At 43.3% G+C, this 288,358-nt stretch overlaps 13 protein-coding genes, 3 long non-coding RNA genes and 1 other non-coding gene across 27 annotated transcripts in view; 11 read left to right on the forward strand and 6 right to left on the reverse strand.

The window, feature by feature from the left end:
• The first annotated feature begins 21,316 nt into the window (after nucleotides 1-21,316).
• Nucleotides 21,317-21,880, forward strand: LOC132837087 (histone H2B 7-like). The gene has a single exon (XM_060856764.1). It carries the CDS (start codon nucleotides 21,323-21,325, stop codon nucleotides 21,701-21,703), a length of 381 nt encoding a protein of 126 aa, XP_060712747.1. The 5' UTR covers nucleotides 21,317-21,322; the 3' UTR covers nucleotides 21,704-21,880.
• A 942-nt stretch (nucleotides 21,881-22,822) lies between these two features.
• LOC132837346 (histone H2AX-like) lies at nucleotides 22,823-50,918 on the forward strand. Its single transcript, XM_060857012.1, has 3 exons — nucleotides 22,823-23,186; nucleotides 48,717-48,732; nucleotides 50,086-50,918. Exons 1-3 carry the CDS (start codon nucleotides 22,823-22,825, stop codon nucleotides 50,495-50,497), a joined length of 792 nt encoding a protein of 263 aa, XP_060712995.1. The 3' UTR covers nucleotides 50,498-50,918.
• A 143-nt stretch (nucleotides 50,919-51,061) lies between these two features.
• LOC132837373 (histone H4) lies at nucleotides 51,062-51,555 on the reverse strand. The gene has a single exon (XM_060857040.1). It carries the CDS (start codon nucleotides 51,548-51,550, stop codon nucleotides 51,239-51,241), a length of 312 nt encoding a protein of 103 aa, XP_060713023.1. The 5' UTR covers nucleotides 51,551-51,555; the 3' UTR covers nucleotides 51,062-51,238.
• A 165-nt stretch (nucleotides 51,556-51,720) lies between these two features.
• On the forward strand, nucleotides 51,721-75,664 carry LOC132837347 (uncharacterized). Of its 2 annotated transcripts, none has more exons than XR_009647503.1 (4): nucleotides 51,721-51,968; nucleotides 52,667-52,773; nucleotides 58,394-58,475; nucleotides 74,456-75,664. It is a non-coding gene; the product is annotated as an uncharacterized LOC132837347 (long non-coding RNA). The 2 variants fall into 2 exon arrangements; XR_009647504.1 differs by lacking the exon at nucleotides 74,456-75,664 and adding an exon at nucleotides 69,873-69,971.
• A 16,714-nt stretch (nucleotides 75,665-92,378) lies between these two features.
• On the forward strand, nucleotides 92,379-92,759 carry LOC132837297 (histone H2B type 1-O-like). The gene has a single exon (XM_060856970.1). It carries the CDS (start codon nucleotides 92,379-92,381, stop codon nucleotides 92,757-92,759), a length of 381 nt encoding a protein of 126 aa, XP_060712953.1.
• Nucleotides 92,760-93,842: 1,083 nt separating this feature from the next.
• LOC132837384 (late histone H2A.L3-like) lies at nucleotides 93,843-94,336 on the forward strand. Its single transcript, XM_060857052.1, has one exon. The coding sequence runs from the start codon at nucleotides 93,843-93,845 to the stop codon at nucleotides 94,230-94,232; it is 390 nt and encodes a 129-aa protein (XP_060713035.1). The 3' UTR covers nucleotides 94,233-94,336.
• A 585-nt stretch (nucleotides 94,337-94,921) lies between these two features.
• Nucleotides 94,922-95,324, reverse strand: LOC132837392 (histone H4). Its single transcript, XM_060857060.1, has one exon. The coding sequence runs from the start codon at nucleotides 95,312-95,314 to the stop codon at nucleotides 95,003-95,005; it is 312 nt and encodes a 103-aa protein (XP_060713043.1). The 5' UTR covers nucleotides 95,315-95,324; the 3' UTR covers nucleotides 94,922-95,002.
• Nucleotides 95,325-96,454: 1,130 nt separating this feature from the next.
• Nucleotides 96,455-120,318, forward strand: LOC132837393 (uncharacterized). Its single transcript, XR_009647526.1, has 4 exons — nucleotides 96,455-96,603; nucleotides 97,301-97,407; nucleotides 102,994-103,075; nucleotides 119,110-120,318. It is a non-coding gene; the product is annotated as an uncharacterized LOC132837393 (long non-coding RNA).
• Nucleotides 120,319-130,013: 9,695 nt separating this feature from the next.
• LOC132837381 (late histone H2B.L4-like) lies at nucleotides 130,014-215,625 on the forward strand. 10 transcript variants are annotated; one of them, XR_009647519.1, is made up of 7 exons: nucleotides 130,014-130,056; nucleotides 162,111-162,192; nucleotides 167,000-167,081; nucleotides 178,249-179,719; nucleotides 182,697-182,803; nucleotides 188,368-188,435; nucleotides 204,491-205,699. XR_009647519.1 is itself a non-coding variant. In XM_060857048.1 (3 exons), exon 3 carries the CDS (start codon nucleotides 178,523-178,525, stop codon nucleotides 178,976-178,978), a length of 456 nt encoding a protein of 151 aa, XP_060713031.1. In that variant the 5' UTR covers nucleotides 166,190-166,359; nucleotides 167,000-167,081; nucleotides 178,249-178,522; the 3' UTR covers nucleotides 178,979-179,754. The 10 variants fall into 10 exon arrangements, 1 of the variants encoding a protein (XP_060713031.1); XR_009647518.1 differs by lacking the exons at nucleotides 130,014-130,056; nucleotides 162,111-162,192 and adding exons at nucleotides 166,190-166,359; nucleotides 215,544-215,625 and having other exon boundaries at nucleotides 204,491-204,614; XR_009647524.1 differs by lacking the exons at nucleotides 130,014-130,056; nucleotides 162,111-162,192 and adding an exon at nucleotides 166,190-166,359 and having other exon boundaries at nucleotides 178,249-179,201; nucleotides 179,310-179,719.
• Nucleotides 138,806-138,932, forward strand: LOC132837402 (U6atac minor spliceosomal RNA). The gene has a single exon (XR_009647529.1). It is a non-coding gene; the product is annotated as a U6atac minor spliceosomal RNA (small nuclear RNA).
• On the forward strand, nucleotides 179,887-180,658 carry LOC132837382 (histone H2A-like). Its single transcript, XM_060857050.1, has one exon. It carries the CDS (start codon nucleotides 180,008-180,010, stop codon nucleotides 180,446-180,448), a length of 441 nt encoding a protein of 146 aa, XP_060713033.1. The 5' UTR covers nucleotides 179,887-180,007; the 3' UTR covers nucleotides 180,449-180,658.
• Nucleotides 180,897-181,560, reverse strand: LOC132837390 (histone H4). Its single transcript, XM_060857057.1, has one exon. It carries the CDS (start codon nucleotides 181,549-181,551, stop codon nucleotides 181,240-181,242), a length of 312 nt encoding a protein of 103 aa, XP_060713040.1. The 5' UTR covers nucleotides 181,552-181,560; the 3' UTR covers nucleotides 180,897-181,239.
• A 7,274-nt stretch (nucleotides 215,626-222,899) lies between the features above and the next one.
• Nucleotides 222,900-223,284, forward strand: LOC132837298 (late histone H2B.L4-like). The gene has a single exon (XM_060856971.1). It carries the CDS (start codon nucleotides 222,900-222,902, stop codon nucleotides 223,278-223,280), a length of 381 nt encoding a protein of 126 aa, XP_060712954.1. The 3' UTR covers nucleotides 223,281-223,284.
• A 1,075-nt stretch (nucleotides 223,285-224,359) lies between these two features.
• LOC132837386 (late histone H2A.L3-like) lies at nucleotides 224,360-224,749 on the forward strand. The gene has a single exon (XM_060857054.1). The coding sequence runs from the start codon at nucleotides 224,360-224,362 to the stop codon at nucleotides 224,747-224,749; it is 390 nt and encodes a 129-aa protein (XP_060713037.1).
• Nucleotides 224,750-227,312: 2,563 nt separating this feature from the next.
• LOC132837378 (histone H4) overlaps nucleotides 227,313-288,358 on the reverse strand; it is a 565,847-nt gene continuing 504,801 nt past the window's right edge. Inside the window, exon 5 of the mRNA XM_060857045.1 lies at nucleotides 227,313-227,628. Coding sequence (XP_060713028.1) covers nucleotides 227,313-227,628 — 316 coding nt within the window. The remainder of the gene's footprint in view (nucleotides 227,629-288,358) is intronic.
• On the reverse strand, nucleotides 257,903-277,140 carry LOC132837394 (uncharacterized). Its single transcript, XR_009647527.1, has 3 exons — nucleotides 277,056-277,140; nucleotides 276,372-276,451; nucleotides 257,903-258,170 (listed from the first exon to the last, which is right to left on the reverse strand). It is a non-coding gene; the product is annotated as an uncharacterized LOC132837394 (long non-coding RNA).
• LOC132837379 (uncharacterized) overlaps nucleotides 283,766-288,358 on the reverse strand; it is a 317,230-nt gene continuing 312,637 nt past the window's right edge. Inside the window, exon 3 of the mRNA XM_060857047.1 lies at nucleotides 283,766-284,143. Within this exon, the coding sequence (XP_060713030.1) occupies nucleotides 283,766-284,143 (378 nt within the window). The remainder of the gene's footprint in view (nucleotides 284,144-288,358) is intronic.

A 288,358-nucleotide genomic window follows, 5' to 3' on the forward strand; every position in this document is an offset into this window, starting at 1 on the left:
TCTTTGTTACTTCTTCAAAAAACTCAACCAAGCTTGTGAGACATGTTTTCCCACGCACAATGCAATGTTGACTATCCCAAATCAATCCTTGCCTTTCCAAATACATGTATATCCTGTACCTCAGGAATCCCTCCAACAACTTGACCACCACCAAGGTCAGGCTCACTGGTCTATAGTTCCCCGGCTTGTCCTTACCACCCTTCTTAAACAGTGGCACCACGTTTGCCAACCACCAGTCTTCTGGCACCTCACCTGTGACTATCGATGATGCAAATATCTCAGCAAGAGGCCCAGCAATTACTTCTCTAGCTTCCCACAGAGTTCTCGGGTAAACGCGATCAGTTCCTGGGTATTTATCCACATTTAACCGTTTCAAGATATCCAGTACTTCCTTCTCTATAATCTGGCCATTTTGCAAGATGTCACCAGTTGTTTCCCTACAGTCCATATCTTCCATATCCTTTTCCACAGTAAATATTGTTGCAAAATATTCATCTAGTGTCTTCCCCATTTTCTGTGGCTCCACACAAAGGCCGACTTGTTGATCTTTGAGGGGCCCTATTCTCTCTCGAGTTACCCTTTTGTAATTAATATATTTGTAAAAACCCCTTTAGATTCTCCTTAATTCTATTTGCCAAAGCTATCTCATGTCCCCGTTTTGCCCTCCTGATTTCCCTCTTAAGTATACTTCTACTTTATTTATATTCTTCTAAGGATTCACTCGATCTTTCCTGTCTACACCTGACATATGCTTCCTGTTTATTCTTAAACAAACACTCAATTTCTGCAGTCATCCAGCATTCCCTGTACCTCTCAGCCTTCCCTTTCAGCCTGACAGGAATATACTTTCTCTGAATTCTTGTTATCTCATTTCTGAAGGCTTCGCATTTTCCAGCCGTCCCTTTACCTGTGAACATCTGCCTCCAATCAGCTGGAATGCAAGGTAGACAAGCAGGAGGCAGGAAGAACACTGTCGGCCAGACAGCATCAGGCGGTGGAGAAGTCGAAGTTCGGTTGAACCCTTTCTTCAGAACCATCCCGAAGAAAGATTACACCCGAAAAGTTGACTTGTCCCCCCGAAAATGTGTTCTAACAGACAAAGACAAAATGGTCGTTAGCTTTACGTGAAATGTGGCTCTCATTATTTTTAAGTCTCTATGAATATTCCTGGTGCATAGTTGAGAAGTCACGTGCTCTACTTGGTGCAGAGTTGAACCGCAGGAGGTGGCGGAATTTGAGGTCTGAATCGTAGAGGGTAATTTCCTCATTTACTGACGAGCAGCAGAAACACTGCCGCTCAGCATGATAATGTCGCTTTGAAAGGATTATACTTGAAATTTCGTGAAGCAACATATGAATTCAATAATTTCACACAGTGAGATACTTTCAAATCAGCCGTTGACACATAAATAACAGTGGATCTTCACTTTCACGTTGATACTGAGTGACAGATTCCTCATTCGAAATGGGCAATAAACAATAAAACAATAAAACAAGTATGCTGGCAATTCATAAGCTAATGTGCAATTTGTGGAATTCGATACTGTTAGCAAGAGCAGATAATACCATTAATGTGAAAACTTAGTTATGTGAAGAAACCGTGTACAGAAGGGTTAACGTCATGCTGGTAAAGCGAGAACATGTAACCCTGAGAGAAAAAAAATTAAACTGAAAACCTACACTTTTAAAACAGTAAAAACTGATACAGTAACAGTGGGAAGTACGTCAACTCAAATACGACTACGTGACTGCTTTTCTTTTAAAAGATAAGCTATCGCTTTAAAATGAAACAAAGATATTAGATTAGATTACTTACAGTGTGGAAACAGGCCCTTCGGCCCAACAAGTCCACATCGACCCGCCGAAGCGCACCCACCCAGACCCATTCCCCTACATTTACCCCGGCACCTCACACTACGGGCAATTTAGCGTGACCAATTCACCTAACCTGCACATTTTTGGAGTGTGGGAGGAAACCGGAGCACCCGGAGGAAACCCACGCAGATATGGTGGGAATGTGCAAACTCAGTCAGTCGCCTGAGGCAGGAATTAAACCGGGTCTCTGGCGCTGTGAGACAACAGTGCTAACCACTGTGCCACCATGCCGCCCACCTGTGGCAGTGAGTCAGTAAAGCTGTGATTTCTTCAAACAGTGACTTACTGCTTTGATTTTCCTGGAACTCCAATCGCTGCAAGGATAGGATAATAAATAGCAGACACAAGGCCCTTTAGTATTCCATGCATTTCTTCAGAAATGTGAACTCTGCAGTTCATGGAAATATTGTAACATATATAGTTAATGCCAAACTCAAAGGAGATCTATTTTTCCTACATGAATGATTCTAATTTAAACAAACACATTTAAAAAGTCGCTGACACTCTCATATTTATTGTTTTGAAATATTGCATTTGGCTTTTAAAAAGTCGCACTTGTATTTACGATGGAGGCCCATAGACCATCCCATGACATCAGATATGCTTTATTAATATTTTTTATATAAGAACAAAAAATGAAGTAGCCCATTGGTTGAACTAGCATTTGTTCAATGGAAAATTATTGATATAAGGGCCTTCCTTCTGAGTTAAGTGGTTTGAGCATAATGCATAACTGACCAGAGATATCTAGTTCCTCAATGAAAGGCGGTCTTTGTTGACATCCGAAATGTTGCATGCGCACTCATTCAGGGATGTCCATGAACAGAGCTACACTCCCGCTATGTGACGTGAAATTTCGATGAAGACACATAAAAGAGGCACTACGCAACTGCCGAGAAGTTGTGGTGTGATGTCACTAAGCAAGTAATCCAAAACATGGACTTGATGACACGTGCTGGCCATCATGTAAAGTAGTGAAATTTGAATTCAATAAAAATCCAAATTCGAAAGCCAGCAAAACGTTGATTTTTTTTAAAAGAAATCTGATTCACTCATGTATTTTCAGGAAAGAACTTCATGTTTTGTTTGTTCTGACCGTTGATTTTTAAATGCGAAAAGATGTAATCGAGCTTTGCATCCGTAACTCCCACTGCTTTATCGACCATCTGGATGAAATATTAACACATGACCTATACTTGTTCGCTGCCAAGGGAAAGTCAGTCTGGTACAATGTTGATATTGATTCTCAATAAACAGCGGAAAACCAAAATATCCAATCAACAACATGGATTTTGTTTTCTTTGTTTGCAAACTGAATGTCACGGTTTCCAGAATTATAACAGTGATATAATTTCAAAACTGTCTCATTAATAGCAAAGATCTGTGTAGCACCGATAGCTGTGAAAGGTGCAATGTCCTCGTGGCAACTTCTCATTCTTTCTTCCTTGATTATCATTGCCTATAAAGTAATAGTGTAACACCAGTTTATCAGCGAGTGGTACACCCTTCCCTGCCATAATCTCCATTAATAATCAAATCATTGATTCCACAAATGCTGATCGAATAACTACATCTTTTCTTCAAAAAAATCCAATTCACACAGTCTTTCTTTAGGGTAATGAATCCAGAAGCTATTTCAAGGATTCGAGATTCTCTTCGGAGGGAAGGTTCAGACTCGATGGGGTTTCATGAACGTTCTTGTCCGTGAGCGCATTGACATTGAACACCGCCCTTAGATATTATTTTAATACCGTGCTCCCTTACTGCAGAAGCTCCACATTAACTGTTCCAGTCCAGCAAATGTTCTGGTTCTAGCTGACAGCAGAAAGCCTCACTTACATCATTCAATCATCATTACCACCCGCGCGGAGTTTTGGAAATTGAAAAACCAGTGAGTGGATCTGTTTCCCGGGGTTGACACTCAGGACTCACATCCCAATCGGGGCTTGTAGCTCCTGGAATAATCATATGTTAGAGAGTAACTTGAGCAAATAGCAGCAAACAGAAAAAAAAAGATTCACTGGTGTTTAATATGCTCCCAAGAGACAGTGAGTAGAAGCCAGCGGCAAATCAGCAACACCATTCTTTCCGATTTGAAAAGTCCGCCGATTTACAAACAACTGAGTATGTTTTGCATTGAAAAAGAGGACGTTGTTCAGAGGAGAATCCATCAATACTTGTTAATTCGGTTACAAGTATATACCTCAGACAAAGTTAAAAATCACACAACACCAGGTTATAGTCCATGAGGTTTAATTGGAACCACACTAGCTTTCAGAGCGCCGCTCCTCCATCAGGTGGATATACCTGTTGGACTATAATCTGGTGTTGTGTGATTTTTAACTTTGTACACCCCAGTCCAACACCGGCATCTCCAAATCATACTTCAGACAATCTCTCTCGCTCATCCATTTACCTAACCGTATCTATCTCTTTCTTCTTTTTTTTTCTTTTCTGGACCTGAAGAACTGGCAGAAACACAAAAGAAGCGCCAAGAATTGCAATATGCAATTAATCTCTTCATTTCACATTTCAAAAACACTCCGGTGTATTGATTAAACATCACAGAACGTTCTTCCGTGTGAGCATATTAATCGTCTTAGACAATATTTTAATGTCGCCCAGCCCTTTGGCACTAGTTCTGACATCACCAAAAGCTCCACATTTGCCATCCCAGTCCTGCAGCTGCTCTGGTTTGATCTCGCTTCATTTTGAAAATCTCTCACCGACAGCAGAAAGCCTTATTTACCGCAATCTGAAATCAGACAAAACAGCGCCATCTGCTCCTCGTACTCAAAGACGGGAGCACGTTTGTTTTTCGTTTACCTGGAGTAATATTCACCGTTCATATCCCACCGTGAGTGGTGGCTCCGGACTGATCAAGTGTTAAAGTGTAACTTCAAGAAATAGAAACAGCTGAAAAATGACTCACGAGTGCTCATATGCTCCCTAGCAAGGGAAAACGGGACTGAAGGCACAATAATTAAATAATGTGCAACAATAAAAAAAACATGCAGGGTGAATAGACGAATGCAGAATAAATCTCACTTTCAAATAAAAGAAACTTCAACAATGTCTACGTTCAAGTCGAAACGAAATGTCTCAGTGATAACACAGAACCCAAAGCAAGGAAACATCCTACACTGATTGACAGGACCAGTTTTTTTTTAATATGCTGATCTGTCCATTGCTACATGATAGTCTTATACTGATACTGTGTACAATAGGATGTGATTTTCTTTTATTCATCTGAATTACAGAATTGGTACAGTACAGATGCAGGCCATTTATCCCATTCTATTCTTTAACTGTTCTGCACACAAGTTTCCAGTAATAGCTGGGATTCTGAACTATATACCTGTCTGCTTTCCTCTTAACCCACAGATTAAGCAAAAACTCAGAATTCACAAAATGCTTAGAGGTTAAGATAAAGACCTCATTTCAACATCCTCATAACTTTTCCAATGGAATAAATCACAGTCACCGAAAATATTAGTGGCTGCCAGGGAATTAAGCCAAATTGGTATGCAAGAGTAGAAACTGATTAGTAGAGATTGAGAACTTCACTCTCACAGTCACGCAACAGAAACTGACTAAGCTGCTCCCACATATTCACATTGCAGAAGCTGACAGAGAGAGAATGTAGTTACATATACATTCTCATAGCTCAAAACAGGTCAGGACTTATTGTTTGGAAACACTCCCCATGGAGGAGAAAGTGAGGACTGCAGATGCTGGAGATCAGAGCTGAAAATGTGTTGCGGAAAAAGCGCAGCAGGTCAGGCAGCATCCAAGGAACAGGAGATTCGACGTTTCCTGAAGAAGGGCTTATGCCCGGAATGTCGAATCTCCTGTTCCTTGGATGCTGCCTGAGCTGCTGCGCTTTTCCAGCAACACATTTTCAGCACTCCCATGGTCCTACCATTAACTGTATAAGACCACCAGATTCATATGAACAGCTGCTTTAAAGTGGAGTGCTGGTTAGAAAAGGTTGTAAAAAAGGTGTTTTGCATGGTTGTCTCCTTTGGTAAGCGCACTGAGTGTAGGAGCTGGGACATCATATTAGGGCTGCATAGGACATTGGTTAGGGCACTTTTAGAGGACTGCTTACAATGTGGGTCATGCTGCTATCGGAAGGATGTTGTTAATATTAAGAGGGTGCAAAAAAAATTGACAGAGATGTTACTAGAATTAGAGGGTTTGAATTATTGGGAGAGGCTGAAGAGGCTGGGGCATTTTTTCCCTGGTACATCGGAAGCTGAAGGGTGATTTTTACAGATGCTTATAAAATCATGAGGGGCACCGATAGGATGAAAAGCCAAGGTTTTTTTTCTTGGGTGGAGGAGAATAGAGGGCATAGGTTTAAGGTGAGAGGGCAAAGACTTAAAAAATAACCTGAGGAACAACCTTTTCATGCAGAGGGTGATGTGCATATGGAATGAGTGATGAAGGTGGGAACAGTTACAATATTTAAAAGGAGCCTTGAATGGGTAAATGAATAGGGAGGATTTAAAGGGATATGTGCCAAATTTAGTATCCAGAGAAGGTATATTCCTGTCAGGATGAAAGGAAAGGCTGGTAGTTATAGGGAATGTTGGATGACTAAAGACATTGAAGGCTTGGTTAAGAAAAAGAAGGAAGAAGGAAGCGTATGTAAGGTATAGGCAGGTTAAATTGAGTGAATACTTAGAAGAGTATAAAGGAAGTAAGAGTATACTTAGGAGGGAAATCAGGAGAGCAAAAGGGGGACGTGAAATAGCTTTGGCAAATAGAATTAAGGAGAATCCAAAGGGGTTTTACAATTACATTAAGGACAAAAGGGTAACTAGGGAGAGAATTGGACACCTCAAAGATCAGCACGGCAGACTTTGTGTGGAAGCGGAGAAAGTGGGGAGATACAAGATGAGTATTTTGCATCAGTATTTATTGTGGAAAAGGATACGGAAGATATAGACTGTAGAGAAACAGATGATGACATCTTTCAAAATGTCCAGATTATAGAGGAGGAAGTGCTGGATGTCTTGAAACGTAAAGGTGGATAAATCCCCAGGTCCTGATCATGTGTACACAAGAACTCTGTGGGAATCTAGAGAAGTGATTGCTGGATCTCTTGCTGAGATATTTGTACCATCAATAGTCACAGGTGAGGTGCTGGAAGACTGGAGGTTGGCAAGCGTGGTGCTACTGTTTAAGAAGGGTGGTAAGGACAAGCCGGCGAACTATAGCACAGTGAGCCTGATGTTGGTGGTCGGCAAGTTGTCCTGAGGGATAGGATGTACATGTATTTGGAAAGGCAAGGACTGATTAGAGATAGTCAACATGGCTTTGTGCATGGGAAATCATGTCTCACAAACTTGATTGAATTTTTTGAAGAAATAACAAAGAGGATTGAGGAGGACAGAACAGTAGGTGTGATCTATATGGACTTCAGTCAGGCATTCAACAAGGTTCCCCATGGGGGACTGGTTAGCAATGGAATGAAGGGAGAACTAGCCATTTGGATACAGATCTGGCTCAAAGGTGGAAGACATAGGATGGTGGTGGAGAGTTGTTTTTTCAGACTGGAGACCTGTGACTACTGGAGTTCCACAAGGATCAATGCTAGGTCCACGACTTTTCATCATTAATATAATGGAAATGAAGGTGGGCAGCGAAGACGGTTACCTCAGATTACAACGTGATCTTGACCAGATGGGCCAATGGGCTGAGAAGTGGCAGATGGAGTTTAATTCAGATAAATTGAGGTGCTGCATTTTGGGAAAACAAATCTTAGCAGGATTTATACACTTAACAGTAAGGTCCTAGAGAGTGTTGCTGAACAAAGAGGCCTTGGAGTGCAGGTTCATAGCTCCTTGAAAGTGGAGTCGCAGGTAGGTAGGATAGTGAAGAAGGCGTTTGGTATGCTTTCCTTTATTGGTCAGAGTATTGAGTACAGGAGTTGGGAGGTCATGTTGCGGCTGTACAGGGCATTGGTCAGGCCACTGTTGGAATATTGCGTGCAATTCTGGTCTCCTTCCTATCAGAAAGATGTTGTGAAACTTGAAATGGTTCAGAAAAGATTTACAAGGATGTTGCCAGAGTTGGAAGATTTGAGCTATAGTGAGAGGCTGAACAGACTGAGGCTGTTTTCCCTGGAGCGTCGGAGGCTGAGTGATGACCATTTAGAGGTTTACAAAATTATGAGGGCATGGATAGGGTAAATAGGCTAAGTCTTTTCCCTGGGATCAGTGAGTCCAGATCTTGAGGGCATAGGTTTAGGGAGACAGGGGAAAGATATAAAAGTGACCTAAGGGCAACGTTTTCACACAGAGGGTGGTGCGGGTATATAATGAGCTGCCAGAGAAAGTGGTGGAGACTGGTCCAATTGCAACACTTAAAAGGAATTTGGATGGGTATATGAATAGGAAGGTTTTAGAGGGATATAAGCTGGATGCTGGCAGGTGGGACTAGATTGGGTTGGGTTATCTGGTTGGCATGGACGGGTTGGACCGAAGGGTCTGTTTCCATGCTATATATCTCTATGATTCCATGCTAGCAAATGAGATTTGATTAGTTTAGGGTATCTGGTCAGTGTGCACTAGTTGGATCAAAGGTTGTATGTGTCTACAACCTGAAAGTTACAGGTTTGTAACTACACTCTCATATATACACTGCAAAAATTTGATAGGTGGCATATGATAAATGCAATTACATAGTCAGAAATAAAAGACTGACAGGTACAAATTATTAACTGCACCCTGAGATACACAGAGCAAAAGCTGACATGGATATAATCATACAGCACAGAAAAGCCCTTCAGGCATCGTGTCTGCGCCCAAAATAACTACCACCGAAGGTTTGCTAATTTCCTGCACTTGTCCCATACCCTTAAATGGTATGACATTTCAATGTGCTCATCCAAATACTTTTTCAAGGTTAAGCTTTCCTGGCTTCACTGCCTTCCGAGGCAGTATCTTCCAGATTTCCACCACTTGCTGAGTGAAAGAGACTTTCCCTCAATATATTTACCCCCACTCTAAACCACAGTGAGAATCCTTATACTTTACCATATCCTAGCCCAATCACCACTTGTGATTGATCGCTCAAACAAGGGAAACAGCTTCTCTACATTCACCCTCTCCATAAGCCTCAATCTTTCACACCACAATCATGTGCCACCACAGTCATCTCGGCTCGAGAAAAAAACAATCCAAGCTCATTTAGCCTCTCCGTTTTTTGGAAATAATATTTGTGCTTTGATCCTGATCCTCGATACTGGGTCTGGGGTTAGCACTGCTGCTGTCACTGTCCGGTTATTGTGAATGGTTGGTTCTAGCAACCCGTAGCTACGCATGCGCGGTGCTGCGCTTTTCCCAAAGCTGACTTCCTGACCAGAGGAGCGCATGCGTGAGACCCTCCCCCCAAAGCTGCCATTGAGGAGCATTTACTCAGTGAGTACAAGAGGTTTGTTTGAAACAGACCGCAATGGAGAGATCAACGCCCAGGGAAGCGAGGGAACAGCAGGCTCCTTCCAGCAGCACATCGGGATGGGAGCCTGGGACACAGAGGGGGCTCCGAGACCGGGATTGATTCGGGATGAGTTCAGGGAGAACCGGGGGCTGTTTGTAAGAGGCCGAGCGGAGCAGGAACTGGTCCGGGAACTTGGAGTGAGCGGGCTGGGGGGAAGAGAGAGGCCTTTCTCGGGCTGTGTGTGGGCCTGCTGAGGGAGGCAGAGCGGGAAGAAGCTGCTGTGGGACATTCATGTGGTTTATAATCCCCTACACACTGATGGGAATTCTGTTTGGCTTCTGCTTCACGCTGTTTATTGAAATGGGGCGCTGAATAATGGAAGCACAAACCATAATTTTGTGACAGTCGTATAAAGAACACGGATTAGAGTGAACAGATTTGAAGTTTAGAGTAGAGCTTTCGACATAACGTCCCTTGTTCTTTCCTTCAACAGTTAGTGTTTTGGCAGCTTGCTATTGATATTTGTCAGCATTGCAGCTGCTGCAGGAATTCCCACTCATGGAGGTGTACAGATGTTAGTTCTGGATCTCACCCAATTGTTGCAAAGATGCAAATAAAAGTAAAGGTGACTAGGACCAACTCAGGGAAAGAGTGGAATTGAAACCTGGTTCTGTTTGAATTATTATTAACTTACTACCACACTGATCAGTTTAATCTTGCCTAACGACTTATTTTGATTTACAGCTGAAAAATCTTCCGTTTTCCTCCAAACAAGTATTTGAATGATGAAGACAATGTCATATTTCCTCAGTACAAAGCCAAGTGTGACCAGCTGCTTCAAACAAACAGCAGGTATGTTAACCACTGTCAAAGCTGAGAGCATCCTTTCCACAGGTACAGAGCTGATTGGATCAGACTTAGTTTGAGTTCAATTTCCAGAGACACATCCAAACAAGCAAACAGTCAGACACGATTGCAGAACGACAAGTTTCTTTTTTCTCTGCATTCTCCATAGACATCTTCCCAGTTTCAATTAATATGGTTCATAGGCCACTACCATTCACAGCATTTTTGAAGCTGACTGGTTGTCTGAAGAAGACAATTGGTGTACTCAATCAAGTTTGCATTTTAAAAGGGCATTTTAAATGTCACAAAGTGGATAAACAATGAAATTATGTAAAAGCATGATGTCAACAGCCATATGTGACAAGTAGTGAATAATTACTGAGCACACACATACACAAAGGGACTGACTGATTCAGATTGAACCATCATATCAACACCCAATATACAGAGACTAATAGCGATGTACACACATTCACACTTTAGGAAACAGAAATGAATATTTATAAAATGTTTTCACAAAAACAAGCAACTAAATCCCATTCAGCCAGCATTTCATTTCACTAAGTCTGTCATGGCAGCAGAGGAGCTGCCAACCCCACCTTGATCTCAACATCATTCTCAACATATTCACCTTGCATGGATAGAAATTACATTTTCACACTCCCTGGTATTCATTTTTTTATTAAAAAATGTGTAACTTGGTCTCCAAATTCACTTTAATCTTCTACAAAGAATCCCAAATTCCCCACCCTATGAAATATCACAAAAAAGCAAGAAAATCAAATGTCCTATCATCAATTTAACAATATAATCAAGTAATCACCCTTTAATTCAACAATGAAATTTTGCCAATCTTGTAATTTGTAAATTCTCTTTTTTTTGCAACAAGAGATCAGCCACGTTCAATGCCTGAACGATTTACATCTCCTCCAATGTATCACAAAAATACAAGTCTTTTGCTTTCTTCATTGCCACCACAGATCATCAGGAGAGTACTGCTAATGGCTTGCACCATCACACCACAGAGCAGGATTATGTAACACTCACAATAGAATAATATCGTGAACTAGCCAATTCTCTTTCCTGTAGCAGGAACATTGCGGTCAGTCGGCTACAATACAATTTATTTGTTTGTTCCCCTTTCCTTTTTTTCACTACCAAAGGAATGTAACACCTATCCATTTCTCAACATTATTCACAAAAGTATGTAGCTATGCATTGAGGAAAAACTGATGACATCCTGAAGAGCAGCCCATGTATCATTCCTCCCAGTTCGAGTCTGCACTGTAGAAGTTGGAAAACCCTTTAATTTTCCATTGCACAATCGATGACACAAATCAAATGCACTGAGCAGAAACTAACAGGTACATATTGATAAGTGCACTCACACGTTCACATAGCTGAAATTGACCGGCAAAGATTAATATCTAAATTCAGAGTCACAAAGCAGAAGCTAGCATGTGCAGTTTGATGACTGTATTTATACATTTACAGAGCAGTCAGATTGATAACTATATTCTGATGTTCACATTGCAGCAAAGTTCATGGACAGATTGCTAACTGCACACTGTAACACAAATAGAAGAAATCGACAAGGAGAAATTGAGGACGAGATATACATATCAGAACTGGTACACATTGGTAAGCACATTCACATATTCACAACACAGAAGCTGATAGGATAAATGCACTCGCACATTCACATGGCAGACACTGAGAGGTTACAGATTAATAACTGCACACTTAAATACACAGAGCTGAAACTGGTAGGAACAAATGAGTAAATACACCCTGACATTCACATTGTAGTTACTGTCAGAGAACGTATGATAACAAATGTATCATATCCACAAAGCAGAAACTGACAGGAACAGATTAGCAATAACACTCAGTTTCATACTGCATAAAGCACAGCAGAATCTGACAAGTATAAATTGATAGCAATGCTCAGTTTGACAAACAAATCCTGACACCTACACTCTCATACTCAACTCATATTCACATGGCAGAAACAGTTACAGGTTGATATCTACTCTCACCCATTCTCATTACAGAAACTGACTGGGACAGACTGATGATGTTACTCACACATTCATATGACAGAAACTAACAGAGGTTCAGCTCCATAACTAACATCACATATAGATGTTAGAGAAGCTGACAGCTAGAGACTGATAATTATACTCTCATTCACATTGCAGAAACTGAGAAGGGTAACTGAACTCACATATTCACACAGAAACTGAGAGGTACAGATTTATAACCACAGTCACACATTCACATTGCAATAACTGACAGGGATAGATTGACCCTCCCTTTGAGATATTCTAAAAAAAGTAAGAAAACAATATCATTTATTCAAATTACCAATACAGCTTCCTACAACATCAAGGGATATACTTGATCAGGTCTGAGAGTTTGATACACCTTTATTTTTTTTTAATATCTCGAACACCTGCACTTTTGGCATGTGCACTACATCAAATATTTTTCAAGATATCAAAATATATTTCCCCATGTTTCCTAGCTTCCATTCCCATGTCTCCAGGCGTAGAACAGTAACTGTACTCCCATATTAATATTCCAAAAAATAGCAGATTCAGATTGATAAATGCATTCATACATTATCAAATCAGAAACTGATGGGGAGAGATTAATAACTAATCAATTTATATTTAATAATTCATCTAGCAGAAACTTTCAGATATAGTCTTTTAGTTAGAATTAGAATCCATACAGTTTCAAAACAGGACGTTCAGTATGGCAAGTCCACACTGACCCTCTGAAGATTATCTCAACCAGAGCCATTCCCTTATCACTCTGCATTAGTCAGGGGTAAATGTACCTAACCCACACATCCCTGAACACTATGGGCAATTTAGCATGGCCAATTCACCTAACCTGTTCTTTGGACTGTGGGACGAAACCGGGGCAGCCAGAGGAAACCTACACAGACACTGGGAAAATGTGCAAACTCCATGCAGACAGTCGCCCGAGGCTGGAATCAAATCCAAGTCCCTGGTGCTGTGAGGCAACAGATCCAGCCACTGTGCCATATAATGTGCTGCATTCTACAATAATATTCATACTGCAGAAACTGACTGGTAAAGATTGATTACAACATTTATATATTCACAGAACAGAAACTGACAGTTACAGATTGATAATCACATTTTCATATTCACTTTTCAGAAAATGACAGGGATGATTTAATGAATATATTTGCATTTTTACAAACAGAAACATTCAGGGATATATTAATAACTGCATTCATACATTCACATATCTGAAACTGACAGGTACAGATCAAAAATGTAACTTTTACGTTGAAGTAGCAGAAACGGAGACACACAGATTGATACTTGCACTCATACATTCAGATAGTAGAAACGGACAGGCACAGATGGATAACTGCACTCACTTGGAGGAAACTGACAAGAAATTTCCCAGCATAACCGAACAGGTAAAGATTTATTATTACACTTCCAAGTTCACAGAGGGATAAACACATTGTCGTGTACAGTTTGATAACGATAGTCAAACATAACAGATCAGAATCTCACAGGTACATATTGGGGACTACACTCTCTCATTCACCTCGCAGAAATTGACAGATGCAGACGGAACTACACTGACACATTCACAGCACAAACTGACAGGAACAGGTGGGCAACTACCCTCATGCATTTATGAAGCAGAAACTAACAGGTACAGATGACAACCACCACTTACATTTTCACAGAACAGAAAGTTACAGTCATAAATTGATAACTGGACTGACACATTCACTTTACAGAAACTGACATACATTTTGATAAAGGCATTCGAACATTATCAAACCAGAAACTTACAGCTACATGTTCATGTCAACACTCTCATAGACAGACAGCAGAAACTCACAGAAGAAGGTTAGGAAATACACATACGCATTCACATACTGGAAACTGACATGTCCATATTAATGACTATGTTTGGATGTTCACAAAGCAAAGACAGATTGATAACTGCACCATATTCACAGAGCAGAATCTGACAATATATTCCCATATGTACATGTCTGAAACTGACAGGTTTACAAATTGATAACCTCATTCACATATTCACAACAAAGATACTGACAAGGAATGATTGATATACGCACTCACATATTCACCAAGCAGAAACTGACCGGTACAGATTAATAACTAAACTCACATGTTGAAATAACAGAAACTAAAAGGTACAAACTGATAGCAACTCTCTCATTCTCATAGCTCATACTGCCCGATATTGGTTGAGATGTACACTCTCATTCACATAGCAAAAACTGGCAGGTATAGCTTAATTACTTCCTCAGGTATACGAAGGAGACACTGACAGGGACAGATCGGAAACTACACTCTTCTAGTCACATAACAAAAAAATCACAGATACAATTTGATAACAACACTTCCACTTTCACTTAACATAATCTCGCCAATATAGTTTGATAAGTACACTCAATTTTACATAGAATCTGACAGGTAGAGATTGAAAACTGCTCTCTCATATTGACTTGGCAGAAACAGGTAGGCATAGATTCAAACCTGTGCTCATATATTCACATTGACGAAACTGACTATTAAACTTCTGTATATGCAGAGAAAATTTTCTGACAAGTATAATTTGATAAAGACACTCAAATATTCATAGGGCATAATATGTTCATCCCAACACTGTCTCACCGAGCAGAAACTGTCAGGGAAATATTGATAAATACACTCACATTTTCACATTGCAGAGACTGACAGGAAGAGTTGCTTCCAAATTTCTCATATTCACACAGTGGAATTGTCGGGGATAGGCTGACAATTTCACACACATATCCAGCTAGAAAAACTGACAGGTATGGATTGGTAACTACATTTACAGATTCTGACAGGGACAGATTAAACTAAACTCTCAGAAAACCACAAAGCAGAATCTGATAGGTACAGAATGGTAAATGCATTTACACATTCACAAAGCCAAAAACTGACAGTTACTGATTGATAATTAAACACTCTGATTCAGAGAAAAGAAACTAATGAGGAAAGATTGATCAATTCACTTTCACATTGCAAAGACTGATAGCAATAGATTGATAAATACACCCACAGACACAAAGCAGAAACTGTTAGGTACAGATTGATAACTACAAGCCTGTATGCATATAGCAGAAAGTGCCATGGACAGATTGATAACTCCATTCAAATATTCATACAGGAAAGATTGACAGCTATATTGACATATCCATGAAACAGGGACTGGCAGGAACAAATTGAAAATTAAATTCAGATTGCAGAAATAGGCAGTGCTCTGAGCTGCAGGGTTATGGGCTGTTAGCACGAAGATGGGATTAAGTGGCCATCTGGTGTCTTTGTGTTGGAATGGATAAGATAGGCCAAATGGCTCTCTTATGTGCAATGTCATTTCAATGGATCTATAGTCCTATATCAATCTGTTGCTGTGAGTCATTGCTATTTGAATACAGAAGTAATTTAAGGATGGCTTAGAAGGACAGAATGAGAGAGTGTGGTTGTTCTTCACAAAGTAGAAATTGACATGAATAGTTCAATAACTAAACTCATATTCACAGCCCCACTTGCATTGGATAGTCCCATTCATGGAGCTGTACAGTTATTGGTTAGTTCCTGGACCTCACTCAATTGGTATTGAATTAACAAAAAGAAAAATCATCAGACATGGAGCAAGAGTAGAATCAGGCGTGTTGTTCTGTTTGAATTCCTGGCTTTAAACACAAAATTCATGATTATGAACAGAATGTTGCGTTGATCAATTAAAGATGGTCATACTTGGCTGATGGTGATTTACAGGAGGTTTCACTTCTGTCTTCCTCCAGGGAAATGCTTGAAGGATCAAGACAATGTAATTTTCCCTCGGTACAGAACCAAGTGTGACCAGCTGCTGTTACTGCTCTCAGAGCGAAGAACATCCTTTCCACAGTCAGAGCGAATTGAGTCAGCTACACATTGAGCTCAGTTTGAGAGAGAGATGTTCAAACAATTGAGAAAATATCAGTTTGTTTCTTTCTCACAGTTGACAATGCACATATGTCCAGTTTGAACAAATTCACCATTCACAGCTCATTGATATTTGCGCAATTTTGAAATGTGAAAGTCTGAATTCTTGTCCTAAATATGCACTCATGAACTGAAACAGATCTGCCTACAATCACCCTCATAACAAATATCACATAACGAATCACACCCTCACAGAGAATATTCGTGGCTGCCAAAGAGCTACATCCCTTTACCAAGTAGAAACTGACAAGCATGCATTGATACCATTGTTCATTCATTCACTTTGCAGAAACAATATCATAGATAGATAGATTCCTAACATTCAGATGTTCACATGACAGAAAGTGACATACACTCTCTTATTTTCATTGGGTTGACAACTACACTTTCATATTCAGATATCAGAAAGTATCACGTACAGATGAATAACTGTGCTCAAATGTTCACCTATCAGAAAGTGGCATTACAGATCAATACCCAAACTCAACTGCTGTCAGGTAGAGACAGAAGGTGACACTCTCATTCCCAGAGATAAAAGAAAAACTGACAGGTACGTTAGGATAGCTAAAATTATATTCAGATGTTGGAAACTTACACGGACAGATAGGTAAGTACACTCATACTTTTGCACAATAGTAACTGTCCTAGAAAGATTAATAAGTGCACTCCCATATTCACAATGCAGAAACTGACAGGAACAAGTTGATAACACTCCCATTTCACAGAACATGAACTGACAGGTACAGTTTGATAACTAAACTCACATTTACACAGCAGAAACTGAGAGGGTAGATTTATAACAACAGTCACACGCTTGAATTGCAATAACTGACAAGGACACATTAATGACAACATTTGCATGTTCATGTGACAAGAATGGACTGGTACAGGTCGATAAATGAACTTGCATATCCACAATGCAGGAAATGAGAGATTGAGACTGTGGCTTTAACAGGTTTTTGTCTTTTTATTCTTGAAGAGCAAATTTAAGGCAGAGACACTGAGCCATGAGAGCAAACAGTTCCCGGCCTATTGGGCATCTTTACAGAAAGCTCATCAACAGAAATACTTCATGTTTGAGAAGGACACCTTGACTTTATTGTTTTTGGAGAAATTTAAGAACAAAAATTACAGACTGTTTAGATGAAGCTTACTATCGCAGCCATTCAATTTGCAAATTACATACATGGCAGGGCGAGAGAACCTAATTGCCAAGGTGCTGTTATGACTTAGATGAAAAAAGATGGAAACATTACATAGCAGGAAAACATGGACTGTCGTAGTGAGTGTTTGCATGCTTAGAGTCAAGGAAATGTGGACGTATTGTTTACTAATAATGTAAGGCAAAGGAATTTTTAAAAGTTGGGCCATCTCTGTATACTGATCGGTTCTTTTTAAGAGGGGTGGAAGGTTTGATGATATTGTGGCTTGAAGATATTTATTTTGTTCTTTCTTTCTTTCTTTCTTGTTGAAGAGAGGTTTTATGGCAGAAGTGTCAAGAAGTCTGCACAAGAGTAAACAGTTTGAGGCTCCTTTTAAAGTTGGAACAACAGAAGCAGCCTGAATGGGTGTGGTCAAGCTCTCTCAGAATGACATTTTTAGTTTTGGCTTTCAGCAAAACTGTCGGCGTCTTGAAGACAGGAAAGCGAGTTTTTTCCTCTCAGTTACAGTCAGAAGCTGCACATTCTCTTTCTGCTACTGGAGTCAGATGTGAGACTATTTATTTTATTGAATTTGTCTTTTGCCAAGGATGTTTATGGGATATTACTGTATTGGAACAGTTAATTAGTAAGTGATATTGTATCCATTATTCTGTTAAGTATTCCAGTAGAGTTAAGTTATTTCAATTTCTTCTTTATTGCGTTGTATGTTAAATACTGTGGACAGGACAAAATGCACCTTTTAAAGCCACACAATCATTCTAACTGATAACTGCCCTCATATTCACATAACAGAAACAGACTGGTACAGATAGATAACTACACAGCCATATGCACACCAGAGAAACACTCAGCAACAGATTAAGCCAAATTTAAATATTCATAAAGCGGAAGCTGACAGGTACAGATTGATAACCAAACTCTCATATTCACAAACCAGAAAATGTCAGGTAAAGATTGATGACCATGTTTACAACACAGAAACTGACAAGGTGAGACTGATAAAAGCATTCACACAGACTGGTAGTAGAGACTGTTAGGGATAGACTGTTCATTACACAGACATATTCACTGAGCAGAAACTGACAGGTACAGATTGAGAAGGCCAGTCAAACATTCACATAACAGAAATGAACATAAAGACATGGATAGCAAAACCCCCATTTACATAGCAGAAACTGTCAGGGACCAATTAGTAAATACACTCTCACATTCACAGAGCAAACACTGACAGGGACAGATTGATAACTACAATTACACATTCTCACAGCAGAGACCTTAAAGATAGACTGAGATACTCACAAAACAGAAGCTGACAGGTACATGTTGATAACCACATTGACATATTCCTAACAGAGAAATGGACAAGGTAATACTGATAAAAGCACTCCCACATTCACATAGCAGAGACTGATATTGGGAGATGGAAAAGTACACAGACAAATTCATTGAGCAGAAAGAAACGGGTACAGATTGATAGTCAGTCAAACAGTCTCATACCAAAGACTGACAGGCACTGCAATGGTAAATACCCTTACACATTCTTACATCAGAGACATTCTGGGATTGTGATAATTACACTAATGTGATCACTGTGGAAGAATGGACAGGTACAGACTGATGACTACACTCACACATTCAGATAGCAGAATCTGACAGGTACAGATTGTGAGAGAGTAATAATCATTTACCTCCCGATAGCTCACATGAGCAGATCAAAAACCGCACTCCCGTTTTACACACCCTTAACCAACCTGAAATTCTGAACAACATTATCTCACAGTGTAAGCAGGGAATCACAGTGATAAAACAAATAACACGAGATTGTCACAGTTAAAATTCACACAAGTATCATGTTCGAAATAATGCTTAAATAACAGTGACCAGTTCAGAGTGAGTACAAATCACTTGTGACCAAATAAAGTTCAGAGAAAATCCACATAGCGAAGTTCATAATGAAAAAAAATTCTGCTAGAAACTGCAATGCACCAAATAATATCTATTCTAATGTAGTGTAAAGTAAGATTTCAGGAAGTGAAATTTTGGCAGGAGACTGCTGACACTGATTGAGGAGCCCAACAGGCAGAGAGTAAAATTCATGTTGTCAATAGAAAGCAAAAGGCACAGGTCACAGTATGTCAGTTCCCTTTAGTCATTGAGGTAATCAGAATAGAACTGGCAATGATACACACACTGGCAACTATTCTGAGTAATGTATGAATACTTTTGTTGATACTCACTGGAGATTTGAAGAAGAATAGGGGAAAAGATAACTGAAGGGTGTTTGCAGAGTAGATGATGGTAGAATGTCCTTCATCTTCAGAGAATGTAGAACAAGAAACACAAGCAAAAGAGAACATTCCTTAACTCCTATTTTCCTCCAACACAATGCACTTGTTAAGTAGTTCCATCATTTCCAGGAGTAAAACACACTGCCTGTCAGATTGCAGTGCATTTTCTCACTTGACAACAAATGTCATGCAAGTTCAAAATGGAAGAGAAAAGAAAACCATTATCAAAAGATGCAGAATACATTACAATTAGAATCTCACACTTTAGAGTAAGGTCGGAATTCGACCCCTTCACAAAATTTCGGTTTGTGTTTCCGATGATACTGCAGATCCTGACAGATCCATGATTTGGAGATGCCGGTGTTGGACTGGGGTGTACACATTTAAAAATCACACAACACCAGGTTATAGTCCAACAGGTTTAATTGGAAGCACACTAGCTTTTGGAGCGACGCTCCTTCATCAAGTGATTGTGGAGGGCTCGATCGGAACACAGAATTTATAGCAAAAATTTGCAGTGTGATGTAACTGAAATTAGACATTGAAAAATTGATTGTCTGTTAAGCCTTTCATCTGTTAGAATACAATCAATTTTTCAATGTATAATTTCAGTTATATCACACTGCAAATTTTTGCTATAAATTCTGTGTTCCGATCGAGCCCTCCACAATCACCTGCTGAAGGAGCGTCGCTCCGAAAGCTAGTGTGCTTCCAATTCAACCTGTTGGATTATAAACTGGTGTTGTGTGATTTTTAACTGACAGATCCAGATTGAGTCCCAAACTAACCAATCAGAGTGAGGTTACCATGCCTACGAAGTGGCCAATCATGAATCAGGCTTTCCTCTATCCCTTATTAGCATTGCTGCCGCCAGTCTATAAAAAGCTAGCTCCGAGCCCACTTTCACTTACTCTGTGTCTGAGAGTGAGCGGCGCTATGGCTGAGGAAAAGAAGGGTCAAGTTGCCAAGAAGGGCGCGAAGAAAGCGGTGAAGAGGGCGCCAGCGAAGGGCGGCAGGAGGAGGAAGCGGTCCAGGAAAGAAAGTTACTCCATTTACATCGTGGGCAGCACGGTGGCACAGTGGTTAGCACTGCTGCCTCACAGCGCCTGAGACCCGGGTTCAATTCCCGACTCAGGCGACTGACTGTGTGGAGTTTGCACGTTCTCCGCGTGTCTGCGTGGGTTTCCTCCGGGTGCTCCGGTTTCCTCCCACAGTCCAAAGATCTGCAGGTCAGGTGAATTGGCCCGGGTAAGGGGTATATGTAGGGGTATGGGTGGGTTGCGCTTCGGCGGGTCGGTGTGGACTTGTTGGGCCGAAGGGCCTGTTTCCACACTGTAAGTAATCTAATCTAAAGTAATCTAATCACATCAGCATAACAACGAGCAAAAGGAAACCGAGCCAATACCACAGTCACTTTCTGTATCTCAGTCAGACTGACAGGAACAGAATCACGAGTCAATTCACGTTTCGTTGCAATTCCACTTTGAATCTCACACTAACCAATCAGAGCGACTCTATGTTTGGGATTGAATCTGTGTAAACTAGCCAATCAGTAAAAAGGCTTTCCCATCCCTCATTAGCATTGATGACGCCGTCAGTCTATAAAGAAGGAGGTCCGAGCCAGCTTTCCCTTATTCTGTGTCTGAAAGTGAGCGGGACGATGGCTGATGAGAAGAAAGCCCAGCAAACCTCCAAAAAGGGCGCGAAGAAAATCATTAAGAAGGCGCCAGCAAAGGGCAACAGGAAGAGGAAAAGGTCCAGGAGAGAAAGTTATTCCATCTACATCTACAAAGTGATGAAGCAGGTTCACCCCGACACCGGCATCTCCTCCAAGGCCATGAGCATCATGAACTCGTTCGTTAACGATATTTTCGAGCGGATCGCGGGGGAGGCTTCCCGTCTGGCCCATTACAACAAGCGCAGCACCATCAGCTCCCGGGAGATCCAGACCGCCGTGCGGCTGCTGTTGCCCGGGGAGCTGGCCAAGCACGCCGTGTCGGAGGGCACAAAGGCGGTGACCAAGTACACCAGCTCCAAGTGAAGGACCGCACTGCACTGAAACACACACATCCACAACCCAAAGGCTCTTATAAGAGCCACCCACAACTTCCCCGAAACAGCTGAATCATATGTTTTTAAAATTAATCTTTCTACGAGATTTATGTTCTATAAGCGACCGAGTGATCGCTGACCCGGTCCGCGCCTTATTCTCGGATACGTTCATGTATATCCTATAGTCCCTGTCTGGGGAGAGAGATCATGTTAAACGCCACTTTTCAGCTGATTGTATGTGTCCTTTTTTTTTGTTATTCGATCAGTTTTGGAGCTACAAACCCCGGTGGGGCATGAACCCTGGGTTTCATCCCCATCAAACCAAGTGCCCCCAGCACCCATCGGCAAGCAAAAAAAGTTTCCTTCTGAGTCCGATTTTACTTTATTTAGTTTTAATTTCCAAATCTCCGCACGGGTTTTGTCAGGATGCAAAGCCTTGCCAAATGCACCGAAATAAAACTAGAACAGCCGCAGAAGTGGCAGAGGAAATGTGGAGCTTTTAGCGATCTATGATCCTGTCCAGCAAGGAGGGTAACTTAACAATATTCTCGAACGACTGTGTTCACTATTAATGCGCTTACTCGGGAGAACGTAATCTCATGTTGTATCAGTATATCGGGGTGCTGTTGAAATGTGAACGAAATGATTAGTTGCAGAGTGCAGGGTGTGGCGCCTTTTTTTGGTTCTGCTTGTGTTTAACGTTTGGAAAATCCCAATTCAAGATCAGAAAAAACAAGTTCCAGTAGGCTAGGGAATGAGGTAGAGTTAATATAAAGGGCACACTTTTCATGTAGAAGTAAATTATCTCGAATATTCGTGCATTCTTCTGTGTTTAAACTTTTTTTTCGGTACATATTGGCGGGTTTTTCAAATTGTAAAAAAAAGCGGTTGATGATTTGGCGCCGGTACTTCCCGCCCTCTTCCCCGGGCCCTCTCCGGATTGGGGAATGAGGCAGATATCTGATTGGGAATTGAAACAACATTAGGCGGGGCTGAACAATGGGACCAATCAGAAATGGCCGCCCCACCATTCCTCCCGAAGGTATAAGAGGCCACAATGTGGGCGGAGTGTAGTATTCTCTGTGACAGTGTTTGTGAGTTTGTGACCATGTCTGGGAGAGGAAAGGGCAGTGGGAAAACTCGCGCTAAAGCGAAGTCTCGGTCGTCCCGGGCTGGCCTGCAGTTCCCGGTGGGCCGTGTTCACAGGCTCCTGAGAAAGGGCAACTATGCTGAGCGTGTGGGTGCCGGAGCGCCGGTCTATCTGGCTGCGGTGCTGGAGTATCTGACGGCTGAAATCCTGGAGCTGGCCGGCAACGCGGCCCGGGACAACAAGAAGACCCGCATCATCCCCAGGCACCTGCAGCTGGCCGTGCGCAACGACGAGGAGCTCAACAAGCTGCTGGGAGGGGTGACCATCGCTCAGGGTGGGGTGCTGCCTAATATCCAGGCCGTGCTGCTGCCCAAGAAAACCGGTGCTGGATCTGCTAAGAAATGAAGAGACCATTATTGAATCTGACAACCCAAAGGCTCTTTTCAGAGCCACTCACAGCATCTGTGAAAGGAGCTGAACACCCCCCGTCTGTCGGATTGAATTACCTTCATTTAATTGGTATCGGTGTCAGTTCCTGCCTTATTCGATACTGTACTGTCACTGTGTGTTATCTGATACGAAACCTTTCCTTGTGGCCGTTTACCGTTTGAGCCGTAGCATAAGGAGCGTGAACAGTTTATCATGGAGTATTGATACAACGCAATGTTAACAGTGGGCGGAGTACATGATTTTTATTGATTGTAGATATCTGTGGTCCCGTGTCTTTAATTATCGTACTGTAAATGAATCACTCAGTCCCTGTACTCGCTTGCAGGCAGCTTCACGTTATCTTGAACTACACTTAGGAAGAGCTGAATTGCCCCAGTGCCGCGGGTAAATTTATAATGAGTGGTCGCTGACTCACGGTGTTTTATTCTCGGGTGAGTTCCTGTGTAGGGTCCTTTTCCTGGCCGTAGAGAGGCAGCACAGTGGGGGCAACAGTCATTTTTCATGCTTCGAGTTGGTCGAGTTGCTGTTTAATACTGGACGAATTCGCGAGCTACCCGCCCCTGTGGGGTATGACCCTGATTTTGATCTCTGGCAAACAGAAGAAGTGAGTCAACATTCGAGTGGTACTAGAAAAGCGCAGCAAGTTAGGCAGCATCCGAGGAACAGGAAAATCGACGTTTTGGGCAAAAGCCTTTTGCCCGAAACATCGATTTTCCTGCTTCTCGGATGCTGCCTGAACTGCTGTACTTTTAAAGCATCACTCTAATCTCCAGCATCTGTAATACTTCTGCCAAACAGAAGTGCCCTATCTTTGAATTCCACGGATAGATTCAATTTACAGTTAAATTTCCCATATATTGAGTGTTGTTTAATTGCACAGTGCGCTGAATGAGACTTTCTGCTGTCGTTTAGAAGCTTTCAAAATGAACTGAGATCAAACCAGAACAGTTGCCTCACTGCAAGGGTCAGTCAAACAGCACAGAAACAGATCCTTCTGTCCAACTAGTCCACACCGAATATAATTTCAAACTAGACAAGTCCCACTTGCCTGTCCAGACTGTTCTTGGCCTATAACCATCCAAAATCTTAACAATGATCTACGTTGTGACTGTGTCCATATGCGTCACCCCCTGTTGATGTTAATTCCACAAAATCCATACTGTTTAAAAAAAATTTCTAAAATATTTTTCCTTTTACCTTAAAAATGTCTCATAGTTTTGCAGTCTCTTACCTCTATCCCTCATGATTGTCAAAACTCTATCACCCATCAAGATCTTAGGCTCCAGAGAACAAAGGTCCCAGCCTATCCTTGCAATGGAATCAATCCATTCCCATCAACATCCTAGTAAATCTTTTCTGTACCCTTTCCAGCTCAATAGTATACTTTTGATAACAGGGTAATCCAGAAGAGGACTCATCAACATCCTATACAACGTTAATACTACCTTTCAACTCCTGTACTCAAAGGTTTTCTTCACCACATTGACTACATGTGAAGCAAACTTGAAAAATATGCAGCTGGCCAACTAGGTCCCTCTGTTCAACAGCACTACCCAAGGCCATACTTGTAATTGTATAAGTCCTACACTTGTTTGTTTTGTAAATATGCACTGCCTCAATAACTCCATCTGCCATTCCTCATTACATTAGATTAGACTTAGTGTGGAAACAGGCCCTTCGGCCCAACAAGTCCACACTGACCCTCCGAAGAGTAACCCATCCAGATCCATTTCCCTCTAACTAATACATCTAACACTATGGGCAATTTAGCATGGCTAATTCACCTGAACTGCACATCTTTGGACTACGGGAGGAAACACAGGGAGAATGTGCAAACTCCTCCCTGCCATCACTCATGCCATTGACTGATTTAATCAAGATTTGTTTCTAATCTGAGATAGACTTCACTGTCCACTAAGCCACCAATTTTGATGACATCTGTGAAATTACTAACCATGCCTTCTGTATTTTCATCGAAATCATTTACATAAAAAACAAACAAAAGTGGACCCAGCATCGATTGGGGTGGAACATCATTGGTAACTTGAATCCAGTCTGAAAAGCAACTGTCCACCTCCTCTCCATTTCCTGCTGTTATGCCAATTTTATATTCAATTGGCATGCTCAATCTGAATCCCATGTAATCTAACCTTGCTATTTAGTCTACCACGCAGAAAATTGTAAAAGAAACTTTGCCAAACTTCAAGTCAATAATGTTTACCACAGTGCCCTCAATCTTCTTGGATACTCCCTCAACAATCTCAATCAACTTTGGGAAATACGTCCTTCTACAAAACAATCCTGACAATTCCTAATTATGCCTTGCTCTCTCCTACCACTCCTCCCCAAAACCGTACATTTGAATCCTATCTTTCAGAATCACCTCCAACAATGTATCCATCACACAAGTCAGACTCTGAGATCTATACTTCCCAGGCTTCTCCTTCCATCCCTTTTTAAAATAATGGCAAAGTATGACCTGATATCCAATTTCTGCAAGGGACACCAGAATATCCTCCTTAACTTCCCACAATGTGCTGGGACATCTCAGATCTCTGAGATTAAAGACTTCCAGCATTTCCTCTTCTATAATGTGAACTGTTTTCAAAACAGCAATACTCATTTTCCTGGGTTTGCTGCTTCCCAGTAAAAAGACTGATGTAAAAATTCATTTTCTGCCTCTCGCATCTTCTGAAATTCAAACAGAACTGTAGGGGTGAACTGGATCTGCTGGGAACAAAATGGTCCACATCAACTCACCCAAAATGCCTGACAACTACAAAGGCAACCTGCCTTAGAACTAAAACACAAAATGGCTGAAAGGAGATGAATGTGACTAACAGTCTGTCCCAGCCTTAAATTAAAGAAAGCAATGATACCTTTGAACAAAACTACTTCAAATATAATTGCCTTGAGCTGCACGAATCCCAGATCAGAACATGCCTCCAAGGCAAATAAAGCACAATTCTCAGCTCACTAATGAAAGGGTAATTATACCACCAAATCAATAAATACCAGGTGCAAGATATAGCAGACTAAACTCCCGAAGTAGCTACAGGACCAAAAGTTAGCTATTTTGTATTAAACAGTTGTTTCTTAATTAATTTGCAACATAAAGCAATAATTTTAGTTAGAGATTCTACAAAATAAATATAGATACATCGAACCAAAACATTTATGCCTATGTGTGAAAGTTAGTAAGTTTTTAGATGTACCTTCATTTGCTCTGGACAAAATAGATTATTCACAGCTATTAATGACCATGAACGAAGGGTAGATATTTGTCATCCATTTTGGGTGAGCAGACATAGGCCACTTTGTTACCAGCAGATCCAGTTCACCCCGACAGTTTTGTTTGAATTTCAGAAGATGGGAGAGGCAGAAAATGAATTCTCACATCAGTTTTTATTGGGAAGCAGGCAGCCTCAGGAAAATGAATATTGATGTTTCGAAAACAGTTCACATTACAGAAAAGGAAATGCTGGAGGACTTTGAAAACAGGGCTAAACTTTACTAACCAGAACAGAAAGCATTCTCACAAATCTTATGGCAACTAGTTAAAACTAAATGTCTTTGGTATTTTAAACACACATGATTAGGACAATGGGAAGTATAAGACGAATAAAAGAATTTCATAAAGAAAGCACATGAGATACAATGAATAACAAAATTCAAACTCACTCACAGATCAAGCCAGCCCGAGGGGCCTGAAGGAGTCTAAAAATTAACTTTGGAATGTGAATGAAGAGGATGCATTGAAAGATGGCATGGACGAGTGATTATAGTGTCTGTTCAATGCCATGAGGCCATGGGAAGCCGAGGCCTGTTAAGGAACTGCCCGTCATTGATCTGGTGTCTTATAGGATTGAGTTTATGAAGTATGAAGAAGGATCAGAGTGATCAAGTTGGATGTGATTGTTATCAGCAAATTTATAAAAATACTGCTTTATGTTATAAATTTAGAGTGTGTCATGATCTCCCTTTCAGGGCTGGTCTCTGGAGAGAATCCTTTTCCCCTGCTTTAACTGGGTTTTGCATGAATTAATCTCCACTTACCTGAGTTCTGCCTGCCTGCTGAGTTTGCATTCCTTTTCAGGGAGAAAAGACTCCGACAACAACAACCACCTCTTTGACCTTTCATGTGCCCTACACTCTTTCTGTCCCTCATTGTTAACTTGCTTTGAATAATCTTGTAGAATCTCATTGAACTATGCTTAACCTTATCTGCCAAGACTATCTGGTATCCCTCTCTTTGATTTCCTAACCTCCCCCTCAAGAATGCCCTTACTATGTGCATAATGTTCAAGAGATGCTTTTCACCCCATTTATCTATGTCTAATATATGATTTATGTGTACTTGCAAATAAAACATTGACTTTGCTGCTCCTCTGATGCTGTGCTTTTCCAGTTTCATTTTTATCAACTCTGACTGTGCTTACTAAAAACCTTACATTTATCCACATTATAGGCAGCACGGTGGCACAGTGGTTAGCACTGCTGTCTCACAGCGCCAGAGACCCGGGTTCAATCCTTGCCTCAGGCGACTGATTGTGTGGAGTTTGCACGTTCTCCCCATGTGTGTATGGGTTTTCTCCGGGTGCTCTGGTTTCCTTCCACAGAGCAAAAATGCACAGGTTTGGTGAACTGGCCATGCTAAATTGCCAGTAGTGTTAGGTGATGGGGTAAATGCAGGGGAATGGGTCTGGGTGGGTTACACTTTGGCGGGTCGGTGTGGACTTGTTGGGCCAAAGGGCTTGTTTCCACACTATAAGTTATCTAATTAAGTTGCTTTTGCCCATTGATTTCTCCTCAACACAATCAAAATGCATCTTCTTTCACACCTCACCATCCAACCCAGTTTTATGCCATTTGCCAATCTGGAGATATTACATTTAGTTTTCTCTTCTAAATCATTGTGACTATATTGTGAAGAGTAGGATTCTAATCATGATTCTTGCCTTGATTCCTAGTCATAGCTTACCATCGGAAAAAAAATAGCCATTTATTCCCTCTACATGTTTTCTTCCAGCCAACCAGTTTTGTTTTAAAATCCCTCTCAACACCATGTTCTTTATTTTGTTTTATGTGTTTTACTTTGTCAAAACAAACATCTGAATGACGCCATCTGAATATCACCTCTACTCCAGCAGATTTGCCAAGCTGAGAACATCAAACATTATGACACAGGAACAGGCATTTCAAATCCATGCTGATTTTGATTGATTGCAATCTATTTTTTCACAGACACTCTGCAAGTATGTGTTTTTTTTCCCCTGCGGGCTGAGTGGCCAATAATTCCCAGATTATCTCTAACTTGCTTTTCGAATAGATTGGTTACATTAGCTAACTCACAATCTGTGGAAAACATTGTAATGCCTCTGGAATCTAGGAACATGACTATTCACTGTTTCTGTGACCACTATGTTAAGTACTCTGGGATGTGGATGACCAGGCCCTGCTGTTTCCCAGCTTCAATCCTATCCATTATCCCAACACAATTTTCCAAACAATACTGATTTGTTTCAGTTTTTTGCTCTCACTGAACTCTGTGTTCCCAAACATTCCTGGTGCATTATCTGTGTCATCCTTTGTGATTAGAGAACAACAGTTATGTATTTGGGTGGATATCCATTTTTGCTCCCTATTATAGACTGCCGCTTTTGATCTTTGTATTCATGAACCCATGTTTTTTTCTAATTTCCTCTTTACACATTTATCAATATTTTAAAAGTTAGTTTCTTTTTCAAAACATCTGCAAGCTTATTCCAGTCCTCATTTTCTCTTTCTTAATCAATGCCCTTTATCGAGTTGTTTGCTGAACTTTAAATTGTGGCAAAAGTGAGGACTGCAGATGGTGGAGATCAGAGTCAAGATTAGAGGGTTGTTGGAAAAGCACAGCTGGTCAGGCAGCATCCGAGGAGCAGGAAAATCAACGGTTTGGGCATTTCTTCATCAGGCATAAGGCTGGGAGCCTCCAGGATGGAGAGATAAATGGGAGTTTGGCGGGGGGGGGGGGATGGGCGGTGTGTGTGTGTGTGCTGGGGATAAAGTAGTTAAGAGTTTAATAGATGGATGGAGGTGGGGCTGAAGGTAATAGGTCAGAGAGGAGGGTGGAGCGGATAGGTTTTTTACTTAGATTAGATTAGATTACTTACAGTGTGGAAACAGGCTTTTCGGGCCAACAAGTCCACACCAACCCGCCGAAGCGCAACCCACCCATACCCCTACATATACCCCTTACCTAACACTACGGGCAACTTAGCATGGCCAATTCACCTGACCCGCACATCTTTGGACTGTGGGAGGAAACCGGAGCACCCGGAGGAAACCCACGCAGACACGGGGAGAACGTGCAAACTCCACACAGTCAATCGCCTGAGTTGGGAATTGAACCCAGGTCCCTGGCGCTGTGAGGCAGCAGTGCTAACCACTGTGCCGCCCGTAAAATGTAACCCACCCAGACCTATTTCCCCTCCAACTAATAGACCTAACACTATGGGCAACTTAGCATGACCAATTTACCTAACCTGCACATCTTTGTGACTGTGGGAGGAAACCCACAGACACAGGGAGAATGTACAAACTCCACAGAGACAGTTACCGGAGGCTGGAATCGAACCTGGGACCCGGGTGCTGTGAGGCAGCAGTGCTAACCACTGAGCTATCATGTGAAGGAAAATTGGCAGGTCAGACAGGTCATGAGGATGCTGCTGAGCTGGCAGGTTGGAACTGGTGTAAGGTGGGGGGAGGGGAAATGAGGAAACTGGCGAAGTTCACAAAGTTGATTTTACGCATTCTGTGAAACCTTTTGTAAGGATGCCTACCTTGAAGAAGTTCTCCCCCTCCCTCTACAAAGATCTCAGTGAGTCTCTCTCTCTCACTGCAACCCCCAGGTCATCTCCTCTGCCCTGAACTCTAAATTGTTCCCAGGCTTTATGTTTGTTTGTTTATTTTCTAACTAATTTGTATGCCTATTCTTGGGATCTAATATTATCTCACAGAGCCCTAAAGTTTTGTTAAGTTTACAAAAGTAATACTAAAATTTTGTAAATTGTAAAACTTTCCAAACTCAGGGCAACCTCCATCTGAAAAGTTAAATGTAGTTGATGTAGGGAGACACACCATAATCACATGGAAATACATCCCCTTTACTTCATTGTCGCTTGATCAATACATTGGAATTCCCTGTTCATGGCATTGTGGGTAGCACATGGACACCAGCTGTTCCAGAAGGTGGCTCACCACCGCCTGCTCAAAGGGGAATAAATGGTAGGTTCAGCCAGTGACGTCCACGTCCCCAGAGTGAATAAACAAAAACACCTGGGGTTTCTCGTTGTGGCATACAATACATCACAAGGTTTCTGTCTGCAGTATGTCTGTTGTTCACTGTATACTAATGCACACGCCTCCTGAACCAGAAACAGGGACGAATACTGTGATGCAAGACTCTACCAATAGTTACATTCTGCCTAGTGTTCCACTTATTTCATTTGTGTTACTATTTTCCACTTATGTTACTTTCTTAAAGGAATTAATAGTTGTGGATGAGGGTCAGCAGGATTCAATACCACGGTTAATATAAGATCAGACTTGATGTTACGAATGGGGGAAGCACAGGGGATGGGCCGAATGGCCGCCAGCTTCTCAACTCCCTGATCAGATTGTGAGAGAGCCGGAAGGAGGAGTTATTAACATGACCCGGGACTGAGCTCCATTGGAACTACCTAAAAGAGCAATTCCCAGCTTGCAACCTTCTCTGTCCTTTCCCCCACAGTCCTAGTTCCTTTTCTCAAACTGGGAGAAAAGGGAATTGGGGAAATGACCAAATTATGTTTGTTTCTGGGAAGCAGTAGGTAAAGCAGCGCGTGCGCGAAGTAGTCTCTCCCCCAAAGCTGACTGTTCTTGAGAGAGGAATGCAAACATGAGGCCCTCCCCCAGCGCTGCCATTGAGGAGCATTTACTCAGTGAGTACAAGAGGTTTGTTTGAAACAGACCGCAATGGAGAGATCAGCGCCCAGGGAAGCGAGGGAACAGCAGGCTCCTTCCAGCAGCACATCGGGATGGGAGCCTGGGACACAGAGGGGGCTCCGAGACCGGGATTGATTCGGGGTGAGTTCAGGGAGAACCGGGGGCTGTTTGTAAGAGGCCGAGCGGAGCAGGAACTGGTCCCGGAACTTGGAGTGAGCGGGCTGGGGGGAAGAGAGAGGCCTTTCTCGGGCTGTGTGTGGGCCTGCTGAGGGAGGCAGAGCGGGAAGAAGCTGCTGTGGGACATTCTTGGGGTTTTTAATCCCCTAAACACTGACGAAAGTTCATTATTTGGCTTCTGTTTCACGCTTTTTGTTGCGAATAGACATTGAATTGTTGGGAAATAAAGGACAGTGATCTAAATGTGATAAAAGTGCCCGTTGTTCTTCCTTCAACAGTTCGTGTTTTTTGGGAGCTGAATATTTAACTGTGTAATCATTCTATTTTTGGAGCTGTGCATGTGTTGGTTAGTTTACTTTCATCTGAGTAAATTATTTCAGAATTTCGCAAACAGAAAAAGACTGGGAGGAGCTCAGTGTTGCTTTGTAATCAGACCCTGCTCTGTTTAAAAACAGAAGTACCATGATCATGACCTGACTGTTGCGTTGATCAGTTGATGTCTTTCTACTCAGAAATCATGATATCTCTCTTTTTCTTCCTGCAGGCAAATGTTTGATGGACCAAGATAATGTAATATTTCCTCAGTACAAAGCCAAGTATGACTGTCTGCTTTTACCAACCAGCAGGCATGTTACAGTTATCAGATTGGAGAACATCCTTTCCACAGTCGGAGTGGATTGAGTCAAATACACATTGAGCTCAATTTCCATAAGGATGCATTCAATCCGAGTCTGACACAACTAATGAAATATTTTTTAAAAATTTCTCCTTACTCAATGCACAACAGCACAGCTCCAATAAATTCCATTATGCATAGCCAGTTATCATTTGCAACATCAGAAGAGGGATAGACTGTATCCTCATATGAAATATACATTCAGGAATTACATTAATCCACATGTAGTAAAGGCAATTTTAAAGTTACAATCAAGGTGAACAAACAAGTCATGCTGTTACATTGTTACAACAAGGATATATGAAGATATGGAGTGCAGATGCAGAAAGAAACTTTGAAAATTTCAGTACCTGAGAAAGTCAAAATTACGTTTTTGATAAATCATTGTCCTGGAAAAGACACAACAGTTAAACAATGTAAATTCTGAATGAACATCTGGGCCAAAGCCTGATGGCGAGAGAGTGCTCATCGCGTGTGAACACACTCACAACCACCATCTCCATCTGACCCCCATATGTGTGCTTGCGCGCACACGCACCATTCTATTTCCCACAGAGCTACTGACTGATTAACAATAGTTGCAAATTTCTACACCATCCTGAAATACACATTACAACATCTAACAGTAATGAAGATCCATATACACCGCAACTAGCAGAAAACATTTTATCAATCTGATTTCTACTCTCTGATCTCAAGTCAAAGAGATCTACAGCACAGAATATGTCGATTCAAATTACTAACTCTGCACAGATCAAAACAGTCTATAACAACACAGCTAATTGAAATGGATTAGAATTGTTAACTCAATGAGTATTCCATTTCCAAAGATTTTTCATGGCAGCTGAGAAGTTGTCTTCCCCATCTGTGTCATAACGCCATTCTCCATTTCATCATTTTGTAGGATTTTTTTTCAGCCCAGAAAGAAAGATTGTATTATTGTGTCTTTCAAAATTTGTTTCAAGAAATCTATGAAGAACCCTGCATTCATCTTGACTATCTCTCTATTAAACTATAAAAAACATCAAGGAATCAGGATATAGTTTTGTCAAGGAGTCAATGGAACCAGATCATTACTATTTAAAGCAGTGCAGAAAGAAAGAAAAAGCTAAAATCGATAGGTTTGTCAAGCTGCTCCTTTATTTTAACCACCAAGAGTTGGTTGTTCAATAAATTGAATTTGACTGTTTAAATATTCTTCACCATTAGTGGAAAATAAAAGACCTTTTGTTTGCCCCCACCCTACCAGAGAGCAACACAAGAATACTGCTCATGGCTTGCACCAGATCCTGTCCAGATTGGTAAATAGTATAGAATTGGCCACTTCACTTTTCTGCACAAGGAGCATTGTCTTCAGTCAGCTGCAATGCAGTTGAAGTGTTCACTTAGGAGCAAATAGATTTGGTTAATAATGATCATTAATTCATTGGTAAAGTATGCCACAATACAAAAATTGATAGCATCCTGAAAACCAGACCTTGATATCCCCACTGTTCCTGGTTAGACTCTGCACTATAGGAATTGCAAAAGTCTATTGCTTTTCTCGCCTTGATTCTGAAGAAAAGCACAGATGCTTTTCTGCTGTAATGTGTTGCATGTTCACCTGTCCATGGATCCAATAGGCTCTAAAACTAAAGAACATAGGCTGTGGACATTATCCAACTACAAATACAAGGCCAAATATTAGCAGATATAGAAACACATCCACGTTCACTGACAGGAGCTGACTCCAGTGGCAATGGATGAAACCTGATTCATGTCAAGTAGCAGAAGTTTAAACAATTAATTGTGCTTGCAGTTACGAAAAGTGACATGTTTCAATTTAGACGACACCGAACCACTGAAATACAATAAACAAGATTAAGGACCACATTGTTATCAAGTATCAGAGACTGATCGATTGAATTTAGTTCTCAGTCTCAGGCTGGTGCTGATGTAAACACACTTTATCCACACTCCCATTTTTGTTTGAGGATCTGAGTAATGCAGAAACATTTCCGCACATTTTATTGAATGAAACACTGATTTATAAGGCATTAAACCTACCTCAAAGTGTATCAGATCATGACATGCAGAACTGGAAACATAAGGAGATATGCAGAAAATATCAGTGTGGTATAGACCAGTACCGCTCCTTGAAAGTGATACAGATTGGCAGCACAACAGAAAACTCACTCGTGCACTCAGCCAGTTAATAGAGAAAGGGAAAAAATGAATTAAATTTAGGCTCAGGTATTTCCAAATATGGACAGTTATAAATTGACTCACCAAACCATTAATCATTTCAGTTAGTGTTAAGATATGACATTTCACAGTGTCTAACAGCGACTGATAAAGACTCCTGCATACACAATGTAAAAAAAAATCTGCAAACAATAACATTCAGATTCATGGCAAAGTAAACATTGAACCAACATTAATCCCTCGCTTACAAAGTGTCAGTGAATATTGATCGAGTTCGTCCAATGCCCAGACCAAACAAATACAACTCAACGTGTAAAGAGAATGAGATTCACATACTCCACCTGATGCTGTTGCATACAAAACCAAACTGGCACTATAGTTATTCAATGGCAGAATACAGCAGAACTAATCTCACATTAGCATTTACCTTGAGATACTGGCAGTGAGTGAATGAAGTTCAGACGTCCAACAATTAGTGGAAATTAGTATGGAGACCAGATGAACAACAGCCCAGTCTGGACACAATGGGCTGAATGGCCGTAGTAATTCTGTGATTCTGTCATAAATCACAAAATGCAGAAGAGTTTAAGGCCCAATCACAACACCCTTAAAATCTACTATCACAGAATGAATCTCAGTCACAGAGAATTATTTTTCCTAAATTCATTCATGGGATGAGGGCATCACTGGCTAGGCCAGTATTTATTGCCCATCCCTAACTGCTCAGGGGGTAGTTATGAGTCAACCACATTGCTGTGGGTCTGGAGACACAAGGATGGCAGTTTCCTTACAGGACATGAGTCAACCAGATGGGTTTTCCTGAAAATCAATCATACATTCCTGGTGATGATTGGACTCTTAGAAAATTATTGGCTGCCAGAGAATTCAGCAACTTTCATACATAAAAGAGTTGAAAGTAGTTGGTACTGACTGAGTACTTGACTCTCACAGTCACACAGCAGAAACTGACAAGGATAGATCAATAAGCCCTCTGATCCTCAGCATCTTCATAACTCACTTCTCCTTGGTGCACAGATTACAGGAATATTACTAAGTGGCTGGCAAATAGTATAACATATTACAGCTTACATCAGTGCTTGATGGATACAGAATAAAACCTCCTTGAAATAACACCAATTGGCTATTACACAGAGGAGCAGAATCTGAATGGACAGATGTTGAGTTAATGCAAAATGTGTAAATAAGGATGCGACAGATGCAGAGTTAAATTGACACATATATTGCATGCTAACAGTTGCTGGTTAACAGGTATTCACATAACACTGAGAAATGCTATAAATCCCTACATGAAGCTGCACAATGCCTAAGCAGTTATTGATAAGTCTCTGGGCCCACAGTTATCAATCAAGTTCTCAGAAATATATTAATCCCACACTCAAGATGTGACTCAACTCTTGACTCAAGAAAAGTATGGCACAGAAACTTTTTCTTTCCATTTCTCTTTAAGTCTGTGCAATTGAGAATGAGTTGCATCCACCCCAAGCGTAGAAAACACTCACGGTCAGGTTCCAGCAGATTGTGTAACTTGATGACGAATGTCATCACAATTTCAAATGGATGAGTTTTTTTTCACACAGTGATAAATTCTGTGTTAATTCAGCATTCAGAGGGAACTGATTGACAGACAGAGCAGGGCAATGTCTTTCATCATCCAGCTCACTCCAGCCCCAACTGTATCTGGGACTGAACCTTTTCTCCCCAGAGCTGACTATTCCTGAGTAGAGAAGCGCATGCGTGAGGCCCTCCCCCAGCGCTGCCATTGAGGAGCATTTACTCAGTGAGTACAAGAGGTTTGTTTGAAACAGACCGCAATGGAGAGATCAGCGCCCAGGGAAGCGAGGGAACAGCAGGCTCCTTCCAGCAGCACATCGGGATGGGAGCCTGGGACACAGAGGGGGCTCCGAGACCGGGATTGATTCGGGGTGAGTTCAGGGAGAACCGGGGGCTGTTTGTAAGAGGCCGAGCGGAGCAGGAACTGGTCCCGGAACTTGGAGTGAGCGGGCTGGGGGGAAGAGAGAGGCCTTTCTCGGGCTGTGTGTGGGCCTGCTGAGGGAGGCAGAGCGGGAAGAAGCTGCTGTCGGACATTCTTGTGATTCACAATCCTCTGAACTCTGTTGAGATTTCATTGTTTCCGATTGTTTGTTGAGATTGTGCAGTCAATACCGGAATCGCAGACCGACTGTAGGAATGGGATACTCCTGTAAAAGGAGTGTGTCTTGGGAAAAAATAAGGTATAGCACCGTTTTTTTTTCTCTCTCCAACAGGTAGTGTATTGGGATTTGGATTTTGAACTGTGTTAGCATTCTGGTGGTGAGTAGTCCTACTCATGGAGCTGTGCCGTTGCTCAGTTTGCTCGAAACGTCGAATTCCCTATTCCTGAGATGCTGCCTGGCCTGCTGTGCTTTGACCAGCAACACATTTTCAGCTGTGATCTCCAGCATCTGCAGACCTCATTTTTTACTCTTATGAGAAATAAATGCAATCTCCAGACAAAGAGCAGCTCACTGCAACAATGGAATCCGATCCGTGGCTCTGTTTAAGTTGCTGGCTTATCCTAACGAATATGCAATGAATGTGACATTGATCAATATTGCCAGACTCACTTCACATTGATTAATAGGTGGTGTCTCTCTATCTTCCTCCAGACAAATACCTGAGGGACGAAGACACTGTGATACTTCTTCGGTTCAAAGGGAAGTGGGACCAGCTGCCTTGAGCAAACAGCAGGTATGTAGCCCTTTGACATTTACACCATTTTGAAGATAGATAAACTGAATCCTCATCCAAAATAGACACTCAGCAACAGCATTAAAATCAGCATTTAATAAGAACATTTTCTACAATGTAGATAAACAAATAGATCATACTGTTACATCGTTTCAACAACCATCTGTGAGGTAGCTGCTAAGTACAGAGATGGAGGGAAACTGTGCTCATCAACAGTTTCTCTCTCTCCATTCTCAGTGCACATCACCCCATTTCCAACAAGTGTTATTATTTACAGCCATCGAGTCATACAGATGTACAGCACGGAAAGAGTCCCTTCGGTCCAGCCTCGACCACTTATCCATGCTGCTCATGATTTTATGAACCTCTATAAAGGTGCCTCTCCAGGGAAAGCAGCTCCAGCCTATTCAGCCTCTACCGCTAACTCAAATCCTCCAACCCAAGTGAAGCACATTTACATGGAGTTTATCTGTGACTGAGAAGGACAGCATTAACCTTTTACTGAATAGTCATCACAGACAGAGATGACAATTACATAATGTGATTTCCAAACAGTTTCTGCAAAAGTCTGAGTTTTTCTTGCTCCTAAATGACGACCTTCTGGTAGCTCATGTGCTATTCACAACACCTCCTTTCCATAACCCACTGGCAATACAACTTCATACAGTTCTGTCCCTTTCTCATCAGCCTGAATGTGTGACGGTCTCCATTTCCTCATTAGTACATCATTACTAATATAATAATATGCAGGGATATATTCAGATTATTTTTCTGTGTTGGCCTTTTGGTACAATTCCTTTAAATTTTCATCTTTCTGCTGTAACTTGGTTAATTTATCTCAGCTAAAGATGTCTGCTTTGTCATCTATCTCTTCCCGGTTTGTCTCAACCATCTGATCAAACAGGATCTCTGCTAATTTCACTTCAACTTTCATATCTGTACTCTTTGATCTTTCCTGTTTCAACTGGTGATTTTGTCACCACACAGTCTGGAAAATGCCCAGGTTATATGTCCAGCAATAATTCAGTTGCCTGAGTTTTCACTGGCTTTTCAACAGCAGCACTCCTACCGGTGAATCAACAATACCATTAGCAAGGACAGATTGTATTCCCGGAGCTGAGAGTTTGTCCACTACCCCTACCACAACTTCTCCACTCGTCACTGCACTGGACACTCTAACCTCACTTCTCACAATTCAGTGTTTCTTGTCTCAACATGAATTCCTGTTACTAGTACATTTTTGAGCAATAGTCCTTCAGAGGTATGTATCACCTCATCTTTCAGCATCACAGATTGAGAGGATCTTTGTATCTCTTAATATTGTAACCACTTTACCTGATCCTCTTAGCCTATGCGAGTAAACGTTACCTTCAGAGGTGGATGGTTTAAGAAGATCTGGCAACTCCGTCCAGCTTGTACATTCTGGTGCAGCTTTCGAATCTCCATTGTGCTTTCTGTTACCTCTATAACAAAATTCATTGGCTTCTCCTGTTTCCTACATCTGGCTTCCCAGTGTTTTTCCTAACCCACCAATACTCTGATTTCATGTGGCCTACTTTATTGCAGGGAAAACACCAGAGCTTTTTAACTTCCCTTTCCCCTTCAAGGATTTCCTTTTTAAGTTGTGATAAGTCATCCTTATGACCTTCACTGAAATCTATAATTTCCTTTCCATGTGAGGATTTCTCTTATCTTCAACTTCTATCGCTCATGGATTGAAATTGGCTTTAGAAGCCAAACTTTGATCAACTCATAACCATCAGCCGTTTCAGCTGCCAGTCTTGCCATTTTAACTCTCTGCTCTTCCACATGAGTTTTCACTAATTCAGGAAGTGAATTTTTGAACTCTTGTCTATGTGCCAATTTCCAAAGTTCAAACTCCCTCTCTTTCTTTCTTTCCTTTCTCTCCTTTTCTCTCTCTCCTCGTTCTCTCTTCTGCATTTAATCATAATTCAAAAAAATTCATTTCTGTTGCCCTTTCCTTGTCTTTTGCCTCTTACTCAAGTTGCTGCATTTTTCATTGAATGTTAGCCATCGCTGAAGATTCTGATGGTGTTTCCAACAAGTGTGAATGCTGAGCTACTGCTGTAATTATCTCTCCTTTCCTCATGGAAGGACACAGACTCAATCCCAGATTGTCTGCTATTTCCAGCAGCTTACCCTTAATCACCTTTTGTAAAAGGCCTAAAATCACTTCTTCCACCTGCAGAAAACTCTGGTTGACTGAAAGACGCATTGCTCTCCGAAGCATAGTTTAAACCAACTGAATTCAAAACCTGGAATAAAAGACACTAACACCTACCACTCGCTGCCTTCAAGTCCAACAACCCTAATCCCAAATCAGAACTACAGAACAAATCCTGCAAAGAGCCCCCTAACTTGTATGGACCAGGCCAGACCTGCTCAAAACATTTCAAGTTGACTGGACCCTAACTTTGCAAGTTGTTTTAAGCAGGTGTAACTCAGATAGTCCCAGAGTGATGTAGCTGGTCAAACCACAGAGTTTTAAACCAGACAGAACTGATTTACAAGATTATCAAATGAAACACAAACAAATGCTCCTATGCCTTAAAAGAGAACAGAATACTGAATAACTTAACCTATCCGAAAACCCTACAGATTATACCAACTTAATGATGCTGTTCCCAATACTTGCAAAAATCCCCATAAACACCCCTTCACACAAAAAAGATAAAATCAAGCACAGGGTCTTAGAGGAGAGATGTCACAGAGAGAGAGAGAGAGAGAGAGAGAACCAGCTTCTTTGGGTTTAGCAGCTGTTCCAAATGCCTGACTGCTTTCAGTCAATAGCCAGACAGCTAAAGACCAAATCAAACCAGAGAAAAGCTGAGCTGGAAAAACTGGGACACTCCCCTCTCATTGCACAATTGTTCTTTTTAAAAATGTGGAAGCCTTTTGCCTGAGGCATTATCTATTAGCTATAATTAAAATGTCCCTAAAACCCATCAAGTCAGACTTTTCAGAGCCTGTGTCTTTTACAGGCTTGTTAAAGGAGCAGCAGCATCACAGCTGACTGGTTCAAAAAGTAAAAGCTGTGGAATACAGGGTAATGTGTTGAATTGGATGCAAAGTTGGCTTAGTAACAGGAAACAAATGGTAATGGTTGATGGCTGCTCTTGTGAATGGAAAGTTGTTTCAAGTGGTGCTCTGCATGGCTCAGTGTTGGGACCTCTGCTGTTCGTTTTATACATTAAGGATTTGGACTTGAATATGGTGGGGAGATTTGTGAAATTTGCAGATAACACAAAAGTTGGTCATTTCGTGGATAGTGTAGAAGATGGCTGTCATCTCCAAAAGTATTATAGATGGTTTGGTGGAGTGGGCAGGAAAATGGCAGATGGAGTTCAGCTCTGATAAGTGTGAGGGAATGCATTTTGGGAAGTCAAACAGTAAATGGGAATAGACAATAAATAGGAATATACTGAGGGGCAGGGTGAGTGTGCAAGTGCATGGGTCACTATGGGTAGATAGGGTTGTAAAGGAGGCACGTGGAATGCTCTCCTTCATGGACAGAGGGATGGAATTCAAAAGTAGGGATATAACAATGAAACCATATAAGGCATTGGTGAGGCTACAACTGGAGTATTGTGTGCACTCTGAAAGTTTGTGCTTCCAAATATACCTATAACCTGGTGTTGTGTGATTTTTCACGAAATAGTGAGAGGGAGAGATTAGAGTATGCAGGACGAACCTGTTTCCTTTGGCAGAGTTCAAACACCAGGTATTATTGATTCAAATGAAGTAGTGTAGAATACATGATATGTGAGGAATTTTTTTTATATACATAGAGTGGTGGGTATCTGGAATTTGGTGCTGCAGGCAGAGACCCTAAACTCTTTTAAACAAAAATCTCTGGAACTGCACCCCCAGTTCTGTTAACTGCAAGGCTATGGGCTGCGGCAAGAAGATGGGACGAGAAAGGGCCTTTGAGTTGGCATGGACAAGATGGGCTGAATAGCCCCCTCTGTGCTGTATTGTTTTTATGATTCAATAGTTATCAATTGGCCCCTGCCAGACTTTGCAGTGTGAATATGTAAATATATTGACCATATAATGAATGTTACAGTTTGATAACGACACTCTCACATTCTCCAAGCAGGAACTGACAGATATAGATCAATAACTAAACTCACATATCCACATACACACTTGCATCAGGTAGGCCCCATTTATGGAGCTGTACGGGTGTTGTTTCATTTCTGGATCTCATTCCTTTGGGCTTAGAATTTTAAGAGAAAATGGACAAGGAACAGCTCAGGGCAGGAGTGGAATCAGACCCATGGTTCGGTTTACATTGCTGGCTTTAATTTAAAAAAAAACTTAATGATGAGGAACTGAATGTTACGTTGATGTTGCCAATCACAGGAGGTATCCCTTCTGTCTTCCTCCAGGCAAGTACTCAAAGACAATGTAATATTCCCTTGGTACAGAGCCAAGTGTGACCAGTTGCTTCGAACAAACAGCAGGTATGTTACTGCTGTCAGAGTGAAGAACATCCTTTCCACAGTCACAGAGTGGATTGAGTCAGGTTCACATTCAGCTCCATTCCCAGAGAGATACGTTCAAACCAAGAGTCAAACACCACCAAGGAAACTGAAGTTTATATTTTTTAATCTATATTCTAAATGCATCCTACCCAGTTTCAATCAACTTGAATGACTTCTCATCCAAAATATACACTGCATTAAAATCTGAACATCGAACAGTACAGGACAGGAATGGGTCCTTCAGCCCACCATGTTGTGCCGAACATGCCGTCAAAATGCAATTAATCCCTTCTCCCTGGCCTTGGTCCATAACCCTCTATTTCTTACATATTCATTTGCTTACCTAAAAGTCCTTTCAATACCCTTGTTGTAGCTTCCTCCATCTCCACCCCAGGCAGTGTGTTCCACTGCTACCACTCTCTTTGTTTAAAAATAAAACTGCCCCTTATGTCTCAGAGTCATAGAGATGTACAGCATAGGCCAGGTGCTGGCAGCAGGAGTAGATTGGGTTGGGATATCTGGTTGGCATGGACTGGTAGGAGCCTAATACAGTCAAAATTGGCCTTTCTCCAATTTAGAATTTCAACTTTTAGATCTGGTCTATCCTTTTCCATCACTATTTTAAATCTAATAGAATTATGGTCGCTGGCCCAAAGTGCTCACCCACTGACACCTCAGTCACTTGCCCTGCCTTGTTTCCCAAGAGTAGGTCAGGTTTTGCATCTTCTCTAGTAGGTACATCCACATAATGAATCAGAAAATTGTCTTGTACGCACTCAACAAATTGCTCTCCATCTAAACTCTGAACACTATGTCAGTCCCAGTCTATGTTTGAAACGTTAAAATCCCCTACCATAACCACCCTATTATTCTTACAGATAATCATAGAGTTGTACAGCATGGAAACAGACCCTTCAGTCCAACCCGTCCATTCCAACCAGATATCCCAACCCAATCTAGTCCCACCTGCCAGCACCCGACCCATATTCAAACCCGTCCTATTCACATAACCATCCAAATGCCTCTTAAATGTTGCAATTGCACCAGCCTCCACTACATCCTCTGGCAGCTCATTCCATACACGTACCACCCTCTGTGTGAAAAGGTTGCCCCTTAGGTCTCTTTTATATCTTTCCCCTCTCGCCCTAAACTTATGCCTTCTAGTTCTGGACTCCCCGACCCCAGGGAAAAGACTTTGCCTATTTACCCTATCCATGCTCCTCATAATTTTGTAAACCTCTATAAGGTCACCCCTCAGCCTCCGACGCTCCAGGGAAAACAGCCCCAGCCTGTTCCGCCTCTCCCTGTAGCTCTGATCCTCCAACCCTGGCAACATCCTTGTAAATCTTTTCTGAACCCTTTCAAATTTCACGACATCTTTCCGATAGGAAGGAGACCAGAATTGCACGCAATATTCCAACAGTGGCCGAACTAATGTTCTGTACAGCGCAACATGACTCCTAACTCCTGTATTCAATACTCTGACCAATGAAGGAAAACATACCAAACACCTTCTTCACTATCCTATCTACCTGCGACTCCACTTTTGAGGAGCTATGAACCTGCACTCCAAGGTCTCTTTGTTCAGCAACACTCCGAAGGACCTTACCATTAAGTGTATAAGTCCTGCTAAGATTTTCTTTCCCAAAATGCAGCACCTCGCATTTATCTGAATTAAACTCCATCTGCCACTTCTCAGCCCATTGGCCCATCTGGTCCAGATCCTATTGTAATCTGAGTAATCCTCTTCGCTGTCCACTACACCTCCAATTTTGGTGTCATCTGCAAACTTACTAACTGTACCTCTTATGCTCGCATCCAAATCATTTATATAAATGACAAAAAGTAGAGGGCCCAGCACTGATCCTTGTGGCATTCCACTGGTCACAGGCCTCCAGTCTGAAAAATAATCCTCCATCACCACCCTCTGTCTTCTACCTTTGAGCCAGGTCTGTATTCAAATGTATTCCATGAGATATAACCTTGCTAATCAGTCTCCCATGGTGAACCTTGTCGAACGCCTTACTGAAGTTGAAATGACTGGAGCCTAAATCCAGCACCTTACACCACTCAGCCACGCTACCGTGGTTATAGCTGAGATCTCCTTACAAGTTTGTTTTTCAATTTCCCTCTGACTATTCGGGGGTCTATAATACAATCCCAATAAGGTGATTATCCCTTTCTTATTTCTCAGTTCCACACAAATAACTTGCCTGGATGTATTTCCAGGAATATCCTCTCTGAGTACAGCTGTAATGTTATCCCTTCTCAAAATGCCACACCCCCTCCTCTCTTGCCTCCTTTTCTGTCCTTCCTGAAGCATTTGTATCCTGTAACATCAAGGTGCCAATCCTGTCCATCCCTGAGCCATGTTTCTGTAATTGCTATGATATGCCAGTCCTATGTTCCTAACTATGCCCTAAGTTCATCTGCTTTTCCTGCATTTACTTCTCTTGCCATGAATTAAATGCAGTTTAGTTTATTCGTCCTACGTTTTCCCTGCTTGCCCTGACTGTTTGACTCGCTTCTGTTCTTTACTGTACCAGTCTCAGACTGATCTCTTTCCTCACTACATCCGTGGTCCCACGCCCCCCCCCCGCCCCGCCCAACTTAATAATTTAAATTGTCCCGAGCAGTTCAAAGAAATTTCCCTGCCAGTATATTAGTCCCCTTCCAATTTAGGTGCAATCCGTCCTTCTTATAAAGGTCACTTCTACCCCAAAAGAGATTCCATTGATCCAAAAATGTGAATCCTTCCCCATACACCAGCTCCTCAGTCATGCATTCATCTGTTCTATCCTCCTATTCCTGCTCTCACTAGCTTGTAGCACTGGGAGTAAATTCCTTTTTAAATTTCTGCCTAACTCTCTGTAATCTCCCTTCAGATTCACAACCTTTTTCCTTCCTATGTTGTTGGTTCCAATGTGGACAATGACCTCTTGCTGTCCCCTCTTCCCCCGTGAGAACATTCTGCACCCTCTCGGAGACATCCTTGATCCTGGCACCAGGGAACCAACACCATTCTGCTTTATCGCTGCTGGCCATAGAAACATCTGTCTGTACCTCGGACTACAGAATCCCCTCACACAATTGATCTCTTGGAAGCCTTCGTTGCATTCGAGCCAGTCTCAGTACCAGAAACTTGGAATCTCAGTGGAATGTAGCATGGACAGCTATCACCCCCCTACACTTTCCAAACATCATACCTGTCCAAAGAGAAATCAAATATTGACATGAAGAGTACACATTCAGACAGGTACCCAGAGGTGATTGGACACAGAGTGAGAAAGCTCTCATAAAGTGGTCTGGTTATAAACATGTGAACAATAAATTCAAATACACATGCAGAATATAACTTAATCAAAAACTGTACCATTGAATAAAAGTTGTGGAAATTATCCAATCTGCTTTACACTGTCGAGACTGATTAATGATAGAAAAAGTCTCACTTTCATTTACAATACATAGAATTTCTCCAGTGAAGAGGGGGGTAATTTGGCCCAGTCCCCTGCAACAACTCTCCAAAGCAGATCTCACCCAGACGTAGACCCCACCCTATCCCCATAACTCCACGTTTATCACAGTCAACCACTGACACTGTACATCCTTGAATAATACAGGACAATTTACCATGGCTATTCCACCAACCCTGCACATGTTTGGACCATGCAAAGAAACTAGAGCACACAGAGGAAACTCAGGCAGACACTGGCAGAACGTACAAGCTGCACACAGATAATGAACCAAGGCTGGAATTGAATCTGTGTCCCTGGCACCACTGTGCCACCATGCCACCCTGACATGGATGGCAATAGATAAAATCTTATTCATGTTGAGCAACAGAGATTTGAAGTAAATAGAGCTCCTGCAGTTTCTGCAAGTGTCATGTTTAACAGAGACAAATGTGTAAGTACGCTCACTCATTCACAGAACACAAACTGACAGTTACAGATACTTTCAGGTACAGATGCACTCATCCATACATATAGTTGAAGCTGTCAGGGATAGACTGATGATTGCAGAAACTGTCAGATACAGATTGAAATCTGCACTCAAACATTCACATTGCAGAAACTGACCGGTACATTTTGATAACACACCCACATTCCCAGAGCAGAATCTCACAGGTATATATTGATAACTACATTTTTACATTCACCTAGAACCTAATGAGGCAGATTGATAACTAAAATCACATTGACATAGCAAAAGCTGACAGGTAGAGACTGATAATACCACTCTCATATTCACACAGCAGAAACTGACAAGGGCAGATAAATAATTGGACTGTCATCACATCACAGAAACTGACAGGGAGAGATAGATGACTAGACAGTCATATTTAAATTGGAGAAACTGATGGACAGATCAATAACGACACTTCCATATTCACAGATCAAAAACTGACAGGTACAAATGGATAGGCAAAGCTGAGGACTGCAGATGCTGGAGATTAGAGTCAGGAGTGTGGTACTGCAAAAGTACAAGTCAGAAAGCATCCAAGGAGCAGGAGAGTCGACGTTTGGTTTAAAAGCCCTTCATCAGTACAGATGGATAACTACACCAATACATTTACACCGAAGAAACTGACAGAAAAAGAATGATAACTAAACTCATGCATTCCTGTCGCTGAAAGCAACAGGTACATTTCAATCTGGACCCCCACATGTTCACTTCGCAGAAGATGGCAGGTTGACATTGATAACTACGTTCATATTTTAACAATGCAGAAACTGACATGGACGATTGATTAAACTGTCCCATTTGAGAGTAGAAACCAACAGGTATAGGGTGAGAAATTCACATAGGTATGCACATAGCAGAATCTTACTGGGAAAGGGTGATACCTATACTCTCATATTCAAATAGCAGAAGCTTAGAGATGCAGATTGATAGGCTCTCATTGTACGTATAAAATGGTTGGGTATATTTTCATTGGAGTTTTGAAGAACAATGGATGACCTTTAGAGCAAAATAAAAATTATCTGAAGGGAGTTGACAGATTTGATGCTGGGGGTATGTCACTGCTCATGAGAGAATCCCAAGTGAGGGACACTGTTTTGAACAGGAAGCCTTCTGTCTAAGAAAGCAATGCAGAACATTGTCCCTTTATTCTGTTCCACAGAGAGCAGTTAGGGTTGAGTTATCAGCTTAATTTATGCTCATGTAGCTATATATCTTTATTGATACATCAGGGAGTTTTTGGTTTTGGGTACTAAACATCAAAATGAGATGAAGACCATAACTAAAGTCTTTGTGATCTGTTCTCAGGACAGAGTACGCACATGCAGATAGAAATGTCACAGAATTCTCAAGCTTCTTATGGTCTTCTGCTTTGAGGTATTTAAAGTGACAGAAGATTGAAAGAAGTTAATAACTACAGCATAGACACTGTATCTGCAGCATCATTCACTATACACTTTATCTTTAACTTACTGATGTGTGTGTGCTCACAGATCAATTCAGTTATAAGTTACCCTGATGTATCAAGGATGGAGTGAAAGAAAACCACCCATTTCATCAGAAACTTTGAGATGTTGAGATATTTGCTCTCTGTCATGCCAGTAATTGACTGATACTGAGTAAATACAAGATTAGAAAGAATAAACTGGCATTTATAGAATGAAATACTGAGTCAGTTGCAAAACAATAAAGCATTAGGATATAATACAAGTATTGATTAGCTCGAAACTGGCATAAACAATGTAACATCCGCAGTGATGTTGCAGATATTGTCAGTAACAATGTACATTATCCTTTATCAAAATGCTGCAGTTATAAATACAAACCCAAGTTCAATTTGCAGAAGCTGATATTCATAGGGCATGGGAGTGAAGGGTAGTGAGTCCTACCTGAGTCTGTCCAAAGTGGTACATTTCACACCGACAGAGTAAAGCAACAAGGTACACTTTGGAAGGTTTGAGTTACAGTCCAGTAACATACTGACATGTTAAGATCGTGAAGTAGAGTTTACAAAAATACATCTCAGAAACAGACCTGCACAGATTGGAGTCGAGAGTGTAGTCCTGGAAAAGCGCAGCATATCAGGCAGCATCCGAGGAGCAGGAGAATCGTTGTTTTAAGCATTAGCCCTTCATCTCGACGTTTTGGGCATAAGCCTCTGATCCCCGGCATCTGCAGTTCTCACTTTCTCCTGGGGGCACAGATTGGAGGAATATTTCTAAGTGGCTGGCAAATAGTGTAACGTTTTACCGCTCACATCAGTGTTTGATGGTTACAGAATAAAACCGGTCTTGAAATAACACTGACTATTAGATGGAGGACCAGAGGCTCATTGGACAGATGTTGAGTTAATGCAAAATGCGTAAATGACGACATGACAGATATAAAGTTCAAGTGACACATATATGTTTAGCATGCTGACAGTTGCTGGTTAACAGGCATTAGCGTAAGACGGAGAAATGTTACAAATCCCTGCATGAAACTGCAAGACGCCTAATTGAAAAGTGCAGCAACGTGGTTCAGTTACACTGCAGGTACTTTCAAAGCACCCAGTTATCGATACGTTTCTGGGCTGACAGTTATCAGTCAAGGTCTCAGAAATATATTCATCAATATATGACTCAAGAAAAGTATTCCATATAAACTTTTTCTTAAAATTTCTCCAACTCCGTGCAATTGGGAATGAGTTGGATCAACCCCAAGTGGAGAAATCATTCAGTCAGGTTCCAGTGGTATGTGTAACTTGACAACAAATGTAATCGCAATTTCGAATGGATGAGAGCTTTTGTTCACACAGTGAAAAGTTCTGTGTTAATTCCATCCTATACAGAGGAACAGAACAGACATGCGGAGCTAGAAACACATCAGCATAACAACGAGCAAAAGGAAACCGAGCCAATACCACAGTCACTTTCTGTATCGCAGACACAAAACAAATCTCCCTCAGTCAGACTGACAGGAACAGAATCACGAGTCAATTCACGTTTCGTTGCAGATCCACATTGGATCTCACACTAACCAATGAGAGAGACTCCGTGTTTGGGAATGACTCTGTGTAAACTACCCAATCATGAGCAAGGTTTTCCCATCCCTCATTAGCATTGAAACGCCTTCAGTCTATAAAAGGGGAACTCCGAGCCCGCTTTGCCTTATTCGGTTTCTGAAAGTGAGCAGGACGATGGCTGATGAGAAGAAAGCCCAGCAAACCTCCAAGAAGGGCGCGAAGAAAATCATTAAGAAGGCGCCAGCAAAGGGTGGCAGGAGGCGGAAAAGATCCAGGAGAGAAAGTTACTCCATCTACATCTACAAAGTGATGAAGCAGGTTCACCCTGACACCGGCATCTCCTCCAAGGCCATGAGCATCATGAACTCGTTCGTCAACGATATTTTCGAGCGGATCGCGGGGGAGGCTTCCCGCCTGGCCCATTACAACAAGCGCAGCACCATCAGCTCCCGGGAGATCCAGACCGCCGTGCGGCTGCTGCTGCCCGGGGAGCTGGCCAAGCACGCCGTGTCGGAGGGCACAAAGGCGGTGACCAAGTACACCAGCTCCAAGTGAAGGACCGCACTGCACTGAAACACACACATCCACAACCCAAAGGCTCTTATAAGAGCCACCCACAACATCCCTGAGACAGCTGGACCATTTCTTTAAGAATTGTTTGTTTTAGTTCGTGATTATTGATCGAGCAATTTAACTTCTCCCGCTGTATGTTTTTGAGTTAATAAGTGCTTTTTTGTAAATTATTAGGGAGTGGGGTGGACGAGAGCAGATCAGGCGCCAGTGAGTCATTTTTCATGGTGTTTACCCCTGGCAGAAAAATGCCCACGTCTTTCACCCCCACGTTGATGCATTTTACCTTCTGATTTACTTTACATTTCCAGTGCGCGGGTTCGATCCGACTTTTCGCTCTACCAAATAACACTTCATGCTGTCGGTGCGAACTTCCAAAGCGAACCAAGAGAACATCAACACAGCTACCGGACAGAAACGTGGAGCTTTTGCTGAATCTGATCGAGAGCGATAATGGAGGACGGCTTTAAAATATCGCCTGAAGAAAAACGTGTTCGCCCTCGATGCTGAGCCGGAAGAATGCTGTGTGCTGTTTTTCAGCATATCAGGGTGGGATTGAAATGTGAAAAGGAAAGACAGGTTGCAGACTGCTGTGTTTGACTTGTTTAGTTTCAGCTTCTTTCTTAAGGTTTAGAAAATAAACCGCTCTCAAGATCAGAAATGGACAGATACAGATCGGCAAATGAGGGAGAGTAAGACTGTGTGAAGTACACATTTGTAAACTAAAAGAAAATAGCATGTGTATTAATATTTTTTCAACTTCCTCCGTTTTTTGTACTTCATTTATCAAGTAAAACATACTGCTTTGTTTAGAATTTGGCGGGCTTTACAAATTGTAAAAAAGCGGTTGATGATTTGGCGCCGGTACTTTCCGCCCTCCTCCCCGGGCCCCCTCCGGATTGGGGAATGAGGCAGATATCTGATTGGGAATTGAAACAACATTAGGCGGGGCTGAACAATGGGACCAATCAGAAACGGCCGCCCCACCATTCCTCCCGAAGGTATAAGAGGCCGCAATGTGGGCGGAGTGTAGCATTCTCTGTGCGATAGTGACAATGTCTGGGAGAGGAAAGGGCAGTGGGAAAGGTCGCGCCAAGGCGAAGTCTCGGTCGTCCCGGGCTGGCCTGCAGTTCCCGGTGGGCCGTGTTCACAGGCTCCTCAGAAAGGGCAACTATGCTGAGCGTGTGGGTGCCGGAGCGCCGGTCTATCTGGCTGCGGTGCTGGAGTATCTGACGGCTGAAATCCTGGAGCTGGCCGGCAACGCGGCCCGGGACAACAAGAAGACCCGCATCATCCCCAGGCACCTGCAGCTGGCCGTGCGCAACGACGAGGAGCTCAACAAGCTGCTGGGAGGGGTGACCATCGCTCAGGGAGGGGTGCTGCCTAATATCCAGGCCGTGCTGCTGCCCAAGAAAACTTCCGCTGCTGGATCTGCTAAAAAATGAAGAGATCATCCTTGAATCTGACGGCCCAAAGGCTCTTTTAAGAGCCACTCACAGCATCTGTGAAAGGAACTGAACTCTGTCGGGTTGAATTACTTTCCTTTATATCTAGCCGTTATACCTAACATTGCTACATTTATATCTCCTTTTCATTGGATATTGTTCCTGGCGGTGGCAGCAGAGGAAGATTATAGCATTGAATACGACTATAAGAGTGCCTGGAACTACTCTATTCCTCATTGCACGGTCACTTCCTCAGTAACCTTTATGTTTGATCAATGAGTCTAGAATAGTGTCACGGATGTTCCCGATCGGGTTTGGCTTCACGTTTCCTTTAATGCATCAATAAGAGCTGAATTCTCCCACTCTGTCGCTGCAGCATACACCTCTTCAATCCAATCCATTCTCAGCTCGGTTCATTTCAACCCCCCACACCTTACAATTACAAAGATGCGATTCTTTACATGGAATAACCAGCTTTTTAAAATCATTCGCCACTGTAAACAGCAACAAAGTTAACAGTGCAGTACGAATGCTCTCTGCCGTACCGCAAAACACGATAGTGGTACATTTTCGAAACCGAAATAATTTTAAAAGTCGCGATAAATGTGAAATAACCTGCTACAATAACAGTTCCTTCAGTATGCGCTGCCTCTCACGACCTCAGGTCTCCGCTCTTTGTCGGAGGGTTTGGGTGGCTCTGAAAAGAGCCTTTGGGTTCGCTGAAAATGGGTCGCTTTGTCCTCAGCCGCCGAATCCATAGAGAGTGCGGCCCTGGCGTTTCAGAGCGTACACCACATCCATGGCAGTGACCGTCTTGCGCTTGGCGTGCTCAGTGTAGGTGACCGCATCCCTGATCACATTCTCCAGGAAAACCTTCAGCACCCCGCGGGTCTCCTCATAGATCAAGCCCGAGATACGCTTGACCCCTCCACGGCGAGCCAGGCGCCGGATGGCTGGTTTCGTGATGCCCTGGATGTTATCACGGAGCACTTTGCGGTGCCGCTTCGCTCCGCCTTTTCCCAGGCCTTTGCCTCCTTTACCTCTTCCAGACATCACGCTTCTTTACTCCAATCGCTGCCGAATGAGAGCCGAGCTGCCTCCCCTTCTTATTTTATACAGCCCGGCCCGACCTGACTGAGAAAGAGCTGACAGAGAGTGAGAGGCGGGTCCGGAGACGAAACTGAGTGACAGACAGATCATCCAGCTCACTCCAGCCCCAACTGCATCTGGGACTGAACCTTTTCTCCCCAAAGCTGACTGTTCCTGAGTGGAGGAGCGCATGCGTGAGGCCCTCCCCCAGCGCTGCCATTGAGGAGCATTTACTCAGTGAGTACAAGAGGTTTGTTTGAACCAGACCGCAATGGAGAGATCAGCGCCCAGGGAAGCGAGGGAACAGCAGGCTCCTTCCAGCAGCACATCGGGATGGGAGCCTGGGACACAGAGGGGACTCAGAGACCGGGACTGATTCGGGGTGAGTTCAGGGAGAACCGGGGGCTGTTTGTAAGAGGCCGAGCGGAGCAGGAACTGGTCCCGGAACTTGGAGTGAGCGGGCTGGGGGGGAAGAGAGAGGCCTTTCTCGGGCTGTGTGTGGTCCTGCTGTGGGAGATTCGTGCGGTTTACAATCCTCTGAACCCTGTTTTAATTTCCATCTGTTTCCTGCCCTTCCTTGAATTTAGGTGGACCAACTGTAGGAATGTGATACTCTTGTAAAAAAAACATACATTGGAGTCTTAGTAAAAACATTACAAATAGCGCCGTTTTTCCTCTTTCGAGCAGGTAGTTGGGGAGTTGGATATTGAACTGTGTAAACGTGCTGGTGGTTGAGTATTCCCATTCATGGTACTGGGCAGTTGTTGCTCAGTTTCTGGATCTCACTCAACTAATATCAAGTTAAAAATCACAAAACCAGGTTATAGTCCAACAGTTTTTTTGGAAGCACTTGATGTGTAACATTATGCACCAGCATCTCCAAATCAACTGGTATCGAACCACACGAAAAACAAACACAAACCCCAGACAGAGAGCAGCTTAGGGCAACAATGGAATCAGATCCGTGGTTCTGGTAAAATTGTTGGCTTTAAAAAAACACACACACATCCTAATTAATATGTAATAAATGTGACAATGATCAGTTCAATATTGCCAGACTAGTCTCTTGTTGATTTGTAGGTGGTGTCCCTGTGTCTTCCTCCAGAAAAACACCTGAGGGACTAAGACGCTATAAAACTTCCTCAGTTCAAATCACAGAGTAACCAGCTGTCTCCAACAAACGGAAGGTATGTAGCCCATTGACATTTACACACCAGTGTTGGAGGTAGATATACTGAGTTCTCCTCTAAAATAGACGTTCAGGAATAGCATTAAAATCTGCAGTTATTAAGAGCATTTTCAAAGTTACAATGAAGATAGGCAACATTGTTGCATCGTTTCAACGACCATCTGTGAAGTAGGGCTTAAGTACAGAGATGGAGGGAAACTGCTCACCAACAGGGCAAGAGTTACTGAAGAGTCGTTGAGTCACAGAGACAGAGAGCATGCCCTTCGGTCCAACTTGTCCAGATATCCTAACCTAATCTGGTCCCATTTGCCAGCACTTACCCCATCTCCCTCTAAACCCTTCCTGTTCATATTGTTAAAGTACAGATTTGAGATGCCCCAGGGAACCACTCGTGGACTCAGACCTATAAGCCTCGTCCTGGAGATCCTGGTTCGTCCTGGAGATCGTACTATTTGGTAGTCTGGAATAAAAACCTCTGACAAACAGTTTAGCTCAATTTTAGCCTTGCTCTTTATTTACCAATAGCATCCCTGTTACAACGTAACATTGACACCTAAAACCTCAGAAGAGTAGGATACTAGCTCTTCCTTTAAGAGCCCTCGCAGACTACTCCACTCTTTTATCTCAAATAGGCTTCCTTTTTACAAAATTTTACAATAAACTCTGCATGTTTTTAATTAGATAGATAGTGGAAAGGCAATAATTTGTAAGGAAGAGAAGTTAAGCGCTTAACCGATCACTCCTGTAGGCCCTTAGCCATCCATCAGGTGGGAAAACAGATCCAGCTGAGTCAGTACCTGTTGGTGAGGTAAGTCCCTGTCTAAACTAAGTGGGAGAGGGCATAAGGTAACCTTGCACAGCTTGCATGTCAGATATCATTGTTTTACATAATGGCATCTTAGTGAGGAGGGCAAGCTTTGACCATAAAATGGCTTCCTGACAGATTGTGTCAGAATCTCTTTAATGATCAGTTTAGAATAATTTTTAAGCTAGGAGCAGACTCCTGCTTTTTATCTTAAACACAAAATCATTCCGTACCTGAGGCTGAAAGGTTACATTTTAGAGTTTGCATTTTATAATCAGCGATGGCTTCATCTCACTCACTCTCACACACACAATAAGAACCCATTATAATTGACAGGACCTGACTGTTTATTACAAGGCTTTTGGCATGCTTCTGAGACGACACCGAGTTTCCGAGATCACGATCAAACATTGTCATTAATTTCATAAGCTAACATCCGTGAATGTTATCACTCTGTGTTTTTCTTTTTACACAGATTCATTGATGTTAAGGCAAATGTTCTTAATTGCTTGAGAGCATCCTGTTGTCACTTGGTGAGAACAGATGTTTTTTATCTTCTGCAGGTTCTAGGTTCCCCTTTTGTGGCCTGATGCCTCCCTGCCTGTCCTGTTTATTTTCTTGTGTTCTATAATTCAACATTACATTTAATCTAAGTATTTAAGGGCAACTTTCAAGACTTCCTTATTATACCCACTCAGATGCCTTTTAAATGTTGTAATTTTACCAGGCTCCACCACTTCTCCGTGCGCCTTATGATTTTATAAACTTCTATAAGGTCACTCTCCAGGGAAAACAGTTCCAGCCTATTCAGCCTCTGCCTATAGCTCAAATTCTCCAGCTGAGATGAATTATATTTCCACTGAGTATGTGTGACTGAGAAGGACAGAATTAATCCTTGACTGAATAGTTGTCACATATAGAGGTGACAATTAAATAATGTGAATTTCAAACACACAATCTATGCAGGTAGCTCATCTCCTACTTGCAATATGTCCTTTCTATAACCCACTGGCAATCCAACTTGATAAACTTCTGCCCATTTCTCATCTGCCTGAATGTGATGTTCTCCATTTCCTCATTAAGATATCATTTTTACGATAATAACATTCAGGGATACATTTGGATTCATTTTGTGTATGCCTTTTGATACAATTGCTTTAAATTTTGGTCTTTTTGCAGTAACTCAGTTAATTTACCTGAGCTAAAGATGTCTGCTTTGTCGTCTCTGTGCCTGGTTTGTCTCAGCCATCTGATCAAACTAATTTGCTAATCTGCTAATTTCCCTTCAACTTCCTTATCTGTATTCTTTGATCTTTTCTGCTTCAACTGGTGCCATTGTGACCTCGTAACCACAGTCAGGAAACATCCTGCAATAGTTCAGTTGCCTGAATTTCCATTGGCTTTTCAGCCACAGTCGGCAGCACTCCTATCGGTGAATCAGCAACATCACTACCAACAACAAATTGTATTCCTGGAGCTAAGCTTTTGTCTAGTACTCCGACTATGACTTTTCCCCTCTTCACTAGGCACTCTAACCTCACATCTTTTTTACTCTAACCTCACATCTTACAACTGTGTATTTCTTGTCTCTATGTGAATTCCTGTTACTCATAACTTTTCTGGCAATAGTCCTTCAGAGGTACATATATCCACATCTTTTAGCATCACAGATTGAGAGGATCCTTCTATCTCTTAGTATTGTTACCTCTTTACCTGCTGCTTCTGGCCTATGTGAGTAAACTTTAGTTTCACAGTGTATGGTTTAAGAAGATCTGGCACTTCCTCTATAAGCAACCTCTGACCAGCTTGTACATCTTGGTACAGCTTTCTAGTCTCCATAGTGCTCTCTGTTACCACTCCAACAAAATTCACTGGCTTATCCTGTTTTCCTACATCTGGCTTCTCGGGGCATTTCCTAACCCACCAACACTGATTTCACGTGGCCTACTTTATTGAAAACATCAGAGCTTTTTCACTTCTCTTTCCTTATGATCTTCACAGAGATCTACGTTTTACTTTCCACGTGAGAATTTCTCTTATCCACAATTATTATCCCACAGAGTGAAATTGATTTTGGCAGCCTAATTTTGATTTATTGATCAACTCAATCATCAGCCATTTCTGATGCCAGTCTTGCTGTTTCAACACTCTGCTCTTCCACATGAGTTCTCATTAATTCAGGAAGCAAACTTTTGAACTCCTGTCTAAGTGCCAATTTCTGATGTTCAAACTCCCTCTTTCTTCCTTTTCTCTCTCCTGCTTTTAATTGTAATTCAAACGGTTTCATTTCTGTTGCCCTTTCCTTGATTTTTGCTTCTAACTCCAGTTGCTTCATTTTCAATTGAATGTTAGCCACTCTAAAGATTCTGATGCCATTTCCAGCCATTACCTGTTGAGCTATTACTGTCATTATCGCCCTTTTCCTTGTGGATGGAGGCCGGTTGAGTCCAAGCTTGTCGGCTAATTCCAGCAACTTGGCCTTAATCACTTTTTTGCAAAAATCTGAAGTCACTTCTCCCACCCCCTAGAAAACTCTTGATGACTCAGAGCCATTTCTATCCCTAGCACTATTTCCTGATGAAGGGCTGATGCCCAAAACATTGATTCTCCTACTCCTCAGATGCTGCCTGACCTGCTGTGCTTTTTCAGCACCACATTCTTGTCACCGATCTCCAGCATCCACAGCCCTCACTTTTTCCAAGCACTGTTAAAAGCATTTAAATTTAACACTCAGAACAAGACACTAAGACTTACCAGTCACTATCTTCAAGTCCAACAACCTGAATCCCAAATCAGAACTACACTACAGAATAAAACTCTGCAAACAGCCCCCAATCTGTTATGGAAAAGGCCAGACCCCCCTTCAAGAAAGTAACCCAGACCCCAACTTTGCTAGTTGTTTTAAGCAGGTGTAATGAAGATATTCTAGGAGGGATGCAGCTGGTCAAACAACGTAGTTTTAAACAAAGCAGTATTGATTTCAAAAATTACCAAATGATACACAAAAGAGAACAGAATATTGAATTACTTAACAAATCCAAAAACCCAACTGATTACACCAACTTAATTAATGATGGTGTTTCCAAAATTTAAAACAATCCCCATAAGCACCCCTTGGCACAAAAGGTCAAATCCAACACAGGGTCTTACAAGGGGGATGTCAGAGAGAGAGAGAGAGAGAGAGAGAGAGAGAGAGAGAGAGAGAGAGAGACAGACAGACAGACAGACAGTATGGACCAGCTTCTTTGGGTTCAGCAGCTTTTTCAACTGCCTGACTGCTTTCAGTCAATAGCCAGACAGCCAAAAACCGAATCAAACCAGAGAAAAGCTGAGCTGGGAAAACTGAGCCACTTATTTAAAAATGTGGAAGCTTTTTGCCTGAGGCTTTACCTGTCAGCTAAAATCAAAATAGCCCTAAAACCCGTTGACTCAGTCTTTTTGGAGCCGGTGATTTTTATAAGCTTGTTAAAGGAGCAGTATCATCACAGCAGACTGGTCCAAGAAGTAAAAGACCATGGGATACAGGGTAATGTGTTGAATTGGATCCAGAGTTGGCTCAGTCACAGGAAAGAAAGGATAATGGTCAATGGTGGCCATTGTGAATGGAAAGCTGTTACAAGCAGTAGTCTGCATGGCTCAGTGTTGGAACCGCTGCCATTTGTTTTATACATTAATGATTTGGAGTTGTATATGGTGGGCAGATTCGTGAAATTTGCAGACAACACAAAAAATGGCATATAGAGGATAGCTGTAAGCTCCAAAACTATACAGATGGTTTGGTGGAGTGGGCAGGAAAGTGGCAGATGGAGTTCAGCTCTGATAAGTATCAGGGAAAGCAAGTTGGGAAGTCAGACAATAAATGGGAATATACTGAGGGGACAGGTTAAGTGAGAGAATTTGGTGTGCAAGTGCACAGGTTCCTAAAGTGGGTAGGGTCGTATGGAAGGCACATGGAATGTTCTTCTTGATTGGCAGAGGGATAGAACACAAATGTAGGGAAATAACAATGAAAATGTATGAGGCACAGGTGGCTATAGCAGGAGTATTGTGTGCAGTTGGGTCACCACATCACAGGAAGGACATCATTGCTCTGGAGAGAATGCAGAGGAGATTTACTAGAATGTTGCCAGGGCTGGTGAATTGTGGCTATCGGGAGAGGTTGGGGTTGTGTTCCTAGGAACAGAGGTGCCATGATTAAGGAATACAGGGTGACCCCCATATCCCCAGGTCCGGTTATCCCAGTTTCACTGACCTGTGGTTTACTGTCGTTCGAGCATATAAAAGGGAATGTTTCAGATCAAGGGACCAGGAAGCTGCCGGGAACGTATATTTCCATTTAAATTAATGGGTTCATACCTATATACAGATTTGGGCTTCCTCCATAGGTCCTGGAATGTATCCCCCACGGGGACGGGGTGGGGGGGTTTACAGTACTAAATAGTGAGCGAGCTGATGAAGGAGGAGCACTCTCTGAAAGCATGCACTTCCAAATAAACCTGTTGAACTATAACCTGGTGTTGAGTGATTTTTAACTAATTAGTGAGAGGGAGATAGTAGAATAGACAGGAAGAACCTATTTTCTTTGGCAGAGAGTTCAAAAACCAGGGGTCACAGATTCAAGCTAAGTGGCTGTAGGATTGGTTGATAAATGAGGAAAAATGTTGCTCATGCAGAGAGTGGTGGGTATCTGGAATTCGCTACCTAGCAGGAACAGACAGGTATAGATCACTAGCTAAACTCACATATCCACATAGTCACTTGCATCAGGTGGCCCCATTCATGGAGCTCTGTCTTCTCCTCTGTCTTCCTCCAGGCAAGTACTCAAAGGACCAAGACAATGTAATATTCCCTCAGTGCAGAGCCAAGTGTGACCAGCTGCTTTGAACAAACAGCAGGTATGTTACTGTGATCAGAGTGAAGAAACATCCTTTCCACAGTCACAGTGGATTGAGTCAGACTCACATTGAGCTCATTTCCAGAGAGATATGTTCATACCAAGAGTCAAACACCACCAAGGAAGTAGAAGTTTATATTTTTTATCTATATTCTCAATGCATGCTACCCAGTTCCAATCAATTTGAAAAGAATCCTCATCCGAAATATACACTGCATTAAATCTGAACATTGAACCACTCTTCACTTTCTTCCTGTAAAGTGGCGACCATAATTGAAAATTCACAACGCCAGATTATACTCCAGCTACTTCATTTGGAAGTACGAGCTTTCAGAGCTCTGCTCCTTCATCAGGTAGCTGTGAAACAGGATCATGAGACACAGAATTTGTAGCTAAAGGTTACAATGTCATGCAACTGAAATTATATATTGAATAAATCTGGGTTAAGTTTTTCATCTTTTAAAATGGGCTGCAAGTTTGTTCATTTTATTTATTTATTTACTTATTTATTTATATATCTCCCAGAACAACTTTAAGTACATTCTCAAGATGACTTCAGGTTTTATTTAATAAAGGGTGACATCTCAGTTCAAACAATACATTAAAGATGTGAGGTTAGAGTCTGTCTGTATCCCAATCTTGAGTCAGACTGGCTCTATCATCAATATCGAAATTTATAAAGTACTACATTAATTAACTGCCTGCAGATTGTGCTCTTTTTGAGTAAAATAGAATGTATCTGCAAATTCACCCCATAGACATGTGTGTGTGTGCATGATTGCACCTACGAATGTGTGTTTGTGTGTGTGCATGCTTGATAAAGTGTGTGTATGAGTGCGATGGTGTCAGCATGTGAGTGGGTGTGTGCATGGGTCTGAGTGTGGGAGTTGTATGCATGTATGTATGTGGGGAACTGTGTGGGTAGGAGAGGGTCTGCATGAGTGTGTGCGTGTGAGTGAGTGAGTGTGTCTAGTGTGACAGGAACCCAAGGTCCCAATTTGAGGCTGTCCTCATGGGTTCTCACCTTTAGTAAGGATACTTTTCACTTTATAATAGAGGTGAACAAATAGACAATGCTGTTAGTTTGAACAACCATATACAAAGTAGATCATGAGTACAGATATTGAAGGAAACTTTTCAGCTATGAGTAACTGAGAAGGACAGAATTAATCTTTTGTCACAATGTTCTAAGTATGACCTAACTAAAGTCTTATAAAGCTGCAATATGACATCCTGACTCTTGTACTCAATTCCCCAACAAAAAAGGCAAGCATGCTAGACACCTTCCTCCAGATACCACCCTATCTACTTGCATGGCCACTTTCAGGAACCTATAGACTTGATCCCCAAGATCCTTCTGTTCATCTGTAGTCCAGCCATTTACTGTATACGTTTCCTTGACATTTGATCACCCAAAGTCCAGCATCTTACACTTTGCCAGATTAAACTCATCTGCCATGAGCGAGTTTTGAGAAGATTTGTAGCTCAGGTTGAGGCTTTGGTTGTAGGTTTGCTCACTGAGCTGCAAAATTCATTTCCAGACATTTCATTACCCTACTGGGTAACATCTTCAACGGGCCTCAGGCGAAGCAATGCTGAAAATTCCTGCTTTCTATTTATATGTTTAGGAGTCTTTGGGTTGGTGATGTCATTTCCTGTGGTGAGGTCACTTCCCGTTCCTTTTATCGGGGGTGGTAGATAGGGTCTAACTCTGTTTGTTGATAGATTTCCGGTTAGAAAGCCATGCTTCTAGGAATTCTTGTGCATGTCTTTGTTTGGCTTGTCCTAGGATGGCTGTGTTGTTTCAGCCGAAGTGGTGTCCTTCCTCCTCTGAATGTGAGGATACTAACGAGAGAGGGTCATGTCTTTTTGTGGCTAGTTGTGTTCATGTATCCTGGTGGCTAGTTTCCTGCCTGCTTGTCCAATGTAGTGATTGTTAGTCCTTGCATGGTATTTTGTAAATGACATTATAGAGTCATAGAGGTGTACAGCATGGAAACAGACCCTTCGGTACAACCCATCCATGCCGACCAGATATCCCAACCCGATGTAGTCCCATCTGCCAACACCCGGCCCATATCCCTCCAAACCCTTCCTATTCATATACCCGTCCAAATGCCTCTTAAATGTTGCAATTGTACCAGCTTTCACCACTTTCTCTGCCAGCTCATTTCATACTCATACCACCCTCTGCGTGAAAAAGTTGCCCCTTAAGTCCCTTTTATATCTTTCCCCTCTCACCATAAACCTATGCCGTCTAGTTCTGGACTCCCTGACCCCAGGGAAAAGACTTTGCCTATTTAGCCTATCCATGCACCTCAATTTTGTAAACCTCTATAAAGTCACCCCTCAGCCTCAGACGCTCCAAGGAAAACAGCCCCAGCCTGTTAAGCCTCTCCCCATAGCTCAAATCCTCCAACCCTGGCAACATCTTTGTAAATCTTTTCTGAACCCTTTCAAGTTTCACAGCATCTTTCTGATAGGAAGGAGACCAGAAATGCAGCGATATTCCAACAGTATTAGTTTTGCTTGTTATCTGTATAAAGTCTTTCAAGTTCATTAGCTGCTGTTTTAGTGTGTGTTGGTTTTGTGGGTTATCATGATGCCAAGGAGTCTGCCTAGTCTGGTAGTAATTTCTGAGATATCTTTGATGTAGGAGATAGTGGTTGGGGTTTCTGGGCGTGTTTTGTCTATTTGTTTGGGTTAGTTGCTGAGAAATTGTCAGATTGTGTTCAGTGGGTACCCATTCATTTTGAACGCACGGTATCAGTGATTTTCCTCCGCTCTGCATAGTTCCTCTGTGCTGCAGTGTGTGTTGGCTCATTGAAATAATGTTCTGATGCAGCTTCGTTTGTGGGTGTTGGGATGATTGCTTCTGTAGTTCAATATTTTGTCTGTACATGTTTTTCCGTAGATGCTAGTTTGAAGCTCCCCATTGGCTGTTTGCTCTACTGTGACTTCTAGGAATGATAGTTTGTTGTTGTTGTTTTCTTCCTCTTTATTGAATTTTTTGCCAGTAGGGGTATTATTGATGGTCTTGAAGGTTTCCTCTAACATGTTTCGTTTAGTGATGACAAAGGTGTCATCCACGTAGCAGACCCAAAGTTTGGATTGGATGATTGGCAGAGCTGTTTGCTCAAGTCACTGCATTACTGCCTCTGATAAGATCCCTGATATTGGAGATCCCATTGGTGTGTCTGTAGGGTTGTTGTTGTTGAAAGTGAAGTGGGTGGTAAGGCATAGGTCCATTAGCTTGATGATATTCTCCTTGTTGATGAAGTTAGTGGTGTTTGATGTATGTGTCTTTGCATCTTCTAATAGTGTAGTCAGAGTTTCCCTGGCCAGGTTAATGTTGATTGAAGTAAACAGGGCTGTCACATCAAAGGAGACCATTATTTCATCCTCTTGTATCTTAGTGTCTTTAATGGTCTTCAGGAATTCTTGGGTGGAGTGGTGAGAGTCTTCTACTAAGTGTTTTAGACTTTGGTGTAGCTCCTTGGCCAATCTGTAAGTTGGTGTTCCAGGTAGTAAGACTATGGGTCTGAGGGGGAGCTCCTGGTTTGTGAATTTTGGGTAATCCGCAGAATCGTGGTTTGTTGAATCCATCTGGTTTCATTTTTTTTTAAGTCTCTCTCATTTATTTCTCCAGATTTCTGAAGTTTTTTGAGTGGGGCTGTGATTCAGTTCTCCAGTTGTGGGGTTGGGTTTATCACCATTTGTTAGTACGTATTGCTATCTGTAAGTAGTGCATTTGCTTTTTCAATGTAGTCTCTTCGGTTTAGAATGACTGTCAAGCGTCCTTTATCTGCAGGTAGGATAACAATGTTTTTTTTAGTCTTTCCAGTACTTTCCTTTCTTGTGTATTGTGTGTTTTCTTCCATTTTCCTGCCACTCCCTGAGAAAAGAACAGGAAGTGACTTCACCACAGGAAATGGCATTACCAACCCAAAGAAGCCCAAACATATAAATAGAAAGCAGGAACTTTCAGCATTGCTTTGCCTGAGGCCCAATGAAGGTGTTACCTATGAGGATAACAAAATGCCTGGAAATGAACCTTGCAGCTCAGCGATCAATCTGCCGTTTTTCAGGCCATATCCTCCTGTATCCTTTGACAAGCTTCCACACTATCCACAAGTTCATCAACCTTTGCCGTCTGCATTTAGTAATGATAATTTTAGTGTTAAAATTGAGGCAAACAAATAGTTGATGTGATTACTTTGAGCAACCATATGTAAAATAGATATGGAGTACAAATTTATATTGAAGGAAACATTTCAGCTTTCAGGAATTGAAAGCAACGGAATTACTCTTTCGTCATGTATATAGACACCGAAATCAAATAATATGAATGCCAAATGCACATTCTCTGCAAAGCCTGACATAGAATGATTAGTGTGTAGGTACGTAACCAATTGTTGCCCCCCACCCCCCAACACACACACACACGCGCACACACACAAACACTATCTCTCTGAGTTTCAAAAACATACACCATCCTGACATACTTTTCAATGTCTAACTGCCTTGCAGTTCCATTGACATTGCAAGTAACAGAAAATATTACATTCAAAATGATTTCTCCCCACAGATCCTTTGTCAGAGAGAGGGGCCGACAGCACAGAATCAGGCCCTTCATAACTTGAGTCTGCACTGATCAGAAACAACCAGCTAACAATTTTCATCCTGATCAGCGAGCATCAATTTGCATAAATGTATCATGGTAGCAGAGGAGCTGCCATCCCCATCTTTGTCACAACATCATTCACCATTTCTTCACATTGCAATAGAAGACTTTGTTTTGTCTGTTTCAGTCCAACCAGAAAGTTTTTAAAAGATAATTGTGTACTACTTTCAAAATTAGTTGCAATTATCGACTAAGAGCTCTGCATTCGTCCTATCCCTCCCGAGGAAGTATCACATAAAAGCGTGAAATCTGGCTGCAATTTCACAATTCATCAATGGAATCTAATAACCACCCTTCAAAGCAGTGGAGAAAGGGGGAAAAAAAAGCCAAAATTGGTCGGTTTGTAAAACTGCTCATTTTATTTTCAAGCAGAGTTGAATAGTGCTGATTATTCCATAAGTTGAATTTGACAGTTTACATAAAAACGTGACAAAAAAAAATCCTTTTCCTTTCCTCCTTCCTACTATAGAGTAAGACAAGAGTACTGTTAATGGTACATCATCACACTACAGAGCAGGGTAATGTTCTGTCTACATCAGAAAAACAGTTAATTAGCCAATGGTCTTTTCTGTACAAGGAACATTATGGTCAGTCAGCTCCAATGCAGTTGAATGGTTTATCACCCTTTCACTTAGTTGCAAATGGATTCAGTTTACACTGACTGTTAGTTCAGCAGTGTTCAGAAAAGTACATCAATATGCACGGAGACAAAATTAATGGCATTCTGAAGACTAACATTTTATATCAATACTGCTGTTAGATTCTGCATTATACAAGTTACAAAAGGTTCATTGTGTATCCTACCTTGACTCTGAAGAACAGCACGGAATCCTTTCTGTTGGAGTGTGTTACGTTTTCACTTACACGTGATTCCTACCACCACTAACAATTAAAGAACTTTGGCTGTTTCCCATCCACTACAGGAGACGTGAACTGAGGTACAGAGTGGCAGCATAAGAGCAAACTCACTCTCACTCAGTCACTGAGTGCTGAAAGGAAAAGAATAAAATTAGGCCTAAATTATTTCCAGATATGAATGGACTCTCAACATCACTTATCATAGCTGAGGATATGCAGTGCCGAGCAGCGCTTGATAAAATCTACTATACAGGCATGCACACACAATGTAACAATAATCTGAGACTGAAATGCAATACAATTAAGCATCATTGAAAAGAGTTTATGCTACACAGACACAAACCCACAACTGAACATAAATGAACAAGATCAAGTAATTCTCCAATGAACCCTCTCCAGAGCTTGAGAATCCTCCCTTAAAAAAAGTGCCCAGAACTGACCACAAATGAGATGTGACCAATGATCTGTGATTGAGATTGTGGGAAACATATCAAAACTAGCACTAGTTATTAAAAGTCAGATGACAGCAGAACTGATGTCAAATTGTCCTTTCCATAGAGACACTGACAATGAGTGGATGAAGTTCACATTCTCAACAATTACTGCAGAACTGATGCATAACAGTATGTCCCAGTACAGACACAATAGGCTGAATGGTCTGCTTCTGAGCTGTACCATATCAGTGACTCTGATTTTGATGTGAAAGGAGATGACATGCTGTTGTGTTGCATATTGATATGAAAAGTATGAGGCAGAAATGGACTGACATGTAGAATAAAACTCTCTTTCACAAAATAAACACCAATAATGTCTGGGTACAAATTAAAACTAAATATCTCAGTGACACCACGGATCCCAGATTCTCTACCCAAACAGGAAATACGTGACCATAATTCAGAATGGTTCTCAGAATAAAGCAGTTTCCCTTCTGCCATCGCCCTTTCTCCTCTCTCCCCCACCCACCCTGACAGACTGACAGTCAACTAAAAAAAATCAGAAAATGTGGAAAAGATGAAGGTCCAGTCTCAACACCCTCATAACAAATATCACAGAATGTATCACATTGACGCAGAGAATATTACTAGCTTCCACTTTGATACACAAGAGCAGTCACTGACAAGTGCAGGCTGATAACTACACACTCATTCATGTTGCAGAAATAGACAAACAAATGATGACACAGATACTGTGATGTAAATCTGTGACTAATAGTCTCCATCGGTCAGTTTCTCTCAACTGAAGTCTCACACTCGCATTGCAGTAACTGTCAGGGGCAGATTAACAACTACACTCATTCACATAGCTAAAACTGACAGGAACAGAATTCACAGGTACATATTAGTACCTGCACTGATCACATTCATCAAACTGGATCTGACAGGTAGAAATCGATATTTAAGTTCACATATTGACAAGGCAGAGACTGAGGGGCATAGATTGGTAACTGCATTCACATACTGATAGGAGAAATTGACAAGTACAGATTAATATTGACAGTCTCAATTCACAGAGCAGGAACAGACTGGTAAATACACTCATTCACATCGGGGAAACTGACAGGGAGAGATCGATAGTTACATGCACATAGAAACAACTGACATTGATAACTACATTGGTTAGATAAATGATTAGGAGTTGGGTATTGAGGATATAATTTCTGAATTTGCAGTTGATACTAACCCAGGGAGATGAGGGATTGGGAGGATGATGCTGAGTGACTTCACAGGGAGATTATCAAGTTGGCCAAATGGCAACTTTTAATTGCCGTATTCGGCAATTAATTCCAATACAGAGAAATGTGAGGTAAAGCATTTTGCTAACAGAAACACAGAGCAACAATGCAGGGTCAATGGTACGTCTTTGAAGGGAGCACTGGAGCAGAGGGACCTCAGGGTGATCATTCTCTTAAGTTGGCCAGGCAAGCTGAAACCGCTGTGAAGAAGGCTGATAGGATCCTAGTGGTTATAGAGGCATTGAGTATAAAACTGAGGAAATGATGCTACACCTCTGCAAATCATTGGTCAGATCAGTTTTGTTCAGTTCTGGGCATTTTATTTAAGATAGGAACTTCAAACACTGGAGAGCATTCATTGAAGATTTACTAGAATGATAGCAGGAATGAATAATTTTACATCCAAGGAAAGATTAGTGATATCCAGCTCCTTTTCCTTTGAGCAGAGAAGATTAAGAGGGGAACCTTGTGGAGGTTTCAAAATTATGCAGAATTTTGCCATGGGAAAGATGAATATTTTGTTACCACTAGTTGGTATGTCAGTAACTCAGGGTCACAATTTCAAGATTGTCAGTATGAGAGCCAGGTGTGAGATGAGGAGAAACGTCTTTACACAGAGTTGTTAGGATTTGGATTGGGCAGCCTGGGATCATGGTAGAGGTAGATTCCATATGAGGTATGAAAAGAGAGCTGGATATGTACTGGAAGTGATGTAATTAGAGGGCAATGAAGATAGGGCTGGAAAACAATCCTGCCTTGAATTATTTCCAGCTGACCACAATTTAAACAAAAGATGGAAAGTACAGCATAAAATGTGAAATCTGTGTCTCACACCTGCACGCACACACAAACACACCATGGGTGCAGGGGAAAATAAGCACTACTGCAGTTAGGCGGTAATGTGGGGGTTAAAAAGGAAAGAAAAAAATAAAAATAAATAGGAGTGTCTGTTTGATCACACAGCATAAAAAGAAAAATAAAATGAACAGGGATGTCAGGGGTTCTTGGAACTGGCTCTGTGTCAAGAAAAAAAAAAGATAATATAAAATCTGAAATCTCTGCCATCAACAGTTAGATTGTGCTACAGCGGGATCAACTGACACACTGAGGGTTGTGGGAGAGACAATTATGCAGATGGTTTCTCAAGACAATTCCATCTTTGGAACTGACATCTTGCTGTGTAAACTGAGACAAAGCCTAGCTGAATCATAGAAACGTGTCATTGCTCTGCCTTCACTCCCTTGTCCTCCTTATTTGCTGGAAGGTAGGATTGCTATTGATCGATTTGTGAAGCTTCACGGGCTTTCTTCTGTGCTGTCTCACAATGTCCATGGAAGGCTGGCATAAACTTTTCCCTCTTCATCTTGACCTGGTTCCTCATCCTCTCCTGTATCTATGTGCCTCAGAATGGCGTATGTGATGCAGGGTGGTTGTTGTTCCACTTGGTCAGCCTGAACACAAGTCAACACTGAAACGTAGTAGATAGGAGCAAGACCAAAATTGGTGGCATTGTGGACAGAGAAGGTGATCGAAGAGTACAATGGAAATTTGATCAACTGGGCCAGCAGTTGAGTAGTAGAAGAAGTTTAATTTAGATAAAAGTGAGTTGCGTTTTGACAAGGCAAACCAGGGCAGGACCTATACTGTTCATTGTACAAGTCTAGGAAGTCTTTCCGAACAAACAGACCTAGGGGGTGCGTGTGAATAGTTCCTTGAATGTGGCCTTGCAGCTAGACACAATGGTGAAGGCGGCATTTGGCATGCTTGCCTTCATTAGTTGGCAGGAGTTGGGGCATCATGTTACAGCTATACAGGATGTTGGTGAGGCCACTTTTAGAACACTGTGTACAGTTCTGGTCAACATGCTGTGGAAAGGATGTTAAGCTCGAAAGGGCACAAATAACATTTCCAAAGACCGTATGATATAGCAACCATTCGGCCCATCAAGTCTGCTCCACCATTCCATCATGGCTGATAGGCTTCTTCACGTCATTCTCTTGCCTTCTCTCTACTGATCAAGTGACCACACACTTTACATTCAACAATCAGATATACGAACAAATCAACGGAACACCCATGGGATCACCAATCTCGGGACTCATAGCAGAGGCAGTTATGCAAAGGTTAGAACATACAGCCCTACCACAAATCCAACCCAAACTCTGGATCAGATACGTCGATGACACCTTTGTAATCATCAAAAACACAGAAATAGAAAAAACACACCGAATCATCAATGCCACACTCACAGGAATACGATTCACGAGAGAAGAGGAAAAGGATAGCCAACTCCCATTCCTAGACGTGTTAGTAGAGAGAACACCCAACGGAGAATTCACCACAAGGGTACACAGGAAACCAACACACACAGACCAAGTCCTAAACTATGAAAGTAACCACCCCAACACACACAAACAAAGCTGCATCAGGACACTATTCAAAAGAGCCACAACACACTGCAGCACACCAGAACTGCGAAAAGAGGAAGAGGAACACCTATACAAGGTATTCGCCAAAAACGGATACCCACGAAACTTTATCATCCGGTGCCTAAGAGATAGACCACGGAACGAGGACATGCCACAACCAAAAGGACTAGCCACACTACCATACGTCAGGAGCGTCTCAGAACTGACAGCCAGACTACTGCGACCCTTAGGACTCATAACAGCACACAAGCCAACTTCCACACTCAGACAACAACTCACTAGAACAAAGGACCCAATAGCCAGCACGAGCCAAACTAACGTAGTTTACAAAATACCATGCAAGGACTGCACAAAACACTATATAGGACAAACAGGAAGACAGCTAACAATCCGCATCCATGAACATCAGCTAGCCACAAAACGACATGACCAGCTATCCCTAGTAGCCATATACTCAGACAACCAGGAACATGAATTTGACTGGGAAAACACTACCATCATAGGACAAGCCAGACAGAGAACAGCCAGGGAATTCCTAGAGGCATGGCATTCATCCACAAACCCCATTAACAGACACATAGACCTGGACCCCATATACAAACCACTACAGCTGAAACTGACACCCGGAAGCGGCAAGAACAAACCACTATAAATACCGGAAGAAACATCAAAGCAGCGCTTCACAGGAGGTTCCAATAGCACTGATGATGTTCCCTAGCCAGGGAACGAAACGTTTGCAGCAAAAACTTCCAGCTCGGCGAACAGAACCACAATAACTGATCAAGAATCTCTGTCTTAAAGACATAATGACAACTGTCTGCAGCAATGTTTTCCACAGACTCTCCACTGTCTGGCTGAAGAAACTCCTCCTCATTAAATGGTGGAACCGGGTCAAGGGGCTGAATGGCCTCCTCCTACTCCTTTATACGGATATTCCACATTAATAAATCTTGGAACCCCTGCAGTAACAAAGTGGCATTCCCAAACGCCAGAGCAATTAGTGATTTCAAATAGAAACTGCAAGTCCAAATGTTTTATTTTCACACATTCCAGATTCCCACCATCTTCTGGGGGAAACAATCTTCAAATCCCTCCTTAAGCCACTTGCCCTTCACTTTAAAATGATGCTCCCTTGTTACTGATCTTTCGACTAAGGGAAACAGCTGCTTCCTGTCCCCCTGTCCATATCCCTCATAACAGAGTCAGAATCACACAGCAAGGAAACTGACCCTTCAGTCCAACTACTCCATGCCGTCCATAATCTCAAACTAAACTAGTCCCACTTGTTTGCACTTGGCCAATATCTCTCCAAACCCTTCCTATCTTGGACTTACTTAAACGTCTTTTAAACTCTGTAACTGTCCTCATACCTGCCACTTCCTCTGAAAGTTCAATCCACACATTAACCACTCTCCGTCAAAAAATGTTACCCGTCATGTCATTCTCAAAAATGTTTCTCTTCTCAACTGAAAAATATGTCCCCTGGTCTTGAAGTTCCCCCACTCTCGGGAAAAGACACCTGTCATTCACCTCATCTAGGACTATCGTGATTCCATAAACTTCTATATCCCTCAAACTTCCACCCTCCAGTGAAAATAGTCCCAGTCCTTATAACGCAGACACTCCATTCCCAACAACATTCTGGTATATCTTTTCTGAATCCTCTCCAACTTAATAATGTCCTTCCTCCAACAGGGCAACCAGAACTGGACACAATACACCAGAACAGGCTTCACCAGTGTCCTGTACAACCACAACAGGGTGTCCGAACTCCGATACTCAATTGTCTGAACAATGGAGGCAAGTGTTCTAAACACCTTCTCAAACACCCTGTTTACCTGTGACACAAAATACAAAGAATTGTGTACCTGAAACCCTAGGGTTCTTTGCCATACACACTACCGATCTTTCACACCTCGATCATGTCCCCCTTCCCCATCAACCTTTTCTGTTATAAAGGAAACAACCCAAACTTCCCTCCAATGCTTCCAGGAAGAGATTTGTTTTTGTGGATCTTACCAATCAGACAAATACCAGCATGAACGCTGACCAATACGTGACGGTGTAAGAACAACAGCTCACAGATTCGTACTCACCGTTCAATCGAATTGACTCGATTTCCCATCACCTCCCTTGGAATGAAATATTTCCACACCATTACCCAACCAAGTTCCAATCCCGCTCACAACAACAATTTGCTGCTGTTCACATATGAAAACCCCTGGCAACAAGGTCACTCAGCCATGGTCCCAAGGAATTACCTCTTGGAATTGTCCAGAATGTGGCTCAGAACTTCTACGTTCACAGAATCACAAAATGTTATTGCACAGAAGGAGGCCAGTTGTGTCTGTACCAGCTCCTGAAAGGGCAATCCAGCTAGACCCACTCTCTAGCCCTATCTCCGTAGCCCACTACCATCATCCCTTTCAAACTTAAATCCAGTTCTCTTTTTGAACTTCCTGTGGAATCATCCGCCACCACTCTCCCAAGCAGCACATTCCAAACCCAACAACCCAAATAAATTTCTCCTTATCTCACACTCTCACTGACAATCTTGAACTTCTGACCAGCCAGTTACTAACAGAAAAATGAATGAGAAACAACAACTTTCTTTCCCTGAGTTCCACCACTGTCTTGTACAAGTTTAACATCATCTCCTGTTCTTTGACTCTGAAACCCCTATTAATAAAGCAGAAAATGCTTTGTGTTTTATTATCTGCTCTCCCCCTGTTATGCCACCTTCTCTGATCTGTGAACATATAACCCCAGCTCCCTCTGTTCCTGCACCCCCTTTAGAATTTTACCCCCCTACTTTGTATTGTCTTTCTATTTCTATCAACCATCGTTTTTCACCAAATTTGTGTTGAATCACTGTTGTCTTTATTTGACTGTTCACTTACTAAAACTTCATTTTCTCCCTCCGAGTAGATTTTATTCATTTCCTTGCTACTAACTAACAAGAACATGCAGGCTAGGATCAGGTTGAGTCCATTTGGCCCGTCAGGAACCTGCTCCACAATTCCATACGATTGCAGCTGATCCCATCTCAGCCTCAACTCCACTTTACTGCAAACACTCCCTTTGATCCATCACTGATTAACAATCTGTCTGTCTCCTCCTCCAATTGATGCAGTGTCTTGGGTGGTGGGGAATGGAGTGGGGGGTGTTCCCATTGATGTACAATCCCCACCTCATTTGAGAGAATTCATTCCTCCTCATCTCTGTTTCCAATCTGCCCAGCTCCTTATCCTGAAATGATAACCTCTCATTCTAGATTCTCACACATGAGCAAACATCCTCTCTCCATCTCCTTTGTCAATATTCCCTTTAGCAGCTTATAACCCTCAGTTAAATCTCCTCTCTTCTAAAATCCAGAGAAACTTTTCAATCTCTCATCTAAGACAAACTCTTCATCTCTGGAAATGATAGAGTGAAATTCTTCTGACCTGCCTCTGTCCTCAAGTAAAGAGATCAAAATTGTACCACTCTGTTCTCATAAGATGAACCTTTCATCTTGGCAATCAATTCAGTGAATCTCCTCTGAACTCCCCCCAATTCAACTACATCCGTCCTCAAGTAAGGAGACCAAACCTATCTGCAGTAGTCCGGATGTGGAAACCCACACTGTCCAGCTGCAGTAACACTTCCCTACTTTCATACTCCATTCTTTTCGCAATAAATGCTCTCCTTTGTGACCCCCTCTAGCTGTACACTACTTTCTGAGATTCATGCACAAGGACATCCTCATCCCTTTGCACCAAAACAATTTGAACTTTCTCTCCAAATCATATGACAAATTCCTTTTTCAATTCTTCCAACTACAATGGATACCCTCACCACTGATGGGACTGAACAACGTTCAGTTCCGTGTCTAACGGAAATTGAGATTGTATCCTCGAATTGAATTGTTGTGCTTTAGATTTGCAAATGAGTCAAACACAATGGTCCATTTGCTCCAATTTGTCTAACAAATGTAACATTTCTGGGTTTGCACCCCAGAGTGATTTTTAGACCATTTGGACAGTGTTTGAATACTGTTCGAAGTTGCTAACCACCTCAATAACTTACCTGTGCTGCCGGGAACAGCTGGAAGAATTGGCTGGAGAAAAATGAGAGAGAAAGAACATGGGAAAGTTTTACTGTAAATATTCAGCTTCACCCGCTAGCAAATGAATCGGGATTCTTTGACTGGTGCACAAGCAACAATTATTCCAATTTTAATCTTTAGTTTATATTTGGGCTAACCATTCCTCTGAACACAACACATTACATTGTATAGCTCCCCAAGTAATTTCATCTGCCACTTGTTGAGTCTGCCCACATCCTCACAAAAAACATTCCCACAGTGTTTTATTCTTTGTTTTAAAATTAACTTTTGGATTGTGGGAATCACTAGCTGGGCCGAGAATTTATTATCCATCCCTCGTTGGTCACTTGAAAAGGAGGTAGTGAGCTGCCTTCTTGAACCACTGCAGTCTCTGTGCTGTCAGTAGACTCACAATACCATTAGAAAGGAAATTCCAGGATATTGACCCAGCAACACTAAATGAACAGCTAATATATTTCCAAGTTGGGATGGTGAATGGCTGAGGGGGAAACTTGCAGGAGGTGGTATTCTCATGTAACTGCTGTCCTTGCCCTTCGAGATGGAAGTGGTTGTGGGTTTGGAAGGTGCTACCTGAGAACCTTTGGTGAATGTCTGCAGTGAATCTCAGGTGGTACACACTGCTGCTACTGAGCACAAGTGATGGAGAGAGTGAATGATGTGGATGTGGCGCCAATCAAGCAGGGGCTGTGTTGTCCCTGGATGGTGTTCGGCTTCTCAAGTGTTGCCTACAAGGTGCACTGCAGAAGTGACTGAGTGTGTGCATGTGTGTGTGCATGTAAACGTAGGTGTGAGTGTCAATGGGAATGTGTCTCTTTCTCTCTCACACACATGCACACCTTCATACTGTCACCCAAACACCCTCCCACTTATACTCTCTCATACATACACCCTCATACACTCTATGTGAGCAACATTAGTTTGAAACCCAAGTGGAGCAGGATGGCCAGGGTTACCTGTCGGAGTGTCTCACCTTGTTTCTTTTCTGGAGTTTAATTGGAAGCAATGTGACGAGAGAAAGAATCAGAAACATTGGGACAATGAGTACTCCCATCTCAGTGCTGTGTTCCTGTGCTGGATTCAGAGAAGGATTTCTTGTCAATAACATAATTCCTTCAGCAAACATCAACCCCAGTGTTTTCTGTTCCCTGTTGCCCTGACCCCTTGCCAACACCGGTCCATTTGGAGAGAAACCCTTGTGTCTGTGAATGTCATTCCAAACCCTCACTATTGCAATGACATCACTGTTTCTGTTCAGCATGTCTCAATAACAACATCCCACCAATCCAAGCCAGAATATTCGATGCTAAACTCAAAAGATCACTCTGCATCCACTCTCTCTAAATTGTTGACTGGAAATTACTGTCCCTCATTTTCACTGCCAAGACATCTCGAGGCAAAACTTCCCTGTGTCGTCCACCTGTCAGCGGCAACCGGGCTATTCACAGAGAAACATTGAAAATATCATCAGGAGGAGGCCATTCGGCCCTTCCAGCCTGCTCTGCCCATTCAATGGGATCATGGCTGATCACCCAACTTCATCCTGTGTCTCTCCGCACTCTCTCTTTCGCCCCAAGAACTCTATCCAACTCCTTCCTGAATAACATTCAGTGTTCTTGCCCTGACTACTTTCTGTGACAGAGAATTCCACAGGCTCCCCACTCTCTGGGTAAAGACATTTCTCCCCATCTCATTCTTGTCACGTCTCCTTTAGACAGTGACCCCCTGGTTCTGGACTCTCCACCTGGCACCGGGAACACCCTCCCTGTGTTTACTCGGTCTTGTCCTTGTTCAAATTTAATAGATTTCTATGAGATTTCCCCTTAGTTCTTCTCAACTCCAGTGAATATCGTCCTAACCGATCCAGTCTCTCTCCACCGTCAATCCTGCTATCCCAGGAATCGCCCTGGGAAACCTTTGCTGCATTCCCTACATAGGCACAATGTCCTTCCTCACATAAGGAAACGCCAAACTGTACATGGGTCTCCAGGGTGTGGTCTCACCCTGTTCAATTGTAGCAAGCCATCCCTGCTCCAGGACTCTCAACGTCTCTCTGTGAAGGTCTCCCTTATCTGAACAAGGATGTTACACACTCTCTCTCTCTCTTTGCGTTTTTCCAGCACTGTCTGTGTTTATAACCTGCAACATTAACTCTCTCTCTCTCTCTCCACAGATGCTGCCAGACCTACTGAGTGTCTGAGGCAATTTTGAGAGTGTTCATGTCAGGTCTTCAGCTGCACTCCAATGAAGAACAAGCATGGATCATGGATGAAGAACGGATTACCTGGCACCGTGAGGTAGATGGAATTACTGGTCACATTAGATATTATTCCACTGGGACCCCTGTTGATCACGAGACACTGGTACCAGCCTTTGTACTGGGACTGGAAGGATTCAATGGCCTTCTGTCCTGTCTGAGCTAGAGTTGTAATTCCCGCTGGCATTGTTTAAGGCTTTCTGTTGAAAGTAGGGTCCAGTACCTCGGCTCAGTACACAATCTGAAACAAGACAACTCCCAAACAGAACCTCCATTTTAATGGCTCTTGGGGTGAGGAAAACCCCAGCAATAGGAACTGAAACAAAACAAGACGAAGAGGAAAAGAAAGAAAGATCGGACGCTGAAATTGTCTCTCTTATCACAATGTTACCTTCGATGACTGGATAATAATTGATGGAAAGGAGAAATAAAACAAGCGAGATTTCACATCATCACAAAGTCTCCCTATGTTGTAAAATCTACACTTTGAAAGATTTCTGTTAACTATGGATGGCCAAATGGTACATCAGCCAACCATGGCCTCTTGATGTTCAATGGTGTTACCATCACTGTCCCCACCTCCACTCCACTATCAACATCCTGAAGTTTACCGTCACTGCCCCCACCCTCTTCCCATGATCAACATCCTGAGGGTTACTGTTGGGAAAGTTGACATGGTTTGCCTGGAAGCCATTTTCCTAATCTGGCTGAGAAACCATTTTGTGTCCCCAGAACTTTGCTGGCTGTGCATTCCTTACTCTTAGGAAGATAAGGCCTATCTTTCACGTTACCTAAGGTGTCAAGTTAGTGTTTTTACCACTTTGATGAATGATTAGGGCAGGCTGTAGAACGAGTCAAGTGGACAAGTCAATTAGTCCCACTTCCTTTATGTGTTATCGCCACTTCACGGTCGTTCAGCGAATTAGGGACATCTCTGCTTCCTGTTAGTAATCTGAGTAAATACTTGTGGAATGCATAATGGTGCTTAGTTTTGACCCTAATGACTAACCTCTAATTTCGTACCAAACTGTGTAATCAACAATCAGCCTCTGTCTGCTTTCTCTATATAATCCTGTCGTATTCAGTGCTATCTGAATAGCATCGAGCCACAGTTAGGATGTTGAATTCCCCATGATGTATCCTTTGATAAACTAATCAGTTCTCAAGATCTGAGTCTCGAGAGTTTTCTTCAACAGTTACCATTACTGTCCCTATCCCCACTATCAACATCCTGGGGGTTACCGTCACTGTCCCCATCCCTACCATTAACATCCTGGGGGTTACCATCACTGTCCCCATCCCCATTATCAATATCTTGGGGGTTACTGTCTCCAGCCCTACCCTACTGTCAACATCCTGGGGGTTACCATCAGTGTCTCCAACCCCACCTTACTACGAACATCTTTGGTGTTAGCATCAGCCTCCCCCAGCTTGTATTGTCTACCTTTCTACCTTTCTCTGGTGGATTGCTTAACAAGTCATTGTAGGTCAGAGGTCTATAGGACAGAAACAGGAACTTCAGCTGACTGAATCCATGCCAATTAAAAGCAACCAACTTTATTTTCGAATATAATTTTCCCAGTCATAGGGTCATACAGTACGGAAATAGACCCATCGGCCCAACACGTCCATGCTGACCAGGTCTCACAAACGAAACTAGCCCCATTTGTTTGTATTTAGCCCACATCTGTCCAAACCTTTCCGATCCATGTAACTTTCCAAATCTCTTTTCGATGTTGGTATTGTACCCACTCCCAACACTTCCTCTGGCAGCTCATTCCAAATATACAACTCATCTGAGTGAAAATGTTACCCCTCTGGTCGCTTTTAAATCTTTCCCCTTTCACCTTAAATCAATGCCGTCTAGTTTTGGACTCCCCCACCCTGCGGAAAAGACCTTGGCTATTCACCTTACTCAAGCCCTTATTTCTGCAGGAAAATACAAGTGAAATGTCAAGGACTACTTAATCTGACTCTAGCCTGGCATCACACGTGCACATCTAAATCCTCCTTCAATGTGATGAGGATTTCAGCCTCTCACCCTGTCAAGCAGTGAGTTCCAGATTCTCTACTACCCTCTGGGTGAAAATGTTTTCCCTCACATCCCCCTCGAAACTCCTGCCTCTTACCTTCAATCTATGCCCCTCCCCCAGTCATTGATCACTCCATCAAGGGGAGAAAAGTTTCTTCCTGTCTATCCTATCTATACCCCCCATTATTTTATACATCTCAATCATGTCACCACACACAATCTCCTCTGCTCTCAGGAAAACAACCACAGTCTGTCCAATCTCTCTCCATCACTGAAACTCTCCAGCCCCCAAAGCAACATCCTGATAAATCTGCCTCTGCACACTCCCCCAGTGCTCATTGCTCAGATAATGTGGATTTGTACAGAGTCACTTACAAACTTACTGATCACTGAAACAGCGACGAATTTGCTGTCCAGGAGAGACTCTGCATGCTGGTTAGAAACAACACAGTGATAATTGTCCTCTTGGTGTTTGCTGATGTTGATGATTGTGTGTACGGCTCTACTGTGGTTGGAGTATTCCGAGTAAATCTCCTCACCATCCTTGTAGAAAATATATTGAATTGGGATCAAGCCAAGCAGTTTAAAAGGGTGCTGTGTCCCTCCACTACCGTGTTTCCAGGGGGGCACTCAGCTCTAGGACTGACACAGGAATGCCTGTGATTAAACCAAACTGTTCAGCACTTTTCTAAGGCAGGAATTGTTGTTCTCAGCAACAAACAGTACTCCCACCATACAGTCAGAGAGAGTCAGAGGGTCATAGACCATAGAGAAGTACAGCACAGAACTGGCCCGTTGGCCCACGATGTTGTGCCAAGGTTTAATTCTAATGTAAAATATAGTAACTTAAGCTACGCACCCCTCAACTCACTGCTATCCATGTGCATGTCTAGCAGTCGCTTAAATGTTCCTCATGATTCTGCTTCCACTACCACAGCTGGCAATGCATTCCATGCATTCAAAACTCTCTGCGTAAAGAACCTATCTCTGACGCCTCCTTTATGACTCCCCCCTATATCTTCAAACTATGACTTCTCGTACCAGTCAATCCTGCCCTGGATATATGTATCCGCCTATTGACTCTATCTATTCTACTCATTATTTTGTGCACCTCGATCAGGTCTCCTCTCTTCCTCCTTCTCTCCAGACAGAAAAGTCCAAGCTTATTCAATCTTTCTTCACAAGACAAGCCCTCCAGTCAGCATCCTGGCAAATCTTCTTTGCGCCTTCTCCAAAGCCTCTGTATCTTTCCTATAGTAGGGTGACCAGAAGTGGACACAATATTCCAAGTATGGTCTCACCAAGAACGTGTAGAGCTGCAGCAAAACCTCGCGGCGCTTAAACTCGATTCCCCTGTTAATGAAAGCCAAAACACCATACGCTTTCTTAACAACCCTATCCACTTGGGGGGCAACTTTGAGAGATCAATGTACTCGCACACCCAGATCCCTCTGTTCCACCACACTACCAAGAATCCTGTCTTTAATCCTATATTCAGCATTCGAACTCGAACCTTCCAAAATGCATTTATCCAGGTTGAACTCCATCTGCCATTTCTCAGCCCAGCTCCGCATCCTGTCTATGTCGCACTGCAGCCTGCAATAGCCCTCTATACTATCAATAACACCTCGAACTTTTGTGTCATCTGCAAATTTACTAACTCACCCCTCAACCTCCTCATCCAAGTCATTTATAAAAACTACAAATAGCAGAGGCCCTAGAACAGAGTCCTGTGGGACCCCACTCAACACTGACCTCCAGGCAGAATACTTTATATCTACAACCACTCTCTGCCTTCTGTCAGCTCGCCAATTCTGAATCCAGATAGCCAAATCTCCCTGACTTTATGAATGAGCCTACCACAGGGAACCTTATCAAATGCCTTGCTGAAGTCCATATACACCACATCCACTACTCGATCGTCATCGACCTGTCTTCATACTTCCTCAAAGAACTCAATAAGATTGGTGAGGCATCACCAGCCCGTCACAAAGCCATGCTGACTGCCTTTAATCACACTAAGCTTTGTCAAATACTCATAAATGCTGTACCTCAGAATTGTTTCCAAAACTTTGCTGACCACAGACGTAAGACTGACAGGTCTGTAATTGCCAGTGATTTCCCTATTACCCTTCTTGAAAAGAGGAACAACATTCGCCTCCTTCCAATCCTCCGGTACCACTCCTGTGGAGAGGGAGGAGGCAAATATCCTCGCCAGCAGCTTAGCAACCTTCTTTCTCGCTTCCCGGATCAGTCTACGATAAATCTGGTCAGGCCTTGGGGACTTATCAATCTTAATGTTTTCCAAATTTTCCAGCACATCAACTTCATCAATCTTAATCTGGTCAAGACTGTATCCCATCTCCTCGAAGTTTTCATTTACAACAAGTTCCCTTTCCTTGGTGAAAACCAAGGCAAAACACTCATTTGGAACTTCCCCTATCTGCTCAGATTCCACGCACAAGTTCCCTACGCTATCCCTGATCAGATCTACCTTCTCCCTGATCATTCTATTATTCCTCAAGTATGAGTAAAATGCCTTTGGGTTGTCCATAATCCTTCTTGCCAAGCCTTTTTGTACCCCCTCCTGGCTCTCCTCAGTCCTTTCTGAGCTCCTTTCTAGCAAGCCTGTAATCCTCTAAAGCTGTGCTAGATCCGTGCTGCCTCCACCTGTCATAAGCTGCCTTCTTCCTTTTAACAAGAAGTTTCTCTGTTCTCGTCATCCAAGGTTCCTTAATCTTACCCCTTCTTACCTGTCACAGAGGAACAGATTTGTGCATACTCACAACAACTGCTCCTTAAATAGTTTCCACATGTCTGCTGTGCCCTTTCTGTGGAACAATTGCTCCAAGTCTGTGCTTCACAACTCCTGTCTGAAAGTGTCGTAATTTGCTTTTCCCCAATTAAATATTTTCCCTCGGTAACTGCTCCTTTTCCACTCCAAGGCTTTGCCAAATGTGAGGCAGTTGTGATCATTTTCACCAAAGTGCTCTCCCACCCCGAGAGGTGACACCTGCCCTGGCTCATTGCCGAGCACCAAATCCAAAATGGCCTCTCCCCTTGTCATGCTGTCTACATACTGAGTAAGGAAACCCTCCTGAATACACCTGACAAAAATTGCTCCATCCAAACCATCTGCACTTAGTAGGTTCCAGTCGATATTGGGAAAGTTGAAATCAACCATAACAACAACCCTGCTACCTCTGCATTTTTCCAGAATCTGCCCGCCTATGAGATCTTCAATCTCTCTACTGTGATTAGGTTGTCTGTAGAAAACTCCCAATGTATTGACGGTTACCCTACTTCCTAACTTCTACCCATACTGACTCAGGAGACAAACCTTCCTCAACAACCTTCATTTCTGTAGCTGTGATGCACTCTCTGATTAGCAATGCTACACCCCTCCTCTTTATTCACTCTCCCTGTTTTTTTTTTAAAACATTCTAAACCCTGGAACATCAAGCAACCATTCCTGCCCCTGTGGAACCCACATCTCCATTATGACCGCAATATCGTAGCTCCAAGTATGGATCCATGCTCAAAGTTCGTCACTCTTATTTCAGACACTCCTTGCATTAAAGCAGACGCACTTTACCTGATCCCTTTGTTTCAACGTGTGAGAAACCTTCCGGATAAATTCAATACATCCTGTCACTGCCCCGTCTGCAACCGACCCCCTCTCAGACATGTGGCTCTGATTCCCACCCGCCTGCCAAACTAGTTTAAAACCTCCTGAATCACACAAGCAAATCTCCCAACCAGGACATTTGTGCCCCTCCAGTTCAGGTGCAACCCGTCCTTCATGCACAGGTCCTACCTTCCCCAGAAGGTATCCCAATGGTCTAGGTTACTGAAGACCTCCCCCCCTGCACCAGCCTTGCAGACACGTGTTAAGCTGCATTTGCTGACTGTTCCTCATCTCTCTATCTCATGGCATCGGTAGCAAACCTGAGATCACTACTCTACTCGTCCTGCTCTTCAGCTTCCAATCTAACTTTTCAGATTCTCAATCCCTTTCCTGGCTATATCATTGGTGCCAATATGTACCACAATTTCTGGCTGCTCACACTCCTTCAGAAACCCAATCGGCCACATCCCGGACCCTGGGCACCAAGGAGGCAACATACCTTCCGGGAGTCCTGTTCCTGACCACAAAATCTTCTGTCAATCCGTCTAACCTTTGGGTTCTGTACCACTAGCTCTTTTCTTTTTTCCCCCCTGCCCTTCTGAGCCACAGTGCCACAGACCCTAAGACATAGGAGTGGAAGTAAGGCCATTCGGCCCATTGAGTCCACTCCGCCATTCAATCATGGCTGATAGGCATTTCAACTCCACTTACCTGCATTCTCCTCGTAGCCCTTAATTACCTGTGAAATCAAGAAGCTATCAATCTCCGCCTTGGAGACATTTAGCGTCCCGGCCTCCACTGCACTCTGCGGCAATGAATTCCACAGGCCCACCACTCTCTGGCTGAAGAAATGCCTCTGCATTTTTGTTCTGAATGGACCGGCTCTAATTTTAAGGCTGTGTCCACGTATCCTAGTCTCCTCGCCTAATGAAAAAAATTTCCTAGCGTCCACCCTTTCCAAGCCATGTATTATCTTGTAAGTTTCTATTAAATCTCCCCTTAATCTTCTAAACTCCAATGAATACAATCCCAGGATTCTCAGCCGTTCCTCATATGTTAGACCAACCATTCCAGGAATCATCCATGTGAATCTCCGCTGGACACGTTCCAGTGCCAGTATGTCCTTCCTGAGGTATGGGGACCAAAACTGGACACAGTACTCCAAATAGGGCCTAACCAGAGCTTTATAAAGTCTCAGTAGCACAACGGTGCTTTTATATTCCAACCCTCTTGAGATAAGTGACAACATTGCATTCCTTTCTTAGTCACGGACTCAACCTGCATGTTTACCTTTCAAGAATCCTCAACTAGCACTCCCAGATCCCTTTGTACTTTGGCTTTACGAATTTTCTCACTGTTTAGAAAGTAGTCTATGCTTTTATTCTTTTTGCCAAATTGCAAGACCTCACATTTGCTCACGTTGAATTCCATCAGCGATTTCCTGGACCACTCTCCCAAACTGTCTAGACCCTTCTGTAGCCTCTCCACTTCCTCAGTACTACCTTCGTATCATCTGCAAACTTTGCTAGAATGCCCCCAGTCCCTTCATCCAGATCATTATTATATAATGCGAACAGCTGTGGCGCCAACACTGAACCCTGCGGGACACCGCTTGTCACCGGCTGCCATTCCGAAAAAGAACCTTTTATCCCAACTCTCTGCCTTCTGTCAGACAGCCGATCCTCAATCCATACCAGTAGCTCACCTCGAACACCATGGGCCCTCACCTTGTTCAGCAGCCTCCCATGTGGCACCTTATCAAAGGCCTTTTGGAAGTCTAGATAGACCACATCCACTTGGTTTTCCTGGTCTAACCTACTTGTCACCTCTTCAAAGAATTCCAACAGGTTTGTCAGGCATGACCTCCCCTTACTAAATCCATGTTGACTTGTTCTAATTAGACTCTGCTCTTCCAAGAATTTAGAAACCTCATCCTTAATGATGGATTCTAGAATTTTACCAACAACCGAGGTTAGGCCAAATGGCCTATAATTTTCCATTTTTTGTCTTGATCCTTTCTTGAACAAGGGAGTTACAACAGCGATCTTCCAATCATCCGGGACTTTCCCTGACTCTTGAAAGATCTCAACCAATGCCTCCGCTATTTCCTCAGCCACCTCTCTCAGAACTCTAGGATGTATCCCATCGGGGCCAGGAGATTTATCAATTTTAAGACCTTTTAGCTTTTCTAGCACTATGTCTTTTGTAATGGCAACCATATACAACTCAGCCCCCTGACTGCCTTTAATTGTTGGGATATTACTCATGTCTTCCACTAAAAACTGATGCAAAGTACTCGTTAAGTACTCCTGCTATTTCCTTATCTCCCTTCAATATGCTTCCAGCATCAGTTTGAAGTGGCCCAATGTTTACGTTTGCCTGTCGTTTGTTTCTTATGTATTGAAAGAAACTTTTACTATCATTTCTAATATTACTGGCTAGCCTACCTTCACATTTGATCCTCTCCTTTCTTATTACTCTCTTTGTTATCCTCTGTTTGTTTTTGTAGCCTTCCCAATCTTCTGATTTCCCACTGCTCTTGGCCACTTTATAGGATCTCTCTTTTTCTTTAATACATTTCCTGACATCCTTTGTCTAATCCCTCCCTGAATAATCTTTCTTTTCTTGGGAATGAACCTCTGTACAGTGTCTTCAATTATACCCACAAACTCCTGCCATTTTTGCTCTGCTGTCTTCCCCGCTAGGCTCTGCTTCCAGTCTATTTTTGTCAGTTCCTCTCTCATGCCCTCATAATTACCTTTATTTAACTGTAACATCATTACATCCGATTTTGCCTTCTCTCTGTCAAACTGCAGACTGAACTCTACCATATTATGATCGCTGCTTCCTAAGGGTTCCCTTACTTTAAGATCTTTTATCTTTGTTGCCTTTGTGGTTCCTCAATTCCACCCACACAGACTCCACATCATCTGACGCTATGTCATTCAGTGCCATAGATTTACTTTTGTTCTTAACTAACAAGGCAATCCCACCCCCTCTGCCGACCTCCCTGTCTTTTCAATAAGTTGAAAATCCTTGAAGGTTTAACTGCCAGTCCTGACCCCCCTGTAACCACGTCTCTGTGATGCCTACCACATCATAATCATTCACTATGATCTGTGCCATTAGTTCATCTGCTTTGTTATGAATGTTACGAGCATTCAGGTAAAGTGCCTTAATGCTAACTTTATGGTTATCCCCTGGTAGGCTATCCCCACCAGCAATATCCAAAACGGTATACTTATTGCTGAAGGGAACGACCACAGGGGACCCCTGCTCTCACCGTCGGTTCCCTTTCCTCCCACTGACAGTAACCCAGCTATCCTTATCCTGTGTTTGGGGAGTGACCACCTCCCTGTACATCCTCTTAATTTCCCCCTCAGTCTCCCGGATAATCCGGAGTTCATCAGCTCCAGCTCCATAACTCGGTTTTGAGGAGTTGGAGTTGGGTGCACTTCCCACTTAAAACCTTCTCAGAAGTCTCAGCAAAATCATAGAGATGCAGGGAGAAACAGAGAGACACAGATATACAGAGGGGCATGGCCATAAAGATACATGGTCATACAGAGACACAGGGAAACACAAGATCACAGCGTCATCGAGATTCATCAACATTGTCAAAGAGTTAAAGCAAGTCACGGACAGTCAAACACACAGAGAGGTAGATGTAGAGAGAGACCTCGCGGTTTGTACAAGATACCTCACTGGGAGGGGGAATCTCTCCTGTCCCCCTCCACCCGCCAATAACCACCATCCTGACCCTCGGGGACGGGACATGTTGACACAGTCCGCTCTCCCTCGGCGCTTTTCCTTCCCGCGTGGCCCCGGCGCCATTTGAGCTTCAGGCCCCGCCCCCTCAGGCCCCGCGCGAGATGGCGGTTAACGGCCGCCTCGTGCCCCAAGTGACCGTTAGCAGCTGCTTCAGGGGAAAGACTCTTTAAAGGGACAACCCTTTCAGGAGAGAGAAACAACAGGGCCGGCTCCGGGACTCGCCAAACTCAATAATAATCACAAATACACACACAGACAGAGAGGTGGGAGTGAACAAGAAATTGTGCGGCGGCACATCAAGACCAAAGGCCACTCTCCCGAAGGACGGCTGCCCCCGGACTCGAAACGTTGACCCCGCTTTCTCTCTGTCTGTCTCTGGACAGATGCTGCCAGGCCTGAAGCACAAACAAGGTCCTCGGGGGTGAGTCCGAGTTCAGGATCCTATTAAGGTTCGGTTGGCAGATGGATGACAGTGTGGGAGGGTATGCAATGGGATTAGAATAATAGTGACAGAGACTGTTTCCTAAATGGGGAAAGGTTCCGGAAATCTGAAGCACGAAGGGACTTGGGAGTCCGAGTTCAGGATTCTCTTCAGGTTAACAGGCAGGTTCAGTTGGCAGTTAGGAAGGCAAATGTAATGTTAGCATTCATTTCGGGAGGGTTAGAATACAGGAGCAGGGATGTACTGCTGAGGCTGTATAAGGCTCTGGTCAGACCACATTTGGGACATTGTGAGCAGTTTTGGGGCCCCTATATAAGGAATGTGGGAGATTAGAAATGTAGTTTCTGCAGGAGGTGGTGGTTAGGGATGTTGTTTTTTGCAGATGGGTGAGGGGGTGTTGTGGGGGGGGGTAAGGGGAACATTACACAAACGGTCGCGGGATTCTTGCAGCATACTTAAGGCTAAGATTTTAACAAATATAGAGGTTTTGTTTAAGAAATAGTTTTAAATGAATAAGAATGCTTACATGCTTTGTTTTTGCGTGCATTTTTGCATGATTGCAGAGGCGTCCGGTAGTTGCAAGGCTGTAATAAATTGTTCTTGTTCTTGTTTCCAAGGCTTTGTCTCAGGCTGATTTGTGAGTGAGTTTTGTTTCTCACAATTTGGGGCCTCGTCTGGGATCCAAAACTCCGACCGCTCAACACTCTTGGGATGACGGGAAAGGTGCACCTTGCCGATTTCGGCGATCTCCAACTCCCTTGTTTGCCGTTCGCGGTTTGGGCGAGTATGATCCAGACTGGTAGACCCTGGAAACAAGGCGGGCAGATGCAGCTGGTTCGATCGGGCAAATCTTGTGCACAACACTCGGGTAGGGAAAGATCTTAAAGGATATATCCGGGCGACCGGGGGCAGCAGTATTTGCTGCAGGAATTGCCGTGGGACCGGGCGCACCGAAATGACCAGGTAACTTTGTGCACAGACCAAGGTAAGAAAAGAGACCTTTAAGTATTGCCCTGGTGGTGGGGACGTATGGGACGTACGGGGAATTGGTGATATATAAACAACCCGAGTCAGAAGGACTATTAGCTGAAGGGCTACTGAGGGTGCACTGCGTAACTAACTTATGGTCATAACCCTCTATTTCTTACATATTCATTTGCTTACCTAAAAGTCCTTTCAATACCCTTGTTGTATCTTCCTCCATCTCCACCCCTGGCAATGTGTTCCACTGCTGCCAGTCTCTTTGTTTAAGAATAAAACTGCCCCTTATGTCTCATAGAGTCATAGAGATGTACAGCATAGGCCAGGTGCTGGCAGCAGGAGTAGATTGGGTTAGGATATCTGATCGGCATGGACTGGTAGGAGCCTAATACCGTCAAAATTGGCCTTTCTCCAATTTAGAATTTCAACTTTTAGATCTGGTCTATCCTTTTCCATCACTATTTTAAATCTAATAGAATTATGGTCGCTGGCCCAAAGTGCTCAACCACTGATGCCTCAGTCACCTGCCCTGCCTTGTTTCTCAAGAGTAGGTCAAGTTTTGCATCTTCTCTAGTAGGTACATCCACATAATGAATCAGAAAATTGTCTTGTACGCACTCAACAAATTGCTGTCCATCTAAACCCTGAACACTATGTCAGTCCCAGTCTATGTTTGAAAAGTTAAAATCCCCTACCATAACCACCCTATTATTCTTACAGATAGAGTCATAGAGATGTACAGCATGGAAACAGACCCTTCAATCCAACCCGTCCATTCCAACCAGATACCCCAACCCAATCTAGTCCCACCTGCCAGCACCCAACCCATATTCAAACCTGTCCTAATCATATAACCATCCAAATGCCTGTTAAATGTTGCAATTGCACCAGCCTCCACCACATCCTCTGGCAGCTCAATCCATACACGTATCACCCTCTGTGTGAAAAGGTTGCCCCTTAGGTCTCTTTTATATCTTTCCCCTCTCACCCTAAACCTATGCCTTCTAGTTCTGGACTCCCCGACCCCAGGGAAAAGACTTTGCTTATTTATCCTATCCATGCTCCTCATAATTTTGTAAACCTCTTTCAGGTCACCCCTCAGCCTCCAACGTTCCAGGGAGAACAGCCCCAGCCTGTTCAGCCTCTCCCTGTAGCTCTGATCCTCCAACCCTGGCAACATCCTTGTAAATCTTTTCTGAACCCTTTCAAGTTTCACAACATCTTTCCGATAGGAAGGAGACCAGAATTGCACGCAAAATTCAAACAGTGGCCGAACCAATGTCTGATACAGGACACCATGACTCCTAACTCCTGTACTTAATACTCTGACCAATAAAGGAAAACATACCAAACGCGTTCTTCACTATCCTATCTACCTGCGACTCCACTTTCGAGGAGCTATGAACCTGCACTCCAAGGTCTCTTTGTTCAGCAACACTCCGTAGGACCTTACCATTAAGTGTATAAGTCCTGCTAAGATTTTCTTTCCCAAAATGCAGCACCTCGCATTTATCTGAATTCAACTCCATCTGCCACTTCTCAGCCCATTGGCCCATCTGGTCCAGATCCTATTGTAATCTGAGGTAATCCTCTTCGCTGTCCACTACACCTCCAATTTTGGTGTCATCTGCAAACTTATTAACTGTACCTCTTCTGCTCGCATCCAAATCATTTATGTAAAAAACAAAAAAGTAGAGGCCCCAGCACTGATCCTTGTAGCATTCCACTGGTCACAGGCCTCCAGTCTGAAAAATAATCCTCCACCACCACTCTCTGTCTTCTACCTTTGAGCCAGTTCTGTATTCAAATGTATTCCATGAGATATAACCTTGCTAATCAGTCTCCCATGGTGAACCTTGTCGAAAGCCTTACTGAAGTTGAAATGACTGGAGCCTAAATCCAGCACCTTAGACCACTCTGCCACGCTACCGTGGTTACAGCTGAGATCTCCTTACAAGTTTGTTTCTCAATTTCCCTCTGACTATTCGGGGTCTATAATACAATTCCAATAAGGTGATTATCCCTTTTCTTATTACTTAGTTCCACCCAAATAACTTGGATGTATTTCCAGGAATATCCTCTCTGAGCACAGCTGTAATGTTGTCCCTTCTCAAAATGCCACACACCCTCCTCTCTTGCCTCCCTTTCTGTCCTTCCTGTAGCATTTGTATCCTGTAACATCAAGCTGCCAATCCTGCACATCCCTGAGCCATGTTTCTGTAATTGCTATGATATGCCAGTCCTATGTTCCTAACTATGCCCTAAGTTCATCTGCTTTCCCTGTATTTACTTCCCTTGCCTTGAAGTAAATGCAGTTTAGTTTATTTGTCCTACCTTGTCCCTGCTTGCCCCGACTGTTTGACTCGCTTCTGTTCTTAACGGTACCAGTCTCAGCCTGATCTCTTTCTTCACTACGTCCGTGGTCCCCCCCCCAACCCCCCCTCCTCCTTACTAGTTTAACTTGTCCCGAAGAAATTTCCCTGCCAGTATATTAGTCCCCTTCCAATTTAGGTGCATTCATCCTTCTTGTACAGATCACTTCTACCCCAAAAGATTCCAATGCTCCAAAAATATGAATCCTTCCCCATGCACCAGCTCCTCTGCCATGCATTCATCTGTTCTATCCTCCTATTCCTGCTCTCACTAGCTTGTAGCACTGGGAGTAAATTCCTTTTTAAATTTCTGCGTAACTCTCTGTAATCTCCCTTCAGAATCACAACCTTTTTCCTTCCTATGTTGTTGGTTCCAATGTGGACAATGACCTCTTGCTGTCCCCTCTTCCCCTGTGAGAACATTTTGTACCCTCTCTGAGACATCCTTGATCCTGGCACCAGGGAACCAACACCATTCTGCTTTATCGCTGCTGGCCACAGAAACATCTGTCTGTACCTCGGACTACAGAATCCCCTCACTCAATTGATCTCTTGGAAGCCGATGTACCCCTCATCGCATTCGAGCCCGTCTCAGTACCAGAAATTTGGATTCTCAGGGGAATGTAGCATGGACAGCCATCACCCCCCTACACTTTCCAAAACATTATACCTGTCCAAAGGGAAATCAAATATTGACATGAAGAGGTACACATTCAGACAGATACCCAGAGGTGATTGGACACAGAGTGAGAAAGCTCTCATAAAGTGGTCTGGTTATAAACATGTGAACAATAAATTCAAATACAGATGCAGAATATAACTTAATCAAAAACTGTACTATTGAATAAAAGTTGTGGAAATTATCCAAACTGCTTTACACTGTCGAGACTGATTAATGATAGAAAAAGTCTCACTTTCATTTACAATCCATAGAATTTCTCCAGTGCCCTGCAACAACTCTCCAAATCTGATCCCACATAGATGTAGACCCCACCCTATCCCCATAACTCCACGTTTATCACAGTTAACCCACTGACACTGCACATCCTTGAATAATACAGGACAATTTACCATGGCTATTCCAGCAAACGTGCACATGTTTGGACCATGCAAAGAAACTAGAGCACGCAGAGGAAACTCATGCAGACACTGGCAGAACGTGCAAATTGCACACAGATAATGAACCAAGGCTGGAATTGAATCTGTGTCCCTGGCACCACTGTGCCACCATGCCACCCTGACATGGATGGCAATAGATAAAATCTTATTCATGTTGAGCAACAGAGATTTGAAGTAAATAGAGCTCCTGCAGTTTCTGCAAGTGTCATGTTTAACAGAGACAAATGTGTAAGTACACTCACTTATTCGCAGAACACAAACTGACAGATACAGATACTTTCAGGTACAGATGCACTCATCCGTTCAGCTTCAACTGTATGTCAGGGATAGACTGATGATTGCAGAAACTGTCAGATACAAATTGAAATCTGCACTCAAACATTCACATTGCAGAAACTGACAGGTACAGTTTGATAACACACCCACATTCGCAGAGCAGAATCTCACAGGTATATATTGATAACTACATTTTTACATTCACCTAAAACCTAATGAGGCAGATTGATAACTAAAATCACATTGACATAGCAAAAGCTGACAGGTAGAGACTGATAATGCCACTCTCATATTCACACAGCAGAAACTGACAAGGTCAGATAAATAATTGGACTGTCATCACATCACAGAAACTGACAGGGAGAGATAGATGACTAGACAGTCATATTCAAATTGGAGAAACTGATGGACAGATTAATAACGACACTTCCATATTCACAGATCAGAAACTGACAGGTACAAATGGATAGGCAAAGCTGAGGACTGCAGATGCTGGAGATTAGAGTCAGGAGTGTGGTATTGGAAAAGTACAGGTCAGAAAGCATCCAAGGAGCAGGAGAATTGACGTTTGGTTTAAAAGCCCTTCATCAGTACAGATGGATAACTACACCAATACATTCACATCGAAGAAACTGACAGAAAAAGAATGATAACTAAACTCATGCATTCCTGTCGCTGAAAGCAACAGGTACATTTCAATCTGGACCCCCACATGTTCACTTCGCAGAAGATGGCAGGTTGACATTGATAACTACGTTCACATTTTAACAATGCAGAAACTGACATGGACGATTGATTAAACTATCCCATTTGAGAGTAGAAACTGTTGTATTCACAGAGTAGAAACCAACAGGTATAGGGTGAGAAATTCACGTAGGTATGCACATAGCAGAATCTTACTGGGAAAGGGTGATCTCCATACACTCATATTCAAATAGCAGAAGCTTAGAGATGCAAATTGATAGGCTCTCATTGTATGTATAAAATGGTTGGGTATATTCTCATTGGAGTTTTGAAGAACAATGGATGACCTTTAGAGCAAAATAAAAATTATCTGAAGGGAGTTGACAGATTTGATGCTGGGGGTATGTCACTGCTCATGAGAGAATCCCGAGTAAAGGACAGTTTTGAACGGAAGCCTTCTGTCTAAGAAAGCAATGCAGAGCATTGTCCCCTTGTTCTGTTCCACAGAGAGCAGTTAGGGTTGAGTTATCAGCTTAATTTATGCTCATGTAGCCATATATCTTTTTTGATACATCAGGGAGTTTTTCGTTGTGAGTACTAAACATCAAAATGAGGTGAAGACCATAACTAAAGTCTTTGTGATCTCTTCTCAGGAGAGAGTACACACATGCAGATAGAAATGTCACAGAATTCTCAGGCTTCTTATGGTCTTCTGCTTTGAGGTATTTAAAGTGACACAAGATTGAAAGAAATTAATAACTACAGCAGAGACACTGTATCTGCAGCATCATTCACTATACACTTTATCTTTAACTTACTGATGCGTGTGTGCTCACAGATCACACACTGATCGATTCAATTATAAGTTACCCTGATGTATCAAGAATGGAGTGGAAAAAAAAACCCATTTCATCAGAAACTTTGAGATGTTGAGATATTTGCTCTCTGTCATGCCAGTAATTGACTGATACTGAGTAAATACAAGATTAGAAAGAATAAACTGGCATTTATAGAATGAAATACTGAGTCAGTTGCAAAGCAATAAATCGTTAGGATATAATACAACTATTGTTTATGCCAGTTTCTAGCTAATCAATGTAACATCTGCAGTGATGTTGCAGATATTGTCAGTAACAATGTACATTATCCATTATCAAAATGCTGCAGTTATAAATACAAACCCAAGTTCAGTTTGCATAGGGCATGGGAGTGGAGGGTAGTGAGTCCTACCTGAGTCTGTCCAAAGTGGTACCTGGTACTTTCAAAATTCACACCGACCGATTAAAGCAACAAGGTACACTTTGGAAGGTTTGAGTTACAGTCCAGTAACATACTGGCATGTTAAGATCGTGAAGTAGAGTTTACCAAAATACATCTCAGAAACAGATGGGCACAGATTGGAGTCGAGAGTGTAGTCCTGGAAAAGCGCAGCATATCAGGCAGCATCCGAGGAGCAGGAGAATCGTTGTTTTAAGCATAAGCCCTTCATCTTGACGTTTTGGGCATAAGCCTCTGATCCCCAACATCAGTAGTTCTCACTTTCTCCTGGGGGCACAGATTGGAGGAATATTTCTAAGTGGCTGGCAAATAGTGTAACGTTTTACCGCTCACATCAGTGTTTGATGGTTACAGAATTAAACCGGTCTTGAAATAACACTGCCTATTAGATGGAGGACCAGAGCCTCATTGGACAGATGTTGAGTTAATGCAAAATGTGTAAATTAGGACATGACGGAGAGAAAGTGAAAGTGACACATATATGTTTAGCATGCTGACAGTTGCTGGTTAACAGGCATTCGCGTAAGATGGAGAAATGTTATAAATCCCTGCATGAAACTGCAAGACGCCTAATTTAAACGTGCAGCAGCGTGGTTCAGTACACTGCAGGTATTTTCAAAGCACCCACTTAACGATACGTTTCTGGGCCCACAGTTATCAGTCAAGGTCTCAGAAACATATTCATCAATATATGTCTCAACAAAAGTATTCCATATAAACTTGTTCTTATAATTTCTCCAACTCCGTGCAATTGAGAATGAGTTGGATCAACCCCAAGTGGAGAAAACATTCAGTCAGGTTCCAGTGGTATGTTTAACTTGACAACAAATGTAATCGCAATTTCTAATGGATGAGAGCTTTTTTTTTCACACAGTGAAAAGTTCTGTGTTAATTCCATCCTATACAGAGGAACAGAACAGACATGCGGAGCTAGAAACGCATCAGCATAACAACGAGCAAAAGGAAACCGAGCCAATACAACAGTCACTTTCTGTATCGCAGACACAAAACAAATCTCCCTCAGTCAGACTGACAGGAACAGAATCACCATCCACTTCACATTTCGTTGCAGTTCCACTTTGAATCTCACATTAACCGATCAGAGAGACTCCAAGGTTCGGCATAACTCTTTGTTAACTACCCAATCAGTAGCAAGGCTTTCCCATCCCTCATGAGCATTGCTGACGCCGTCAGTCTATAAAAAGGGAACTCCGAGCCCGTTTTGCCTTATTTTGTTTCTGAAAGTGAGCAGGACGATGGCTGATGAGAAGAAAGCCCAGCAAACCTCCAAGAAGGGCGCGAAGAAAATCATTAAGAAGGCGCCAGCAAAGGGTGGCAGGAGGCGGAAAAGATCCAGGAGAGAAAGTTACTCCATCTACATCTACAAAGTGATGAAGCAGGTTCACCCCGACACCGGCATCTCTTCCAAGGCCATGAGCATCATGAACTCGTTCGTCAACGATATTTTCGAGCGGATCGCGGGGGAGGCTTCCCGCCTGGCCCATTACAACAAGCGCAGCACCATCAGCTCCCGGGAGATCCAGACCGCCGTGCGGCTGCTGCTGCCCGGGGAGCTGGCCAAGCACGCCGTGTCGGAGGGTACAAAGGCGGTGACCAAGTACACCAGCTCCAAGTGAAGGACCGCGCAGCACTGAAACACACACATCCACAACCCAAAGGCTCTTATAAGAGCCACCCACATCATCCCTGAGACGGCTGAACCATTCCTTTGAGGATTGTTTGTTTTAGTTCGTGATTATTGATCGAGTAATTTAAGTTCTCGCGCTATATGTTTTTGAGTTAATAAGTGCTTTTTTGCAAATTATTCGGGAGTGGGGCGGACGAGAGCAGATCAGGCGCCAGTGAGTCATTTTTAATCTTGTTTCCCCCTGGCAGAAAAATGCCCACGTCTTTCACCCCCACATTGATGCATTTTACCTTCTGATTTACTTTACATTTCCAATGCGCGGGTTTGATCCGACTTTTCGCTCTGCAAAATAGCACTTCATGCTGTCGGTGAGAACTTCCAAAGCGAACGAAAAGAATACCAACACAGCTACTGGACAGAAACGTGGAGCTTTTGCTGAATCTGATCGAGAGCGATAAGGGAGGACAGCTTTAAAATATCGCCTGAAAAAAAAACATGTTCGCCCTCGATGCTGAGCCGGAAGAATGCTGTGTGCTGTTTTTCAGTATATCGGGGTGGGATTGAAATGTGAAAAGGAAAGACAGGTTGCAGACTGCGGTGTTTGACCTGTTTAGTTTCAGCTGCTTCTTAAGGTTTAGAAAATAACCCACTCTCAAGATCAGAAATGGACAGTTACAGATCGGCAAATGAGGGAGAGTAAGACCGTGTGAAGTACACATTTGGAAACTGAAAGTAAATAGCATGTGTATTAATATTTTTCTCAACTTCCTCAGATTTTTGTACTTCATTTTTCAGGTAAAATATACTGTTTTGTTTAGAATTTGGCGGGCTTTTCAAATTGTAAAAAAGCGGTTGATGATTCGTCGCCGGTACTCTCCGCCCTCCTCCCCGGGCCCCCTCCGGATTGGGGAATGAGGCAGATATCTGATTGGGAATTGAAACAACATTAGGCGGGGCTGAACAATGGGACCAATCAGTAACAGACGCCCCACCATTCCTCCCGAAGGTATAAGAGGCCGCAATGTGGGTGGAGTGTAGCATTCTCTGTGAAAGTGGCTCTGAGATTGGGATCATGTCTGGGAGAGGAAAGGGCAGTGGGAAAGGTCGCGCCAAAGCGAAGTCTCGGTCGTCCCGGGCTGGCCTGCAGTTCCCGGTGGGCCGTGTTCACAGGCTCCTGAGAAAGGGCAACTATGCTGAGCGTGTGGGTGCCGGAGCGCCGGTCTATCTGGCTGCGGTGCTGGAGTATCTGACGGCTGAAATCCTGGAGCTGGCCGGCAACGCGGCCCGGGACAACAAGAAGACCCGCATCATCCCCAGGCACCTGCAGCTGGCCGTGCGCAACGACGAGGAGCTCAACAAGCTGCTGGGAGGGGTGACCATCGCTCAGGGCGGGGTGCTGCCTAATATCCAGGCCGTGCTGCTGCCCAAGAAAACTTCCGCTGCTGGATCTGCTAAAAAGTGAAGAGACCATTCTTGAATCTGACAACCCAAAGGCTCTTTTAAGAGCCGCTCACAGAATCAGTGAAAGGAACTGAACTCTCTCGTGTTGAATTACTTTCCTTTATATCTAGCCGTTATACCTAACATTGCTACATTTATATCTTCCTTTAATTGGATATTGTTACTGACAGTGGCAGCAGAGGAAGATTATATCATAGAACACGACTATAAGAGTGCCTGGAACTACTTTATTCCTCATTGCACGGTCACTTCCTGAGTTACCTTTATGTTTGATCAATGAGTGTAGAATAGTGTCACGGATGTTCCCGATCGGGTTTGGCTTCACGTTTCCTTTAATGGATCAATAAGAGCTGAATTCTCCCACTGTCTCTGTAGCATACACCTCTTCAATCCAATCCATTCTCTGCTCGGTTCATTTCAATCTCCCACACTTTGCAATTACAAAGATGCGATTCTTTACAAGGAATAACCAGCTTGCACAAAAGGACTTTCGACTGGCCGAATAACCTTTTATCTACATTGCGGGTATACTTACAATTTTAAAATCATTCGCCACTGTAAACAGCAACAAAGTTAACAGTGCACTACGAATGGTCTCTGCCGAAACTGAAATAATTTTAAAAGACGTGATAAACGTGAAATAACCCGCCACAGTAAGATTACCCTCAGTATGCGCTGCCTCTCACGACCTCAGGTCTCCGCTCTCTGTCGGAGGATTTGGGTGACTCTGAAAAGAGCCTTTGGGTTCGCTGGAAAAGGGTCGCTTTACCCTCAGCCGCCGAATCCATAGAGAGTGCGGCCCTGGCGTTTCAGAGCGTACACCACATCCATGGCGGTGACCGTCTTGCGCTTGGCGTGCTCAGTGTAGGTGACCGCATCCCTGATCACATTCTCCAGGAAAACCTTCAGCACCCCGCGGGTCTCCTCGTAGATCAAGCCCGATATGCGTTTGACCCCGCCACGGCGAGCCAGGCGCCGGATGGCTGGTTTCGTGATGCCCTGGATGTTATCACGGAGCACTTTGCGGTGCCGCTTCGCTCCGCCTTTTCCCAGGCCTTTGCCTCCTTTACCTCTTCCAGACATCACGCTTCTTCACTCCAATCGCTGCCGAATGAGAGCCGAGCTGCCTCCCCTTCTTATTTTATACAGCCCGGCCCGACCTGACTGAGAAAGAGCTGACAGAGAGTGAGAGGCGGGTCCGTAGACGAAAGTGAGTGACAGACAGATCATCCAGCTCACTCCAGCCCCAACTGCATCTGGGACTGAGTAAAAAATGAGGTCTGCAGATGCTGGAGATCACAGCTGCAAATGTGTTGCTGGTCAAAGCACAGCAGGTTAGGCAGCATCTCAGGAATAGAGAATTCGACGTTTCGAGCATAAGCCCTTCATCAGGAATAAGAGAGAGAGAGCCAAGCCGGCTGAGATAAAAGGTAGGGAGGAGGGACTAGGGGGAGGGGCGATGGAGGTGGGATAGGTGGAAGGAGGTCAAGGTGAGGGTGATAGGCCGGAGTGGGGTGGGGGCGGAGAGGTCAGGAAGAGGATTGCAGGTTAGGAGGGCGGTGCTGAGTTGAGGGAACCGACTGAGACAAGGTGGGGGGAGGGGAAATGAGGAAGCTGGAGAAATCTGAATTCATACCTTGTGGTTGGAGGGTTCCCAGGCGGAAGATGAGGCGCTCCTCCTCCAGCCGTCGTGTAGTTGTGTTCTGCCGGTGGAGGAGTCCAAGGACCTGCATGTCCTCGGTGGAGTGGGAGGGGGAGTTAAAGTGTTGAGCCACGGGGTGATTGGGTTGGTTGGTTCGGGCGGCCCAGAGGTGTTCTCTGAAGCGTTCCGCAAGTAAGCGGCCTGTCTCACCAATATAGAGGAGGCCACATCGGGTGCAGCGGATGCAATAGATGATGTGTGTGGAGGTACAGGTGAACTTGTGGCGGATATGGAAGGATCCCTTGGGGCCTTGGAGGGAAGTGAGTGTGGAGGTGTGGGCGCAAGTTTTACATTTCCTGCGGTTGCAGGGGAAGGTGCCGGGGGTGGAGGTTGGGTTGGTGGGGGGTGTGGATCTGACAAGGGAGTCACGAAGGGAGTGGTCCTTGCGGAACGCTGATAGGGGAGGGGAGGGAAATATATCCTTGGTGGTGGGGAACCTTTTCTCCCCAAAGCTGACTGTTCCTGACCAGAGGAGCGCATGCGTGAGACCCTCCCTCAGCGCTGCCATTGAGGAGCATTTACTCAGTGAGTACAAGAGGTTTGTTTGAAACAGACCGCAATGGAGAGATCAGCGCCCAGGGAAGCGAGGGAACAGCAGGCTCCTTCCAGCAGCACATCGGGATGGGAGCCTGGGACACAGAGGGGACTCAGAGACCGGGACTGATTCGGGGTGAGTTGAGGGAGAACCGGGTGCTGTTTGTAAGAGGCCGAGCGGAGCAGGAACTGGTCCCGGAACTTAGAGTGAGCGGGCTGGGGGGGAAGAGAGAGGCCTTTCTCAGGCTGTGTGTGGTCCTGCTGTGGGAGATTCGTGCGGTTTACAATCCTCTGAACCCTATTTTAATTTCAATCTGTTTTCCACTCTTTCTTGAATTTAGGTGGACCAACTGTAGGAATGTGATACTCTTGTAAAAAGACATACATTGGAGTCTTAGTAAAAACATTACAAATAGCGCCGTTTTTCCTCTTTCGAGCAGGTAGTTGGGGAGTTGGATATTGAACTGTGTAAGCGTGCTGGTAGTTGAGTATTCCCATTCATGGTACTGGGCAGTTGTTGCTCAGTTTCTGGATCTCACTCAACTAATATCAAGTTAAAAATCACAATACCAGGTTATAGTCCAACAGTTTTTTTGGAAGCACTTGATGTGTAACATTATGCACCAGCATCTCCAAATCAACTGGTATCGAACCACACGAAAAACAAACACAAACCCCAGACAGAGAGCAGCTTAGGGCAACAATGGAATCAGATCCGTGGTTCTGGTAAAATTGTTGGCTTTAAAAAAACACACACACATCCTAATTAATATGTAATAAATGTGACAATGATCAGTTCAATATTGCCAGACTAGTCTCTTGTTGATTTGTAGGTGGTGTCCCTGTGTCTTCCTCCAGAAAAACACCTGAGGGACTAAGACGCTATAAAACTTCCTCAGTTCAAATCACAGAGTAACCAGCTGTCTCCAACAAACGGAAGGTATGTAGCCCATTGACATTTACACACCAGTGTTGGAGGTAGATATACTGAGTTCTCCTCTAAAATAGACGTTCAGGAATAGCATTAAAATCTGCAGTTATTAAGAGCATTTTCAAAGTTACAATGAAGATAGGCAACATTGTTGCATCGTTTCAACGACCATCTGTGAAGTAGGGCTTAAGTACAGAGATGGAGGGAAACTGCTCACCAACAGGGCAAGAGTTACTGAAGAGTCGTTGAGTCACAGAGACAGAGAGCATGCAAACAGACCCTTCGGTCCAACTTGTCCAGATATCCTAACCTAATCTGGTCCCATTTGCCAGCACTTACCCCATCTCCCTCTAAACCCTTCCTGTTCATATTGTTAAAGTACAGATTTGAGATGCCCCAGGGAACCACTCGTGGACTCAGACCTATAAGCCTCGTCCTGGAGATCCTGGTTCGTCCTGGAGATCGTACTATTTGGTAGTCTGGAATAAAAACCTCTTACAAACAGTTGAGCTCAATTTTAGCCTTGCTCTTTATTTACCAATAGCATCCCTGTTACAACGTAACATTGACACCTAAAACCTCAAAAGTAGGATACTAGCTCTTCCTTTAAGAGCCCTCGCAGACTACTCCACTCTTCTATCTCAAATAGGCTTCCTTTTTATAAAATTTTACAATAAACTCTGCATGTTTTTAATTAGATAGATAGTGGAAAGGCAATAATTTGTAAGGAAGAGAAGTTAAGCGCTTAACCGATCACTCCTGTAGGCCCTTAGCCATCCATCAGGTGGGAAAACAGATCCAGCTGAGTCAGTACGTGTTGGTGAGGTAAGTCCCTGTCTAAACTAAGTGGGAGAGGGCATAAGGTAACCTTGCACAGCTTGCATGTCAGATATCATTGTTTTACATAATGGCATCTTAGTGAGGAGGGCAAGCTTTGACCATAAAATGGCTTCCTGACAGATTGTGTCAGAATCTCTTTAATGATCAGTTTAGAATAATTTTTAAGCTAGGAGCAGACTCCTGCTTTTTATCTTAAACACAAAATCATTCCGTACCTGAGGCTGAAAGGTTACATTTTAGAGTTTGCATTTTATAATCAGCGATGGCTTCATCTCACTCACTCTCACACACACAATAAGAACCCATTATAATTGACAGGACCTGACTGTTTATTACAAGGCTTTTGGCATGCTTCTGAGACGACACCGAGTTTCCGAGATCACGATCAAACATTGTCATTAATTTCATAAGCTAACATCCGTGAATGTTATCACTCTGTGTTTTTCTTTTTACACAGATTCATTGATGTTAAGGCAAATGTTCTTAATTGCTTGAGAGCATCCTGTTGTCACTTGGTGAGAACAGATGTTTTTTATCTTCTGCAGGTTCTAGGTTCCCCTTTTGTGGCCTGATGCCTCCCTGCCTGTCCTGTTTATTTTCTTGTGTTCTATAATTCAACATTACATTTAATCTAAGTATTTAAGGGCAACTTTCAAGACTTCCTTATTATACCCACTCAGATGCCTTTTAAATGTTGTAATTTTACCAGGCTCCACCACTTCTCCGTGCGCCTTATGATTTTATAAACTTCTATAAGGTCACTCTCCAGGGAAAACAGTTCCAGCCTATTCAGCCTCTGCCGATAGCTCAAATTCTCCAGCTGGGATGAATCATATTTCCACTGAGTATGTGTGTGACTGAGAAGGACAGAATTAATCCTTGACTGAATAGTTGTCACATATAGAGGTGACAATTAAATAATGTGAATTTCAAACACACAATCTATGCAGGTAGCTCATGTGCTACTTGCAATATGTCCTTTCTATAACCCACTGGCAATACAACTTGATAAACTTCTGCCCATTTCTCATCTGCCTGAATGTGATGTTCTCCATTTCCTTATTAAGATATCATTTTTACGATAATAACATTCAGGGATACATTTGGATTCATTTTGTGTATGCCTTTTGATACAATTGCTTTAAATTTTGGTCTTTTTGCAGTAACTCAGTTAATTTACCTGAGCTAAAGATGTCTGCTTTGTCGTCTCTGTTCCTGGTTTGTCTCAGCCATCTGATCAAACTAATTTGCTAATCTGCTAATTTCCCTTCAACTTCCTTATCTGTATTCTTTGATCTTTTCTGCTTCAACTGGTGCCATTGTGACCTCGTAACCACAGTCAGGAAACATCCTGCAATAGTTCAGTTGCCTGAATTTCCATTGGCTTTTCAGCCACAGTCGGCAGCACTCCTATCGGTGAATCAGCAACATCACTACCAACAACAAATTGTATTCCTGGAGCTAAGCTTTTGTCTAGTGCTCCGACTATGACTTTTCCCCTCTTCACTAGGCACTCTAACCTCACATCTTACAACTGTGTATTTCTTGTCTCTATGTGAATTCCTGTTACTCATACCTTTTCTGGCAATAGTCCTTCAGAGGTACATATATCCACATCTTTTAGCATCACAGATTGAGAGGACCTTTCTATCTCTTAGTATTGTCACCTCTTTACCTGCTGCTTCTGGCCTATGTGAGTAACCTTTAGTTTCACAGTGTATGGTTTAAGAAGATCTGGCACTTCCTCTATAAGCAACCTCTGACCAGCTTGTACACCTTGGTACAGCTTTCTAGTCTCCATACTGCTCTCTGTTACCACTCCAACAAAATTAACTGGCTTATCCTGTTTTCCTACATCTGGCTTCTCGGGGCATTTCCTAACCCACCAACACTGATTTCACATGGCCTACTTTATTGAAAACATCAGAGCTTTTTCACTTCTCTTTCCTTATGATCTTCACAGAGATCTACTTTTTACTTTCCACGTGAGAATTTCTCTTATCCACAATTATTATCCCTCAGAGTGAAATTGATTTTGGCAGCCTAATTTTGATTTATTGATCAACTCAATCATCAGCCATTTCTGATGCCAGTCTTGCTGTTTCAACACTCTGCTCTTCCACATGAGTTCTCATTAATTCAGGAAGCAAACTTTTGAACTCCTGTCTAAGTGCCAATTTCTGATGTTCAAACTCCCTCTTTCTTCCTTTTCTCTCTCCTGCTTTTAATTGTAATTCAAACGGTTTCATTTCTGTTGCCCTTTCCTTGATTTTTGCTTCTAACTCCAGTTGCTTCATTTTCAATTGAATGTTAGCCACTCTAAAGATTCTGATGCCATTTCCAGCCATTACCTGTTGAGCTATTACTGTCATTATCGCCCTTTTCCTTGTGGATGGAGGCCGGTTGAGTCCAAGCTTGTCGGCTAATTCCAGCAACTTGGCCTTAATCACTTTTTTGCAAAAATCTGAAGTCACTTCTCCCACCCCCTAGAAAACTCTTGATGACTCAGAGCCATTTCTATCCCTAGCACTATTTCCTGATGAAGGGCTGATGCCCAAAACATTGATTCTCCTACTCCTCAGATGCTGCCTGACCTGTGCTTTTTCAGCACCACACTCTTGTCACCGATCTCCAGCATCCACAGCCCTCACTTTTTCCAAGCACTGTTAAAAGCATTTAAATTTAACACTCAGAACAAGACACTAAGACTTACCAGTCACTATCTTCAAGTCCAACAACCTGAATCCCAAATCAGAACTACACTACAGAATAAAACTCTGCAAACAGCCCCCAATCTGTTATGGAAAAGGCCAGACCCCCTTTCAAGAAAGTAACCCAGACCCCAACTTTGCTAGTTGTTTTAAGCAGGTGTAATGAAGATATTCTAGGAGGGATGCAGCTGGTCAAACAACGTAGTTTTAAACAAAGCAGTATTGATTTCAAAAATTACCAAATGATACACAAAAGAGAACAGAATATTGAATTACTTCACAAATCCAAAAACCCAACTGATTACACCAACTTAATTAATGATGGTGTTTCCAAAATTTAAAACAATCCCCATAAGCACCCCTTGGCACAAAAGGTCAAATCCAACACAGGGTCTTACAAGGGGGATGTCAGAGAGAGAGAGAGAGAGACAGACAGACAGACAGTATGGACCAGCTTCTTTGGGTTCAGCAGCTTTTTCAACTGCCTGACTGCTTTCAGTCAATAGCCAGACAGCCAAAAACCGAATCAAACCAGAGAAAAGCTGAGCTGGGAAAACTGAGCCACTTATTTAAAAATGTGGAAGCTTTTTGCCTGAGGCTTTACCTGTCAGCTAAAATCAAAATAGCCCTAAAACCCGTCGACTCAGTCTTTTTGGAGCAGGTGATTTTTATAAGCTTGTTAAAGGAGCAGTATCGTCACAGCAAACTGGTCCAAGAAGTAAAAGACCATGGGATACAGGGTAATGTGTTGAATTGGATCCAGAGTTGGCTCAGTCACAGGAAAGAAAGGATAATGGTCAATGCCGGCCATTGTGAATGGAAAGCTGTTACAAGCAGTAGTCTGCATGGCTCAGTGTTGGAACCGCTGCCATTTGTTTTATACATTAATGATTTGGAGTTGTATATGGTGGGCAGATTCGTGAAATTTGCAGACAACACAAAAAATGGCATATAGAGGATAGCTGTAAGCTCCAAAACTATATAGATGGTTTGGTGGAGTGGGCAGGAAAGTGGCAGATGGAGTTCAGCTCTGATAAGTATCAGGGAAAGCAAGTTGGGAAGTCAGACAATAAATGGGAATATACTGAGGGGACAGGTTAAGTGAGAGAATTTGGTGTGCAAGTGCACAGGTTCCTAAAGTGGGTAGGGTCATATGGAAGGCACATGGAATGTTCTTCTTGATTGGCAGAGGGATAGAACACAAATGTAGGGAAATAACAATGAAAATGTATGAGGCACAGATGGCTACAGCAGGAGTATTGTGTGCAGTTGGGTCACCACATCACAGGAAGGACATCATTGCTCTGGAGAGAATGCAGAGGAGATTTACTAGAATGTTGCCAGGGCTGGTGAATTGTGGCTATCGGGAGAGGTTGGGGTTGTGTTCCTAGGAACAGAGGTGCCATGATTAAGGAATACAGGGTGACCCCCATATCCCCAGGTCCGGTTATCCCAGTTTCACTGACCTGTGGTTTACTGTCGATCGAGCATATAAAAGGGAATGTTTCAGATCAAGGGACCAGGAAGCTGCCGGGAACGTATATTTCCATTGAAATTAATGGGTTCATACCTATATACAGATTTGGGCTTCCTCCATAGGTCCTGGAATGTATCCCCCACGGAGACAGGGCGGGGGGGGGGGGGGGGGGGTGGAGTCTACAGGACTAAATAGTGAGCTAGCTGATGAAGGAGGAGCACTCTCTGAAAGCATGCACTTCCAAATAAACCTGTTGAACTATAACCTGGTGTTGAGTGATTTTTAACTAATTAGTGAGAGGGAGATATTAGAATAGACAGGAAGAACCTATTTTCTTTGGCAGAGAGTTCAAAAACCAGGGGTCACAGATTCAAGCTAAGTGGCTGTAGGATTGGGTGATAAATGAGGAAAAATGTTACTCATGCAGAGAGTGGTGGGTATCTGGAATTCGCTACCTAGCAGGAACAGACAGGTATAGATCACTAGCTAAACTCACATATCCACATACTCACTTGCATCAGGTGGCCCCATTCATGGAGCTCTGTCTTCTCCTCTGTCTTCCTCCAGGCAAGTACTCAAAGGACCAAGACAATGTAATATTCCCTCAGTGCAGAGCCAAGTGTGACCAGCTGCTTTGAACAAACAGCAGGTATGTTACTGTGATCAGAGTGAAGAAACATCCTTTCCACAGTCAGTGGATTGAGTTAGACTCACATTGAGCTCATTTCCAGAGAGATATGTTCATACCAAGAGTCAAACACCACCAAGGAAGTAGAAGTTTATATTTTTTATCTATATTCTCAATGCATGCTACCCAGTTCCAATCAATTTGAAAAGAATCCTCATCCGAAATATACACTGCATTAAATCTGAACATTGAACCACTCTTCACTTTCTTCCTGTAAAGTGGCGACCATAATTGAAAATTCACAACGCCAGATTATACTCCAGCTACTTCATTTGGAAGTACGAGCTTTCAGAGCTCTGCTCCTTCATCAGGTAGCTGTGAAACAGGATCATGAGACACAGAATTTGTAGCTAAAGGTTACAATGTCATGCAACTGAAATTATATATTGAATAAATCTGGGTTAAGTTTTTCATCTTTTAAAATGGGCTGCAAGTTTCTGTTCATTTTATTTATTTACTTATTTATTTATATATCTCCCAGAACAACTTTAAGTACATTCTCAAGATGACTTCAGGTTTTATTTAATAAAGGATGACATCTCAGTTCAAACAATACATTAAAGATGTGAGGTTAGAGTCTGTCTGTATCCCAATCTTGAGTCAGACTGGCTCTATCATCAATATTGAAATTTATAAAGTACTACATTAATTAACTGCCTGCAGATTGTGCTCTTTTTGAGTAAAATAGAATGTATCTGCAAATTCACCCCATAGACATGTGTGTGTGTGCATGATTGCACCTACGAACGTGTGTTTGTGTGTGTGCACGCTTGATAAAGTGTGTGTATGAGTGCGATGGTGTCAGCATGTGAGTGGGTGTGTGCATGGGTCTGAGTGTGGGAGTTGTATGCATGTATGTATGTGGGGAACTGTGTGGGTAGGAGAGGGTCTGCATGAGTGTGTGCGTGTGAGTGAGTGAGTGTCTAGTGTGACAGGAACCCAAGGTCCCAATTTGAGGCTGTCCTCATGGGTTCTCACCTTTAGTAAGGATACTTTTCACTTTATAATAGAGGTGAACAAATAGACAATGCTGTTAGTTTGAACAACCATATACGAAGTAGATCATGAGTACAGATATTGAAGGAAACTTTTCAGCTATGAGTAACTGAGAAGGACAGAATTAATCTTTTGTCACAATACTTTAAGTATGACCTAACTAAAGTCTTATAAAGCTGCAATATGACATCCTGACTCTTGTACTCAATTCCCCAACAAAAAAGGCAAGCATGCTAGACACCTTCCTCCAGATACCACCCTATCTACTTCCATGGCCACTTTCAGGAACCTGTAGACTTGATCCCCAAGATCCTTCTGTTCATCTGTAGTCCAGCCATTTACTGTATACGTTTCCTTGACATTTGATCTCCCAAAGTCCAGCATCTTACACTTTGCCAGATTAAACTCATCTGCCATGAGCGAGTTTTGAGAAGATTTGTAGCTCAGGTTGAGGCTTTGGTTGTAGGTTTGCTCACTGAGCTGCAAAATTCATTTCCAGACATTTCATTACCCTACTGGGTAACATCTTCAACGGGCCTCAGGCGAAGCAATGCTGAAAATTCCTGCTTTCTATTTATATGTTTAGGAGTCTTTGGGTTGGTGATGTCATTTCCTGTGGTGAAGTCACTTCCCGTTCCTTTTATCGGGGGTGGTAGATAGGGTCTAACTCTGTTTGTTGATAGATTTCCGGTTAGAAAGCCATGCTTCTAGGAATTCTTGTGCATGTCTTTGTTTGGCTTGTCCTAGGATGGCTGTGTTGTTTCAGCCGAAGTGGTGTCCTTCCTCCTCTGAATGCGAGGATACTAACGAGAGAGGGTCATGTCTTTTTGTGGCTAGTTGTGTTCATGTATCCTGGTGGCTAGTTTCCTGCCTGCTTGTCCAATGTAGTGATTGTTAGTCCTTGCATGGTATTTTGTAAATGACATTATAGAGTCATAGAGGTGTACAGCATGGAAACAGACCCTTCGGTACAACCCATCCATGCCGACCAGATATCCCAACCCGATGTAGTCCCATCTGCCAGCACCCGGCCCATATCCCTCCAAACCCTTCCTATTCATATACCCGTCCAAATGCCTCTTAAATGTTGCAATTGTACCAGCTTTCACCACTTTCTCTGCCAGCTCATTTCATACTCATACCACCCTCTGCGTGAAAACGTTGCCCCTTAAGTCCCTTTTATATCTTTCCCCTCTCACCATAAACCTATGCCGTCTAGTTCTGGACTCCCTGACCCCAGGGAAAAGACTTTGCCTATTTAGCCTATCCATGCACCTCAATTTTGTAAACCTCTATAAAGTCACCCCTCAGCCTCAGACGCTCCAAGGAAAACAGCCCCAGCCTGTTAAGCCTCTCCCCATAGCTCAAATCCTCCAACCCTGGCAACATCTTTGTAAATCTTTTCTGAACCCTTTCAAGTTTCACAGCATCTTTCTGATAGGAAGGAGACCAGAAATGCAGCGATATTCCAACAGTATTAGTTTTGCTTGTTATCTGTATAAAGTCTTTCAAGTTCATTAGCTGCTGTTTTAGTGTGTGTTGGTTTTGTGGGTTATCATGATGCCAAGGAGTCTGCCTAGTCTGGTAGTAATTTCTGAGATATCTTTGATGTAGGAGACAGTGGTTGGGGTTTCTGGGCGTGTTTTGTCTATTTGTTTGGGTTAGTTGCTGAGAAATTGGCAGATTGTGTTCAGTGGGTACCCATTCATTTTGAACGCACGGTATCAGTGATTTTCCTCCGCTCTGCATAGTTCCTCTGTGCTGCAGTGTGTGTTGGCTCATTGAAATAATGTTCTGATGCAGCTTCGTTTGTGGGTGTTGGGATGATTGCTTCTGTAGTTCAATATTTTGTCTGTACATGTTTTTCCGTAGATGCTAGTTTGAAGCTCCCCATTGGCTGTTTGCTCTACTGTGACTTCTAGGAATGATAGTTTGTTGTTGTTGTTTTCTTCCTCTTTATTGAATTTTTTGCCAGTAGGGGTATTATTGATGGTCTTGAAGGTTTCCTCTAACATGTTTCGTTTAGTGATGACAAAGGTGTCATCCACGTAGCAGACCCAAAGTTTGGATTGGATGATTGACAGAGCTGTTTGCTCAAGTCACTGCATTACTGCCTCTGATAAGATCCCTGATATTGGAGATCCCATTGGTGTGTCTGTAGGGTTGTTGTTGTTGAAAGTGAAGTGGGTGGTAAGGCATAGGTCCATTAGCTTGATGATATTCTCCTTGTTGATGAAGTTAGTGGTGTTTGATGTATGTTTCTTTGCATCTTCTAATAGTGTAGTCAGAGTTTCCCTGGCCAGGTTAATATTGATTGAAGTAAACAGGGTTGTCACATCAAAGGAGACCATTATTTCATCCTCTTGTATCTTAGTGTCTTTAATGGTCTTCAGGAATTCTTGGGTGGAGTGGTGAGAGTCTTCTACTAAGTGTTTTAGACTTTGGTGTAGCTCCTTGGCCAATCTGTAAGTTGGTGTTCCAGGTAGTAAGACTATGGGTCTGAGGGGGAGCTCCTGGTTTGTGAATTTTGGGTAATCCGCAGAATCGTGGTTTGTTGAATCAATCTGGTTTCATTTTTTTTTTAAGTCTCTCTCATTTATTTCTCCAGATTTCTGGAGTTTTTTGAGTGGGGCTGTGATTCAGTTCTCCAGTTGTGGGGTTGGGTCTATCACCATTTGTTAGTACGTATTGGTATCTGTAAATAGTGAATTTGCTTTTTCAATGTAGTCTCTTCGGTTTAGAATGACTGTCAAGCGTCCTTTATCTGCAGGTAGGATAACAATGTTTTTTTTAGTCTTTCCAGTACTTTCCTTTCTTGTGTATTGTGTGTTTTCTTCCATTTTCCTGCCACTCCCTGAGAAAAGAACAGGAAGTGACTTCACCACAGGAAATGGCATTACCAACCCAAAGAAGCCCAAACATATAAATAGAAAGCAGGAACTTTCAGCATTGCTTTGCCTGAGGCCCAATGAAGGTGTTACCTATGAGGATAACAAAATGCCTGGAAATGAACCTTGCAGCTCAGCGATCAATCTGCCGTTTTTCAGGCCATATCCTCCTGTATCCTTTGACAAGCTTCCACACTATCCACAAGTTCATCAACCTTTGCCGTCTGCATTTAGTAATGATAATTTTAGTGTTAAAATTGAGGCAAACAAATAGTTGATGTGATTACTTTGAGCAACCATATGTAAAATAGATATGGAGTACAAATTTATATTGAAGGAAACATTTCAGCTTTCAGGAATTGAAAGCAACGGAATTACTCTTTCGTCATGTATGTAGACACCGAAATCAAATAATATGAATGCCAAATGCACATTCTCTGCAAAGCCTGACATAGAATGATTAGTGTGTAGGTACGTAACCAATTGTTGCCCCCCACCCCCCAACACACACACACACGCGCACACACACAAACACTATCTCTCTGAGTTTCAAAAACATACACCATCCTGACATACTTTTCAATGTCTAACTGCCTTGCAGTTCCATTGACATTGCAAGTAACAGAAAATATTACATTCAAAATGATTTCTCCCCACAGATCCTTTGTCAGAGAGAGGGGCCGACAGCACAGAATCAGGCCCTTCATAACTTGAGTCTGCACTGATCAGAAACAACCAGCTAACAATTTTCATCCTGATCAGCGAGCATCAATTTGCATAAATGTATCATGGGAGCAGAGGAGCTGCCATCCCCATCTTTGTCACAACATCATTCACCATTTCTTCACATTGCAATAGAAGACTTTGTTTTGTCTGTTTCAGTCCAACCAGAAAGTTTTTAAAAGGTAATTGTGTACTACTTTCAAAATTAGTTGCAATTATCGACTAAGAGCTCTGCATTCGTTCTATCCCTCCCGAGGAAGTATCACATAAAAGCGTGAAATCTGGCTGCAATTTCACAATTCATCAATGGAATCTAATAACCACCCTTCAAAGCAGTGGAGAAAGGGGGAAAAAAAGCCAAAATTGGTCTGTTTGTAAAACTGCTCATTTTATTTTCAAGCAGAGTTGAATAGTGCTGATTATTCCATAAGTTGAATTTGACAGTTTACATAAAAAAGTGACAAAAAAAAATCCTTTTCCTTTCCTCCTTCCTACTATAGAGTAAGACAAGAGTACTGTTAATGGTACATCATCACACTACAGAGCAGGGTAATGTTCTGTCTACATCAGAAAAACAGTTAATTAGCCAATGGTCTTTTCTGTACAAGGAACATTATGGTCAGTCAGCTCCAATGCAGTTGAATGGTTTATCACCCTTTCACTTAGTTGCAAATGGATTCAGTTTACACTGACTGTGAGTTCAGCAGTGTTCAGAAAAGTACATCAATATGCACGGAGACAAAATTAATGGCATTCTGAAGACTAACATTTTATATCAATACTGCTGTTAGATTCTGCATTATACAAGTTACAAAAGGTTCATTGTGTATCCTACCTTGACTCTGAAGAACAGCACGGAATCCTTTCTGGTGGAGTGTGTTACGTTTTCACTTACACGTGATTCCTACCAGCACTGACAATTAAAGAACTTTGGCTGTTTCCCATCCACTACAGGAGACGTGAACTGAGGTACAGAGTGGCAGCATAAGAGCAAACTCACTCTCACTCAGTCACTGAGTGCTGAAAGGAAAAGAATAAAATTAGGCCTAAATTATTTCCAGATATGAATGGACTCTCAACATCACTTATCATAGCTGAGGATATGCAGTGCCTAGCAGCGCTTGATAAAATCTACTATACAGGCATGCACACACAATGTAACAATAATCTGAGACTGAAATGCAATACAATTAAGCATCATTGAAAAGAGTTTATGCTACACAGACACAAACCCACAACTGAACATAAATGAACGAGATCAAGTAATTCTCCAATGAACCCTCTCCAGAGCTTGAGAATCCTCCCTTAAAAAAAGTGCCCAGAACTGACCACAAATGAGATGTGACCAATGATCTGTGATTGAGATTGTGGGAAACATATCAAAACTAGCACTATAGTTATTAAAAGTCAGATGACAGCAGAACTGATGTCAAATTGTCCTTTCCATAGAGACACTGACAATGAGTGGATGAAGTTCACATTCTCAACAATTACTGCAGAACTGATGCATAACAGTATGTCCCAGTACAGACACAATAGGCTGAATGGTCTGCTTCTGAGCTGTACCATATCAGTGACTCTGATTTTGATGTGAAAGGAGATGACATGCTGTTGTGTTGCATATTGATATGAAAAGTATGAGGCAGAAATGGACTGACATGTAGAATAAAACTCTCTTTCACAAAATAAACACCAATAATGTCTGGGTACAAATTAAAACTAAATATCTCAGTGACACCACGGATCCCAGATTCTCTACCCAAACAGGAAATACGTGACCATAATTCAGAATGGTTCTCAGAATAAAGCAGTTTCCCTTCTGCCATCGCCCTTTCTCCTCTCTCCCCCACCCAGACTGACAGTCAACTAAAAAAAATCAGAAAATGTGGAAAAGATGAAGGTCCAGTCTCAACACCCTCATAACAAATATCACAGAATGTATCACATTGACGCAGAGAATATTACTAGCTTCCACTTTGATACACAAGAGCAGTCACTGACAAGTGCAGGCTGATAACTACACACTCATTCATGTTGCAGAAATAGACAAACAAATGATGACACAGATACTGTGATGTAAATCTGTGACTAATAGTCTCCATCGGTCAGTTTCTCTCAACTGAAATCTCACACTCACATTGTAGTAACTGTCAGGGGCAGATTAACAACTACACTCATTCACATAGCTAAAACTGACAGGAACAGAATTCACAGGTACATATTAGTACCTGCACTGATCACATTCATCAAACTGGATCTGACAGGCAGAAATCGATATTTAAGTTCACATATTGACAAGGCAGAGACTGAGGGGCATAGATTGGTAACTGCATTCACATACTGATAGGAGAAATTGACAAGTACAGATTAATATTGACAGTCTCAATTCACACAGCAGGAACAGACTGGTAAATACACTCACATTCACATCGGGGAAACTGACAGGGAGAGATTGATAGTTACATGCACATAGAAACAACTGACATTGATAACTACATTGGTTAGATAAATGATTAGGAGTTGGGTATTGAGGATATAATTTCTGAATTTGCAGTTGATACTAACCCAGGGAGATGAGGGATTGGGAGGATGATGCTGAGTGACTTCACAGGGAGATTATCAAGTTGGCCAAATGGCAACTTTTAATTGCCGTATTCGGCAATTAATTCCAATACAGAGAAATGTGAGGTAAAGCATTTTGCTAACAGAAACACAGAGCAACAATGCAGGGTCAATGGTACGTCTTTGAAGGGAGCACTGGAGCAGAGAGACCTCGGGGTGATCATTCTCTTAAGTTGGCCAGGCAAGCTGAAACCGCTGTGAAGAAGGCTTATAGGATCCTAGTGGTTATAGAGGCATTGAGTATAAAACTGAGGAAATGATGCTACACCTCTACAAATCATTGGTCAGATCAGTTTTGTTCAGTTCTGGGCATTTTATTTAAGATAGGAACTTCAAACACTGGAGAGCATTCATTGAAGATTTATTAGAATGATACCAGGAATGAATAATTTTACATACAAGGAAAGATTAGTGATATACGGCTCCTTTTCCTTTGAGCAGAGAAGATTAAGAGGGGAACCTTATGGAGGTGTTCAAAATTATGCAGAATTTTGCCATGGGAAAGAAGAATATTTTGTTAACACTAGTTGGTATGTCAGTAACTCAGGGTCACAATTTCAAGATTGTCAGTAAGAGAGCCAGGTGTGAGATGAGGAGAAATGTCTTTACACAGAGTTGTTAGGATTTGGATTGGGCAGCCTGGGATCATGGTAGAGGTAGATTCCATATGAGGTATGAAAAGAGAGCTGGATATGTACTGGAAGTGATGTAATTAGAGGGCAATGAAGATAGGGCTGGAAAACAATCCTGCCTTGAATTATTTCCAGCTGACCACAATTTAAACAAAAGATGGAAAGTACAGCATAAAATGTGAAATCTGTGTCTCACACCTGCACAGACACACACACCATGGGTGCAGGGAAAAATAAGCACTACCGCAGTTAGGCGGTAATGTGGGGGTTAAAAAGGAAAGAAAAAAATAAAAATAAATAGGAGTGTCTGTTTGATCACACAGCATAAAAAGAAAAATAAAATGAACAGGGATGTCAGGGGTTCTTGGAACTGGCTCTGTGTCAAGAAGAAAAAAAGATAATATAAAATCTGAAATCTCTGCCATCAACAGTTAGTTTGTGCTACAGCGGGATCAACTGACACACTGAGGGTTGTGGGAGAGACAATTATGCAGATGGTTTCTCAAGACAATTCCATCTTTGGAACTGACATCTTGCTGTGTAAACTGAGACAAAGCCTAGCTGAATCATAGAAACGTGTCATTGCTCTGCCTTCACTCCCTTGTCCTCCTTATTTGCTGGAAGGTAGGATTGCTATTGATCGATTTGTGAAGCTTCACGGGCTTTCTTCTGTGCTGTCTCACAATGTCCATGGAAGGCTGGCATAAACTTTTCCCTCTTCATCTTGACCTGGTTCCTCATCCTCTCCTGTATCTATGTGCCTCAGAATGGCGTATGTGATGCAGGGTGATTGTTGTTCCACTTGGTCAGCCTGAACACAAGTCAACACTGAAACGTAGTAGATAGGAGCAAGACCAAAATTGGTGGCATTGTGGACAGAGAAGGTGATCGAAGAGTACAATGGAAATTTGATCAACTGGGCCAGCAGTTGAGTAGTAGAAGAAGTTTAATTTAGATAAAAGTGAGTTGCGTTTTGACAAGGCAAACCAGGGCAGGACCTATACTGTTCATTGTACAAGTCTAGGAAGTCTTTCCGAACAAACAGACCTAGGGGGTGCGTGTGAATAGTTCCTTGAATGTGGCCTTGCAGCTAGACACAATGGTGAAGGCGGCATTTGGCATGCTTGCCTTCATTAGTTGGCAGGAGTTGGGGCATCATGTTACAGCTATACAGGATGTTGGTGAGGCCACTTTTAGAACACTGTGTACAGTTCTGGTCAACATGCTGTGGAAAGGATGTTCTTAAGCTCGAAAGGGCACAAATAACATTTCCAAAGACCGTATGATATAGCAACCATTCGGCCCATCAAGTCTGCTCCACCATTCCATCATGGCTGATAGGCTTCTTCACGTCATTCTCTTGCCTTCTCTCTACTGATCAAGTGACCACACACTTTACATTCAACAATCAGATATACGAACAAATCAACGGAACACCCATGGGATCACCAATCTCGGGACTCATAGCAGAGGCAGTTATGCAAAGGTTAGAACATACAGCCCTACCACAAATCCAACCCAAACTCTGGATCAGATACGTCGATGACACCTTTGTAATCATCAAAAGCACAGAAATAGAAAAAACACACCAAATCATCAACGCCACACTCACAGGAATACGATTCACGAGAGAAGAGGAAAAGGATAGCCAACTCCCATTCCTAGACGTGTTAGTAGAGAGAACACCCAACGGAGAATTCACCACAAGGGTACACAGGAAACCAACACACACAGACCAAGTCCTAAACTATGAAAGTAACCACCCCAACACACACACACAAAGCTGCATCAGGACACTATTCAAAAGAGCCACAACACACTGCAGCACACCAAAACTGCGAAAAGAGGAAGAGGAACACCTATACAAGGTATTCGCCAAAAACGGATACCCACGAAACTTTATCATCCGGTGCCTAAGAGATAGACCACGGAACGAGGACATGCCACAACCAAAAGGACTAGCCACACTACCATACGTCAGCAGCGTCTCAGAACTGACAGCCAGACTACTGCGACCCTTAGGACTCATAACAGCACACAAGCCAACTTCCACACTCAGACAACAACTCACTAGAACAAAGGACCCAATAGCCAGCACGAGCCAAACTAACGTAGTTTACAAAATACCATGCAAGGACTGCACAAAACACTATATAGGACAAACAGGAAGACAGCTAACAATCCGCATCCATGAACATCAGCTAGCCACAAAACGACATGACCAGCTATCCCTAGTAGCCATACACTCAGACAACCAGGAACATGAATTTGACTGGGAAAACACTACCATCATAGGACAAGCCAGACAGAGAACAGCCAGGGAATTCCTAGAGGCATGGCATTCATCCACAAACCCCATTAACAGACACATAGACCTGGACCCCATATACAAACCACTACAGCTGAAACTGACACCCGGAAACGGCAAGAACATCCATCAACAGACACATCAACCTGGACCCCACATACAAACTACTACAGCTGAAACTGACACCCGGAAGCGGCAAGAACAAACCACTATAAATACCGGAAGAAACATCAAAGCAGCGCTTCACAGGAGGTTCCAATAGCACTGATGATGTTCCCTAGCCAGGGAACGAAACGTTTGCAGCAAAAACTTCCAGCTCGGCGAACAGAACCACAATAACTGATCAAGAATCTCTGTCTTAAAGACATAATGACAACTGTCTGCAGCAATGTTTTCCACAGATTCTCCACTGTCTGGCTGAAGAAACTCCTCCTCATTAAATGGTGGAACCGGGTCAAGGGGCTGAATGGCCTCCTCCTACTCCTTTATACGGATATTCCACATTAATAAATCTTGGAACCCCTGCAGTAACAAAGTGGCATTCCCAAACGCCAGAGCAATTAGTGATTTCAAATAGAAACTGCAAGTCCAAATGTTTTATTTTCACACATTCCAGATTCCCACCATCTTCTGGGGGAAACAATCTTCAAATCCCTCCTTAAGCCACTTGCCCTTCACTTTAAAATGATGCTCCCTTGTTACTGATCTTTCGACTAAGGGAAACAGCTGCTTCCTGTCCCCCTGTCCATATCCCTCATAACAGAGTCAGAATCACACAGCAAGGAAACTGACCCTTCAGTCCAACTACTCCATGCCGTCAATAATCTCAAACTAAACTAGTCCCACTTGTTTGCACTTGGCCAATATATCTCCAAACCCTTCCTATCTTGGACTTACTTAAACGTCTTTTAAACTCTGTAACTGTCCTCACATGTGTTCAATCCACACATTAACCACTCTCCGTCAAAAAATGTTACCCGTCATGTCATTCTCAAAAATGTTTCTCTTCTCAACTGAAAAATATGTCCCCTGGTCTTGAAGTTCCCCCACTCTCGGGAAAAGACACCTGTCATTCACCTCATCTAGGACTATCGTGATTCCATAAACTTCTATATCCCTCAAACTTCCACCCTCCAGTGAAAATAGTCCCAGTCCTTATAACGCAGACACTCCATTCTCAACAACATTCTGGTATATCTTTTCTGAATCCTCTCCAACTTAATAATGTCCTTCCTCCAACAGGGCAACCAGAACTGGACACAATACACCAGAACAGGCTTCACCAGTGTCCTGTACAACCACAACAGGGTGTCCGAACTCCGATACTCAATTGTCTGAACAATGGAGGCAAGTGTTCTAAACACCTTCTCAAACACGCTGTTTACCTGTGACACAAAATACAAAGAATTGTGTACCTGAAACCCTAGGGTTCTTTGCCATACACACTACCGATCTTTCACACCTCGATCATGTCCCCCTTCCCCATCAACCTTTTCTGTTATAAAGGAAACAACCCAAACTTCCCTCCAATGCTTCCAGGAAGAGATTTGTTTTTGTGGATCTTACCAATCAGACAAATACCAGCATGAACGCTGACCAATACGTGACGGTGTAAGAACAACAGCTCACAGATTCGTACTCACCGTTCAATCGAATTGACTCGATTTCCCATCACCTCCCTTGGAATGAAATATTTCCACACCATTACCCAACCAAGTTCCAATCCCGCTCACAACAACAATTTGCTGCTGTTCACATATGAAAACCCCTGGCAACAAGGTCACTCAGCCATGGTCCCAAGGAATTACCTCTTGGAATTGTCCAGAATGTGGCTCAGAACTTCTACGTTCACAGAATCACAAAATGTTATTGCACAGAAGGAGGCCAGTTGTGTCTGTACCAGCTCCTGAAAGGGCAATCCAGCTAGACCCACTCTCTAGCCCTATCTCCGTAGCCCACTACCATCATCCCTTTCAAACTTAAATCCAGTTCTCTTTTTGAACTTCCTGTGGAATCATCCGCCACCACTCTCCCAAGCAGCACATTCCAAACCCAACAACCCAAATAAATTTCTCCTTATCTCACACTCTCACTGACAATCTTGAACTTCTGACCAGCCAGTTACTAACAGAAAAATGAATGAGAAACAACAACTTTCTTTCCCTGAGTTCCACCACTGTCTTGTACAAGTTTAACATCATCTCCTGTTCTTTGACTCTGAAACCCCTATTAATAAAGCAGAAAATGCTTTGTGTTTTATTATCTGCTCTCCCCCTGTTATGCCACCTTCTCTGATCTGTGAACATATAACCCCAGCTCCCTCTGTTCCTGCACCCCCTTTAGAATTTTACCCCCCTACTTTGTATTGTCTTTCTATTTCTATCAACCATCGTTTTTCACCAAATTTGTGTTGAATCACTGTTGTCTTTATTTGACTGTTCACTTACTAAAACTTCATTTTCTCCCTCCGAGTAGATTTTATTCATTTCCTTGCTACTAACTAACAAGAACATGCAGGCTAGGATCAGGTTGAGTCCATTTGGCCCGTCAGGAACCTGCTCCACAATTCCATACGATTGCAGCTGATCCCATCTCAGCCTCAACTCCACTTTACTGCAAACACTCCCTTTGATCCATCACTGATTAACAATCTGTCTGTCTCCTCCTCCAATTGATGCAGTGTCTTGGGTGGTGGGGAATGGAGTGGGGGGTGTTCCCATTGATGTACAATCCCCACCTCATTTGAGAGAATTCATTCCTCCTCATCTCTGTTTCCAATCTGCCCAGCTCCTTATCCTGAAATGATAACCTCTCATTCTAGATTCTCACACATGAGCAAACATCCTCTCTCCATCTCCTTTGTCAATATTCCCTTTAGCAGCTTATAACCCTCAGTTAAATCTCCTCTCTTCTAAAATCCAGAGAAACTTTTCAATCTCTCATCTAAGACAAACTCTTCATCTCTGGAAATGATAGAGTGAAATTCTTCTGACCTGCCTCTGTCCTCAAGTAAAGAGATCAAAATTGTACCACTCTGTTCTCATAAGATGAACCTTTCATCTTGGCAATCAATTCAGTGAATCTCCTCTGAACTCCCCCCAATTCAACTACATCCGTCCTCAAGTAAGGAGACCAAACCTATCTGCAGTAGTCCGGATGTGGAAACCCACACTGTCCAGCTGCAGTAACACTTCCCTACTTTCATACTCCATTCTTTTCGCAATAAATGCTCTCCTTTGTGACCCCCTCTAGCTGTACACTACTTTCTGAGATTCATGCACAAGGACATCCTCATCCCTTTGCACCAAAACAATTTGAACTTTCTCTCCAAATCATATGACAAATTCCTTTTTCAATTCTTCCAACTACAATGGATACCCTCACCACTGATGGGACTGAACAACGTTCAGTTCCGTGTCTAACGGAAATTGAGATTGTATCCTCGAATTGAATTGTTGTGCTTTAGATTTGCAAATGAGTCAGACACAATGGGTCCCATTGCTCCAATTTGTCTAACAAATGTAACATTTCTGGGTTTGCACCCCAGAGTGATTTTTAGACCATTTGGACAGTGTTTGAATACTGTTCGAAGTTGCTAACCACCTCAATAACTTACCTGTGCTGCCGGGAACAGCTGGAAGAATTGGCTGGAGAAAAATGAGAGAGAAAGAACATGGGAAAGTTTTACTGTAAATATTCAGCTTCACCCGCTAGCAAATGAATCGGGATTCTTTGACTGGTGCACAAGCAACAATTATTCCAATTTTAATCTTTAGTTTATATTTGGGCTAACCATTCCTCTGAACACAACACATTACATTGTATGGCTCCCCAAGTAATTTCATCTGCCACTTGTTGAGTCTGCCCACATCCTCACAAAAAACATTCCCACAGTGTTTTATTCTTTGTTTTAAAATTAACTTTTGGATTGTGGGAATCACTAGCTGGGCCGAGAATTTATTATCCATCCCTCGTTGGTCACTTGAAAAGGAGGTAGTGAGCTGCCTTCTTGAACCACTGCAGTCTCTGTGCTGTCAGTAGACTCACAATACCATTAGAAAGGAAATTCCAGGATATTGACCCAGCAACACTAAATGAACAGCTAATATATTTCCAAGTTGGGATGGTGAATGGCTGAGGGGGAAACTTGCAGGAGGTGGTATTCTCATGTAACTGCTGTCCTTGCCCTTCGAGATGGAAGTGGTTGTGGGTTTGGAAGGTGCTACCTGAGAACCTTTGGTGAATGTCTGCAGTGAATCTCAGGTGGTACACACTGCTGCTACTGAGCACAAGTGATGGAGAGAGTGAATGATGTGGATGTGGCGCCAATCAAGCAGGGGCTGTGTTGTCCCTGGATGGTGTTCGGCTTCTCAAGTGTTGCCTACAAGGTGCACTGCAGAAGTGACTGAGTGTGTGCATATGTGTGTGCATGTAAACGTAGGTGTGAGTGTCAATGGGAATGTGTCTCTTTCTCTCTCACACACATGCACACCTTCATACTGTCACCCAAACACCCTCCCACTTATACTCTCTCATACATACACCCTCATACACTCTATGTGAGCAACATTAGTTTGAAACCCAAGTGGAGCAGGATGGCCAGGGTTACCTGTCGGAGTGTCTCACCTTGTTTCTTTTCTGGAGTTTAATTGGAAGCAATGTGACGAGAGAAAGAATCAGAAACATTGGGACAATGAGTACTCCCATCTCAGTGCTGTGTTCCTGTGCTGGATTCAGAGAAGGATTTCTTGTCAATAACATAATTCCTTCAGCAAACATCAACCCCAGTGTTTTCTGTTCCCTGTTGCCCTGACCCCTTGCCAACACCGGTCCATTTGGAGAGAAACCCTTGTGTCTGTGAATGTCATTCCAAACCCTCACTATTGCAATGACATCACTGTTTCTGTTCAGCATGTCTCAATAACAACATCCCACCAATCCAAGCCAGAATATTCGATGCTAAACTCAAAAGATCACTCTGCATCCACTCTCTCTAAATTGTTGACTGGAAATTACTGTCCCTCATTTTCACTGCCAAGACATCTCGAGGCAAAACTTCCCTGTGTCGTCCACCTGTCAGCGGCAACCGGGCTATTCACAGAGAAACATTGAAAATATCATCAGGAGGAGGCCATTCGGCCCTTCCAGCCTGCTCTGCCCATTCAATGGGATCATGGCTGATCACCCAACTTCATCCTGTGTCTCTCCGCACTCTCTCTTTCGCCCCAAGAACTCTATCCAACTCCTTCCTGAATAACATTCAGTGTTCTTGCCCTGACTACTTTCTGTGACAGAGAATTCCACAGGCTCCCCACTCTCTGGGTAAAGACATTTCTCCCCATCTCATTCTTGTCACGTCTCCTTTAGACAGTGACCCCCTGGTTCTGGACTCTCCACCTGGCACCGGGAACACCCTCCCTGTGTTTACTCGGTCTTGTCCTTGTTCAAATTTAATAGATTTCTATGAGATTTCCCCTTAGTTCTTCTCAACTCCAGTGAATATCGTCCTAACCGATCCAGTCTCTCTCCACCGTCAATCCTGCTATCCCAGGAATCGCCCTGGGAAACCTTTGCTGCATTCCCTACATAGGCACAATGTCCTTCCTCACATAAGGAAACGCCAAACTGTACATGGGTCTCCAGGGTGTGGTCTCACCCTGTTCAATTGTAGCAAGCCATCCCTGCTCCAGGACTCTCAACGTCTCTCTGTGAAGGTCTCCCTTATCTGAACAAGGATGTTACACACTCTCTCTCTCTCTTTGCGTTTTTCCAGCACTGTCTGTGTTTATAACCTGCAACATTAACTCTCTCTCTCTCTCTCCACAGATGCTGCCAGACCTACTGAGTGTCTGAGGCAATTTTGAGAGTGTTCATGTCAGGTCTTCAGCTGCACTCCAATGAAGAACAAGCATGGATCATGGATGAAGAACGGATTACCTGGCACCGTGAGGTAGATGGAATTACTGGTCACATTAGATATTATTCCACTGGGACCCCTGTTGATCACGAGACACTGGTACCAGCCTTTGTACTGGGACTGGAAGGATTCAATGGCCTTCTGTCCTGTCTGAGCTAGAGTTGTAATTCCCGCTGGCATTGTTTAAGGCTTTCTGTTGAAAGTAGGGTCCAGTACCTCGGCTCAGTACACAATCTGAAACAAGACAACTCCCAAACAGAACCTCCATTTTAATGGCTCTTGGGGTGAGGAAAACCCCAGCAATAGGAACTGAAACAAAACAAGACGAAGAGGAAAAGAAAGAAAGATCGGACGCTGAAATTGTCTCTCTTATCACAATGTTACCTTCGATGACTGGATAATAATTGATGGAAAGGAGAAATAAAACAAGCGAGATTTCACATCATCACAAAGTCTCCCTATGTTGTAAAATCTACACTTTGAAAGATTTCTGTTAACTATGGATGGCCAAATGGTACATCAGCCAACCATGGCCTCTTGATGTTCAATGGTGTTACCATCACTGTCCCCACCTCCACTCCACTATCAACATCCTGAAGTTTACCGTCACTGCCCCCACCCTCTTCCCATGATCAACATCCTGAGGGTTACTGTTGGGAAAGTTGACATGGTTTGCCTGGAAGCCATTTTCCTAATCTGGCTGAGAAACCATTTTGTGTCCCCAGAACTTTGCTGGCTGTGCATTCCTTACTCTTAGGAAGATAAGGCCTATCTTTCACGTTACCTAAGGTGTCAAGTTAGTGTTTTTACCACTTTGATGAATGATTAGGGCAGGCTGTAGAACGAGTCAAGTGGACAAGTCAATTAGTCCCACTTCCTTTATGTGTTATCGCCACTTCACGGTCGTTCAGCGAATTAGGGACATCTCTGCTTCCTGTTAGTAATCTGAGTAAATACTTGTGGAATGCATAATGGTGCTTAGTTTTGACCCTAATGACTAACCTCTAATTTCGTACCAAACTGTGTAATCAACAATCAGCCTCTGTCTGCTTTCTCTATATAATCCTGTCGTATTCAGTGCTATCTGAATAGCATCGAGCCACAGTTAGGATGTTGAATTCCCCATGATGTATCCTTTGATAAACTAATCAGTTCTCAAGATCTGAGTCTCGAGAGTTTTCTTCAACAGTTACCATTACTGTCCCTATCCCCACTATCAACATCCTGGGGGTTACCGTCACTGTCCCCATCCCTACCATTAACATCCTGGGGGTTACCATCACTGTCCCCATCCCCATTATCAATATCTTGGGGGTTACTGTCTCCAGCCCTACCCTACTGTCAACATCCTGGGGGTTACCATCAGTGTCTCCAACCCCACCTTACTACGAACATCTTTGGTGTTAGCATCAGCCTCCCCCAGCTTGTATTGTCTACCTTTCTACCTTTCTCTGGTGGATTGCTTAACAAGTCATTGTAGGTCAGAGGTCTATAGGACAGAAACAGGAACTTCAGCTGACTGAATCCATGCCAATTAAAAGCAACCAACTTTATTTTCGAATATAATTTTCCCAGTCATAGGGTCATACAGTACGGAAATAGACCCATCGGCCCAACACGTCCATGCTGACCAGGTCTCACAAACGAAACTAGCCCCATTTGTTTGTATTTAGCCCACATCTGTCCAAACCTTTCCGATCCATGTAACTTTCCAAATCTCTTTTCGATGTTGGTATTGTACCCACTCCCAACACTTCCTCTGGCAGCTCATTCCAAATATACAACTCATCTGAGTGAAAATGTTACCCCTCTGGTCGCTTTTAAATCTTTCCCCTTTCACCTTAAATCAATGCCGTCTAGTTTTGGACTCCCCCACCCTGCGGAAAAGACCTTGGCTATTCACCTTACTCAAGCCCTTATTTCTGCAGGAAAATACAAGTGAAATGTCAAGGACTACTTAATCTGACTCTAGCCTGGCATCACACGTGCACATCTAAATCCTCCTTCAATGTGATGAGGATTTCAGCCTCTCACCCTGTCAAGCAGTGAGTTCCAGATTCTCTACTACCCTCTGGGTGAAAATGTTTTCCCTCACATCCCCCTCGAAACTCCTGCCTCTTACCTTCAATCTATGCCCCTCCCCCAGTCATTGATCACTCCATCAAGGGGAGAAAAGTTTCTTCCTGTCTATCCTATCTATACCCCCCATTATTTTATACATCTCAATCATGTCACCACACACAATCTCCTCTGCTCTCAGGAAAACAACCACAGTCTGTCCAATCTCTCTCCATCACTGAAACTCTCCAGCCCCCAAAGCAACATCCTGATAAATCTGCCTCTGCACACTCCCCCAGTGCTCATTGCTCAGATAATGTGGATTTGTACAGAGTCACTTACAAACTTACTGATCACTGAAACAGCGACGAATTTGCTGTCCAGGAGAGACTCTGCATGCTGGTTAGAAACAACACAGTGATAATTGTCCTCTTGGTGTTTGCTGATGTTGATGATTGTGTGTACGGCTCTACTGTGGTTGGAGTATTCCGAGTAAATCTCCTCACCATCCTTGTAGAAAATATATTGAATTGGGATCAAGCCAAGCAGTTTAAAAGGGTGCTGTGTCCCTCCACTACCGTGTTTCCAGGGGGGCACTCAGCTCTAGGACTGACACAGGAATGCCTGTGATTAAACCAAACTGTTCAGCACTTTTCTAAGGCAGGAATTGTTGTTCTCAGCAACAAACAGTACTCCCACCATACAGTCAGAGAGAGTCAGAGGGTCATAGACCATAGAGAAGTACAGCACAGAACTGGCCCGTTGGCCCACGATGTTGTGCCAAGGTTTAATTCTAATGTAAAATATAGTAACTTAAGCTACGCACCCCTCAACTCACTGCTATCCATGTGCATGTCTAGCAGTCGCTTAAATGTTCCTCATGATTCTGCTTCCACTACCACAGCTGGCAATGCATTCCATGCATTCAAAACTCTCTGCGTAAAGAACCTATCTCTGACGCCTCCTTTATGACTCCCCCCTATATCTTCAAACTATGACTTCTCGTACCAGTCAATCCTGCCCTGGATATATGTATCCGCCTATTGACTCTATCTATTCTACTCATTATTTTGTGCACCTCGATCAGGTCTCCTCTCTTCCTCCTTCTCTCCAGACAGAAAAGTCCAAGCTTATTCAATCTTTCTTCACAAGACAAGCCCTCCAGTCAGCATCCTGGCAAATCTTCTTTGCGCCTTCTCCAAAGCCTCTGTATCTTTCCTATAGTAGGGTGACCAGAAGTGGACACAATATTCCAAGTATGGTCTCACCAAGAACGTGTAGAGCTGCAGCAAAACCTCGCGGCGCTTAAACTCGATTCCCCTGTTAATGAAAGCCAAAACACCATACGCTTTCTTAACAACCCTATCCACTTGGGGGGCAACTTTGAGAGATCAATGTACTCGCACACCCAGATCCCTCTGTTCCACCACACTACCAAGAATCCTGTCTTTAATCCTATATTCAGCATTCGAACTCGAACCTTCCAAAATGCATTTATCCAGGTTGAACTCCATCTGCCATTTCTCAGCCCAGCTCCGCATCCTGTCTATGTCGCACTGCAGCCTGCAATAGCCCTCTATACTATCAATAACACCTCGAACTTTTGTGTCATCTGCAAATTTACTAACTCACCCCTCAACCTCCTCATCCAAGTCATTTATAAAAACTACAAATAGCAGAGGCCCTAGAACAGAGTCCTGTGGGACCCCACTCAACACTGACCTCCAGGCAGAATACTTTATATCTACAACCACTCTCTGCCTTCTGTCAGCTCGCCAATTCTGAATCCAGATAGCCAAATCTCCCTGACTTTATGAATGAGCCTACCACAGGGAACCTTATCAAATGCCTTGCTGAAGTCCATATACACCACATCCACTACTCGATCGTCATCGACCTGTCTTCATACTTCCTCAAAGAACTCAATAAGATTGGTGAGGCATCACCAGCCCGTCACAAAGCCATGCTGACTGCCTTTAATCACACTAAGCTTTGTCAAATACTCATAAATGCTGTACCTCAGAATTGTTTCCAAAACTTTGCTGACCACAGACGTAAGACTGACAGGTCTGTAATTGCCAGTGATTTCCCTATTACCCTTCTTGAAAAGAGGAACAACATTCGCCTCCTTCCAATCCTCCGGTACCACTCCTGTGGAGAGGGAGGAGGCAAATATCCTCGCCAGCAGCTTAGCAACCTTCTTTCTCGCTTCCCGGATCAGTCTACGATAAATCTGGTCAGGCCTTGGGGACTTATCAATCTTAATGTTTTCCAAATTTTCCAGCACATCAACTTCATCAATCTTAATCTGGTCAAGACTGTATCCCATCTCCTCGAAGTTTTCATTTACAACAAGTTCCCTTTCCTTGGTGAAAACCAAGGCAAAACACTCATTTGGAACTTCCCCTATCTGCTCAGATTCCACGCACAAGTTCCCTACGCTATCCCTGATCAGATCTACCTTCTCCCTGATCATTCTATTATTCCTCAAGTATGAGTAAAATGCCTTTGGGTTGTCCATAATCCTTCTTGCCAAGCCTTTTTGTACCCCCTCCTGGCTCTCCTCAGTCCTTTCTGAGCTCCTTTCTAGCAAGCCTGTAATCCTCTAAAGCTGTGCTAGATCCGTGCTGCCTCCACCTGTCATAAGCTGCCTTCTTCCTTTTAACAAGAAGTTTCTCTGTTCTCGTCATCCAAGGTTCCTTAATCTTACCCCTTCTTACCTGTCACAGAGGAACAGATTTGTGCATACTCACAACAACTGCTCCTTAAATAGTTTCCACATGTCTGCTGTGCCCTTTCTGTGGAACAATTGCTCCAAGTCTGTGCTTCACAACTCCTGTCTGAAAGTGTCGTAATTTGCTTTTCCCCAATTAAATATTTTCCCTCGGTAACTGCTCCTTTTCCACTCCAAGGCTTTGCCAAATGTGAGGCAGTTGTGATCATTTTCACCAAAGTGCTCTCCCACCCCGAGAGGTGACACCTGCCCTGGCTCATTGCCGAGCACCAAATCCAAAATGGCCTCTCCCCTTGTCATGCTGTCTACATACTGAGTAAGGAAACCCTCCTGAATACACCTGACAAAAATTGCTCCATCCAAACCATCTGCACTTAGTAGGTTCCAGTCGATATTGGGAAAGTTGAAATCAACCATAACAACAACCCTGCTACCTCTGCATTTTTCCAGAATCTGCCCGCCTATGAGATCTTCAATCTCTCTACTGTGATTAGGTTGTCTGTAGAAAACTCCCAATGTATTGACGGTTACCCTACTTCCTAACTTCTACCCATACTGACTCAGGAGACAAACCTTCCTCAACAACCTTCATTTCTGTAGCTGTGATGCACTCTCTGATTAGCAATGCTACACCCCTCCTCTTTATTCACTCTCCCTGTTTTTTTTTTAAAACATTCTAAACCCTGGAACATCAAGCAACCATTCCTGCCCCTGTGGAACCCACATCTCCATTATGACCGCAATATCGTAGCTCCAAGTATGGATCCATGCTCAAAGTTCGTCACTCTTATTTCAGACACTCCTTGCATTAAAGCAGACGCACTTTACCTGATCCCTTTGTTTCAACGTGTGAGAAACCTTCCGGATAAATTCAATACATCCTGTCACTGCCCCGTCTGCAACCGACCCCCTCTCAGACATGTGGCTCTGATTCCCACCCGCCTGCCAAACTAGTTTAAAACCTCCTGAATCACACAAGCAAATCTCCCAACCAGGACATTTGTGCCCCTCCAGTTCAGGTGCAACCCGTCCTTCATGCACAGGTCCTACCTTCCCCAGAAGGTATCCCAATGGTCTAGGTTACTGAAGACCTCCCCCCCTGCACCAGCCTTGCAGACACGTGTTAAGCTGCATTTGCTGACTGTTCCTCATCTCTCTATCTCATGGCATCGGTAGCAAACCTGAGATCACTACTCTACTCGTCCTGCTCTTCAGCTTCCAATCTAACTTTTCAGATTCTCAATCCCTTTCCTGGCTATATCATTGGTGCCAATATGTACCACAATTTCTGGCTGCTCACACTCCTTCAGAAACCCAATCGGCCACATCCCGGACCCTGGGCACCAAGGAGGCAACATACCTTCCGGGAGTCCTGTTCCTGACCACAAAATCTTCTGTCAATCCGTCTAACCTTTGGGTTCTGTACCACTAGCTCTTTTCTTTTTTCCCCCCTGCCCTTCTGAGCCACAGTGCCACAGACCCTAAGACATAGGAGTGGAAGTAAGGCCATTCGGCCCATTGAGTCCACTCCGCCATTCAATCATGGCTGATAGGCATTTCAACTCCACTTACCTGCATTCTCCTCGTAGCCCTTAATTACCTGTGAAATCAAGAAGCTATCAATCTCCGCCTTGGAGACATTTAGCGTCCCGGCCTCCACTGCACTCTGCGGCAATGAATTCCACAGGCCCACCACTCTCTGGCTGAAGAAATGCCTCTGCATTTTTGTTCTGAATGGACCGGCTCTAATTTTAAGGCTGTGTCCACGTATCCTAGTCTCCTCGCCTAATGAAAAAAATTTCCTAGCGTCCACCCTTTCCAAGCCATGTATTATCTTGTAAGTTTCTATTAAATCTCCCCTTAATCTTCTAAACTCCAATGAATACAATCCCAGGATTCTCAGCCGTTCCTCATATGTTAGACCAACCATTCCAGGAATCATCCATGTGAATCTCCGCTGGACACGTTCCAGTGCCAGTATGTCCTTCCTGAGGTATGGGGACCAAAACTGGACACAGTACTCCAAATAGGGCCTAACCAGAGCTTTATAAAGTCTCAGTAGCACAACGGTGCTTTTATATTCCAACCCTCTTGAGATAAGTGACAACATTGCATTCCTTTCTTAGTCACGGACTCAACCTGCATGTTTACCTTTCAAGAATCCTCAACTAGCACTCCCAGATCCCTTTGTACTTTGGCTTTACGAATTTTCTCACTGTTTAGAAAGTAGTCTATGCTTTTATTCTTTTTGCCAAATTGCAAGACCTCACATTTGCTCACGTTGAATTCCATCAGCGATTTCCTGGACCACTCTCCCAAACTGTCTAGACCCTTCTGTAGCCTCTCCACTTCCTCAGTACTACCTTCGTATCATCTGCAAACTTTGCTAGAATGCCCCCAGTCCCTTCATCCAGATCATTATTATATAATGCGAACAGCTGTGGCGCCAACACTGAACCCTGCGGGACACCGCTTGTCACCGGCTGCCATTCCGAAAAAGAACCTTTTATCCCAACTCTCTGCCTTCTGTCAGACAGCCGATCCTCAATCCATACCAGTAGCTCACCTCGAACACCATGGGCCCTCACCTTGTTCAGCAGCCTCCCATGTGGCACCTTATCAAAGGCCTTTTGGAAGTCTAGATAGACCACATCCACTTGGTTTTCCTGGTCTAACCTACTTGTCACCTCTTCAAAGAATTCCAACAGGTTTGTCAGGCATGACCTCCCCTTACTAAATCCATGTTGACTTGTTCTAATTAGACTCTGCTCTTCCAAGAATTTAGAAACCTCATCCTTAATGATGGATTCTAGAATTTTACCAACAACCGAGGTTAGGCCAAATGGCCTATAATTTTCCATTTTTTGTCTTGATCCTTTCTTGAACAAGGGAGTTACAACAGCGATCTTCCAATCATCCGGGACTTTCCCTGACTCTTGAAAGATCTCAACCAATGCCTCCGCTATTTCCTCAGCCACCTCTCTCAGAACTCTAGGATGTATCCCATCGGGGCCAGGAGATTTATCAATTTTAAGACCTTTTAGCTTTTCTAGCACTATGTCTTTTGTAATGGCAACCATATACAACTCAGCCCCCTGACTCCCTTTAATTGTTGGGATATTACTCATGTCTTCCACTAAAAACTGATGCAAAGTACTCGTTAAGTACTCCTGCTATTTCCTTATCTCCCTTCAATATGCTTCCAGCATCAGTTTGAAGTGGCCCAATGTTTACGTTTGCCTGTCGTTTGTTTCTTATGTATTGAAAGAAACTTTTACTATCATTTCTAATATTACTGGCTAGCCTACCTTCACATTTGATCCTCTCCTTTCTTATTACTCTCTTTGTTATCCTCTGTTTGTTTTTGTAGCCTTCCCAATCTTCTGATTTCCCACTGCTCTTGGCCACTTTATAGGATCTCTCTTTTTCTTTAATACATTTCCTGACATCCTTTGTCTAATCCCTCCCTGAATAATCTTTCTTTTCTTGGGAATGAACCTCTGTACAGTGTCTTCAATTATACCCACAAACTCCTGCCATTTTTGCTCTGCTGTCTTCCCCGCTAGGCTCTGCTTCCAGTCTATTTTTGTCAGTTCCTCTCTCATGCCCTCATAATTACCTTTATTTAACTGTAACATCATTACATCCGATTTTGCCTTCTCTCTGTCAAACTGCAGACTGAACTCTACCATATTATGATCGCTGCTTCCTAAGGGTTCCCTTACTTTAAGATCTTTTATCTTTGTTGCCTTTGTGGTTCCTCAATTCCACCCACACAGACTCCACATCATCTGACGCTATGTCATTCAGTGCCATAGATTTACTTTTGTTCTTAACTAACAAGGCAATCCCACCCCCTCTGCCGACCTCCCTGTCTTTTCAATAAGTTGAAAATCCTTGAAGGTTTAACTGCCAGTCCTGACCCCCCTGTAACCACGTCTCTGTGATGCCTACCACATCATAATCATTCACTATGATCTGTGCCATTAGTTCATCTGCTTTGTTATGAATGTTACGAGCATTCAGGTAAAGTGCCTTAATGCTAACTTTATGGTTATCCCCTGGTAGGCTATCCCCACCAGCAATATCCAAAACGGTATACTTATTGCTGAAGGGAACGACCACAGGGGACCCCTGCTCTCACCGTCGGTTCCCTTTCCTCCTGCTGACAGTAACCCAGCTATCCTTATCCTGTGTTTGGGGAGTGACCACCTCCCTGTACATCCTCTTAATTTCCCCCTCAGTCTCCCGGATGATCCGGAGTTCATCAGCTCCAGTTCCAGAACTCGGTTTTCGAGGAGTTGGAGTTGGGTGCACTTCCCACTTAAAACCTTTTCTCAGAAGTCTCAGCAAAATCATAGAGAGGCAGGGAGAAACAGAGAGAGAGAGATATACAGAGGGGCATGGCCATAAAGATACATGGTCATACAGAGACACAGGGAAACACAAGATCACAGAGTCATCGAGATTCATCAACATTGTCAAAGAGTTAAAGCAAGTCATGGACAGTCAAACACACAGAGAGGTAGATGTAGAGAGAGACCTCGCGGTCTGTACAAGATACCTCACTGGGAGGGGGAATCTCTCCTGTCCCCCTCCACCCCCCAATAACCACCATCCTGACCCTCGGGAACGGGACATGTTGACACAGTCCGCTCTCCCTCGGCGCTTTTCCTTCCCGCGTGGCCCCGGCGCCATTTGAGCTTCAGGCCCCGCCCCCTCAGGCCCCGCGCGAGATGGCGGTTAACGGCCGCCTCGTGCCCCAAGTGACCGTTAGCAGCTGCTTCAGGGGAAAGACTCTTTAAAGGGACAACCCTTTCAGGAGAGAGAAACAACAGGGCCGGCTCCGGGACTCGCCAAACTCAATAATAATCACAAATACACACACAGACAGAGAGGTGGGAGTGAACAAGAAATTGTGCGGCGGCACATCAAGACCAAAGGCCCCTCTCCCGAAGGACGGCTGTCCCGGACTCGAAACGTTGACCCCGCTTTCTCTCTGTCTGTCTCTGGACAGATGCTGCCAGGCCTGAAGCACAAACAAGGTCCCCGGGGGTGAGTCCGAGTTCAGGATCCTATTAAGGTTCGGTTGGCAGATGGATGACAGTGTGGGAGGGTATGCAATGGGATTAGAAAAATAGCGACAGAGACTGTTTCCTAAATGGGGAAAGGTTTCGGAAATCTGAAGCACGAAGGGACTTGGGAGTCCGAGTTCAGGATTCTCTTCAGGTTAACAGGCAGGTTCAGTTGGCAGTTAGGAAGGCAAATGTAATGTTAGCATTCATTTCGGGAGGGTTAGAATACAAGAGCAGGGATGTACTGCTGAGGCTGTATAAGGCTCTGGTCAGACCACATTTGGGACATTGTGAGCAGTTTTGGGGCCCCTATATAAGGAATGTGGGAGATTAGAAATGTAGTTTCTGCAGGAGGTGGTGGTTAGAGATGTTGTTTTTGCAGATGGGTGAGGGGGTGTTGTGGGGAGTGGGGGGGAAGGAGAACATTACACAAACAGTCACGGGATTCTTGCAGTATACTTAAGGCTAAGATTTTAACAAATATAGAGGTTTTGTTTAAGAAATAATTTTAAATGAATAAGAATGCTTACATGCTTTGTTTTTGCGTGCATTTTTGCATGATTGCAGAGGCGTCCGGTAGTTGCAAGGCTGTAATAAATTGTTCTTGTTCTTGTTTCCAAGGCTTTGTCTCAGGCTGATTTGTGAGTGAGTTTTGTTTCTCACAATTTGGGGCCTCGTCTGGGATCCAAACCTCCAACCGCTCAACACTCTTGGGATGACGGGAAAGGTGCACCTTGCCGATTTCGGCGATCTCCAACTCCCTTGTTTGCCGTTCGCGGTTTGGGCGAGTATGATCCAGACTGGTAGACCCTGGAAACAAGGCGGGCAGATGCAGCTGGTTCGATCGGGCACCTCTTGTGCGCAACACTCGGGTAGGGAAAGATCTTAAAGGATATATCCAGGCGACCGGGGGCAGCAGTATTTGCTGCAGGAATTGCCGTGGGACCGGGCGCACCGAAATGACCAGGTAACTCTGTGCACAGACCAAGGTAAGAAAAGAGACCTTTAAGTATTGCCCTGGTGGTGGGGACATATGGGATGTACGGGGAATTGGCGATATATAAAATCAAGCATATGTCAATGGAAAACAACCCGTGTCAGAAGGACTAGTGGCTGAAGGGCTACTGAGGGTGCACTGCGTAACTAACTTATGGCCGGAGACAGTATGGCTTACTTATGGCTGTTATGGCGAACTTATGGCTGTTAACAGTTGAAGTCTCAAAAAACATATAATTGGCCAGATTAATTAAATTTGCAATAATGGAAGGCCAGGGGAGTTGCCTGTATAACAGTTGATCTGCAAATAACATTAAAGGGGGATATATCCCACCCGACAGTTCTTTGGGGATAATGTTGGGTAATTGGGAACACAACTCACGAACGTGGGAGAAAGATAAGGCTACAATGACAAACTATTGTTGTTTCGTTTGGACTAGAGAAAGTATTAAGGCGCCTGTTATTTTTTGACCCAAATATGGGTCCGATGAGGTTTGACTGTGACAAGATCTTAATATATATGTCAATCGAAAAGAACTGTACAGTCAAAAAGAGTCCAATTATGCGGCTTGTTGGATAGGGAGCGCGGGAGTAAAATTATGTCTCGTGAATATGGAGTAATCAGGAAAAGAACAGAAAAAAAAATGAACAAGGGAAGCCAGAATGTGATCCCTTAATGTGTTTGCAGCCCCCATATATTACTCCCCGGAAAGAACCTACAGCTCCTGAAGTGGAACCGAGTCCAGACACTGAAAGGGGAACTAAAAAATGCAGACCGTAGGGGGCTCAGAATCACTCGAGCCACCACACGTAAAGGAGGGGCAGAGATAATGGAAATGTAAAATTATGTCCCTTACGAGAGATTCCGATTGGGGAAGGTACAATCGGTTATGTAAACGCTCCCTTAACTAGCAGTGAAATTAGGTTCTTTAAAAAAAGGAAATGAAAAGTTTAATAGAGGATCCGGTTGGACTAGCCGAACAATTAGATCAATTCCTAGGGCCTAATTTATATACCTGGGGAGAACTGATGGCAATTTTAGCAACATTATTTTCAGGGGAAGAATGAGGTATGATTAGGAGAGCGGCTTTACAGGAATGGGAAAAGAAGCACCCAATTGGGGAAGAAGGGGCCTCAGCAGAACAGAAATTCCCAAATGTTGACCCTCATTGGGAAAATAATGACAGAGAAGGTAGGGAATCAATGCGGGATTTACGAGAAATGGGAATATTAGGAATTAAAGAGGCGGCACCTCGATCACAAAACTTTGTTAAGGCCTTCGAAGTACGACAAGAGAAGGATGAAACCTCTTCTGCATTTCATAAAAGGCTCAAGGAGGCCACAAGGAAGTATTCGGGGATGGATCCCCATAATCCGATAGCACAGGAACTCTTAAAGGTCCAGTTTGTAACTAAATCATGGCCAGACATACAAAAGAAATTACAGAAATTAGATGGATGGAGTGAAAGACAGATGGAAGAACTGTTATGTGAGGCACAGAAAGTGTATGTGAAAAGGGAAGGCGAGAAGCAGAAACAGAAAGCCAAAATAATGGTGGCGGCAGTAGAAGAAATAGCAAAAAGGAGAATGGGATCAGTGGATAACAGGAAGGGTAGGGGAGGACACGAAAGACAAGGGTCAGATACCCGGGAAAGGAGGTAACAGGCAGGATGTTACCATTGCGGGAAAGTGGGGCATTTTAAATGGGAATGCCTGGAATTAGCACGAGAAAGGGAAGCCGTTTCCCTAATGACCTTAGATGAAGATTAGGGGAGTCAGGGGTTCCTTCCTCCTGAGACCCACCGGGAACCCTTGATAAATTTAAAGGTGGGACCTGAAGGGGAGGAGGCAGTATTTTTGGTGGACACGGGAGCGGCACAGTCGTCCCTAAGTTTTAGATCTACCGGCTTTAAATTGACTAAGGAGTATCTTAAGGTTTCCGGAGTAAAAGGCGAAGAATTCTTGGTGCCTATTTTTGAACCAACCCTAATTAGAAGAAATGGTGAGGAAGTGATAGGACAATTACTATATATTCCTGACATTGGATGTAATCTATTAGGTAGGGATTTGATTATATTGCTAGGCTTAAAAATTGGGGTGGAGGATAGTGCAGTAACTGTAACAATGACTATGTTAACACCAAGTGAAGAAAAACATATCAGCCGTGATGTGTGGGCAAAAGCGGTTAAACACAGGGCATCTAAATATTACTCCGTTGGTGATTACATTGACTCGAGAAGATGAGACGGTTCGGATTAGACAATACCCTATATCGTTGGAAGGCTGTAGAGGTCTGCAACCAGTTATAGATTCTTTGATTTAAAAAAACTGGACTGTTAGAACCATGTATGTCGCCCTTGAATACCCCAATACTGCGTGTCTGCAAACCAGATGGAACCTATTGATTGGTGCAGGATCTTAGGGCATTGAACCGATTGGTTTGAACACGGCACCCGGTGGTACCTAATCCATATACTTTGCTAGGCAAAATACCGTGTAACCACCGCTGGTTTTTAGATTACTTAGTGTGGAAACAGGCCCTTCGGCCCAACCCACCCAGACTCATTCCCCTACATTTACCCCTTCACCTAACACTACGGGCAATTTAGCATAGCCAATTCAGCTAACCTGCACATTTTTGGATGGTGGGAGGAAACTGGAGCACCCGGAGGAAACCCACGCAGACACGGGGAGAATGTGCAAACTCCACACAGACAGTTGCCTGAGGTGGGAATTGAACCTGGGTCTCTGGCACTGTGACGCAGCAGTGCTAGCCACCGTGCCGTCCCAGTGTAATAGATTTAAAAGATGTAATCTGGGCTTGTCCTCTGGCCCCAAAAAGCCACGACATGTTTGCTTTTGAATGGGAAAACCCATACACTGGTAGAAAAGAACAGTTATGATGGATGGTACTTTCCCAGGGATTCACAGAATCGCCTAATCTATTCGGGCAAGTACTGGAACAGGTCCTGGAACAACATAAAATGCCTCAGGGAATGTCATTGTTACAAATGTGAACGATTTACTTGTATCAGGACAAAAGAGAGATGACGCGAGTTTAGCCATCAATAGACTGTTAAATTTCCGAGGGCAACAGAATTTAAGAGTCTCTAGGAATAAATTGCAATATGTAGAGAAAGAGATGAAATACTTAGGACACCTTATTAGTGAGGACACTAGGCGCATTAACCCTGAGAGAATTAAAGGGATAGTAGAACTGCCCCTTCCGACCACCAAACAAGAATTACGGAAGTTGATGGGCTATTGTAGATTATGGATAGAAGCATACGCCCAGAAAATGAAGGGGTTATATTACAAATTGACAGAATCTAAATATGAAAGACTGCACTGGATAGAAGAGGAAGAGGAAGGGTTACATGAGTTGAAGCGTAGTCGAATACGAGCTCCAGTGTTGGCCCTTCCCTCCCTAGATAAACCATTCCACCTTTTTGTGACAGTAAATGATGGAGTATCATTAGGAGTGTTAACCCAGAAAGGAGAGGGAAAGAGACAGCCCATAGCCTTCTTGTCCAAAATCTTGGACCTTCTCTTGAGAGGATGGCCTGAATGTATACAGGCAGTAGCAGCCACTGCCATACTGGTAGAGGAAAGCCGTAAACGTACTTTTGGAGGGGTGCTAGTCGTTAGTACCCCCCCATCAAGTTAGCACTGTGTTAAACCAAAAGACAGGGAGATGGTTGACAGACTCATGAATCCTAAAATATGAAGCCATCCTGATGTAGAGAGATGACCTTGTGTTAGCAACAGACACCTGTCTAAATCCAGCCACCTTCCGATGGAAAGGAGAACCTCTGGGCAAACGTGAATTAGAACATGACTGTCTGGATATCAAACCAAAGTTAGACAGGACCTAAAGGATATCCCCTCACATGACAGGGACAGACTGTTTATAGACGTGTCATCAAGAGTAGTACAAGGAAAAAGACACAATGGATAAGCAGTAGTGGACGTTAACGAGAATCGAACGGTTGAGGCTGGCCGGTTGCCTAACACATGGTCGGCCCAGACTTGAGTTGTATGCATTAAACCAAGCTTTAAAACAATTAGAGAACTGAGATGGAACAATTTACACCGACTCTAAGTATGCCTATGGGGTGGTCCATACCTTCGGAAAAATATGGCAAGAACATGGACTAATCAATAGCCAGGGAAAGGAATTGATACACGAAGAGTTGATAGGATAAGTGTTGAAAAATTTGGAATTACCCCAGGAAATAGATATGGTCCATGTACCTAGGCATCAGAAGGGGAACACTCTAGAAGCAAGAGGGAATAGGCCAGCAGACAAGGCAGCCAAAGAGGCAGCTATGAGCCATACAGCAACAAAAATACGGGTTCTCACACCCATATTGGAGTCCCCTTCCCTGAACCCCGTGTACACTGAAGAAGAGGAAAAGGAATTCCAGGAAATGGGGGCTACTAAGACAACCCAAGGAAGATGGATCCTCCCGGATGGAAGGGAGTTATTAAGTAAACCAGTCATGAGAAACATCCTAACCACCTTGCACCAAGGCAGTCATTGGGGCTCCCAAGCTACGTGTGACATAGTGTTAAGGAAGCCCGGATGTAAAGGGATGTACACATTAGCCAAGCAGGTATGTGCAGGATGCCCGACTTGTCAAAAGATTAATAAGAAAGTAACGAGAGGGGGGCCAAGAGGTGGAAGAAACCCTGAGGTAAGACCTTTTCAAAGACTACAGGTAGATTACACAGAATTACCCCCAGTAGGGAAACAAAAGTATTTATTAGTCCTAATGGATCACTAACTGGGTGGGTGGAGGCATTTCCAATGTCCTCAGATACCTCGAAGGGAGTAGTGAAAATTATTTTAGAACATATAATTCCTTGATATGGAGTGGTGGAAAGTATAGATTCAGACCAAGGTAGCCATTTTACCTCTAAGATCCTACAAGAAGTAATGGCGGGATTAGAAATCTCTTGGGAATTCCACATTCCTTAGCACCCGTCTTCCACTGGACAGGTGGAACGAATGAATCAAATCTTAAAGAAGCAATTGTCTAGGCTTGTCCTAGAGACTCAATTGCCATGGACAAAATGTTTACCTATCGCGTTGCTACGCATCAGGACTGCGCCTAGGCGTGATATTGGCCTCTCTCCTTATGAGATGATGTTTGGACTACCTTTCTTGGGTGGAAGAGGGGAATTCCCAACTGTAGAGTTCAGTGAGAAGTTTTTGAAGAACTATGTTGTGGCGCTCGGCTCTTCTTTGTCTGTCCTTAGGAAGACGTGTCTGTTGACCCAGGCACCTCCACTTGAGTTCGCAGTGCATCGGGTATGACTGGATGATTGGGTCCTGATAAAGACCTGGAAAGACACCAAACTGCATCCAAGCTGGGAGGGACTGTTCCTAACCCTCCTGACTACTGAAACAGCCATCCGAACTGCTGAAAAAGGTTGGGGTCATCACACTCGTGTTAAGGGTCCCGTGGATGTTCCTTCCCCTTCGGCAGAGTGGCAAGCTCATGCTACAGACAACCCTCTGAAAGTCAATCCGAGCAAAATGAATGGACTGAGATAAGAGACTATTAAGTATTGGTTAAAAAAGCTGTATCCCAAAACAATTGTAAGTGTTGCATGGACTCACTCCTCCCTGGCATACAAAGGATTAGGGAATAGACAGATAGGGTTGTGAGCTGAAAGGAGTGGTCAACTTTATATTGTCACGATAATATTGGTGCTAGCTGCCAAGGAGGGGGGGGGGATCATTTTACCACTTTATGTCAGAATTATGCTAAACTAAAGGGGCATACCAACTGTTAGGTATGTGCTGAGATCCACACCATGGGAAATCCGGAATTCCTCTCACGGTAATGCCACTTACCAAAGAAGAAGTGTACGATGTACAACAATTTGATTCGGGCTCAAATGATACAACTTGGAGATTTGAAAGGGGTAATTATAACTTTGTGGGATGGTTCCTCGACCAGCGCTGAAAACTCTGGGTACTATCGATGGCCTTAGAGTTTCCCTACCGGAAGGATCAGTAAATACCACTTGTTTCTGTAATCAGAATGATACCGCACCCTTCCGATTAGGAAAATCATCTTGAGGCTACACCAGCCAAGCCACTGCCACGACCATTCCCCGAATATTAAATGGGACTTATTGGGTGTGTGGCTTAAAGGCCTACCCATTTATCCCCGGCGAGAAGTACGTTTGGAGTGGCGAATGTAACGGGAATGGGTGCTGGGTTCAGACACTACCCCAAAACCAGAAAGATTGGAGTGGCTGCTGCTACCTTGCTTTCATAATTCCCCACTTGAGGCTGTTAAAGAGAGCCCCAAAAACACCTTGGAATAAACAGGGAGGAAGGCAAGTAACCCGGAAAGTTACCAAAGGAGATCGCCTCTCTGGATTTTGATACCTATGTATGGGACCGCTCGAGCAGGAGTAGAAATACAAAACTTAGCAGCTTCCCTGGAAGAGTTGGCCAACAATACTGCCGATGCGTTGGCTGGCTGAAACCTAATCCCAAGTAGCAGCCATAACGACCAAAATGATTGCCACAGTGCTAACGACTCTTCAGAACAGGATGACTCTAGATTATTATCTGGCAGAGAAAGGTGGTACCTGTGCACTAATTGGAGAAGGTGGTTAGTCAATCTGTCTATCTGTGGATTATTGATATTAGTGAGTCTGGTGGTAGGGTCAATGTCCTAAAATGAGTAATGAGCTGACTGATGACATCCCTTGGGGAAGGAACCCAAATACATCCAAATATATAAGATTGTGAACCTCATCGCCAAAAGGTGTAAGAGGGCAGAACATAAGAAAATGAATTAAAGGAGACTTAATAAGTGCAGAAACAACAGTTAGAGAAAAAGAAAAAGGGGGAATTGTGGGAGATTAGAAGTGTAGTTTCTGCAGGAGGTGGTGGTTAGAGATGTTGTTTTTGCAGATGGGTGAGGGGGAGTTGTGGGGGTGGGGGGTGGAAGGGGAACATTACACAAACGGTCACGGGATTCTTTGAGCATACTTAAGGCTAAGATTTTAACCAATATAGAGGTTTTTGTATAAGAAATAGTTTTAAACTAAGAAATAACTTTAAAGTGTTGTAGTTGACCACAAAAGAAGTCGTCGGGGCATTTCAGTTTAAAGCTTATAGTTTGATAAGAGAAACTGGATAAAAGAACAAGCTGTAACAAACAAGGAACAAAGAGTGCAGACATACAGGGACAGCAGGATGGCTAGGTAAGAAAATAGAGAGAAAAAAAACAAGTGAGGTAATCGGCTTATGATAAGTTGGGAAAAGGGAGGCGTGATTCCGCAACTTGCAAACTGAATAAGAACGCTTACATGCTTTGTTTTTGCGCGCATTTTTGCTTGATTGCAGAGGAGTCCAGTACTTGCAAGGTCATAATAAATTGTTCTTGTTTCCAAGGCTTTGTGTCAGGCTGATTTGTGAGTGTGTTCTGTTTCTCACAGAAAGGATGTGCTGACCTTGGAGGGGGAAGGGGGGAGGGAGGGCGGTTACAAGAAAAATCCCAGTGATGAAAGCACTTGTTATGTGATAAGAGGTTAAGGACTCTGGTTCTTAACTTGATGGAGTTTAGAAAGATGGAAGAGAACCTAATTGAAACTTAAAGAATATTGAGAGGCCCATTCATGCATCTGTCTAGATGCATCTTTATTGATGCTGTCGTCTGAGGAGTGTTTCTGAACAAACAGACCTAGCGGGTGCAGGAAGACAGTTCCTTAAATGTGGCATTGCAGCTTGACACTGGTGAAGTAAGCGTTTGGCATGCTTGCCTTCAGTGGTCAGAGCACTGACAGCAGGGGTTGGGGCATCATGTTACAGCTTTACAGGATGTTGGTGAGGCCATTTTTAGAATACTGTGTACAGTCCTGGTCAACCTGCTATAGAAAGGATGTTGTTAAGCTTGAAAGGTTATAGAAAAGATTTGCAAAGATGCTACCAAGGTTGCAGGGTTTGAGTTATAAGCTGAAGCTTCATAAGCTGGGAACTTTTCTCCCCTGGAGCTTTGGAGGCTGAGGGGTGACCTTCCAGAGGTTATAAAATCACGAGGGGCACAGAAAAGGTAAATGGGGAAAAGACTATACCTAATGTAGGGGTGTCCAAAACTAGTGGGCATAGGTTTAAGGTGAGAGGGGAAAGATTAAAAAGGGACCTGAGAGGCAAATTTATCACAGAGAAGGCAGTGAGTATATGGAATGAGCTGCCAGAGGAAGTGAGAGAGGCAGGTACAATTACATGTAAGAGACATTTGTAAAGGTGCATGGATAAGAAAGGTGCAGATAAATGGGACTAGTTGAGTTTGGGAAACCTTGTCAGCATGGGTGAGTTGGGCTGAAGGGCCTGTTTACGTGCTGCATGACTATTAAAATGGATGAGAATAACCAACGTTGCCTGAAAGACAATCTGTGTGTACAGGAGGAGGTGTGAATATTTGGGGTCATTATACAGAGCAGTTTCCCTTGGCAAAACACATAATTGGAACAAGTCAAAAACTGACCCTGACAAATGTTATTTCTCTGTAGTCTGAACAGGATGTGGCCATCTCTGCCAAGGTGGGAGATGGATGCAATTCCGAAATGTCCTTGAAGCAATCGACTTGCTCAGCCAGAAGGCAGTGAAGAGTTTGCAAAGGGTTAGGAATCACGTGCAGAGCAGAGTGGGTAAGGAGCTCATATTTCATTCCCTTAAGGACCATCACAGACAGGAGCAGGAGAAGGGCTTATGTGTTGTATGAAAGGAGAGAAGGTTAGCACTCCCCTTGATAAGGATGGAAGGGGTCCTCGTGGCTTTACACAACACAAATGATTAAGGCATTGCCATCTACTTAGTGATTCCTGATGAAAGGCTTATGCCCAAAACGTCGAATTTCCTGCTTCTTGGATGCTGCCTGACATGCTGCGCTTTAACCAGCAACACATTTTCAGCCTCTGATCTCCAGCATCTGCAGACCTCACTTTTTTACTCAATCAATTCAGTGATGTCCTTTGAACTCCCTCCAACTCAACTCCATCCCTCCTCAAGGAATGCAACCAAAACTGTCCACAGTAGTTCAGATGTGGAATCCCTTGTACATTTGCAGCAACAATTACCTACTTCCATACTCCATTCCTTTCAAAATAAATGCCTTCCTTGTGACCTGCTGTAGCCTTTGCACAGACATTTTGAACTTTCTCTCCTACTCAAATGATAACAACATGCCTTTTTCAATTCTTCCAAATCTGTACGCTGAACAATGTGGACCAAGTGGATGTGATATATCTAGGTCTCCAAAAGGCATTCGACAAGGTGCCGTGCAAAAGGCTGCTGCATAAGATGAAGGTGCACGGCATTACAGGCAACCATTAGCATAGACAGAGAGTTGGTTAACTAACAGGAAGCAAAGAGTGGGGTAATTTGAATGCTTTTCTGGTTGGCAATCAATGACTAGTGGTGTGCTTCAGGGATCAGTGTTCGGACTGCAATGGTGTGGAGTTGGGAACCACGTGTGTTAAAGTTTGCAGATGACAAATGTTTAGAGGCATATGTTCAAGTGTGTGGGTGAAGGTCTGGCAGATGGAGTACAATGTTGGTAAATATGAAGTCATCCATTTTAGGAGTAATAATAGTAAAAAGGACTATTATTTGATCAGTAAAAATTTGCAGTAAGCTACTGTGCAGTGGGACCTGGGTTTCCTTGAGCATAAATCGCAGAAGGCTGGTCTGCGGATGCAACATGTAAATACTAAGGCAAATGGAATATCGTCCTTTATTGGTGGAGGAATTGAGTTTAAAAGCGGGTGGATATGTTGTGGCTGTATAGGATGCTGGTGAGGTCACATCTAGAGTACTACGTGCAGTTTTGGTCTCCTTACTTGAGAAAGGAGGTATTGACACTAACGAGGTTACAGAGGAAGTTCACTAGGTTCTTGAGTTGAGGGGGTTGCATTAAGAGGAGAGACTGAGTAGGCTGGGATTATAATCATTGGAATTTAGAAGATTGGTGGGGGGGAAGGAATCTTACTGAGACATATAAAATTATGAAGGGAATAGATGAGATTGAAGCAGGAAAAAAGTTGCCACTGGCGGGTGAACCTAGAACAAGAGGGCATTGACTCAAAATCAGGGGGATCAGATTTAGGACAGAATTGAAAAGGAATTTCTTCACCCAGAGGGTTGTGAATTTGTAGAATTCCCTGCCCAGTGAAGTAGTTGAGGTTTCCTCATTGAATGTTTTTCAAGCTAAGATAATGTTTTGAAGAGTAAAGGAATTCGGGGTTGTGGTGAGAGGCTGGGTAAGTAGAGCTGAGGCTGGGTAAGTAGAGCTGAGGCTGGGTAAGTAGAGCTGAGGCTGGGAAAAGATCAGCCATGATCTTATTAAATGGCAGAGTGGGCTCAAAGGGCCAGGTAGCCAACTCTTAATCCAGATTCTTATGTTTGTAATTCTTAGTGGTCAATCATCCCAAACCTAGAACATTACTGCAGGAGTTTCTCAGGTTAGTATCCTTGGCCCAACCACTCTGAGCTGCCTCGATGACTTTACATTTGAATGAAAGTCCAAGTTGGTACTCTGATTACACAATATGTAGCACCATTTGAGATGACTCGGGCACACAAGCAATCTCTGTCCTACCACTGTAAAAGAAGTTCAGTCACATGGAACACGTTTTGTGTAACAGGACATCTCAAGGTCCTTCAGGAGAGTTTGCAAAATAAACATTGGGCACGGACCCATTGAATGGTATTCCATTGAATGGTATTCCCTTGAATGATGAAAATTTTGATTGCAGGGCAAGTTTTGAACAAATATTAACAAGGAGAGAGGCAGACTGGTTGAGGGATGGAATATCAAAACTTCCTATTTAGGCAAGACCATAATGGAATGATTGACAGTCAGATGCTAAAGAGGGCAGAATGAGTGGAATGCAGGTATCTCAGTGAGGAAGTGCAGGTAACAAGGCCAGGGAGCAACACAGCCCAATATGCAGATATCACAGAGTTACGGACTGGATATTATAGTGAGCAAGAGGGATTTTACAATTTCTGTTCATGGAGGCAGTACCTTAGTGGTATTGTCGGCAGAGTATTAAACTAGGGACCCAGGTCATGTTCAGAGGATCTGGTTTTAAGTTCTACGATGATGGATGGGTTGAATGAAGATATGGAATTGATTGTTGGAAAATCTCACCTGGTATACTGAAGTCCTTTAAAGGAAGGAAACCGTGTCCATACCCAGTCTGCTGTATGTGATTCTAGATCTGCAGTGATGTGGTTGGCTCTTAACTGCCCTGGATGAGCTAGTGGTACCCACATCCTGTCGAATACACAGTCTGATAATTTAGCAACAGTGGAATAATGGAGACATTGGGTTGTCTGATGAGATAGAATTGGATAATGTCAGCAGACATATGAACACTAATGCTGAGCCTTTGGATGAACTCACCTCATGGTATCATGTGGTTGAGAATAGCAGAAGCCAGGGATCGGGTCCTCCCTTGAGGGTTACCAACTTCTAGGTTTTTGGAAAGGAAATGAGGCCACGTTGGTCTTCACTGGATGGATGATGGTGGTGGAATTAAAGTGAGAGAGACCTTACCAGACAAGAGCATGAACTGTTACCAATATCAGTGAATGGGAGGAGGTTGGATGCTCGGCAATTGAATGGGAAAATGGTCAAGAGATGAGAAGTTGGTTCTCATGGACACGAGGAGCTCTCAAGGTGGGAGAGGAGCTGGACGAAGTTGCGTATTCAGGACTCTGACAAAGTGGAACTTCAGAGACAGATTCAGGGAAAGGAGGGACATGGAAGAGACAGCTGCTCAGATTATCTCAATCTGAATGCCAAAGAAGCTGAATGAGCTTCTTCCAAGATGGAGAGAGAAAGGGAACCTTTTCAAAAGGAAGTGCTAAGAACATTAGAAAGTGTTACCAGCTGGATGTTTACTACAAATTTGATATAATTGACTTTTTAATCTCTTTGTAAACACCTGTAACCAAGCTAGAATTTCCACAAGGTCATTGAAAAAGACTACAATGAATCCAATTGGGTGCTGGGTGTGATCAACAGCAAATTCCAACTCCTTCAGTTATGGAAGTTACTCTGGCAGTTAACTTAGTGTTGTAGTGAATGCCCATATCATATTGCAGAGTTCCAGTAACAGATAATGATAGTGCATTGTGATAGGTTAGCCAAATCACTGGTACACGAGCTAATACTGACATTGATGATGTTGTAATGTGATTGGTTCTCTCCATCACAGTTAACCTGTGTGGCAGATGGTAATTAGTTTAGAAAGATGAAGCAAGCCAGCATGATTGGCTACGCTAATGTTATCCAATAAGCGCAGGAAGAACAACTGTATAAGTTGCAGGAGAACAAAAAGCCTGTGGGGAGACAGGGAATATATTTCATGGGCTCCCACAGCTTTGATTTTGCAAGATTAAAGTTTAATTTTGTGAAGGATTTTCTGTATCTCCTGGTAATTTTTAAAACATTGATTCTTCCACAACAGAGTCAGAGTGAGATCACTTCAATGAACACTTAGAAATAGGTTTGTTACAGTCATCCCTTTAACTGAGCTGGAGTTCATTGACTTCAGCGAAAACCTGCCCCAGTGGATATCATTCAGTTACCAATTACAAAAATAATTAAGTTCTTTGACATAGCTCCACATCAGGTGGGACTATGAAGTGGGGAGATGTTCACGGTAAAAACCAGGCTCTGTCATTTCTCATTAATACGCTGGTGTTTCAGCAGCTTGGATTTCACAATGAATCTCTTCCAACAGTCTGTGCAGCAGAACAGCCTCTAACTTCCGAGAGATCACTGGTGTTTTATGAGAAAATCCTTTCCCACAGGTGAATGGTCTCTGCCCAGTGTGGATCCGCTGGTGTTTAATGAGGTTGGATGATGGCTTGAACCCACACCCACAGTGAGAGCACATGAGGGTCTCTCATCACAGTGAGGATGTTGTTGGGATATCAGTGCCCCAGAGTTTTTAAAGCACCTCCCACATTCTGAGCATTTCAAAGGTCTGTTCTCTGTGTGAACTTGCTGGGGTTTCATCAAGATGGATGATTGAGTGAATCCATTCCCACCTTTGGAACAGATGAGTGGCCTTTCCCCAGTGTGGCTGTATTTATATTGTAACAGGGCAGATGATCTGCTGAAGACTTGTCCACATGTATAACACATGTACGGTTTCTCCCCTACTGTAAACAGTGCTTTTTCCCTGCAAAAATCCAATGACGTTCAGACATCAATAAACTCGGCAGCTTGGTCAGATCGGGAAGTGATGCCTGGTTTTAAGTCTCCTCATTGCAAATTTTCTTCTTTCAATACCCTGTGAAATTCATTGAAAACAAAGGCAAATCGAGTGAGAACCCAGAAAAGATGTTTAAAACCATCAGATGCAACTCAATCCAGTAAGTCTGCTGTCACCATTCAGTGAGATCAGAGCTGATCCAATAATCTTCAACTCTATTTTCCTGCCTTATGCCCCTACCCTTGAATCCCTTACCAATTGAAAATCTATTTATCTCAGCCTTGGACACAGAGCAGCACAGCTTTTACAGGCCACTGCAGTATTCAGTACCCGAAGAGAAGGAATTCCTCCACATCTGTTTTTAATAGGTGATTCCTTACTCAGATTATGTCCTCAACTCTCAAATAAGTAGGAACTATCTCCCTGAATCTACAATGTCAAGCTCCTCGGAATCTTTCCAAATGGTCTTGTTTTATTCTTCTGAACTTCAATGAGTACAGAAGCCGTCTGCTCAAACTCATCTCCTGAGAAATTCTTCCTTTTTCCGGGATCAATCTCCTGAAAACTCGATGGACTGCCTTTCCCAAAACAAAGTGCAAAAGCTATTCACAGGATTCCAGATATGATCTGACTTGTGTCTTGTACAGTTTTCGCAAAACTTCCATTTTTCTCCCCATTCCCTTTAAATAAAAGCTTCCTGAATACCCATTGTACCTGATGCTAGTTTTTCATCTTTCAAGCAGAAGGACCCACAATTCCATGCTGCAGCTTTCTGCAGAGGTTTTCCCTCCTTAAATAATATTCACCTCTCCTCGTCTTCCAGCCAAATTGCATATATTTTCCCACAGTGCTGGAAGGAGGATGACGAGAATGAGAGGGGCTTTATCAACCATATCTTGATCAACCATAACCTCCCAAACCAGCCACTTCCACCACCACAAAGGACTGGGGAGCATGTGTATGTGACCAGCACTCCCTTGGAGATCCCTCCAACTCGCACAACGTCCCAACATCCAGTGCTGGATGAATAGTAATTGCCTCCAATTTAATCAAGAACTTGGGAGCAGAGTCTGTTCGAGAGAGATGTGAGGAATGACTTCGATATGAAAAGGGTGGAAAAGGTTGTTAGTTTTCAGTCTGAGACAGGTAAACATTTGTACAACAAAGGTATTCAGGGATATGGACCAAAGGCTGAATTCCACACACCAGCCATGAGTTCATTCAATAGTGGAACAGCTGAAAGGCCTACTCCTGATCCTTTGTTCACTGAAAGCTGCAGGCCTCAGTCCCTGTTACAGACTTCCTAACTCCAACTGTATCGCCCCCTCAGGTAACTATCTGGACCAGGCTCTTCCCAACAATAAGGGAACATCAAACTTGGAGATCAGCTTTCAGCCACAGAGCCACATTCTTAACGTGACGTTCTATTTCCATTTCAGTAGCGTGGCCTGACTCCAACACCGTCTCCGCTCCAGGTGCTGAAAATCTCATCCAGTCCTTTGTAACCTCAAGACTGAATGACCATAACACACTCCTGATCCACCTCCCACTTTCAACCTTCCTGTAATCATCAGCTCATCCAACACCCTGCTGCCCGTGTGAGTTTCGTTCTCCTCCCCCTGAGCTCACTGACCTAAAGAGGTCACAAATTGAGGAAAAGAAACAGTTTAACAAATTTCTTGTCCTTCTTTTCAAATCCTTCTATGATAGTGATCATTCCCATCTCTAATCTCTGCCAGCCATACATTCTTTCAAGATATCTGCACTTATGTAATTTTGGCCTCTTGAGCATGGTCTCAATTAATCTCCCCAAAAATAGTGGATGTTCTTTCAGTACGAAATGTTTAAAAATCAAATTAAGCACCAAGTCATTGAAATGGAGGGGCCAGACCAGGCGAGGTATCATGATTGCATGATGTCAGAGCAGGTGGACCCCATTGTGGTTCATAGCTACTACAACCATAAGTGTTGGTTGAGAGATTCCAGCTCAGATTGTTGAGCTGAAGTCTGAGCACCAAACACTGCCACTCATCAGAGAGGGGCAAGAGTTACCGAGATGCTCTGTTTCAGGAGGCAATCACACCCCTTAGATGAACTATCTCAAATCGATCAGTGGTCAGGTGTGACTATGAGTGATGCAGATAGAGGAAACCAGAGGGTAGTGCTAAATGAGCCTCAGCCCTTCAGCTTGTCAAACATGTTTGAGATTCTTGCTCCCTGTGTGGATAAGAGTGGGGTCTGTAGGGAGGATGAGCAAACTGACCACAGCACTGGGGGAAGAGGGAACCATTCAAGAGGAAGGAAAAAAGAAATGCAAGTGTAATCAGAAACAGTGTAGTCAGGGGAATAGAGTCCCGAAGGCAGATTTGTCTGCCTGGTGCCTGGCTTCACGCTGCAGAGGAACGATCCAGTTTGTCACTATAGACAGAACAAGGGAAGAAGTTCTGCTGAAGGAATATGTGCAGCTCAGGGATAAATTAAAAAAACAGAGTAAAACATCTCTGGATTACTACCTGAGCCATAACATCAGCAAGATTATAACAGTAAGATGTGTGGGGCTGAACGATTGGTGTAGGAGAAACAGGAGGTTTGAATTCACTGGATACTGGAGTCAGTACTGGGGAAGGATGGAACTGTTCTGCTGGGACAGGCTACACGTGAATGATGCTGGGATCAGAGTCCTGGAAAATGGCATAACCAGGGCTTATATATTGGACTTTAAACTAAAACATGGGGGTTGTTTTTCAGATGCGTGCACAATTATGGAAAAGACAAAATGGGGAAGTGCTCAGCACAGGCTAAAGTTTCCACAACAAGAAAGTATCAGGAATCTAACTTCAAGCACAGCAGATAAGGGGACACGTATGAGAAGAGGGACAATTAACGCAGGACTGAGGGACTTGTAACTGAATACACATGGACTACAGAACAAGGTAAATCAGCTGGTACGCCAGATTGAACTTGGCATTCACAATGTTGTAGCTATCAGAGAAAAGGCTGCAGGGGGTTCAGGGCTGATAACTAATTATCCAAGCTATTGAAAAGGCAATGGGCAGAGTCAGAGGGGCTGCCTTGTTAGCAAGAAGTGAAATAGAGTCAGAAGGGGTAGAATCCGTGTGGGTAGCGATAAGAAACTACAAAGGGAAAAAGACCCCGATGGAACTAGTGTACAAGCCATTAGCCATTGTCATGATGTGGGGGAGAAAATAAATCAGGAGATTATAAAAATATGTAAGGAACTGTTGCAATAATCATGGGAGACTTCAATATATAGGTGGGCTGGGAAAAACAGGTTCTTAAGAAAACATGGAATTATCTGAGAGATTGTTTTGGACCAGTTTGTGATAGAGGCCACTCAGGAACAGATAATTCTGGATTTAGTGACGTGTAATGAGGGAGACTTGATTATGGAGCTCAAAGTGAAGGAACTCAAAGTGGAGCTCAAAGTTGTGGGCAGCACGGTGGCACAGTGGTTAGCACTGCTGCCTCACAGCACCAGAGACCCAGGTTCCATTCCCGCCTAGGGCGACTGTGTGGAGTTTGCACATTCTCCCCGTGTCTGTGTGGGTTTCCTCTGGGTGCTCCAGTTTCCTCCCACAGTCCAAAAATATGCAGGTTAGGTGAATTGGTCATTGCTAAATTGCCTGTAGTGTTAGGTGAAGGGGTAAATGTAGGAGAATGGGTCTGGGTGGGTTGTGCTTCGGGTCTGTCTGGACTTGTTGGGCTGAAGGGCCTATTTCCACACTAAGTTATCTAATCTAACCTAAATAAGTATTCTAATCTAAGTAAACTCCATAACCCTGCATCTTGAGAGTGAGAAGATTGAATCAGATGTAACGGGATTACAATTGAGTAAAGATAACTACAAAGACATGTGGGTGGAGCTGGCCAGAGTTGGTTGGAAGCGAGAGTCAACCAGTGAAGACAATGGAGCTGCGATGTCAGGAGTTTCTGGGTTAATTCAGGAGACACTGCAGAAATTCATCCCAAGAAAGAAGAAACATACTAAGGGGAGAATGAGATCAACTAGGAGAAAGTAAGGACTGCAGATGCTGGAGACCAGAGTTGAAAAGTGTGGTGCTGGAAAAGCACAGCAGGACAGGCAGCATCCGAGGAGCAGGAGAATCGACATTTCGGGCATAAGCCCTTCTTCACGAATGAGGCTGGTGTGCCAAGAGAAATCTACGGTCACCCTGTGTTGTTGGAGGGTTCCTAAGTGGAAGATGAGGCGCTCTTCCTCCAGGCATCGTGTGACCAGGGTCTGGCAATGGAGGTGGCCAAGGACCTGCATGTCCTTGATGGAGTGGAAGGGGGAGTTAAAGTGTTCAGCCACGGGGTGGTTGGGTTGGTTGGTGCGGGTGTCCCAAAGGTGTTCCTTGATACGTTCCGCAAGTAGGCGGCCCATCTCCCCAGTGTAGAGGAGACCACATCGGGTGTAACGGATACAGTAAATGATGTGTGTGGAGGTGCAGGTGAAATTGCGACGGATATGGAAGGATCCATTGGGGCATTGGAGGGAGGTGGGTGGGGCTGAGTGTGGCCGCAAGTTTTGCACTTCTTGTGGTTGCTGGGGAAGGTGCCGGGAGTGAAGGTTGGGTTGGTGAGGGGTGTGGACCTGATGAGGGAGTTTCGGAGGGAGTGGTCTCTCCGGAACACTGATAGGGGTGGGGATGGAAATATATCCCTGGTGGTGGGGTCTGTTTGGAGGTGGTGGAAATGACAGAGGATGATACGATGTATCCGCAGGTTGGTGAGGTGGAAGGTGAGGACCAGTGGGGTTCTGTCCTGGAGGCTATTAGAGGGGTGGGGTTCAGGTGCAGGAAGTGGAGGAGATGTGGTGGAGAGCATCGGTGGAGAGTGTGGTCTCGTCTACATTGGGGAGACAGACCACCTACATGCGGAACGTTTCAGGGAACACCTCTGGGACACCCGCACCAACAAACCAAACCACCCGTGACTGAACACTTTTACCTCCCCCTCCTCCATTGCCAGACCAAGGCCACACGACGCCTGGAGGAAGAGCGCCTCATCTTCCACCTAGGAACCCTCCAACTATACGGGATGAATGTAGATTTCTCCAGCTTCCTCATTTTCCCTCCCCCCAACCTTATCTCAGTCCCAACCCCCGGATTCAGCACAGCCCTCTTGACCTGCAATCTTCTTCCCGACCTCTCCGCGCCCACCCCCTCTCCGACTTATCACCCTCACCTCCTTCCACTTATCGTATTCCCAGCGCCTCTCCCCCAAATTCTCCCCCCATTTATCTCAGCCCGCTTGGCACACCAGCCTCATTCCTGAAGAAGGGCTTATACCTGAAACGTTGACTCTCCTGCTCCGCAGATGCTGCCTGGCCTGCTATGCATTTCCAGCACCATACTTTTCAACTAAGGGGAGGATGAGACAACCCTGGTTGACATGAGAAGTCAGGGAGAACATAAAGGCAACAGAAGCAGCACATAGTGTGGTAAAGATTAGTGGAAGCAGAATATTTGGAAGTCTTTAAAAAACAGAAATAATTTTTAAAAGAAAAAAGGTGGGGGCGGGCAAAGAAGTGAAATATGAGAGTAAGCGAGTTACTAATGTAAAAGAGGGCTGCAGGCCCTTCTGGATATCTAAACAGTTATGGAGAGACAAGAGTGGACATTGGACAGTTTGAAAACAATGCTGGAGAAGTAGTAATGGGGAACCACGGCATGGCAGAGGATCTGAAGAGGTACTTTCCATCAGTTTTTAACAGTGGAAGACACCAGCGACAAACCAGAAATTCAAGGGAGATGTGGAGACAGAAGTGAGTGCATTGGCCATTGGTAAGGGGAAGGTGCTGGGAAGCTGAAGGTGGATAAATCACCAAGACCGGATGGACTACACTCCAGATAACTGAAGGAGACAGCAGAGTAGATTGAAGAGGCATTAGTGATGATCTTTCAGAAAGCACTAGAGTCAGGCAGGGTCCCAGATGACTGGAAAATGGCTAATGCAACACATGTTTAAGAAAGGAGGGAGGCAGAGGCAGGAAACTATCGGCTACGTAGCTAGAACATAGTCATTCCTAAGGTTTGAGAATCCCTTGTTTAGAATGAGGCTGCAGAGTACTTAAAAGTGCATGGTAAAATAGGGCAGAGTCAGCACGGCTTTGTTAAGGATAGGTCTTCCTTGACAGATCTGTTTGAATTCTTTGAGGAAGTCACAAGCAAGTTAGACAACACAGAGCCAGTGGAGGTAATTGATTTGCATTTCTAGAAGGCCTTTGATAAGGTACCACACAGCAGGCTGCTAAATAAGATAAAGGTAGAGAATTGGCAGAAGGCAGAGAGTCAAGATAAAAGGGTCTTTTACAGAACGGCAACCGGTGACTCATGAACATCCACACTGGTCAGTGTTGGGACCACAACTGTTCATGTTATGCCTTAACTATCTGGACAAAGGAACTGAGGGCATTGTTACCATGTTTGCAGATGAGACACATGTCGGTGGAAGGGCAGGTATTGCTGAGCAGGTGCGGAGGATGTAGAAGGATTTGGACAGGCTGCACGAGTGGACAAAGAAGTGACAGATGGAATACAATGTGGGAAATTGTGAGGTTATGCACTCTGTTAGAAGGAATAAAGATGTTGATAACATTCTGAACAGGGAAAGGCTTCAGAAATCTCAAAGGCAAGGGACCTTGGGAGTCCTAGTTCCGGAATTCTTCTAAGGTTAGCTGGCAGGTTCAGTTGGCAGTTTGGAAGGCAAATGCCATTTTAACATTTATTTCAAGGAGGCTACAATACAAGAGCAGAGATGTACTGCTGAGGCTCTATCAGCTCTGGTCAGACTGCATTTGGAATATTGTGAGCAGCTTTGAGCCCATTATCTCGGGAAGGATGTGCTTGTGTTGAAGGGAGCCCAGAGTACATTTACAAGAATGACCCCAGGATGAAGAACTTGTTAGAAAAACAGCAATTGAGGATAACTTCTGCGTCTGTATTCAATAGATTATAGAAGTATGAGGGGGATATAGGAAGGATAGAAAGACAGGTAAAAGAGAAAGCAGAGTGGTATTTTTGATTAAGGAAAACATTGCTGCTCTAACTAGAGAAAATATTTCTGAAAAAGATCATCCAGTGAAAAGATCTGGGTTAAAATAAGAAAGAGATAATCACCATGATGGGACTGTACTGTAGGCCCAACAGTCAGAAGGAAACTGAGGAACAAATATACACAGATTTCAGATATATGTAAGAATATAAAGGCTGTAATAGTAGGTTGTACAAACATTGTCTGGAAGTACCATTGTGTTAAAGGCTTTAATAGAGAAGAGACTTTTAAAATTCGAAGAAAATTTCTTAATTAACATGTAAATGTTCTGAGAGAATTAGCTTCATGATCCAGGATACAAATGCTACAGTAAGCTTAGAAAGTGGTTGCGAGAGAGGAGGGGAGTGGCAGTTTTGATAAGGGATAGCATTACTATTGTACTTAGGGATTTTATTCCTGGTAAGTTATTTGGATGGTACTGAGAAATAAGAAAGGGATGGTCATCTTAGTGGGATTGTATTACAGACTCCCTCATAGTCAGCAAAAAGAAATTCAGAAACAAATTTGGAAGGAGATTTCAGTTCTCTGTAAGTGGTTATAATACAGTGGTTATGGTAGGGGATTTTAACATTCGAAATGTAGACAGGGACTGCCATAGGTTTAGAAGGAGAGGAATTTAAGTGTGTACAAGGAATGTTTCTGATTTAGTATGTGGATGGTTCTGCCAGAGAAGGTGCAAAATTTGACCTACTCCTGGGAAATAAGGCAGGGCAGGTGACTGAGGTGTCAGTGGGGGAGCAGTTTGGAGCCAGCAACCATAAATCTGTTCGTTTTTAAATAGTGATGGAAAAGGACAGACTGGGTCTTTGAAGTTCAAAATTGAAGGAAGGCTAATTTTGACAGCATTAGGCAAGAACTTTCAAAAGCTGATTGGGGGCAGATGTTTGGAGGTAAAGTGAAGGCTGGAAAATAGGAAGCCTTCAAAATGCGATAACAAGAGTCCAGAGTTAGTATATTCCTGTTTGGGTGAAAGGAAAGGCCGGTAGGTGTAGGGAATGCTGGATGATGAGAAAAATTGAGGTTTTGGTTCAGAAAAAATGAAGCATATGTCAGGTATAATCAGGAGAAATTGAGTGAATCCCTAGAGTATAAAGGTAGTAGGAGTATCCTTAAGAGGGAAATCCCAAGGGCAAAAAGGAGACATGAGACAGCTTTGGCAAATAGAAGTAAGGAGAATGCAAAGAGTTTTTAGAAATAGATTAGGGAAAAAAGAGTATCTAGGGAGAGAATAGGGTCTCTCAAAGATCAGCAAGGCACCTGATGCGTGGAGCTGTGGGAGATGGGGAAGATACTAAATGAGTATTTTGCATCAGTGTTCACTGTGAAGGAGGACATGGAAGATAATAGAATGTGGGAAAATAGATAGTGATATCTTGATAAATGTTCACATTACAGAGGAGAAAGTGCTGGATGTCTTGAAAGGCATAAAAGTGGATAAATTCCCAAGACCTGATCAGGTGCACCCTCGAACTCTGTGGGAAGGTAGGGAAGTGATTGCTGGGCACCTTGCTGAGATATTTTTATCATTGATAGTCGGAGGTGAGGTGGTGGGTGACTGGAAGACTGTTAATGTGGTGCCACTATTTAAGAAAGGTGGTAAGGAAAAGCCAGGCAACTATGGACCGGTGAGTCTGATATCGGTGGTGGGCAAGATGTTGGAGGTAATCCTGAGAAACAGGATTGACATGCATTTGGTAAGGCAAGGACTGATCAGGGATAGTCAGCATGGTTTAGTGCGTGGGAAAACGTGTGACATGAACTTGAATGAGTTGTTTTGAAGTAGTAACAAAGAGGATTGATGAGGTCAGAGTGGTGAATGTGATCTATATGGCCTTCAGTAAGGCTTTCAATGAGGTTCTTCATGGGAGATTGGTTAGCAAGGTTAAATCTCATGGAATACAAGGAAGGTAGCCAATTGGATGCAGAACTTGCTCGATGGTAGAAGATTGGGGTGATGGTGGAGGAGAGCTGCTTTTCAGACTGGAGCCTTGTGACCAGTGGTGTGTTAGATCCACTGCTTTTCATCATTTATGTGAATGATTTGGATTTGAACATAGCAGGTACAGTTAATAAGTTTGCAGATGACACCAAAATTGGACAGCAAAGAAGGTTCCTTCAAAGTACAACAGGGCCTTGATCACATGGCCAATGGGCTGAGGAGTGGCAGATGGAGTTTTATTCAGATAAATCTAGGCGCTACAGTTTGGAAAGGCAAATCAGGGCAGGACTTGTACACTTAATGTTAAGATGGTGGGGAGCATTGCTGAACAAAGAGACCTTGGAGTGCAGGTTCATAGCTCCTTGAAAAGGGAATCGCAGGCAGATAGGACGGTGAAGGTGTTAGGTACGTTTTCTTCATTAGTCAGTGCATCGATTATAGGAGTTGGGAGGTCATGTTGTGGCTGTGCAGGTCATTGGTGAGGCCAGTTTTGGAATAGTGCATGCAATACTGGTCTCCTTCGTATTGGAAGGATATTTTGAAATGTTGAAGGGTTCGGAAAAGATTTACAAGGAATTTGTCAGGGTTGGAGGATTTGAGCTATAGAGAGGCTGAACAGGCTAGGGCTGACCACACAGAGGTTTATAAAATCATAAGGGACAATGTCTCTTCCCTGAGGTGGGCGAGTATAAAACTAGAGGCGTTGGTTTAAGGTAAACAGGGAAAGATTCACACATAAGATGGTACAAGTAAGGAATGAGCTGCCAGAGGAAGGAGGAGGAGGTTGGTACAATTATAACATTTAAAAAGGGATCGGGATGGGTACACGAATAGGAAGGGTTCAAAGGGATATGGGTCAAGTGCTGGCAAATGGGACTGGATTAGTTTTTGACATCTGGTAGGCATGGATGAGTAGGACTAAAGAGTGCTGTACATCTCGATGACTCAATAGCTGTGAATGATAACATTTATTGGAAATGGGGTGATGTGAATTGAGAATGGAGAGGGATTAAAAATAAGTTATAATTGGTTAGTGGTATTTGACTATGCTTGTGAAAACTTCTCTCTCGAAATTGAGTTCCATGTGTGTCTAATTCAACTGTTCTGTGACTGTGGAAAGTATGTTTTTCAGTCTGACAGCGATAACATACCTGCTGTTTGTTAGAAGGAACTGATCACACTTGGCTTCATACCGAGAGAATGTTACATCGTCTTGGTCCTTCATGTAATTGTCTGGAGGAAGAGAGAAGAGACATGCCCTGTAAGTCAACATTAAGTGAGTTTGACAGTATCAAACCTTTCAAGATAACATTCATTTTATAATCATGAGGCTGTGTTTCTTTCAAGCCAGCATTTCAAACAGAATTACAGGTCTGACTCCATTCTTGGCCTGAGTTGCTCTTTGTCTGGTGATTGTAACAAAAGAAATCTACACCAATTCACTGAAAACCAGCTACTAACCAACACCTCTACAACTCCACAATGGGGCTACCCAATACAAGTTTGTATCTGGATCTGAGAGTTTCCTTATCAATCCACACCTGTCAGTTCCTTCGAGGTGAATGTGGGAGTACAGCTGTCAACCTGTACCTGTCAGTATAGGCCATGCAAATGAGAGAGTTAATATAGTTATCAATCTGTCTCTGTCCCTGTCACTCTCTGCAATGTCCAAAATGTATTTACTAGAGAGTGACAGGGAGAGATTGATAACTATATTCACATACTGGCAGAAACTGATTGATAATACATTTTAAGTAAATAGGATCAGTTCCTATGTGTTTCACCGATGGGGATGGAGAGTTTAGTTATCAATATATACTTGTCAGTTTCTGCCGTTATGAATGTGTGAATTTACTTAACAATCTTTCTCTAACAGTTTCTGCTGTGTATCTGACAGTGTAGTTATCAACCTGAACCTGTCAGTTTCAGCTTTGAGAATGGGTGTGTCATTCTCAGTATCTCCCTGCCAGTTTCTGCTGTATGAGTATTAAATGCAGTCATCAATTTGTACCTGTCAGTATCTTCTGTGTGAATGTAGATCTTGATCTCTACCTGTCAGTTTTAGCTATAATCAATTTCTCAGTGCAATTATCAAACAGTACCTGTCAGGTTTTGCTAATTGACACCAGAGTATCATTGTCAATCTGTTTCTACTGCGTCAATTTGAGAGAGCCAATACCAATCTGTCCTGTCAGATTCTTCCCTATCAATATGCGACTAGTTCAGTTATCATTGTCTACCTGTCATTTTCTTAATTGTCAATCTGTACCTTTCAGACTCTGCTGTGTGAATACATAAATATAGTTATCATTCTATAGCTGTCAGTTTCTGTTTGGTGAATATGTCTGTGTAATTGTCAATTCCTGACAGTTTATGCAATGTGAATGTGTGAGCTGAACTTTCATCTGTCACCATCAGTTTCTGCTTTGTGAATAAGGGACTTTAATTATCAATCCTTCCTGTCAGGTGCTGTAATGTCAGGGATTTCCTGTGACTGTAGCTATCAACCTGTACCTCTCCGATTTTGCGACATGAGGGTGCAGTTTTCCACTTGATATTATCTGATTTATTATTGTCACATGTATAGAGATACAATGAAAAGTATTGTTTTGAGTGCCTTACAGGCAGACCATATCATACAAAGTGCATTGGGGTAATAGAACAGCATCTGGAATAAAGTGTTAAAGTTGCAGAGAAGGTGCAGAGAGAGAGATTAACATTAACATTTGAGAGGTGCATTCAAAAGTCTAATAACAGCAGAGAATCAGTTCTTGAGTCTGTTGGGTGGTGTATTCAAACTTCTGTATTTTCCACCTGACAGACCAGGGTGGAGGAGCATAGAACTGGTGTCAGATGAGTCTTTGATTATATTGGCTGCTTTCCTGAGACAGGGGCAAGTATAAAGAGAGCCTCTGGATGAAAGGCTGCTTTCAGTGATGGACTGGACTGTGCTCACAACTCACTGTAGTTTCTTGTGGTCTTGGGCAGAACAGTAGCTATACCACACCGTGAAGCATCCAGATAGGTAGTGCATCTATAAAAATTTGCAGGAGTCTTTATAGACATGGTGAATTTACTTAGCCTCCTGAGGATATCTGCTTGGTGAATGAGTTTGGGTAATTGTCAATCTAAGCCTGCCAGTTTCTGCTATGTGAATGGGAGAATTTAGTGTTTAACAGCCTCTGTCAGGTTTGTGAAGGTTTTAGTTAAGTTTAGTTAAGAACCCTTCCCGGTTAGGCTCTGTAATGTAAATGTGAGTGTATTTATCAATGTTTGTCTGACAAATTTTCTTTTGTAAACATGTGAATGTAGTTAGCAATTTTCTCTGGTAGTTTCTGCTCTGTGAATATGAAAATGTAGTTATTAATCTCTAAATGAAAACCAAAAGAACTGCAGATGCTAGAAATCAGAACCAAAATTAAATTGCTGGCAAAGCTCAGCAGGTCAGACAGAGTCTATGGACAGAAATCAGAATTAACATTTCCAGTCCAGGAACCCTTCCTGAGAATTGATGGTAGCCAGGAAATGTTTAGCTTTTTTTTTCTGCAGAAGGTAGGGTATGTTGAAGGGTTGGGAGTAAATAGTAGATGGATGTAGAATCCAAAGATCACGGTCAGACGAGGAAGGTGAATCACTATTAACAGGGACTGTTAGTGACTATTGGTGTATAATAGCAGACCTTGTGATAACAAGGCCTGGTGTGAGGGGTTCTGGGTAATGACACAGGAAAGCTCTTGCCCTAAGGTTGTAGAACTCAATATTGGGCCCAGAAGGCTGTCGGGTTCCCAACCAGAAAATGAGGTGCTGTTCTTCCAGCTTGCACTGAGCTTTAGCTGGAACACTGCAGCAAGCCTGAGGCAGAGATGTTGGCCAGGGAACAGGGTGGTGTTGAAGTGGCAAGCAACTGGAAGCTCAGGGTCTTGTTTTCTGGACAGAATGTAGGTGTTCAGCAAAGTGGACACTCAATCTACACTCAGTTTCCCCAGAATAGAGAAGAGCACATGGCAGCTAGGAGAATGCACACAGTCAGTTCTGTGGAAGGGTCACTAGACCTCAAATGTAACACTGATTTCTTTTATTATCAATCTCTACCTGTCAGTTTCTCCTGTGAGTATGAGAGTGTCATTTTCAAACTGTACATGTCAATTTAAGTAATTTGAAACAGTGTTATCAATCTGTTCCTGTCAATTTCTGCTTTGTGAATGAAAATGCAGTTACGAGTCTTCCTCTGAAATGTCCTGCCATGTGCATTTGAGTGTGATTGAACAATCTGTCCCTGTTATATTCTGCTCTGTGTATCTCAGGATGGAGCTATGAATCTGTATCTGTCAACATCTAGTTTATAAATGTGCAAATGCATTTATCAGACTGTACCTGCCAGTGTCTGTAAAGTGTGTGTGTGGGGGGAGTGTGAGGGGTGTGTTTAAGTATCATGTCATCCCTTTCAGTTTCTGCAGTGTGAATTGGTGAGAACAGCTATCAATCTACACCTTTCAGTTTCTGTTGTGTTCACATGAGTGTTCAGGAATTGATCTAACCTTGTCAGTTTCTGCTGTGTGACTGAGAGTCAAGGGCTCAATCAGTACCAGCCACTTTCAAATCTCATGTATCAAAGTTGCTTAATTCGCTGACAGCAAATAATATTATATGAATCCAATGATGACAACAAATCTATTGTTGTTTGCCTGAAAAACCAATCTTGTTCACTAATGTCCTTTAAGGAACGAAACTGCCATCCTTATCTGGTCTGGCCTACATGTGTTTCCAGACCCACAGCAATGTGGCTGACACATAACTACCCCATGGGCAGTTAGGGATGGGCAATAAATGCTGGCCTAGCCAGTGATGCCGTTGTCCTGTGAATGAATTTAGGAAAAATAATTCTCAGTGACTGTGATTGATTCTGAGATAGCAGATTTTAGGATGTTGCGATTGGCCCTGAAAGTCTTCTGCATTTTCTGATTTATGAGAGGTACAGAATTGGTACGGCTATTCAGCCCATTGTGTCCCAAGTTAAAATTTCCAGTCCAGTAACCGTTCCTGAGAACTGACATGCTATTCTTCACCTGTTCTCCATTCTAGATTCCACTAACTGTTGGGATTCTGAACTTTATCCACTTACTGCCAGTATCTCTATATAAATGCTAATTTGAGATTAATTGTGCCGTTATCTGTCTTTGAATAACTATAGTGCCAGTTTTGTTCTGTGGGCAACAGTGTCAGGTAGAGTATGTGGATCTCATTCTCATGTTCAGCTGTGTTTGTTTTGGGTCTGAGTGTAGGATAAACTCGATCAATATTCACTAACCTTTTGTGATGAAGAGATTAATGTTGGATGAATATTTATCTTTGCCATGAATCTGAATTTTATTGTATTCAGACAGTTTATTTTTTAACATTTTGTGTATGCAGGAGCCTTTATCAGTTGCTGCTGGACACAAAGGTATAACATCTGTCACTAACTGAAGCAAATAATCGTTTGGTGAGTTAATTTAAAACTGACCATATTTGGAAATACCTGGGCCTAAATTTCATTTTTTCCCCCCTTTTACCAATAACTGGCTGAGTGTGAGTGAATTTTCTGTTGTGCTGCCAATCTGGATCACTTGAAAGGAGTGGCACTGATCTATATCACACTGACATTTTTTGGATGTCATCTTATGTTTCCAGTTCTGCATGTCATGATCTGACACACTTTATGAGGTGGGTTTAATGCCTTATAAATCAATGTTTCATACATTAAAATGTATGGAAACGCTTCTGCATTACTCAGCCCTTCAACCAGAATGAAAGTGTGCAGAATGTGTGTGTTCATCAGCACCAGGCTCAGTGCGAGAATGAGATTCATTCACTCTCTGATACTAGATATCAATGTGCTCCTTATTCTTGATTCTTGTGTTTCACAGTGCTTCAGTGTCATCCAAATTGAAACATATCACTTTCAGTAACTGCTACTGTACTTCAGTGTTCAAACTTCTGCTACTTGTCATGAAAGAGGTACTATCCATTGCTACTGGAGTCAGCTCCTGTCAGTGAAAGTGGATGTGTTTGTATATCAGTTAATCTCTGGCACTGCACATGTAGTTCAATAATGTCCACAGTCAATGTTCCTTCGTTGTAGTGCCTGTAGGATCCATGGACAGGTGCACGTGCAACACATTGCAGCAGAAAAGTATGTATGCTTTTCTTCAGAGTCAAGGGGAGAAAAGCAAAGGACTTTTGTAACTCCTACAGTGCAGAGTCGAAATAGGAACGGTGGGGATATCAAGGTCAGGTTTTCAGGATGTGATCAATTATTGCATCGTGACATATTTTACCAATAAATTAATGATCAGTATTAACCAAACCAATTTGCAATTAAGTGAATATTTCATCTGCATTCCAGTTGACTGACCTTTCCTAGTACAGGAAAGGTAATTGGCCAGTCTGGACAGGATCGAGTGCAGTGGTGTGGTGTTGCTCTATGTTGTTTGGTTGGGGGGGGGGGTGGTAAGGCAAGGGAGGAAGGACGAGGAGGAGGAGATTCTACCGTTCAGTGAAGAATACTTGAACTGTCAAATTCAATTTATTGAACCATCAACTCTTGTTGAAAAAAAATTGAGCAGCTTGATTAAACCTACCAAATTTGACTTTTTCTATCTTTTTGCACTGCTTTAAATGACAACCATCTGATTCCATTGACTCCTTCACAAAACTATACCCCAATTCCTTTCTTTTTTCTAATGTATCGACGGAAGAGTCAAAAAGAATGCAGGGCTCTTCACAGAAAATCAAAACACATTTTGAAATGCATAAGGAATAATAAAAAAACTTTTTTGCTGGACAGAAGAAGAAAACAACTACAAAATTATGAAATGGAGAAACACACTCCGATACAGATGGGGACGACAGCTTCTCTGCTGCCATGACATTTTTAGAGGAAAGGGAATTCTGGTTAAAACAGATTAGAAATGTTAGTTTAGTTAACTATTATGTTGTTATACATTTTCTTTGATCAGTCAGACTTAATAATTTGAAGACTCTGAAACTGATTTCTGCTCTCAGATATCAAGTCAAAGAAATTTACAACACAGAATAATGTCATGTTTTCTGCTAGTTGCAGTGTATATGGATCTTCAGTACTGTTAGAAGTTGCAATGAGTATTTCAGGATAGTGTATGGCAGGAGTTTGTGGGTATAATTGAAGACACTGTACAGAGGCTCATCACCAAGAAAAGAAAGATTATCCGGGGAGGGATGAGACAGCCATGGCTGACAAAGAAAGTCAGGAACCTATTAAAGAAAAAGAGAGATCCTATAAAGTGGCCAAGAGCAGTGGGAAATCAGAAGATTGGGAAGGCTACAAAAACAAACAGAGGATAACAAAGAAAAAAATAAGGAAGGAGAGGATCAAATATGAAGGTAGGCTAGCCAGTAATATTAGAAATGATAGTAAAAGTTCCTTTCAATTCATAAGAAACAAACGACAGGCAAAAGTAGACATTGGGCCACTTCAAACTGATGCTGGAAGCATAGTGATAGGAGATAAGGAAATAGCAGGAGTACTTAACAAGTACTTTGCGTCAGTCTTCACAGTGGAAGACATGAGTAATATCCCAACAATTAAAGGGAGTCACAGGGCTGAGTTGAGTATGGCTGCCATTACAAAAGAGATAATGCTAGAAAAGCTAAAAGGTCTTAAAATTGATAAATCTCCTGGCCCCGATGGGATACATCCTAGATTTCTGAGAGAGGTAGATGAGGAAATAGCGGAGGCATTGGTTGAGATCTTTCAAAAGTCATTGGAGTCAGGGAAAGTCCTGGATGATTGGAAGATCGCTGTTGAAACCCCCTTGTTCAAGAAAAGATCAACACAAAAGATGGAAAATGATAGGCCAATTAGCCTAACCTCGGTTATTGGTAAAATTCTAGAATGCATCATTAAGGATGAGGTTTCTAATTTCTTGGAAGAGCAGAGTCTGATTAGAACAAGTCAACATGGATTTAGTAAGGGGAGGTCGTGTCTGACAAATCTGTTGGAATTCTTTGAAGAGGTGACAAGTAGGTTAGACCAGGGAAACCCAGTGGATGTGGTCAATCTAGACTTATAAAAGGCCTTTGATAAGGTGCCACACGGGAGGCTGCTGAGCAAGGTGAGGGCCCATGGTGTTCGAGGTGAGCTACTGGTATGGATTGAGGATTGGCTGTCAGACAGAAGGCAGAGAGTTGGGATAAAAGGTTCTTTTTCGGAATGGCAGCTGGTGACAAGCGGTGTCCCGCAGGGTTCAGTTTTGGGGCTGCAGCTGTTCACATTATATATTAATGATCTGGATGAAGGGACTGGGGGCATTCTAGCGAAGTTTGCCGATGATACGAAGTTAGGTGGACAGGCAGGTAGTACTGAGGAAGTGGGAAGGCTACAGAAGGATCTAGAGAGTTTGGGAGAGTGATCCAGGAAATGACTGATGGAATTCAATGTGAGCAAATGCGACGTCTTGCACCTTGGAAAAAAGAATAAAAGCATAGACTACTTTCTAAACGGTGAGAAAATTCGTAAAGCCAAAGTACAAAGGGATCTGGGAGTGCTAGTCGAGGATTCTCAAAAGGTAAACATGCAGGTTGGGTCCGTGATTAAGAAAGCGAATGCAATGTTGTCATTTATCTCTAGAGGGTTGGAATATAAATGCACCGTTGTGCTACTGAGACTTTATAAAGCTCTGGTTAGGGCCCATTTGGAGTACTGTGTCCAGTTTTGGTCCCCACACCCCAGGAAGGACATACTGGCACTGGAGCGTGTCCAGCGGAGATTCACACGGATGATCCCTGGAATGGTCGGTCTAACATACGTGGAACGGCTGAGGATCCTGAGTTGTATACTCACTGTTTTCCTTCCCGGCTGCCCCTCTGCTCGCCGTCACTTCCCCTGCTGCTTCCGCTCTTTCTGTGAAGAGAGAAAAAAAAACACCGCTGCCCGCTACAGGTAAGTAATTTTAAAACAAACTGTCTTACCTTAGCTGTAGTCTCCCGGGTTCGCTTTTACTCAGCCGCTGCTCCCACTCAAAAAAAATCTTGCCTAACTTGACTTACAGCTGAAAAATCTTCTGTCTTCCTCCAAGCAAGTATTTGAATGATGAAGACAATGTCATATTTCCTAAGTACAAAGCCAAGTGTGACCAGTTGCTTCAAACAAACAGCAGGTATGTTACCACTGTTAAAGCATTCTTTCCACAGGTACAGAGCTGATTGGATCAGACTTAGTTTGAGCTCAATTTCCAGAGATATATCCAAATGAGCAAACAGTCAGACACAAGAGGCCTTTCTCTGGCTGTGTGTGGGCCTGCTGAGGGAGGCAGAGTGGGAAGGAGCTGCTGTGGGACATTCTTGGGGTTTTTACTCCCCTAAACCCTGATGGAAATTCATTATTTGGCTTCTGTTTCACGCTTTTTGTTGTGAATAGACATTGAAGTGTTGGGAAATAAAGGGCAGTGATCTAATGATAAAAGTGCCTGTTATTCTTCCTTCAACAGTCAGTGTTTTTTGGGAGGTGAATATTGAACTGTGTAATCATTCTATTTTTGGAGCTGTGCATGTGTTGGTTAGTTTACTTTCATCTGAGTAAATTATTTCAGAATTTTGCAAACAGAAAAGACTGGGAGGAGATCAGTGTTGCTTTGTAACCAGACCCTGCTCTGTTTAAAAACAGAAGTATCATGATCATGACCTGACTGTTGCGTTGATCAGTTGATGTCTTTCTACTCAGAAATCATGATATCTCTCTTTTTCTTCCTGCAGGCAAATGATTGATGGACCAAGATAATGTAATATTTCCTCAGTACAAAGCCAAGTATGACTATCTGCTTTTACTAACCAGCAGGTATGTTACAGTTATCAGATTGGAGAACATCCTTTCCACAGTCAGAGTGGATTGAGTCAGATACACATTGAGCTCAATTTCCACAAGTATGCATTCAATCCGAGTCTGACACAACTAATGAAATATTTTTTAAAATTTCTCCTTACTCAATGCACAACAGCACAGCTCCAATAAATTCCATTATGCATAGCCAGTTATAATTTGCAACATCAGAAGAGGAATAGACTGTATCCTCATATGAAATATACATTCAGGAATTATATTAATCCACATGTAGTAAAGGCAATTTTAAAGTTACCATCAAGGTGAACAAACAAGTCATGCTGTTACATTGTTACAACAAGGATATATAAAGAAGATGTTGAGTGCAGATGCAGAAAGAAACTTTGATAATTTCAGTAACTGAGAAAGTCAAAATTACGTTTATGATAAATCATTGTCCTGGAAAAGACACAACAGTTAAACTCTATGTAAATTCTGAATGAACCTCTGGGCCAAAGCCTGATGTCGAGAGAGTGCTCATCGTGTGTGTACACACCCACAACCACCATCTCCATCCCACCCCCATATGTGTGCTTGTGTGCTCGCACACCATTCTATCTCCCACAGAGCTACTGACTGATTAACAATAGTTGCAAATTTCTACACCATCCTGAAATACACATTACAACACCTAACAGTGATGAAGATCCATATACACCGCAACTAGCAGGAAACATTTTATCAATCTGATTTCTACTGTCTGATCTTAAGTCAAAGAGATCTACAGCACAGAATATGTCTATTGAAATTATTAAATCTGCACTGATCAAAACAGTCTATAACAACACAGTTGATTGAAAGGGATTAGAATTGTTAATTTAATAAGTATTCCATTTCCATGGATTTTTCATGGCAGCAGTTGAAGTTGTCATCCCCATCTGTGTCATAACGCCATTCTCCATTTCATCATTTTGTAGGATTTTTTTTCAGTCCAGAAAGAAAGTTTTTATTATTGTGTCTTTCAAAATTTGTTTCAAGAAATCTATGAAGAACCCTGCATTCATCTTGACTATCTCTCTATTAAACTATAAAAAACATTAAGGAATCAGGATATAGTTTTGTCAAGGAGTCAATGGAATCAGATCATTACTATTTAAAGCAGTGCAGAAAGAAAGAAAAAGCTAAAATTGATAGGTTTGTCAAGCTGCTCCTTTATTTTAACCACCAAGAGTTGGTTGTTCAATAAATTGAATTTGACTGTTTAAATATTCTTCACCAATAGTGGAAAATAAAAGACCTTTTGTTTGCCCCCACCCTACCAGAGAGCTACACAAGAATACTGCTCATGGCTTGCACCAGATCCTGTCCAGATTGGTAAATAGTATAGAATTGGCCACTTCTCTTTTCTGCACAAGGAGCATTGTCTTCAGTCAGCTGCAATGCAGTTGAAGTGTTCACTTAGGAGCAAATAGATTTGGTTAATAATGATCATTAATTCATTTGTAAAGTATGCCACAATACAAAAATTGATAGCATCCTGAAAACCAGACCTTGATATCCCCACTGTTCCTGGTTAGACTCTGCACTATAGGAATGTCAAAAGTCTATTGCTTTTCTCCTCTTGATTCTGAAGAAAAGCACAGATGTTTTTCTGCTGTAATGTGTTGCATGTTCACCTGTCCATGGATCCTGTAGGCTAGAACATCGGCTGTGGACATTATCCAACTACACATACAAGGCCAAATATTAGCAGATGTAGATACACATCCTTGTTCACTGACAGGAGCTGACTCCAGTGGCAATGGATGAGACCTGATTCATGTCAAGTAGCAGACGTTTAAACAATTAATTGTGCTTGCAGTTACTAAAAGTGTCATGTTTCAATTTAGACGACACTGAACCACTGTGAAATACAATACCAAGAATAAGGACAGCATTGGTATCAAGTATCAGAGGCTGATCGATTGAATTTAGTCTCAGTCTCAGCCTGGTGCTGATGTAAACACACTTTATCCAAACTCCCATTTTTGTTTGAGGACCTGAATAATGCAGAAACATTTCCGTACATTTTATTGAATGAAACACTGATTTATAAGGCATTAAAACTACCTCAAAGTGTATCAGATCATGACATGCAGAACTGGAAACACAAGGAGATATGCAGAAAATATCAGTGTGGTATAGACCAGTACCGCTCCTTGAAAGTGATACAAATTGGCAGCACAACAGAAAACTCACTCGCGCACTCAGCCAGTTAATAGAAAAAGGGGAAAAAAATTAAATTTAGGCCCAGGTATTTCCAAATATGGACAGTTATAAATTGACTCACCAAACCATTAATCGTTTCAGTTAGTGTTAGATATGACATTTCAGTGTCTAGCAGCGACTGATAAAGACTCCTGCATACACAATGTAAAAAAAAATATGCAAACAATAACATTCAGATTCATGGCAAAGTAAACATTGAACCAGCATTAATCCTTCGCTTACAAAGTGTCAGTGAATATTGATCGAGTTCGTCCAATGCCCAGACCAAACAAATACAACTCAACGTGTAAAGAGAATGAGATTCACATACTCCACCTAATGCTGTTGCATACAAAACCAAACTGGCACTATAGTTATTCAATGGCAGAATACAGCAGAACTAATCTCACATTAGCATTTACCTTGAGATACTGGCAGTGAGTGAATGAAGTTCAGACGTCCAACAATTAGTGAAAATTAGTATGGAGAACAGATGAACAACAGCCCAGTCTGGACACAATGGGCTGAATGGCTGTAGCAATTCTGTGATTCTGTCATAAATCACAAAATGCAGAAGAGTTTAAGGCCCAATCACAACACCCTTAAAATCTACTATCACAGAATGAATCTCAGTCACAGAGAATTATTTTTCCTAAATTCATTCATGGGATGAGGGCATCACTGGCTAGGCCATTATTTATTGCCCATCCCTAACTGCTCAGGGGGTAGTTATGAGTCAACCACATTGCTGTGGGTCTGGAGACACAAGGATGGCAGTTTCCTTACAGGACACTAGTGAACCAGATGGGTTTTCCTGAAAATCAACCATACATTCCTGGTGATGATTGGACTCTTAGAATATTATTGGCTGCCAGAGAATTCAGCAACTTTCATACATAAAAGAGTTGAAAGTAGTTGGTACTGACTGAGTACTTGACTCTCACAGTCACACAGCAGAAAGTGACAAGGATAGATCAATAAGCCCTCTGATCCTCAGCATCTTCATAACTCACCTCTCCTTGGGGCACAGATATCAGGAATATTACTAAGTGGCTGGCAAATAGTATAACATATTACAGCTTACATCTGTGCTTGATGGATACAGAATAAAACCTCCTTGAAATAACACCAATTGGCTATTACACAGAGGAGCAGAATCTGAATGGACAGATGTTGAGTTAATGCAAAATGTGTAAATAAGGATGCGACAGATGCAGAGTTAAATTGACACATATATTGCATGCTAACAGTTGCTGGTTAACAGGTATTCACATAACACTGAGAAATGCTATAAATCCCTACATGAAGCTGCACGATGCCTAAGCAGTTATTGATAAGTCTCTGGGCCCATAGTTATCAATCAAGTTCTCAGAAATATATTAATCCCACACTCCAGATGTGACTCAACTCTTGACTCAAGAAAAGTATGGCACAGAAACTTTTTCTTTCCATTTCTCTTTAAGTCTGTGCAATTGAGAATGAGTTGCATCCACCCCAAGCGTAGAAAACACTCACGGTCAGGTTCCAGCAGATTGTGTAACTTGATGACGAATGTCATCACAATTTCAAAAGAATGAGTTTTTTCACACAGTGATAAATTCTGTGTTAATTCAGCATTCAGAGGAAACTGATTGACAGACAGAGCAGGGCAATGTCTTTGATCATCCAGCTCCGCCTCCAGCCCCAACTGTATCTGGGACTGAACGTTTTCTCCCCAAAGCTGACTATTCCTGAGTAGAGAAGCGCATGCGTGAGGCCCTCCCCCAGCGCTGCCATTGAGGAGCATTTACTCAGTGAGTGCAAGAGGTTTGTTTGAAACAGACCGCAATGGAGAGATCAGCGCCCAGGGAAGCGAGGGAACAGCAGGCTCCTTCCAGCAGCACATCGGGATGAGAGCCTGGGACACAGAGGGGGCTCGGAGACCGGGATTGATTCGGGGTGAGTTCAGGGAGAACCGGGGGCTGTTTGTAAGAGGCCGGGCGGAGCAGGAACTGGTCCCGGAACTTGGAGTGAGCGGGCTGGGGGGAAGAGAGAGGCCTTTCTCGGGCTGTGTGTGGGCCTGCTGAGGGAGGCAGAGCGGGAAGAAGCTGCTGTGGGACATTCTTGTGATTTACAATCCTCTGAACTCTGTTGAGATTTCATTATTTCCGATTGTTTGTTGAGATTGTGCAGTCAATTCCGGAATCGCAGACCGACTGTAGGAATGTGATACTCCTGTAAAAGGAGTGTGTCTTGGGAAATAAATAAGGTATAGCACCGTTTTTTCTCTCTCCAACAGGTAGTGTATTGGGAGTTGGATTTTGAACTGTGTTAGCATTCTGGTGGTGAGTAGTCCCACTCATGGAGCTGTGCCGTAGTTGCTTAGTTTCTCCATCTCACTCAATTGGAATCGAATCATATGAGAAATAAACGCAATCTCCTGACAAAAAGCAGCTCACTGCAACAATGGAATCCGATCCATGGTTCTTGTTAAGTTGCTGGCTTATCCTAAAGAATATGCAATGAATGTGACATTGATCAATATTGCCAGACTCGCTTCACGTTGATTAACAGGTTGTGTCTCTCTATCTTCCTCCAGACAAATACCTGAGGGACTAAGACACTGTGATACTTCTTCGGTTCAAAGGGAAGTGGGACCAGCTGCCTTGAGCAAACAGCAGGTATGTAGCCCATTGACATTTACACCATTTTGAAGATAGATAAACTGAATCCTCATCCAAAATAGACACTCAGGAACAACATTAAAATCTGCATTTAATAAGAACATTTTCTACAATGTAGATAAACAAATAGATCATACTGTTACATAGTTTCAACAACCATCCGTGAGGTAGCTGCTAAGTACAGAGATGGAAGGAAACTGTGCTCATCAACAGTTTCTCTCTCTCCATTCTCAGTATACATCACCCCATTTCCAACAAGTGTTATTATTTACAGACATCGAGTCATACAGATGTACAGCACGGAAAGAGTCCCTTCGGTCCAGCCTCTACCACTTATCCATGCTGCTCATGATTTTATGAACCTCTATAAAGGTCCCTCTCAGGGAAAACAGCTCCAGCCTATTCAGCCTCTACTGCTAACTCAAATCCTCCAACCCAGGTGAAGCACATTTACATGGAGTTTATCTGTGACTGAGAAGGACAGCATTAATCTTTTACTGAATAGTCATCACAGACAGAGACGACAATTAAATAATGTGATTTCCAAACAGTTTCTGCAAAAGTCTGAGTTTTTCTTGCTCCTAAATGACGACCTACTGGTAGCTCATGTGCTACTCACAACACCTCCTTTCCATAACCCACTGGCAATACAACTTCATGCAATTCTGCCCAATTCTCATCGGTCTGAATGTGTGATGGTCTCCATTTCCTCATTAGTACATCATTATTAATATAATAATATGCAGGGATATATTCAGATTATTTTTCTGTGTTGGCCTTTTGGTACAATTCCTTTAAATTTTCATCTTTCTGCTGTAACTCGGTTAATTTATCTCAGCTAAAGATGTCTGCTTTGTCATCTATCTCTTCCTGGTTTGTCTCAACCATCTGATCCACCAGGGTCTCTGCTAATTTCACTTCAACTTTCTTATCTGTACTCTTTGATCTTTCCTGTTTCAACTGGTGATTTTGTCACCACAGTCTGGAAAATTCTCAGGATATATGTCCAGCAATAATTCAGTTGCCTGAGTTTTCACTGGCTTTTCAACAGCAGCACTCCTACCGGTGAATCAACAATACCATTAGCAAGGAGAGATTGTATTCCTGGAGCTGAGAGTTTGTTCACTACCCCTACCAAACTTCTCCACTCGTCACTGCACTGGACACTCTAACCTCACTTCTCACAATTCAGTGTTTCTTGTCTCAACATGAATTCCCGTTACTAGTACATTTTTGAGCAATAGTCCTTCAGAGGTATATATCACCTCATCTTTCAGCATCACAGATTGAGAGGATCTTTGTATTTCTTAATATTGTAACCACTTTACCTGATCCTCTTAGCCTATGTGAGTAAACGTTACCTTCAGAGGTGGATGGTTTAAGAAGATCTGGCAACTCCATCCAGCTTGTACATTCTGGTGCAGCTTTCGAATCTCCATGGTGCTTTCTGTTACCTCTATAACAAAATTCATTGGCTTCTCCTGTTTCCTACATTTGGCTTCCCAGTGTTTTTCCTAACCCACCAATACTCTGATTTCATGTGGCCTACTTTATTGCAGGGAAAACACCAGAGGTTTGTAACTTCCCTTTCCCCTTTAGGGATTTCCTTTTTAACTTGTGATAAGTCATCCTTATGACCTTCACTGAGATCTATAATTTCCTTTCCATGTGAGGATTTCTCTTATCCTCAACTTCTATCGCTCATGGATTGAAATTGGTTTTAGAAACCAAACTTTGATCAACTCATAAGCATCAGCCGTTTCAGCTGATAGTCTTACTGTTTTAACTCTCTGCTCTTCCACATGGGTTTTCACTAATTCAGGAAGTGAATTTTTGAACTCTTGTCTATGTGCCAATTTCCAAAGTTCAAACTCCCTCTCTTTCTTTCCTTTCTCTCCTTTTCTCTCTCTCCTCGTTCTCTCTTCTGCATTTAATCATAATTCAAAAAATTTCATTTCTGTTGCCCTTTCCTTGTCTTTTGCCTCTTACTCAAGTTGCTGCATTTTCCATTGAATGTTAGCCATCTCTGAAGAGTCTGATGGTGTTTCCAACAAGCGTAAATGCTGAGCTATTGCTGTAATTATCTCTCCTTTCTTCGTGGAAGGACACAGACTCAAGCCCAGCTTGTCTGCTATTTCCAGCAGCTTACCCTTAATCACCTTTTGTAAAAGGCCTAAAATCACTTCTTCCACCTGCAGAAAACTCTGGTTGACTGAAGGAGCTGTTTCTCATCGAAGCACAGTTTAAACCAACTGAATTCAAAACCTGGAACAAAAGACACTAACACCTACCATTCGCTGCCTTCAAGTCCAACAACCCTAATCCCAAATCAGAACTACAGAACAAATCCTGCAAAGAGCCCCCTAACTGGTATGGACCAGGCCAGACCCGCTCAAAACATTTCAAGTAGCCCGGACCCTAACTTTGCAAGTTGTTTTAAGCAGGTGTAACTCCGATATTCCTGGAGTGATGTAGCTGGTCAAACCACATAGTTTTAAACCAAACAGAACTGATTTACAAGATTATCAAATGAAACACAAACAAATGCTCCTATGCCTTAAAAGAGAACAGAATACTAAATAACTTAACCTATCTGAAAACCCAACAGAATATACCAACTTAATGATGCTGTTCCCAATACTTGCAATAATCCCCACAAACACCCCTTGGCACAAAAAAGATAAAATCAAGCACAGGGTCTTACAGGAGAGATGTCACAGAGAGAGTACCAGCATGGACCTTCTTCTTTGGGTTTAGCAGCTGTTCCAAATGCCTGACTGCTTTCAGTCAATAGCCAGACAGCTAAAGACCAAATCAAACCAGAGAAAAGCTGAGCTGGAAAAACTGGGACACTCCCCTCTCATTGCACAATTGTTCTTTTTAAAAATGTGGAAGCCTTTTGCCTGAGGCATTATCTATTAGCTATAATTAAAATGTCCCTAAAACCCATTAAGTCAGACTTTTCAGAGCCTGTGTCTTTTACAGGCTTGTTAAAGGAGCAGCAGCATCACAGCTGACTGGTTCAAAAAGTAAAAGCTGTGGAATACAGGGTAATGTGTTGAATTGGATGCAAAGTTGGCTTAGTTACAGGAAATAAATGGTAATGGTTGATTGCTGCTCTTGTGAATGGAAAGTTGTTTCAAGTGGTGCTCTGCATGGCTCAGTGTTGGGACCACTGCTGTTTGTTTTATACATTAAGGATTTGGACTTGAATATGGTGGGGAGATTTGTGCAATTTGCAGATAACCCAAAAGTTGGCCATTTAGTGGATAGTGTAGAAGATAGCTGTCATCTCCAAAAGCATTATAGATGGTTTGGTGGAGTGGGCAGGAAAATGGCAGATGGAGTTCAGCTCAGAGAAATGTGAGGGAATGCATTTTGAGAAGTCAAACAATAAATGGGAATATACTGAGGGGCAGAGTAAGTGTGCAAGTGCATGGGTCACTATGGGTAGATAGGGTTGTAAAGGAGGCACGTGGAATGCTCTCCTTCATGGACAGAGGGATGGAATTCAAAAGTAGGGATATAACAATGAAACCATATAAGGCACTGGTGAGGCTACAACTGGAGTATTGTGTGCACTCTGAAAGTTTGTGCTTCCAAATATATCTATAACCTGGTGTTGTGTGATTTTTCACGAAATAGTGAGAGGGAGAGATTAGAGTAAGCAGGATGAACCTGTTTCCTTTGGCAGAGAGTTCAAACACCAGGGATTATTGATTCAAATGAAGTAGTGTAGATTACATGATATGTGAGGAATTTTTTTTTATATACATAGAGTGGTGGGTATCTGGAATTTGCTGCCTGAATTGGTGATGCAGGCAGAGACCCTAAACTCTTTTAAACAAAAATCTCTGGAACTGCACCTCAGGTTCCATTAACTGCAAGGCTATGGTCTGCGGCAAGAAGATGGGATGAGAAAGGGCCTTTGGGTTGGCGTGGACAAGATGGGCTGAATAGCCCCCACTGTGCTGTATTAATTTTATGATTCAATAGTTATCAATTGGACCCTGCCAGACTTTGCAGTGTGAATATGTAAATATATTGACCATATAATGAATGTTACAGTTTGATAACGACACTCTCACATTCACCAAGCAGGAACTGACAGATATAGATCAATAACTAAACTCTCATATCCACATACACACTTGCATCAGGTAGGCCCCATTTATGGAGCTGTACGGGTGTTGTTTCATTTCTGGATCTCATTCCTTTGGGCTTAGAATTTTAAGAGAAAATGGACAAGGAACAGCTCAGGGCAGGAGTGGAATCAGACCCATGGTTCGGTTTACATTGCTGGCTTTAATTTAAAAAAAACTTAATGATGAGGAACTGAATGTTACGTTGATGTTGCCAATCACAGGAGGTATCCCTTCTGTCTTCATCCAGGCAAGTACTCAAAGACAATGTAATATTCCCTCGGTACAGAGCCAAGTGTGACCAGTTGCTTCGAACAAACAGCAGGTATGTTACTGATGTCAGAGTGAAGAACATCCTTTCCACAGTCACAGAGTGGATTGAGTCAGGTTCACATTCAGCTCCATTCTCAGAGAGATATGTTCAAACCAAGAGTCAAACACCACCAAGGAAACTGAAGTTTATATTTTTAAATCTATATTCTAAATTCATCCTACCCAGTTTCAATCAACTTGAATGAATTCTCATCCAAAATATACACTGCATTAAAATCTGAACATCGAACAGTATAGGACAGGAATGTGTCCTTCAGCTCACCATGTTGTGCCGAAGATGCCGCCAAAATGCAATTACTCTCTTCTGCCTGGCCATGGTCCATAACCCTCTATTTTTTTACATCTTCATTTGCTTACCTAAAAGTCCTTTCAATACCCTTGTTGTATCTTCCTCCATCTCCACCCCTGGCAGTGTGTTCCACTGCTACCACTCTCTTGTTTAAAAATAAAACTGCCCCTTATGTCTCATAGAGTCTTAGAGATGTACAGCATAGGCCAGGTAGAAGATTGGTTTGGGATATCTGGTCAACATGGACTGGTAGGAGCCTAATACTGTCAAAATTGCCCTTTCTCCAGTTTAGAATTTCAACTTTTAGATCTGGTCTATCCTTTTCCATCACTATTTTAAATCTAATAGAATTATGGTCGCTGGCCCAAAGTGCTCACCCACTGACACCTCAGTCACCTGCCCTGCCTTGTTTCCCAAGAGGAGGTCAGGTTTTGCATCTTCTCTAGTAGGTACATCCACATAATGAATCAGAAAATTGTCTTGTACGCACTCAACAAATTGCTCTCCATCTAAACTCTGAACACTATGTCAGTCCCAGTCTATGTTTGAAACGTTAAAATCCCCTACCATAACCACCCTATTATTCTTACAGATAGTCATAGAGATATACAGCATGGAAACAGACCCTTCAGTCCAACCCATCCATTCCAACCAGATATCCCAACCCAATCTAGTCCCACCTGCCAGCACCCGACCCATATTCAAACTCTTCCTATTCATTTAACCATCCAAATGCCTCTTAAATGTTGCAATTGCACCAGCCTCCACTACATCCTCTGGCAGCTCATTCCATACATGTACCACCCTCTCTGTGAAAAGGTTGCCCTTTAGGTCTCTTTTATATCTTTCCCCTCTCACCCTAAACTTATGCCTTCTAGTTCTGGACTCCCCGACCCCAGGGAAAAGACTTTGCTTATTTATCCTATCCATGCTCCTCATAATTTTGTAAACCTCTATAAGGTCACCCCTCAGCCTCCGACGCTCCAGGGAAAACAGCCCCAGCCTGTTCCGCCTCTCCCTGTAGCTCTGATCCTCCAACCCTGGCAACATCCTTGTAAATCTTTTCTGAACCCTTTCAAGTTTCACAACGTCTTTCCGATAGGAAGGAGACCAGAATTGCACGCAATATTCCAACAGTGGCCAAACTAATGTTCTGTACAGCGCAACATGACTCCTAACTCCTGTATTCAATACTCTGACCAATGAAGGAAAACATACCAAACGCCTTCTTCACTATCCTATCTACCTGCGACTCCACTTTTGAGGAGCTATGAACCTGCACTCCAAGGTCTCTTTGTTCAGCAACACTCCGTAGGACCTTACCATTAAGTGTATAAGTCCTGCTAAGATTTTCTTTCCCAAAATGCAGCACCTCGCATTTATCTGAATTAAACTCCATCTGCCACTTCTCAGCCCATTGGCCCATCTGGTCCAGATCCTGTTGTAATCTGAGGTAATCCTCTTCGCTGTCCACTACACCTCTAATTTTGGTGTCATCTGCAAACTTACTAACTGTACCTCTTATGCTCGCATCCAAATCATTTATATAAATGACAAAAAGTAGAGGGCCCAGCACCGATCCTTGTGGCATTCCACTGGTCACAGGCCTTCAGTCTGAAAAATAATCCTCCACCACCACCCTCTGTCTTCTACCTTTGAGCCAGTTCTGTATTCAAATGTATTCCATGAGTGATAAGCTTGCTGATCAGTCTCCCATGGTGAACCTTGTCAAACGCCTTACTGAAGTTGAAATGACTGGAGCCTAAATCCAGCACCTTAGACCACTCAGCCACGCTACCGTGGTTATAGCTGAGATCACCTTACAAGTTTGTTTTTCAATTTCCCTCTGACTATTCGGGGGTCTATAATACAATCCCAATAAGGTGATTATCCCTTTCTTATTTCTCAGTTCCACACAAATAACTTGCCAGGATGTATTTCCAGGAATATCCTCTCTGAGCACAGCTGTAATGTTATCCCTTCTCAAAATGCCACACCCCCTCCTCTCTTGCCTCCCTTTCTGTCCTTCCTGTAGCATTTGTATCCTGTAACATCAAGCTGCCAGTCCTGCCCATCCCTGAGCCATGTTTCTGTAATTGCTATGATATGCCAGTCCTATGTTCCTAACTATGCCCTAAGTTCATCTGCTTTCCCTGCATTTACTTCCCTTGCCTTGAAGTAAATGCAGTTTAGTTTATTCGTCCTACCTTGTCCCTGCTTGCCCTGACTGTTTGACTCGCTTCTGTTCTTTACTGTACCAGTCTCAGACTGATCTCTTTCCTCACTACGTCCGTGGTCCCACGCCCCCCCCAACTTAATAGTTTAAATTGTCCCGAGCAGATCGAAGAAATTTCCCTGCTAGTATATTAGTCCCCTTCCAATATAGGTGCAGTCCGTCCTTCTTGTAAAGGTCACTTCTACCCCAAAAGAGATTCCAATGGTCCAAAAATGTGAATCATTCCCCATACACCAGCTCCTCAGCCATGCATTCATCTGTTCTATCCTCCTATTCCTGCTGTCACTAGCTTGTAGCACTGGGAGTAAATTCCTTTTTAAATTTCTGCCTAACTCTCTGTAATCTCCCTTCGGATTCACAAACATTTTCCTTCCTATGTTGTTGGTTCCAATGTGGACAATGACCTCTTGCTGTCCCCTCTTCCCCCGTGAGAACATTTTGTACCCTCTCTGAGACATCCTTGATCCTGGCACCAGGGAACCAACACCATTCTGCTTTATCGCTGCTGGCCATAGAAACGTCTGTCTGTACCTCGGACTACAGAATCCCCTCACACAATTGATCTCTTGGAAGCCAATGTATTCCTCGTTGCATTCGAGCCAGTCTCAGTACCAGAAACATGAATTCTCAGGGGAATGTAGCATGAACAGCCATCACCCCCCTACACTTTCCAAAACATCATGCCTGTCCAAAGAGAAATCAAATATTGACATGAAGAGGTACACATTCAGACAGATACCCAGAGGTGATTGGACACAGAGTGAGAAAGCTCTCATAAAGTAGTCTGGTTATAAACATGTGAACAATAAACTCAAATACAGATGCAGAATATAACTTAATCAAAAACTGTACCATTGAATAAAAGTTGTGGAAATTATGCAAACTGCTTTACACTGTCGAGACTGATTAATGATAGAAAAAGTCTCACTTTCATTTACAGTACATAGTATTTTTCCAGTGCAGAGGGGGGTAATTTGGCCCATCCCCCTGCAACAACTATCCAAAGCGGATCTCACCCAGACGTAGACCCCACCCTATCCCCATAACTCCACGTTTACAACAGTCAACCCACTGACACTGCACATCCTTGAATAATACAGGACAATTTACCATGGCTAATCCAGCTAACCTGCACATGTTTGGACCATGCAACGAAACTAGAGCACGCAGAGGAAACTCATGCAGACACTGGCAGAACGTGCAAATTGCACACAGATAATGAACCAAGGCTGGACTTGAATCTGTGTCCCTGGCACCACTGTGCCACCATGCCACCCTGACATGGATGGCAATAGATAAAATCTTATTCATGTTGAGCAACAGAGATTTGAAGTAAATAGAGCTCCTGCAGTTTCTGCAAGTGTCATGTTAAACAGAGACAAATGTGTAAGTACGCTCACTCATTCACAGAACACAAACTGACAGGTACAGATACTTTCAGATACAGATGCACTCATCCATTCATATAGTTGAAGCTGTCAGGGATAGACTGATGATTGCAGAAACTGTCAGATACAGATTGAAATCTGCACTCAAACATTCACATTGCAGAAACTGACAGGTACAGTTTGATAACACACCCACATTCCCAGAGCAGAATCTCACAGGTATATATTGATAACTACATTTTTACATTCACCTAGAATCTAATGAGGCAGATTGATAACTAAAATCACATTGACATAGCAAAAGCTGACAGGTAGAGACTGATAATGCCATTCTCATATTCACACAACAGAAACTGACAAGGGCAGATAGATAATTGGACTGTCATCACATCACAGAAACTGACAGGGAGAGATAGATGACTAGACAGTCATATTCAAACTGGAGAAACTGATGGACAGATCAATAACGACACTTCCATATTCACAGATCAGAAACTGACAGGTACAAATGGATAGGCAAAGGTGAGGACTGCAGATGTTGGAGATTAGAGTCAGGAGTGTGGTATTGGAAAAGTACAGGTCAGGAAGCATCCAAGGAGCAGGAGAATCGACGTTTTGTTCAAAAGCCCTTCATCAGTACAGATGGATAACTACACCAATACATTCACATCGAAGAAACTGACAGAAAAAGAATGATAACTAAACTCATGCATTCCTGTCGCTGAAAGCAACAGGTACATGTTCACTTCACAGAAGATGGCGGGTTGACATTGATAACTACGTTCACATTTTAACAATGCAGAAACTGACATGGACGATTAATTAAACTATCCAATTTGAGAGTAGAAACTGTTGTATTCACACAGTAGAAACCAACAGGTATAGGGTGAGAAAATCACATAGGTATGCACATAGCAGAATCTTACTGGGAAAGGGTGATACCTATACTCTCATATTCAAATAGCAGAAGCTTAGAGATGCAGATTGATAGGCTCTCATTGTACATATAAAATGGTTGGGTATATTCTCATTGGAGTTTGAAGAACAATGGATGACCTTTAGAGTAAAATAAAAAATATCTGAAGGGAGTTGACAGATTTGATGCTGGGTGTATGTCACTGCTCATGAGAGAATCCCGAGTAAGGGACACAGTTTCGAACAGGAAGCCTTCTGTCTAAGAAAGCAATGCAGAACATTGTCCCCTTATTCTGTTCCACAGAGAGCAGTTAAGGTTGAGTTATCAGCTTAATTTATGCTCATGTAGCCATATATCTTTTTTGATACATCAGGGAGTTTTTGGTTATGGGTACTAAACATCAAAATGAGATGAAGACCATAACTAAAGTCTTTGTGATCTCTTCTCAGGACAGAGTACACACGTGCAGATAGAAATGTCACAGAATTCTCAAGCTTCTTATGGTCTTCTGCTTTGAGGTATTTAAAGTGACAGAAGATTGAAAGAAATTAATAACTACAGCATATACTGTATCTGCAGCATCGTTCACCATACACTTTATCTTTAACTTACTGATGTGTGTGCGTGCTCACAGATCACACACTGATCAATTCAGTTATAAGTTACCCTGATGTATCAAGAATGGAGTGAAAAAAAACACATTTCATCAGAAACTTTGAGATGTTGAGATATTTGCTCTCTGTCATGCCAGTAATTGACTGATACTGAGTAAATACAAGATTAGAAAGAATAAACTGGCATTTATAGAATGAAATACTGAGTCAGTTGCACAGCAATAAATCGTTAGGATATAATACAACTATTGATTAGCTAGAAACTGGCATAAACAATGTTACATCCGCAGTGATGTTGCAGATATTGTCAGTAACAATGTACATTATCCTTTATCAAAATGCTGCAGTTATAAATACAAACCCAAGTTCAATTTGCAGAAGCTGATATTAATAGACCATGGGAGTGGAGGGTAGTGAGTCCTACCTGAGTCTGTCCAAAGTGGTACCTGGTACTTTCAAAATTCACACCGACAGAGTAACCAACAAGAAGTCCAGTAACATACTGACATGTTAAGATTATGAAGTAGAGTTTACAAAAATACATCTCAGAAACAGACCTGCACAGATTGGAGTCGAGAGTGTGGTCCTGGAAAAGCGCAGCATGTCAGGCAGCATCCGAGGAGCAGGAGAATCGTTGTTTTAAGCATAAGCCCTTTATCTCGACGTTTTGGGCATAAGCCTCTGATCCCCAGCATCTGCAGTTCTCACTTTCTCCTGGGGGCACAGATTGGAGGAATATTTCTAAGTGGCTGGCAAATAGTGTAACGTTTTACCGCTCACATCAGTGTTTGATGGTTACAGAATAAAACCGGTCTTGAAATAACACTGACTGTTAGATGGAGGACCAGAGTCTCATTGGACAGATGTTGAGTAAATGCAAAATGTGTAAATTACGACATGACAGATATAAAGTTAAAGTGACACATATATGTATAGCATGCTGACAGTACAGCAACGTGGTTCAGTTACACTGCAGGTACTTTCAAAGCACCCAGTTATCAGTCAAGGTCTCAGAAATATATTCATCAATATATGACTCCACAAAAGTATTCCATATAAACGTTTTCTTATAATTTCTCCAACTCCGTGCAATTGAGAATGAGTTGCATCAACCCCAAGTGGAGAAAATATTCAGTCAGGTTCCAGTGGTTTGTGTAACTTGACAACAAATGTAATTGCAATTTCTAATGGATGAGAGCTTTTTTTCACACAGTGAAAAGTTCTGTGTTAATTCTATCCTATACAGAGGAACAGAACAGACATGCAGAGCTAGAAACACATCAGCATAACAACGAGCAAAAGGAAACCGAGCCAATACCACAGTCACTTTCTGTATCGCAGACACAAAACAAATCTCCCTCAGTCAGACTGACAGGAACAGAATCACGAGTCAATTCACGTTTCGTAGCAATTCCACTTTGAATCTCACACTAACCAATCAGAGCGACTCTATGTTTGGGATTGAATCTGTGTAAACTAGCCAATCAGTAAAAAGGCTTTCCCATCCCTCATTAGCATTGATGACGCCGTCAGTCTATAAAGAAGGAGGTCCGAGCCAGCTTTCCCTTATTCTGTGTCTGAAAGTGAGCAGGACGATGGCTGATGAGAAGAAAGCCCAGCAAACCTCCAAGAAGGGCGCGAAGAAAATCATTAAGAAGGCGCCAGCAAAGGGCAACAGAAAGAGGAAAAGGTCCAGGAGAGAAAGTTATTCCATCTACATCTACAAAGTGATGAAGCAGGTTCACCCCGACACCGGCATCTCCTCCAAGGCCATGAGCATCATGAACTCGTTCGTCAACGATATTTTCGAGCGTATCGCGGGGGAGGCTTCCCGCCTGGCCCATTACAACAAGCGCAGCACCATAAGCTCCCGGGAGATCCAGACCGCCGTGCGGCTGCTGCTGCCAGGGGAGCTGGCCAAGCACGCCGTGTCGGAGGGCACAAAGGCGGTGACCAAGTACACCAGCTCCAAGTGAAGGACCGCACTGCACTGAAACAAACACATCCACAACCCAAAGGCTCTTATAAGAGCCACCCACAACATCCCTGAGACGGCTGGACCATTTCTTTAAGAATTGTTTGTTTTAGTTCGTGATTATTGATAGAGCAATTTAACTTCTCGCGCTATATGTTTGACTTAATAAGTGCTTTTTTGCAAATTATTCGGGAGTGGGGTGGACGAGAGCAGATCAGGCGCCAGTGAGTCATTTTTAATCTTGTTTACCCCTGGCAGAAAAATGCCCACGTCCTTCACCCCCACATTGATGCATTTTACCTTCTGATTTACTTTACATTTCCAATGCGCAGGTTTGATCCGACTTTTCGCTCTACAAAATAACATTTCATGCTGTCGGTGAGAACTACCAAAGTGAACCAAGAGAACACCAACACAGCTACCGGACAGAAACGTGGAGCTTTTGCTGAATCTGATCGAGATCGATAAGGGAGAACAGCTTTAAAATATCGCCTGAAAAAAAACATGTTCGCCCTCGATGCTGAACCGGAAGAATGCTGTGTGCTGTTTTATCAGCATATCGGGGTGGGATTGAAATGTGAAAAGGAAAGACGGGTTGCAGACTGCGGTGTTTGACCTGTTTTGTTTCAACTGCTTCTTAAGGTTTAGAAAATAACCCACTCTCAAGATCAGAAATGGACAGATACTGATCGGCAAATGAGGGAGAGTAAGACCGTGTGAAGTACACATTTGTCAACTAAAAGTAAATAGCATGTGTATTAATATTTTTTCAACTTCCTCAGTTTTTTGTACTTCATTTATCAAGTAAAACATACTGCTTTGTTTGGAATTTGGCGGGCTTTACAAATTGTAAAAAAGCGGTTGATGATTTGGCGCCGGTACTTTCCGCCCTCATCCCCGGGCCCTCTCCGGATTGGGGAATGAGGCAGATATCTGATTGGGAATTGAAACAACATTAGGCGGGGCTGAACAATGGGACCAATCAGAAACAGCCGCCCCACCATTCCTCCCGAAGGTATAAGAGGCCGCAATGTGGGCGGAGTGTAGCATTCTCTGTGGAAGCGTCTGTGCGATAGTGAGTATGTCTGGAAGAGGAAAAGGCGGTGGGAAAGCTCGCGCCAAGGCGAAGTCTCGGTCGTCCCGGGCTGGCCTGCAGTTCCCGGTGGGCCGTGTTCACAGGCTCCTGAGAAAGGGCAACTATGCTGAGCGTGTGGGTGCCGGAGCGCCGGTCTATCTGGCTGCGGTGCTGGAGTATCTGACGGCTGAAATCCTGGAGCTGGCCGGCAACGCGGCCCGGGACAACAAGAAGACCCGCATCATCCCCAGGCACCTGCAGCTGGCCGTGCGCAACGACGAGGAGCTCAACAAGCTGCTGGGAGGGGTGACCATCGCTCAGGGCGGGGTGCTGCCTAATATCCAGGCCGTGCTGCTGCCCAAGAAAACTTCCGCTGCTGGATCTGCTAAAAACTGAAGAGCCCGTTCTTGAATCCGACAACCCAAAGGCTCTTTTAAGAGCCACTCACAACATCTGTGAAAGGAACTGAACTCTGTCGGGTTGAATTACTTTCCTTTATATCTAGCCGTTATACCTAACCTTGCTACATTTATAATCTCCATTTTATTGGATATTGTTGCTGTCGGTGGCAGCAGAGGAAGATTATATCATAGAATACGATTATAAGAGTGTCTGGAACTACTTTATTCCTCATTGCACGATCACTTCCTGAGTTACCTTCATGTTTGATCAATGAGTCTAGAATAGTGTCACGGATGTTCCCGATCGGGTTTGGCTTCACGTTTCCTTTAATGCATGAATTCTCCCACTGTCTCTGCAGCATACACCTCTTCAATCCAATCCATTCTCTGCTTGGTTCATTTCAACCCCCCACACCTTACAATTACAAAGATGCGATTCTTTACATGGAATAACCAGCTTGCACAAAAGGACTTTCGACTGGCCGAATAACCTTTTATCCACACTGCGGGTATACTTACAATTTTAAAATCATTCGCCACTGTAAACAGCAACAAAGTTAACAGTGCACTACGAATGCTCTCTGCCGTACCGCAAAACACGATATTGGTACATTTTCGAAACCGAAATAATTTTAAAAGTCGCGATAAATGTGAAATAGCCTGCTACAATAACAGTTCCTTCAGTATGCGCTGCCTCTCACGACCTCAGGTCTCCGCTCTCTTTCGGAGGGTTTGGGTGGCTCTGAAAAGAGCCTTTGGGTTCGCTGAAAATGGGTCGCTTTGCCCTCAGCCGCCGAATCCATAGAGAGTGCGGCCCTGGCGTTTCAGAGCGTACACCACATCCATGGCGGTGACCGTCTTGCGCTTGGCGTGCTCAGTGTAGGTGACCGCATCCCTGATCACATTCTCCAGGAAAACCTTCAGCACCCCGCGGGTCTCCTCGTAGATCAAGCCCGATATGCGTTTGACCCCGCCACGGCGAGCCAGGCGCCGGATGGCTGGTTTCGTGATGCCCTGGATGTTATCACGGAGCACTTTGCGGTGCCGCTTCGCTCCGCCTTTTCCCAGGCCTTTGCCTCCTTTACCTCTTCCAGACATCACGCTTCTTTACTACAATTGCTGCTGAATGAGAGCCGAGCTGCCTCCCCTTCTTATTTTATACAGCCCGGCCCGACCTGGCTGAGAAAGAGCTGACAGAGAGTGAGAGGCGGGTCCGGAGAGGAAACGGAGTGACAGACAGAGCAGGGAAATGGCTTTGATCTTCCAGCTCCGCCTCCAGCTCACTCCAGCCCCAACAGGATCTGGGACTGAACCTTTTCTCCACAAAGCTGACTGTTCCTGAGTGGAGGAGCGCATGCGTGAGACCCACCCCCAGCGCTGCCATTGAGGAGCATTTACTCAGTGAGTACAAGAGGTTTGTTTGAAACAGACCGCAATGGAGAGACCAGCGCCCAGGGAAGCGAGGGAACAGCAGGCTCCTTCCAGCAGCACATCGGGATGGGAGCCTGGGACACAGAGGGGGCTCCGAGACCGGGATTGATTCGGGGTGAGTTCAGGGAGAACCGGGGGCAGTTTGTAAGAGGCCGAGCGGAGCAGGAACTGGTCCCGGAACTTGGAGTGAGCGGGCTGGGGGGGAAGAGAGAGGCCTTTCTCGGGCTGTGTGTGGGCCTGCTGAGGGAGTTTCGTGCGGTTTACAATCCTCTGAACCCTATTTTAATTTCAATCTGTTTCCTGCTCTTCCTTGAATTTAGGTGGACCAACTGTAGGAATGTGATACTCTCGTAAAAAAACATACATTGGAGTCTTAGTTAAAACATTACAACTAGCGCCGTTTTTCCTCTTTCGAGCAGGTAGTTGGGGAGTTGGATATTGAACTGTGTAAGCGTGTTGGTGGTTGAGTATTCCCATTCATGGTACTGGGCAGTTGTTGCTCAGTTTCTGGATCTCACTCAACTAATATCAAGTTAAAAATCACAACACCAGGTTATAGTCCAACAGTTTTTTTGGAAGCACTTGATGTGTAACATTATGCACCAGCATCTCCAAATCAACTGGTATCGAATCACACGAAAAACAAACACAAACCCCAGACAGAGAGCAGCTTAGGGCAACAATGGAATTAGATCCGTGGTTCTGGTAAAATTGTTGGCTTTAAAAAAACACACACACATCCTAATTAATATGTAATAAATGTGACAATGATCAGTTCAATATTGCCAGACTAGTCTCTTGTTGATTTGTAGGTGGTGTCCCTGTGTCTTCCTCCAGAAAAACACCTGAGGGACTAAGATGCTGTAAAACTTCCTCAGTTCAAATCACAGAGTAACCAGCTGTCTCCAACAAACGGAAGGTATGTAGCCCATTGACATTTACACACCAGTGTTGGAGGTAGATATACTGAGTTCTCCTCTAAAATAGACGTTCAGGAATAGCATTAAAATCTGCAGTTATTAAGAGCATTTTCAAAGTTACAATGAAGATAGGCAACATTGTTGCATCGTTTCAATGACCATCTGTGAAGTAGGGCTTAAGTACAGAGATGGAGGGAAACTGCTCACCAACAGGGCAAGAGTTACTGAAGAGTCGTTGAGTCACAGAGACAGAGAGCATGCCCTTCGGTCCAACTTGTCCAGATATCCTAACCTAATCTGGTCCCATTTGCCAGCACTTACCCCATCTCCCTCTAAACCCTTCCTGTTCATATTGTTAAAGTACAGATTTGAGATGCCCCAGGGAATCACTCGTGGACTCAGACCTATAAGCCTCGTTCTGGAGATCCTGGTTCATCCTGGAGATTGTACTTTTTGGTAGTCTGGACTTAAAAACCTCTGACAAACAGTTTAGCTCAATTTTAGCCTTGCTCTTTATTTACCAATAGCATCCCTGTTACAACGTTGACACCAAAAACCTCAGAAGAGTAGGATACTAGCTCTTCCTTTAAGAGCCCTCGCAGACTACTCCACTCTTCTATCTCAAATAGGCTTCCTTTTTACAAAATTTTACAATAAACTCTGCATGTTTTTAATTAGATAGATAGTGGAAAGGCAATAATTTGTAAGGAAGAGAAGTTAAGCGCTTAACCGATCACTCCTGTAGGCCCTTAGCCATCCATCAGGTGGGAAAACAGATCCAGCTGAGTCAGTACCTGTTGGTGAGGTAAGTCCCTGTCTAAACTAAGTGGGAGAGTGCATAAGGTAACCTTGCACAGCTTGCTTGTCAGATATCATTGTTTTACATAATGGCATCTTAGTGAGGAGGGCAAGCTTTGACCATAAAATGGCTTCCTGACAGATTGTGTCAGAATCTCTTTAATGATCAGTTTAGAATAATTTTTAAGCTAGGAGCAGACTCCTGCTTTTTATCTTAAACACAAAATCATTCCGTACCTGAGGCTGAAAGGTTACATTTTAGAGTTTGCATTTTATAATCAGCGATGGCTTCATCTCACTCACTCTCACACACACAATAAGAACCCATTATAATTGACAGGACCTGACTGTTTATTACAAGGCTTTTGGCATGCTTCTGAGATGACACCGAGTTTCCAAGATCACGATCAAACATTGTCATTAATTTCATAAGCTAACATCCGTGAATGTTATCACTCTGTGTTTTTCTTTTTACACAGATTCATTGATGTTAAGGCAAATGTTCTTAATTGCTTGAGAGCATCCTGTTATCACTTGGTGAGAACAGATGTTTTTTATCTTCTGCAGGTCCTAGGTTCCCCTTTTGTGGCCTGATGCCTCCCTGCCTGTCCTGTTTATTTTCTTGTGTTCTATAATTCAACATTACATTTAATCTAAGTATTTAAGGGCAACTTTCAAGACTTTCTTATTATACCCACTCAGATGCCTTTTAAATGTTGTAATTTTACCAGGCTCCACCACTTCTCCGTGCGCCTTATGATTTTATAAACTTCTATAAGGTCACTCTCCAGGGAAAACAGTTCCAGCCTATTCAGCCTCTGCCAATAGCTCAAATTCTCCAGCTGGGATGAATCATATTTCCACTGAGTATGTGTGTGACTGAGAAGGACAGAATTAATCCTTGACTGAATAGTTGTCACATATAGAGGTGACAATTAAATAATGTGAATTTCAAACACACAATCTATGCAGGTAGCTCATGTGCTACTTGCAATATGTCCTTTCTATAACCCACTGGCAATACAACTTGATAAACTTCTGCCCATTTCTCATCTGACTGAATGTGATGTTCTCCATTTCCTCATTAAGATATCATTTTTACGATAATAACATTCAGGGATACATTTGGATTCATTTTGTGTATGCCTTTTGATACAATTGCTTTAAATTTTGGTCTTTTTGCAGTAACTCAGTTAATTTACCTGAGCTCAAGATGTCTGCTTTGTCGTCTCTGTTCCTGGTTTGTCTCAGCCATCTGATCAAACTAATTTGCTAATCTGCTAATTTCCCTTCAACTTCCTTGTCTGTATTCTTTGATCTTTTCTGTTTCAACTGGTGACATTGTGACCTCGTAACCACACAGTCAGGAAACATCCTGCAATAGTTCAGTTGCCTGAATTTCCATTGGCTTTTCAGCCACAGTCGGCAGCACTCCTACCGGTGAATCAGCAACATCACTACCAACAACAAATTGTATTCCTGGAGCTAAGCTTTTGTCTAGTACTCCGACTATGACTTTTCCCCTCTTCACTAGGCACTCTAACCTCACATCTTTTTTACTCTAACCTCACATCTTACAACTGTGTATTTCTTGTCTCTATGTGAATTCCTGTTACTCATACCTTTTCTGGCAATAGTCCTTCAGAGGTACATATATCCACATCTTTTAGCATCACAGATTGAGAGGACCTTTCTATCTCTTAGTATTGTTACCTCTTTACCTGCTGCTTCTGGCCTATGTGAGTAAACTTTAGTTTCACAGTGTATGGTTTAAGAAGATCTGGCACTTCCTCTATAAGCAACCTCTGACCAGCTTGTACATCTTGGTACAGCTTTCTAGTCTCCACAGTGCTCTCTGTTACCACTCCAACAAAATTCACTGGCTTATCCTGCTTTCCTACATCTGGCTTCTCGGGACATTTCCTAACCCACCAACACTGATTTCACGTGGCCTACTTTATTGAAAACATCAGAGCTTTTTCACTTCTCTTTCCTTATGATCTTCACAGAGATCTACTTTTTACTTTCCACGTGAGAATTTCTCTTATCCACAATTATTATCCCTCAGAGTGAAATTGATTTTGGCAGCCTAATTTTGATTTATTGATCAACTCAATCATCAGCCATTTCTGATGCCAGTCTTGCTGTTTCAACACTCTGCTCTTCCACATGAGTTCTCATTAATTCAGGAAGCAAACTTTTGAACTCCTGTCTAAGTGCCAATTTCTGATGTTCAAACTCCCTCTTTCTTCCTTTTCTCTCTCCTGCTTTTAATTGTAATTCAAACTGTTTCATTTCTGTTGCCCTTTCCTTGATTTTTGCTTCTAACTCCAGTTGCTTCATTTTCAATTGAATGTTAGCCACTCTAAAGATTCTGATGGCATTTCCAGCCATTACCTGTTGAGCTATTACTGTCATTATCACCCTTTTCCTTGTGGATGGAGGCCGATTGAGTCCCAGCTTGTCGGCTAATTCCAGCAACTTGGCCTTAATCACTTTTTTGCAAAAATCTGAAGTCACTTCTCCCACCCCCTAGAAAACTCTTGATGACTCAGAGCCATTTCTATCCCTAGCACTATTTCCTGATGAAGGGCTGATGCCCAGAACATTGATTCTCCTACTCCTCAGATGCTGCCTGACCTGCTGTGCTTTTTCAGCACCACACTCTTGTCACCGATCTCCAGCATCCACAGCCCTCACTTTTTCCAAGCACGGTTAAAAGCAATTAAATTTAACACTCAGAACAAGACACTAAGACTTACCAGTCACTATCTTCAAGTCCAACAACCTGAATCCCAAATCAGAACTACACTACAGAATAAAACTCTGCAAACAGCCCCCAATCTGTTATGGAAAAGGCCAGACCCCCCTTCAAGAAAGTAACCCAGACCCCAACTTTGCTAGTTGTTTTAATGAAGATATTCTAGGAGGGATGCAGCTGGTCAAACAATGTAGTTTTAAACAAAGCAGTATTGATTTCAAAAATTACCAAATGATACACAAAAGAGAACAGAATATTGAATTACTTAACAAATCCAAAAACCCAACTGATTATACCAACTTAATTAATGATGGTGTTTCCAAAATTTAAAACGATCCCCATAAGCACCCCTTGGCACAAAAGGTCAAATCCAACACAGGGTCTTACAAGAGAGATGTCAGAGAGAGACAGACAGACAGACAGTATGGACCGGCTTCTTTGGGTTCAGCAGCTTTTTCAACTGCCTGACTGCTTTCAGTCAATAGCCAGACAGCCAAAAACCGAATCAAACCAGAGAAAAGCTGAGCTGGGAAAACTGAGCCACTTATTTAAAAATGTGGAAGCTTTTTGCCTGAGGCTTGACCTGTCAGCTAAAATCAAAATAGCCCTAAAACCCGTTGACTCAGTCTTTTTGGAGCCGGTGAGTTTTATAAGCTTGTTAAAGGAGCAGTATCGTCACAGCAAACTGGTCCAAGAAGTAAAAGAGCATGGGATACAGGGTAATGTGTTGAATTGGATCCAGAGTTGGCTCAGTCACAGGAAAGAAAGGATAATGGTCAATGGTGGCCATTGTGAATGGAAAGCTGTTACAAGCAGTAGTCTGCATGGCTCAGTGTTGGAACCGCTGCCATTTGTTTTATACATTAATGATTTGGAGTTGTATATGGTGGGCAGATTCGTGAAATTTGCAGACAACGCAAAAAATGGCATATAGAGGATAGCTGTAAGCTCCAAAACTATATAGATGGTTTGGTGGAGTGGGCAGGAAAGTGGCAGATGGAGTTCAGCTCTGATAAGTATCAGGGAAAGCAAGTTGGGAAGTCAGACAATAAATGGGAATATACTGAGGGGACAGGTTAAGTGAGAGAATTTGGTGTGCAAGTGCACAGGTTCCTAAAGTGGGTAGGGTCGTATGGAAGGCACATGGAATGTTCTTCTTGATTGGCAGAGGGATAGAACACAAATGTAGGGAAATAACAATGAAAATGTATGAGGCACAGATGGCTACAGCAGGAGTATTGTGTGCAGTTGGGTCACCACATCACAGGAAGGACATCATTGCTCTGGAGAGAATGCAGAGGAGATTTACTAGAATGTTGCCAGGGCTGGTGAATTGTGGCTATCGGGAGAGGTTGGGGTTGTGTTCCTAGGAACAGAGGTGCCATGATTAAGGAATACAGGGTGACCCCCATATCCCCAGGTCTGGTTATCCCAGTTTCACTGACCTGTGGTTTACTGTCGTTCGAGCATATAAAAGGGAATGTTTCAGATCAAGGGACCAGGAAGCTGCCGGGAACGTATATTTCCATTTAAATTAATGGGTTCATACCTATCTACAGATTTGGGTTTCCTCCATAGGTCCTGGAATGTATCCCCCACAGAGACGGGGGGAGGGGGTCTACAGTACTAAATAGTGAGCTAGCTGATGAAGGAGGAGCACAATGAAAGCATGCACTTCCAAATAAACCTGTTGAACTATAACCTGGTGTTGAGTGATTTTTAACTAATTAGTGAGAGGGAGATATTAGAATAGACAGGAAGAACCTATTTTCTTTGGCAGAGAGTGCAAAAACCAGGGGTCACAGATTCAAGCTAAGTGGCTGTAGGATTGGGTGATAAATGAGGAAAAATGTTACTCATGCAGAGAGTGGTGGGTATCTGGAATTCGCTACCTAGCAGGAACAGACAGGTATAGATCAATAACTAAACTCACATATCCACATACTCACTTGCATCAGGTGGCCCCATTCATGGAGCTCTGTCTTCTCCTCTGTCTTCCTCCAGGCAAGTACTCAAAGGACCAAGACAATGTGCAGAGCCAAGTGTGACCAGCTGCTTCGAACAAACAGCAGGTATGTTACTGTGATCAGAGTGAAGAAACATCCTTTCCACAGTCACAGTGGATTGAGTCAGACTCACATTGAGCTCATTTCCAGAGAGATATGTTCATACCAAGAGTCAAACACCACCAAGGAAGTAGAAGTTTATATTTTTTAATCTATATTCTCAATGCATGCTACCCAGTTCCAATCAATTTGAAAAGAATCCTCATCCGAAATATACACTGCATTAAATCTGAACATTGAACCACTCTTCACTTTCTTCCTGTAAAGTGGCGACCATAATTGAAAATTCACAACGCCAGATTATACTCCAGCTACTTCATTTGGAAGTACGAGCTTTCAGAGCTCTGCTCCTTCATCAGGTAGCTGTGAAACAGGATCATGAGACACAGAATTTATAGCTGAAGGTTACAATGTCATGCAACTGAAATTATATATTGAATAAATCTGGGTTAAGTTTTTCATCTTTTAAAATGGGCTGCAAGTTTCTGTTCATTTTTTAAATTTATTTATATATATAATCTCCCAGAACAACTTTAAGTACATTCTCAAGATGACTTCAGGTTTTATTTAATAAAGGGTGACATCTCAGTTCAAACAATACATTAAAGATGTGAGGTTAGAGTCTGTCTGTATCCCAATCTTGAGTCAGACTGGCTCTATCATCAATATCGAAATTTATAAAGTACTACATTAATTAACTGCCTGCAGATTGTGCTCTTTTTGAGTAAAATAGAATGTATCTGCAAATTCACCCCATAGACATGTGTGTGTGCATGATTGCACCTACGAACGTGTGTTTGTGTGTGCGCACGCTTGATAAAGTGTGTGTATGAGTGCGATGGTGTCAGCATGTGAGTGGGTGTGTGCATGGGTCTGAGTGTGGGAGTTGTATGCATGTATGTATGTGGGGAACTGTGTGGGTAGGAGAGGGTCTGCATGAGTGTGCGCGTGTGAGTGAGTGAGTGTGTCTAGTGTGACAGGAACCCAAGGTCCCAATTTGAGGCTGTCCTCATGGGTTCTCACCTTTAGTAAGGATACTTTTCACTTTATAATAGAGGTGAACAAATAGACAATGCTGTTAGTTTGAACAACCATATATGAAGTAGATCATGAGTACAGATATTGAAGGAAACTTTTCAGCTATGAGTAACTGAGAAGGACAGAATTAATCTTTTGTCACAATACTTTAAGTATGACCTAACTAAAGTCTTGTAAAACTGCAATATGACATCCTGACTCTTGTACTCAATTCCCCAACAAAAAATGCAAGCATGCTAGACACCTTCCTCCAGATACCACCCTATCTACTTGCATGGCCACTTTCAGGGAGCTATAGACTTGATCCCCAAGATCCTTCTGTTCATCTGTAGTCCAGCCATTTACTGTATACGTTTCCTTGACATTTGATCTCCCAAAGTCCAGCATCTTACACTTTGCCAGATTAAACTCATCTGCCATGAGCGAGTTTTGAGAAGATTTGTAGCTCAGGTTGAGGCTTTGGTTGTAGGTTTGCTCACTGAGCTGCAAAATTCATTTCCAGACATTTCATTACCCTACTGGGTAACATCTTCAACGGGCCTCAGGCGAAGCAATGCTGAAAATTCCTGCTTTCTATTTATATGTTTAGGAGTCTTTGGGTTGGTGTGTCATTTCCTGTGGTGAAGTCACTTCCCGTTCCTTTTATCAGGGGTGGTAGATAGGGTCTAACTCTGTTTGTTGATAGATTTCCGGTTAGAAAGCCATGCTTCTAGGAATTCTTGTGCATGTCTTTGTTTGGCTTGTCCTAGGATGGCTGTGTTGTTTCAGCCGAAGTGGTGTCCTTCCTCCTCTGAATGTGAGGATACTAACGAGAGAGGGTCATGTCTTTTTGTGGCTAGTTGTGTTCATGTATCCTGGTGGCTAGATTGCTGCCTGCTTGTCCAATGTAGTGATTGTTAGTCCTTGCATGGTATTTTGTAAATGACATTATAGAGTCATAGAGGTGTACAGCATGGAAACAGACCCTTCGGTACAACCCATCCATGCCGACCAGATATCCCAACCCGATGTAGTCCCATCTGCCAGCACCCAGCCCATATCCCTCCAAACCCTTCCTATTCATATACCCGTCCAAATGCCTCTTAAATGTTGCAATTGTACCAGCTTTCACCACTTTCTCTGCCAGCTCATTTCATACTCATACCACCCTCTGCGTGAAAAAGTTGCCCCTTAAGTCCCTTTTATATCTTTCCCCTCTCACCATAAACCTATGCCGTCTAGTTCTGGACTCCCTGACCCCAGGGAAAAGACTTTGCCTATTTAGCCTATCCATGCACCTCAATTTTGTAAACCTCTATAAAGTCACCCCTCAGCCTCAGACACTCCAAGGAAAACAGCCCCAGCCTGTTAAGCCTCTCCCCATAGCTCAAATCCTCCAACCCTGGCAACATCCTTGTAAATCTTTTCTGAACCCTTTCAAGTTTCACAGCATCTTTCTGATAGGAAGGAGACCAGAAATGCAGCGATATTCCAACAGTATTAGTTTTGCTTGTTATCTGTATAAAGTCTTTCAAGTTCATTAGCTGCTGTTTTAGTGTGTGTTGGTTTTGTGGGTTATCATGATGCCAAGGAGTCTGCCTAGTCTGGTAGTAATTTCTGAGATATCTTTGATGTAGGAGACAGTGGGTGGGGTTTCTGGGCGTGTTTTGTCTATTTGTTTGGGTTAGTTGCTGAGAAATTGGCAGATTGTGTTCAGTGGGTACCCATTCATTTTGAACGCACGGTATCGGTGATTTTCCTCCACTCTGCATAGTTCCTCTGTGCTGCAGTGTGTGTTGGCTCATTGAAATAATGTTCTGATGCAGCTTCGTTTGTGGGTGTTGGGATGATTGCTTCTGTAGTTCAATATTTTGTCTGTACATGTTTTTCCGTAGATGCTAGTTTGAAGCTCCCCATTGGCTGTTTGCTCTACTGTGACTTCTAGGAATGATAGTTTGTTGTTGTTGTTTTCTTCCTCTTTATTGAATTTTTTGCCAGTAGGGGTATTATTGATGGTCTTGAAGGTTTCCTCTAACATGTTTCGTTTAGTGATGACAAAGGTGTCATCCACGTAGCAGACCCAAAGTTTGGATTGGATGATTGGCAGAGCTGTTTGCTCAAGTCACTGCATTACTGCCTCTGATAAGATCCCTGATATTGGAGATCCCATTGGTGTGTCTGTAGGGTTGTTGTTGTTGAAAGTGAAGTGGGTGGTAAGGCATAGGTCCATTAGCTTGATGATATTCTCCTTGTTGATGAAGTTAGTGGTGTTTGATGTATGTGTCTTTGCATCTTCTAATAGTGTAGTCAGAGTTTCCCTGGCCAGGTTAATGTTGATTGAAGTAAACAGGGCTGTCACATCAAAGGAGACCAATATTTCATCCTCTTGTATCTTAGTGTCTTTAATGGTCTTCAGGAATTCTTGGGTGGAGTGGTGAGAGTCTTCTACTAAGTGTTTTAGACTTTGGTGTAGCTCCTTGGCCAATCTGTAAGTTGGTGTTCCAGGTAGTAAGACTATGGGTCTGAGGGGGAGCTCCTGGTTTGTGAATTTTGGGTAATCCGCAGAATCGTGGTTTGTTGAATCCATCTGGTTTCATTTTTTTTTTTAAGTCTCTCTCATTTATTTCTCCAGATTTCTGGAGTTTTTTGAGTGGGGCTGTGATTCAGTTCTCCAGTTGTGGGGTTGGGTCTATCACCATTTGTTAGTAAGTATTGGTATCTGTAAGTAGTGCATTTGCTTTTTCAATGTAGTCTCTTCGGTTTAGAATGACTGTCAAGCGTCCTTTATCTGCAGGTAGGATAACAATGTTTTTTTTTAGTCTTTCCAGTACTTTCCTTTCTTGTGTATTGTGTGTTTTCTTCCATTTTCCTGCCACTCCCTGAGAAAAGAACAGGAAGTGACTTCACCACAGGAAATGGCATTACCAACCCAAAGAAGCCCAAACATATAAATAGAAAGCAGGAACTTTCAGCATTGCTTTGCCTGAGGCCCAATGAAGATGTTACCTATTAGGATAACAAAATGCCTGGAAATGAACCTTGCAGCTCAGCGATCAATCTGCCGTTTTTCAGGCCATATCCTCCTGTATCCTTTGACAAGCTTCCACACTATCCACAAGTTCATCAACCTTTGTCGTCTGCATTTAGTAATGATAATTTTAGTGTTACAATTTAAGCAAACAAATAGCTGATGTGATTACTTTGAGCAACCATATGTAAAATAGATATTGAGTACAAATTTATATTGAAGGAAACATTTCAGCTTTCAGGAATTGAAAGCAACGGAATTACTCTTTCGTCATGTATATAGACACCGAAATCAAATAATATGAATGCCAAATGCACATTCTCTGCAAAGCCTGACATAGAATGGTTAGTGTGTAGGTACGTAACCAATTGTTGCCCCCCACCCCCCAACACACACACACACACACGCACACACACATAAACACTATCTCTCTGAGTTTCAAAAACATACACCATCCTGACATACTTTTCAATGTCTAACTGCCTTGCAGTTCCATTGACATTGCAAGTAACAGAAAATATTACATTCAAAATGATTTCTCCCCACAGATCCTTTGTCAGAGAGAGGGGCCGACAGCACAGAATCAGGCCCTTCATAACTTGAGTCTGCACTGATCAGAAACAACCAGCTAACAATTTTCATCCTGATCAGCGAGCATCAATTTGCATAAATGTATCATGGTAGCAGAGGAGCTGCCATCCCCATCTTTGTCACAACATCATTCACCATTTCTTCACATTGCAATAGAAGACTTTGTTTTGTCTGTTTCAGTCCAACCAGAAAGTTTTTAAAAGATAATTGTGTACTACTTTCAAAATTAGTTGCAATTATCGACTAAGAGCTCTGCATTCGTTCTATCCCTCCCGAGGAAGTATCACATAAAAGCGTGAAATCTGGCTGCAATTTCACAATTCATCAATGGAATCTAATAACCACCCTTCAAAGCAGTGGAGAAAGGGGGAAAAAAAGCCAAAATTGGTCGGTTTGTAAAACTGCTCATTTTATTTTCAAGCAGAGTTGAATAGTGCTGATTATTCCATAAGTTGAATTTGACAGTTTACATAAAAAAGTGACAAAAAAAATCCTTTTCCTTTCCTCCTTCCTACTATAGAGTAAGACAAGAGTACTGTTAATGGTACATCATCACACTACAGAGCAGGGTAATGTTCTGTCTACATCAGAAAAACAGTTAATTAGCCAATGGTCTTTTCTGTACAAGGAACATTATGGTCAGTCAGCTCCAATGCAGTTGAATGGTTTATCACCCTTTCACTTAGTTGCAAATGGATTCAGTTTACACTGACTGTTAGTTCAGCAGTGTTCAGAAAAGTACATCAATATGCACGGAGACAAAATTAATGGCATTCTGAAGACTAACATTTTATATCAATACTGCTGTTAGATTCTGCATTATACAAGTTACAAAAGGTTCATTGTGTATCCTACCTTGACTCTGAAGAACAGCACGGAATCCTTTCTGTTGGAGTGTGTTACGTTTTCACTTACACGTGATTCCTACCACCACTAACAATTAAAAGAACTTTGGATGTTTCCCATCCACTACAGGAGACGTGAACTGAGTTACAAAGTGGCAGCATAAGAGCAAACTCACTCTCACTCAGTCACTGAGTGCTGAAAGGAAAAGAATAAAATTAGGCCTAAATTATTTCCAGATATGAATTGACTCTCAACATCACTTATCATAGCTGAGGATATGCAGTGCCTAGCAGCGCTTGATAAAATCTACTATACAGGCATGCACACACAATGTAACAATAATCTGAGACTGAAATGCAATACAATTAAGCATCATTGAAAAGAGTTTATGCTACACAGACACAAACCCACAACTGAACATAAATGAACGAGATCAAGTAATTCTCCAATGAACCCTCTCCAGAGCTTGAGAATCCTCCCTTAAAAAAGTGCCCAGAACTGACCACAAATGAGATGTGACCAATGATCTGTGATTGAGATTGTGGGAAACATATCAAAACTAGCACTATAGTTATTAAAAGTCAGATGACAGCAGAACTGATGTCAAATTGTCCTTTCCATAGAGACACTGACAATGAGTGGATGAAGTTCACATTCTCAACAATTACTGCAGAACTGATGCATAACAGTATGTCCCAGTACAGACACAATAGGCTGAATGGTCTGCTTCTGAGCTGTACCATATCAGTGACTCTGATTTTGATGTGAAAGGAGATGACATGCTGTTGTGTTGCATATTGATATGAAAAGTATGAGGCAGAAATGGACTGACATGTAGAATAAAACTCTCTTTCACAAAATAAACACCAATAATGTCTGGGTACAAATTAAAACTAAATATCTCAGTGACACCACGGATCCCAGATTCTCTACCCAAACAGGAAATACGTGACCATAATTCAGAATGGTTCTCAGAATAAAGCAGTTTCCCTTCTGCCATCGCCCTTTCTCCTCTCTCCCCCACCCACCCTGACAGACTGACAGTCAACTAAAAAAATCAGAAAATGTGGAAAAGATGAAGGTCCAGTCTCAACACCCTCATAACAAATATCACAGAATGTATCACATTGACGCAGAGAATATTACTAGCTTCCACTTTGATACACAAGAGCAGTCACTGACAAGTGCAGGCTGATAACTACACACTCATTCATGTTGCAGAAATAGACAAACAAATGATGACACAGATACTGTGATGTAAATCTGTGACTAATAGTCTCCATCGGTCAGTTTCTCTCAACTGAAGTCTCACACTCGCATTGCAGTAACTGTCAGGGGCAGATTAACAACTACACTCATTCACATAGCTAAAACTGACAGGAACAGAATTCACAGGTACATATTAGTACCTGCACTGATCACATTCATCAAACTGGATCTGACAGGTAGAAATCGATATTTAAGTTCACATATTGACAAGGCAGAGACTGAGGGGCATAGATTGGTAACTGCATTCACATACTGATAGGAGAAATTGACAAGTACAGATTAATATTGACAGTCTCAATTCACAGAGCAGGAACAGACTGGTAAATACACTCACATTCACATCGGGGAAACTGACAGGGAGAGATCGATAGTTACATGCATATAGAAACAACTGACATTGATAACTACATTGGTTAGATAAATGATTAGGAGTTGGGTATTGAGGATATAATTTCTGAATTTGCAGTTGATACTAACCCAGGGAGATGAGGGATTGGGAGGATGATGCTGAGTGACTTCACAGGGAGATTATCAAGTTGGCCAAATGGCAACTTTTAATTGCCATATTCGGCAATTAATTCCAATACAGAGAAATGTGAGGTAAAGCATTTTGCTAACAGAAACACAGAGCAACAATGCAGGGTCAATGGTACGTCTTTGAATGGAGCACTGGGGCAGAGAGACCTCGGGGTGATCATTCTCTTAAGTTGGCCAGGCAAGCTGAAACCGCTGTGAAGAAGGCTTATAGGATCCTAGTGGTTATAGAGGAATTGAGTACAAAACTGAGGAAATGATGCTACACCTCTACAAATCATTGGTCAGATCAGTTTTGTTCAGTTCTGGGCATTTTATTTAAGATAGGAACTTCAAACACTGGAGAGCATTCATTGAAGATTTACTAGAATGATAGCAGGAATGAATAATTTTACAATCAAGGAAGGATTAGTGATATCCGTCTCCTTTTCCTTTGAGCAGAGAAGATTAAGAGGGGAACCTTAAGGAGGTTTCAAAATTATGCAGAATTTTGCCATGGGAAAGAAGAATATTTTGTTAACACTAGTTGGTATGTCAGGAACTCAGGGTCACAATTTCAAGATTGTCAGTAAGAGAGCCAGGTGTGAGATGAGGAGAAATGTCTTTACACAGAGTTGTTAGGATTTGGATTGTGCAGCCTGGGATCATGGTGGAGGTAGATTCCATATGAGGTATGAAAAGAGAGCTGGATATGTAGGGCAATGAAGATAGGGCTGGAAAACAATCCTGCCTTGAATTATTTCCAGCTGACCACAATTTAAACAAAAGATGGAAAGTACAGCATAAAATGTGAAATCTGTGTCTCACACCTGCGCGCGCACACACACACACGCACACACACCATGGCTGCAGGGGAAAATAAGCACTACTGCAGTTAGGCAGTAATGTGGGGGTTAAAAAGGAAAGAAAAAAATAAAAATAAATAGGAGTGTCTGTTTGATCACACAGCATAAAAAGAAAAATAAAATGAACAGGGATGTCAGGGGTTCTTGGAACTGGCTCTGTGTCAAGAAAAAAAAAATATAAAATCTGAAATCTCTGCCATCAACAGTTAGATTGTGCTACAGCGGGATCAACTGACACACTGAGGGTTGTGGGAGAGACAATTATGCAGATGGTTTCTCAAAACAATTCCATCTTTGGAACTGACATCTTGCTGTGTAAACTAAGACAAAGCCTAGCTGAATCATAGAAACGTGTCATTGCTCTGCTTTCACTCCCTTGTCCTCCTTATTTGCTGGAAGGTAGGATTGCTATTGATCGATTTGTGAAGCTTCACAGGCTTTCTTCTGTGCTGTCTCACAATGTCCATGGAAGGCTGGCATAAACTTTTCCCTCTTCATCTTGACCTGGTTCCTCATCCTCTCCTGTATCTATGTGCCTCAGAATGGCGTATGTGATGCAGGGTGGTTGTTGTTCCACTTGGTCAGCCTGAACACAAGTCAACACTGAAACGTAGTAGATAGGAGCAAGACCAAAATTGGTGGCATTGTGGACAGAGAAGGTGATCGAAGAGTACAATGGAAATTTGATCAACTGGGCCAGCAGTTGAGTAGTAGAAGAAGTTTAATTTAGATAAAAGTGAGTTGCGTTTTGACAAGGCAAACCAGGGCAGGACCTATACTGTTCATTGTACAAGTCTAGGAAGACTTTCCGAACAAACAGACCTAGGGGGTGCATGTGGATAGTTCCTTGAATGTGGCCTTGCAGCTAGACACAATGGTGAAGGCGGCATTTGGCATGCTTGCCTTCATTAGTTGGCAGGAGTTGGGGCATCATGTTACAGCTATACAGGATGTTGGTGAGGCCACTTTTAGAACACTGTGTACAGTTCTGGTCAACATGCTGTGGAAAGGATGTTCTTAAGCTCGAAAGGGCACAAATAACATTTACAAAGACCGTATGATATAGCAACCATTCGGCCCATCAAGTCTGCTCCAACATTCCATCATGGCTGATAGGCTTCTTAACGTCATTCTCTTGCCTTCTCTCCACTGATCAAGTGACCACACACTTTACATTCAACAATCAGATATACGAACAAATCAACGGAACACCCATGGGATCACCAATCTCGGGACTCATAGCAGAGGCAGTTATGCAAAGGTTAGAACATACAGCCCTACCACAAATCCAACCCAAACTCTGGATCAGATACGTTGATGACACCTTTGTAATCATCAAAAACACAGAAATAGAAAAAACACACCAAATCATCAACGCCACACTCACAGGAATACGATTCACGAGAGAAGAGGAATAGGATAGCCAACTCCCATTCCTAGACGTGTTAGTAGAGAGAACACCCAACGGAGAATTCACCACAAGGGTACACAGGAAACCAACACACACAGACCAAGTCCTAAACTATGAAAGTAACCACCCCAACACACACAAACGAAGCTGCATCAGGACACTATTCAAAAGAGCCACAACACACTGCAGCACACCAGAACTGCGAAAAGAGGAAGAGGAACACCTATACAAGGTATTCGCCAAAAACGGATACCCACGAAACTTTATCATCCGGTGCCTAAGAGATAGACCACGGAATGAGGACATGCCACAACCAAAAGGACTAGCCACACTACCATACGTCAGGAGCGTCTCAGAACTGACAGCCAGACTACTGCGACCCTTAGGACTCATAACAGCACATAAGCCAACTTCCACACTCAGACAACAACCCACTAGAACAAAGGACCCAATAGCCAGCACGAGCCAAACTAACGTAGTTTACAAAATACCATGCAAGGACTGCACAAAACACTATATAGGACAAACAGGAAGACAGCTAACAATCCACATCCATGAACATCAGCTGGCCACAAAACGACACGACCAGCTATCCCTAGTAGCCATACACTCAGACAACCAGGAACATGAATTTGACTGGGAAAACACCACCATCATAGGACAAGCCAGACAGAGAACAGCCAGGGAACTCCTAGAGGCATGGCATTCATCCACAAACCCCATTAACAGACACATAGACCTGGACCCCATATACAAACCACTACAGCTGAAACTGACACCCGGAAACGGCAAGAACATCCATCAACAGACACATCAACCTGGACCCCACATACAAACTACTACAGCTGAAACTGACACCCGGAAGCGGCAAGAACAAACCACTATAAATACCGGAAGAAACATCAAAGCAGCGCTTCACAGGAGGCTCCAATAGCACTGATGATGTTCCCTAGCCAGGGAACGAAACGTTTGCAGCAAAAACTTCCAGCTCGGCGAACAGAACCACAATAACTGATCAAGAATCTCTGTCTTAAAGACATAATGACAACCGGCTGCAGCAATGTTTTCCACAGATTCTCCACTGTGTGGCTGAAGAAACTCCTCCTCATTAAATGGTGGAACCGGGTCAAGGGGCTGAATGGCCTCCTCCTACTCCTTTATACGAATATTCCACAATAATAAATCTTGGAACCCCTGCAGTTACAAAGTGGCATTCCCACACGCCAGAGCAATTAGTGATTTCAAATAGAAACTGCAAGTCCAAATGTTTTATTTTCACACATTCCAGATCCCCACCATCTTCTGGGGGAAACAATCTTCAAATCCCTCCTTAAGCCTCTTGCCCTTCATTTTAAAATGATGCCCCCTTGTTACTGATCTTTCGACTAAGGGAAACAGCTGCTTCCTGTCCCCCTGTCCATGTCCCTCATAACAGAGTCAGAATCACACAGCAAGGAAACTGACCCTTCAGTCCACCTACTCCATGCCGTCCATAATCTCAAACTAAACTAGTCCCACTTGTTTGCACTTGGCCAATATCTCTCCAAACCATTCCTATCTTGGACTTACTTAAATGTCTTTTAAACTCTGTAACTGTCCTCATACCTGCCACTTCCTCTGAAAGTTCAATCCACACATGAACCAGTCTCCGTCAAAAAATGTTACCCGTCATGTCATTCTCAAAAATGTTTCTCTTCTCAACTGAAAAATATGTCCCCTGGTCTTGAAGTTCCCCCACTCTCGGGAAAAGACACCTGCCATTCACCTCATCTAGGACTATCGTGATTCCATAAACTTCTATATCCCTCAAACTTCCACCCTCCAGTGAAAATAGTCCCAGTCCTTATAACGCAGACACTCCATTCCCAACAACATTCTGGTATATCTTTTCTGAATCCTCTCCAACTTAATAATGTCCTTCCTCCAACAGGGCAACCAGAACTGGACACAATACACCAGAAAAGGCTTCACCAGTGTCCTGTACAACCACAACAGGGTGTCTGAACTCCGATACTCAATTGTCTGAACAATGGAGGCAAGTGTTCTAAACACTTTCTCAAACACCCTGTTTACCTGTGACACAAAATACAAAGAATTGTGTACCTGAAACCCTAGGGTTCTTTGCCATACACACTACCGATCTTTCACACCTCGATCATGTCCCCCTTCCCCATCAACCTTTTCTGTTATAAAGGAAACAACCCAAACTTCCCTCCAATGCTTCCAGGAAGAGATTTGTTTTTGTGGATCTTACCAATCAGACAAATACCAGCATGAACGCTGACCAATACGTGACGGTGTAAGAACAACAGCTCACAGATTCATACTCACCGTTCAATCGAATTGACTCGATTTCCCATCACCTCCCTTGGAATGAAATATTTCCACACCATTACCCAACCAAGTTCCAATCCCGCTCACAACAACAATTTGCTGCTGTTCACATATGAAAACCCCTGGCAACAAGGTCACTCAGCCATGGTCCCAAGGAATTACCTCTTGGAATTGTCCAGAATGTGGCTCAGAACGTCTACATTTACAGAATCACAAAATGTTATTGCACAGAAGGAGGCCATTTGTGTCTGTACCAGCTTCTGAAAGGGCAATCCAGCTAGACCCACTCTCCAGCCCTATCTCCGTAGCCCACTACCATCATCCCTTTCAAACTTAAATCCAGTTCTCTTTTTGAACTTCCTGTGGAATCATCCGCCACCACTCTCCCAAGCAGCACATTCCAAACCCAACAACCAAAATAAATTTCTCCTTATCTCACTCTCTCACTGACAATCTTGAAATTCTGACCAGCCAGTTACTAACAGAAAAATGAATGAGAAACAACAACTTTCTTTCCCTGAGTTCCACCACTGTCTTGTACAAGTTTAACATCACCTCCTGTTCTTTGACTCTTAAACCCCTATTAATAAAGCAGAAAATGCTTTGTGTTTTATTATCTGCTCTCCCCCTGTTATGCCACCTTCTCTGATCTGTGAACATATAACCCCAGCTCCCTCTGTTCCTGCACCCCCTTTAGAATTTTACCCCCCTACTTTGTATTGTCTTTCTATTTCTATCAACCATCGTTTTTCACCAAATTTGTGTTGAATCACTGTTGTCTTTATTTGACTGTTCACTTACTAAAACTTCATTTTCTCCCTCCAAGTAGATTTTATTCATTTCCTTGCTACTAACTAACAAGAACATGCAGGCTAGGATCAGGTTGAGTCCATTTGGCCCGTCAGGAACCTGCTCCACAATTCCATACGATTGCAGCTGATCCCATCTCAGCCTCAACTCCACTTTACTGCAAACACTCCCTTTGATCCATCACTGATTAACAATCTGTCTGTCTCCTCCTCCAATTGATGCAGTGTCTTGGGTGGTGGGGAATGGAGTGGGGGGTGTTCCCATTGATGTACAATCCCCATCTCATTTGAGAGAATTCATTCCTCCTCATCTCTGTTTCCAATCTGCCCAGCTCCTTATCCTGAAGGGATAACCTCTCATTCTAGATTCTCACACATGAGCAAACATCCTCTCTCCATCTCCTTTGTCAATATTCCCTTTAGCAGCTTATAACCCTCAGTTAAATCTCCTCTCTTCCAAAATCCAGAGAAACTGTTCAATCTCTCATCTAAGACAAACCCTTCATCTCTGGAAATGATTGAGTGAACATCTTCTGACCTGCCTCTGTCCTCAAGTAAAGAGATCAAAATTGTACCACTCTGTTCTCATAAGATGAACCTTTCATCTTGGCAATCAATTCAGTGAATCTCCTCTGAAGTCCCCCCAATTCAACTACATCCCTCCTCAAGTAAGGAGACCAAACCTATCTGCAGTAGTCCAGATGTGGAAACCCACACTATCCAGCTGCAGTAACATTTCCCTACTTTCATACTCCATTCTTTTCGCAATAAATGCTCTCCTTTATGACCTGCTCTAGCTGAACACTACTTTCTGAGATTCATGCACAAGGACATCCTCATCCCTTTGCACCAAAACAATTTGAACTTTCTCTCCCATTCAGATGACAAATTCCTTTTTCAGTTCTTCCGACTACAATGGATACCCTCACCACTGATGGGACTGAACAACGTTCAGTTCCGTGTCTAACGGAAATTGAGATTGTATCCTCGAATTGAATTGTTGTGCTTTAGATTTGCAAATGAGTCAGACACAATGGGTCCCATTGCTCCAATTTGTCTAACAAATGTAACATTTCTGGGTTTGCACCCCAGAGTGATTTTTAGACCATTTGGACAGTGTTTGAATACTGTTCGAAGTTGCTAACCACCTCAATAACTTACCTGTGCTGCCGGGAACAGCTGGAAGAATTGGCTGGAGAAAAATGAGAGAGAAAGAACATGGGAAAGTTTTACTGTAAATATTCAGCTTCACCCGCTAGCAAATGAATCGGGATTCTTTGACTGGTGCACAAGCAACAATTATTCCAATTTTAATCTTTAGTTTATATTTGGGCTAACCATTCCTCTGAACACAACACATTACATTGTATGGCTCCCCAAGTAATTTCATCTGCCACTTGTTGAGTCTGCCCACATCCTCACAAAAAACATTCCCACAGTGTTTTATTCTTTGTTTTAAAATTAACTTTTGGATTGTGGGAATCACTAGCTGGGCCGAGAATTTATTATCCATCCCTCATTGGTCACTTGAGAAGGAGGTAGTGAGCTGCCTTCTTGAACCACTGCAGTCTCTGTGCTGTCAGTAGACTCACAATACCATTAGAAAGGAAATTCCAGGATATTGACCCAGCAACACTAAATGAACAGCTAATATATTTCCAAGTTGGGATGGTGAATGGCTGAGGGGGAAACTTGCAGGAGGTGGTATTCTCATGTAACTGCTGTCCTTGCCCTTCGAGATGGAAGTGGTTGTGGGTTTGGAAGGTGCTACCTGAGAACCTTTGGTGAATGTCTGCAGTGAATCTCAGGTGGTACACACTGCTGCTACTGAGCACAAGTGATGGAGAGAGTGAATGATGTGGATGTGGCGCCAATCAAGCAGGGGCTGTGTTGTCCCTGGATGGTGTTCGGCTTCTCAAGTGTTGCCTACAAGGTGCACTGCAGAAGTGACTGAGTGTGTGCATATGTGTGTGCATGTAAAAGTAGGTGTGAATGTCAATGGGAATGTGTCTCTTTCTCTCTCACACACATGCACACCTTCATACTGTCACCCAAACACCCTCCCACTTATACTCTCTCATACATACACCCTCATACACTCTATGTGAGCAACATTAGTTTGAAACCCAAGTGGAGCAGGATGGCCAGGGTTACCTGTCGGAGTGTCTCACCTTGTTTCTTTTCTGGAGTTTAATTGGAAGCAATGTGACGAGAGAAAGAATCAGAAACATTGGGACAATGAGTACTCCCATCTCAGTGCTGTGTTCCTGTGCTGGATTCAGAGAAGGATTTCTGGTCAATAACATAATTCCTTCAGCAAACATCAACCCCAGTGTTTTCTGTTCCCTGTTGCCCTGACCCCTTGCCAACACCGGTCCATTTGGAGAGAAACCCTTGTGTCTGTGAATGTCATTCCAAACCCTCACTATTGCAATGACATCACTGTTTCTGTTCAGCATGTCTCAATAACAACATCCCACCAATCCAAGCCAGAATATTCGATGCTAAACTCAAAAGATCACTCTGCATCCACTCTCTCTAAATTGTTGACTGGAAATTACTGTCCCTCATTTTCACTGCCAAGACATCTCGAGGCAAAACTTCCCTGTGTCGTCCACCTGTCAGCGGCAACCGGGCTATTCACAGAGAAACATTGAAAATATCATCAGGAGGAGGCCATTCGGCCCTTCCAGCCTGCTCTGCTCATTCAATGGGATCATGGCTGATCACCCAACTTCATCCTGTGTCTCTCCGCACTCTCTCTTTCGCCCCAAGAACTCTATCCAACTCCTTCCTGAATAACATTCAGTGTTCTTGCCCTGACTGCTTTCTGTGACAGAGAATTCCACAGGCTCCCCACTCTCTGGGTAAAGACATTTCTCCCCATCTCATTCTTGTCACGTCTCCTTTAGACAGTGACCCCCTGGTTCTGGACTCTCCGCCTGGCACCGGGAACACCCTCCCTGTGTTTACTCTGTCTTGTCCTTGTTCAAATTTAATAGATTTCTATGAGATTTACCCTTAGTTCTTCTCAACTCCAGTGAATATCGTCCTAACCGATCCAGTCTCTCTCCACCGTCAATCCTGCTATCCCAGGAATCGCCCTGGGAAACCTTTGCTGCATTCCCTACATAAGCACAATGTCCTTCCTCACATAAGGAAACGCCAAACTGTACACAGGTCTCCAGGGTGTGGTCTCATCCTGTTCAATTGTAGCAAGCCATCCCTGCTCCAGGACTTGAAACGTCTCTCTGTGAAGGTCTCCCTTATCTGAACAAGGATGTTACACACTCTCTCTCTCTCTCTCTCTTTGCGTTTTTCCAGCACTGTCTGTGTTTATAACCTGCAACATTAACTCTCTCTCTCTCTCTCCACAGATGCTGCCAGACCTACTGAGTGTCTGAGGCAATTTTGAGAGTGTTCATGTCAGGTCTTCAGCTGCACTCCAATGAAGAACAAGCATGGATCATGGATGAAGAATGGATTACCTGGCACCGTGAGGTAGATGGAATTACTGGTCACATTAGATATTATTCCACTGGGACCCCTGTTGATCACGAGACACTGGTACCAGCCTTTGTACTGGGACTGGAAGGATTCAATGGCCTTCTGTCCTGTCTGAGCTAGAGTTGTAATTCCCGCTGGCATTGTTTAAGGCTTTCTGTTGAAAGTAGGGTCCAGTACCTCGGCTCAGTACACAATCTGAAACGAGACAACTCCCAAACAGAACCTCCATTTTAATGGCTCTTGGGGTGAGGAAAACCCCAGCAATAGGAACTGAAACAAAACAAGACAAAGAGGAAATGAAAGAAAGATCAGACGCTGAAATTGTCTCTCTTATCACAATGTTACCTTCGATGACTGGATAATAATTGATGGAAAGAAGAAATAAAACAAGCGAGATTTCACATCATCACAAAGTCTCCCTATGTTGTAAAATCTACACTTTGAAAGATTTCTGTTAACTATGGATGGCCAAATGGTACATCAGCCAACCATGGCCTCTTGATGTTCAATGGTGTTACCATCACTGTCCCCACCTCCACTCCACTATCAACATCCTGAAGTTTACCGTCACTGCCCCCACCCTCTTCCCATGAACAACATCCTGAGGGTTACTGTTGGGAAAGTTGACATGGTTTGCCTGGAAGCCATTTTCCTAATCTGGCTGAGAAACCATTTTGTGTCCCCAGAACTTTGCTGGCTGTGCATTCCTTACTCTTAGGAAGATAAGGCCTATCTTTCACGTTACCTAAGGTGTCAAGTTAGTGTTTTTACCACTTTGATGAATGATTAGGGCAGGCTGTAGAACGAGTCAAGTGGACAAGTCAATTAGTCCCACTTCCTTTATGTGTTATCGCCACTTCACGGTCGTTCAGCGAATTAGGGACATCTCTGCTTCCTGTTAGTAATCTGAGTAAATACTTGTGGAATGCATAATGGTGCTTAGTTTTGACCCTAATGACTAACCTCTAATTTTGTACCAAACTGTGTAATCAACAATCAGCCTCTGTCTGCTTTCTCTATATAATCCTGTCGTATTCAGTGCTATCTGAATAGCATCGAGCAACAGTTAGGATGTTGAATTCCCCATGATGTATCCTTTGATAAACTAATCAGTTCTCAAGATCTGAGTCTCGAGAGTTTTCTTCAACAGTTACCATTACTGTCCCTATCCCCACTATCAACATCCTGGGTTACCGTCACTGTCCCCATCCCTACTATCAACATCCTGGGGGTTACTGTCACTGTCCCCATCCCTACCATCAACATCCTGGGGGTTACCGTCACTGTCCCCATCCCTACCATTAACATCCTGGGGGTTACTGTCACTGTCCCCATCCCCACCATCAACATCCTGGGGGTTACTGTCACTGTCCCCATCCCCACCATCAACATCCTGGGGGTTACTGTCACTGTCCCCATCCCCACTATCAACATCCTGGGGCTACTGTCACTGTCTCCATCCCTACTATTAACATCCTGGGGGTTACCGTCACTGTCCCCATCCCCATTATCAATATCTTGGGGGTTACTGTCTCCACCCCTCCCCTACTGTCAACATCCTGGGGGTTACCATCAGTGTCTCCAACCCCACCTTACTACGAACATCTTTGGCGTCAGCATCAGCCTCCCCCAGCTTGTATTGTCTACCTTTCTACCTTTCTCTGGTGGATTGCTTAACAAGTCATTGTAGGTCAGAGGTCTATAGGACAGAAACAGGAACTTCAGCCGACTGAATCCATGCCAATTAAAAGCAAACAACTTTATTTTCGAATATAATTTTCCCAGTAATAGGGTCATACAGTACGGAAATAGACCCATCGGCCCAACACGTCCATGCTGACCAGGTCTCACAAACGAAACTAGCCCCATTTGTTTGTATTTAGCCCACATCTGTCCAAACCTTTCCGATCCATGTAACTTTCCAAATCTCTTTTCGATGTTGGTATTGTACCCACTCCCAACACTTCCTCTGGCAGTTCATTCCAAATATACAACTCATCTGAGTGAAAATGTTACCCCTCTGGTCGCTTTTAAATCTTTCCCCTTTCACCTTAAATCAATGCCGTCTAGTTTTGGACTCCCCCACCCTGCGGAAAAGACCTTGGCTATCACCTTACTCAAGCCCTTATTTCTGCAGGAAAATACAAGTGAAATGTCAAGGACTACTTAATCTGACTCTAGCCTGGCATCACACGTGCACATCTAAATCCTCCTTCAATGTGATGAGGATTTCAGCCTCTCACCCTGTCAAGCAGTGAGTTTCAGATTCTCCACTACCCTCTGGGTGAAAATGTTTTCCCTCACATCCCCCTCGAAACTCCTGCCTCTTACCTTCAATCTATGCCCCTCCCCCAGTCATTGATCACTCCATCAAGGGGAGAAAAGTTTCTTCCTGTGTATCCTATCTATACCCCCCATTATTTTATACATCTCAATCATGTCACCACACTCAATCTCCTCTGCTCTCAGGAAAACAACCACAGTCTGTCCAATCACTCTCCATCACTGAAACTCTCCAGCCCCCAAAGCAACATCCTGATAAATCTGCCTCTGCACACTCCCCCAGTGCTCATTGCTCAGATAATGTGGATTTGTACAGAGTCACTTACAAACTTACTGATCACTGAAACAGCGACGAATTTGCTGTCCAGGAGAGACTCTGCATGCTGGTTAGAAACAACACAGTGATATTTGTCCTCTTGGTGTTTGCTGATGTTGATGATTTTGTGTACGGCTCTACTGTGGTTGGAGTATTCCCAGTAAATCTCCTCACCATCCTTGTAGAAAATATATTGAATTGGGATCAAGCCAAGCAGTTTAAAAGGGTGCTGTGTCCCTCTACTACCGTGTTTCCAGGGGGGCACTCAGCTCTAGGACTGACACAGGAATGCCTGTGATTAAACCAAACTGTTCAGCACTTTTCTAAGGCAGGAATTGTTGTTCTCAGCAACAAACAGTACTCCCACCAAACAGTCAGAGAGAGTCAGAGGGTCATAGACCATAGAGAAGTACAGCACAGAACTGGCCCGTTGGCCCACGATGTTGTGCCAAGGTTAAATTCTAATGTAAAATATAGTAACTTAACCTACGCACCCCTCAACTCACTGCTATCCATGTGCATGTCTAGCAGTCGCTTAAATGTTCCTCATGATTCTGCTTCCACTACCACAGCTGGCAATGCATTCCATGCATTCAAAACTCTCTGCGTAAAGAACCTATCTCTGACGCCTCCTTTATGACTCCCCCCTATCTCTTCAAACTATGACTTCTCGTACCAGACAATCCTGCCCTGGATATATGTCTTTGGCTATTGACTCTATCTATTCTACTCATTATTTTGTGCACCTCGATCAGGTCTCCTCTCTTCCTCCTTGTCTCCAGACAGAAAAGTCCAAGCTTATTCAATCTTTCTTCACAAGACAAGCCCTCCAGTCAGCATCCTGGCAAATCTTCTTTGCGCCTTCTCCAAAGCCTCTGTATCTTTCCTATAGTAGGGTGACCAGAAGTGGACACAATATTCCAAGTATGGTCTCACCAAGAACGTGTAGAGCTGCAGCAAAACCTCGCGGCGCTTAAACTCGATTCCCCTGTTAATGAAAGCCAAAACACCATACGCATTCTTAACAACCCTATCCACTTGGGTGGCAACTTTGAGAGATCAATGTACTCGCACACCCAGATCCCTCTGTTCCATCACACTACCAAGAATCCTGTCTTTAATCCTATATTCAGCATTCGAATTCGAACCTTCCAAAATGCATCACTTCGCATTTATCCAGGTTGAACTCCATCTGCCATTTCTCAGCCCAGCTCCGCATCCTGTCTATGTCGCACTGCAGCCTGCAATAGCCCTCTATACTATCAATAACACCTCGAACTTTTGTGTCATCTGCAAATTTACTAACTCACCCCTCAACCTCCTCATCCAAGTCATTTATAAAAACTACAAATAGCAGAGGCCCTAGAACAAAGCCCTGTGGGACCCCACTCAACACTGACCTCCAGGCAGAATACTTTATATCTACAACCACTCTCTGCCTTCTGTCAGCTAGCCAATTCTGAATCCAGATAGCCAAATCTCCCTGACTTTATGAATGAGCCTACCACAGGGAACCTTATCAAATGCCTTGCTGAAGTCCATATACACCACATCCACTACTCGATCGTCATCGACCTGTCTTCATACTTCCTCAAAGAACTCAATAAGATTGGTGAGGCATCACCAGCCCGTCACAAAGCCATGCTGACTGCCTTTAATCACACTAAGCTTTGTCAAATACTCATAAATGCTGTCCCTCAGAATTGTTTCCAAAACTTTGCTGACCACAGACGTAAGACTGACTGGTCTGTAATTGCCAGTGATTTCCCTATTACCCTCCTTGAAAAGAGGAACAACATTCGCCTCCTTCCAATCCTCCGGTACCACTCCTGTGGAGAGGGAGGAGGCAAATATCCTCGCCAGCAGCTTAGCAACCTTCTTTCTCGCTTCCTGGAGCAGTCTACGATAAATCTGGTCAGGCCTTGGGGACTTATCAATCTTAATGTTTTCCAAATTTTCCAGCACATCAACTTCATCAATCTTAATCTGGTCAAGACTGTATCCCATCTCCTCGGAGTTTTCATTTACAACAAGTTCCCTTTCCTTGGTGAAAACCAAGGCAAAACACTCATTTGGAACTTCCCCTATCTGCTCAGATACCACGCACAAGTTCCCTACGCTATCCCTGATCAGACCTACCTTCTCCCTGATCATTCTCTTATTCCTCAAGTATGAGTAAAATGCCTTTGGGTTATCCATAATCCTTCTTGCCAAGCCTTTTTGTACCCCCTCCTGGCTCTCCTCAGTCCTTTCTGAGCTCCTTTCTAGCAAGCCTGTAATCCTCTAAAGCTGTGCTAGATCCGTGCTTCCTCCACCTGTCATAAGCTGCCTTCTTCCTTTTAACAAGAAGTTTCTCTGTTCTCGTCATCCAAGGTTCCTTAATCTTACCCCTTCTTACCTGTCACAGAGGAACAGATTTGTGCATACTCACAACAACTGCTCCTTAAATAGTTTCCAAATGTCTGCTGTGCCCTTTCTGTGGAACAATTGCTCCAAGTCTGTACTTCACAACTCCTGTCTGAAAGTGTCATAATTTCCTTTTCCCCAATTAAATATTTTCCCTCGGTAACTGCTCCTTTTCCACTCCAAGGCTTTGCCAAATGTGAGGCAGTTGTGATCATTTTCACCAAAGTGCTCTCCCACCCCGAGAGGTGACACCTGCCCTGGCTCATTGCTGAGCACCAAATCCAAAATGGCCTCTCCCCTTGTCATGCTGTCTACATACTGAGTAAGGAAACCCTCCTGAATACACTTGACAAAAATGGCTCCATCCAAACCATCTGCACTTAGTAGGTTCCAGTCGATATTGGGAAAGTTGAAATCAACCATAACAACAACCCTGCTACCTCTGCATTTTTCCAGAATCTGCCCGCCTATGAGATCTTCAATCTCTCTACTGTGATTAGGTTGTCTGTAGAAAACTCCCAATGTATTGGCTGTTACCCTACTTCCTAACTTCTACCCATACTGACTCAGTAGACAAACCTTCCTCAACAACCTTCACTTCTGTAGCTGTGATGCACTCTCTGATTAGCAATGCTACACCCCTCCTCTTTATTCACTCTCCCTGTTTTTTTTTTAAAACATTCTAAACCCTGGAACATCAAGCAACCATTCCTGCCCTTTTGGAACCCACATCTCCATTATGACCGCAATATCGTAGCCCCAAGTACGGATCCATGCTCAAAGTTCGTCACTCTTATTTCAGACACTCCTTGCATTAAAGCAGACGCACTTTACCTGATCCCTTTGTTTCAACATGTGAGAAACCTTCCGGATAAATTCAATACATCCTGTCACTGCCCCGTCTGCAACCGACCCCCTCTCAGACATGTGGCTCTGATTCCCACCCACCTGCCAAACTAGTTTAAAACCTCCTGAATCACACAAGCAAATCTCCCAACCAGGACATTTGTGCCCCTCCAGTTCAGGTGCAACCCGTCCTTCATGCACAGGTCCTACCTTCCCCAGAAGGTATCCCAATGGTCTAGGTTACTGAAGACCTCCCCCCTGCACCAGCCTTGCAGACACGTGTTAAGCTGCATTTGCTGACTGTTCCTCATCTCTCTATCTCATGGCATCGGTAGCAAACCTGAGATCACTACTCTACTCGTCCTGCTCTTCAGCTTCCAATCTAACTTTTCAGATTCTCAATCCCTTTCCTGGCTATACCATTGGTGCCAATATGTACCACAATTTCTGGCTGCTCACACTCCTTCAGAAACCCAATCGGCCACATCCTGGACCCCGGCACCAAGGAGGCAACATAACTTCCGGGAGTCCTGTTCCTGACCACAAAATCTCCTGTCAATCCGTCTAACTTTTGGGTTCCGTACCACTAGCTCTTTTCTTTTTCCCCCCTGCCCTTCTGAGCCACAGTGCCACAGACCCTAAGACATAGGAGTGGAAGTAAGGCCATTCGGCCCATCGAGTCCACTCCGCCATTCAATCATGGCTGATAGGCATTTCAACTCCACTTACCTGCATTCTCCCCGTAGCCCTTAATTACCTGTGAAATCAAGAATCTATCAATCTCCGCCTTGGAGACATTTAGCGTCCCGGCCTCCACTGCACTCTGTGGCAATGAATTCCACAGGCCCACCACACTCTGGCTGAAGAAATGTCTCTGCATTTTTGTTCTGAATGGACCGGCTCTAATTTTAAGGCTGTGTCCACGTATTCTAGTCTCCTCGCCTAATGAAAAAAATTTCCTAGCGTCCACCCTTTCCAAGCCATGTATTATCTTGTAAGTTTCTATTAAATCTCCCCTTAATCTTCTCAACTCCAATGAATACAATCCCAGGATTCTCAGCCGTTCCTCATATGTTAGACCAACCATTCCAGGGATCATCCATGTGAATCTCCGCTGGACACGTTCCAGTGCCAGTATGTCATTCCTGAGGTATGGGGACCAAAACTGGACACAGTACTCCAAATAGGGCCTAACCAGAGCTTTATAAAGTCTCAGTAGCACAACGGTGCTTTTATATTCCAACCCTCTTGAGATAAGTGACAACATTGCATTCCTTTCTTAGTTACGGACTCAACCTGCATGTTTACCTTTCGAGAATCCTCAACTAGCACTCCCAGATCCCTTTGTACTTTGGCTTTACGAATTTTCTCACTGTTTAGAAAGTAGTCTATGCTTTTATTCTTTTTGCCAAAGTGCAAGACCTCACATTTGCTCACGTTGAATTCCATCAGCGATTTCCTGGACCACTCTCCCAAACTGTCTAGACCCTTCTGTAGCCTCTCCACTTCCTCAGTACTACCTTCGTATCATCTGCAAACTTTGCTAGAATGCCCCCAGTCCCTTCATCCAGATCATTATTATATAATGCAAACAGCTGTGGCGCCAACACTGAACCCTGCGGGACACCGCTTGTCACCGGCTGCCATTCCGAAAAAGAACCTTTTATCCCAACTCTCTGCCTTCTGTCAGACAGCCGATCCTCAATCCATACCAGTAGCTCACCTCGAACACCATGGGCCCTCACCTTGTTCAGCAGCCTCCCATGTGGCACCTTATCAAAGGCCTTTTGGAAGTCTAGATAGACCACATCCACTTGGTTTTCCTGGTCTAACCTACTTGTCACCTCTTCAAAGAATTCCAACAGGTTTGTCAGGCATGACCTCCCCTTACTAAATCCATGTTGACTTGTTCTAATCAGACTCTGCTCTTCCAAGAATTTAGAAACCTCATCCTTAATGATGGATTCTAGAATTTTACCAACAACCGAGGTTAGGCCAAATGGCCTATAATTTTCCATTTTTTGTCTTGATCCTTTCTTGAACAAGGGGGTTACAACAGCGATCTTCCAATCATCCGGGACTTTCCCTGACTCCATTGACTCTTGAAAGATCTCAACCAATGCCTCCGCTATTTCCTCAGCCACCTCTCTCAGAACTCTAGGATGTATCCCATCGGGGCCAGGGAGATTTATCAATTTTAAGACCTTTTAGCTTTTCTAGCACTATCTCTTTTGTAATGGCAACCATATACAACTCAGCCCCCTGACTCCCTTTAATTGTTGGGATATTACTCGTGTCTTCCACTAAAAACTGATGCAAAGTACTTGTTAAGTACTCCTGCTATTTCCTTATCTCCCTTCAATATGCTTCCAGCATCAGTTTGAAGTGGCCCAATGTTTACGTTTGCCTGTCGTTTGTTTCTTATGTATTGAAAGAAACTTTTACTATCATTTCTAATATTACTGGCTAGCCTACCTTCACATTTGATCCTCTCCTTTCTTATTACTCTCTTTGTTATCCTCTGTTTGTTTTTGTAGCCTTCCCAATCTTCTGATTTCCCACTGCTCTTGGCCACTTTATAGGATCTCTCTTTTTCTTTAATACATTTCCTGACATCCTTTGTCTAATCCCTCCCTGAATAATCTTTCTTTTCTTGGGAATGAACCTCTGTACAGTGTCCTCAATTATACCCACAAACTCCTGCCATTTTTGCTCTGCTGTCTTCCCCGCTAGGCTCTGCTTCCAGTCTATTTTTGTCAGTTCCTCTCTCATGCCCTCATAATTACCTTTATTTAACTGTAACACCATTACATCCGATTTTGCCTTCTCTCTGTCAAACTGCAGACTGAACTCTACCATATTATGATCGCTGCTTCCTAAGGGTTCCCTTACTTTAAGATCTTTTATCTTTGTTGCCTTTGTGGTTCCTCAATTCCACCCACACAGACTCCACATCATCTGACGCTATGTCATTCAGTGCCATAGATTTACTTTTGTTCTTAACTAACAAGGCAATCCCACCCCCTCTGCCGACCTCCCTGTCTTTTCAATAAGTTGAAAATCCTTGGAGGTTTAACTGCCAGTCCTGACCCCCCTGTAACCACGTCTCTGTGATGCCTACCACATCATAATCATTCACTATGATCTGTGCCATTAGTTCATCTGCTTTGTTATGAATGTTACGAGCATTCAGGTAAAGTGCCTTAATGCTAACTTTATGGTTAGACCTGACAAATATGGTTTTCCCCTGGTAGGCTATCCCCACCAGCAATATCCAAAACGGTATACTTATTGCTGAAGGGAACGACCACAGGGGACCCCTGCTCTCACCGTCGGTTCCCTTTCCTCCTGCTGACAGTAACCCAGCTATCCTTATACTGTGTTTGGGGAGTGACCACCTCCCTGTACATCCTCTTAATTTCCCCCTCAGCCTCCCGGATAATCCGGAGTTCATCAGCTCCAGTTCCAGAACTCGGTTTTGAGGAGTTGGAGTTGGGTGCACTTCCCACTTAAAACCTTCTCAGAAGTCTCAGCAAAATCATAGAGAGGCAGGGAGAAACAGAGAGAGAGAGATATACAGAGGGGCATGGTCATAAAGATACATGGTCATACAGAGACACAGGGAAACACAAGATCACAGCGTCATCGAGATTCATCAACATTGTCAAAGAGTTAAAGCAAGTCATGGACAGTCAAACACACAGAGAGGTAGATGTAGAGAGAGACCTCGCGGTCTGTACAAGATACCTCACTGGGAGGGGGAATCTCTCCTGTCCCCCTCCACCCGCCAATAACCACCATCCTGACCCTCGGGGACGGGACATGTTGACACAGTCCGCTCTCCCTCGGCGCTTTTCCTTCCCGCGTGGCCCCGGCGCCATTTTAGCTTCAGGCCCCGCCCCCTCAGGCCCCGCGCGAGATGGCGGTTAACGGCCGCCTCGTGCCCCAAGTGACCGTTAGCAGCTGCTTCAGGGGAAAGACTCTTTAAAGGGACAACCCTTTCAGGAGAGAGAAACAACAGGGCCGGCCCGGGACTCGCCAAACTCAATAATAATCACAAATACACACACACACAGAGAGGTGGGAGTGAACAAGAAGGACGGCTGTCCCGGACTCGAAACGTTGACCCCGCTTTCTCTCTGTCTGTCTCTGGACAGATGCTGCCAGGCCTGAAGCACAAACAAGGTCCTCGGGGGTGAGTCCGAGTTCAGGATCCTATTAAGGTTCGGTTGGCAGATGGATGACCGTGTGGGAGGGTATGCAATGGGATTAGAATAATAGTGACAGAGACGGTTTCCTAAATGGGGAAAGGTTTCGGAAATCTGAAGCACGAAGGGGTTTGGGAGTCCGAGTTCAGGATTCTCTTCAGGTTAACAGGCAGGTTCAGTTGGCAGTTAGGAAGGCAAATGTAATGTTAGCATTCATTTCAGGAGGGTTAGAATACAAGAGCAGGGATGTACTGCTGAGGCTGTATAAGGCTCTGGTCAGACCACATCTGGAACATAGTGAGCAGTTTTGGGGCCCCTATCTCAGGAATGTGGGAGATTAGAAATGTAGTTTCTGCAGGAGGTGGTGGTTAGGGATGTTGTTTTTTGCAGATGGGTGAGGGGGTGTTGAGGGGGGGGGGGGGGTAAGGGGAACATTACACAAACGGTCACGGGATTCTTGCAGCATACGTAAGGCTAAGATATTTAACAAATATAGAGGTTTTTGTTTAAGAAATAGTTTTAAATTAAGAAATAACGTTAAAGTGTTGTAGTTGACTACAAAAGAAGTAGTCGGGCATTTCAGTATAAAGCTTATAGTATGATAAGAGAAACTGGATAAAAGAACAAGCTGTAACAAACAATGCAGACTTACAAGGATAGCAGGATGGCCAGTTAAGAAAGTAACTAGAGAAAAAAAACAAGTGAGATAATCGGCTTATGATAGGATGGGAAAAGGGAGGAGTGATTCTGCAACTTGCAAACTGAATAAGAATGCTTACATGCTTTGTTTTTGCGTGCATTTTTGCTTGATTGCAGAGGCGTCCGGGAGTTGCAAGGCCATAATAAATTGTTCTTGTTTCCAAGGCTTTGTCTCAGGCTGATTTGTGAGTAAGTTTCGTTTCTCACAATTTGGGGCCTCGCCTGGGATCCAAAACTCTGACCGCTCGACACCCTTGAGACAAAGGGGAAGGTGCACTTTGCCAATTTGGGCGATCTCCAACTCCCTTGTTTGCCGTTCGCGGTTTGGGCGAGTACGATCCAGACTAGTACACCCTGGAAACAAGGCGGGCAGACATAGCTGGTTCGATCGGGCACCTCTTGTGCACAACACCCGGGTAGGGAAAGATCTTAAAGGATATATCCGGGCGACCGGGGGCAGCGGTATTTGCTGCAGGAATTGCCGTGGGACTGGGCGCACCGAAATGACCAGGTAACTTTGTGCACAGACCAAGGTAAGAAAAGAGACCTTTAAGTATTGCCCTGGTGGTGGGGACGTATGGGACGTACGGGGAATTGGCGATTATATAAACAACCCGAGTCAGAAGGACTATTAGCTGAAGGGCTACTGAGGGTGCACTGCGTAACTAACTTATGGTCATAACCCTCTATTTCTTACATATTCATTTGCTTACCTAAAAGTCCTTTCAATACCCTTGTTGTATCTTCCTCCATCTCCACCCCTGGCAGTGTGTTCCACTGCTACCAGTCTCTTTGTTTAAGAATAAAACTGCCCCTTATGTCTCATAGAGTCATAGAGATGTACAGCATAGGCCAGGTGCTGGCAGCAGGAGTAGATTGGGTTAGGATATCTGATCGGCATGGACTGGTAGGAGCCTAATACCGTCAAAATTGGCCTTTCTCCAATTTAGAATTTCAACTTTTAGATCTGGTCTATCCTTTTCCATCACTATTTTAAATCTAATAGAATTATGGTCGCTGGCCCAAAGTGCTCAACCACTGACGCCTCAGTCACCTGCCCTGCCTTGTTTCTCAAGAGTAGGTCAAGTTTTGCATCTTCTCTAGTAGGTACATCCACATAATGAATCAGAAAATTGTCTTGTATGCACTCAACAAATTGCTGTCCATCTAAACCCTGAACACTATGTCAGTCCCAGTCTATGTTTGAAAAGTTAAAATCCCCTACCATAACCACCCTATTATTCTTACAGATAGAGTCATAGAGATGTACAGCATGGAAACAGACCCTTCAATCCAACCCGTCCATTCCAACCAGATACCCCAACCCAATCTAGTCCCACCTGCCAGCACCCGACCCATATTCAAACCTGTCCTAATCATATAACCATCCAAATGCCTGTTAAATGTTGCAATTGCACCAGCCTCCACCACATCCTCTGGCAGCTCAATCCATACACGTACCACCCTCTGTGTGAAAAGGTTGCCCCTTAGGTATCTCTTTTATATCTTCCCCGTCTCACCCTAAACCTATGTCTTCTAGTTCTGGACTCCCCGACCCCAGGGAAAAGACTTTGCTTATTTATCCTATCCATGCTCCTCATAATTTTGTAAACCTCTATAAGGTCACCCCTCAGCCTCCGACGCTCCAGGGAGAACAGCCCCAGCCTGTTCAGCCTCTCCCTGCAGCTCTGATCCTCCAACCCTGGCAACATCCTTGTAAATCTTTTCTGAACCCTTTCAAGTTTCACAACATCTTTCCGATAGGAAGGAGACCAGAATTGCACGCAAAATTCAAACAGTGGCCGAACCAATGTCCGATACAGCGCAACATGACTCCTAACTCCTGTACTTAATACTCTGACCAATAAAGGAAAACATACCAAACGCCTTCTTCACTATCCTATCTACCTGCGACTCCACTTTCGAGGAGCTATGAACCTGCACTCCAAGGTCTCTTTGTTCAGCAACACTCCGTAGGACCTTACCATTAAGTATATAAGTCCTGCTAAGATTTTCTTTCCCAAAATGCAGCACCTCGCATTTATCTGAATTCAACTCCATCTGCCACTTCTCACCCCATTGGCCCATCTGGTCCAGATCCTATTGTAATCTGAGGTAATCCTCTTCGCTGTCCACTACACCTCCAATTTTGGTGTCATCTGCAAACTTATTAACTGTACCTCTTCTGCTCGCATCCAAATCATTTATGTAAAAAACAAAAAAGTAGAGGCCCCAGCACTGATCCTTGTAGCATTCCACTGGTCACAGGCCTCCAGTCTGAAAAATAATCCTCCAACACCACCCTCTGTCTTCTACCTTTGAGCCAGTTCTGTATTCAAATGTATTCCATGAGATATAACCTTGCTAATCAGTCTCCCATGGTGAACCTTGTCGAAAGCCTTACTGAAGTTGAAATGACTGGAGCCTAAATCCAGCACCTTAGACCACTCTGCCACGCTACCGTGGTTACAGCTGAGATCTCCTTACAAGTTTGTTTCTCAATTTCCCTCTGACTATTTGGGGTCTATAATACAATCCCAATAAGGTGATTATCCCTTTTCTTATTTCTTAGTTCCACCCAAATAACTTGCCTGGATATATTTCCAGGAATATCCTCTCTGAGCACAGCTGTAATGTTATCCCTTCTCAAAATGCCACACACCCTCCTCTCTTGCCTCCCTTTCTGTCCTTCCTGTAGCATTTGTATCCTGTAACATCAAGCTGCCAATCCTGCACATCCCTGAGCCATATTTCTGTAATTGCTATGCTATGCCAGTCCTATGTTCCTGACCATGCCCTAAGTTCATCTGCTTTCCCTGTATTTACTTCCCTTGCCTTGAAGTAAATGCAGTTTAGTTTATTTGTCCTACCTTGTCCCTGCTTGCCCCGACTGTTTGACTCGCTTCTGTTCTTAACGGTACCAGTCTCAGCCTGATCTCTTTCTTCACTACGTCCATGGACCCCCCCACCCCCCCTCCTCCTTACTAGTTTAAGTTGTCCCGAAGAAATTTCCCTGCCAGTATATTAGTCCCCTTCCAATTTAGGTGCATTCATCCTTCTTGTACAGATCACTTCTACCCCAAAAGATTCCAATGCTCCAAAAATATGAATCCTTCCCCATGCACCAGCTCCTCTGCCATGCATTCATCTGTTCTATCCTCCTATTCCTGCTCTCACTAGCTTGTAGCACTGGGAGTAAATTCCTTTTTAAATTTCTGCGTAACTCTCTGTAATCTCCCTTCAGAATCACAACCTTTTTCCTTCCTATGTTGTTGGTTCCAATGTGGACAATGACCTCTTGCTGTCCCCTCTTCCCCCGTGAGAACATTTTGTACCCTCTCTGAGACATCCTTGATCCTGGCACCAGGGAACCAACACCATTCTGCTTTATCGCTGCTGGCCACAGAAACATCTGTCTGTACCTCGGACTACAGAATCCCCTCACTCAATTGATCTCTTGGAAGCCGATGTACCCCTCATCGCATTCGAGCCAGTCTCAGTACCAGAAATTTGGATTCTCAGGGGAATGTAGCATGGACAGCCATCACCCCCCTACACTTTCCAAAACATTATACCTGTCCAAAGGGAAATCAAATATTGACATGAAGAGGTACACATTCAGACAGATACCCAGAGGTGATTGGACACAGAGTGAGAAAGCTCTCATAAAGTAGTCTGGTTATAAACATGTGAACAATAAATTCAAATACAGATGCAGAATATAACTTAATCAAAAACTGTACCATTGAATAAAAGTTGTGGAAATTATCCAAACTGCTTTACACTGTCGAGACTGATTAATGATAGAAAAAGTCTCACTTTCATTTACAATCCATAGAATTTCTCCAGTGCCCTGCAACAACTCTCCAAATCTGATCCCACATAGATGTAGACCCCACCCTATCCCCATAACTCCACGTTTGTCACAGTTAACCCACTGACACTGCACATCCTTGAATAATACAGGACAATTTACCATGGCTATTCCAGCAAACGTGCACATGTTTGGACCATGCAAAGAAACTAGAGCACGCAGAGGAAACTCATGCAGACACTGGCAGAACGTGCAAATTGCACACAGATAATGAACCAAGGCTGGAATTGAATCTGTGTCCCTGGCACCACTGTGCCACCATGCCACCCTGACATGGATGGCAATAGATAAAATCTTATTCATGTTGAGCAACAGAGATTTGAAGTAAATAGAGCTCCTGCAGTTTCTGCAAGTGTCATGTTTAACAGAGACAAATGTGTAAGTACACTCACTTATTCGCAGAACACAAACTGACAGATACAGATACTTTCAGGTACAGATGCACTCATCCATTCAGCTTCAACTGTATGTCAGGGATAGACTGATGATTGCAGAAACTGTCAGATACAAATTGAAATCTGCACTCAAACATTCACATTGCAGAAACTGACAGGTACAGTTTGATAACACACCCACATTCCCAGAGCAGAATCTCACAGGTATATATTGATAACTACATTTTTACATTCACCTAGAACCTAATGAGGCAGATTGATAACTAAAATCACATTGACATAGCAAAAGCTGACAGGTAGAGACTGATAATGCCACTCTCATATTCACACAGCAGAAACTGACAAGGGCAGATAAATAATTGGACTGTCATCACATCATAGAAACTGACAGGGAGAGATAGATGACTAGACAGTCATATTCAAATTGGAGAAACTGATGGACAGATTAATAACGACACTTCCATATTCACAGATCAGAAACTGACAGGTACAAATGGATAGGCAAAGCTGAGGACTGCAGATGCTGGAGATTAGAGTCAGGAGTGTGGTATTGGAAAAGTACAGGTCAGAAAGCATCCAAGGAGCAGGAGAATCGACGTTTGGTTTAAAAGCCCTTCATCAGTACAGATGGATAACTACACCAATACATTCACATCGAAGAAACTGACAGAAAAAGAATGATAACTAAACTCATGCATTCCTGTCGCTGAAAGCAACAGGTACATTTCAATCTGGACCCCCACATGTTCACTTCGCAGAAGATGGCAGGTTGACATTGATAACTACATTCACATTTTAACAATGCAGAAACTGACATGGACGATTGATTAAACTATCCCATTTGAGAGTAGAAACTGTTGTATTCACACAGTAGAAACCAACAGGTATAGGGTGAGAAAATCACATAGGTATGCACATAGCAGAATCTTACTGGGAAAGGGTGATCTCCATACTCTCATATTCAAATAGCAGAAGCTTAGAGATGCAAATTGATAGGCTCTCATTGTATGTATAAAATGGTTGGGTATATTCTCATTGGAGTTTTGAAGAACAATGGATGACCTTTAGAGCAAAATAAAACTTATCTGAAGGGAGTTGACAGATTTGATGCTGGGGGTATGTCACTGCTCATGAGAGAATCCCGAGTAAGGGACACAGTTTTGAACGGAAGCCTTCTGTCTAAGAAAGCAATGCAGAGCATTGTCCCCTTGTTCTGTTCCACAGAGAGCAGTTAGGGTTGAGTTATCAGCTTAATTTATGCTCATGTAGCCATATATCTTTTTTGATACATCAGGGAGTTTTTCGTTGTGAGTACTAAACATCAAAATGAGATGAAGACCATAACTAAAGTCTTTGTGATCTGTTCTCAGGACAGAGTACACACGTGCAGATAGAAATGTCACAGAATTCTCAAGCTTCTTATGGTCTTCTGCTTTGAGGTATTTAAAGTGACAGAAGATTGAAAGAAGTTAATAACTACAGCATATACTGTATCTGCAGCATCATTCACTATACACTTTATCTTTAACTTACTGATGCGTGTGTGTGTGCTCACAGATCACACAGTGATCGATTCAGTTATAAGTTACCCTGATGTATCAAGAATGGAGTGAAAAAAAAACCCATTTCATCAGAAACTTTGAGATGTTGAGATATTTGCTCTCTGTCATGCCAGTAATTGACTGATACTGAGTAAATACAAGATTAGAAAGAATAAACTGGCATTTATAGAATGAAATACTGAGTCAGTTGCAAAGCAATAAATCGTTAGGATATAATACAACTATTGTTTATGCCAGTTTCTAGCTAATCAATGTAACATCTGCAGTGATGTTGCAGATATTGTCCGTAACAATGTACATTATCCATTATCAAAATGCTGCAGTTATAAATACAAACCCAAGTTCAGTTTGCATAGGGCATGGGAGTGGAGGGTAGTGAGTCCTACCTGAGTCTGTCCAAAGTGGTACCTGGTACTTTCAAAATTCACACCGACCGATTAAAGCAACAAGGTACACTTCGGAAGGTTTTGAGTTACAGTCCAGTAACATACTGGCATGTTAAGATTGTGAAGTAGAGTTTACCAAAATACATCTCAGAAACAGACCTGCACAGATTGGAGTCGAGAGTGTAGTCCTGGAAAAGCGCAGCATGTCAGGCAGCATCCGAGGAGCAGGAGAATCGTTGTTTTAAGCATAAGCCCTTCATCTTGACGTTTTGGGCATAAGCCTCTGATCCCCAACAGCAGTAGTTCTCACTTCCTCCTGGGGGCACAGATTGGAGGAATATTTCTAAGTGACTGGCACATAGTGTAACGTTTTACCGCTCACATCAGTGTTTGATGGTCACAGAATTAAACCGGTCTTGAAATAACACTGCCCATTAGATGGAGGACCAGAGCCTCATTGGACAGATGTTGAGTTAATGCAAAATGTGTAAATTAGGACATGACAGATATAAAGTTAAAGTGACACATATATGTTTAGCATGCTGACAGTTGCTGGTTAACAGGCATTCGCGTAAGACGGAGAAATGTTATAAATCCGTGCATGAAACTGCAAGACGCCTAATTGAAAAGTGCAGCAGCGTGGTTCAGTACACTGCAGGTACTTTCAAAGCACCCACTTAACGATACGTTTCTGGGCCCACAGTTATCAGTCAAGGTCTCAGAAATATATTCATCAATATATGTCTCAACAAAAGTATTCCATATAAACTTGTTCTTATAATTTCTCCAACTCCGTGCAATTGAGAATGAGTTGGATCAACCCCAAGTGGAGAAAACATTCAGTCAGGTTCCAGTGGTATGTTTAACTTGACAACAAATGTAATCGCAATTTCTAATGGATGAGAGTTTTTTTTTCACATAGTGAAAAGTTCTGTGTTAATTCCATCCTATACAGAGGAACAGAACAGACATGCGGAGCTAGAAACACATCAGCATAACAACGAGCAAAAGGAAACCGAGCCAATACAACAGTCACTTTCTGTATCGCAGACACAAAACAAATCTCCCTCAGTCAGACTGACAGGAACAGAATCACCATCCACTTCACATTTCGTTGCAGTTCCACTTTGAATCTCACATTAACCAATCAGAGTGACTCCATGTTTCGGCATGACTCTTTGTTAACTACCCAATCAGTAGCAAGGCTTTCCCATCCCTCATGAGCATTGCTGACGCCGTCAGTCTATAAAAAGGGAACTCCGAGCCCGTTTTGCCTTATTTTGTTTCTGAAAGTGAGCAGGACGATGGCTGATGAGAAGAAAACACAGCAAACCTCCAAGAAGGGCGCGAAGAAAATCATTAAGAAGGCGCCAGCAAAGGGTGGCAGGAGGCGGAAAAGATCCAGGAGAGAAAGTTACTCCATCTACATCTACAAAGTGATGAAGCAGGTTCACCCCGACACCGGCATCTCTTCCAAGGCCATGAGCATCATGAACTCGTTCGTCAACGATATTTTCGAGCGCATCGCGGGGGAGGCTTCCCGCCTGGCCCATTACAACAAGCGCAGCACCATCAGCTCCCGGGAGATCCAGACCGCCGTGCGGCTGCTGCTGCCAGGGGAGCTGGCCAAGCACGCCGTGTCGGAGGGCACAAAGGCGGTGACCAAGTACACCAGCTCCAAGTGAAGGACCGCACTGAAACACACACATCCACAACCCAAAGGCTCTTGTAAGAGCCACCCACATCATCCCTGAGACGGCTGAACCATTTCTTTGAGGATTGTTTGTTTTAGTTCGTGATTATTGATCGAGTAATTTAAGTTCTCGCGCTATATGTTTTTGAGTTAATAAGTGCTTTTTTGCAAATTATTCGGAAGTGGGGCGGACGAGAGCAGATCAGGCGCCAGTGAGTCATTTTTAATCTTGTTTACCCCTGGCAGAAAAATGCCCACGTCTTTCACCCCCACATTGATGCATTTTACCTTCTGATTTACTTTACATTTTCAATGCGCGGGTTTGATCCGACTTTTCGCTCTGCAAAATAGCACTTCATGCTGTCGGTGAGAACTTCCAAAGCGAACCAAAAGAACACCAACACAGCTACTGGACAGAAACGTGGAGCTTTTGCTGAATCTGATCGAGAGCGATAAGGGAGGACAGCTTTAAAATATCGCCTGAAAAAAAAACATGTTCGCCCTCGATGCTGAGCCGGAAGAATGCTGTGTGCTGCGTTATCAGCATATCTGGGTGGGATTGAAATGTGAAAAGGAAAGACAGGTTGCAGACTGCGGTGTTTGACCTGTTTAGTTTCAGCTGCTTCTTAAGGTTTGGAAAATAACCCACTCTCAAGATCAGAAATGGACAGTTACTGATCGGCAAATGAGGGAGAGTAAGACCGTGTGAAGTACACATTTGTAAACTGAAAGTAAATAGCATGTGTATTAATATTTTTCTCAACTTCCTCAGATTTTTGTACTTCATTTTTCAGGTAAAATATTCTGTTTTGTTTAGAATTTGGCGGGCTTTTCAAATTGTAAAAAAGCGGTTTATGATTTGGCGCCGGTACTTTCCGCCCTCCTCCCCGGGCCCTCTCCGGATTGGGGAATGAAGCAGATATCTGAATGGGAATTGAAACAACGTTAGGCGGGGCTGAACAATGGGACCATTCAGAAACAGCCGCCCCACCATTCCTCCCGAAGGTATAAGAGGCCGCAATGTGGGCGGAGTATAGCATTTTCTGTGAAAGTGGCTGTGAGATTGTGACCATGTCTGGAAGAGGAAAGGGCAGTGGGAAAGGTCGCGCTAAGGCGAAGTCTCGGTCGTCCCGGGCTGGCCTGCAGTTCCCGGTGGGCCGTGTTCACAGGCTCCTGAGAAAGGGCAACTATGCTGAGCGTGTGGGTGCCGGAGCGCCGGTCTATCTGGCTGCGGTGCTGGAGTATCTGACGGCTGAAATCCTGGAGCTGGCCGGCAACGCGGCCCGGGACAACAAGAAGACCCGCATCATCCCCAGGCACCTGCAGCTGGCCGTGCGCAACGACGAGGAGCTCAACAAGCTGCTGGGAGGGGTGACTATCGCTCAGGGCGGGGTGCTGCCTAATATCCAGGCCGTGCTGCTGCCCAAGAAAACTTCCGCTGCTGGATCTGCTAAAAAGTGAAGTGACCATTCTTGAATCTGACAACCCAAAGGCTCTTTTAAGAGCCGTTCACAGCATCTGTGAAAGGAGCTGAACTCTGTCGTGTTGAATTACTTTCCTTTATATCTAGCCGTTATACCTAACATTGCTACATTTATATCTTCCTTTAATTGGATATTGTTACTGTCAGTGGCAGCAGAGGAAGATTATATCATAGAACACGACTATAAGAATACCTCGACACGGTCCTGTCCCCTTTAGTCCAAGAACTCCCCACCTACGTTCGGGACACCACCCACGCCCTCCACCTCCTCCAGGATTTTCGCTTCCCCGGTCCCCAACGCCTTATTTTCACTATGGACATCCAGTCCCTGTATACCTCCATCCCCCATCACGAAGGACTCAAAGCCCTCCGCTTCTTCCTTTCCCGCCGCACCAACCAGTACCCTTCCACTGACACCCTCCTTCGACTGACTGAACTGGTCCTCACCCTGAATAACTTCTCTTTTCAATCCTCCCACTTCCTCCAAACTAAAGGAGTTGCCATGGGCACCCGCATGGGCCCCAGCTATGCCTGCCTCTTCGTAGGATATGTGGAACAATCCATCTTCCGCAACTACACTGGCACCACCCCCCACCTTTTCCTCCGCTACATCGATGACTGTATCGGCGCTGCCTCGTGCTCCCACGAGGAGGTTGAACAGTTCATCAACTTTACTAACACCTTCCATCCCGACCTGAAATTCACCTGGACTGTCTCAGACTCCTCCCTCCCCTTCCTAGACCTTTCCATTTCTAGCTCGGGCGACCGACTCAACACAGACATCTATTATAAACCGACTGACTCCCACAGCTACCTGGACTACACCTCCTCCCACCCTGAACCCTGTAAAAACGCCATCCCATATTCCCAATTCCTTCGTCTCCGCCGCATCTGCTCCCAGGAGGACCAATTCCAACACCGCACAGCCCAGATGGCCTCCTTCTTCAAGGACCGCAGATTCCCTCCAGACGTGATCGACGATGCCCTCCACCGCATCTCCTCCACTTCCCGCTCCTCCGCCCTTGAGCCCCGCTCCTCCAACCGCCACCAAGACAGAACCCCACTGGTTCTCACCTACCACCCCACCAACCTGCGCATACAACGTATTATCCGCCGCCATTTCCGCCACCTCCAAACGGACCCCACCACCAAGGATATATTTCCCTCCCCTCCCCTATCAGCGTTCCGCAAGGACCACTCCCTTTGTGACTCCCTTGTCAGATCCACACCCCCCACCAACCCAACCTCCACCCCCGGCACCTTCCCCTGCAACCGCAGGAAATGTAAAACTTGCGCCCACACCTCCACACTCACTTCCCTCCAAGGCCCCAAGGGATCCTTCCATATCCGCCACAAGTTCACCTGTACCTCCACACACATCATCTATTGCATCCGCTGCACCCGATGTGGCCTCCTCTATATTGGTGAGACAGGCCGCTTACTTGCGGAACGCTTCAGAGAACACCTCTGGGCCGCCCGAACCAACCAACCCAATCACCCCGTGGCTCAACACTTTAACTCCCCCTCCCACTCCACCGAGGACATGCAGGTCCTTGGACTCCTCCACCGGCAGAACACAACTACACGACGGCTGGAGGAGGAGCGCCTCATCTTCCGCCTGGGAACCCTCCAACCACAAGGTATGAATTCAGATTTCTCCAGCTTCCTCATTTCCCCTCCCCCCTCCTTGTCTCAGTCGGTTCCCTCAACTCAGCACCGCCCTCCTAACCTGCAATCCTCTTCCTGACCTCTCCGCCCCCACCCCACTCCGGCCTATCACCCTCACCTTGACCTCCTTCCACCTATCCCACCTCCATCGCCCCTCCCCCTAGTCCCTCCTCCCTACCTTTTATCTCAGCCTGCTTGGCTCTCTCTCTCTTATTCCTGATGAAGGGCTTATGCTCGAAACGTCGAATTCTCTATTCCTGAGATGCTGCCTAACCTGCTGTGCTTTGACCAGCAACACATTTGCAGCTATAAGAGTGCCTGGAACTACTTTATTCTTCATTGCACGGTCACTTCCTGAGATACCTTTATGTTTGATCAATGAGTCTAGAATAGTGTCACGGATGTTCCCGATCGGGTTTGGCTTCACGTTTCCTTTAATGGATCAATAAGAGCTGAATTCTCCCACTGTCTCTGCAGCATACACCTCTTCAATCCAATCCATTCTCTGCTCGGATCATTTCAACCCCCCACACTTTACAATTACAAAGATGCAATTCTTTACAAGGAATAATCAGCTTGCACAAAAGGACTTTCGACTGGCCGAATAACCTTTTATCTACACTGCGGGTATACTTACAATTTTAAAATCATTCGCCACTGTAAACAGGAACAAAGTTAACAGTGCACTACGAATGCTCTCTGCCGAAACTGAAATAATTTTAAAAGACGCGATAAACGTGAAATAACCGGCCACAGTAAGATTCCCCTCAGTATGCGCTGCCTCGAACGACCTCAGGTCTCCGCTCTCTGTCGGAGGATTTGGGTGGCTCTGAAAAGAGCCTTCGGGTTCGCTGGAAAAGGGTCGCTTTACCCTCAGCCGCCGAATCCATAGAGAGTGCGGCCCTGGCGTTTCAGAGCGTACACCACATCCATGGCGGTGACCGTCTTGCGTTTGGCGTGCTCAGTGTAGGTGACCGCATCCCTGATCACATTCTCCAGGAAAACCTTCAGCACCCCGCGGGTCTCCTCGTAGATCAAGCCCGAGATGCGCTTGACCCCGCCACGGCGAGCCAGGCGCCGGATGGCTGGTTTCGTGATGCCCTGGATGTTATCACGGAGCACTTTGCGATGCCGCTTCGCTCCGCCTTTTCCCAGGCCTTTGCCTCCTTTACCTCTTCCAGACATCACACTTCTTTACTCCAATCGCTGCCGAATGAGAGCCGAGCTGCCTCCCCTTCTTATTTTATACAGCCAGGCCCGACCTGACTGAGAAAGAGCTGACAGAGAGTGAGAGGCGGGTCCGGAGAGGAAACTGAGTGACAGACAGATCATCCAGCTCACTCCAGCCCCAACTGTATCGGGGACTGAGCCTTTTCTCCCCAAAGCTGACTGTTCCTGACCAGAGGAGCGCATGCGTGAGACCCTCCCCCAGCGCTGCCATTGAGGAGCATTTACTCAGTGAGTGCAAGAGGTTTGTTTGAAACAGACCGCAATGGAGAGATCAGCGCCCAGGGAAGCGAGGGAACAGCAGGCTCCTTCCAGTAGCACATCGGGATGGGAGCCTGGGACACAGAGGGGGCTCAGAGACCGGGATTGATTCGGGGTGAGTTGAGGGAGAACCGGGTGCTGTTTGTAAGAGGCCGAGCGGAGCAGGAACTGGTCCCGGAACTTGGAGTGAGCGGGCTGGGGGCAAGAGAGAGGCCTTTCTCAGGCTGTGTGTGGTCCTGCTGTGGGAGATTCGTGCGGTTTACAATCCTCTGAACCCTATCTTAATTTCAATCTGTTTTCCACTCTTCCTTGAATTTAGGTGGACCAACTGTAGGAATGTGATACTCTTGTAAAAAGACATACATTGGAGTCTTAGTAAAAACATTACAAATAGCGCCGTTTTTCCTCTTTCGAGCAGGTAGTTGGGGAGTTGGATATTGAACTGTGTAAGCGTGCTGGTGGTTGAGTATTCCCATTCATGGTACTGGGCAGTTGTTGCTCAGTTTCTGGATCTCACTCAACTAATATCAAGTTAAAAATCACAACACCAGGTTATAGTCCAACAGTTTTTTTGGAAGCACTTGATGTGTAACGTTATGCACCAGCATCTCCAAATCAACTGGTATCGAATCACACGAAAAACAAACACAAACCCCAGACAGAGAGCAACTTAGGGCAACAATGGAATCAGATCCGTGGTTCTGGTAAAATTGTTGGCTTTAAAAAACACACACACATCCTAATTAATATGTAATAAATGTGACAATGATCAGTTCAATATTGCCAGACTAGTCTCTTGTTGATTTGTAGGTGGTGTCCCTGTGTCTTCCTCCAGAAAAACACCTGAGGGACTAAGATGCTGTAAAACTTCCTCAGTTCAAATCACAGAGTAACCAGCTGTCTCCAACAAACGGAAGGTATGTAGCCCATTGACATTTACACACCAGTGTTGGAGGTAGATATACTGAGTTCTCATCTAAAATAGACGTTCAGGAATAGCATTAAAATCTGCAGTTACTAAGAGCATTTTCAAAGTTACAATGAAGATAGACAAATAGGCAACATTGTTGCATCGTTTCAACGACTATCTGTGAAGTGGGGCTTAAGTACAGAGATGGAGGGAAACTGCTCACCAACAGGGCAAGAGTTACTGAAGAGTCGTTGAGTCAGAGACAGAGAGCATGCAAACAGACCCTTCGGGCCAACTTGTCCAGATATCCTAACCTAATCTGGTCCAATTTGCTAGCACTTACCCCATCTCCCTCTAAACCGTTCCTATTCATATTGTTAAAGTACAGACTTGAGATGGCCCAGGGCATCACGTGTGGACTCAGACCTATAAGCCTCGTCCTGGAGATCATACTGTTTGGTAGTCTGGAATATAAACCTCTTACAAACAGTTTAGCTCAATTTTAGCCTTGCTCTTTATTTACCAATAGCATCACTGTTACAACGTGACATTGACAACAAAAACCTTAGAAAAGTAGGATACTAGCTCTTCCTTTAAGAGCCCTCGCAGACTACTCCACTCTGTCTCAAATAGGCTTCCTTTTCACAAAATTTTACAATAAACGCTGCATGTTCTTAATTAGACAGACAGTGGAAAGGCAATAATTTGTAAGGAAGAGAAGTTAATTAACAGGTCTGTGTGCTTAACTGATCACTCCTGTAGGCCCTTAGCCATCCATCAGGTGGGAAAACAGATCCAGCCGAGTCAGTACCTGGTGGTGAGGTAAGTCCCTGTCATAAAGAGGTATCAGTCTAAACTAAGTGGGAGAGGGCATAAGGTAACCTTGCACAACTTGCATGTCAGATATCATTGTTTTACAAAATGGCATCTTAGTAAGGAGGGCAAGCTTTGACCATAAAATGGCTTCCTCACAGATTGTGTCAGAATCTCTTCAATGATCAGTCTAGAATAATTTTTAAGCTAGGAGCAGACTCCTGCTTTTTATCTTAAACACAAAATCATTCTGTACCTGAGGCTGAAAGGTTACATTTTAGAGTTTGCATTTCATAATCAGTGATGGCTTCATCTCACTCACTCTCACGCACACAGTAAGAATCCATTATAATTGACAGGACCTGACTGTTTATTACAAGGCTTTTGGCATGCTTCTGAGACGACACCGAGTTTCCGAGATCACGATCAAACATTGTCATTAATTTCATAAACTAACATCCGTGAATGTTATCACTCTGTGTCCTTTTTCCACAGATTCATTGATGTTAAGGCAAATGTTCTTAATTGCTTTACAGCGTCCTGTTCTCACTTGGTGAGAATAGTTTTTTTTAAACTTCTGTACATCCAAGGTTCCCCCTTTTGCGGCCTGATGCTTCCCTGCCTATCCTGTTTATTTTCTTGTGTTCTATAATTCAACATTACATTTAATCTAAGTATTTAAGGACAAGTTTCAAGACTTTCTTATTACACCCACTCAGATGCCTTTTAAATGTTGTAATTTTACCAAGCTCCACCACTTCTCCATGCGCCTTATGATTTTAGGTCACTCTCCAGTGAAAACATTTCCAGCCTATTCAGCCTCTGCCAATAGCTCAAATTCTCCAGCTGGGACGAATCATATTTCCACTGAGTATGTGTGTGACTGAGAAGGACAGAATTAATCCTTGACTGAATAGTTGTCACATATAGAGGTGACAATTAAATAATGTGAATTTCAAACACACAATCTATGCAGGTAGCTCATCTGCTACTTGCAATATGTCCTTTCTATAACCCACTGGCAACACAACTTGATAAACTTCTGCCCATTTCTCATCTGCCTGAATGTGATGTTCTCCATTTCCTCATTAAGATATCATTTTTAAGACAATAACATTCAGGGATACATTTGGATTCATTTTGTGTATGCCTTTTGATACAATTGCTTTAAATTTTGGTCTTTTTGCAGTAACTCAGTTAATTTACCTGAGCTAAAGATGTCTGCTTTGTCGTCTCTGTTCCTGGTTTGTCTCAGCCATCTGATCAAACTAATTTCCTAATCTGCTAATTTCCCTTCAACTTCCTTATCTGTATTCTTTGATCTTTTCTGTTTCAACTGGTGACATTGTGACCTCGTAACCACACAGTCAGGAAACATCCTGCATTGGTCAGTTGCCTGAATTTCCATTGGCTTTTCAGCCACAGTCGGCAGCACTCCTACCGGTGAATCAGCAACATCACTACCAACAACAAATTGTATTCCTGGAGCTAAGCTTTTGTCTAGTACTCCGACTATGACTTTTCCCCTCTTCACTAGGCACTCTAACCTCACATCTTACAACTGTGTATTTCTTGTCTCGATGTGAATTCCTGTTACTCATACCTTTTCTGGCAATAGTCCTTCAGAGGTACATATATCCACATCTTTTAGCATCACAGATTGAAAGGTCCTCTCAATCTCTTAGTATTGTTACCTCTTTACCTGCTGCTTCTGGCCTATGTGAGTAAACTTTAGTTTCACAGTGTATGGTTTAAGAAGATCTGGCACTTCCTCTATAAGCAACCTCTGACCAGCTTGTACATCTTGGTACAACTTTCTAGTCTCCACAGTGCTCTCTGTTACCACTCCAACAAAATTCACTGGTTTATCCTGTTTTCCTACATCTGGCTTCTCAGTGCATTTCCTAACCCACCAACACTGATTTCACTTGGCCTCTTTTATTGAAAACATCAGAGCTTTTTCACTTCTCTTTCCTTATGATCTTCACAGAGATCTACATTTTACTTTCCACGTGAGAATTTCTCTTATCCACAATTATTATCCCTCAGAGTGAAATTGATTTTGGCAGCCTAATTTTGATTTATCGATCAACTCAATCATCAGCCATTTCTGATGCCAGTCTTGCTGTTTCAACACTCTGCTCTTCCACATGAGTTCTCATTAATTCAGGAAGCAAACCTTTGAACTCCTGTCTAAGTGCCAATTTCTGATGTTTAAACTCCCTCTTTCTTCCTTTTCTCTCTCTCCTTTTCTCTCTTCTCCCTCTCTTTTGCTTTTAATCGGAATTCAAACTGTTTCGTTTCTGTTGCCCTTTCCTTGATTTTTGCTTCTAACTCAAGTTGCTTCATTTTCAATTGAATGTTAGCCATTCTAAAGATTCTGATGGCATTTCCAGCCATTACCTGTTGAGCTATTACTGTCATTATTACCCTTTTCCTTGTGGATGGAGGCCGATTGGGCCCCAGCTTGTCGGCTAATTCCAGCAACTTGGCCTTAATCACTTTTTTTGCAAAAATCTGAAGTCACTTCTCCCACCCCCTAGAAAACTCTTGATGACTCAGAGCCATTTCTATCCCTAGCACTATTTCCTGATGAAGGGCTGATGCCCAAAACATTGATTCTCCTACTCCTCAGATGCTGCCTGACCTGCTGTGCTTTTTCAGCACCACACTCTTGTCACCGATCTCCAGCATCCACAGCCCTCACTTTTTCCAAACACTGTTAAAAGCAATTAAATTTAACGCTCAGAACAAGACACTAAGACTTACCAGTCACTATCTTCAAGTCCAACAACCTGAATCCCAAATCAGAACTACAGAATAAAACTCAGCAAACAGCCCCCAATCTGTTATGGAAAAGGCCAGACCTCCCTCCAAGAAAGTAACCCAGACCCCAACTTTGCTAGTTGTTTTAAGCAGGTGTAATGAAGATATTCTAGGAGGGATGCAACGTAGTTTTAAACAAAGCAGTATTGATTTCAAAAATTACCAAATGATACACAAAAGAGAACAGAATATTGAATTACTTAACAAATCCAAAAACCCAACTGATTACACCAACTTAATTAATGATGGTGTTTCCAAAATTTAAAACAATCCCCATAAGCACCCCTTGGCACAAAAGGTCAAATCCAACACAGGGTCTTACAAGAGAGATGTCAGACAGACAGGCAGACAGGCAGACAGACAGACAGTATGGACTGGCTTCTTTGGGTTCAGCAGCTTTTTCAACTGCCTGACTGCTTTCAGTCAATAGCCAGACAGCCAAAAACCGAATCAAACCAGAGAAAAGCTGAGCTAGGAAAACTGAGGCACTTATTTAAAAATGTGGAAACTTTTTGCCTGAGGCTTGACCTGTCAGCTAAAATCAAAATAGCCCTAAAACCCGTCGACTCAGTCTTTTTGGAGCCGGTGATTTTTATAAGCTTGTTAAAGGAGCAACATCATCACAGCAGACTGGTTCAAGAAGTAAAAGACCATGGGATACAGGGTAATGTGTTAAATTGGATCCAGAGTTGGCTCAGTCACAGGAAAGAAAGGATAATGGGCAATGGTGGCCATTGTGAATGGAAAGCTGTTACAAGCAGTAGTCTGCATGGCTCAGTGTTGGAACCGCTGCCATTTGTTTTATACATTAATGATTTGGAGTTGTATATGGTGGGCAGATTTGTGAAATTTGCAGACAACACAAAAAATGGCATATAGAGGATAGCTGTAAGCTCCAAAACTATATAGATGGTTTGGTGGAGTGGGCAGGAAAGTGGCAGATGGAGTTCAGCTCTGATAAGTATCAGGGAAAGCAAGTTGGGAAGTCAGACAATAAATGGGAATATACTGAGGGGACAGGTTAAGTGAGAGAATTTGGTGTGCAAGTGCACAGGTTCCTAAAGTGGATGGAGTTGTATGGAAGGCACATGGAATGTTCTTCTTGATTGGCAGAGGGATAGAACACAAATGTAGGGAAATAACCATGAAAATGTATGAGGCACAGGTGGCTACAACAGGAGTATTGTGTGCAGTCGGGTCACCACATCACAGGAAGGACATCATTGCTCTGGAGAGAATGCAGAGGAGATTTACTAGAATGTTGCCAGGGCTGGTGAATTGTGGCTATCGGGAGAGGTTGGGGTTGTGTTCCTTGGAACAGAGGTGCCATGATTAAGGAATACAGGGTGACCCCCGTATCCCCAGGTCCGGCTATCCCAGTTTCACTGACCTGTGGTTTACTGTCGTCCGAACATATAAAAGGGAATGTTTCAGATCAAGAGACCAGGAGGCTGCCGGGAACGTATATTTCCATTTAAATTAATGGGTTCATACCTATCTACAGATTTGGGTTTCCTCCATAGGTCCTGGAATGTATCCCCCACGGGGACGGGGTGGGGGGGTTTACAGTACTAAATAGTGAGCGAGCTGATGAAGGAGGAGTACTCTGAAAGTGTGCACTTCCAAATAAACCTGTTGAACTATATCCTGGTGTTGTGATTTTTAACTAATTAGTGAGAGGGAGATATTAGAATAGACAGGAAGAACCTATTTTCTTTGGTAGAGAGTTCAAAAACCAGGGGTCACAGATTCAAGCTAAGTGGCTGTAGGATTGGATGATAAATGAGGAAAAATGTTGTTCATGCAGAGAGTGGTGGGTATCTGGAATTCGCTACCTAGCAGGAACAGACAGGTATAGATCAATAACTAAACTCACATATCCACATACTCACTTGCATCAGGTGGCCCCATTCATGGAGCTCTGTCTTCTCCTCTGTCTTCCTCCAGGCAAGTACTCAAAGGACCAGGACAATGTAATATTCCCTCAGTGCAGAGCCAAGTGTGACCAGCTACTTCGAACAAACAGCAGGTATGTTACTGTGATCAGAGTGAAGAAACATCCTTTCCACAGTCACATAGTGGATTGAGTCAGACTCACATTGAGCTCTATTTCCAGACAGATATGTTCATACCAAAAGTCAAACACCACCAAGGAAGTAGAAGTTTATATTTTTAATCTATATTCTCAATGCATGCTACCCAGTTCCAATCAACTTGAAAAGAATCCTCATCTGAAATACTAGCTTTCAGAGCACTGCTCTTTCATCAGGTAGCTGTGAAACAGGATCATGAGACACAGAATTTATAGCTAAAGGTTACAATGTCATGCAACTAAATTATATATTGAATAAATCTGGATTAAGTTTTTCATCTTTTAAAATGGGCTGCAAGTTTCTCTTCATTAATACATATATATCCCAGAACTTCTTTAAGTCACATTCTCAAGATGACTTCAGGTTTTATTTAATAAAGGGTGACATCTCAGCTCAGACAATGTATTAAAGGTGTGAGATTAGAGTCTGTCTGTATCCCAATCTTGAGTCAGACTGGCTCTATCATCAAAATAGAAATTTATAAAGTACTACATCAATTAACTGCCTGCAGGTTGTGCTCTTTTTGAGTAAAATAGAATGTACCTGCAAATTCACCCCATAGACATGTGTGTGTGCATGACTGCACCTGCGAACATGTGTGTGTGTTTGTGTGTGTGCACGCTTGATAAAGTGTGGGTATGAGTGTGATGGTGTCCGTCTGAGAGTGGGTGTGTGCATGGGTCTGAGTGTAGGAGTTGTATGCATGTATGTATGTGGGGAACTGTGTGGGTGAGAGAAGGTCTGCATGAGTGTGTGTGTGTGTGTTAGGAATCCAAGGTCCCAATTCAAGGCTGTCCTCATGGGTCCTCAACTTTAGTAAGGATACTTTTCACTTTATAATAGAGGTGAACAAATACACAATGCTGTTAGTTTGAACAACCATATACGAAGTAGATCATGAGTACAGATATTGAAGGAGACATTTCACTATGAGTAACTGAGAAGGACAGAATTAATCTTTTGTCACAATGCTCTAAGTATGACCTAACCAAAGTCTTATAAAGCTGCAATATGACATCCTGACTCTTGTACTCAATTCCCTAACAAATAAGGCAAGCATGCTAGACACCTTCCTCCAGATGCTACCCTATCTATTTGCATAGCCACTTTCAGGAACCTATAGACTTGATCCCCAAGATCCTTCTGTTCATCTGTAGTCCAGCCATTTACTGTATACGTTTCCTTAACATTTGATCTCCCAAAGTCCAGCATCTTACACTTTGCCAGATTAAACTCATCTGCCATGAGCGAGTTTTGAGAAGATTTGTAGCTCACGTTGAGGTTTTGATTGTAGGTTTGCTCACTGAGCTGCAAGATTCATTTCCAGACATTTCATTCCCCACTGGGTAACATCTTCAGTGGGCCTCAGGCAAAGCAATGCTGAAAATTCCTGCTTTCTATTTATATGTTTGGGAGTCTTTGGGTTGGTGATGTCATTTCCTGTGGTGAAGTCACTTCCTGTTCCTTTTATCAGGGGGTGGTAGATAGGGTCTAACTCGGTTTGTTGATAGATTTCCGGTTAGAATGCCATGCTTCTAGGAATTCTTGTGCATGTCTTTGTTTGGCTTGTCCTAGGATGGCTGTGTTGTTTCAGCCGAAGTGGTGTCCTTCCTCCTCTGAATGTGAGGATACTAACGAGAGAGGGTCTTGTCTTTTTGTGGCTAGTTGTGTTCATGTATCCTGGTGGCTAGATTCCTGCCTGCTTGTCCAATGTAGTGATTGTTAGTCCTTGCATGGTATTTTGTAAATGACATTATAGAGTCATAGAGGTGTACAACATGGAAACAGACTCTTCAGTGCAACCCATCCATGCCGACCAGATATTCCAATCCAATGTGTCCCATTTGCCAGCACCCAGCCCATATCCCTCCAAACCCTTCCTAGTCATACACCCGTCTTAAATGTTGCAATTGTACCAGCCTTCACCACTTTCTCTGCCAGCTCATTTCATACTCCTACCACCCTCTGCGTGAAAACGTTGCCCCTTAAGTCTCTCATATCTTTCCCCTCTCACCCTGAACCTCTAGGTCTGGACTCCCTGACCCCAGGGAAAAGACTTTGCCTATTTACCCTATCCATGCTCCTCATAATTTTGTAAACTTCTATAAGGTCACCCCTCAGCCTCTGACGCTCCAGGGAAAACAGCTCCGGCCTGTTAAGCCTCTCCCCATACGTCAAATCCTCCAACCCTGGCAACATCTTTGTAAATCTTTTCTGAACCCTTTCAAGTTTCACAACATCTTTCCGATAGGAAGGAGACCAGAATTGCAGCGATATTCCAACAGTATTAGTTTTGCTTGTTGTCTGTATAAGGTCTTTCAAGTTCATTGGCAACACACACTAAAACAGCAGCTAAAGAGTCTGCCTAGTCTGGTAGTAATTACTGTGACACCTTCGATGTAGGAGACAGTGGGTGGGGTTTCTGGACGTGTTTTGTCTGTTTGTTTGGGTGAGTTGCTGAGAAATTGGCAGACTGTGTTCAGTGGGTTCCCATTCGTTTTGAACACACTGTATCAGTGATTTTCCTCCGCTCTGCATAGTTCCTCTGTGCTGCAGTGTGTGTTGGCTCATCGAAATAATGTTCTGATGCAGTTTCATTTGTGGGTGTTGGGATGATTTCTTCTGTAGTTCAATATTTGGTCTGTACATGTTTTTCTGTAGATGCTAGTTTGAAGCTCCCCATTGGCTGTTTGCTCTACTGTGACTCCTAGGAATGACAGTTTGTTGTTGTTTTCTTCCTCTTTAAGGAATTTTATGCCGGTAAGGGTATTATTGATGGTCTTGAAGGTTTCCTCTAACATGTTTCGTTTAGTGATGACAAAGGTCTCATCCACGTAGCAGACCCAAAGTTTGATTGGATGGTTGGCAGAGCTGTTTGCTCAAGTCACTGCATTACTGCCTCTGATCAGATCCCTGATATTGGAGATCCCATGGGTGTTCCATTGGTTTGTCTGTAGGGTTGTTGTTGTTGAAGGTGAAGTGGGTGGTAAGGCATAGGTCCATTAGCTTGATGATATTCTCCTTGTTGATGAAGTTAGTGGTGTTTGATGTATGTGTCTTTGCATCTTCTAATAGTGTAGTCAGTGTTTCCCTGGCCAGGTTAATGTTGATTGAAGTAAACAGGGCTGTCACATCAAAGGAGACCAATATTTCATCCTCTTGTATCTTAGTGTCTTTAATGGTCTTCAGGAATTCTTGGGTGGAGTGGTGAGAGTCTTCTACTAAGTGTTTTAGACTTTGGTGTAGCTCCTTGGCCAATCTGTAAGTTGGTGTTCCAGGTAGTAAGACCATGGGTCTGAGGGGGAGCTCCTGGTTTGTGAATTTTGGGTAATCTGTAGAATCGTGGTTTGTTGAATCCATCTGGTTTCATTTTTTTAAGTCTCTCTTATTTATTTCTCCAGATTTCTGGAGTTTTTTGAGTGGGGCTGTGATTCAGTTCTCCAGTTGTGGGGTTGGGTCTATCACCATTTGTTAGTAAGCATTGGTATCTGTAAGTAGTGCACATGTTTTTTCAATGTAGTCTCTTTGATTTAGAATGACTGTCAAGCGTCCTTTATCTGCAGGTAGGATAACAATGTTTTTATCTTTTTTTTAGTCTTTCCAGTGCTTTCCTTTCTTGTGTATTGTGTGTTTTCTTCCTTTTTCCTGCCACTCCCTGAGAAAAGAACAGGAAGTGACTTCACCACAGGAAATGGCTTCACCACAGGAAATGGCATTACCAACCCAAAGAAACCCAAACATATAAATAGAAAGCAGGAACTTTCAGCATTGCTTTGCCTGAGGCCCAATGAAGATGTTACCTATTAGGATAACAAAATGTCAGGAAATGAACCTTGCAACTCAGCGATCAATCTGCCGTTTTTCAGGCCATATCCTCCTGTATCCTTTGACAAGCTGCCACACTACCCACAAGTCCATCAACCTTTATGTCGTCTGCATTTAGTAATGATGATTTTAGTATTACAATTTAAGCAAACAAATAGCTGATGTGATTACTTTGAGCAACCATATGTAAAATAGATATTGAATACAAATTTATATTGAAGGAAACATTTCAGCTTTCAGGAATTGTAAGGAACAGAATTAATCTTTTGTCATGTATATAGACACCAAATTCAAATAATATGAATGCCAAATGCACATTCTCTGCAAAGCCTGACATAGAATGATTAGTGTGTAAGTATGTAACCAGTTGTTACCCCTCCATCCCCCCAACACACACACACAAACACTATCTCTCTGACTTACAATGAGTTTCAAAAACATACACCATCCTGACATACTTTCCAATGTCTAACTGCCTTGCAGTTCCATTGACATTGCAAGTAACAGAAAATGTTGCATTCAAATGATTTCTACCCACAGATCCTTTGTCAGAGAGAGAAAGTCCAACAGCACAGAATCAGGCCCTTCAAAACTTGTGAGTCTGCACTGATCAGAAACAACCAGCTAACAATTTTCATCCTGATCAGCCAGCATCAATTTGCATAAATGTATCACAGTCGCAGAGGAGCTGCCATCCCCATCTTTGTCACAACATCATTCACCATTCCTTCACATTACAGTAGAAGACTTTGTTTTGTCTGTTTCAGTCCAACCAGAAACTTTTTAAAAGATAATTGTGTACTACTTTCAAAATTAGTTGCAATTATCTACAAAGAGCTCTGCATTCGTTCTATCCCTCCCGAGAATGTATCACATAAAAGCGTGAAATCTGGCTGCAATTTCACAATTCATCAATGGAATCTAAAAACCACCCTTCAAAGCAGTGGAGAAAGGAGGAAAAAAGCCAAAATTGGTCGGTGTGTAAAACTGCTCATTTTAATTTCAAGCAGAGTTGAATAGTGTTGATTATTCCATAAGTTGAATTTGACAGTTTACATTAAAAAAGTGACAAAAAAAAATCCTTTTCCTTTCCTCCTTCCTACTATAGAGTAAGACAAGAGTACTGTTAGTGGTACATCATCACACTACACAGCAGGGTAATGTTCTGTCTACATCAGAAAAACAGTTAATTAGCCAATTGTCTTTTCTGTACACGGAGCATTATGGTCAGTCAGCTCCAATGCAGTTGAATGGTTTATCACCCTTTCACTTATGGATTCAGTTTACACTGACTGTTAGTTCAGCAGTGTTCAGAAAAGTACTTCAATATGCACTGAAACAAAATTAATGGCATTCTGAAGACTAACATTTTATAATCAATACTGCTGTTAGATTCTGCATTATACAAAATAAAAAAGGTTCACTGTGTATCCTACCTTGACTCTGAAGAACAGCACAGAATCTTTTCTGTTGGAGTGTGTTACGTTTTCACTTGCACGTGATTCCTACCAGCACTAACAGTTAAAGAACTTTGGCTGTTTCCCATCCACTACAGGAGACGTGAACTGAGTTACAGAGTGGCAGCACAAGAGCAAACTCACTCTCACTCAGTCACTGAGTGCTGAAAGGAAAAGAATAAAATTAGGCCTGAATTATTTCCAGATATGAATTGACTCTCAACATCACTTATCACAGCTGAGGATATGCAGTGCCCAGCAGCGCTTGATAAAATCTACTATACAGACATGCACACACAATGTAACAATAATCTGAGACTGAAATGCAATACAATTAAGCATCATTGAAAAGAGTTTATTTACAGAGTTTATGCTACACAGACACAAACCCACAACTGAACATAAATGAACGAGATCAAGTAATTCTCCAATGAACCCTCTCCAGAGCTGGAGAATCCTGCCTTAAAAAAAGTGCCCAGAACTGACCACAAATGCGATGTGACCAATGATCTGTGAATGAGATTGTGGGAAACATATCAAACTTGCACTGTAGTTATTAAAAATCAGATGACAGCAGAACTGATGTCAAATTATCCTTTCCATAGACACACTGACAATGAGTGGATGAAGTTCACATTCCCAACAATTACTGCAGAACTGATGCATAACAGTATGTCCCAGTACAGACACAATAGGCTGAATGGTCTGCTTCTGAGCTGTACCATATCAGTGACTCTGATTTTGATGAGAAAGGAGACGACATGCTGTTGTGTTGCATATTGATATGAAAAATATCAGGCAGAAATGGACTGGCATGTAGAATAAAACTCTCTTTCACAAAATAAACACCAACAATGTCTGGGTACAAATTAAAACTAAATGTCTCAGTGATACCACAGATCCCAGACTCTCTACCCAAACAGGAAATACGTGACCATAATTCAGAATGGTTCTCAGAATAAAGCAGTTTCCCTTCTGCCATCGCCCTTTCTCCTCTCTCCCCCATCCACCCCGACAGACTGACAGTCAACTAAAAAAATCAGAAAATGCGGAAAAGATGAAGATCCAGTCTCAACACCCTCATAACAAATATCACAGAATGTATCACATAGACACAGAGAATATTACTAGCTTCCACTTTGATACACAAGAGTGGAACCTGACAAGTGCAGGCTGATAACTACACACTCATTCATGTTGCAGAAATAGACAAACAAATGATGATGACACAGTTACTGTGATGTAAATCTGTGACTAATAGTCTCCATCGGTCAGTTTCTCTCAACTGAAGTCTCACACTCGCATTGCAGTAACTGTCAGGGACAGATTAACAACTACACTCTCATTCACGAAGATAAAACTGACAGAAACAGAATTCACAGACCAGAGTCTCACAGGTACATATTAGTACCTGCACTGTTCACATTCATCAAACTGGATCTGTCAGGTAGAAATCGATATTTAAGTTCACATATTGACAAGGCAGAGACTGAGGGGCATAGATTGGTAACTGCATTCACATACTGATAGGAGAAGTACAGATTAATATTGACAGTCTCAATTCACACAGCAGGAACAGACTGGTAAATACACTCACATTCACATCGGGGAAATGGACAGGGAGAGATCGATAGTTACATGCATATAGAAACAACTGACATTGATAACTACATTGGTTAGATAAATGATTAGGAGTTGGGTATTGAGGATATAATTTCTGAATTTGCAGTTGATACTAACTCAGGGAGATGAGTGATTGGGAGGATGATGCTGAGTGACTTCACAGGGAGATTATCAAGTTGGCCAAATGGGCAGATATTCGGCAATTAATTCCAATGCAGAGAAATGTGAGGTAATGCATTTTGCTAACAGAAACACAGAGCAACAATGCAGGGTCAATGGTATGTCTTTGAAGGGAGCACTGGAGCAGAGGGACCTCGGGGTGATCATTCTCTTAAGTTGGACAGGCAAGCTGAAACCGCTGTGAAGAAGGCTTATAGGATCCTAGTGGTTATAGAGGCATTGAGTATAAAACTGAGGAAATGATGCTGCACTTCTACAAATCATTGGTCAGATCAGTTTTGTTCAGTTCTGGGCATTTTATTTAAGATAGGAACTTCAAACTCTGGAGAGCATTCATTGAAGATTTACCAGAATGATAGCAGGAATGAATAATTTTACATCCAAGGAAAGATTAGTGATATCCGGCTCCTTTTCCTTTGAGCAGAGAAGATTAAGAGGGGAACCTTATGGAGGTGTTCAAAATTATGCAGAATTTTGCCATGGGAAAGAAGAATATTTTGTTAACACTAGTTGGTATGTCAGGAACTCAGGGTCACAATTTCAAGATTGTCAGTAAGAGAGCCAGGTGTGAGATGAGGAGAAACGTCTTTACACAGAGTTGTTAGGATTTGGATTGGGCAGCCTGGGATCATGGTAGAGGTAGATTCCATATGAGGTATGAAAAGAGAGCTGGATATGTACTGGAAGTGATGTAATTAGAGGGCAATGAAGATAGGGCTGGAAAACAATCCTGCCTTGAATTATTTCCAGCTGACCACAATTTAAACAAAAGATGGAAAGTACAGCATAAAATGTGAAATCTGTGTCTCACACCTGCACACACACACACACACCATGGGTGCAGGGGAAATAAGCACTACCGCAGTTAGGCGGTAATGTGGGGGTTAAAAAGGAAAGAAAAAAATTAAAATAAATAGGAGTGTCTGTTTGATCACACAGCATAAAAAGAAAAATAAAATGAACAGGGATGTCAGGGGCTCTTGGAACTGGCTCTGTGCCAAGAAAAAAAAGAAAATACAAAATCTGAAATCTCTGCCATCAACAGTTAGTTTGTGCTACAGCGGGATCAACTGACACACTGAGGGTTGTGGGAGAGACAATTATGCAGATGGTTTCTCAAGACAATTCCATCTTTGGAACTGACATCTTGCTGTGTAAACTAAGACAAAGCCTAGCTGAATCATAGAAACGTGTCATTGCTCTGCCTTCACTCCCTTGTCCTCCTTATTTGCTGGAAGGTAGGATTGCTATTGATCGATTTGTGAAGCTTCTCAGGCTTTCTTCTGTGCTGTCTCACATTGTCCATGGAAGGCTGGCATCAACTTTTCCCTCTTCATCTTGACCTGGTTCCTCATCCTCTCCTGTATCCATGTGCCTCAGGGTGGCGTATGTGATGCAGGGTGGTTGTTGTTCCACTTGGTCAGCCTGAACACAAGTCAACACTGAAACGTAGTAGATAGGAGCAAGACCAAAATTGGTGGCATTGTGGACAGAGAAGGTGATCGAAGAGTACAATGGAAATTTGATCAACTGGGCCAGCAGTTGAGTAGCAGAAGAAGTTTAATTTAGATAAAAGTGAGTATTGCATTTTGATAAGGCAAACCAGGGCAGGACCTACACTGTTCATTGTACAAGTCTAGGAAGTCTTTCTAAACAAACAGACCTAGGGGGTGCATGTGGATAGTTCCTTGAATGTGGCCTTGCAGCTAGACACAATGGTGAAGGCAGCATTTGGAATGCTTGCCTTCATTAGTTGACAGGAGTTGGGGCATCATGTTACAGCTATACAGGATGTTGGTGAGGCCACTTTTAGAACACTGTGTACAGTTCTGGTCAACATACTGTTGAAAGGATGTTCTTAAGCTCAAAAGGGCACAGAAAACATTTACAAAGACCGTATGATATAGCAACCATTCGGCCCATCAAGTCTGCTCCATCATTCCATCATGGCTGATGTGTTTCTTAACGTCATTCTCTTGCCTTCTCTGCACTGATCAAGAACCTCTGTCTTAAAGACACAATGACAACCGTCTGCAGCAATGTTTTCCACAGATTCTCCACTGTCTGGCTGAAGAAACTCCTTCTCATTAAATGGTGGAAACGGGTCAAGGGGCTGAATGGCCTCCTCCTACTCCTTTATACGAATATTCCACATTAATAAATCTTGGAACCCCTGCAGTTACAAAGTGGCATTCCCACACACCAGAGCAATTAGTGATTTCAAATAGAAACTGCAAGTCCAAATGGTTTATTTTCACACATTCCAGATCCCCACCATCTTATGGGGGAAACAATCTTCAAATCCCTCCTTAAGCCTCTTGCCCTTCATTTTAAAACGATGTCCCCTTGTTACTGATCTTTCGACTAAGGGAAACAGCTGCTTCCTGTCCCCCTGTCCATGTCCCTCATAACAGAGTCAGAATCACACAGCAAGGAAACTGACCCTTCAGTCCAACTACTCCATGCCGTCCATAATCTCAAACTAAACTAGTCCCACTTGTTTGCACTTGGCCCATATCTCTCCAAACCCTTCCTATCTTGGACTTTCTTAAATGTCTTTTAAACTCTGTAACTGTCCTCATACCTGCCACTTCCTCTGAAAGTTCAATCCACACATGAACCAGTCTCCGTCAAAAAATGTTACCCGTCATGTCATTCTCAAAAATGTTTCTCTTCTCACCTGAAAAATACGTCCCCTGGTCTTGAAGTTCCCCCACCCTCGGGAAAAGACACCTGCTATTCACCTCATCTATGACTATCATGATTTCATAAACTTCTATATCCCTTAAACTTCCACCCTCCAGTGAAAATGGTCCCAGTACCTTGTAACGCAGACACTCCATTCCCAACAACATTATGGTATATCTTTTCTGAATCCTCTCCAACTTAATAATGTCCTTCCTCCAACAGGGTAACCAGAACTGGACACAATACACCAGAACAGGCTTCACCAGTGTCCTGTACAACCACAACAGGGTGTCCGAACTGCGATACTCAATTGTCTGAACAATGGAGGCAAGTGTTCTAAACACCTTCTCAAACACCCTGTTTACCTGTGACACAAAGTACAAAGAATTGTGTACCTGAAACCCTAGGGTTCTTTGCCCTACACACTACCGATCTTTCACACCTCTATCATGTCCCCTTCCCCCATCAACCTTCTCTATTATAAAGGAAACAACCCAAACTTCCCTCCAATGCTTCCAGGAAGAGATTTGTTTTTGCGGATCTTCCCAATCAGACAAATACCAGCATGAACGCTGACCAATACGTGACGGTGTAAGAACAACAGCTCACAGAGTCATACTCACCGTTCAATCGAATTGACTCGATTTCCCATCACCTCCCTTGGAATGAAATCTTTCCAGACCAGTACCCAACCAAGTTCCAATCCCGCTCACAACAATAATTTGCTGCTGTTCATGTATGAAAACCCCTGGCAACAAGGTCACTCAGCCATGGTCCCAGGGAATTACCTCTTGGAATTGTCCAGAATGTGGCTCAGAATTTCTACGTTCACAGAATCACAAAATGTTACTGCACAGAAGGAGGCCATTTGTGTATCAGCTCCTGAAAGGGCAATCCAGCTAGACCCACTCTCCAGCCCTATCTCCGTAGCCCACTACCATCATCCCTTTCAAACTTAAATCCAGTTCTCTTTTTGAACTTCCTGTGGAATCATCTGCCACCACTCTCCCAAGCAGCACATTCCAAACCCAACAACCCAAATAAATTTCTCCTTATCTCATTCTCTCACTGACAATCTTGAAATTCTGACCAGCCAGTTACTAACAGAAAAATGAGTGAGAAACAACTTTCTTTCCCGGAGGTCCACCACTGTCTTGTACACGTTTAACATCACCTCCTGTTCTTTGACTCTTAAACCCCTATTAATAAAGCAGAGAATGCTTTGTGTTTTATTAACTGCTCTCCCCCGTTATGCCACCTTCTCAGATCTGTGAACATATAACCCCAGCTCCCTCTGTTCCTGCACCCCCTTTAGAATTTTACCCCCCTACTTTGTATTGTCTTTCTATTTCTATCAACCATCGTTTTTCACCAAACTTGTGTTGAATCACTGTTGTCTTTATTTGACTGTTCACTTACTAAAACTTCATTTTCTCCCTCCGAGTAGATTTTATTCATTTCCTTGCTACTAACTAACAAGAACATGAAGGCTAGGATCAGGTTGAGTCCATTTGGCCCGTCAGGAACCTGCTCCGCAATTCCATACGATTGCAGCTGATCCCATCTCAGCCTCAACTCCACTTTACTGTCAACACTCCCTTTGTTAATCACTGATTAACAATCTGTCTGTCTCCTCCTCCAATTGATGCAGTGTCTTGGGTGGTGGGGAATGGAGTGGGGGGTGTTCCCATTGATGTACAATCCCCATCTCATTTGAGAGAATTCATTCCTCCTCATCTCTGTTTCCAATCTGCCCAGCTCCTTATCCTGAAGGGATAACCTCTCATTCTAGATTCTCACACATGAGCAAACATCCTCTCTCCATCTCCTTTGTCAATATTCCCTTTAGCAGCTTATAACCCTCAGTTAAATCTCCTCTCTTCCAAAATCCAGAGAAACTTTTCAATCTCTCATCTAAGACAAACCCTTCATCTCTGGAAATGATTGAGTAAACATCTTCTGACCTGCCTCTGTCCTCAACTAAAGAGATCAAAATTGTACCAGTCTGTTCTCATAAGACAAACCTTTCATCTTGGCAATCAATTCAGTGAATCTCCTCTGAAGTCCCCCCAACTCAACTACATCCCTCCTCAAGTAAGGACTAGAGGGAAACCCTTGTGTTTGTGAATGTCATTCCAAACCCTCACCATTGCAATGACATCACTGTTTCTGTTCAGCCTGTCTCAATAACAACATCCCACCAATCCAAGCCAGAATATTTGATGCTAAATTCAAAAGATCACTCTGCATCCACTCTCTCTAAATTGTTGACTGGAAATTACTGTCCCTCATTTTCACTGCCAAGACATCTCGAGGCAAAACTTCCCTGTGTCATCCACCTGTCAGTGGCAACCGGGCTATTCACAGAGAAACATGGAAAATATCATCGGGAGGCCGCCATTCGGCCCTTCCAGCCTGCTCTGCCCATTCAATGAGATCATGGCTGATCACCCAACTTCGTCCTGTGTCTCTCTGCACTCTCTCTTTCGCCCCTAAGAACTCTATCCAACTCCTTCCTGAATAACATTCAGTGTTCTTGCCCTGACTGCTTTCTGTGACAGAGAATTCCACAGGCTCCCCACTCTCTGGGTAAAGACATTTCTCCCCATCTCAGTCTTGTCACGTCTCCTTAGGAAAGTGACCCCCTGGTTCTGGACTCTCCGCCTGGCACCGGGAACACCCTCCCTGTGTTTACTCTGTCTTGTCCTTGTTCAAATTTAATAGATTTCTATGAGATTTCCCCTTAGTTCTTCTCAACTCCAGTGAATATCGTCCTAACCGATCCAGTCTCTCTCCACCCGTCAATTCTGCTACCCCAGGAATTGCTCTGGGAAACCTTTGCTGTATTCCCTACATAGGCACAATGTCCTTCCTCACATAAGGAAACGCCAAACTGTACACAGGTCTCCAGGGTGTGGTCTCACCCTGTCCAATTGTAGCAAGCCATCCCTGCTCCAGGACTTGAAACATCTCTCTGTGAAGGTCTCCCTTATCTGAGCAAGGATGTTACACACTCTCTCTCTCTCTTTGCGTTTTCCAGCACTGTCTGTGTTTATAACCTGCAACATTAACTCTCTCTCTCTCTCTCTCCACAGATGCTACCAGACCTACTGAGTGTCTGAGGCAATTTTTAGAGTGTTCATGTCAGGTCTTCAGCTGCACTCCAATGAAGAACAAGCATGGATCATGGACGAAGAATGGATTACCTGGCACCGTGAGGCAGATGGAATTACTGGTCACATTAGATATTATTCCACTGGGACCCCTGTTGATCACGAGACACTGGTACCAGCCTTTGTACTGGGACTGGAAAGATTCAATGGCCTTCTGTCCTGTCTGAGCTAGAGTTGTAATTCCCGCTGGCATTGTTTAAGGCTTTCTGTTGAAAGTACCATTGAAAGTAGGGTCCAGCACCTCGGCTCAGTACACAATCTGAAACGAGACAACTCCCAAACATAACCTCCATTTTAATGGCTCTGGGGGTGAGGAAAATCCCAGCAATAGGAACTGAAACAAAACAAGACAAAGAGGAAATGAAAGAAAGATCGGACGCTGAAATTGTCTCTCTTATCACAATGTTACCTTCGATGACTGGATAATAACAGATGGAAAGGAGAAATAAAACAAGCGAGATTTCACATCATCACAAAGTCTCCCTATGTTGTAAAATCTACACTTTGAAAGATTTCTGTTAACTATGGATGGACAAATGGTACATCAGCCAACCATGGCCTCTTGATGTTCAATGGTGTTAGCATCACTGTCCCCACCTCCACTCCACTATCAACATCTTGAAGGTTACCGTCACTGCCCCCACCCTCTTCCCATGAACAACATCCTGAGGGTTACTGTTGGGAAAGTTGACATGGTTTGCCTGGAAGCCATTTTCCTAATCTGGCTGAGAAACCATTTTGTGTCCCCAGAACTTTGCTGGCTGTGCATTCCTTACTCTTAGGAAGATAAGGCCTACCATTCACGTTACCTAAGGTGTCAAGTTCGTGTTTTTACCACTTTGATGAATGATTAGGGCAGGCTGTAGAACGAGTCAAGTGGACAAGTCAATTAGTCCCACTTCCTTTATGTGTTATCGCCACTTCACGGTCGTTCAGCGAATTAGGGACATCTCTGCTTCCTGTTAGTAATCTGAGTAAATACTTGTGGAATGCATAATGGTGCTTAGTTTTGACCCTAATGACTAACCTCTAATTTCGTACCAAACTGTGTAATCAACAATCAGCCTCTGTCTGCTTTCTCTATATAATCCTGTCGTATTCAGTGCTATCTGAATAGCATCGAGCCACAGTTAGGATGTTGAATTCCCCATGATGTATCCTTTGATAAACTAATCAGTTCTCAAGATCTGAGTCTCGAGAGTTTTCTTCAACAGTTACCATTACTGTCCCCATCCCTACTATCAACATCCTGGGGGTTACTGTCACTGTCCCCATCCCCACCATCAACATCCTGGGGGTTACTGTCACTGTCCCCATCCCTACCATCAACATCCTGGGGGTTACTGTCACTGTCCCCATCCCTACTATCAACATCCTGGGGGTTACTGTCACTGTCCCCATCCCTACCATCAACATCCTGGGGGTTACCGTCACTGTCCCCATCCCCATTATCAATATCTTGGGGGTTACTGTCTCCACCCCTACCCTACTGTCAACATCCTGGGGGTTACCATCAGTGTCTCCAACCCCACCTTACTATGAACATCTTTGGTGTTAGCATCAGCCTCCCCCAGCTTGTATTGTCTACCTTTCTCTGGTGGAATGCTTAACAAGTCATTGTAGGTCAGAGGTCTATAGGACAGAAACAGGAACTTCAGCCGACTGAATCCATGCCAATTAAAAGCAACCAACTTTATTTTCGAATATAATTTTCCCAGTCATAGGGTCATACAGTACGGAAATAGACCCATCGGCCCAACGCGTCCATGCTGACCAGGTCTCACAAACGAAATTAGCCCCATTTGTTTGTATATAGCCCACATCTGTCCAAACCTTTCCGATCCATGTAACTTTCCAAATCTCTTTTCGATGTTGGTATTGTACCCACTCCCACCACTTCCTCTGGCAGTTCATTCCAAATATACAACTCATCTGAGTGAAAATGTTACCCCTCTGGTCGCTTTTAAATCTTTCCCCTTTCACCTTAAATCAATGCCGTCTAGTTTTGGACTCCCCCACCCTGCGGAAAAGACCTTGGCTATTCACCTTACTCAAGCCCTTATTTCTGCAGGAAAATACAAGTGAAATGTCAAGGACTACTTAATCTGACTCTAGCCTGGCATCACACGTGCACATCTAAATCCTCCTTCAATGTGATGAGGATTTCAGCCTCTCACCCTGTCAAGCAGTGAGTTCCAGATTCTCCACTACCCTCTGGGTGAAAATGTTTTCCCTCACATCCCCCTCGAAACTCCTGCCTCTTACCTTCAATCTATGCCCCTCCCCCAGTCATTGATCACTCCATCAAGGGGAGAAAAGTTTCTTCCTGTCTATCCTATCTATACCCCCCATTATTTTATACATCTCAATCATGTCACCACACTCAATCTCCTCTGCTCTCAGGAAAACAACCACAGTCTGTCCAATCACTCTCCATCACTGAATCTCTCTAGCCCCCAAAGCAACATCCTGATAAATCTGCCTCTGCATACTCCCCCAGTGCTCATTGCTCAGATAATGTGGATTTGTAAACTTACTGATCACTGAAACAGCGACGAATTTGCTGTCCAGGAGAGACTCTGCATGCTGGTTAGAAACAACACAGTGATAATTGTCCTCTTGGTGTTTGCTGATGTTGATGATTGTGTGTACGGTTCTGCTGTGGTTGGAGTATTCCCAGTAAATCTCCTCACCATCCTTGTATAAAATATACTGAATTGGGATCAAGCCAAGCAGTTTAAAAGGGTGCTGTCTCCCTCCACTACCGTGTTTCCAGGAGGGCACTCAGCTCTAGGACTGACACAGGAATGCCTGTGATTAAACCAAACTGTTCAGCACTTTTCTAAGACAGGAATTGTTGTTCTCAGCAACAAACAGTACTCCCACCAAACAGTCAGAGAGAATCAGAGGGTCATAGACCATAGAAAAGTACAGCACAGAACTGGCCCGTTGGCCCACGATGTTGTGCCAAGGTTTAATTCTAATGTAAAATATAGTAACTTAACCTACGCACCCCTCAACTCACTGCTATCCATGTGCATGTCTAGCAGTCGCTTAAATGTTCCTCATGATTCTGCTTCCACTACCACAGCTGGCAATGCATTCCATGCATTCAAAACTCTCTGCATAAAGAACCTATCTCTGACGCCTCCTTTATACCTTCCCCCTATATCTTCAAACGATGACTTCTCGTACCAGACAATCCTGCCCTGGATATATGTCTCTGCCTATTGACTCTATCTATTCTACTCATTATTTTGTGCACCTCGATCAGGTCTCCTCTCTTCCTCCTCCTCTCCAGACAGAAAAGTCCAAGCTTATTCAATCTTTCTTCACAAGACAAGCCCTCCAGTCAGCATCCTGGCAAATCTTCTTTGCGCCTTCTCCAAAGCCTCTGTATCTTTCCTATAGTAGGGTGACCCGAAGTGGACATAATATTCCAAATATGGTCTCACCAAGGACTTGTAGAGCTGCAGCAAAACCTCGTGGCTCTTAAACTCGATCCCCCTGTTAATGAAAGCCAAAACACCATATGCTTTCTCAACAACCCTATCCACTTGGGTGGCAACTTTGAGAGATCAATGTACTCGCACACCCAGATCCCTCTGTTCCTCCACACTGCCAAGAATCCTGTCTTTAATCCTATATTCAGCATTCGAATTCGACCTCCAAAATGCATCACTTCGCATTTATCCAGGATGAACTCCATCTGCCATTTCGCACTATGTCGCACTGCTTCCTGCAATAGCCCTCTATACTATCAACGATACCTCCAACCTTTGTGTCATCTGCAAATTTACTAACTCACCCCTCAACCTCCTCATCCAAGTCATTTATAAAAATTACAAAGAGCAGAGGCCCAAGAACACAGCCCTGTGGGACTCCACTCAACACTGACCTCCAGGCAGAATACTTTCTATCTACAACCACTCTCTGCCTTCTGTCAGCTCGCCAATTCTAAATCCAGATAGCCAAATCTCCCTGCATCCCGTACTTCCTGACTTTATGAATGAGCCTACCACAGGGAACCTTATCAAATGCCTTGCTGAAGTCCATATACACCACATCCACTGCTCGATTGTCATCGACCTGTCTTGATACCTCCTCAAAGAACTCAATAAGATTGGTGAGGCATCACCTGCCCCTCACAAAGCCATGCTGACTGCCTTAAATCACACTAAGCTTTGTCAAATACTCATAAACACTGTCCCTCAGAATTGTTTCCAAAACTTTGCTGACCACAGACGTAAGACTGACAGGTCTGTAATTGCCAGTGATTTCCCTATTACCCTTCTTGAAAAGAGGAACAACATTCGCCTCCTTCCAATCCTCCGGTACCACTCCTGTGGAGAGGGAGGAGGCAAATACCCTCGCCAGCAGCTTAGCAACCTTCTTTCTCGCTTCCCGGAGCAGTCTACGATAAATCTGGTCTGGCCTTGGGGACTTAACAATCTTAATGTTTTCCAAATTTCCCAGCACATCAACTTCATCAATCTTAATCTGGTCAAGACTGTACCCCATCTCCTCGAAGTTTTCATTTACAACAAGTTCCCTTTCCTTAGTGAAAACCAAGGCAAAACACTGATTTCGAGCTTCCCCTATCTGCTCAGATTCCACACACAAGTTCCCTCCGCTATCCCTGATCAGACCTACCTTCTCCCTGATCATTCTCTTATTCCTCAAGTATGAGTAAAATGCTTTTGGGTTGTCCATAATCCATCTTGCCAAGCCTTTTTGTACCCCTCCTGGCTCTCCTCAGTCCTTTCTGAGCTCCTTTCTAGCAAGCCTGTAATCCTCTCAAGCTGTACTAGATCCGTGCTTCCTCCACCTGTCATAAGCTGCCTTCTTCCTTTTAACGAGAAGTTTCTCTGTTCTCGTCATCCAAGGTTCCTTAATCTTACCCCTTCTTACCTGTCACAGAGGAACTAATTTGTGCATACTCACAACAACCGCTCCTTAAATAGTCTCCACATGTCTGCTGTGCCCTTTCTGTGGAACAATTGCTCCCAGTCTGTACTTCACAACTCCTGTCTGATAGTGTCATAATTTCCTTTTCCCCAATTAAATATCTTCCCTCGGTAACTGCTCCTTTTCCAATCCAAGGCTTTGCCAAATGTGAGGCAGTTGTGATCACTTTCACCAAAGTGCTCTCCCACCGAGAGGTGACACCTGCCCTGGCTCATTGCCGAGCACCAAATCCAAAATGGCCTCTCCCCTTGTCATGCTGTCTACATACTGAGTAAGGAAACCCTCCTGAATAAACCTGACAAAAATGGCTCCATCCATACCATCTGCACTTAGTAGGTTCCAGTCGATATTGGGAAAATTGAAATCATCATAACAACAACCCTGCTACCTCTGCATTTTTCCAGAATTAGCCCACCTATGAGATCTTCAATCTCTCTACTGTGATTAGGTTGTCTGTAGAAAACTCCCAATGTATTGGCTGTTACCCTCCTGTTCCTAACTTCCACCTACACTGACTCAGTAGACAAACCTTCCTCAACAACCTTCACTTCTGTAGCTGTGATGCACTCTCTGATGAGCAATGCTACACCCCTCCTCTTTATTCACTGTCCCTGTTTTTTTTAAACGTTTTAAAGCCTGGAACATCAAGCAACCATTCCTGCCCCTGTGGAACCCACGTCTCCATTACGACTGCAATATCGTAGCCCTAAGTACTGATCCATGCTCTAAGTTCGTCACTCTGATTTCAGACCTCCTTGCATGAAAGCAGACACACTTTACCTGATCCCTTTGTTTCAACATGTGAGAAACCTTCCAGAAAAATTCAATACATCCTGTCACTGCCCCGTCTGCAACTGATCCCCTCTCAGACATGTGGCTCTGATTCCCACCCGCCTGCCAAACTAGTTTAAACCCTCCCGAATCACACAAGCAAATCTCCCAACCAGGACATTTGTGCCCCTCCAGTTCAGGTGTAACCCGTCCTTCATGTACAGGTCCTACCTTCCCCAGAAGGTATCCCAATGGTCTAGGTATCTGAAGACCTCCCTCCTGCACCAGCCTCGCAGACATGTGTTAAGCTGCATTCGCTGACTGTTCCTCATCTCTCTATCTCATGGCATCGGTAGCAAACCTGAGATCACTACTCTACTCGTCCTGCTCTTCAGCTTCCAATCTAACTTTTCAGATTCTCAATCCCTTTCCTGGCTATATCATTGGTGCCAATATGTACCACAATTTCTGGCTGCTCACCCTCCTTCAGAAACCCAATCGGCCACATCCCGGACCCTGGGCACCAGGAAGGCAACATACCTTCCGGGAGTCCTGTTCCTGACCACAAAATCTCCTGTCAATCCGTCTAACTTTTGAGTTCCATACCACTAGCACTTTTCTTTTTTCCCCCCCTGCCCTTCTGAGCCACAGTGCCACAGACCCTAAGCCCATAACACATAGGAGTGGAAGTAAGGCCATTCGGCCCATCGAGTCCACTCCGCCATTCAATCATGGCTGATGGGCATTTCAACTCCACTTACTCGCATTCTCCCCGTAGCCCTTAATTCCTCGTGACATCAAGAATCTATCAATCTCCGCCTTGAAGACATTTAGCATCCCGGCAATGAATTCCACAGGCCCACCACTCTCTGGCTGAAGAAATGTCTCTGCATTTCTGTTCTGAATTGACCCCCTCTAATTTTAAGGCTGTGTCCACGGATCCTAGTCTCTTCGCCTAATGGAAAAAATTTCCTAGCATCCACCCTGTCCAAGCCATGTATTATCTTGTAGGTTTCTATTAAATCTCCCCTTAATCTTCTAAACTCAAATGAATACAATTCCAGGATCCTCAGCCGTTCCTCATATGTTAGACCAACCATTCCAGGAATCATCCGTGTGAATTTCCGCTGGACACGTTCCAGTGCAGTATGTCCTTCCTGAGGTGTGGGGACCAAAACTGGACACAGTACTCCAAATGGGGCCTAACCAGAGCATTATAAAGTCTCAGTAGCACAACGGTGCTTTTATATTCCAACCTTCTTGAGATAAGTGACAACATTGCATTCGCTTTCTTAGTCACGGACTCAACCTGCATGTTTACCTTTACAGAATCCTCGACTAGCACTCCCAGATCCCTTTGTACTTTGGCTTTACGAATTTTCTCACCGTTTAGAAATAGTCTATGCTTGTATTCTTTTTGCCAAAGTGCAAGACCTCGCATTTGCTCATGTTGAATTCCATCAGCCATTTCCTGGGCCACTCTCCCAAACTGTCTAGATCCTTCTGTAGCCTTCCCACTTCCTCAGTACTACCTGCCTGTCCACCTAACATCGTATCACCTGCAAACATCGCTAGAATGCCCCCAGTTCCTTCATCCAGATCATTAATATATAATGCGAACAGCTGCGGCCCCAACACTGAACCCTGCGGGACACGGCTTGTCACCGGCTGCCATTCCGAAAAAGAATCTTTTATCCCCAATCCATACCAGTAGCTCACTTCGAACAGCATGGGCCCTCACCTTGTTCAGCAGCCTCCCGTGTGGCACCTTATCAAAGGCTTTTTGGAAGTCTAGATAGACCACATCCACTGGGTTTCCCTGGTCTAACCTACTTGTCACCTCTTCAAAGAATGCCAACAGGTTTGTCAGGCATGACCTCCCCTTACTAAATTCATGTTGACTTGTTCTAATCAGACTCTGCTCTCCCAAGAATTTAGAAACCTCATCCTTAATGATGGATTCTAGAATTTTACCAACAACCAAGGTTAGGCCAATTGGCCTATAATTTTCCATCTTTAGTCTTGATCCTTTCTTGAACAAGGGGGTTACAACAGCGATCTTCCAATCATCCGGGACCTTCCCTGACTCCAGTGACGCTTGAAAGATCTCAACCAATGCCTCCACTATTTCCTCAGCCACCTCTCCCAGAACTCTAGGATGTATCCCATCGGGGCCAGGAGATTGATCAATTTTAAGACCTTTTAGCTTTTCTAGCACTATCTCTTTTGTAATGGCAACCATATTCAACTCAGCCCCCTGACTCCCTTTAATTGTTGGGATATTACTCATGTCTTCCACTGTGAAAACTGATGCAAAGTACTTGTTAAGGTCTCCTGCTATTTCCTTATCTCCCATCACTATGCTTCCAGCATCAGGTTGAAGTGGCCCAATGTTTACGTTTGCCTGTCGTTTGTTTCTTATATATTGAAAGAAACTTTTACTATCATTTCTAATATTACTGGCTAGCCTACCTTCATATTTGATCCTCTCCTTTCTTATTACTCTCTTTGTTATCCGCTGTTTGACTCCACATCATCTGACGCTATGTCATTCAGTGCCATAGATTTAATTTTGTTCTTAACTAACAAGGCAACCCCACCCCCTCTGCCGACCTCCCTGTCTTTTCGATAAGTTGAAAATCCTTGGAGGTTTAACTGCCAGTCCTGACCCCCCTGTAACCACGTCTTTGTGATGCCTACCACATCATAATCATTCACTATGATCTGTGCCATTAGTTCATCTGCTTTGTTATGAATGTTACGAGCATTCAGGTAAAGTGCCTTAATGTTAACTTTATGGTTAGACCTGACAAATATGGTTTTCCCCTGGTCAGCTATCCCCACCAGTAGTATCCAAAACCATATACTTATTGCTGAGGGGAACGACCACAGGGGACCCCTGCTCTAACCGTCGGATCCCTTTCCTCCCACTGACAGTAACCCAGCTATCCTTATCCTGTGTTTGGGGAGTGACCACCTCCCTGTACATCCTCTTAATTTCCCCCTCAGCCTCCCGGATGATCCGGAGTTCATCAGCTCCAGCTCCATAACTCGGTTTTCGAGAAGCTGGAGTTGGGTGCACTTCCCACTTAAAATCTTCTCAGAAGTCCTTCGCTCCTCCCTCGCACCTCTCGGCAAAATCATAGAGAGGCAGAGAGAAACAGAGAGACATAGATATACAGAGGGGCATGGTCATAAAGATACATGGTCATACAGAGACACAGGGAAACACAAGATCACAGAGTCATCGAGATTCATCAACATTGTCAAAGAGTTAAAGCAAGTCACGGACAGTCAAACACACAGAGAGGTAGATGTAGAGAGAGACCTCGCGGTCTGTACAAGATACCTCACTGGGAGGGGGAATCTCTCCTGTTCCCCTCCACCCCCCAATAACCACCATCCTGACCCTCGGGAACGGGACATGTTGACACAGTCCGCTCTCCCTCGGCGCTTTTCCTTCCCGCGTGGCCCCGGCGCCATTTTAGCTTCAGGCCCCGCCCCCTCAGGCCCCGCGCGAGATGGCGGTTAACGGCCGCCTCGTGCCCCAAGTGACCGTTAGCAGCTGCTTCAGGGGAAAGACTCTTTAAAGGGACAACCCTTTCAGGAGAGAGAAACAACAGGGCCGGCCCCGGGACTCGCCAAACTCAATAATAATCACAAATACACACACAGACAGAGAGGTGGGAGTGAACAAGAAGTTGTGCGGCGGCACATCAAGACCAAAGGCCACTCTCCCGAAGGACGGCTGTCCCGGACTCGAAACGTTGACCCCGCTTTCTCTCTGTCTGTCTCTGGACAGATGCTGCCAGGCCTGAAGCACAAACAAGGTCCTCGGGGGTGAGTCCGAGTTCAGGATCCTATTAAGGTTCGGTTGGCAGATGGATGACAGTGTGGGAGGGTATGCAATGGGATTAGAAGAATAGTGACAGAGACTGTTTCCTAAATGGGGAAAGGTTTCGGAAATCTGAAGCACGAAGGGACTTGGGAGTCCGAGTTCAGGATTCTCTTCAGGTTAACAGGCAGGTTCAGTTGGCAGTTAGGAAGGCAAATGTAATGTTAGCATTCATTTCGGGAGGGTTAGAATACAGGAGCAGGGATGTACTGCTGAGGCTGTATAAGGCTCTGGTCAGACCACATCTGGAACATAGTGAGCAGTTTTGGGGCCCCCTATCTCAGGAATGTGGGAGATTAGAAATGTAGTTTCTGCAGGAGGTGGTGGTTAGAGATGTAGTTTTTGCAGATGGGTGAGGGGGTGTTGTGTGTGTGGGGGGGAAGGAGAACATTACACAAACAGTCACGGGATTCTTGCAATATACTTAAGGCTAAGATTTTAACAAATATAGAGGTTTTTGTTCAAGAAATAGTTTAAAACTAAGGAATAACTTTAAAGTGTTGTAGTTGACCACAAAAGTAGTAGTTGGGGCATGTCAGTATAAAGCTTATAGTATGATAAGAGAAACTGGATAAAAGAACAAGCTGTAAGAAACAAGAAACAAACAATGCAGACAGACAAGGACAGCAGGATGGCCAGATAAGAAAATAACTAGAGCAAAAAACACAGGTGAGATAATCGGCTTATGATAGGATGGGAAAAGGGAGGAGTGATTCTACAACTTGCAAACTGAATAAGAATGCTTACATGCTTTGTTTTTGTGTGCATTTTTGCTTGATTGCAGAGGCGTCCGGTACTTGCAAGGCCGTAATAAATTGTTCTTGTTTCCAAGGCTTTGTCTCAGACTGATTTGTGAGTGAGTTTTATTTCTCACAATTGGGGGCCTTGACCGGGATCCAAAACTCTGACCGCTTGACACTCTTGGGATGAAGGGGAAGGTGCACCTCGCCGATTTTGGCGATCTTCAACTCCCTTGTTTGCCGTTCGCGGTTTGGGTGAGTACGATCCAGACTGGGAGACCCTGGAAACAAGGCAGACAGACACGGCGGGTTTGGTCGGGCAACTCTTGTGCACATGACCCAGGTAGGGAAAGGTCTTAAAGGATATATCTGGGCAACCGGGGGCAGCGGTATTTGCTGCAGGAATTGCCGCGGGACGGGGCGCACTCAAATGACCAGGTAACTCTGTGCACAGACCAAGGGTAAGAAAAGAGACCTTTAAGTATTGCCCTGGTGGTCGGGACATACGGAAAGTACGGGGAAGTGGCGATATATAAAATAAAGCATATGTCAATGGAAAACAACCCAGGTCAGAAGGGCTAGTAGGTGAAGGGCTACTGAGGGTGCACTGCGTAACTAACTTATGGCCAGATGTCCAGAAAAATATTCATAAGCTAGAGGAGTCGTTGTGGGATGCTCAAAGTGTCTGTGAGACATGGTGCCTCTGTGTGTGTGTGTGTGTGTGTGTGTGTGTGAGTGAAAAGAGCTGTACAGTTAGTAGAAAGTTTAACCCTTTGTGATTCGGTTTGAATGCATATTTGTTTGTTGGTGATTGACTGTTAACAGTTGAAGGCTCAAAAAGAATATAATTGGCCAGATTAATTAAATTTGCAATAATGGGAGGCCAGGGGAGTTGCCTGGATAACGGTTGATCTGCAAATAACATTAAAGGGGGATATATCCCACCCGACAGTTCTTTGGGGATAATGTTGGGGTGATTGGGAACACAACTCCCGAATGCGGGAGAAAGATAAGGCTGCAATGATAAACTATTGTTGTTTCGTTTGGACTAGAGAAAGTATTAAGGCGCCTGGTATTTTCTGACCCAAATATGGGTCCGATGAGGATTGGCTGTGACAAGATCTTAATATATATGACAATCAAAAAGAACCGTACAGTCAAAAAGAGTCCAATTATGTGGCTTGTTGGATAGGGAGCGTGGGAGTAAAATTATGTCCCATGAATACGGATAATCAGGAAAAGAACAGAAAAAAATGAAGAAGGGAAGCCACAAAGGGATCCCTTAATGTGTTTGCTGCCCCCATATACTACTCCCCGGAACGAACCCCTACAGCTCCCAAAGTAGAACCGAGTCCAGACACAGAAAGAGGAACTAAAAGATACAGACTGTAGCGGGCTCAGAATCACTCGAGCCACCACACGTAAAGGAGGGGCAGAGATAATGGAAATGTAAAATTATGTCCCTTACGAGAGGTTCCGATTGGGGAAGGTACAACCGGATCTGTAAACGCTCCCTTAACTAGCAGTGAAGTTAGGGTCTTTAAAAAGGAAACGAAAAGTTTAATAGAGGATCCGGTTGGACAAGCCGAACAATTAGATCAATTCCTAGGGCCTAATTTATATACCTGGGGAGAACTGACGGCAATTTTAGCAACGTTATTTTCAAGGGACGAACGAGGTATGATTAGGAGAGCGGCTTTACAGGAACGGGAAAAGAAGCACCCAATTGGGGAAGAAAGGGCCCCAGCAGAACAGAAATTCCCAAATGTTGACCCTCATTGGGAAAATAATGACAGAGAAGATAGGGAGTCAATGCGGGAATGTACGAGAAATGGGAATATTAGGAATTAAAGAGGCGGCACCTCGATCACAAAACTTTGTTAAGGCCTTCGAAGTATAACAAGAGAAGGATGAAACCTCTTCTGCATTTCATAAAAGGCTCAAGGAGGCCACAAGGAAGTATTCGGGAATGGATCCCGATAATCCATTTAAGAGCACAGGGACTCTTAAAGGTCCAGTTTGTAACTAAATCATGGCCAGACATACAAAAGAAATTACAGAAATTAGATGGATGGAGTGAAAGACAGATGGAAGAACTGTTATGTGAGGCACAGAAAGTGTAGGTGAAAAGGGAAGGCGAGAAGCAGAAACAGAAAGCCAAAATAATGGTGGCGGCAGTAGAAGAAATAACAAAAAGGAGAATGGGATCAGTGGATAACAGGAAGGGTAGGGGAGCACACGAAAGACAAGGGTCAGATACCCGGGAAAGGAGGTAACAGGCAGGGTGTTACCATTGTAGAAAAGTGGGGCATTTTAAGCGGGAATGCCCGGAATTAGCACGAGAAAGGGAAGCCGTTTCCCTAATGACCTTAGATGAAGATTAGGGGAGTCACTGGTTCCTGAGACCCACCGGGAACCCTTGATAAATTTAAAGGTGGGACTTGAAGGGGAGGAGGCAGTATTTTGGTGGACACAGGAGCGGCCCGGTCATCCCTAAGTTTTAGACCTACAGGCGTTAAATTGACTAAGGAGTATCTTAAGGTTTACAGAGTAAAAGGCGAAGAATTCTTGGTGCCTATTTTTGAACCAACCCTAATTAGAAGAAATGATGAGGAAGTGATAGGACAATTACTATGTATTCCTGACATTGGAAGTAATCTATTAGGTGGGGATTTGATTATATTGCTGGGCTTAAAAATTGGGGTGGAGGATAGTGCAGTAACTGTAACATTGGCTATGTTAACATCTCGTGAAGAAAAACAAATCAGCCCTGATGTGTGGGCGAAAGCGGTTAAACACAGGGCATCTAAATATTACTCCATTGGTGATTACATTGACTCGAGAAGATGAGACGGTTTGGGTTAGACAATACCCTATATCGTTGGAAGGTCTGCAACCAGTTATAGATTCTTTGGTAAAAACTGTCTGTGAGAACCATGTATGTCGCCCTTTAATACCCCAATACTGCGAATCTGCAAACCAGATGGAACCTATTGATTGGTGCAGGATCTTAGGGCGTTGAACCGATTGGTTAGAACACGACACCCGGTGGTACCTAATCCATATACTTTGCTAGGCAAAATACCGTGTGACCACTGCTGGTTTTTAGATTACTTAGTGTGGAAACAGGCCCTTCGACCCAATATGTCCACACCGAAGCGCAACCCACACAGACTCATTCCCCATTTACTCCTTCACCTAATACTACGGGCAATTTAGCATAGCCAGTTCAGCTAACCTGCACATTTTTGGACTGTGGGAGGAAACCCACGCAGACACGGGGAGAATGTGCAAACTCCACACAGACAGTTGCCTGAGGCAGGAATTGAACCTGGGTATCTGGCGCTGTGAAGCAGCAGTGCTAACCACTGTGCCACCGTGCCGCCCCAGAGTAATAGATTTAAAAGATGCATTCTGGGCTTGTCCTCTGGCCCCAGAAAGCCACGACATGTTTGCTTTTGAATGGGAAAACCCATACACTGGTAGAAAACAACAGTTCCGATGGACGGTACTTCCCCACGGATTCACAGAATCGCCTAATCTATTCGGGCAAGTACTGGAACAGGTCCTGGAACAACATAAAATGCCTCGGGGAATGTCATTGTTACAATATGTGGATGATTTACTTGTATCAGGACAAAAGAGAGATGATGCGAGTTTAGCCATCAATAGACTGTTAAATTTCCGAGGGCAACAGGGTTTAAGAGTCTCTAGGAATAAATTGCAATATGTAGAGAAAGAGGTGAAATACTTAGGACACCTTATTAGTGAGGGCACTAGGCGCATTAACCCTGAGAGAATTAAAGGGATAGTAGAACTGCCCCTTCCGACCACCAAACGAGAATTACGGAAGTTCTTGGGGCTGGTGGGCTATTGTAGATTATGGATAGAAGCATACGCCCAGAAAATGAAGGGGTTACATTACAAATTGACAGAATCTGAACATGAAAGACTGCACTGTATAGAAGAGGAAAAGGAAGGGTTACATGAGTTGAAGCGTAATCTAATGCGAGCTCCAGTGTTGGCCCTTCCCTCCCTAGATAAACCATTCCTCCTTTTTGTGACAGTAAATGATGGAGCATCATTAGGAGTGTTAACCCAGGAAAGAGAGGGAAAGAGACAACCCATAGCCGCCTTGTCCAAGATCTTGGACCGTCTCTTGAGAGGATGGCCTGAATGTATACAGGCAGTAGCAGCCACTGCCATACTGGTAGAGGAAAGCCGTAAACTTACTTTTGGAGGGGCGCTAGTCGTTAGTACCCCCCATCAAGTTAGCACTTTGTTAAACCAAAAGGCAGGGAGATGATTGACAGACTCATGAATCCTAAAATATGAAGCTATCCTGATGGAGAGAGATGACCTTGTGTCAGCAACAGACACCTGTCTAAATCCAGCCACCTTACTATGGAAAGGAGAACCTCTGGACAAACGAAACTTAGAACATGACTGTCTGGATATCAAACCAAAGTTAGACAGGACCTAAAGGATATCCCCTTACATGACGGGGACAGACTGTTTATAGACGTGTTATCAAGAGTAGTACAAGGAAAAAGACACAATGGATATGCAGTAGTGGACGGTAACGAGAATCGAATGATTGAGGCTGGCCGGTTGCCTAACACATGGTCGGCCCAGACTTGAGTTGTATGCATTAAACCAAGCTTTAAAACAATTAGAGAACCGAGATGGGACAATTTACACCGACTCTAAGTATGCCTATGGGGTGGTACATACCTTTGGAAAAATATGGCAAGAACGTGGACTAATCAATAGCTGGAGAAAGGAATTGATACACGAAGAGTTGATAGGATAAGTGTTGAAAAATTTGGAATTACCCCAGGAAATAGGTATGGTCCATGTACCTGGGCATCAGAAGGGGAACACTCTAGAAGCAAGAGGGAATAGGCTAGCAGACAAGGCAGCCAAAGAGGCAGCTATGAGCCATACAGTAACAAAAATACGGGTTCTCACGCCCATAGTGGAGTCCCCTTCCCTGAACCCCGTGTCCACTGAAGAGGAGGAAAAGGAATTCCAGGAAATGGGGGCTACTAAGACAACCCAAGGAAGATGGATCCTCCCGGATGGAAGGGAGTTATTAAGTAAACCAGCCATGAGAAACATCCTAACCACCTTGCACCAAGGCAGTCATTGGGGCTCCCAAGCTACGTGTGACATAGTGTTAAGGAAGTACAGATGTAAAGGGATATACACATTAGCCAAGCAGGTATGCGCAGGATGCCCGACTTGCCAAAAGTTTAATAAGAAAGTAATGAAAGGGGGGTCAAGAGGTGGAAGAAACCGAGGTAAGACCTTTTAAACGAATTCAGGTAGATTACACAGAATTACCCCCAGGAGGGAAACAAAAGTACTTATTAGTCCTAATGGATCATTAACTGGGTGGGTAGAGGCATTTCCAATTTACTCAGCTATCTTGAAGGGAGTAGTGAAAATTCTTTTCGAACATATAATTTCTTGATATGGAGTGGTGGAAAGTATAGATTCAGACCAAGGTAGCCATTTTACCTCTAAGATCCTACAAGAAGTAATGGCGGGATTAGAAATCTCTTGGGAATTCCACACTCCTTAGCACCCGCCTTCCACTGGACAGGTGGAACGAATGAATCAAACCTTAAAGAAGCAGTTGTCTAGGCTTGTCCTAGAGACTCAATTGCCGTGGACAAAATGTTTACCTATCGCGTTGCTACACATCAGGACTGCGGCTAGGCGTGATATTGACCTTTCTCCTTATGAGATGATGTTTGGACTACCTTTCTTGGGTGGAAGAGGGGAATTACCAACTGCAGAGTTCAGTGAGAAGTTTTTGAAGAACTATGTTGTGGCGCTCGGCTCTTCTTTGTCCGTCCTTAGGAAGACGTGTCTGTTGACCCAGGCACCTCCACTTGAGTTCGCAGTGCATCGGGTATGACCGGGTGATTGGGTTCTGATAAAGACCTGGAAAGATACCAAACTGCATCCAAGCTGGGAGGGACTGTTCCTAACCCTCCTGACTACTGAAACAGCCATCCGAACTGCTGAAAAAGGATGGAGTCATCACACTCGTGTTAAGGGTCCCATGGATGTTCCTTCCCCTTCGGCAGAGTGGCAAGCTCATCCTACAGACAACCCTATGAAAGTAAATCTGAGCAAAACGAATGGACTGAGATAAGAGACTATTAAGTATTGGTTAAAAAAACTGTATCCCAAAACAATTGTAAGTGTTGCATGGACTCACTCCTCCCTAGCATACAAAGGGTTAGGGAATAGACAGATAGGATTGTGAGCTGAAAGGAGTGGTCAACCTTGTATTGTCACGATAATATTGGTGCTAGCTGCCAAGGAGGGGGGTATGGGAAAAATCATTTTACCGCTTTATGTCAGAATTATGCTAAACTAAAGGGGCATACCGACTGTTAGGTATGTGCTGAGATCCCACACCATGGGGAATCCGGAATTCCTCTCACGGTAATACCACTTACCAAAGAAGAAGTGTACGATGTACAACAATTTGACTCGGGCTCAAATGATACAACTTGGAGATTTGAAAGGGGTAATTGTAACTTTGTGAGATCGTTCCCTCGACCAGCGCTGAAAACTCTGGGTGCTATCGATAGCCTTAGAATTTCCCTACCGGAAGGATCAGTAAATACCACTTGTTTCTGTAATCAGAATGATATCGCACCCTTCCGATTAGGAAAACCATCTTGAGGCTACACCAGCCAAGCCACTGCCACGACCATTCCCCGAATATTAAATGGGACATATTGGGTGTGTGGCTTAAAGGCCTACCCATTTATCCCCGGTGAGAAGTACGTTTGGAGTGGTGAATGTAACGGGAATGGGAGCAGGGACCATCCAGTTCAGACACTACCCCAAAACCAGAAAGATTGGAGTGGCTGCTGCTACCTTGCTTTCATAGTTCCCCACTTGAGGCTGTTAAAGAGAGCCCCAAAAACACCTTGGAATAAACAGGGAGGAAGGCAAGTAACCCGGAAAGTAACCAAAGGAGATCGCCTCTCTGGACTTTGATACCTATGTATGGGACCGCTCAAGCAGGAATAGAAATACAAAAGTTAGCAGCTTCCCTGGAAGAGTTGGCCAACAATACTGCCGATGCGTTGGCTGAAACCTAATCCCAAGTAGCAGCCATAACGACCAAAATGATTGCCACTGGACTAACAACTCTTCAGAACAAGATGGCTCTAGATTATATTCTGGCAGAGAAAGGTGGTACCTGGGCACTAATTGGAGAAGGTGGTTAGTCAATCTGTCTATCTATGGATTATTGATATTAGTGTGTCTGGTGGTAGGGTCAATGTCCTAAAATGAGTAATGAGCTGACTGATGACATCCCTTGGGGAAGGAACCCAAATACATCATCAGATGCTTCTATACCATGTATAAGATTGTGAACCTCATTGCCAAAAGGCGTAAGAGGGCAGAACATAAGAAAATGAATTAAAGGAGACTTAATAAGTGCAGAAACAACAGTTAGAGAAAAAGAAAAAGGGGGAATTGTGGGAGATTAGAAGTGTAGTTTCTGCAGGAGGAGGTGGTTAGAGATGTTGTTTTTGCAGATGGGTGAGGGGGTGTTGTGGGGGTGCGGGGGAAGGAGAACATTACACAAACGGTCGCGGGATTCTTGCAGCATACTTAAGGCTAAGATTTTAACGAATATAGGAGCTTTTTGTATAAAAAATAGTTTAAACTAAGAAATAACTTTAAAATGTTGTAGTTGACCACAAAAGAAGTAGTCGGGGCATTTCAGTATAAAGCTTATAGTATGATGAGAGAAACTGGATAAAAGAACAAGCTGTAACAAACAAGGAACAAAGAATGCAGACATACAAGGACAGCAGGATGGCTAGGTAAGAAAATAACTAGAGAGAAAAAAACAAGTGAGGTAATCAGCTTATGATAGGATGGGAAAGGGAGGTGTGATTCCGCAATTTGCAAACTGAATAAGAATGCTTACGTGCTTTGTTTTTGCGCGCATTTTTGCTTGATTGCAGAGGAGTCCGGTACTTGCAAGGTCGTAATAAATTGTTCTTGTGTCGAAGGCTTTGTGTCAGGCTGATTTGTGAGTGAGTTCTGTTTCTCACAGAAAGGATGTGCTGACCTTGGAGGGGGTTCGGGGCGGGGGTGGGGGGTGGGAAGGTTACGAAAAAAATCCCAGTGATGAAAGCACTTGTTATGTGATGAGAGGTTGAGGACTCTGGTTCTTAACTTGATGGAGTTTAGAAAGATGAAATATATGGAATGAGCTGCCAGAGGAAGTGAGAGGCAGGTACAATTACATGTAACAGACATTTGTAAATGTACATGGATAAGAAAGGTGCAGATAAATCAGACTAGTTGAGTTTGGGCAACCTTGTCAGCATGGGTGAGTTGGGCTGAAGGGCCTGTTTACGTGCTGCATAACTATTAAAATGGATGAGAATAACAAACGTTGCCTGAAAGACAATCTGAGTGTACAGGAGGAGGTGTGAATATTTGGGGTCATTATACAGAGCAGTTTCCCTTGGCAAAACACATGATTGGAACAAGTCAAAAACTGACCCTGACAAATGTTATTTCTCTGTAGTCTGAACAGGATGTGGCCATCTCTGCCAAGGTGGGAGATGGATGCAATTCCGAAATGTCCTTGAACCAATCGACTTGCTCACCCAGAAGGCAGTGAACAGTTTGCAAAGGGTTAGGAATCACGTGCAGAGCAGAGTGGGTAAGGAACTCATATTTCATTCCCTTATGGACCATCACAGACAGGAACAGGAGAAGACCATTCGGCCCCTCAAACCTGCTCATCCATTCAAAAGCATTGTGGCTGATGCACCATTCCTCACACTCACTTTCCTGCAGTTTACACGTAACCCTCAATTCCCTAACTGATCAAAAATCTACGTATCTATTCCAGCCTTAAACCTGCTCCTGTCCCCACACACAGCTCTCTGTGGCAAGGAGTTCCAATGACACGCAACCCTCAGAAGAAACTCCTCCTCACCTCAAATCTTCAATTTTGAACCAGATGATTGACTGTTGAACAAACATCAACTCCAGATCTGTTTTTGTTTAAAATCGCATTCCAAATCCACCACCTGCCACAGCAAGATTCAAATTCACATCTGCAGGGCATACCCTGGGGAGCTGAAAACATAGGATTTTGCTTCCCCATTATTTCAGAAACTGAAAGTGAATCTCATCAAAATTGAGACCGGAATAAATTGCCCCACACCATTGAGCTAAACATTGATGTCGACAGAATCCATACATTGTGGAAAGAGCCCATTCAGCCCATCCAGTCTGTCCCAAGCCAGTGAAGAGGATCCCACCCAGTCCTGACCCTACCCCACCTTAACCCTGTATTAACCATGGCCAATCCCCCTAACCTGCACATCATGGTATCCTACAGCGTGGAAGCAGGCCTTTTAGCCTATTGGTTCCATATATTGACCCTCTGAATAGCAACCAACCCAGACCCACCACCTCTCCAATCCCTGTAGCACTGCATTTCCCATGACTAATCCTCCTAGCGTGCATAACTCTCTCACAATGGCAAGGCCAATCCATCTGAACTGCACATCTTTGGACTGTGGGAGGAAACCAGAGCACCTAGAGAAAACCCACGCAGAGAAGGGGACAATGTGCAAACTCCCAATTAACACTCACCCGAGGCTGGAATTGTTCCTGGGTCCCTGGCGCTGTGAGGTATCAATGCTAACCACTGTACCTCCCAATGTTTTGCCACTGGCCATGCCGGGGTTAGTTAGCTCAGTTGATTCTATAGTAGGCTTACAATGTACAGTCACATTGTCAGCATGCGTTCAATTGCTGCTCTGGGTGAGATTGCTGTGAGTGATCATTCCTTGTGCTTTAGATGTGGTGTCCCTCAGGTTAAACCATAAAACAGTTGTTTGCTTTTTCTCCCCCACACCTCTTTCTCCCTCTGTCTAATAAGACAATGGTGACTTTACATTAACCACCTGTTAAAAACATAACTTTGCTGATTAAAAATTAACTGCCCTCTTTTTCACTGCAAAATAACTTGTATGTTTCCTCCCGATGCACTATTGGAGTGATCTGTAAATAAAAGAAAAGACACTTTACCAACGGTACATATCTAAATGAAGTGAGAGAGGGTGCACAGGGAGAATTACCAGCATATTGCCTTGGGGCCTGGAGAGTTGTGATTGAGAGAGGTTGGACAGACTGGAGTTGTTATCCTTACAGCAGAGTAGATTGAAAGAGAGGGATGTATAAAATGATGAGGGATGAAGATGGGAGAGGCAGGAAGAAACTTTCCCTGCTTAACAGTGGTGGGGGAGGGGTATAAATTGAAGGTAAGGGCCAGGAAGTTTTGAAGACATGTGAGGAAAATCTTGTTCACCCAGAGGGTGGTGCGCAATCTGGAAGTCACTGCCTGTAAGGGTGGGAGAGGCAGCAACTCTCATCACATGGAAGGAGGATTTAAATTTGCACTCTGATGTCAAGGCTATGGATCCAAGTGCTGGGGAAGTGGGATAAGAGAATATCGAGGTGGTTGTTTCTGACCAGCACAGACTCGGGCCTTTTTCTGGGCTGCAGACTTCTCGGAAATTATGACTAACTCACTTTGAGATTTGTAAGCTACATCCAAGATACCATATAGCGTGATTTTGTACATTTCATGTTCAGAGATGAGGGGTTTGTCGTTGAAAGAGAGATTCAGCAGTTAAGGCCAATATGCTCTGGAGTTTAGAGGAATAAGGGAGATCCAACTGAGGGATATAGGGTGGTAAAGGAGGTGGGATTGACAAAGGAGACAGAGAGGATGTTTCCTCAGGTGTGACAATTTAGAATGAGAGGGCCATTGTTTCAGGACAAGGGGGTGGGACAGATTGAAATGAGAGTTGTTGAGAAATGGCTTCTCTCCAAGGCAGAGGGGGTGGGAATTTCTGGGAATTCACTTCCCAGTATGTGGGTGCATGTTGGGACACTGAATAAATTGAAGGAGGGGACAGGCAGATTGTTAATCAGTGAGGGAGGGGTGCAGGAATCTGTAGTGAGGCTGGGATGAGATCAACCGCAGCTGTTTAGATGGGAGAAGCAGGGTGCCATGGGATCCTAGCCCGCATGTTGTGTTGATTGTCCAGCTGCCTGAACACTTTTTAGTGTGGCTGGCTCATAGCACATGCTCAGAAAGCTCTGCATCTCAGTGCCTAAACTGTGTAATGTATCACAGGCTATTACTTTATTAGTAACCAAGACCATAAGGTATAGCAGGCATTCGGCCCATATAGTCCACTTTGCCATTCCGTCATGGCTGATATGTTTGTTAACCCCATTTTTCTGCCTTCTGTCTGTAACAGTTTATCCTCGTACAGATCAAGAACCTATCTCTGTCTTAAAGACATAATGACAGCCGTCTGCAGTAATGTGTTCCACACATTCCCCACTGTCTGGCTGAAGAAATTCCTCCTCACCTCCGTTCTAAAGGGAGTTCTTTCACTCTGAGGCTGTGCCTTCAGGTCTTGGAGAAGATGTTTCTACGAGTAGGAAAGACTATGTCCACACTATCCGGGCCTCTCCGTATTCTCTAAGTTTCAAACAGATTCACCCTCACCCTTCTAAACAAGTCCAGACTCATACTCCTCAACTTCTCCTCGTATGACAAGCTCTTTATCCCTGGGATTTTTCTTGTAAATCCTTCTGCAGCCTTACCCCTTCCTCAATACTACCGGTCCTTCCACCTATCGTTGTGTCATCAACGAAACATTCAGGGCAATGAAATGAAACACTCCTCATGTGAATGATGCTAGACCCAGAGCAAATGGATCCTTGCCCCCAAAGAAAAAGGCCAAGATGGACCATTCTCAAACAATAAGCTGTTGTACTGGGGCAATCAACAGATTGATGTCCCAGGGCCTAAAATGTAGGAATCCCCTGAAAACAAGATGCAAAGTAAAGCAATTAGCCATCAGTGTAAAGTTCCCTCTTCCAATTCACATTGCTCTGTTATTAAGTTTAGTTGACATAGATGGAGCCTTTCTTGGTTTGAGATGGTGAAAACTGAGTACACCAAACTGCTATCTGTTTTGGAGTCATCTATAATCAAAAAACAATAAGCAAAGTGTACCAAAAGATTAGAGATCAGAATGTTAAAATAACAGCAAACAATGCCTCAGAATTAAATACAGACTGATAATTAAGGTCACAGCCCAAACCCAACAGTAATATAAATCTAAGCTCTTGGCTATATAGCAACATTTTCAAAGCAGTTCACGAACCAGGTGACTCAGTAACATCGAATGAATATTTTGCATCAACATTCACTACAAAGTTTGCGCCTACCCTCCCAGAACAAGCTCACAGAGGGAAGGTGGAGGCCCTGGGGTAATTTACAATCTTTTTTATTATTAATCATTCATGACACATGGGCATCACCCACTAGACCCTGTGTTTATTGCCCAACTAATCCCTAGTTGCCTACTTGAGAAGGTGAGGATAAGCTGCTTTCCTGAACTGCTGCAGTCCATGTGCTGTAGATAGACACGCATTGCCCTGAAGGAGGGAATTCCAGGATTTTGACCCAATGACACCAGAGGAACAGTGTTATATTTCCAAATCAGGACAATGAGTGGCTCAAAGGAAAACATCACCTCCTAGTTCTTGGTCTCTATGCCCCTATTAATAAAGCCGAGGATGCTGTGTGTTTTATTAACTGCTCTCCCCTTGTTATGCCGCATTCACTGATCTGTGGACATATAGCCCCAGGCTCCGTCTTTATTTTTGAATGTTTGTGAATTAAAACCTGTTTGTTTAATCAAACTTCACTTTCTCCATCCTAGTTGTTTTGCTACTAACTAACAATATAATTCCACAAGAACATGCAGTTGAGGATCATGTTGAGGCCATTTAACCCCTCAGGAACCTGCTCTGCTTTCCCATTTCCGCCTTAACTCCACTTTCCTGCAAATACTCCCTTTTGACCCATCACTGATTAACAATCTGTCTGTCTCCTCCAACTTTGGTGGTGGTGGTGGTGGTTTCATCTTGGCAATCAATTCAGTGATCTCCTGTGATCTCCTTTGAACTCCCTCCAACTCAACTACATCCCTCCTCAAGGAATGGAACCAAAACTGTCCGCAGTGCTCTGGATGTGGAATCCCTTGTACATTTGCAGTAACAATTACCTACTTCCATACTCCATTCTTTTCACAATAATTGGCTTCCTTGTGACCTTGTGCTTTTGCACACACATTTTGAACTTTCTCTCCTATTCAAATGATAACTTGCCTTTTTCAATTCTTCCAGCTTCCTATTACTTCACTTTGACAGAACTGTGAGCTTGAACTCCAAGTTCCCTCTGTTCCACTACACTCCTCCATGAAACTCCGACCTTAATTTGTCTTTCCAAAACATAAGATCTCACACACTCGCAAAGCTATGCTGACCATTCCATATCAAACCCAATCTTTCCAAATGCATGTAAATCATATCTCTCAGAATCTTCAAATAATTTACCTAAGATAGATTAAGGCTCAATAGTCACAGAGGTGTACAGCATGAAACAGACACTTTGGTCCTATCGGTCCAGGTCGACCAGTTATCCCAACCCATTCTCGTCCCACCTGCCAGCACCCAACCCATATCCTTCCAAACCCTTCCTATTCATATACCCGTCCAAATGCCTCTTAAATGTTGCAATTGTACTAGCCTCCACCACATCCTCTGGCAGCTCATTCCATATACGTATCACCCTCTGTGTGAAAAAGGTGCCCCTTAAGTCTCTTTTATATCTTTCCCCTCTCACCTTAAATCTATGCCCTCTCGTTCTGGATACCCCCACCCCAGGGAATAGACTTTGTCTATTTATCCTATCCATGCCCCTCATAATTTTGTATACCTCTATAAGGTCACCCCTCAACCTCCAATGCTCCAGGGAAAATAGCCTCAGCCTATTCAGCATATCCCTATAGCTCAAATCCTCCAACCCTGGCAACATCCTTGTAAATCTTTTCTGAACCCTTTCAAGTTTCACAACATCTTTCCAACTGGAAGGAGACCAGAATTGCACGCAATATTCCAACAGTGGCCGAACCGATATCCTGTACAGCCGCAACATGACCTCCCAATTCCTGTACTCGATACTCTGACCAATAAAGGAAAGCATACCAAACACCACCTTCCCTATCCTATCTACCTGCGACTCCACTTTCAAGGAGCTATGAACCTGCACTCCAAGGTCTCTTTGTTCAGCAACACTCCCTCGGACCTTTCGATTAAGTGAATAAGTCCTGTTAAGATTTGCTTGCTCAAAATGCAGCACGTTGCATTTATCTGAATTAAACTCCATCTGCCACTTCTCAGTCCATTGGACCATCTGTAATCTGAGGTAACCCTCTTTGCTGTTCACTACACCTCCAATTTTGGTGTCATCTGCAAACTAACTAACTGTACCTCTTATGCTCGCATCCAAATCATTTATGTAAAAGACAAAAAGTAGAGGGCCCAGCACCGATCCTTGTGGCACTCCACTGGTCACTGGTCACAGGCCTCTAGCCTGAAAAACACCCGTCCACCGCCACCCTCTGTTTTCTACCTTTGAGCCAGTTCTATATCTAAATGGCTCATTCTCCCTGTATTCCATGAGATGTAACCGTGCTAATCAGTCTCCCATGGGGAACCTTGTCGAACGCCTTACTGAAGTCCACATAGATAATATCTACTGCTTTCCCAGGTTTTTCTTTGCAACCATTCTTGAATAATGGTACATTTGCCACCCTCCACTCTTCTGTGACCTCACCTGTGGCTAAGTATCAGCCAGGACTCCCGCAATTTCTTCTCCAGCTGTTGCAGTGAGGACCTAGAAATTGGACAAACTAACAGATATAAGGGTAGAAAAGTCTCCTGGCCCTAACTGATTGCATCCAAGGAGACGAAAAGAGATGGCACTCTTGGTGATTTTCTAAACTTAGATGACTCTGGGGCAGTTCCGCAGATTGAAAAACAACAAATGTGATGCCACTGTTTAAAAAGGGAGGTAGAGAAAACAAATGGGGAATTATAGGCCAGTTAGCTTAACATATGTAGTGGCAAGATGCTAGAGTCTATTATCAAGGAAGAAATAGCAAGGAATCTCGATAGAAATTGTCCCAATCGCCAGGCACAGCAGGTCATCCTTAATTAATCTTCTAGAATACTATGAAGACTTTAAGTGTACGCTGAACAATGTGAACCAAGTGGATGTGATATATCTAGATCTCCAAAAGGCATTAGACAAGCTGCTGTGCAAAAGGCTGCTGCATAAGATAAAGGTGCACGGCATTACAGGCAATCCATTAGCATGGACAGAGAGTTGGTTAACTAACAGGAAGCAAAGAGTGGGGAAATTTGAATGCTTTTCTGGTTGGCAATCAATGACTAGTGGTGTGCTTCAGGGATCAGTGTTCGGACCGCAGTTGTTTACAATTTACACAGATGGTGTGGAGTTGGGAACCACGTGTGTGTTAAAGTTTGCAGATGACAAACATTTAGAGGCATATGTTAAAGTGTGTGGGTGAAGGTCTGGCAGATGGAGTACAATGTTGGTAAATGTGAAGTCATCCATTTTGGGAGCAATAATAGTAAAAAGGACTATTATTTGAACAGTAAAAATTTGCAGTAAGCTACCGTGCAGTGGGACCTGGGTTTCCTTGAGCATAAATCGCAGAAGGCTGGCCTGCGGATGCAACAGGTAAATACTAAGGCAAATGGAATATCGTCCTTTATTGGTGGAGGAATTGAGTTTAAAAGCAGGGTGGATATGTTGTGGCTGTATATGGTGCTGGTGAGGTCACATCTGGAATACTGCGTGCAGTTTTGGTCTCCTTACTTGAGAAAGAAGGTATTGACACTAAAGGGGGTGCAGAGGATGCTCACTAGGTTCTTGAGTTGAGGGGGTTGCTTTAAGAGGAGAGACTGAGTAGGCTAGGATTATAATCATTGGAATTTAGAAGATTGGTGGTGAGGGGGATGGGGGGGGGGGCGGGAGAGTTCATCACCAAGATAAGAAAGATTATCCGGGGAGGGATTAGACAGCCATGGCTGACGAAGTCAGGAAATCTATTAAAGAAAAAGAGAGATCCTATAAAGTGGCCAAGAGCAGTGGGAAATCAGAAGATTGGGAAGGCTACAAAAACAAACAAAGGATAACAAAGAGAGAAATAAGGAAGGAGAGGATCAAATATGAAGGTAGGCTAGCCAGTAAACTTAGAAATGATAGTAAAAGTTTATTTCAATTCATAAGAAACAAACGACAGGCAAAAGTAGACATTGGGCCACTTCAAACTGATGCTGGAAGGAGTACTTAATAAGTACTTTGCGTGAGTCTTCACAGTGGGAGACATGAGTAATATCCCAACAATTAAAGGGAGTCAGGGGGCTGAGTATGGCTGCCATTACAAAAGAGAAAGTGCTAGAAAAGCTAAAAAGTCTTAAAATTGATAAATCTCCTGGCCCCGCTGGGATACATCCTAGAGTTCTGAGAGGGGTAGCTGAGGAAATAGCGGAGGCATTGGTTGAGATCTTTCAAAAGTCATTGGAGTCAGGGAAAGTCCTGGATGATTGGAAGATCGCTGTTGTAACCCCCTTGTTCAAGAAAGGATCAAGACTAAAGATGGAAAATGATAGGCCAATTGGCCTAACCTCGGTTGTTGGTAAAATTCTAGAATCTATCATTAAGGATGAGGTTTCTAATTTCTTGGAAGAGCAGAGTCTGATTAGAACAAGTCAACATGGATTTAGTAAGGGGAGGTCATGTCTGACAAACCTGTTGGAATTCTTTAAAGAGGTGACAAGTAGGTTAGACCAGGGAAACCCAGTGGATGTGGTCTATCTTAACTTCCAAAAGGCCTTTGATAAGGTGCCACATGGGAGGCTGGAGCAAGGTGAGGGCCCATGGTGTTCGAGGTGAGCTACTGGTATGGATTGAGAATTGGCTGTCTGACAGAAGGCAGAGAGTTGGGATAAAAGGTTCTTTTTCGGAATGGCAGCCAGTGACAAGCGATGTCCCGCAGGGTTCAGTGTTGGGGCCGCAGCTGTTCACCTTATATATTAATGATCTGGATGGAGGGACTGGGGGCATTCTAGCAAAGTTTGCCGATGATACGAAGTTAGGTGGACAGGCAGTAGTACTGAGGAAGTGGGGAGGCTGCAGAAGGATCTAGACAGTTTGGGAGAGTAGTCCAGGAAATGGCTGATGGAATTCAACGTGAGCAAATGCGAGGTCTTACACTTTGGAAAAAAAGAATAAAAGCATAGACTACTTTCTGAACAGTGAGAAAATTCGTAAAGCCGAAGTACAAAGGGATCTGGGAATGCTAGTCGAGGATTCTCAAAAGGTAAACATGCAGGTTGAGTCCTTGATTAAGAAAGCGAATGCAATGTTGTCATTTATCTCTAGAGGGTTGGAATATAAAAGCACCGTTGTGCTACTGAGACTTTATAAAGCTCTGGCTAGGCCCCATTTGGAGTACTGTGTCCAGTTTTGGTCCCCACACGTCAGGAAAGACATACTGGCACTGGAGCGTGTCCAGCGGAGATTCACACAGATGATCCCTGGAATGGTCAGTCTAACATACGAGGATTGGCTGAGGATCCTCGGATTGTATTCACTGGAGTTTAGAAGACTAAGGGAAGATTTAATGGAAACTTACAAGATAGTACATGGCTTGGAAAAGGTGGACGCTAAGGCGAGGAGACTAAGCCTTAGTATTCGAGGGGGTCAATTCAGAACAGAAATGCGGAGACATTTCTTCAGCTAGAGAGTGGTGGGCCTGTGGAATTCATTGCCACAGAGTGCAGTGGAGGCCGGGACGCTAAATGCCTTTAAGGCAGAGATTGATAAATTCTTGATGTCACAGGTAATTAAGGGCTACCGGGAGTGTGCTGGTAAGTGGAGTTGAAATGCTCATCAGCCATGATTGAATGGTGGAGTGGACTCGATGGGCTGAAATGGCCTTATTTCCACGCCTATGTCTTATCTGTAAAAATTTGCAACTATTGTAAATCAGTCAGTAGCTGTGCAAGAAAGAATGGTGTGTGTGCACGTAGGACTTCTGTTTATCAAAAGATTAATTTTGTCCTTCTCAGTTACTGATAATGCCAAAGTTTCCTTCTATATCTGCACTAAATATCTCCTTCAGAAATCCTTGCTGTAACAATGTGACAGCATGATCTGCTTGTTCACCTCGACTGTAACTTTAAAATTGCCTTTACTACATGTGGAGTTAATGAAGTTCCTGAATGTCTACTTCAGATGAGGATACAGTCTATCCCTCTTCTGATGCTGCAAGTGATAATTGACTATGCATAACGGCATTTCTTGGAATTGAGTTGTTATGTTTGTGTTGTGTTTGTGTTTGACTCTTGGACTGAATGTGTACTTGTGGAAATTGAGCTCAATATGTGTCTGACTCAATCCACTGACTGTGGAAAGAATGTTCTCCAATCGGACAACAGTAACATACCTGCCAGTTGTTAGAAGCAGCTGTTCACTTGGCTTTGTACTGAGGAAATATTACATTATCTTGGTCCATGAATCATTTGCCTGGAGGAAGACAAGAGATATATATCCTGTAAATCACCATTAGCTGAGTAGAAAGATGTTAACTGATCAACGCAACATTCAGGTGACGATCATGATAATTCTGTTTTTAAACAGAGCAATGTGAACAGAGCAAGACCAGCTTACACTCGAGCACTGAGCTCCTCCCAATCTTTTTCTGATTAATAAATTGTTTTAGAATTTCACAAAGGTACAAAAAACTAAACAACTGCATCACGCCATAAATGGAATGATTACACAGTTCAATATTCCGCTCCAATACACAACTGTTGAACGAAGAACAACGGGCACTACTATCTCCTTTAGATATACAGTACTGTCCTTTAATTGCCTACAATTCAATGTCTAATCGCAACAAACAGCGAGAAATAGAAACTAAACAATGAATTCCCATCAGTGTGTAGGGGATTATAAACCACAAGAATGTCCCACAGCAGCTTCTTCCCGCTCTGCCTCCCTCAGCAGGCCCACACACAGCCCGAGAAAGGCCTCTCTCTTCCCCCCAGCCCGCTCACTCCAAGTTCCGGGACCAGTTCCTGCTCCGCTCGGCCTCTTACAAACAGCCCCCGGTTCTCCCTGAACTCACCCCGAATCAATCCCGGTCTCGGAGCCCCCTCTGTGTCCCAGGCTCCCATCCCGATGTGCTCCTGGAAGGAGCCTGCTGTTCCCTCGCTTCCCTGGGCGCTGATCTCTCCATTGCGGTCTGTTTCAAACAAACCTCTTGTACTCACTGAGTAAATGCTCCTCAATAGCAGCGCTGAGGGAGGGCCTCACGCATGCGCTCCTCTACTCAGGAACAGTCAGCGCTGGGGGAGGGACTGCATCGGGGACGTGCTGCTTTTCCAATGAATCGCAGAAACTAACATCAATTGGTCATTTTCCCAATTCCTTTTTCTCCCAGTTTGACCTAAATAACTGGGACTGTGGGGGGAAAGGGCAGAGAAGGTTTCAAACTGGGCTATTGTCCCTTTATGAAGCTCCAATGCAGCTCATTCCTGGATCATGTTAATAACTCATTCCTCCGGTTCTCTCACAATCTGATCAGGGAGCGGAGAATCTGGCGGCCACTCGGCTCATCCCCTGTGCCCATCACTCAATAACATCACGTCTAATCTTATGTTAACTGTGGTATGTAATCCTGCTGACCCTCATCCATAAATATTAATTCCTTTAAGACAGTACCATAAGTGGAAAATAGTAACACGCATGAAATAAAAGGAACACTCTTACTAAGGCAGAATGTAACTGTTGGAGAGAGTCTTGCATCAGTGTTGGTCTCTTTCTGGTTCTGGAGGCGTGTGCAGAAATCAGACCTGGAGCAGGGGTGTGCAATAACGTCTCCAGGCCTCGATTTAGTTTATAGTGGACAACAGATGTTAGTATGTGGTATGCTGCAGACAGAAACCTTGTGATGTATTGTATGCCACAACGAGAAACCCTAGGTGTTTTTGTTTATTCACGCTGGGAACGTGGACGTCGCTGGCTGAGCCTAGCATTTATTCCCCTTTGAGCAGGCGGTGGTGAGCCACCTTCTGGAACAGCTGTTGTCCATGTGCTGCCCACAATGCCATGGACAGGGAATTCCAGGGTCTTGATCAAGCGACAGTGAAGGGAAAGGGGATATATTTCCAAGTGATTATGGTATGTGGCTGAGAGAGAAACTTGCCCCCTAACAAGCTGATATCTCCCTACCTCAACTGCATTTAATTTTTCTGATGGAGGTTGCCCTGAGTTTGGAATTTTTACAATTTACAGAGCTTTCGTATTACTTTTGTAAACTTAACCAAACTTTAGGGCTCTGTGAGATAATACTTGATACCAAGAATAGGCATACAAATTAGGAAGAAAATAAACAGATGAACATAAAGCCTGGGAACAATTTAGAATTCAGGGCAGAGGAGATGACCTGGGGGTTGCAGTGAGAGAGAAACTCACTGAGATCTTTGTAGAGAGAACGTCTTCAAGGGAGCATCCTTACAAGAGGATTCACAGTAAGCTTAGAATCAACTTCATGGACTTCACCAGTTTCCACATTTCCCCTCCCCCCACCTTACACCAGTTCCAACCTGCCAGCTCAGCAGCATCCTCATGACCTGTCCTACCTGCCAATCTTCATTCACATCTGTCTGCTCCACCCTCCTCTCTGACTTATCACCTTCATCCACCTATTACACTCTTAGGTATCTTCTCTCCAGCCTCACCCTGCTCCGATTTATCTCTCCACCCTGGAGGTTCCAGCCTCATTCCAGATTAAACGCTTTTGCCCGAAACATTGATTTTCCTGCTCCTCGACCTGTTGTGCTATTCCAGCACCACTCGAATCTTGACTCTGATCTCCACCATCTGCAGTCCTCATTTTTGCCACAATTTAGAATTCAGCAAACAATTAGATAAAGGATATTGATAATGAAAGAGAAAATGAGGACTGGAGTAAGCTTGCATATGTTTTGAAAATGAAATTAACTGTTATCGTATTGATAAACGTGTAAAGAAGAAATTAAAAAAAAAAGGGTTGGTGAACACCAAGATCAGTAAGAGGCAGTCCATAATAGGGAGCAATAATAGGTATCCAACCAAATATATAACTGTTGTTCTCTGATCACAAAGGATGACACAAATGATGCACCAGGAATGCTGAGGAACACAGAGTTCAGTGAGAGGGAAAAACTGAAACAAATCAGTATTGTGTGGAAAATGGGTTGGGACAATGGATAAGATTGAATCTGGGAAACAGCAGGGCCTGGTTATCCACATCCCAGAGTACTTCACATAGTGGTCACAGAAATAGTGAATGGTCATGTTCCAAGATTCCATTGACATTGTAATATTTTCCACAGATTGTGAGTTAGCTAATGTGACCAATCTATTTGAAAAGCAAGTTAGAGATAATCTAGGCACTTATAGGCCACTCAGCCTGCAGGGAAAAATATACTTGCAGAGTGTCTGCAGGGAAAAAAAAGATTGCGACCAAACAAAGTCAGCATTCGAAATGCCTGTCCTGTATCATAATGTTTTATGTTCTCAGCTTGGCAAATCTGCTGGAGTAGAGGTGATAAACAGATGGCGTCATTCGGATGTTCCTTTTGACAAAATCTCACATGAAACAAAATAAAGAACATGGTGTTGAGATGAATTTTAAAAAACTGGTTGGCTGAAAGAAAACACGTAGAGGGAATAAATGGATCATTTTTTCAATGACAAGCAGTGACGAGGAGTTGTGGCAAGAATCATGATTAGAATCCTACTCTTCACAATATAGTCACAATGATTTAGAAGAGGAAACAAAACGTAATATCTCCAGATTGACAGATGATATAAAACTGAGTTGGATGGTGAGGTGTGAAAGAATATGCATTGTGATAGTGTTGAGAAGTCAATGGGCAAAAGCAATATAATGTGGACAAATGTAAGGTTTTTAGTATGGACAGTGAGAGTTGATAAAAATGAAACTGGAGAAACACAGCATCAGAGGACCAGCAAAGTCAATGTTTTGTTAGCAAATCATATATTAGACATCGACAACTGGGGTGAAAAGCATCTCTTGAACATTATGCAAATAGTAAGGGCATTCTTGAGAGGGAGATTAGGAAATCAAACAGGGGGATATCAGATAGTCTTGGCAGATAAGGTTATGCATAATTCAACGAGATTCTACAAGATCATTCAAAGTAAGTTAACAATGAGGGAGAAAGAAAGAGTAGGGCACCTTAAATATCAAAGAGGTAGTTGTTGTTGTTGTTGTCAAAGCCTTTCCCCCTGAAAAGGAATGCAAACTCAGCAGGCAGGCAGAACTCAGGCAAGTGGAGGCTTATTCATGCAAAGCCCAGTTGAAGCAGGGACAAAGGATTCTGTCCAGAGGCCAGCCCTAAAAGGGAGATCTTGACACACTCTGAATTTATAACTTAAAGCTGTATATTTTATAAATTTGCTGATAACAATCACTTACAACTTGATCACTTTGATCCTCCCTCATACTTCGTAAACCCAATCCTATAAGACACCGAATCAATGACAGGCATTCCTTTAACAGGCCTCAGCTTCCCATAACCTCATGGCATTGAACAGACACTATAATCACTCATCTGTGCCATCTTTCTATGTGTCCTCTTCATTCACATTCCAAAGTTAATTGCTCAACTCCTTCAGGCCCCTCGGCCTGGCTTTATTTGTGAGTCAATTTGAATTATGGTATTCATTGTATCTCATGTGCTTTCATTATGAAATTCTGTTTTTCCTCGTGTAATTCCCATTATCCTAAATATGTGTATTAAAAATACCAAAGCAACTAGTTTTAACTAGTTGCTATAAGATTTGTAAAAATGCTTTCTGTTCTGGTTAGTTAGGCTTAGGTCTGTTTTCAAAGACTTCCAGCATAGATACGTGGAACCAAAAACATTTATGCCTACGTGTGAAAGTTAGTAAGTTTTCAGAAGTACCCTCATTTATCCTGGACAAAATAGATTACTCACAGCCATTGATGACAATGTACTAAGGAGAGACATTTGTCAGCCACTTTGTGGGAGCAGACATGGGCCATTTTGTTACCAGCAGATCCAGTTCACCTCTGTAGTTCTGTTTGAATTTCAGAAGATGCGAGAGGCAGAAAATGAATTTTCACATCAGTTTTTACTAAGAAGCAAGCAAACTCAGGAAAATGAATATTGATGTTTTCAAAAGAGTTCACATTGCAGAAGAGGAAATGCTGGAGGTCTTTTGAAAGCAAAGTTGGATAATCTCAGAGACCTGATCTAGTGTATCTCAAGACATTGTGGAAAGTTAAGGAGGATATTGTTGTGCCCCTTGCAGAAATATTTGTATCATCTGTAACTATGGTGAGGTGCTGGTTGATCGGATATTGGGTAATATGTTGTCATTATTTAAAGAGAAGCCTGGGAAGTATAGACCTGTGAGTCTGACTCGTGTGATGGGTACATTGTTGGAGGTGATTCTGAAAGATAGGATTCAAATGTACGGTCTGGGGGAGGAGTGGTAGGAGAAGGCAAGGAATAATTAGGAATTGTCAGGATTGTTTTGTAGAAGGAAATATTTCCCAAAGTTGATTGAGATTGTTGAGGGAGTATCCAAGAAGATTGAGGGCACATTGGTAAACATTGTTGACTTGAAGTTTGGTAAAGCCTTTTACAAGATTCTGCATGGTAGACTAAATAGCAAGGTTAGATCACATGGGATTCAGATTGAGCGTGCCAGTTGAATATAAAATTGGTATAACAGCAGGAGATGGAGAGGAGGTGGACAGTTGCTTATTAGACTGGATGCAAGTTACCAATGATGTTCCACCCCAATCAGTGCTGGGTCCGCTTTTGTTTTATTTTTATGCAAATGATTTCGATGAAAATACAGAAGACATGGTTAGTAATTTTGCAGATGTTATCAAAATTGGTGGTATAGTGGACAATGAAGGCTATCTCAGATTAGAAACAAATCTTGACTAAATCAGTTAATGACGTGGGACTGGCAGATGGAGTTATTAAGGCATTGCATATTTACAAAACAAACAAGGGTAGGACATATACAATTGCAAATAGGGCCTTGGGTAGTGCTGTTGAACAAAAACACCAAGTTGGCCAGCTGCATATTTTTGAATTTTGTTTCACGTAGACAATGTGGTGAAGAAAACATCTAGCATGCTTGCCTTCATTGCTCAGACCTTTGGAGTACAAAAGTTGGAAAATCGTATTGAGGTTGTATAGGATGTAGATGAGTCCTCTTCTGGATTACCGTATCAAGTTTTGTCACCCTGTTATCAAAAGTATACTATTGAGCTGGAAAGGGTTCAGAAAAGCTTTACTAGGATGTTGATGGAATGGAGGGATTCCGTAATAAGAATATGCTGGGACTTGTTCTCTGGAGCCTAAGATCTTGATGGGTGATAGAGTTTTTACAATCATGAGGGCTAAAGGTAAGGGGAATGGTAGGTATCTTTTTCTATGGTAAGAGATTGCAAAACTATGAGACACAGAGTCAGAGATGTACAGCACGGAAACAGACGCTTCGGTCCAACCCGTTCAGGCCAGCCAGATATCCAAATCCAATCTAGTCCAAGGTAAAAGGAAAAAGATTTTAAAAGTAAGTTTTTTTTTAAAAAAAACTGTATAGATTGTGTGGAATTAACTTCAAAAGAGGATGATGTATATGGACATTGTCACAACGTTGAAAAGACGTTTAGATAAGTATATCATTGTTAAGATTTTGGAGGGTTATGGGCCAAGAACAGGCAGGTGGGACTTGTCTAGTTTGAGATCATATTGGGTATGGACTGGTTGGACAGAAGGATCGGTTTCTGTGCCATTTGAGTGACCCTTGCAGTGAAGCAACTGTTCTGGTTTGATCGCAATTCATTTTGAAAACTTCTAAACGACAGCAGAAAGTCTCATTCAGAGCACTGTGCAATTAAACAGCACTCTGTGTATGGGAAATTTAACTGTAAAATGAATCTATCCGTGGAATTCAAAGATGGGCACTTCTGTTTGGCAGAGGTGGGTCTTGCACATTCTGGAGATTAGAGTGGTGCTTGAAAAGTACAGCAGTTCAGGCAGCATCCGAGAAGCAGGAAAATCAATGTTTCGTGCAAAAGCCTTTCCTGATGAAGGGCTTTTACCCAAAACGTCCACTTTCCTGCTCCTCGGATGCTACCTGACCAGCTGTGCTTTTCCAGCACCACTCTAATGTGGACTCACTTCTGTTTGCCAGAGATCAAAATCAGGGTCATACCACACAGGGGCGGGTACTCCCGAACTGGTCCAGTATAAAACAGCAACTTGACCAACTCGAAGTAGCTGAAAAATGACTGTTGCCGCAATTATGCTCCCTCTCTATGGCCAGGGAAAGGACTCTACACAGGAACTCATCCGAGAATAAAACACCGAGAGTCAGCGATCACTCATTATAAACTTACTCTCGGCACTGGGGCAATGCTGTTCAAGATAACTGCCTGTGGGCGGGTAGTACAGGGACTGAGTGATTCATTTATAAGACGATAATTAAAGAGACGAGATGACAGACATCTACAACTGTTAAGATTGCGTTATATCAATATTCCATGATACACTTTTCACGCTCCTTGTGCTACGGCTCAAACGGAGAACGGCCATGAGAAAAGGTTTCGTATTAGATCATACACAGTGACAGTATAGTATCGAATAAGGCAGGGACTGACACCGATATCAATTAAAGGAAGGCAATTCAATCAGACCGACGAGTGTTCAGCTCCTTTCACAGATGCTGTGAGTGGCTTTTAAAAGAGCCTTTGGGTTGCCAGATTCAAGAACGGTCTCTTCATTTTTTAGCGGCGGTTTTCTTGGGCAGCAGCACGGCCTGGATATTAGGCAGCACCCCGCCCTGAGCGATGGTCACCCCTCCCAGCAGCTTGTTGAGCTCCTCGTCGTTGCGCACGGCCAGCTGCAGGTGCCTGGGGATGATGCGGATCTTCTTGTTGTCCCGGGCCGCGTTACCGGCCAGCTCCAGGATTTCAGCCGTCAGATACTCCAGCACCGCAGCCAGATAGACCGGCGCTCCGGCACCCACACGCTCAGCATAGTTGCCCTTTCTCAGGAGCCTGTGAACACGGCCCACCGGGAACTGCAGGCCAGCCCGGGACGACCGAGACTTCGCTTTGGCGCGACCTTTCCCACTGCCCTTTCCTCTCCCAGACATCTTCAAACATACTGTCACAGAGAATGATGGATTCCGCCCACATTGCGGCCTCTTATACCTTCGGGAGGAATGATGGGCAGCCATTTCTGATTGGGAATTGAAACAACAATGGGACCAATCAGATACCTGCCTCATTCCCCAATCCGGAGAGGGTACAGGGAGGAGGGCGGCAAGTACTGGCGCCAAATTATCAACCGCTTTTTTTACAATTTGAAAAGCCCGCCAATATGTACCGAAAAAGAGAGTTTAAACAGAAGAATGCACGAATACTCGATTTAATTTACTTCTACATTAAAAGTGTACATTTATATTATCTCCCTTTACCTCACCTCCTAGAATCTGCCCATTTCTGATTCTGAATGGAATCTTCTGAACATTAAACGCAAGCGGAAACAAAAAAGGCGCCAAACTCTGCAACCCTGCATTTATTTCACATTTCAACAGCACCCCGATATACTGATAAAACATGCTTACGTTCTCCCGAGTCAGTACATTAATAGTGAACACGATCGTTCGAGAATATTTTAAAGTTACCCTTCCTATTGCTCCTTCATCGGGTGATTGTGGAGGGCTCGATCGTAACACAGAATTTGTAGCAAAAATTTTTTTCAATGTATAATTTCAGTTACATCACACTGCAAATTTTTGGTATAAATTTTGTATTACGATCGAGCCCTCCATAATCACCTGATGAAGGAGCGTCGCTCCGAAAGCTAGTGTGCTTCCAATTAAACCTGTTGGATTATAACCGGGTGTTGTGTGATTTTTAACTCTTTATAGACTGACGGCGTCAGCCATGCTAATGAAGGATGGAGGAAAGCATAGCACCAGATTGGCGACTTTGTAGGCGTGGTATCTTCTCTCTGGTTAGTTTGGGACTCAATGTGGATCCGTCAGGATCTGCAACATCATCGGAACCACTAACCGAAATTTTGTGAAGGGACCAAATTTCGAGCTCACTCTAAAACGTGAGCTTCTAATTGTAATGTACTCTGCATCTTTAGATAATGGTTATCTTTTCTCTTCAATTTTAAAATGGCATCACATTTGTTGTCAAGTGAGAAAATGCACTGCAATCTGACAGGCAGCGTGTTTTACTCTTGGAAATGATGGAACTACTGGAGAATTACGTTGTTTTGGAGGAAAATGGGAGTTAAGGAATGTTCTCTTTTGCTTGTGTTTCTTGCTCTGCACTCTCTGAAGATCAGACTGGAGGCCCGTGACCAGCACAGTGCCACAAGGATCGGTGCTTGGTCCATCACTTTTCCTTATGTATATAAATGATTTGGATGCGACCATAGCAGGTATAGTTCGTAAGTTTGCTGATGATACCAAAATTGGAGGAGTAATGGACAGCGAAGAAGGTTACCTCAGATTGCACAGGATCTTGATCAAATGGGTCAATGAGCGGAGAAGTGGCAGATGGAGTTTAATTCAGATAAATGCAAGGTGCAGCATTTTGGGCAAGCAAATCTTAACAGGACTTACATACTTAATGGTAAGGTTCTAGGGCGTGTTGCTGAACAAAGAGGCCTTGGAGTGCAGGTTCATAGCTCCTTGAAAGTGGAGTCACAGAAATATAGGATAGTGAAGGCGGCGTTTGGTATGCCTTCCTTTATCAGTCACTGTATTGAGTACAGGAGTTGGGAGGTCACTTTGCAGCTGTACAGGACATTGGTTATACCACTGTTTCACTATTGCGTATAATTCTGGTCTCCTTCCCAGAAAGATATTGTGAAACTTGAAAGGGTTCAGAAAAGATTTACAAGGTTGTTGCCAGGGTTGGAGGATTTGAGCTATGGGGAGAAGCTGAATAGGCTGTTTTGCCTAGAGCGGAGGTGGAGGGGTGACCTTAGATGAGATTAGATTAGATAATCTACAGTGTGGAAACAGGCCCTTTGGCCCAACAAGTCCGCACCGCCCCTCCGAAGAGAAACCCAGCCAAACCCATTCCCCTACCCTATATTTACCCCTGACCTTATAGAAGCTTACAAAATTATGAGGGGCATGGATATGATAAATAGACAAAATCTTTTCCCTGGGGAGGGAAGTCCAGAACTAGAGGGCATAGGTTTAGGGTGAGAGGGAGGTACATGTATGCAATTAAGATACCAGAAGTGTGGAGGCGAGTAGAATTGCAACATTTAAAAGGCATTCGGATGGGTATATGAATAGGAAGGGCTTGGAGGGATATGGGCCCGGTGTTGGCAGTTGGGACAAGATTGGGTTGGAATGACTGGTTGGCATGGACAAGTTGGAGTGAAGGGTCTGTTCCCATGCTGTATATCTCTATGACTCTATGAAGGACTTTCTTCCAGTATCTACTCTGTCAACACCCTTCAATTATCTTTTCCCCTATTCTGCTTCAAATCTCCAGCAGTATAATCTCAAACTATTCATGCATTCCTTAGAAGAGCTGCCAGTGTGTGTGTCATTGTCATTTTTACTCTGACTAAAGAGAACTGATGTACTGTGATCCGTGCTTTTTGCTCCCTACTGACTACAATAATTTTACTCTCTATCTGTTTGGCCCCTCAATCTGTCCCTGCCAGTTTCTGCCATCTGAATGTGTGAGTGTAGTCATCATCTGTAATTGTCAGCTCTTCCACAGTGAGTACATTTGTACAGAGAGAGAGAGAGATAGAGTATATTTTGGACAAGATTAGATTAGATTAGACTTACAGTGTGGAAACAGGCCCTTCGGCCCAACAAGTCCACACCGACCCGCCGAAGCGCAACCCACCCATACCCCTTACCTAACACTACGGGCAATTTAGCATGACCAATTCACCTGACCCGCACATCTTTGGACTGTGGGAGGAAACCCACGCAGACACGGGGAGAACGTGCAAACTCCACACAGTCAGTCGCCTGAGTCGGGAATTGAACCCGGGTCTACAGGCGCTGTGAGGCAGCAGTGCTAACCACTGTACCACCGTGCCGCCTTTGCTGTTTAAAAATTGTGCAAATGTCAATGTGCAAATTACCAACGAAAACATCATGAAGCTAGTGGACCTGTGCCTCACCATCCACTTCACTTTCAACAGCATAGTCTGCAAACAAACCAACGGCACAGCCATGGGATCTCCGCTATCAGGATTCATAGCAGAAGCGGTAATGCAAAGGCTAGTACAAACAGCCCTACCAATCATCAAACCAAAAATCTGGGTTCGCTACGTAGATGACACTTTTGTCATCACAAAATGAAACAATATAGAAGAGACACTTAACATCAACAACAACACCCTAACAGGCATAAAGTTCACCAAGGAGGAAGAAACTGACAAAAAAAATTCACATTTCTGGAGGTCACAGCAGAAAGAAAGGACAAGGGAGAATTACAAACCTGCGTATACAGAAACCCGACAAACACTGACGAAATACTCAACTATACCAGCAACCATCCCAACACACACAAACGAAGCTGTATCAGAACACTATTCCAACGAGCCACCATACACTGCAGCACAAACGAACTTTGAAAAACAGAGGAGAACCACCTATACGATGTATTCAAGAAGAACGGATACTCAAAAAACACAGTGCGCAGATTCCTCAAAAACAAACCAGGACAGGCAGACAAAACACAGCCAGAAACCCTAAACACCTTACAAAGAAATTTCAGAAATGACAGCCTACTCAAAATCCTAGTAGCACACGAACCCACCAACACTCTCAAACAAAAACTAACAAACTTCCAAGACCCAGTACAACCCATGGACAAAACCAACGTCATTTACAAAATTCCATGCAAGTACTGCCACAAACACTATGTCGGAAAAACAGGAAGAAAGTTAGCCACCAGGATACAAGAACACCAGCTAGCCACAAAAAGACACGACCCCCTCTCCCTCATAGCCCTATACACAGATGAAAAAAAAAACACCATTTTGACTGGGACAACAGATCTATCCTGGGACAGGCTAAGCAAAGACATGCCAGAGAATTCCTAAAGGCCTGGGCACTCCAACCACAAAGCCATAAACAAGCACATAAATCTAGATGCTATCTATCAACCCCTCAGAAAACAAACAGGAAATGTCATCACCACAAACCCCAGGACCCCATCCAGGAGAAAGATATAAATAGAAAGCAGGAGACAACAGCTTCGCTTCACTTGGAGGTCGCCACTGATGTTGTTACCGAGTCAGGTAATGAAACATCTGGATGTCAAATCTACAGCTCAGCGAGCAAACCTACACCCTAAACCTCAAC

The sequence above is a fragment of the Hemiscyllium ocellatum genome, chromosome 49 (genome assembly GCF_020745735.1).
Source record: "Hemiscyllium ocellatum isolate sHemOce1 chromosome 49, sHemOce1.pat.X.cur, whole genome shotgun sequence".
Lineage (NCBI taxonomy): Eukaryota > Metazoa > Chordata > Chondrichthyes > Orectolobiformes > Hemiscylliidae > Hemiscyllium > Hemiscyllium ocellatum.

Bases quoted from the DNA above. Each gene is read 5' to 3' on its own strand.
- LOC132837087 (XM_060856764.1), top strand. From the start codon at position 21,323: ATGGCTGATGAGAAGAAAGCCCAGCAAACCTCCAAAAAGGGCGCGAAG.
- LOC132837346 (XM_060857012.1), top strand. From the start codon at position 22,823: ATGTCTGGGAGAGGAAAGGGCAGTGGGAAAACTCGCGCTAAAGCGAAG.
- LOC132837373 (XM_060857040.1), bottom strand. From the start codon at position 51,550: ATGTCTGGAAGAGGTAAAGGAGGCAAAGGCCTGGGAAAAGGCGGAGCG.
- LOC132837297 (XM_060856970.1), top strand. From the start codon at position 92,379: ATGGCTGATGAGAAGAAAGCCCAGCAAACCTCCAAGAAGGGCGCGAAG.
- LOC132837384 (XM_060857052.1), top strand. From the start codon at position 93,843: ATGTCTGGGAGAGGAAAGGGCAGTGGGAAAGGTCGCGCCAAAGCGAAG.
- LOC132837392 (XM_060857060.1), bottom strand. From the start codon at position 95,314: ATGTCTGGAAGAGGTAAAGGAGGCAAAGGCCTGGGAAAAGGCGGAGCG.
- LOC132837381 (XM_060857048.1), top strand. From the start codon at position 178,523: ATGACGCCGTCAGTCTATAAAGAAGGAGGTCCGAGCCAGCTTTCCCTT.
- LOC132837382 (XM_060857050.1), top strand. From the start codon at position 180,008: ATGTGGGCGGAGTGTAGCATTCTCTGTGGAAGCGTCTGTGCGATAGTG.
- LOC132837390 (XM_060857057.1), bottom strand. From the start codon at position 181,551: ATGTCTGGAAGAGGTAAAGGAGGCAAAGGCCTGGGAAAAGGCGGAGCG.
- LOC132837298 (XM_060856971.1), top strand. From the start codon at position 222,900: ATGGCTGATGAGAAGAAAACACAGCAAACCTCCAAGAAGGGCGCGAAG.
- LOC132837386 (XM_060857054.1), top strand. From the start codon at position 224,360: ATGTCTGGAAGAGGAAAGGGCAGTGGGAAAGGTCGCGCTAAGGCGAAG.